Source organism: Betta splendens, chromosome 8, assembly GCF_900634795.4.
Source record: "Betta splendens chromosome 8, fBetSpl5.4, whole genome shotgun sequence".
Lineage (NCBI taxonomy): Eukaryota > Metazoa > Chordata > Actinopteri > Anabantiformes > Osphronemidae > Betta > Betta splendens.
In genome coordinates this window covers 12137683-12397818 of record NC_040888.2, presented here as the reverse complement: position 1 = coordinate 12397818, position 260136 = coordinate 12137683, and the positions used below count along the sequence as shown (strand labels likewise).

The window sequence follows — 260136 nt, the reverse complement described above, 5'->3', positions numbered from 1 at the left end:
TGTCCCCTGATTTAAATGCTCTCTTCTTCTCCTTTAGCAGAGCTTTAATATCAGGGGTGACCCATGGCTTGCTGTTGGTGAAACACCGAACCCGCCTGGTGGGAACAGTGTTTTCACAGCAGAAGTTTATGTAGTCCGTTACACAGTCTGTTATTGCGTTAATGTCCTCCCCATGTGGGTCGCAGAGCTCCGTCCACACAGTGGTGTTAAAACAGTCCCTGAGAGCCTCCTCGCTCTCAGCTGTCCACCTCTTCACTGTGCGGGGCACCACCGGCTGCCTGTGTACAACAGGTTTATACACAGGCAGGAGATGCAGGATGTTGTGGTCAGCTCTGCCCAGCGGTGGGAGGGAGGATGCAGCGTAGGCCTCTTTGGTGTTGGCATAGAATAAGTCCAGTGTTTTATTGTCTCTGGTGGGGCAGGTCACATACTGGGTGTATGTAGGCAGAGCAGCTGAAGGAGGTGCATGGTTAAAGTCCCCAGAGATCAGGAAGAGGGCCTGTGGGTGCTGTGTTTGCAGCCTGCTGGTGACTGAGAGCAGGGTCTCAGAAGCTGTGTCAGCGTTAGCGGAGGGTGGGACGTACACAGCAATTATTATAACGTGTGTGAACTCCCGTGGCAGGTAGAATGGCCTCATGCCCACCGCTAACAGCTCAAGGGCAAAGAGCCCAAGCCTTTAGATATACTGCAAATGGTTGAAGAACAGGTTGCTGAGATATGATTAGATAAAGACTTTACAATAATATACAACACTGGAAGCGGCGAAATCAAGCGGAAATAATGAGACGAAGAAAATACACCATGGGGAATTATTTTATTTACAAAAAACAACTTTTCACAGTATGTTGGGGCTAGCAGAAAAGTTAGCTGCCCCTGGCAACCGTAGTGTCAGTAGTGAAGGACTTCTCGCTGTCTCCAACGTCTGCGTCTCTCCCTGCGTTTTCACGCACGTCCGTGCATGTGCATAACATTGCCATGGAAACCGCTGACGTTAGTCTTTCAGGCTTTGACTCCAACAAGGTTCACGAGTGGACTAAGAGGCACTGATAACAAAACCATCTGTGTTGTGATCTTTGCAGGCGAAATGGGTCGTCATTTGCCCCAGGGCCTTGTGAAGCTCTGGAGTCGCTTCAAGCGTTGGAGAAAACCGAGGATTCCAGCCGGAGCAGCCGGTGGCGAAGGTAAGCGGTTCCTCCTAGCATCTTAACTAGTGTGTACAGTCTGACGATCCAACGATTTAAACACTGAAATTAAAGGTTTAAATATACAAATTGCTAAGTGTAATAGCAGTTGAATGTTTACAAGGTGGAACGTTGCCATTTGTTTTGAGGGTACAGTTTTCCCCATGTATCGTTTAAACATTGCTCCAAACTAAAGATGGCGCCTTTGCGCCAGTTCTTGAGCACCATGGCAACAAGATGCCCAAGTTAAAAGTAGCTTAAATAGGCTCTATTAAAACTTTAGCTTTTTACAGGAGTGCTATGCTTTTCTTACAGCATTAACAGACCAGCGTTCACAGGAAGCTGCAGCATTTGTGTTTTTTTTGACTTTCTAGGAGAGGCTGTTTAGTAAATTAAATAAAATTAAATGACAACCCCACAGCTTGCTCTGCAAGCTTCACATGTCTCCTGTTGTACAGTGTGTGACTGTTTTTTCTGTTCTATTTACTTCCAGGTGGTCCAGATGGGCCGAACGGCGTCCACGTCCATCCTTCACCCACTCCTCAGGTGGGTGACTCATACACACCCATCCACCTTCTCCTCCACGCTCTCTTGTTTTGTCTGCTGGTCCTTCTGTTTCCCTTCACCCCCTCCTGTTCCTTGTTGCTTTGATGTTCTTGCTTTTTCTCCTTCACCCTGTCCTACTCCTTCTTTTTTTCTTCGTCTGCTTTCTCACTCTCTTCTGCTTCCTCTGGTACTTGGTGCTCTGAACATCTTTTCCCTTTTCTCCTTACCCCCTTCTCCTACTCCTTCTTCTTCTTCTTCCTCACTCTCTTCTGCTCACTCTGCTTCTCTGGCTCTCCTCCTCACTCTTCTTCATCTCTCCTTTTTCTTCTCCCTCGCCCTCCTCTGCTTACTCTGGTACTTGTTGCTCTGCTGTCCTTCCCTTTTCTCCTTCACCTCTGCTGTTCCTAGTTGTTCTGCTGTCTTTCCTTTTTGTCCTTCACCCTCTCCTACTCCTTCTTCTTCTTCCTCACCCTCTTCTGCTTATCTTGTCTGTTGTGCTCTGATGGCCCTTCCTTTGTCCCCTTTACCTTCTCCTGTGACGGAGAGAGTGAAGGAGCTCATCCAGCAAGCTCATCTCCAGGAGAGGTAAGGAAGACCGTGATGAGGAGGGGGCTGCTCTGGAAGACTCAACTGTGGGACACTGTCCTACAGTGAAACCAGTCTTGGATTTGACCCCAGGGCACCTTTTTTGTAGTTTTATCTCTATACCATAAGTTTAAATGTTCATTCCAACTTGGAGAACTACCTTTGCGTCTGGCTGGGGCAGTTTTCAGGTCCCCGGCAGCGTCTGGCGCTGGGACCTTTCTTCTTTTCCTGGATGAACACAAGTTTAAATGTTAATTTTTACCCTGAGAACTAGCCTTTGCGTCTGGCTGGGCGGTTCTCAGGTCCCAGGTAGCGTCTGGCACCTGGGCCAGTTTTTGCTGTTTTTATATTTTAGCATGGCGGTTGGATGGACTTTTCTTTCACCCTGAAGGCTGAGTTCAGCGCCTGGCAGGGCCGTCGATCCCCCCATGCAGTGCCCTAGCGTCTGGCGGGGTAGCTATTATGTTTCCTCCACAGCGATAGAAGGTCAGCTCAGTCACAGTGGCACTGGGGACACATGTCGTCTCCCACTGAAGCTCCTCGGTGGCAGATGACTGCAGTGGTCAGGTGTTATGGAGGAGACACATGGCTGTCTGCAGTCCACATCCTGCTCCACACTTACAGGGAGCAGTGGACTGACGCTTACTGACCATTACGTCTGTCTTTCCAGTGGACAAAGGTGAGTACAAGATTTGTTTGGTTGACAGTTTCAAAGGAAGTAGTTGAATAAAATATATTTATATTTATTATGTTAATTTTATGTGAGATTAATATGAATGAGTTTTTTATTACATGTAGGCTTAATTAAATGAGGAGAGGAGGTTGGAGGCCAACAGCAAACCAGAATCAAGCTCCTGCTGAATGGTAAATTATTCATTGATCTGTTGTTTTTGCATAATAATTGTTATATTCAGTCATTTGCTATTGTGGTCTTATTAGTCCAACAATTGATTTTAAAGAGAGTAGTTGAGTAGAAATAAATATGTTTGTATTACATTGAAATTTAAAGTGATCCTAAAATGAATCATCTTTCTTCACATTTAGGTTTATTAGGAGAAGGAGACGAGGGAACCAGGAGATGAGCAACGGTGAATTCAACTACAATGTTCTTCAAGTATTTCTCTGATCTATTTACTCACTCTGTGTTCTAATGCTTTCACTTTACCAGAGACAACCAATCTGGACCAAGAGCCGGCATTCCAAGCAGCCCGGACCTAAGCTGTCAAACCGATCGCAGGAACCACAGCTGCACAATTACGTTCAGTAAGAATGACACGTCCTAGCTTATTCGTAGTCTGTACTTTACTTCATGTGCTCCTGAAGCCAATGTTTTCATTTTGGTTGCGACAGGTGCAGCTGTGGAGGCTGGAGAACTGTGACAACAGAGACCATAGGACCACCTGGAGAGAAGTTGTCACCTGTGTCTATGGAGGCTCAATGCAATAAGTAATTTACCTAAGTAGTAAAGTTGTGGTAAGCTTAACATCACAATGCAGACTTGTATGTTAACAACACATCTGTTTATGATGTTTCTTCTAGCATCCTGCAGCTCTTCGCTCTCTCCAGCCTCTGGTCCAGACAGAGGGGAGCCTCCCAGTCCTAATCACATAGAGGAAGTGTCTTTATCACTGCTTTCTCTGTGCTGCTGGGTTTGGGAGACTCTTCACATAACCAGTGGTGTTGGCCTCCATCTGTAAACAGAAGACGGTCAAGACAAGTGGTTGTCATAAATACTGTGTGTGTGTATATATATATATATATATATATATATATATATATTTATATGTATATAATGTCATTAAGAAAATAAAAGAACTGCTTTGTCTGAAGATGCTGTAGATTATTTCTTTGTGTTCTACAGTGTATACCTACTTACCATTTAGTACTGTAAATCTGAGCGCTGTGGTGAAAACTACAGAGTGTTACCTTTATAAAGAAAGAAAAGAAATAAGAATAAGAAAACCTTTAATAGTCCCGCAGTGGGGGAAATTACCTCTTCACAACAGCAGTACAGATGAGCAAGCATACAGTACAGAACAGTTTGTGTTGGCACAGTACAAAGCAGTACAGTACAGTTAGAGTGAGTAGTGAGGTCATTGCAGGGTTATTGCACAGTAAGGGTATAAAGATTTGTACGGTAACAATATACATGATTGTTCACAGATTTACACAAATATTGTGCAGAGCAGGTTGCTATATAAACCACTGATGCAGTGGGTGAGTGACTGTGGTGGGATGTGGTCAACAGTTCTGATTGTACAGTCTGACAGCAGCAGGTAGGAAGGATCTACGATATCTCTCCTTCACACAGCGAGGGTGGATCAGTCTGCTACTGAAGCTGCTCTCCAGAGCAGACAGTGAGTCCTCCAGTGGGTGAGAGACCTGGTCCATGATGGATGTCAGTTTAGCCAGGACCCTTCTCTCACCCACCTCCTGCACCGTGTCCAGAGTGCAGCCCAGGACAGAGCTGGACTTTCTGATGATCCTGTCCAGTCTCTTCCTGTCCCTCGCTGTGATGCTGCTGCCCCAGCAGACCACACCGTACAGGACGGCTGATGCCACCACAGAGTCATAGAAGGTCTTCAGGAGTGGCCCCTTCACTCCAAAAGACCGCAGTCTCCTCAGCAGGTAGAGTCTGCTCTGACCCTTCCTGTACAGTGCATCCGTGTTATGAGTCCAGTCCAGTTTATTGTTCAGATGCACTCCCAGGTACTTGTAAGAGTCCACTCTCTCAATGTCCCTTCCCTGGATGTGCATCGGTGGGATGACAGCAGGCTGCTGTCTGCGGAAATCCACCACCATCTCCTTCGTTTTCCCTACATTGATCAGGAGGTGGTTCCGCTGGCACCAGTCCACAAAGTTCTGAGTGAGTCCTCTGTACTCTGCATCGTCATCATCGGTGATCAGTCAGGGCTCGATGTAGGAGGAAGATGACAGCGTCGTCTACTCCTATGCCGTGTCGGTAGGCGAACTGCAGCGGGTCCAGGTAGGTTCCCACTGCAGAGCGGAGGTGACCCAGGACCAGTCTCTCCAGTGTCTTCATCAGGTGTGATGTCAGAGCCACTGGTCTGAAGCTGCTGGGGTCTTTGGCGTGCGGTGTCTTGGGCACTGGTACCACGCAGGAGGTCTTCCAGAGCTGTGGTACCACCCTCAGCTTGAGGCTCAGGTTGAAGACATGCTCCATAACTCCACACAGTTCGCCTGCACAGGACTTAAGGAGTCTGGAGCTGATGCCGTCTGGTCCAGCTGCTTTCCTGGCCTTGATCTTCCTGAGCTCACTTCTCACCTGGGTGCTGGAGAAGGATAGGGGTGGAGGGAGTGTCTTAGTGTGGTGTGAAGCGAGGGGTTGAGGAAGTGACTCAGTGTGGTGTGAAGTGAGGGGGTGTGGTTGGGATGAGTCACCAGTCGTCAGGGCTGAGGGTAGAGGGCTTTGTGTAAAGGTGTGAAGGGCTGTGGGGGCTGGTAATCCAGTGGTATGAGGTGACAAGAGGTTCGGAGGCAGCTGCTGGGAGGTGTGAGTGGGTGCTTGGTCAAACCTATTAAAGTGTGAGTTCAGCTCGTTGACCCAGCTCAGGTCCACCTCAGCCTGTGGGTGTGGAGCTTTGAAGCCTGAGATGGTTTTTCAGGCTCCTCCACACCTCACTCACATTGTTCTGCTGCAGCTGCCTCCTCCATCTTCCTCCTGTAGCTGGACTTCCCCTCACGGATTTTCCTCCTCAGCTCCTTCTGCACCCTCCTCAGCTCCTCCCTGTCCCCTGATTTAAATGCTCTCTTCTTCTCCTTTAGCAGAGCTTTAATATCAGGGGTGACCCATGGCTTGCTGTTGGTGAAACACCGAACCCGCCTGGTGGGAACAGTGTTTTCACAGCAGAAGTTTATGTAGTCCGTTACACAGTTTGTTATTGCGTTAATGTCCTCCCCATGTGGGTCGCAGAGCTCCGTCCACACAGTGGTGTTAAAACAGTCCCTGAGAGCCTCCTCGCTCTCAGCTGTCCACCTCTTCACTGTGCGGGGCACCACCGGCTGCCTGTGTACAACAGGTTTATACACAGGCAGGAGATGCAGGATGTTTGTGGTCAGCTCTGCCCAGCGGTGGGAGGGAGGGAGGATGCAGCGTAGGCCTCTGTGGTGTTGGCATAGAATAAGTCCAGTGTTTTATTGTCTCTGGTGGGGCAGGTCACATACTGGGTGTATGTAGGCAGAGCAGCTGAAGGAGGTGCATGGTTAAAGTCCCCAGAGATCAGGAAGAGGGCCTGTGGGTGCTGTGTTTGCAGCCTGCTGGTGACTGAGAGCAGGGTCTCAGAAGCTGTGTCAGCGTTAGCGGAGGGTGGGACGTACACAGCAATTATTATAACGTGTGTGAACTCCCGTGGCAGGTAGAATGGCCTCATGCCCACCGCTAACAGCTCAAGGGCAAAGAGCCCAAGCCTTTAGATATACTGCAAATGGTTGAAGAAACAGCTTTCGTTTGAATTTAGGTATGTTTCCCAGGCGTTTGAGCTGAAAAATGCCCAGAAATTGCCATAATAATGCATACTCCAACTCAGAAGGTGGCGGGTAATGCACTACCCAGTTTGCCAAGTGCCAAATACCCAAAGAAAAAAGACGAAGAAGAAGTCTCGAGATCTGATTGGTTATCGTAACTGTCCGTTCGTGTACAGCGCACAGGAGCCTGTTTTGTTGGTTCTGAACGCCCTCAGGCAGTCCTCAATGGTCCTAGCAACACAAGCCTGCTGAGATATGATTAGATAAAGACTTTACAATAATATACAACACTGGAAGCGGCGAAATCAAGCGGAAATAATGAGACGAAGAAAATACACCATGGGGAATTATTTTATTTACAAAAACAACTTTTCACAGTATGTTGGGGCTAGCAGAAAAGTTAGCTGCCCCTGGCAACCGTAGTGTCAGTAGTGAAGGACTTCCTCGCTGTCTCCAACGTCTGCGTCTCTCCTGCGTTTTCACGCACGTCCGTGCATGTGCATAAATGCCATGGAAACCGCTGACGTTAGTCTCTTCAGGCTTTGACTCCACAAGTTCACGAGTGGACTAAGAGGCACTGATAACAAAACCATCTGTGTTGTGATCTTTGCAGGCGAAATGGGTCGTCATTTGCCCCAGGGCCTTGTGAAGCTCTGGAGTCGCTTCAAGCGTTGGAGAAACCGGAGGATCCAGCCGGAGCAGCCGGTGGCGAAGGTAAGCGGTTCCTCCTAGCATCTTAACTAGTGTGTACAGTCTGACGATCAACGATTTTAAACACTGAATTAAAGGTTAAATAATACAAATTGCTAAGTGTAATAGCAGTTGAATGTTTACAAAGGTGGAACGTTGCCATTTTGTTTTGAGGGTACAGTTTTCCCCATGTATCGTTTAACATTTGCTAAAATAAAGATGGCGCCTTTGCGCCAGTTCTTGAGCACCATGGCAACAAGATGCCCAAGTTAAAAGTAGCTTAAATAGGCTCTATTAAAACTTTAGCTTTTTACAGAGTGCTATGCTTTTCTTACAGCATTAACAGACCAGCGTTCACAGGAAGCTGCAGCATTTGTGTTTTTTTGACTTTCTAGGAGAGGCTGTTTAGTAAATTAAATATAAATTAAATGACAACCCCACAGCTTGCTCTGCAGCTTCACATGTCTCCTGTTGTACAGTGTGTGACTGTTTTTCTGTTCTATTTACTTCCAGGTGGTCCAGATGGGCCTAACGGCGTCCACGTCCATCCTTCACCCACTCCTCAGGTGGGTGACTCATACACACCCCATCCACCTTCTCCTCCACGCTCTCTTGTTTTTTGGTCTGCTGGTCCTTCTGTTTCCCCTTCACCCCCTCCTGTTCCTTGTTGCTTTGATGTTCTTGCTTTTTCTCCTTCACCCTGTCCTACTCCTTCTTTTTCTTCTTCTTCTTTCTCACTCTCTTCTGCTTCCTCTGGTACTTGGTGCTCTGACATCTTTCCCTTTTCTCCTTACCCTTCTCCTACTCCTTCTTCTTCTTCTTCCTCACTCTCTTCTGCTCACTCTGCTTCTCTGTGCTCTCCTCCTCACTCTCTCATCTCTCCTTTTTCTTCTCCCTCGCCCTCCTCTGCTTACTCTGGTACTTGTTGCTCTGCTGTCCTTCCCTTTTCTCCTTCACCCTCTGCTGTTCCTAGTTGTTCTGCTGTCTTTCCTTTTTGTCCTTCACCCTCTCCTACTCCTTCTTCTTCTTCCTCACCCTCTTCTGCTTACTCTTGTCTTTGTTGCTCTGATGCCCTTCCTTTGTCCCCTTTACCCTCTCCTGTGACGGAGAGAGTGAAGGAGCTCATCCAGCAGCTCATCTTCCAGGAGAGGTAAGGAAGACAGTGATGAGGAGGGGGCTGCTCTTGGAAGACTCAACTGTGGGACACTGTTTCCTACAGTGAAACCAGTCTTGGATTTGACCCCAGGGCACCTTTTTTGTAGTTTTATCTCTATACCATAAGTTTAAATGTTCATTCCAACTTTGAGAACTAGCCTTTGCGTCTGGCTGGGCAGTTTTCAGGTCCCCGGCAGCGTCTGGCGCTGGGACCTTTCTTTCTTTCCTGGATGAACACAAGTTTAAATGTTAATTTTTACCCTGAGAACTAGCCTTTGCGTCTGGCTGGGCGGTTCTCAGGTCCCAGGTAGCGTCTGGCACCTGGGCCAGTTTTTGCTGTTTTTTATATTTTAGCATGGCGGTTGGATGGACTTTTCTTTCACCCTGAAGGCTGAGTTCAGCGCCTGGCAGGGCCGTCGATCCCCCCATGCAAGTTGCCCTAGCGTCTGGCGGGGTAGCTATTATGTTTCCTCCACAGCGATAGAAGGTCAGCTCAGTCACAGTGGCACTGGGGACACATGTCGTCTCCCACTGAAGCTCCTCGGTGGCAGATGACTGCAGTGTCAGGTGTTATGGAGGAGACACATGGCTGTCTGCAGTCCACATCCTGCTCCACACTACAGGGAGCAGTGACTGACGGCTACTGACCATTACGTCTGTCTTTCCAGTGGACAAAGGTGAGTACAAGATTTGGTTTGGTTGACAGTTTCAAAGGAAGTAGTTGAATAGAAATATATTTATATTTATTATGTTAAATTTTATGTGAGATTAAATATGAATGAGTTTTTTATTACATGTAGGCTTAATTAAATGAGGAGAGGAGGTTGGAGGCCAACAGCAAACCAGAATCAGCTCCTGCTGAATGTAAATTATTCATTGATCTGTTGTTTTTGCATAATAATTGTTATATTCAGGCATTTGCTATTGTGGTCTTATTAGTCCAACAATTGATTTTAAAGAGAGTAGTTGAGTAGAAATAAATATGTTTGTATTACATTGAAATTTAAAGTGATCCTAAAAATGAATCATCTTTCTTCACATTTAGGTTTATTAGGAGAAGGAGACGAGGGAACCAGGAGATGAGCAACGGTGAATTCAACTACAATGTTCTTCAAGTATTTCTCTGATCTATTTACTCACTCTGTGTTCTAATGCTTTCACTTTACCAGAGACAACCAATCTGGACCAAGAGCCGGCATTCCAAGCAGCCCGACCTAAGCTGTCAAACCGATCGCAGGAACCACAGCTGCACAATTACGTCAGTAAGAATGACACGTCCTAGCTTATTCGTAGTCTGTACTTTACTTCATGTGCTCCTGAAGCCAATGTTTTCATTTTGGTTGCGACAGGTGCAGCTGTGGAGGCTGGAGAACTGTGGACAACAGAGACATAGGACCACCTGGAGAGAAGTTGTCACCCTGTGTGCTATGGAGGCTCAATGCAATTAAGTAATTACCTAAGTAGTAAAGTTGTGGTAAGCTTAACATCTCAATGCAGACTTGTATGTTAACAAACACATCTGTTTATGATGTTTCTTCTAGCATCCTGCAGCTCTTCGCTCTCTCCAGCCCTCTGGTCCGACAGAGGGGAGCCTCCCAGTCCTAATCACATAGAGGAAGTGTCTTTATCACTGCTTTCTCTGTGCTGCTGGGTTTGGGAGACTCTTCACATAAACCGTGGTGTTGGCCTCCATCTGTAAACAGAAGACGGTCAAGACAAGTGGTTGTCATAAATACTGTTGTGTGTATATTATATATATATATTTATATATATATATATATATATATATATATATATATATATATATATATATTTGTATATAATGTCATTAAGAAAATAAAAGAACTGCTTTGTCTGAAGATGCTGTAGATTATTTCTTTGTGTTCTACAGTGTATACCTACTTACCATTTAGTACTGTAAATCTGAGCGCTGTGGTGAAAACTACAGAGTGTTACCTTTATAAAGAAAGAATAAGAAATAAAGAATAAGAAAACCTTTAATAGTCCCGCAGTGGGGAAATTACCTCTCACAACAGCAGTACAGATGAGCAAGAATACAGGTACAGAAAGTTTGTGTTGGCACAGTACAAAGCAGTACAGTACAGTTAGAGTGAGTATGAGGTCATTGCAGGGTTATTGCACAGTAATGGGTATAAGATTTGTACCGGTAACAATATACATGATTGTTCACAGATTTACACAATATTGTGCAGAGCAGGTTGCTATATAAACCACTGATGCAGTGGGTGAGTGACTGTGGTGGGATGTGGTCAACAGTTCTGATTGTACAGTCTGACAGCAGCAGGTAGGAAGGATCTACGATATCTCTCCTTCACACAGCGAGGGTGGATCAGTCTGCTACTGAAGCTGCTCTCCAGAGCAGACAGTGAGTCCTCCAGTGGGTGAGAGACCTGGTCCATGATGGATGTCAGTTTAGCCAGGACCCTTCTCTCACCCACCTCCTGCACCGTTGTCCAGAGTGCAGCCCAGGACAGAGCTGGACTTTCTGATGATCCTGTCCAGTCTCTTCCTGTCCCTCGCTGTGATGCTGCTGCCCCAGCAGACCACACCGTACAGGACGGCTGATGCCACCACAGAGTCATAGAAGGTCTTCAGGAGTGGCCCCTTCACTCCAAAAGACCGCAGTCTCCTCAGCAGGTAGAGTCTGCTCTGACCCTTCCTGTACAGTGCATCCGTGTTATGAGTCCAGTCCAGTTTATTGTTCAGATGCACTCCCAGGTACTTGTAAGAGTCCACTCTCTCAATGTCCCTTCCCTGGATGTGCATCGGTGGGATGACAGCAGGCTGCTGTCTGCGGAAATCCACCACCATCTCCTTCGTTTTCCCTACATTGATCAGGAGGTGGTTCCGCTGGCACCAGTCCACAAAGTTCTGAGTGAGTCCTCTGTACTCTGCATCGTCATCATCGGTGATCAGTCCGACGATCGCAGAGTCATCAGAGAACTTCTGCAGAACACAGCTGTCCGTGTGTGTCTGAAGTCTGACGTGTAGAGGGTGAAAAGGAAGGGGGCCAGTACAATCCCCTGTGGGGCCCCCACACTGCAGGTCAGAGTGTCAGACACACAGTCCCTGGCTCTCACAAACTGAGGCCTGTTTGTGAGAAAGTCCATAATCCACTCCGTCAGATGAAGGTCCACACCAGCCTCCTCCAGTTTGTGTTTCAGAAGCATCGGCTGGATGGTGTTGAAGGCCCTGGAGAAGTCAAAGAACATGATCCTCACAGTGCTGCCGGGCTTCTCTAGGTGAGAAAGAGCTCGATGTAGGAGGAAGATGACAGCGTCGTCTACTCCTATGCCGTGTCGGTAGGCGAACTGCAGCGGGTCCAGGTAGGTTCCCACTGCAGAGCGGAGGTGACCCAGGACCAGTCTCTCCAGTGTCTTCATCAGGTGTGATGTCAGAGCCACTGGTCTGAAGCTGCTGGGGTCTTTGGCGTGCGGTGTCTTGGGCACTGGTACCACGCAGGAGGTCTTCCAGAGCTGTGGTACCACCCTCAGCTTGAGGCTCAGGTTGAAGACATGCTCCATAACTCCACACAGTTCGCCTGCACAGGACTTAAGGAGTCTGGAGCTGATGCCGTCTGGTCCAGCTGCTTTCCTGGCCTTGATCTTCCTGAGCTCACTTCTCACCTGGGTGCTGGAGAAGGATAGGGGTGGAGGGAGTGTCTTAGTGTGGTGTGAAGCGAGGGGTTGAGGAAGTGACTCAGTGTGGTGTGAAGTGAGGGGGTGTGGTTGGGATGAGTCACCAGTCGTCAGGGCTGAGGGTAGAGGGCTTTGTGTAAAGGTGTGAAGGGCTGTGGGGGCTGGTAATCCAGTGGTATGAGGTGACAAGAGGTTCGGAGGCAGCTGCTGGGAGGTGTGAGTGGGTGCTTGGTCAAACCTATTAAAGTGTGAGTTCAGCTCGTTGACCCAGCTCAGGTCCCCCTCAGCCTGTGGGTGTGGAGCCTTTGAAGCCTGAGATGGTTTTCAGGCTCCTCCACACCTCACTCACATTGTTCTGCTGCAGCTGCTCCTCCATCTTCCTCCTGTAGCTGGACTTCCCCTCACGGATTTTCCTCCTCAGCTCCTTCTGCACCCTCCTCAGCTCCTCCCTGTCCCCTGATTTAAATGCTCTCTTCTTCTCCTTTAGCAGAGCTTTAATATCAGGGGTGACCCATGGCTTGCTGTTGGTGAAACACCGAACCCGCCTGGTGGGAACAGTGTTTTCACAGCAGAAGTTTATGTAGTCCGTTACACAGTCTGTTATTGCGTTAATGTCCTCCCCATGTGGGTCGCAGAGCTCCGTCCACACAGTGGTGTTAAAACAGTCCCCTGAGAGCCTCCTCGCTCTCAGCTGTCCACCTCTTCACTGTGCGGGGCACCACCGGCTGCCTGTGTACAACAGGTTTATACACAGGCAGGAGATGCAGGATGTTGTGGTCAGCTCTGCCCAGCGGTGGGAGGGAGGATGCAGCGTAGGCCTCTTTGGTGTTGGCATAGAATAAGTCCAGTGTTTTATTGTCTCTGGTGGGGCAGGTCACATACTGGGTGTATGTAGGCAGAGCAGCTGAAGGAGGTGCATGGTTAAAGTCCCCAGAGATCAGGAAGAGGGCCTGTGGGTGCTGTGTTTGCAGCCTGCTGGTGACTGAGAGCAGGGTCTCAGAAGCTGTGTCAGCGTTAGCGGAGGGTGGGACGTACACAGCAATTATTACACAGCAGCACCTCAGCGGTGATCTCGTGTCTGTCTCTGGGCAGAACCTACGGCGCTGCGCAGCGCGATCAGCTGCTCCGCGGTGTAAACAATGCGCGCTCTGACCCCCGACGCACATCGTAGCTTTAAAACAGCAGTTTGTACTGCGCCAAACTTAGAAAAACTATATAAAAGCGGTGTACAGGTTGTGTACACTAATGCTACTAACAAAACACTAAAAAGATAATATTGAGTAGGTGAAGAAAGTAATAAATAGAACCAGTTGTTGTGACCAGCAGCCAGCTCGACCGGCGCCGGAGAAAAAAAGAAAAAAAAGAAATATACTACTGTCGCTTTTAAGATGACCACATTTTAACCCAAACTATCGTATGAAATTCAACAACTTTAAAAGTCACGTGAATTTTAAAACAAACTTATTCTATGGGCACATAGCCTATGGAAATCAAGGAGGTTCAGTTATTTCGACAATTTTATTGATTTTCGGAACTAGAGACTTGATGTCGTGTCCGTGTTTTCTTTTGCATGTTTTTAACATCGCAATGTCCAACGCACCTTGAATACCGCAGCGGCAGAAGGATTCGGCCTCATTGAACAGGTTGAATCCGCTCCTGAACCGTAGCGTCCAACTCGCAGACAGGCCGGTAAAGTAGCTCGGTCTATTGGCCAGTCTCTGCACCACCGGAGTCTTTTACTAGTTTGTTAACATTTTGAACTCGCGTTTCTTATTTTCGCTTTAAACACGATAATTACTGTATGTCTGGCAACACTGATAGATGCTGGCAAGCAGAGGCAGAGAAGCATCTCCTACAACTGCAGGGTTTCCTTTGGTTAAACAAATTCTGTCTCTGCTCTTTAAGTTTGTTTCGGTTTGTTCCGTGTAATTCTAATTTAAACTATTGGTTTATTACTATTTTTGTTTCAGGTGCCCCAACCAACCTTCTTATCAAGCCTCTCTTCCACCGCTACCACCTCTTAGCAAGCCTCTGGTGGGACGGGTTCATCCTCTGTGCTGAGACTTAATTATGATATGCCACAGCAACGTCAGCCCCAAGTATTGGCTGAGGTGGAGTCAACTTTAGCAGCAGTGATGCAGCATCATAATGCACAGTACGTAAGTCTTGTTTGTATGTGTATGTACTTGTAACAGTATATTGTTCATATGTTGCGTTTGTTCCTAGAAAGTCTGTCATTTACCAGTTTGTCCAATCTGTTACTGTCTGCTACATTCATGCTGCTGCCCCACAGACCACAGCGTAAAACATTGGCCACCACAGACTCATAGAACATCCTCAGCATGGAGCTGCAGACGCTAAAGGATCTGAGCCTCCTCAGAAAGTACATCCTGCTCTAAGCCTCCTTGCACACAGCTGAGAGTGCTTTTTCCAGTCCAGTTTACTGTCCAAGTACACTCCCAGGTGTTTTTACTTGGTCTCAACCTAAACAAACCTTTATAGTCCAGATATTACGGTAGCTTTCAACACTATACCAACAGAAGGTGTTTGAATATATTACTGTAATTTTTTCATACTTTTTTTTACTGTCTCACTACAGATGAAGTAAACATTCTTCAGGAGATTTCTCTTCAGGTGGTAAACAGCAGTAATGCCTCCATGATTGTGGAGGATAAGTGTCCAGTTCTGCAGGTGGGACAGTACTCCACCTTGGCTCTTTCCCTGCGACAGCTCTTCACCGATGGGTTTCTACATGAGTTCAGTTTATTGGTGCAGCTGCGGAGTCCTCAGAGACAAGAACACAGTGTTTTCACCATGCTCAGCCCTAACAACCACCTCATGATGCAACTGCGAATCAGTACTCATGCAGTCATTTTCATAGGAACACAGCAACAACATTATGAGACGGCGGTAGAGAACGTCATATCCCCCCCCTTCTACATATTCACCACCCGCTCAGAAGAACAAAACCACAAGACGGAAAAAGACCAGCGTCAGGGATCGAGCTGTTCGTCCTGCCCGGACAAAAAGGAGCAGTGATGAGGAAAACGCGTGCAAGGCTTCTCCTACTCATCATCAGCAGGTTCAACAAAGCAAGACCACCAGTGTTCCTTCTGTGTGCCGTTTTGTAACCGTCCGCAGACGTGGCGCTGCCACCAAACACCAGCTCCCTAAGAAAAGAATCAGTGTGCTCAACTCTTCAAATGACTTTTCCTCTGGATATTTTTCTGCCAAAAGGATTCTTCGACCTATCAGGAGAAGCAAGGCACCTTCAACATTTATTTTGTCCAGTGCAGAGAACTCAGTGAATGTTGCAGGACCTTCCAGTGTACCCACCAATCCCCTTCAAGAGATATCCCTTAATGAGTCATCAGACCCCAGCAATAGACCCGTCCTTAGAATGATGCGACCCGAGTCGTGACATGTGGCCTCCTCAAGGGAGCATTTATAGATTTACTGACTGAACCTTGTGGATGTTAAGGACGTGTATGCTAAGGAAGGATCCCAGTGACGGGACATTTGCTGCTCATCGTTGCCGTTCAGAGGGATGAGACGGTCCAGCAGACGGGGTGGATGCTGTCAGCTGCAGGCTGGACTCACTGCATTAGTCTCTGTGGAGCTTTTCATGCATCAGCTTGTCTGGAAGCAGATTCCTTTCCAAGCGTGTATATAAATGTGACTTTTCCTTGTGGATAAGAGCTAAATCTTGATTTTGATGTATCTGGGACTTTACTGAAGCAGATGTGTGCTGATGTTGTCATTGTCACTTTAGTATTTTACAGTTTTAGCAGTGTTAGTATTTTTTTTATACATGCTCTGCTCTCGCTGTGGAAAAATACGTTTAAATCAATCCAACCAAATATATAAAATAATGACGTGAATGATGAAGAATGCTATTGAAGTAATTACATTGTAATACAAAAAAAAAAAAAAATGATAAAAATTAAGTAAAAAAATAAAAAAAAATAAAAATAAATAAAAATCACACTCCTGCTGTGAACCCGTTTTTGTGGGCAGTACCAAGATCATAAGGCGCATAAACCAACCTCGTGTTAAGCCAACACCTCCGTCTCCTGCAGAGGAGCTCCGCAATGGGGAAATCCACAGGTCAGCAAGAAAGCAAAAGGTCAGTCCCCGCCATCATGTTGTGAAGACTTACTTTGGAACATTTAAGATGCTGCGTGTGTCCTTTCTCTGCTTCCAGAGACTGCGCCCTACAGAACCTTGCAGCGCAGATGAAGGCACTCCCTAAAGTTGTGGGCTGTGAGCTGCCACCTACTCGGGATTTGCTGGTTATAGACGGACATGGATCTACTCTGCAGCTTGCATTATTACACGCCAAGTGTGTGTTTCACTGTTTGATAATGGAAGGGAACAAATTCAATACTTGGTGGAGAAAACGTTGGCTGAAATACATCTGAATCTGAACTGTGATGAAGAAAAATAACGTGACAGCGGATGAAGCTACTCCACAACATTCTTATGTGGAAAAAAACCCCACATACTTGAGAGCAACAGTGTCTCCTGAGACACTGGTTGTGGAGAAGACTTCACCAAAGGTCCCTTCTCCTATCTTTACACACTTTTTCATCCGGTGAGGGAGAATACACTCCTCCCAGGGAAGGGCACGTGGCTTTGCAATGCATAACAACAACAGAGGAGCGAGCAGGTTTCACGGGCGAGGACGAGGAAGAGACTTCAGACGGAATTGGCACAACAGAGACACAGGAGGCGCATCTGGAGATCCAGGAAACGCTTGCCACATCTGCGGCGAGATGGGACACTGGAGGAAGTACTGCCCCCGGTTGTGGAAGAATTATTGAAAGAGCAGAGTTTTGCGTACAGCGGTGGGTAACGCCTAGCTAGCTACCACTATTACTGTCATTCAGTCAGTGTTTTTGTAATGTGGATTTTTCACTTTTCTTTAAAAAAAAAGAAATGATTAAAAAACTTTCCGACTTGGCCCGCAAACTTCAAGTGTGAGATAAAGCGCGTTGGGATCGTTAACCACACGTTACTAGTCGAGGCATTACTAGTCGAAATCCTCTAGTGAGTTGGAGAATGAAGTGCTCCAGAGAGCACTTCGTGACAGCGGATGAAGTTGTTCCCGAGAACAGGAAAAAAAAACAGTTGTGATTCTGATGTTGGTAATAACATGAGATGTATTCATTAGGTAATTACTACAGAAAATGTCTTATTACCAATATGTTTCTTCATAGTGTGAATTTGAGGTTTGACTGGAGTTTGACATGCTGCATTTTTCACGCAGTCACTTATTTGATTCTGCTTCAAACAAAAGCTCTAAGATTTGACCAAGAATGGGTTTAGGTTTATTGAAGACATTTACACCGACACCTCTACTGAAGAAGTGGCATAACTGTACTGTGGCTAAATGTACAATAGTACCAGTAGTTCCACTCCTCTATTGGTAGCTTTGACTTGTCCTGTAGTTACATTTCAAGTTTTTTATACAACATTTGTTCTTCTTTAAATGTTCTTTTGTTTTTCTGAAGTCCTGATGAGATTGTACAAGCAGACTTGAAGCTACAGTAACAACGTCTTAATTTTACGGAAGCCAACTGTGCGGCTCTTAGCCTCCTCCTCCTACTTCGTTATTGAGTGTGCTCGCTTTCTCTGTCACCTCCTGGTTTAATTCCATTAGCTTGCAAAAGAAAGAAATCTGTCGGGACCCCTCACATCCTAAGTCCCATGTTCCCATCAGGACACAGACTCCCTGATGCAGGTCCCAAATAGGAGAAACACTGTAATCCCAGCAGTAGTTATCCATCTGAATGCTGTCCTGTACAATGACGCTTTTAATTGATCTTAATAGTAATATTATTTTCCTGGATGCTTTACCTTAATTGGCCTTCAGGGATAAATAATAGAGATAAAGTGTTTTAAATTGAATTGATCGATGCATTATAAATACCTGAAATACTTATGTACGCATTATTCAAAGAAATAAATTAAAAACAAATCTATGTTGTGAAGTTCACATCTGAAAATATGTCAGTTGTATAAAAAACATTTTGCCGTTTTCGCTCACGCACGTCAGCGCGTGCGTCAGTCAATGTCATTGGTAACAACAAAAGCTTGGCCCGACCGAGTCTATATAAGGCGCGGCAGTCACGGGGGTTCCCCTTTTGCAGTTGGACACGGGACTTTTAGAGACGCAAGCAACGACAGATGGTTAGTGAATTCCGTGTAAATTTTAATATTTATCACTTAAATGACCCAAGTTGTTTGGAATGAATAAAGGATATATGTACAATACATTTATTGTATGTGTATTTATGTGTTTATTGACAACGTAACTTGTCATTTTGGTCAAATTTTAAAAATATTCATATTTTTAAAATGGCGACTGCACCCGACTGTAAACTCCCGCAGCGCTCCAGCCCTTTTCGGTAGCTGCAGCCTTAAATATTATCGCCTAAGGTTATTTAATTCAGTTCAATCTAAATCTACCGTATAGACACATGGCCATTGTTGGACTTCGCTAACGGATCATTCTGTTGCCATTAAAGTCTCGGGAGTGGAGCAGTGGTTAGCGTCGGCAAGCTAAGTAGCGCCCCTGCCAGGATGCTATCTGGTTTCTGTAACAACAAACGCTTGGGCCGACCGAGTCTATATAAGGCGCGCAGTCACGGGGGTTCCCCTTTTGGCAGTTGGACACGGACTTTTAGAGACGCAAAGCAACGACAGATGGGTAGTGAATTCCGTGTAAATTTTAATATTTATCACTTAAATGGCCCAAGTTGTTTGGAATGAATAAAGGATATATGTACAATACATCTATTGTGAATTTTATCTGTTGGATTTTTTTTATTCGTCCACTCTAATACTTCCGTACTGCACACCGCACTTTTTGAACTTTTTTTGTTTCCGTACTACCTGCGCTGTCTGTCCTGTTTTATGTTTGCCCGCATGCACCGATCAGGGTAGGTTGTGTGGAGAAAGGCGCTTGATTTACTTTTACATTTTCTTGCAGAAATCAGTTGTTTGCTGTTTTTTGCTGTGCATTATTTGCTGCTCATTATATTACATTACTCGTCATTCTCGTAATAATTTGTTTTAGATTTGTTCGGTAATCTTTGGTTTTACCCACGAGGATTAGTTTGGTGACCTGGGGCCCGTTTCAAGAAGGAGGTTTAACAAACTCTGAGTTAAAACGAAACTCTGAGTTGATTTACTCTGAGTTTGCAAACCTGGAGTTTTCGGTTCCAGAACAGCTGAAAAGAGTTGGTTTAAGCAACTCTGAGTTGTCTGACTCAGAGTTAAGCGCGTGCACCGCGACGATACAAAGCCCCTGATCAATGGAGTGAAGATATTACGAGTCACCATGGCAACAGGACAACAAAAGACGTCCGGAAATGGATATGATACGTCAAGCATATAACGACTACGAGTCTATAATCCGTAGAAAAAGCAACACGGCTGCAGCCGCGAAAGAGAAAGAATTAGCTTGGAAAGACAATAGCTGCTCGAGTCAATGCGTAAGTTTACATTTTAATCATACAGTGTTCAGCGTAACTAATACTAAATAATTTTAGTATTGTTGTCATTTTTCACTCGTAAAGTAAGGACTTTTTCACTCATCTAAGGCGTTACTTCAGTAATTGCATAAAATAACCGACGTTTGTATGAATTAAAGTGCAGCGTTATGTCTATGCATTTTTAAAATTCCTGTTGTGGTTGATGTGGGATTTGTAAAGTAATGATAATTCAATAATCCAATACGTTTTATGGAGAGCAATTATTACATTAATCTAATTAGGTTTTTAAAAGTTACCCAAAACACGTAATAATATAAGAAATTAATTTCAGTTTTCATGTAGGCACAATCCTGCAGGCATAAAAGAACGTGGCTAAAAATGAAATATAAAAACATAATTCAAACAGGTATAAGGCACCATCATATCATGGGTGTAGACTACCTGACTTTACAATATTTGACATATTAAATAACTAAATAGCATGCAGAGTATAGCAGTGCAGCAGCATTTTCAACATGGCTGTAATGTTTTCACACAGTTAAATCATTTGACTTCTACTCAGCCAACAGAAAGAAGGCAGAGGCTAGAACAACTGGTGGAGGACCTGCACTGACGCATGCAGAGGAGAAGGGCCTCACCCTGAACACTGGAAAGCAGGGGCTAAAGGAATTTCTGGAGGGAGTTCATCAGAACCAGTCACTCCCCAGGATACAAGTGCATTTGTAAAATGTAAGAGGCCTACCTATATATTTGATTTTTTTACATAGCCTACTTTTGATATATTAATTTCTTAGAGTCTGGGTTGGGTTCTTTGTTGGTCTTAACAGATTCTGATGGTAATATATGAATCCTCTTGTCACAACAGAAACCCAGAATGTTGTGAGCATCATACTAAATAAAGCTTAAATTGTGATAAGCAGTATTATAAAGTGTAATATTAATACAGTTTATACACAGCACATGATTTCTGATTTTTGTGTTGCGTAGCCTAAATGATGTACCTTGATCTCCAAGTATACAAGTATACATTATTATCTCCCCTCTGCCCCAGAGTGTGAAAGAACAGCAGGAGGAGGTCAGTCACATTCTGCTGCACAGATGCACACAGTTCAGTGATGTTCAGTAAATGCCAGAGTTCAATTCTGTAAGAGTAATGAGGAACTATGTCATGTAACTCTAAATCTTCTGTATTTTAAGTTACCGGTTACTGAGTTGTATAAACTAAATCTCAAGCAAATGTTATACTTGTACCACAAGATTGAAAAGCCAGATCTAGAAATTGAAATTCCAAAACACAAGCTAGAGATGAGTGTATAGTTAAAGGTGAATTGTATGAATTATTGGAAGAAGAATCATAAAATCTAACAATTGCCTTTGTATTTGTAGGAAATGGAAAAAAAACCAAAAAAAATATGATTTACATCTATTCAGTTTCTTTTATTGGTGGTGATGGTTGATTAAGACATTAAAGCAAATCACATCTGACTGTCCATCCACTCTGCAGATTACCATGATGGAAGGAGTCTTCCTTAGGGTCTTGTATTTGTAGGGCAGGGTGTTGCTCCTCTCTAATAATTGCAATAATGTGGAGAACAACACATGTCCCAATAATGTCACAGGCCTCTTAGGTGTTTCCCTGAGGTGACGTAGGCACTGAAGACGTGCTTTCAACAGGCCTATGGTCATTTCCCCCTGGGCTCTTATTCTGCAGGGCCACATTAAAGCGCTGCTGGGGGCCTGCTTCAGGTTCTGGGTGAGGGGTCAGTAGTGTGGGCTGGCATTAACCCCTATCTCCAGCAGAAAGCTGTCAATCTCTCCTAGAAGAAAGTTCACATTACTTTAGTGCTGCATAGAAGTGTTCCTGTGAGTGTGAGTGCATGCATTGAAATAAGTCTATAGGACATACATGTACTTACCCCAGTGCAGGCTGTTATTTAGGGTTGACTCACTATATATTCATGAATTCACGTTTATGATATGTGCAGCATCACATATGATCTTGGTGATGTAAACAATGTAATGTCAGTTACAGTGACCATTAGAAAGAGTAGTCAGTGTACCTGCACATTTATCAGTTTATTTCAGATCACAGCAAGATATTATTAACTGATCATCATTTTTCAGATTAGCCTCAATGAAACAAATTAATTACCACATACCTGCAATCCTGTGAAACTCCTCTTTAATGGCTCTGAGGAGTTTGTGTGAAGGAAAGCGCTTGAGGTCGAACTTTTCTACATACAATGACTTCACTAACGTGCTCAGCATCTCCAATGTTATAAAGAAAACTAGCGTTTGCAAAACAAAAACCGTAACGCAACGCAAAGAATCTGCTCGGATGTAAAAGCACGGCCACGATGGGTGATGTGTTTGACGTATGGGTGAATAAGATTATTAATATATGTATGGAGTGTGGTGGAAATTTTCCATAAAGAAGTAGATGAGAGAGTTGTCCTTTTGTGCGATTTATTGAAATAATAAAGAAAATAAAAATAATGGGGAAAGCAAATAAAAAGCATGGATGTTGATCTTGCACATCAACAAACCAAAAACCAGCTGGGGAGATCAGTGCACACACCACGAAGGTGTAATGCAAAGAGCCCACGATCCTAAAGTTGCTTCTGCCTTTTAGCTTCTCTGTCCGACTAGGGTGGAATGTCTTTCTAACCCAATCAAATTACACGCACCATCTCCTCCCTGTTGCAGTGTGTGTGAAGATTTTTACTTTCTCACACCTGCATTGCTGACGTCCAACTATCTGTGAGAAAGGAGCACCAAGTCTCAACAGACAGAGACACAACTCCCGACCTTGGGTTTGGGAGCTAGAGTTGAGAGTCTATCAGGCAGAGACAACCATTGAACAATGTAGGTCAAATGTCAAATGCATACAGTAAGACAAAACATAAGATATTAATTGCAGAACATAAGTCATATATCATATAATAACTGCATAGAAATAAGGAAGAGACATAGAAATAAGGAAGAGACAATTTTTGCCATAACAGGAGTCTCGATAAAAACGGTACCGCTCAAATAAATATGCACTGCGATATGACACAAAATTAACTCGTGGCTTTAAAATCCTCTCGCGGCGTAAATTCAATGCCGTGTGAATTAATACATCGTCCTCATCTACAGGATCCTCTAGAAACGGACATTTTGGTCTCTGCGCAAAGGAAACAGGTGAAATCTATGAATGTACTGAAAGATTAAACGAGGCATTTAAACACTGTTCACTTTAAAGAGGGGCGGAGACCGAAGGAAACTCTGGGTTTCCCGAATAAAACCAGCTCGCGACCAGGTTTGGTTCACAGAGTAAGTTGCCATTGTAACTGACTCTGGGTTTCGGTTACCTCGCTTCTTGAAACGGGCTTAAACTTACCCCGCTTTACGGGTTTAAGTAACCTCGCTTTCTGAAACCGAAAACTCAGAGTTTTCCTTATTCCGGGGTTAACAAACTCAGAGTTTCCACAAAACCACCTTCTTGAAACGGGCCCCTGAGCTCCTCGTGTTGGCATGTTAGCAAATTTGTGTTTTGTTGTATTGTAGCAATTTTGTTTATCTGTCAATTTATTCAGGGGAGCTGTGCAGTGCAGACACAGAAACCTACATCTACATGCAGGTATGGGTTTTGTTATTTCATTGTTTTAGACTATGCTCACCACCTTGTTTAAGCACCTCATCTTTTTGCTTGTATGGCTGCCGTGTGGCGCCAACTTTGTAAATTATGTTTAGCAAGTTTTGCTGGCTGGGCTCTCACGTTGCCGCATGCACCGATGAGGGGGGGCTGTGCAGTGCAGACACGGAAACATACATCTACATGTTTGTTATTTGTTTCCTGCAGGCCAATAAGACGAGAAGATAAAAGTCCAAGCTGGCTTCAGTAGTTTCGTACGGTCAGGGAGAGAGGCTGCAATGAAAAGCGTTACACTAACGGGTGATTGTTTCATATTTTCGTCTGTTTTTGATGCGCGTGACCGACATTTATAGCGTTGTAGCCCGGACTTTGCTGTTTATTATAGACACGCCTAAAATCAGATTAATTTACATTGAATTCGTGGGTAACCTCCCATTTTCTTTTGCTATTTCATCCTTACTCATCAGGTTCACTGAAGAAATGGAACTGATGGTCACACAGATTTATGGAGGCACACATCCAAACCTAGATTGGACCTCCAGGAGAGACGAGTGTGGCCACTGGGACGTGCACATTTATGGACTTAAAGGTGAATATTGTGCAGTGTTGCCAGATGGGGAAATAAGAATAAGAAAACCTCTAATAGTCCCGCAGTGGGGAAATTACTTCTCAAAACAGCAGTACAGATGAGCGAGAATACAGGTACAGAACAGTTTTGTTGGCACAGTACAAAGCAGTACAGTACAGTTAGAGGGAGTATGAGGTCATTGCAGGGTTATTGCACGGTAATGGGTATAAGATTTGTACCGGTAACATTATACATGATTGTTCACAGATTTACACAAATATTGTGCAGAGCAGGTTGCTATATAAACCACTGATGCAGCGGGTGAGTGACTGTAGTGGGACGTGGTCAACAGTTCTGATTATACAGTCTGACAGCAGCAGGTAGGAAGGATCTACGATATCTCTCCTTCACACAGCGAGGGTGGATCAGTCTGCTACTGAAGCTGCTCTCCAGAGCAGACAGTGAGTCCTCCAGTGGGTGAGAGACCTGGTCCATGATGGATGTCAGTTTAGCCAGGACCCTTCTCTCACCCACCTCCTGCACCGTGTCCAGAGTGCAGCCCAGGACAGAGCTGGACTTTCTGATGATCCTGTCCAGTCTCTTCCTGTCCCTCGCTGTGTGATGCTGCTGCCCCAGCAGACCACACCGTACAGGACGGCTGATGCCACCACAGAGTCATAGAAGGTCTTCAGGAGTGGCCCCTTCACTCCAAAAGACCGCAGTCTCCTCAGCAGGTAGAGTCTGCTCTGACCCTTCCTGTACAGTGCATCCGTGTTATGAGTCCAGTCCAGTTTATTGTTCAGATGCACTCCCAGGTACTTGTAAGAGTCCACTCTCTCAATGTCCCTTCCCTGGATGTGCATCGGTGGGATGACAGCAGGCTGCTGTCTGCGGAAATCCACCACCATCTCCTTCGTTTTCCCTACATTGATCAGGAGGTGGTTCCGCTGGCACCAGTCCACAAAGTCTGAGTGAGTCCTCTGGTACTCTGCGTGGTCATCATCGGTGATCAGTCGACGATCGCAGAGTCGTCAGAGAACTTCTGCCAGAAACAGCTGTCCGTGTTGTTGTCTGAAGTTTGCCGTGTAGCGGGTGCAAGAGGAAGGGGGCCGTACGTTCCCCTGTGGGCCCCCACACTGCAGGTCAGCGTGTCAGACACACAGTCCCTGGCTCTCACAAACTGAGGCTGGTTGTGAGATAGTCCATAACCCACTCCGTCAGATGAAGGTCAACACCCAGCCTCCTCCAGTTTGGTTTCAGAAGCACCGGCTGGATGGTGTTGAAGGCACTGTAGAAGTCAAAGAACATGATCCTCACAGTGCTGCCGGGCTTCTCTAGGTGAGAAAGAGCTCGATGTAGGAGGAAGACGACGGCGTCGTCTGCTCCTATGCCTGCTCCTATGCCGTGTCGGGTAGGCGAACTGCAGTGGGTCCAGGTAGGTTCCAGGTTCCAGGACCCCAGTTCCAGCTCAGGTCCCCCTCAGCCTGTGGGTGTGGAGCTTTGAAGCCTGAGATGGTTTTCAGGCTCCTCCACACCTCACTCACATTGTTCTGCTGCAGCTGCTCCTCCATCTTCCTCCTGTAGCTGGACTTCCCCTCACGGATTTTCCTCCTCAGCTCCTTCTGCACCCTCCTCAAGCTCCTCCCTGTTCCCCTGATTTAAATGCTCTCTTCTTCTCCTTTAGCAGAGCTTTAATATCAGGGGTGACCCATGGCTTGCTGTTGGTGAAAACACCGAACCCGCCTGGTGGGAACAGTGTTTTTTCACAGCAGAAGTTTATGTAGTCCGTTACACAGTCTGTTATTGCGTTAATGTCCTCCCCATGTGGGTCGCAGAGCTCCGTCCACACAGTGGTGTTAATAACAGTCCCTGAGAGCCTCCTCGCTCTCAGCGTCCACCTCTTCACTGTGCGGTGGCCACCACCGTCTTGCCTGTGTACAACAGTGTTTACTACACAGGCAGGAGATGCAGGATGTTATGTGGTCTAGCTCTGCCCAGCGGTGGGAGGGCGGATGCAGCGTCAGGCCTCTTTGGTGTTGTTGGCATAGAATAAGTCCAGTGTTTATTGGTTTTCTCTGGTGGGCAGGTCACATACTGGGTGTATGTAGGCAGAGCAGCTGAAGGAGGTGCATGGTTTTAAAGTCCCCAGGAGATCAGGGAAAAGAGGGCCTGTGGGTGCTGTGTTTGCAGCCTGCTGTGTGACTGAGAGGCAGGGGTCTCAGAAGATGGTCAGCGTTTAGCGGAGGTGGGACGTACACAGCCAATTATTATAACGTGGTGTGAACTCCCGTGGCAGGTTAGATAATGGCCTCATGCCCACCGCTAACAGCTACAAGGGCAAGAGCCCAAGCCTTTAGATATACTGTCAAATGGTTTTGAAGAACAGGTTTGCTGAGCTATGATAGACTCTTTACAACGTTCCCCCCAACTTTTCTATCATCCACCACACATTTTTTCCCCTTTTAATATACAACACTGGAAGCGGCGAAATCAAGCGGAAATAATGAGACGAAGAAAATACACCATGGGGAATTATTTTATTTACAAAAAACAACTTTTCACAGTATGTTGGGGCTAGCAGAAAAGTTAGCTGCCCCTGGCAACCGTAGTGTCAGTAGTGAAGGACTTCCTCGCTGTCTCCAACGTCTGCGTCTCTCCTGCGTTTTCACGCACGTCCGTGCATGTGCATAAATGCCATGGAAACCGCTGACGTTAGTCTCTTCAGGCTTTGACTCCACAAGTTCACGAGTGGACTAAGAGGCACTGATAACAAAACCATCTGTGTTGTGATCTTTGCAGGCGAAATGGGTCGTCATTTGCCCCAGGGCCTTGTGAAGCTCTGGAGTCGCTTCAAGCGTTGGAGAAACCGGAGGATCCAGCCGGAGCAGCCGGTGGGCGAAGGTAAGCGGTTCCTCCTAGCATCTTAACTAGTGTGTACAGTCTGACGATCAACGATTTAAACACTGAATTAAAGGTTAAATAATACAAATTGCTAAGTGTAATAGCAGTTGAATGTTACAAAGGTGGAAACGTTGCCATTTTGTTTTGAGGGTACAGTTTTCCCCCATGTATCGTTTAACATTTGCTAAAAATAAAGATGGCGCCTTTGCGCCAGTTCTTGAGCACCATGGCAACAAGATGCCCAAGTTAAAAGTAGCTTAAATAGGCTCTATTAAAACTTTAGCTTTTTACAGAGTGCTATGCTTTTCTTACAGCATTAACAGACCAGCGTTCACAGGAAGCTGCAGCATTTGTGTTTTTTTGACTTTCTAGGAGAGGCTGTTTAGTAAATTAAATATAAATTAAATGACAACCCACAGCTTGCTCTGCAGCTTCACATGTCTCCTGTTGTACAGTGTGTGACTGTTTTTCTGTTCTATTTACTTCCAGGTGGTCCAGATGGGCCTAACGGCGTCCACGTCCATCCTTCACCCACTCCTCAGGTGGGTGACTCATACACACCCCATCCACCTTCTCCTCCACGCTCTCTTGTTTTTTTGGTCTGCTGGTCCTTCTGTTTCCCCTTCACCCCCTCCTGTTCCTTGTTGCTTTGATGTTCTTGCTTTTTCTCCTTCACCCTGTCCTACTCCTTCTTTTTCTTCTTCTTCTTTCTCACTCTCTTCTGCTTCCTCTGGTACTTGGTGCTCTGACATCTTTCCCTTTTCTCCTTACCCTTCTCCTACTCCTTTCTTCTCCTTCTTCCTCACTCTCTTCTGCTCACTCTGCTTCTCTGTGCTCTCCTCCTCACTCTCTCATCTCTCCTTTTTCTTCTTCCCTCGCCCTCCTCTGCTTACTCTGGTACTTGTTGCTCTGCTGTCCTTCCCTTTTCTCCTTCACCCTCTGCTGTTCCTAGTTGTTCTGCTGTCTTTCCTTTTTGTCCTTCACCCTCTCCTACTCCTTCTTCTTCTTCCTCACCCTCTTCTGCTTACTCTTGTCTTTGTTGCTCTGATGCCCTTCCTTTGTCCCCTTTACCCTCTCCTGTGACGGAGAGAGTGAAGGAGCTCATCCAGCAGCTCATCTTCCAGGAGAGGTAAGGAAGACAGTGATGAGGAGGGGGCTGCTCTTGGAAGACTCAACTGTGGGACACTGTTTCCTACAGTGAAACCAGTCTTGGATTTGACCCCAGGGCACCTTTTTTGTAGTTTTATTTCTATACCATAAGTTTAAATGTTCATTCCAACTTTGAGAACTAGCCTTTGCGTCTGGCTGGGCAGTTTTCAGGTCCCCGGCAGCGTCTGGCGCTGGGACCTTTCTTTCTTTCCTGGATGAACACAAGTTTAAATGTTAATTTTTACCCTGAGAACTAGCCTTTGCGTCTGGCTGGGCGGTTCTCAGGTCCCAGGTAGCGTCTGGCACCTGGGCCAGTTTTTGCTGTTTTTTATATTTTAGCATGGCGGTTGGATGGACTTTTCTTTCACCCTGAAGGCTGAGTTCAGCGCCTGGCAGGGCCGTCGATCCCCCCATGCAAGTTGCCCTAGCGTCTGGCGGGGTAGCTATTATGTTTCCTCCACAGCGATAGAAGGTCAGCTCAGTCACAGTGGCACTGGGGACACATGTCGTCTCCCACTGAAGCTCCTCGGTGGCAGATGACTGCAGTGTCAGGTGTTATGGAGGAGACACATGGCTGTCTGCAGTCCACATCCTGCTCCACACTACAGGGAGCAGTGACTGACGGCTACTGACCATTACGTCTGTCTTTCCAGTGGACAAAGGTGAGTACAAGATTTGGTTTGGTTGACAGTTTCAAAGGAAGTAGTTGAATAGAAATATATTTATATTTATTATGTTAAATTTTATGTGAGATTAAATATGAATGAGTTTTTTATTACATGTAGGCTTAATTAAATGAGGAGAGGAGGTTGGAGGCCAACAGCAAACCAGAATCAGCTCCTGCTGAATGTAAATTATTCATTGATCTGTTGTTTTTGCAGAATAATTGTTATATTCAGTCATTTGCTATTGTGGTCTTATTAGTCCAACAATTGATTTTAAAGAGAGTAGTTGAGTAGAAATAAATATGTTTGTATTACATTGAAATTTAAAGTGATCCTAAAAATTAATCATCTTTCTTCACATTTAGGTTTATTAGGAGAAGGAGACGAGGGAACCAGGAGATGAGCAACGGTAAATTCAACTACAATGTTCTTCAAGTATTTCTCTGATCTATTTACTCACTCTGTGTTCTAATGCTTTCACTTTACCAGAGACAACCAATCTGGACCAAGAGCCGGCATTCCAAGCAGCCCGGACCTAAGCTGTCAAACCGATCGCAGGAACCACAGCTGCACAATTACGTTCAGTAAGAATGACACGTCCTAGCTTATTCGTAGTCTGTACTTTACTTCATGTGCTCCTGAAGCCAATGTTTTCATTTTGGTTGCGACAGGTGCAGCTGTGGAGGCTGGAGAACTGTGACAACAGAGACCATAGGACCACCTGGAGAGAAGTTGTCACCTGTGTCTATGGAGGCTCAATGCAATAAGTAATTTACCTGAGTAGTAAAGTTGTGGTAAGCTTAACATCACAATGCAGACTTGTATGTTAACAACACATCTGTTTATGATGTTTCTTCTAGCATCCTGCAGCTCTTCGCTCTCTCCAGCCTCTGGTCCAGACAGAGGGGAGCCTCCCAGTCCTAATCACATAGAGGAAGTGTCTTTATCACTGCTTTCTCTGTGCTGCTGGGTTTGGGAGACTCTTCACATAACCAGTGGTGTTGGCCTCCATCTGTAAACAGAAGACGGTCAAGACAAGTGGTTGTCATAAATACTGTGTGGTGTATATATATATATATATATATATATATTATATGTATATAATGTCATCAAGAAAATAAAAGAACTGCTTGTCTGAAGATGCTGTAGATTATTTCTTTGTGTTCTACAGTGTATACCTACTTACCATTTAGTACTGTAAATCTGAGCGCTGTGGTGAAAACTACAGAGTGTTACCTTTATAAAGAAAGAATAAGAAATAAGAATAAGAAAACCTTTAATAGTCCCGCAGTGGGGAAATTACCTCTCACAACAGCAGTACAGATGAGCAAGAATACAGGTACAGAACAGTTGTGTTGGCACAGTACAAAGCAGTACAGTACAGTTAGAGTGAGTATGAGGTCATTGCAGGGTTATTGCACAGTAATGGGTATAAGATTTGTACCGGTAACAATATACATGATTGTTCACAGATTTACACCAAATATTGTGCAGAGCAGGTTGCTATATAAACCACTGATGCAGTGGGTGAGTGACTGTGGTGGGATGTGGTCAACAGTTCTGATTGTACAGTCTGACAGCAGCAGGTAGGAAGGATCTACGATATCTCTCCTTCACACAGCGAGGGTGGATCAGTCTGCTACTGAAGCTGCTCTCCAGAGCAGACAGTGAGTCCTCCAGTGGGTGAGAGACCTGGTCCATGATGGATGTCAGTTTAGCCAGGACCCTTCTCTCACCCACCTCCTGCACCGTGTCCAGAGTGCAGCCCAGGACAGAGCTGGACTTTCTGATGATCCTGTCCAGTCTCTTCCTGTCCCTCGCTGTGATGCTGCTGCCCCAGCAAGACCACACCGTACAGGACGCTGATGCCACCACAGAGTCATAGAAGGTCTTCAGGAGTGGCCCCTTCACTCCAAAAGACCGCAGTCTCCTCAGCAGGTAGAGTCTGCTCTGACCCTTCCTGTACAGTGCATCCGTGTGTATGAAGTCCAGTCCAGTTTATTGTTCAGAGCACTCCCAGGTACTTGTAAGAGTCCACTCTCTCAATGTCCCTTCCCTGGATGTGCATCGGTGGGATGACAGCAGGCTGCTGTCTGCGGAAATCCACCACCATCTCCTTCGTTTTCCCTACATTGAATCAGGAGGTGGTTCCGCTGGCACCAGTCCCAAAGTTCTGAGTGAGTCCTCTTTACTCTGCATCGTCATCATCGGTGATCAGTCCGACGATCGCAGAGTCATCAGAGAACTTCTGGCAGAACACAGCTGTCCGTGTTTGTGTCTGAAGTCTGACGTGTAGAGGGTGAAAAGGAAGGGGGCCAGTACAGTCCCCTGTGGGGCCCCCACACTGCAGGTCAGAGTGTCAGACACACAGTCCCTGGCTCTCACAAACTGAGGCCTGTTTGTGAGAAGTCCATAATCCACTCCGTCAGATGAAGGTCCACACCAGCCTCCTCCAGTTTGTGTTTCAGAAGCATCGGCTGGATGGTGTTGAAGGCCCTGGAGAAGTCAAAGAACATGAATCCTCACAGTGCTGCCGGGCTTCTCTAGGTGAGAAAGAGCTCGATGTAGGAGGAAGATGACGGCGTCGTCTACTCCTATGCCGTGTCGGTAGGCGAACTGCAGCGGGTTCCAGGTAGGTTCCCACTGCAGAGCGGAGGGTGACCCAGACCAGTCTCTCCAGTGTCTTCATCAGGTGTGATGTCAGAGCCACTGGTCTGAAGCTGCTGGGGTCTTTGGCCGTGCGGTGTCTTGGGCACTGGTACCACGCAGGAGGTCTTCCAGAGCTGTGGTACCACCCTCAGCTTGAGGCTCAGGTTGAAGACATGCTCCATAACTCCACACAGTTCGCCTGCACAGGACTTAAGGAGTCTGGAGCCTGATGCCGTCTGGTCCAGCTGCTTTCCCTGGCCTGATCTTCCTGAGCTCACTTCTCACCTGGGTGGCTGGAGAAGGATAGGGGTGGAGGGAGTGTCTTAGTGTGGTGTGAAGCGAGGGGTTGAGGAAGTGACTCAGTGTGGTGTGAAAGTGAGGGGGTGTGGTTGGGATAGTCACCAGTCGTCAGGGCTGAGGGTAGAGGGCTTTGTGTAAAGGTGTGGAAGGGCTGTGGGGGCTGGTAATCCAGTGGTATGAGGTGACAAGAGGTTCGGAGGGCAGCTGCTGGGAGGTGTGAGTGGGTGCTTGGTCAAACCCTATTAAAGTGTGAGTTCAGCTCGTTGACCCAGCTCAGGTCCCCCTCAGCCTGTGGGTGTGGAGCTTTGAAGCCTGAGATGGTTTTCAGGGCTCCTCCACACCTCACTCACCATTGTTCTGCTGCAGCTGCTCCTCCATCTTCCTCCTGTAGCTGGACTTCCCCTCACGGATTTCCTCCTCAGCTCCTTCTGGCACCCTCCTCAGCTCCTCCCTGTCCCTGATTTAAATGCTCTCTTCTCTCCTTTAGCAGAGCTTAATATCAGGGGTGACCCATGGCTTGCTGTTGGTGAAACACCGAACCCGCCTGGTGGGAACAGTGTTTTCACAGCAGAAGTTTATGTAGTCCGTTACACAGTCTGTTATTGCGTTAATGTCCTCCCCATGTGGGTCGCAGAGCTCCGTCCACACAGTGGTGTTAAAACAGTCCCCGAGAGCCTCCTCGCTCTCAGCTGTCCACCTCTTCACTGTGCGGGGCACCACCGGCTGCCTGTGTACAACAGGTTTATACACAGGCAGGAGATGCAGGATGTTGTGGTCAGCTCTGCCCAGCGGTGGGAGGGAGGATGCAGCGTAGGCCTCTTTGGTGTTGGCATAGAATAAGTCCAGTGTTTTATTGTCTCTGGTGGGGCAGGTCACATACTGGGTGTATGTAGGCAGAGCAGCTGAAGGAGGTGCATGGTTAAAGTCCCCAGAGATCAGGAAGAGGGCCTGTGGGTGCTGTGTTTGCAGCCTGCTGGTGACTGAGAGCAGGGTCTCAGAAGCTGTGTCAGCGTTAGCGGAGGGTGGGACGTACACAGCAATTATTATAACGTGTGTGAACTCCCGTGGCAGGTAGAATGGCCTCATGCCCACCGCTAACAGCTCAAGGGCAGAGAGCCCAAGCCTTTAGATATACTGCAAATGGTTTGAAGAACAGCTTTCGTTTGAATTTAGGTATGTTTCCCAGGCGTTTGAGCTGAAAATGCCCAGAAATTGCCATAATAATGCATACTCCAACTCAGAAGGTGGCGGTAATGCACTACCCAGTTTGCCAAGTGCCAAATACCCAAAGAAAAAAGACGAAGAAGAAGTCTCGAGATCTGATTGGTTATCGTAACTGTCCGTTCGTGTACAGCGCACAGGAGCCTGTTTTTGTTGGTTCTGAACGCCTCAGGCAGTCCTCAATCGGTCCTAGCAACACAAGCCTGCTGAGATATGATTAGATAAAGACTTTACAATAATATACAACACTGGAAGCGGCGAAATCAAGCGGAAATAATGAGACGAAGAAAATACACCATGGGGAATTATTTTATTTACAAAAAACAACTTTTCACAGTATGTTGGGGCTAGCAGAAAAGTTAGCTGCCCCTGGCAACCGTAGTGTCAGTAGTGAAGGACTTCCTCGCTGTCTCCAACGTCTGCGTCTCTCCTGCGTTTTCACGCACGTCCGTGCATGTGCATAAATGCCATGGAAACCGCTGACGTTAGTCTCTTCAGGCTTTGACTCCACAAGTTCACGAGTGGACTAAGAGGCACTGATAACAAAACCATCTGTGTTGTGATCTTTGCAGGCGAAATGGGTCGTCATTTGCCCCAGGGCCTTGTGAAGCTCTGGAGTCGCTTCAAGCGTTGGAGAAACCGGAGGATCCAGCCGGAGCAGCCGGTGGGCGAAGGTAAGCGGTTCCTCCTAGCATCTTAACTAGTGTGTACAGTCTGACGATCAACGATTTAAACACTGAATTAAAGGTTAAATAATACAAATTGCTAAGTGTAATAGCAGTTGAATGTTTACAAAGGTGGAAACGTTGCCATTTTGTTTTGAGGGTACAGTTTTCCCCATTTATCGTTTAACATTTGCTAAAAATAAAGATGGCGCCTTTGCGCCAGTTCTTGAGCACCATGGCAACAAGATGCCCAAGTTAAAAGTAGCTTAAATAGGCTCTATTAAAACTTTAGCTTTTTACAGAGTGCTATGCTTTTCTTACAGCATTAACAGACCAGCGTTCACAGGAAGCTGCAGCATTTGTGTTTTTTTGACTTTCTAGGAGAGGCTGTTTAGTAAATTAAATATAAATTAAATGACAACCCCACAGCTTGCTCTGCAGCTTCACATGTCTCCTGTTGTACAGTGTGTGACTGTTTTTCTGTTCTATTTACTTCCAGGTGGTCCAGATGGGCCTAACGGCGTCCACGTCCATCCTTCACCCACTCCTCAGGTGGGTGACTCATACACACCCCATCCACCTTCTCCTCCACGCTCTCTTGTTTTTTGGTCTGCTGGTCCTTCTGTTTCCCCTTCACCCCCTCCTGTTCCTTGTTGCTTTGATGTTCTTGCTTTTTCTCCTTCACCCTGTCCTACTCCTTCTTTTTCTTCTTCTTCTTTCTCACTCTCTTCTGCTTCCTCTGGTACTTGGTGCTCTGGCATCTTTCCCTTTTCTCCTTACCCTTCTCCTACTCCTTCTTCTTCTTCTTCTTCCTCACTCTCTTCTGCTCTCTCTGCTTCTCTGTGCTCTCCTCCTCACTCTCTCATCTCTCCTTTTTCTTCTTCCCTCGCCCTCCTCTGCTTACTCTGGTACTTGTTGCTCTGCTGTCCTTCCCTTTTCTCCTTCACCCTCTGCTGTTCCTAGTTGTTCTGCTGTCTTTCCTTTTTGTCCTTCACCCTCTCCTACTCCTTCTTCTTCTTCCTCACCCTCTTCTGCTTACTCTTGTCTTTGTTGCTCTGATGCCCTTCCTTTGTCCCCTTTACCCTCTCCTGTGACGGAGAGAGTGAAGGAGCTCATCCAGCAGCTCATCTTCCAGGAGAGGTAAGGAAGACAGTGATGAGGAGGGGGCTGCTCTTGGAAGACTCAACTGTGGGACACTGTTTCCTACAGTGAAACCAGTCTTGGATTTGACCCCAGGGCACCTTTTTTGTAGTTTTATTTCTATACCATAAGTTTAAATGTTCATTCCAACTTTGAGAACTAGCCTTTGCGTCTGGCTGGGCAGTTTTCAGGTCCCCGGCAGCGTCTGGCTCTGGGACCTTTCTTTCTTTCCTGGATGAACACAAGTTTAAATGTTAATTTTTACCCTGAGAACTAGCCTTTGCGTCTGGCTGGGCGGTTCTCAGGTCCCAGGTAGCGTCTGGCACCTGGGCCAGTTTTTGCTGTTTTTTATATTTTAGCATGGCGGTTGGATGGACTTTCTTTCACCTGAAGGCTGAGTTCAGCGCCTGGCAGGGCCGTCGATCCCCCCATGCAAGTTGCCCTAGCGTCTGGCGGGGTAGCTATTATGTTTCCTCCACAGCGATAGAAGGTCAGCTCAGTCACAGTGGCACTGGGGACACATGTCGTCTCCCACTGAAGCTCCTCGGTGGCAGATGACTGCAGTGTCAGGTGTTATGAGGAGAACATGGCGAGACGAGGGAACCAGGAGATGAGCAACGGTGAATTCAACTACAATGTTCTTCAAGTATTTCTCTGATCTATTTACTCACTCTGTGTTCTAATGCTTTCACTTTACCAGAGACAACCAATCTGGACCAAGAGCCGGCATTCCAAGCAGCCCGGACCTAAGCTGTCAAACCGATCGCAGGAACCACAGCTGCACAATTACGTTCAGTAAGAATGACACGTCCTAGCTTATTCGTAGTCTGTACTTTACTTCATGTGCTCCTGAAGCCAATGTTTTCATTTTGGTTGCGACAGGTGCAGCTGTGGAGGCTGGAGAACTGTGACAACAGAGACCATAGGACCACCTGGAGAGAAGTTGTCACCTGTGTCTATGGAGGCTCAATGCAATAAGTAATTTACCTGAGTAGTAAAGTTGTGGTAAGCTTAACATCTCAATGCAGACTTGTATGTTAACAACACATCTGTTTATGATGTTTCTTCTAGCATCCTGCAGCTCTTCGCTCTCTCCAGCCTCTGGTCCAGACAGAGGGGAGCCTCCCAGTCCTAATCACATAGAGGAAGTGTCTTTATCACTGCTTTCTCTGTGCTGCTGGGTTTGGGAGACTCTTCACATAACCAGTGGTGTTGGCCTCCATCTGTAAACAGAAGACGGTCAAGACAAGTGGTTGTCATAAATACTGTGTGTGTGTATATATATATATATATATATATATATTTATATGTATATAATGTCATTAAGAAAATAAAAGAACTGCTTTGTCTGAAGATGCTGTAGATTATTTCTTTGTGTTCTACAGTGTATACCTACTTACCATTTAGTACTGTAAATCTGAGCGCTGTGGTGAAAACTACAGAGTGTTACCTTTATAAAGAAAGAATAAGAAATAAGAATAAGAAAACCTTTAATAGTCCCGCAGTGGGGAAATTACCTCTCACAACAGCAGTACAGATGAGCAAGAATACAGGTACAGAACAGTTTGTGTTGGCACAGTACAAAGCAGTACAGTACAGTTAGAGTGAGTATGAGGTCATTGCAGGGTTATTGCACAGTAATGGGTATAAGATTTGTACCGGTAACAATATACATGATTGTTCACAGATTTACACAAATATTGTGCAGAGCAGGTTGCTATATAAACCACTGATGCAGTGGGTGAGTGACTGTGGTGGGATGTGGTCAACAGTTCTGATTGTACAGTCTGACAGCAGCAGGTAGGAAGGATCTACGATATCTCTCCTTCACACAGCGAGGGTGGATCAGTCTGCTACTGAAGCTGCTCTCCAGAGCAGACAGTGAGTCCTCCAGTGGGTGAGAGACCTGGTCCATGATGGATGTCAGTTTAGCCAGGACCCTTCTCTCACCCACCTCCTGCACCGTGTCCAGAGTGCAGCCCAGGACAGAGCTGGACTTTCTGATGATCCTGTCCAGTCTCTTCCTGTCCCTCGCTGTGATGCTGCTGCCCCAGCAGACCACACCGTACAGGACGGCTGATGCCACCACAGAGTCATAGAAGGTCTTCAGGAGTGGCCCCTTCACTCCAAAAGACCGCAGTCTCCTCAGCAGGTAGAGTCTGCTCTGACCCTTCCTGTACAGTGCATCCGTGTTATGAGTCCAGTCCAGTTTATTGTTCAGATGCACTCCCAGGTACTTGTAAGAGTCCACTCTCTCAATGTCCCTTCCCTGGATGTGCATCGGTGGGATGACAGCAGGCTGCTGTCTGCGGAAATCCACCACCATCTCCTTCGTTTTCCCTACATTGATCAGGAGGTGGTTCCGCTGGCACCAGTCCACAAAGTTCTGAGTGAGTCCTCTGTACTCTGCATCGTCATCATCGGTGATCAGTCCGACGATCGCAGAGTCATCAGAGAACTTCTGCAGAACACAGCTGTCCGTGTTGTGTCTGAAGTCTGACGTGTAGAGGGTGAAAAGGAAGGGGGCCAGTACAGTCCCCTGTGGGGCCCCCACACTGCAGGTCAGAGTGTCAGACACACAGTCCCTGGCTCTCACAAACTGAGGCCTGTTTGTGAGAAAGTCCATAATCCACTCCGTCAGATGAAGGTCCACACCAGCCTCCTCCAGTTTGTGTTTTCAGAAGCATCGGCTGGATGGTGTTGAAGGCACTGGAGAAGTCAAAGAACATGATCCTCACATTGCTGCCGGGCTTCTCTAGGTGGAAAAGGGCTCGATGTAAGAGGAAGATGACAGCGTCGTCTACTCCTATGCCGTGTCGGTAGGCGAACTGCAGCGGGTCCAGGTAGGTTTCCCAATGCAGAGCGGAGGTGACCCAGGACCAGTCTCTCCAGTGTCTTAATGACTCAAGAGGTTCTGCTACAAAGGGACATCAGGAAGTCCATTATACATGCCCACGTCCTCCACTGACACCCACAGCTGAGCCCCAACCTACAGGTGTTCTTAAGTCAGTTAACTCGGGCTATGTACACAGGCTTATACAAACCACAGGCCTTAAATGGGGGGAGAGGAAAGAAAAAAAAAAACAACAAAAAAAAACAAACAAAAACAACACACTAAAACCCTCAATTCCAATAGTCTGACCAGGGTCGACCCCACCCACCTCCCAGTCCCCTGAGGTGTGAGTGGGTGCTTGGTCAAACCTATTAAAGTGTGAGTTCAGCTCGTTGACCCAGCTCAGGTCCCCCTCAGCCTGTGGGTGTGGAGCTTGAAGCCTGAGATGGTTTTCAGGCTCCTCCACACCTCACTCACATTGTTCTGCTGCAGCTGCTCCTCCATCTTCCTCCTGTAGCTGGACTTCCCCTCACGGATTTTCCTCCTCAGCTCCTTCTGCACCCTCCTCAGCTCCTCCCTGTCCCCTGATTTAAATGCTCTCTTCTTCTCCTTTAGCAGAGCTTTAATATCAGGGGTGACCCATGGCTTGCTGTTGGTGAAACACCGAACCCGCCTGGTGGGAACAGTGTTTTCACAGCAGAAGTTTATGTAGTCCGTTACACAGTCTGTTATTGCGTTAATGTCCTCCCCATGTGGGTCGCAGAGCTCCGTCCACACAGTGGTGTTAAAACAGTCCCTGAGAGCCTCCTCGCTCTCAGCTGTCCACCTCTTCACTGTGCGGGGCACCACCGGCTGCCTGTGTACAACAGGTTTATACACAGGCAGGAGATGCAGGATGTTGTGGTCAGCTCTGCCCAGCGGTGGGAGGGAGGATGCAGCGTAGGCCTCTTTGGTGTTGGCATAGAATAAGTCCAGTGTTTTATTGTCTCTGGTGGGGCAGGTCACATACTGGGTGTATGTAGGCAGAGCAGCTGAAGGAGGTGCATGGTTAAAGTCCCCAGAGATCAGGAAGAGGGCCTGTGGGTGCTGTGTTTGCAGCCTGCTGGTGACTGAGAGCAGGGTCTCAGAAGCTGTGTCAGCGTTAGCGGAGGGTGGGACGTACACAGCAATTATTATAACGTGTGTGAACTCCCGTGGCAGGTAGAATGGCCTCATGCCCACCGCTAACAGCTCAAGGGCAAAGAGCCCAAGCCTTTAGATATACTGCAAATGGTTGAAGAACAGCTTTCGTTTGAATTTAGGTATGTTTCCCAGGCGTTTGAGCTGAAAATGCCCAGAAATTGCCATAATAATGCATACTCCAACTCAGAAGGTGGCGGTAATGCACTACCCAGTTTGCCAAGTGCCAAATACCCAAAGAAAAAAGACGAAGAAGAAGTCTCGAGATCTGATTGGTTATCGTAACTGTCCGTTCGTGTACAGCGCACAGGAGCCTGTTTTTGTTGGTTCTGAACGCCTCAGGCAGTCCTCAATCGTCCTAGCAACACAAGCCTGCTGAGATATGATTAGATAAAGACTTTACAATAATATACAACACTGGAAGCGGCGAAATCAAGCGGAAATAATGAGACGAAGAAAATACACCATGGGGAATTATTTTATTTACAAAAAACAACTTTTCACAGTATGTTGGGGCTAGCAGAAAAGTTAGCTGCCCCTGGCAACCGTAGTGTCAGTAGTGAAGGACTTCCTCGCTGTCTCCAACGTCTGCGTCTCTCCTGCGTTTTCACGCACGTCCGTGCATGTGCATAAATGCCATGGAAACCGCTGACGTTAGTCTCTTCAGGCTTTGACTCCACAAGTTCACGAGTGGACTAAGAGGCACTGATAACAAAACCATCTGTGTGGTGATCTTTGCAGGCGAAATGGGTCGTCATTTGCCCCAGGGCCTTGTGAAGCTCTGGAGTCGCTTCAAGCGTTGGAGAAACCGGAGGATCCAGCCGGAGCAGCCGGTGGGCGAAGGTAAGCGGTTCCTCCTAGCATCTTAACTAGTGTGTACAGTCTGACGATCAACGATTTAAACACTGAATTAAAGGTTAAATAATACAAATTGCTAAGTGTAATAGCAGTTGAATGTTTACAAAGGTGGAAACGTTGCCATTTTGTTTTGAGGGTACAGTTTTCCCCATTTATCGTTTAACATTTGCTAAAAATAAAGATGGCGCCTTTGCGCCAGTTCTTGAGCACCATGGCAACAAGATGCCCAAGTTAAAAGTAGCTTAAATAGGCTCTATTAAAACTTTAGCTTTTTACAGAGTGCTATGCTTTTCTTACAGCATTAACAGACCAGCGTTCACAGGAAGCTGCAGCATTTGTGTTTTTTTGACTTTCTAGGAGAGGCTGTTTAGTAAATTAAATATAAATTAAATGACAACCCCACAGCTTGCTCTGCAGCTTCACATGTCTCCTGTTGTACAGTGTGTGACTGTTTTTCTGTTCTATTTACTTCCAGGTGGTCCAGATGGGCCTAACGGCGTCCACGTCCATCCTTCACCCACTCCTCAGGTGGGTGACTCATACACACCCCATCCACCTTCTCCTCCACGCTCTCTTGTTTTTTGGTCTGCTGGTCCTTCTGTTTCCCCTTCACCCCCTCCTGTTCCTTGTTGCTTTGATGTTCTTGCTTTTTCTCCTTCACCCTGTCCTACTCCTTCTTTTTCTTCTTCTTCTTTCTCACTCTCTTCTGCTTCCTCTGGTACTTGGTGCTCTGACATCTTTCCCTTTTCTCCTTACCCTTCTCCTACTCCTTCTTTTTCTTCTTCTTCTTCCTCACTCTCTTCTGCTCACTCTGCTTCTCTGTGCTCTCCTCCTCACTCTCTCATCTCTCCTTTTTCTTCTCCCTCGCCCTCCTCTGCTTACTCTGGTACTTGTTGCTCTGCTGTCCTTCCCTTTTCTCCTTCACCCTCTGCTGTTCCTAGTTGTTCTGCTGTCTTTCCTTTTTGTCCTTCACCCTCTCCTACTCCTTCTTCTTCTTCCTCACCCTCTTCTGCTTACTCTTGTCTTTGTTGCTCTGATGCCCTTCCTTTGTCCCCTTTACCCTCTCCTGTGACGGAGAGAGTGAAGGAGCTCATCCAGCAGCTCATCTTCCAGGAGAGGTAAGGAAGACAGTGATGAGGAGGGGGCTGCTCTTGGAAGACTCAACTGTGGGACACTGTTTCCTACAGTGAAACCAGTCTTGGATTTGACCCCAGGGCACCTTTTTTGTAGTTTTATTTCTATACCATAAGTTTAAATGTTCATTCCAACTTTGAGAACTAGCCTTTGCGTCTGGCTGGGCAGTTTTTCAGGTCCCCGGCAGCGTCTGGCGCTGGGACCTTTCTTTCTTTCCTGGATGAACACAAGTTTAAATGTTAATTTTTACCCTGAGAACTAGCCTTTGCGTCTGGCTGGGCGGTTCTCAGGTCCCAGGTAGCGTCTGGCACCTGGGCCAGTTTTTGCTGTTTTTTATATTTTAGCATGGCGGTTGGATGGACTTTTCTTTCACCCTGAAGGCTGAGTTCAGCGCCTGGCAGGGCCGTCGATCCCCCCATGCAAGTTGCCCTAGCGTCTGGCGGGGTAGCTATTATGTTTCCTCCACAGCGATAGAAGGTCAGCTCAGTCACAGTGGCACTGGGGACACATGTCGTCTCCCACTGAAGCTCCTCGGTGGCAGATGACTGCAGTGTCAGGTGTTATGGAGGAGACACATGGCTGTCTGCAGTCCACATCCTGCTCCACACTACAGGGAGCAGTGACTGACGGCTACTGACCATTACGTCTGTCTTTCCAGTGGACAAAGGTGAGTACAAGATTTGGTTTGGTTGACAGTTTCAAAGGAAGTAGTTGAATAGAAATATATTTATATTTATTATGTTAAATTTTATGTGAGATTAAATATGAATGAGTTTTTTATTACATGTAGGCTTAATTAAATGAGGAGAGGAGGTTGGAGGCCAACAGCAAACCAGAATCAGCTCCTGCTGAATGTAAATTATTCATTGATCTGTTGTTTTTGCATAATAATTGTTATATTCAGTCATTTGCTATTGTGGTCTTATTAGTCCAACAATTGATTTTAAAGAGAGTAGTTGAGTAGAAATAAATATGTTTGTATTACATTGAAATTTAAAGTGATCCTAAAAATGAATCATCTTTCTTCACATTTAGGTTTATTAGGAGAAGGAGACGAGGGAACCAGGAGATGAGCAACGGTGAATTCAACTACAATGTTCTTCAAGTATTTCTCTGATCTATTTACTCACTCTGTGTTCTAATGCTTTCACTTTACCAGAGACAACCAATCTGGACCAAGAGCCGGCATTCCAAGCAGCCCGGACCTAAGCTGTCAAACCGATCGCAGGAACCACAGCTGCACAATTACGTTCAGTAAGAATGACACGTCCTAGCTTATTCGTAGTCTGTACTTTACTTCATGTGCTCCTGAAGCCAATGTTTTCATTTTGGTTGCGACAGGTGCAGCTGTGGAGGCTGGAGAACTGTGACAACAGAGACCATAGGACCACCTGGAGAGAAGTTGTCACCTGTGTCTATGGAGGCTCAATGCAATAAGTAATTTACCTGAGTAGTAAAGTTGTGGTAAGCTTAACATCACAATGCAGACTTGTATGTTAACAACACATCTGTTTATGATGTTTCTTCTAGCATCCTGCAGCTCTTCGCTCTCTCCAGCCTCTGGTCCAGACAGAGGGGAGCCTCCCAGTCCTAATCACATAGAGGAAGTGTCTTTATCACTGCTTTCTCTGTGCTGCTGGGTTTGGGAGACTCTTCACATAACCAGTGGTGTTGGCCTCCATCTGTAAACAGAAGACGGTCAAGACAAGTGGTTGTCATAAATACTGTGTGTATATATATATATATATATATATATATATATATATATATATATATATATATATATATATATATATATTTACATGTATATAATGTCATCAAGAAAATAAAAGAACTGCTTTGTCTGAAGATGCTGTAGATTATTTCTTTGTGTTCTACAGTGTATACCTACTTACCATTTAGTACTGTAAATCTGAGCGCTGTGGTGAAAACTACAGAGTGTTACCTTTATAAAGAAAGAATAAGAAATAAGAATAAGAAAACCTTTAATAGTCCCGCAGTGGGGAAATTACCTCTCACAACAGCAGTACAGATGAGCAAGAATACAGGTACAGAACAGTTTGTGTTGGCACAGTACAAAGCAGTACAGTACAGTTAGAGTGAGTATGAGGTCATTGCAGGGTTATTGCACGGTAATGGGTATAAGATTTGTACCGGTAACAATATACATGATTGTTCACAGATTTACACAAATATTGTGCAGAGCAGGTTGCTATATAAACCACTGATGCAGTGGGTGAGTGACTGTGGTGGGATGTGGTCAACAGTTCTGATTGTACAGTCTGACAGCAGCAGGTAGGAAGGATCTACGATATCTCTCCTTCACACAGCGAGGGTGGATCAGTCTGCTACTGAAGCTGCTCTCCAGAGCAGACAGTGAGTCCTCCAGTGGCTGAGAGACCTGGTCCATGAAGGATGTCAGTTTAGCCAGGACCCTTCTCTCACCCACCTCCTGCACCGTGTCCAGAGTGCAGCCCAGGACAGAGCTGGACTTTCTGATGATCCTGTCCAGTCTCTTCCTGTCCCTCGCTGTGATGCTGCTGCCCCAGCAGACCACACCGTACAGGACGGCTGATGCCACCACAGAGTCATAGAAGGTCTTCAGGAGTGGCCCCTTCACTCCAAAAGACCGCAGTCTCCTCAGCAGGTAGAGTCTGCTCTGACCCTTCCTGTACAGTGCATCCGTGTTATGAGTCCAGTCCAGTTTATTGTTCAGATGCACTCCCAGGTACTTGTAAGAGTCCACTCTCTCAATGTCCCTTCCCTGGATGTGCATCGGTGGGATGACAGCAGGCTGCTGTCTGCGGAAATCCACCACCATCTCCTTCGTTTTCCCTACATTGATCAGGAGGTGGTTCCGCTGGCACCAGTCCACAAAGTTCTGAGTGAGTCCTCTGTACTCTGCATCGTCATCATCGGTGATCAGTCCGACGATCGCAGAGTCATCAGAGAACTTCTGCAGAACACAGCTGTCCGTGTTGTGTCTGAAGTCTGACGTGTAGAGGGTGAAAAGGAAGGGGGCCAGTACAGTCCCCTGTGGGGCCCCCACACTGCAGGTCAGAGTGTCAGACACACAGTCCCTGGTTCTCACAAACTGAGGCCTGTTTGTGAGAAAGTCCATAATCCACTCCGTCAGATGAAGGTCCACACCAGCCTCCTCCAGTTTGTGTTTCAGAAGCATCGACTGGATGGTGTTGAAGGCCCTGGAGAAGTCAAAGAACATGATCCTCACATTGCTGCCGGGCTTCTCTAGGTGGGTAAGGGCTCGATGTAGGAGGAAGATGACAGCGTCGTCTACTCCTATGCCGTGTCGGTAGGCGAACTGCAGCGGGTCCAGGTAGGTTCCCACTGCAGAGCGGAGGTGACCCAGGACCAGTCTCTCCAGTGTCTTCATCAGGTGTGATGTCAGAGCCACTGGTCTGAAGCTGCTGGGGTCTTTGGCGTGCGGTGTCTTGGGCACTGGTACCACGCAGGAGGTCTTCCAGAGCTGTGGTACCACCCTCAGCTTGAGGCTCAGGTTGAAGACATGCTCCATAACTCCACACAGTTCGCCTGCACAGGACTTAAGGAGTCTGGAGCTGATGCCGTCTGGTCCAGCTGCTTTCCTGGCCTTGATCTTCCTGAGCTCACTTCTCACCTGGGTGCTGGAGAAGGATAGGGGTGGAGGGAGTGTCTTATTGTGGTGTGAAGCGAGGGGTTGAGGAAGTGACTCAGTGTGGTGTGAAGTGAGGGGGTGTGGTTGGGATGAGTCACCAGTCGTCAGGGCTGAGGGTAGAGGGCTTTGTGTAAAGGTGTGAAGGGCTGTGGGGGCTGGTAATCCAGTGGTATGAGGTGACAAGAGGTTCGGAGGCAGCTGCTGGGAGGTGTGAGTGGGTGCTTGGTCAAACCTATTAAAGTGTGAGTTCAGCTCGTTGACCCAGCTCAGGTCCCCCTCAGCCTGTGGGTGTGGAGCTTTGAAGCCTGAGATGGTTTTCAGGCTCCTCCACACCTCACTCACATTGTTCTGCTGCAGCTGCTCCTCCATCTTCCTCCTGTAGCTGGACTTTCCCTCACGGATTTTCCTCCTCAGCTCCTTCTGCACCCTCCTCAGCTCCTCCCTGTCCCCTGATTTAAATGCTCTCTTCTTCTCCTTTAGCAGAGCTTTAATATCAGGGGTGACCCATGGCTTGCTGTTGGTGAAACACCGAACCCGCCTGGTGGGAACAGTGTTTTCACAGCAGAAGTTTATGTAGTCTGTTACACAGTCTGTTATTGCGTTAATGTCCTCCCCATGTGGGTAGCAGAGCTCCGTCCAGACAGTGGTGTTAAAACAGTCCCTGAGAGCCTCCTCGCTCTCAGCTGTCCACCTCTTCACTGTGCGGGGCACCACCGGCTGCCTGTGTATGTAACCCACACGTTCTCTTCCTCTGTCCACTTCTGCCCCTGACCAGTGCTCTGCGTTGTGTTAGATGGTGTGAATGGGGGAAGGAGAGGAGCAGGTGGTGATGGTGGGAGAAGGAAGGGAGCGGACACAAGGTTCTGGATGCGGTTCAGACTCGGCCGTCGTTTATTTAGCCTGTGTTGCAGCGCAGCGTAATATGAGCCAATATCAACAAACATAAATTTCCCATTATACATTGGCACTCAGCATAACATATAAATAAAACCAAAACATAATAATCTCAACTTAAAGCTTGTACTCTCAGATTAAATTAGCACTTTCAGTGAAGAAGTTAGACCAAAAATAATATTTCAAATCAATAACTTAACAGAAAACGGCTACACATGCCACATCCTCCAAATGTTATAAAAGTACAAAAACACAGACAACTGTCACTCAATTTTAACCAAAACTATGATATTGCACATTAGTTATTAATACCCATAAACAAATAAGCCAGATGGGCGTTATTAGCATTGATATTCATGGATGCTTTGAGCAGCCATGCTCACTGCTTACCTGTGTTGCAGCGCAGCGTAATATGAGCCAATATGGCCACCAGCGCGCAAATGGAAACAAAACTACAGCGTCCTGGGAGGGACAGGCCGAGAAACAAAACTTAAAATCTGCAGTGACATGGTGCAACAGCGGCAACTTTTGGCCGTTCGGGAACACTGCCCTACATCCACTCCTCCTTTAATTGATGGCGCCCCAGCCATCCGACAAAACCAAGGAAAATAAACAAAAACTGCCCAAAATAAATACAGTACAAAAGAACATAAGAGGCACTTACTGTAATACAATAATAATATTGTTACAACAATAATAATTTTTTTTTTTTCCTGTAACCCTGTTGTCCGTGCTACCATAGAAATGTGTGTGTTTCACTAAACATTCTCTGCTACCCTAATGTGTGACCTTTGACCTGCTGCCCTTTCTGCTCTGATTCTCTGCCACAATCTTCTCCCTCTTTGTATCTTCTGTTCATCACTCTCCCCCTGGATGACCTGAGACTCATAAGACAGTCTTTTTGGGGGGCGGCGAGTTCTGGATGGCAGTTGTCTGGTTGCTCTGGGCCCCGTCTCCACATCCATTTGCACCCGTTCTGCCCCTTCGTCCATGTCCTCCGTGTCGGTGAGCCTGATTGCGACATCCAGCGTCCCAGGTGAAGCACTCCCTCCACCTTCCTCTGCATCATCCACTTCCCAGTCCCCTCCTGAATCTCTCTCTGCATCAGCGTCCGTCTCCCTCACCCCGAGCTCTTCTTCACAGCCTCCTGCCTCACTGATCTGCTCCACTGGCAAGAACATGCATTGGGTCAAGAGGTTACGATGAAGCACACGTTCAGTATCTCCATCTTCCATGCGCACAACATACACGGGAACATTTGGCTGCTTTTTGACCACAATGTACGGCTGGGGTTCCCACCTGTCTCCCAACTTCTGACGACCCTCCACATGACACACCTTGACCAGGACCCTATCCCCTGGGTTGAAAACGTGGCCTTTCGCCTTTTGGTCATAATATTTTTTCTGTTGGCCTTTAGCATGCCGAGACATCCTGTTGGCTTGGTCATAAGCCCGTGACAAACAGTCGTGCAGTGTCTGGACATAGTCACTATAGTCACCCTGCTGAGTTCTGGTTTCAAGTCCAAATGCTAGGTCAACTGGGAGTCTGGGATGTCTGCCAAACATGAGGAAGTATGGTGTGTAACCAGTTGAATCGTGCTGTGTGCAGTTGTATGCATGCGTCATGGCATCTAAATACTCACTCCAGCGATGTTTTTGGTGAGGCTCTAAGGTTCCCAACATGTTCAACAGCGTTCTGTTGAACCTCTCAGTGTTCCCATTTCCCTGTGGGTGGTAGGGGGTTGTGTGGGTCTTCGTGATGCCAGTACATTTGCACAGCTCCTTAACAATAGCACTTTCAAAGTTTCGCCCTTGGTCAGCATGTAGCTTTGCCGGAAAACCGAAGCGGGTGAAGAAGTTCTTCCACAGCACCTTAGCCACCGTACAGGCTTTTTGATCTTTTGTGGGATAGGCCTGTGCAAAGCGGGAGAAGTGGTCAGTGACAATGAGCACATTTTCAATGCCACCTTTAGACTTTTCAATGGTGAGAAAGTCCACACACACCAGCTCCATCGGTACCTCACTGTGGATGCTGACCAGAGGGGCTCTAAGGCCTGCAGTGGGGGTCTTTCTGAGGCAGCATCTCCGACACTTCTCACACCACGTTTTTACTTCCTTAGCCATTCCCGGCCAGTAAAACCTCTCTCTTATCAGCTGCAAAGTCCTCTCAAATCCCAGGTGGCCTGAGTCATCATGAAGAGCAGTCATTACTGATGTGCGCAGCCCCTCTGGCAGGACTAGCTGCTGAATTTCACCTCTCTGACGGTCTCTGATGTTCCGGTATAGGATACCATCTCTCACCACTAACCTCCTCCACTCCTTTAAGAGAAGGCGCACCTGCCAGCCGCCTTCAACCTTCTCCTTGCGGTGTGGTTTGTGGTTGCGGCTTTTAAAATGCACGACCAGACCAACGACAGAGTCTCTTTTCTGTTCTGCTCGCACTTCCTGTTTAGTCATGGCAGGGAGCGACTCGGTCCCCACCTCCACATAGGGCTCGTCGGGCTCCTGAGACTGACTTTGACCCAGCTCTCCTCTGACAGCACCGTCCTGCCCATTTTCCATCTCTCCAGTCCCCACCCGCTGAGGGCAGGTTTGCAGCACCTGGCCGACGTCGTGGCAGGTCATACGAGACAGAGCATCTGCATTTGAGTTGTTTCGCCCTTTCCTGTAGTGGATGTCAAAGTTGAACGCTGACAGTTGTGACACCCACCGCTGACCTGTAGCGTCCAGCTTTGCGGAAGCCATCACATACTTAAGGGGGTTGTTATCAGTCTGAACAGAAAAACAATGACCATACAGGTAATCGTAAAATTTGTCAGTCACTGCCCACTTAAGTGCCAGAAATTCAAGCTTATGCGCAGGATAGCGCGTCTCCGCTGGACTCAAACCCCTGCTGGCATAAGCTATAACCCTCTCCGCTCCCTCCTGCACCTGTGCGAGGACCGCCCCGAGACCGTCACCCGAGGCATCAGTCTGGAGAACAAACGGTAAGTTGTAATTCGGGTAACCTAGCACAGGAGCAGTTGTCAGTTTCTCTTTAAGAGCCTGAAACGCTATTTCACACTCGTCAGTCCAAACAAAGGGGAACCCCGGGCCCCCGCATGTCCTACCCCCTCTCATCTTTCTCCTAGGGTCACCAGAGGTCAGACGATACAGGGGAGCAGCCAACGCTGAATAGCCCTGCACATACCGCCTGTAGTAACCCGCAAAACCCAGGAACTGCAACACTTCTCTGCGACTGGTGGGCCGTGGCCAGTCCTTAACCCTGCTAATCTTCTCTGGGTCTGTTCTGATTCCCTCAGCAGAGACCAAATGACCAAGGTACTGCACCTCCTTTCTCATGAGCTGGCATTTGGATGGCCTCAACTTCAACCCATGCTCCCTAAGACGATCGAACACCAGCTGCAGCCTCTCGATGTGTTCATCAAATGTTTTGGAAAAGATGATAAGGTCATCCAAATAGATCAGGAGATGAGTGAAGTTGAGGTCACCAAAGCAGCAGGTCATGAGCCGCTGGAAAGTGGATGGGGCGTTCTGTAGCCCAAAAGGCATCCTGTTGGCCTCGAACAGCCCCATGGGGGTGCTAAACGCAGTTTTATGCTTGTCGTGCTCTGCTACTTCCACCTGCCAGTACCCAGACGTGAGGTCAAGGGTGGAGAAATACTTTGCTTGGCCCAGAGCCTCTAGCGCTTCCTCTATTCGAGGAAGCGGAAACGCGTCCCTCGTGCTGCAGGAGTTCAGCTTCCTGTAATCTATGCACAGCCTTAGCGACCCATCTTTCTTAGTTAACAATCACCACTGGAGAAGCATAGGGGCTTTTGCTTGGTCTAATTACCCCTGATGCCTCCATCTCTTTCAACATTTTCCTCACATCCTGCCATTGTGAAGGGGGGATTTTGCGGTATGGGAGACGAAAAGGCCTAGAATCAACTAGGGGAATTTCGTGCTGCACTGTCTTAGTGTGGCCATAGTCTAAGGCGTGTCTAGAGAACACAACTGCATTCTTTTCCACCAGGCCCTTGAGAAGAGAGCGTTGCTGCTCACTTTCTACTACTGCCTCACTCAAATCCACACTGCACTCCGCCACCACCTGGTCAAAGCTCAAACACGGGCTGTTGCTACCCTCACCGCCACCTTCTTCCGGCTGCCTGTGAGTAAACTCAATCACACGGTCTATCTGGAAAACATCAGCAATATGTGTATGTGACTTAAGCACAACGGCATGCTGGGACATGTTCAACACTCTAACTGGAGCACGACCTTTTTTTACATCAGCAAGGACTTTTGCAACCACCAGGTTCTGGGGGAGTTGCAGCGAGGAGTGACCTTCTACCAATGCCGTGTAAGTCTTTCTCTGTGGGCCAGCCTTAATCTTGCACATCAAATCCATTTCTTGGCCCCCAGGAATGCAAATTGTGCGTCCAACATACACTGCAGGGCCCACTTTATCACTCAGGTCCCTTTGTGTTTCATCCCCCACTTCCTGTAAAGCTGCATACCACTCTGGGTTGCTGTCTTTTACCTGGTGAAGGAAGTGTTCATGCTCACCATTAGCTAAAAGGAGGTGGGTTCTGAAGGCCCGAATTACATTGGTTCCTATCAGCAGTGGTACGGTGGAGCGATAGTCAGAATCTGGAACAACAAACGCTGGCACATTCTGGAATTCCTTTCCCACCACTCTCAGTTTTATACTCAGGACACCATAATAACGCACAGCCTGCCCCCCCGCACCCTCAATTGGAATGTTAGAGGACTGCAGCTTTCGTTTGCAAAGTGTGGGGTGGCCTCGCCAGTAGCTGTGGGTGATACTGGTTATCTGCGAGCCAGAGTCGATGAGGGCCTTGCACTTCACTCTATTGACCTCTACTTCCCCTTCATTTCTGGGACCCACTAAGGGAGTCTTACACTCAGCGTCGCTCTTTGTTTGTTTGTGCTGTGGGGGGTCTAGCTGCTTGCCCATGGTTACCCCTGCTACCATGGGCTCTAGGCGTTTAAAGGATGAGCTGGGTGATCTGCGCCGCCCTCCGCTGGGGGAACTGGTTGACCCTGCGGCGGAATCCAATCTGAGGACGGTTTAGGAACCATCGCTCTGCAGACTCGAGCTATGTGTCCCTGCTTCCCACATCGGTGGCATGTAACTCTTGGACTCTGGTTGCTCTTCTCCGGTGGTGGCTGCCACAGGGGTGGAGGTGCTGGAGGTGGGGTGTTTAGCCTTGCCTCAAGGTGTGACAGCTTTGCCATCTGTTCCTCCTGGTTGGTGGCTAGCCTTTTGATGACTGCGGTAAGCTCTGCCAGGTCCGAAGCATGCTTAGCCTTTTCGGTTTTCCCGTGTGTGTTGGTGTCTGGTGTAACATGTACCTGTTCATATGTCTTCTTTGGTTTGGGCTGTGTGTGGAACTTTCTAGTCTCTCTTGCCAGGTTACGAAGCTCAGTCTGCAGCTCGCGAAAGCTTAAGAGCCTGGGCTTCATCGGTGAGATCCTCGCATACATTTCCTCATCATGGAGACCTCTCAAGAACTGCCTGGTTAGCTTGCTATCCCGATCAGGGAATGGCCGGCCTCCACGCTGACTTTCTTCCACCTCACGTAGTGTGGCTTCCAGGGCTATAGTATATGAACAGGCCGACTCTCCCGGTCGCTGTGAACACTCATAAAAGTCAGCGAGTGGATCCAGGGAGCCCCGTGTGTCACCATACTCTGCCTTCAACTCCTCAAAAGCTCTTTCTGGGGTCTGTTCATCGAGGGACAGATTCAGGACCAGTTTTCTGGCTTCACCACTCAGGTGCCTCACAACGGTGGAGAAGCGCATGTGCACGGGTAACTCTATTGCCTCCAGGAGATACTGCATGTCCCTTATCCAATCGTCTATGAGCAGCTTACTGTCGACATTGCCAGTGAACACCTGTATATTCTTAACCTGATGGGTCTGCCTAAGCCCTCCATGAGACATCGGTTGGGGGCTGGGGTTAGCCATGACTGAGGAAGTGTTCTTAAGGTGCACGTCAGGTGCGTACTGTTGCATGTGGGGTGCAGAGGAACGGGGGAGGGGCATGGGGTGTGCAGCACCAGGGTACGTGGTGGGCGGGGGGTGGAGTACAGGCGTGTGGTCATATGCCGGTGTCTGGGTAGGAGTGGGGGTTGGAAGAGCCACAGTTGCCAGATTTGGGGGAGCGTAGATGCTGCTGCTTGTGTTGGGGGCGGGCGGGAGTCCGGGGAACGCTCCACTACTCACAGGGTTTGAGAGGTAGGATACAGGTGCTGGTGGGGTGTAAATATTTGTAGGGGAGGGCCTAAAGCCTGAAGGGGACTGTAGGTGACTAATGTAGCTATGTGAGGTTGGGTTGAAGGGATATGCTGGATAAAGGGGGGCTGTTGGGTGGCTTGGGAGGGACTGCGGCTGGGTTGTCGGCTTTGACTCAAAGTGTTGTGGGGGACGTGAAGGAGGCTGGGGTGCACAACCTGTCATGGTGTGCTCTGCCGGCTGGGGCAGTGATATTATCACTGAATGATCCAGTGGCCGGCTCTCCTGGGGCATCGATGGGGTGCGCTCCGAGTGGGGCAAGGGGGCCTGCATGGGGGGGTCCCAAAGTCCAAGGGGTGGCTGGAGCGGTGTGCTGGTTACCATAGGATGAGAGCCTGGAAGGTGGTGGGGTGAGTTGTGGGCCATGGAGCTGCTGGTGTGCTTCGCCGTGTGGGGGAGAGTGATGGAACAGGGGATCCAGGGGCTTTGTGCTGCGGTTAGTCAGCCTGTGTCTCACCACCGGTTGTGTGTTCATCACCTCCTCACTTAAGGGGTACTGTTCTGCTCTCTCCGGGTCGTGTTTGTAGCCAGTTGGAGTGGGTAACTGTGTGCTGGATGCCATTGCAGAGCCTTCTTCTAACCCCAATAACAAACCCTCAAAACTGTTCATGAAATATGTTGGTATTTACAATAACTATATTGTACTTGCAGTAAATATAACCACTTATTGAACTACTAATTCTGCTTTTGTCTAAAACTGCGGCGTAGGACAGAAAATAAAAATAAAAAAAACCACTCAAGCAATAACGTGACTAAATATTATGATAGGGCACTATTAATAATCCTCTATACACACACTGCACAAATCCAAATATAGCAGAATGAATACACCGAAATAAGAGCTGGTTCAAATCTCTCTCAAATAATCAAATTATTCTGTCACAGCATATACACTCAAATGGTAAACTCACAGTAATCGGTAGTTTCAAAGATACAGCTGAAGCTTTCTTCCCCATGCAGCAAAGTGCATTCAGAGTAGGCCAGCTGCACCAGGAACAGTTCACTTGCTCTCGAACCACAGACTCAGGTGTCCAACGTTGCTGCCGAAGCTCTCTGCGAACCACATCCGGGTCACGGCACCAAAGATGTAACCCACACGTTCTCTTCCTCTGTCCACTTCTGCCCCTGACCAGTGCTCTGCGTTGTGTTAGATGGTGTGAATGGGGGAAGGAGAGGAGCAGGTGGTGATGGTGGGAGAAGGAAGGGAGCGGACACAAGGTTCTGGATGCGGTTCAGACTCGGCCGTCGTTTATTTAGCCTGTGTTGCAGCGCAGCGTAATATGAGCCAATATCAACAAACATAAATTTCCCATTAGACATTGGCACTCAGCATAACATATAAATAAAACCAAAACATAATAATCTCAACTTAAAGCTTGTACTCTCAGATTAAATTAGCACTTTCAGTGAAGAAGTTAGACCAAAAATAATATTTCAAATCAATAACTTAACAGAAAACGGCTACACATGCCACATCCTCCAAATGTTATAAAAGTACAAAAACACAGACAACTGTCACTCAATTTTAACCAAAACTATGATATTGCACATTAGTTATTAATACCCATAAACAAATAAGCCAGATGGGCGTTATTAGCATTGATATTCATGGATGCTTTGAGCAGCCATGCTCACTGCTTACCTGTGTTGCAGCGCAGCGTAATATGAGCCAATATGGCCACCAGCGCGCAAATGGAAACAAAACTACAGCGTCCTGGGAGGGACAGGCCGAGAAACAAAACTTAAAATCTGCAGTGACATGGTGCAACAGCGGCAACTTTTGGCCGTTCGGGAACACTGCCCTACATGTACAACAGGTTTATACACAGGCAGGAGATGCAGGATGTTGTGGTCAGCTCTGCCCAGCGGTGGGAGGGAGGATGCAGCGTAGGCCTCTTTGGTGTTGGCATAGAATAAGTCCAGTGTTTTATTGTCTCTGGTGGGGCAGGTCACATACTGGGTGTATGTAGGCAGAGCAGCTGAAGGAGGTGCATGGTTAAAGTCCCCAGAGATCAGGAAGAGGGCCTGTGGGTGCTGTGTTTGCAGCCTGCTGGTGACTGAGAGCAGGGTCTCAGAAGCTGTGTCAGCGTTAGCGGAGGGTGGGACGTACACAGCAATTATTATAACGTGTGTGAACTCCCGTGGCAGGTAGAATGGCCTCATGCCCACCGCTAACAGCTCAAGGGCAAAGAGCCCAAGCCTTTAGATATACTGCAAATGGTTGAAGAACAGCTTTCGTTTGAATTTAGGTATGTTTCCCAGGCGTTTGAGCTGAAAATGCCCAGAAATTGCCATAATAATGCATACTCCAACTCAGAAGGTGGCGGTAATGCACTACCCAGTTTGCCAAGTGCCAAATACCCAAAGAAAAAAGACGAAGAAGAAGTCTCGAGATCTGATTGGTTATCGTAACTGTCCGTTCGTGTACAGCGCACAGGAGCCTGTTTTTGTTGGTTCTGAATGCCTCAGGCAGTCCTCAATCGTCCTAGCAACACAAGCCTGCTGAGATATGATTAGATAAAGACTTTACAATAATATACAACACTGGAAGCGGCGAAATCAAGCGGAAATAATGAGACGAAGAAAATACACCATGGGGAATTATTTTATTTACAAAAAACAACTTTTCACAGTATGTTGGGGCTAGCAGAAAAGTTAGCTGCCCCTGGCAACCGTAGTGTCAGTAGTGAAGGACTTCCTCGCTGTCTCCAACGTCTGCGTCTCTCCTGCGTTTTCACGCACGTCCGTGCATGTGCATAAATGCCATGGAAACCGCTGACGTTAGTCTCTTCAGGCTTTGACTCCACAAGTTCACGAGTGGACTAAGAGGCACTGATAACAAAACCATCTGTGTGGTGATCTTTGCAGGCGAAATGGGTCGTCATTTGCCCCAGGGCCTTGTGAAGCTCTGGAGTCGCTTCAAGCGTTGGAGAAACCGGAGGATCCAGCCGGAGCAGCCGGTGGGCGAAGGTAAGCGGTTCCTCCTAGCATCTTAACTAGTGTGTACAGTCTGACGATCAACGATTTAAACACTGAATTAAAGGTTAAATAATACAAATTGCTAAGTGTAATAGCAGTTGAATGTTTACAAAGGTGGAAACGTTGCCATTTTGTTTTGAGGGTACAGTTTTCCCCATGTATCGTTTAACATTTGCTAAAAATAAAGATGGCGCCTTTGCGCCAGTTCTTGAGCACCATGGCAACAAGATGCCCAAGTTAAAAGTAGCTTAAATAGGCTCTATTAAAACTTTAGCTTTTTACAGAGTGCTATGCTTTTCTTACAGCATTAACAGACCAGCGTTCACAGGAAGCTGCAGCATTTGTGTTTTTTTGACTTTCTAGGAGAGGCTGTTTAGTAAATTAAATATAAATTAAATGACAACCCCACAGCTTGCTCTGCAGCTTCACATGTCTCCTGTTGTACAGTGTGTGACTGTTTTTCTGTTCTATTTACTTCCAGGTGGTCCAGATGGGCCTAACGGCGTCCACGTCCATCCTTCACCCACTCCTCAGGTGGGTGACTCATACACACCCCATCCACCTTCTCCTCCACGCTCTCTTGTTTTTTGGTCTGCTGGTCCTTCTGTTTCCCCTTCACCCCCTCCTGTTCCTTGTTGCTTTGATGTTCTTGCTTTTTCTCCTTCACCCTGTCCTACTCCTTCTTTTTCTTCTTCTTCTTTCTCACTCTCTTCTGCTTCCTCTGGTACTTGGTGCTCTGACATCTTTCCCTTTTCTCCTTACCCTTCTCCTACTCCTTCTTCTTCTTCTTCCTCACTCTCTTCTGCTCACTCTGCTTCTCTGTGCTCTCCTCCTCACTCTCTCATCTCTCCTTTTTCTTCTCCCTCGCCCTCCTCTGCTTACTCTGGTACTTGTTGCTCTGCTGTCCTTCCCTTTTCTCCTTCACCCTCTGCTGTTCCTAGTTGTTCTGCTGTCTTTCCTTTTTGTCCTTCACCCTCTCCTACTCCTTCTTCTTCTTCCTCACCCTCTTCTGCTTACTCTTGTCTTTGTTGCTCTGATGCCCTTCCTTTGTCCCCTTTACCCTCTCCTGTGACGGAGAGAGTGAAGGAGCTCATCCAGCAGCTCATCTTCCAGGAGAGGTAAGGAAGACAGTGATGAGGAGGGGGCTGCTCTTGGAAGACTCAACTGTGGGACACTGTTTCCTACAGTGAAACCAGTCTTGGATTTGACCCCAGGGCACCTTTTTTGTAGTTTTATCTCTATACCATAAGTTTAAATGTTCATTCCAACTTTGAGAACTAGCCTTTGCGTCTGGCTGGGCAGTTTTCAGGTCCCCGGCAGCGTCTGGCGCTGGGACCTTTCTTTCTTTCCTGGATGAACACAAGTTTAAATGTTAATTTTTACCCTGAGAACTAGCCTTTGCGTCTGGCTGGGCGGTTCTCAGGTCCCAGGTAGCGTCTGGCACCTGGGCCAGTTTTTGCTGTTTTTTATATTTTAGCATGGCGGTTGGATGGACTTTTCTTTCACCCTGAAGGCTGAGTTCAGCGCCTGGCAGGGCCGTCGATCCCCCCATGCAAGTTGCCCTAGCGTCTGGCGGGGTAGCTATTATGTTTCCTCCACAGCGATAGAAGGTCAGCTCAGTCACAGTGGCACTGGGGACACATGTCGTCTCCCACTGAAGCTCCTCGGTGGCAGATGACTGCAGTGTCAGGTGTTATGGAGGAGACACATGGCGAGACGAGGGAACCAGGAGATGAGCAACGGTGAATTCAACTACAATGTTCTTCAAGTATTTCTCTGATCTATTTACTCACTCTGTGTTCTAATGCTTTCACTTTACCAGAGACAACCAATCTGGACCAAGAGCCGGCATTCCAAGCAGCCCGGACCTAAGCTGTCAAACCGATCGCAGGAACCACAGCTGCACAATTACGTTCAGTAAGAATGACACGTCCTAGCTTATTCGTAGTCTGTACTTTACTTCATGTGCTCCTGAAGCCAATGTTTTCATTTTGGTTGCGACAGGTGCAGCTGTGGAGGCTGGAGAACTGTGACAACAGAGACCATAGGACCACCTGGAGAGAAGTTGTCACCTGTGTCTATGGAGGCTCAATGCAATAAGTAATTTACCTGAGTAGTAAAGTTGTGGTAAGCTTAACATCACAATGCAGACTTGTATGTTAACAACACATCTGTTTATGATGTTTCTTCTAGCATCCTGCAGCTCTTCGCTCTCTCCAGCCTCTGGTCCAGACAGAGGGGAGCCTCCCAGTCCTAATCACATAGAGGAAGTGTCTTTATCACTGCTTTCTCTGTGCTGCTGGGTTTGGGAGACTCTTCACATAACCAGTGGTGTTGGCCTCCATCTGTAAACAGAAGACGGTCAAGACAAGTGGTTGTCATAAATACTGTGTGTGTATATATATATATATATATATATTTATATGTATATAATGTCATTAAGAAAATAAAAGAACTGCTTTGTCTGAAGATGCTATAGATTATTTCTTTGTGTTCTACAGTGTATACCTACTTACCATAAATCTGAGCGCTGTGGTGAAAACTACAGAGTGTTACCTTTATAAAGAAAGAATAAGAAATAAGAATAAGAAAACCTTTAATAGTCCCGCAGTGGGGAAATTACCTCTCACAACAGCAGTACAGATGAGCAAGAATACAGGTACAGAACAGTTTGTGTTGGCACAGTACAAAGCAGTACAGTACAGTTAGAGTGAGTATGAGGTCATTGCAGGGTTATTGCACAGTAATGGGTATAAGATTTGTACCGGTAACAATATACATGATTGTTCACAGATTTACACAAATATTGTGCAGAGCAGGTTGCTATATAAACCACTGATGCAGTGGGTGAGTGACTGTGGTGGGATGTGGTCAACAGTTCTGATTGTACAGTCTGACAGCAGCAGGTAGGAAGGATCTACGATATCTCTCCTTCACACAGCGAGGGTGGATCAGTCTGCTACTGAAGCTGCTCTCCAGAGCAGACAGTGAGTCCTCCAGTGGGTGAGAGACCTGGTCCATGATGGATGTCAGTTTAGCCAGGACCCTTCTCTCACCCACCTCCTGCACCGTGTCCAGAGTGCAGCCCAGGACAGAGCTGGACTTTCTGATGATCCTGTCCAGTCTCTTCCTGTCCCTCGCTGTGATGCTGCTGCCCCAGCAGACCACACCGTACAGGACGGCTGATGCCACCACAGAGTCATAGAAGGTCTTCAGGAGTGGCCCCTTCACTCCAAAAGACCGCAGTCTCCTCAGCAGGTAGAGTCTGCTCTGACCCTTCCTGTACAGTGCATCCGTGTTATGAGTCCAGTCCAGTTTATTGTTCAGATGCACTCCCAGGTACTTGTAAGAGTCCACTCTCTCAATGTCCCTTCCCTGGATGTGCATCGGTGGGATGACAGCAGGCTGCTGTCTGCGGAAATCCACCACCATCTCCTTCGTTTTCCCTACATTGATCAGGAGGTGGTTCCGCTGGCACCAGTCCACAAAGTTCTGAGTGAGTCCTCTGTACTCTGCATCGTCATCATCGGTGATCAGTCCGACGATCGCAGAGTCATCAGAGAACTTCTGCAGAACACAGCTGTCCGTGTTGTGTCTGAAGTCTGACGTGTAGAGGGTGAAAAGGAAGGGGGCCAGTACAGTCCCCTGTGGGGCCCCCACACTGCAGGTCAGAGTGTCAGACACACAGTCCCTGGCTCTCACAAACTGAGGCCTGTTTGTGAGAAAGTCCATAATCCACTCCGTCAGATGAAGGTCCACACCAGCCTCCTCCAGTTTGTGTTTCAGAAGCATCGGCTGGATGGTGTTGAAGGCACTGGAGAAGTCAAAGAACATGATCCTCACATTGCTGCCGGGCTTCTCTAGGTGGAAAAGGGCTCGATGTAAGAGGAAGATGACAGCGTCGTCTACTCCTATGCCGTGTCGGTAGGCGAACTGCAGCGGGTCCAGGTAGGTTCCCAATGCAGAGCGGAGGTGACCCAGGACCAGTCTCTCCAGTGTCTTAATGACTCAAGAGGTTCTGCTACAAAGGGACATCAGGAAGTCCATTATACATGCCCACGTCCTCCACTGACACCCACAGCTGAGCCCCAACCTACAGGTGTTCTTAAGTCAGTTAACTCGGGCTATGTACACAGGCTTATACAAACCACAGGCCTTAAATGGGGGGAGGAAAGAAAAAAAAAAACAACAAAAAAAAACAACAAAAAACAACACACTAAAACCCTCAATTCCAATAGTCTGACCAGGGTCGACCCACCCACTCCCAGTCCCCAGGTGTGAGTGGGTGCTTGGTCAAACCTATTAAAGTGTGAGTTCAGCTCGTTGACCCAGCTCAGGTCCCCCTCAGCCTGTGGGTGTGGAGCTTTGAAGCCTGAGATGGTTTTCAGGCTCCTCCACACCTCACTCACATTGTTCTGCTGCAGCTGCTCCTCCATCTTCCTCCTGTAGCTGGACTTCCCCTCACGGATTTTCCTCCTCAGCTCCTTCTGCACCCTCCTCAGCTCCTCCCTGTCCCCTGATTTAAATGCTCTCTTCTTCTCCTTTAGCAGAGCTTTAATATCAGGGGTGACCCATGGCTTGCTGTTGGTGAAACACCGAACCCGCCTGGTGGGAACAGTGTTTTCACAGCAGAAGTTTATGTAGTCCGTTACACAGTCTGTTATTGCGTTAATGTCCTCCCCATGTGGGTCGCAGAGCTCCGTCCACACAGTGGTGTTAAAACAGTCCCTGAGAGCCTCCTCGCTCTCAGCTGTCCACCTCTTCACTGTGCGGGGCACCACCGGCTGCCTGTGTACAACAGGTTTATACACAGGCAGGAGATGCAGGATGTTGTGGTCAGCTCTGCCCAGCGGTGGGAGGGAGGATGCAGCGTAGGCCTCTTTGGTGTTGGCATAGAATAAGTCCAGTGTTTTATTGTCTCTGGTGGGGCAGGTCACATACTGGGTGTATGTAGGCAGAGCAGCTGAAGGAGGTGCATGGTTAAAGTCCCCAGAGATCAGGAAGAGGGCCTGTGGGTGCTGTGTTTGCAGCCTGCTGGTGACTGAGAGCAGGGTCTCAGAAGCTGTGTCAGCGTTAGCGGAGGGTGGGACGTACACAGCAATTATTATAACGTGTGTGAACTCCCGTGGCAGGTAGAATGGCCTCATGCCCACCGCTAACAGCTCAAGGGCAAAGAGCCCAAGCCTTTAGATATACTGCAAATGGTTGAAGAACAGCTTTCGTTTGAATTTAGGTATGTTTCCCAGGCGTTTGAGCTGAAAATGCCCAGAAATTGCCATAATAATGCATACTCCAACTCAGAAGGTGGCGGTAATGCACTACCCAGTTTGCCAAGTGCCAAATACCCAAAGAAAAAAGACGAAGAAGAAGTCTCGAGATCTGATTGGTTATCGTAACTGTCCGTTCGTGTACAGCGCACAGGAGCCTGTTTTTGTTGGTTCTGAACGCCTCAGGCAGTCCTCAATCGTCCTAGCAACACAAGCCTGCTGAGATATGATTAGATAAAGACTTTACAATAATATACAACACTGGAAGCGGCGAAATCAAGCGGAAATAATGAGACTGAAGAAAATACACCATGGGGAATTATTTTATTTACAAAAAACAACTTTTCACAGTATGTTGGGGCTAGCAGAAAAGTTAGCTGCCCCTGGCAACCGTAGTGTCAGTAGTGAAGGACTTCCTCGCTGTCTCCAACGTCTGCGTCTCTCCTGCGTTTTCACGCACGTCCGTGCATGTGCATAAATGCCATGGAAACCGCTGACGTTAGTCTCTTCAGGCTTTGACTCCACAAGTTCACGAGTGGACTAAGAGGCACTGATAACAAAACCATCTGTGTAGTGATCTTTGCAGGCGAAATGGGTCGTCATTTGCCCCAGGGCCTTGTGAAGCTCTGGAGTCGCTTCAAGCGTTGGAGAAACCGGAGGATCCAGCCGGAGCAGCCGGTGGGCGAAGGTAAGCGGTTCCTCCTAGCATCTTAACTAGTGTGTACAGTCTGACGATCAACGATTTAAACACTGAATTAAAGGTTAAATAATACAAATTGCTAAGTGTAATAGCAGTTGAATGTTTACAAAGGTGGAAACGTTGCCATTTTGTTTTGAGGGTACAGTTTTCCCCATTTATCGTTTAACATTTGCTAAAAATAAAGATGGCGCCTTTGCGCCAGTTCTTGAGCACCATGGCAACAAGATGCCCAAGTTAAAAGTAGCTTAAATAGGCTCTATTAAAACTTTAGCTTTTTACAGAGTGCTATGCTTTTCTTACAGCATTAACAGACCAGCGTTCACAGGAAGCTGCAGCATTTGTGTTTTTTTGACTTTCTAGGAGAGGCTGTTTAGTAAATTAAATATAAATTAAATGACAACCCCACAGCTTGCTCTGCAGCTTCACATGTCTCCTGTTGTACAGTGTGTGACTGTTTTTCTGTTCTATTTACTTCCAGGTGGTCCAGATGGGCCTAACGGCGTCCACGTCCATCCTTCACCCACTCCTCAGGTGGGTGACTCATACACACCCCATCCACCTTCTCCTCCACGCTCTCTTGTTTTTTGGTCTGCTGGTCCTTCTGTTTCCCCTTCACCCCCTCCTGTTCCTTGTTGCTTTGATGTTCTTGCTTTTTCTCCTTCACCCTGTCCTACTCCTTCTTTTTCTTCTTCTTCTTTCTCACTCTCTTCTGCTTCCTCTGGTACTTGGTGCTCTGACATCTTTCCCTTTTCTCCTTACCCTTCTCCTACTCCTTCTTCTTCTTCTTCCTCACTCTCTTCTGCTCACTCTGCTTCTCTGTGCTCTCCTCCTCACTCTCTCATCTCTCCTTTTTCTTCTCCCTCGCCCTCCTCTGCTTACTCTGGTACTTGTTGCTCTGCTGTCCTTCCCTTTTCTCCTTCACCCTCTGCTGTTCCTAGTTGTTCTGCTGTCTTTCCTTTTTGTCCTTCACCCTCTCCTACTCCTTCTTCTTCTTCCTCACCCTCTTCTGCTTACTCTTGTCTTTGTTGCTCTGATGCCCTTCCTTTGTCCCCTTTACCCTCTCCTGTGACGGAGAGAGTGAAGGAGCTCATCCAGCAGCTCATCTTCCAGGAGAGGTAAGGAAGACAGTGATGAGGAGGGGGCTGCTCTTGGAAGACTCAACTGTGGGACACTGTTTCCTACAGTGAAACCAGTCTTGGATTTGACCCCAGGGCACCTTTTTGTAGTTTTATTTCTATACCATAAGTTTAAATGTTCATTCCAACTTTGAGAACTAGCCTTTGCGTCTGGCTGGGCAGTTTTCAGGTCCCCGGCAGCGTCTGGCGCTGGGACCTTTCTTTCTTTCCTGGATGAACACAAGTTTAAATGTTAATTTTTACCCTGAGAACTAGCCTTTGCGTCTGGCTGGGCGGTTCTCAGGTCCCAGGTAGCGTCTGGCACCTGGGCCAGTTTTTGCTGTTTTTTATATTTTAGCATGGCGGTTGGATGGACTTTTCTTTCACCCTGAAGGCTGAGTTCAGCGCCTGGCAGGGCCGTCGATCCCCCCATGCAAGTTGCCCTAGCGTCTGGCGGGGTAGCTATTATGTTTCCTCCACAGCGATAGAAGGTCAGCTCAGTCACAGTGGCACTGGGGACACATGTCGTCTCCCACTGAAGCTCCTCGGTGGCAGATGACTGCAGTGTCAGGTGTTATGGAGGAGACACATGGCTGTCTGCAGTCCACATCCTGCTCCACACTACAGGGAGCAGTGACTGACGGCTACTGACCATTACGTCTGTCTTTCCAGTGGACAAAGGTGAGTACAAGATTTGGTTTGGTTGACAGTTTCAAAGGAAGTAGTTGAATAGAAATATATTTATATTTATTATGTTAAATTTTATGTGAGATTAAATATGAATGAGTTTTTTATTACATGTAGGCTTAATTAAATGAGGAGAGGAGGTTGGAGGCCAACAGCAAACCAGAATCAGCTCCTGCTGAATGTAAATTATTCATTGATCTGTTGTTTTTGCATAATAATTGTTATATTCAGGCATTTGCTATTGTGGTCTTATTAGTCCAACAATTGATTTTAAAGAGAGTAGTTGAGTAGAAATAAATATGTTTGTATTACATTGAAATTTAAAGTGATCCTAAAAATGAATCATCTTTCTTCACATTTAGGTTTATTAGGAGAAGGAGACGAGGGAACCAGGAGATGAGCAACGGTGAATTCAACTACAATGTTCTTCAAGTATTTCTCTGATCTATTTACTCACTCTGTGTTCTAATGCTTTCACTTTACCAGAGACAACCAATCTGGACCAAGAGCCGGCATTCCAAGCAGCCCGGACCTAAGCTGTCAAACCGATCGCAGGAACCACAGCTGCACAATTACGTTCAGTAAGAATGACCCGTCCTAGCTTATTCGTAGTCTGTACTTTACTTCATGTGCTCCTGAAGCCAATGTTTTCATTTTGGTTGCGACAGGTGCAGCTGTGGAGGCTGGAGAACTGTGACAACAGAGACCATAGGACCACCTGGAGAGAAGTTGTCACCTGTGTCTATGGAGGCTCAATGCAATAAGTAATTTACCTAAGTAGTAAAGTTGTGGTAAGCTTAACATCTCAATGCAGACTTGTATGTTAACAACACATCTGTTTATGATGTTTCTTCTAGCATCCTGCAGCTCTTCGCTCTCTCCAGCCTCTGGTCCAGACAGAGGGGAGCCTCCCAGTCCTAATCACATAGAGGAAGTGTCTTTATCACTGCTTTCTCTGTGCTGCTGGGTTTGGGAGACTCTTCACATAACCAGTGGTGTTGGCCTCCATCTGTAAACAGAAGACGGTCAAGACAAGTGGTTGTCATAAATACTGTGTGTGTATATATATATATATATATATATATATATATATATATATATGTATATAATGTTATCAAGAAAATAAAAGAACTGCTTTGTCTGAAGATGCTGTAGATTATTTCTTTGTGTTCTACAGTGTATACCTACTTACCATTTAGTACTGTAAATCTGAGCGCTGTGGTGAAAACTACAGAGTGTTACCTTTATAAAGAAAGAATAAGAAATAAGAATAAGAAAACCTTTAATAGTCCAGCAGTGGGGAAATTACCTCTCACAACAGCAGTACAGATGAGCAAGAATACAGGTACAGAACAGTTTGTGTTGGCACAGTACAAAGCAGTACAGTACAGTTAGAGTGAGTATGAGGTCATTGCAGGGTTATTGCACAGTAATGGGTATAAGATTTGTACCGGTAACAATATACATGATTGTTCACAGATTTACACAAATATTGTGCAGAGCAGGTTGCTATATAAACCACTGATGCAGTGGGTGAGTGACTGTGGTGGGATGTGGTCAACAGTTCTGATTGTACAGTCTGACAGCAGCAGGTAGGAAGGATCTACGATATCTCTCCTTCACACAGCGAGGGTGGATCAGTCTGCTACTGAAGCTGCTATCCAGAGCAGACAGTGAGTCCTCCAGTGGGTGAGAGACCTGGTCCATGATGGATGTCAGTTTAGCCAGGACCCTTCTCTCACCCACCTCCTGCACCGTGTCCAGAGTGCAGCCCAGGACAGAGCTGGACTTTCTGATGATCCTGTCCAGTCTCTTCCTGTCCCTCGCTGTGATGCTGCTGCCCCAGCAGACCACACCGTACAGGACGGCTGATGCCACCACAGAGTCATAGAAGGTCTTCAGGAGTGGCCCCTTCACTCCAAAAGACCGCAGTCTCCTCAGCAGGTAGAGTCTGCTCTGACCCTTCCTGTACAGTGCATCCGTGTTATGAGTCCAGTCCAGTTTATTGTTCAGATGCACTCCCAGGTACTTGTAAGAGTCCACTCTCTCAATGTCCCTTCCCTGGATGTGCATCGGTGGGATGACAGCAGGCTGCTGTCTGCGGAAATCCACCACCATCTCCTTCGTTTTCCCTACATTGATCAGGAGGTGGTTCCGCTGGCACCAGTCCACAAAGTTCTGAGTGAGTCCTCTGTACTCTGCATCGTCATCATCGGTGATCAGTCCGACGATCGCAGAGTCATCAGAGAACTTCTGCAGAACACAGCTGTCCGTGTTGTGTCTGAAGTCTGACGTGTAGAGGGTGAAAAGGAAGGGGGCCAGTACAGTCCCCTGTGGGGCCCCCACACTGCAGGTCAGAGTGTCAGACACACAGTCCCTGGCTCTCACAAACTGAGGCCTGTTTGTGAGAAAGTCCATAATCCACTCCGTCAGATGAAGGTCCACACCAGCCTCCTCCAGTTTGTGTTTCAGAAGCATCGGCTGGATGGTGTTGAAGGCACTGGAGAAGTCAAAGAACATGATCCTCACATTGCTGCCGGGCTTCTCTAGGTGGAAAAGGGCTCGATGTAGGAGGAAGATGACAGCGTCGTCTACTCCTATGCCGTGTCGGTAGGCGAACTGCAGCGGGTCCAGGTAGGTTCCCAATGCAGAGCGGAGGTGACCCAGGACCAGTCTCTCCAGTGTCTTAATGACTCAAGAGGTTCTGCTACAAAGGGACATCAGGAAGTCCATTATACATGCCCACGTCCTCCACTGACACCCACAGCTGAGCCCCAACCTACAGGTGTTCTTAAGTCAGTTAACTCGGGCTATGTACACAGGCTTATACAAACCACAGGCCTTAAATGGGGGGAGGAAAGAAAAAAAAAAACAACAAAAAAAACAACAAAAAACAACACACTAAAACCCTCAATTCCAATAGTCTGACCAGGGTCGACCCACCCACTCCCAGTCCCCAGGTGTGAGTGGGTGCTTGGTCAAACCTATTAAAGTGTGAGTTCAGCTCGTTGACCCAGCTCAGGTCCCCCTCAGCCTGTGGGTGTGGAGCTTTGAAGCCTGAGATGGTTTTCAGGCTCCTCCACACCTCACTCACATTGTTCTGCTGCAGCTGCTCCTCCAACTTCCTCCTGTAGCTGGACTTCCCCTCACGGATTTTCCTCCTCAGCTCCTTCTGCACCCTCCTCAGCTCCTCCCTGTCCCCTGATTTAAATGCTCTCCTCTTCTCCTTTAGCAGAGCTTTAATATCAGGGGTGACCCATGGCTTGCTGTTGGTGAAACACCGAACCCGCCTGGTGGGAACAGTGTTTTCACAGCAGAAGTTTATGTAGTCCGTTACACAGTTTGTTATTGCGTTAATGTCCTCCCCATGTGGGTCGCAGAGCTCCATCCACACAGTGGTGTTAAAACAGTCCCTGAGAGCCTCCTCGCTCTCAGCTGTCCACCTCTTCACTGTGCGGGGCACCACCGGCTGCCTGTGTACAAAAGGTTTATACACAGGCAGGAGATGCAGGATGTTGTGGTCAGCTCTGCCCAGCGGTGGGAGGGAGGATGCAGCGTAGGCCTCTTTGGTGTTGGCATAGAATAAGTCCAGTGTTTTATTGTCTCTGATGGGGCAGGTCACATACTGGGTGTATGTAGGCAGAGCAGCTGAAGGAGGTGCATGGTTAAAGTCCCCAGAGATCAGGAAGAGGGCCTGTGGTGCTGTGTTTGCAGCCTGCTGGTGACTGAGAGCAGGGTCTCAGAAGCTGTGTCAGCGTTAGCGGAGGGTGGGACGTACACAGCAATTATTATAACGTGTGTGAACTCCCGTGGCAGGTAGAATGGCCTCATGCCCACCGCTAACAGCTCAAGGGCAAAGAGCCCAAGCCTTTAGATATACTGCAAATGGTTGAAGAACAGCTTTCGTTTGAATTTAGGTATGTTTCCCAGGCGTTTGAGCTGAAAATGCCCAGAAATTGCCATAATAATGCATACTCCAACTCAGAAGGTGGCGGTAATGCACTACCCAGTTTGCCAAGTGCCAAATACCCAAAGAAAAAAGACGAAGAAGAAGTCTCGAGATCTGATTGGTTATCGTAACTGTCCGTTCGTGTACAGCGCACAGGAGCCTGTTTTTGTTGGTTCTGAACGCCTCAGGCAGTCCTCAATGGTCCTAGCAACACAAGCCTGCTGAGATATGATTAGATAAAGACTTTACAATAATATACAACACTGGAAGCTGCGAAATCAAGCGGAAATAATGAGACGAAGAAAATACACCATGGGGAATTATTTTATTTACCAAAAACAACTTTTCACAGTATGTTGGGGCTAGCAGAAAAGTTAGCTGCCCCTGGCAACCGTAGTGTCAGTAGTGAAGGACTTCCTCGCTGTCTCCAACGTCTGCGTCTCTCCTGCGTTTTCACGCACGTCCGTGCATGTGCATAAATGCCATGGAAACCGCTGACGTTAGTCTCTTCAGGCTTTGACACCACAAGTTCACGAGTGGACTAAGAGGCACTGATAACAAAACCATCTGTGTTGTGATCTTTGCAGGCGAAATGGGTCGTCATTTGCCCCAGGGCCTTGTGAAGCTCTGGAGTCGCTTCAAGCGTTGGAGAAACCGGAGGATCCAGCCGGAGCAGCCACTGCGGTCAAGTGAGCCGTCGTTCGTTCATCCGTCGTTCAGCCAGCCGCGCTTCAGAAACGTCTTGCGCCCGTATTACGCGCTTTACAGCAGAGCACAAAACACGCTCGTCGCGACTTCCTCTTTTCATAGCGACACGTCTGGTCTGTTCAAAATATTGAAAAATACGAAACAAAATATTGCATGTATAGAAAAACTGTCGCCTAATAAAGATCTGTATACTTTTACTGTAAAATTAAGCATTTATTAGTATTTAAAACCATGTCATACTGTGAAACTTTTATAATTAATAACTTAACTTTGGTGCATAGTTCCAGGCTCAGACCACTTTCCCCTTGTTCTACTAGAGGTGTACTATCACCACACAAAGATCTGTATATTTTTACTGTATAGTTTTGGATTTATTAGTATTCAAAACTACCATGTCATACTGTAATACAGTCAACTTTGATCATTAATAACTTGACTTTGGTGCATAGTTCCAGGCTCAGACCACTTTCCCCTTGTTCTACTAGAGGTGTACTATCACCACACAAAGATCTGTATATTTTTACTGTATAGTTTTGGATTTATTAGTATTCAAAACTACCATGTCATACTGTAATACAGTCAACTTTGATCATTAATAACTTGACTTTGGTGCATAGTTCCAGGCCCAGACCACTTTCTCCTATTTCTGCTAGAAGTGTACTATCACCACACAAAGATTCGTGTATTTTTACTGTATAGTTTAGGATTTATTAGTATTCAAAACTACCAAGTCATACTGTAACTGTATGGGCCGTATAGTCAACTTTAATCGTTAATAACTAGACTTTGGTGCATAGTTCCAGGCCCAGACCACTTTCCCCTTGTTCTACTAGATGTGTACTATCACCCCACAAAAATTCATGTATTTTTACTGTATAGTTTAGGATTTAGCAGTACTTGAAAGTACTATGTCATACTGTAATACAGTCAACTTTAATCATTAATAACTTGACTTTGGTGCATAGTTCCAGGCCCAGACCACTTTCTCCTATTTCTGCTAGATGTGTACTATCATCACACAAAGATTCGTGTATTTTTACTGTATAGTTTAGGATTTATTAGTATTCAAAACTACCAAGTCATATTGTAACTGTATGGGCCGTATAGTCAACTTTAATGATCAATAACTTGACTTTGGTGCATAGTTCCAGTCTCAGACCACTTTCCCTTTGTTCTACTAGAAGTGTACTATCACCACACAAAGATTCTTGTATTTTTACTGTATAGTTTTAAATTTTTTAGTATTCAAAACTACTATGTCATACTGTAATACAGTCAACTTTGATAATCAATAACTTGACTTTGGTGCATAGTTCCAGGCCCAGACCACTTTCCCCTTGTTCTACTAGATGTGTACTATCACCACACAAAAATTCATGTATTTTTACTGTATAGTTTAGGATTTAGCAGTACTTGAAAGTACTATGTCATACTGTAATACAGTCAACTTTGATGATCAATAACTTGACTTTGGTGCATAGTTCCACGCTCAGACCACATTCCCCATGATCTACTAGAGATGTACTATCACCCCACAAAGATCTGTGTACTTTTACTGTATAGTTTAGGATTTTAGTAGTACCATGTTATGCTGAAATATGGCCCTTACAGTCAAGCATAAAACCAATAAGTACTGCACTACAAACAGTGTAGTGTGTAACTTTCTTTTTTATTGTTTTAAGTCTGTATTGTGAAGAGAGAATAATTGCATTAAATCTAATCCTGAATATTTGGTTATATACATTTTGTATTTACATTTTAGTGTTCAAAACTAGATATTACAATGTGTAAGAACAGAGACGGCAATAACTTTGATAAAACAAACTCCAGACATGGGAAATGGTTTAATGAGAACAAATAACGATTTCAGTATCCATCCATTTTCAACCGCTTTTTCTGGGGGCGGGTCGCGGGGGCAACAGTCTAAGCAAACTCCAAACTTCCCTCTCTCCGGACACTTCCTCCAGTTCAGCCCAGCCCAGGACCTGTTTGCCTTGGGAGACCCTACCAGGGGCATTTAGCCTACGACAACATAGCTCCCGGGGTCATTCAATGTATGTTTCACACGTAAATATTCAGTTTTTGACTGTTCAATGACTTTATATTAAACATTAAACATTTAGTTTCAATATTAAAAGTCACACTTTGGAGTCCTAACAGATGGTAATAAAAGGATTTAATGTGTGTGTGCTTAGCCTCACTCACAGTTTTTTATATGAAAAGTGACATAATCTGGGCCTGGCATTATGCACTAAAGTCAAGTTATTCATCATCATAGTATATAATAATATAATTATATACTACTAGTATATAATAATATAAGGCCCATAGAGTATTACAGTATGACCTGGAAGTTTTGAATACTAATAAATCCAAAACTATACAGTAAAAATACACGAATCTTTGTGTGGTGATAGTACATCTCTAGTAGATCAGGGGGGATGTGGTCTGAGCCTGGAACTATGCACCAAAGTCAAGTTATTAATGATCAAAGTTGACTGTATTACAGTATGACATGGTAGTTTTGAATACTAATAAATCCAAAACTATACAGTAAAAATACACAGATCTTTGTGGGGTGATAGTACACCTCTAGTAGAACAAGGGAAAGTGGTCTGAGCCTGGAACTATGCACCAAAGTTAAGTTATTAATTATAAAAGTTTCACAGTATGACATGGTAGTTTTAAATACTAATAAATGCTTAATTTTACAGTAAAAGTATACAGATCTTTATTAGGCGACAGTTTTTCTATATATGCAATATTTTGTTTCGTATTTTTCAATATTTTGAACAGACCAGACGTGTCGCTATGAAAAGAGGAAGTCGCGACGAGCGTGTTTTGTGCTCTGCTGTAAAGCGCGTAATACGGGCGCAAGACGTTTCTGAAGCGCGGCTGGCTGAACGACGGATGAACGAACGACGGCTCACTTGACCGCAGTGGAGCAGCCGGTGGGCGAAGGTAAGCGGTTCCTCCTAGCATCTTAACTAGTGTGTAAAGTCTGACGATCAACGATTTAAACACTGAATTAAAGGTTAAATAATACAAATTGCTAAGTGTAATAGCAGTTGAATGTTTACAAAGGTGGAAACGTTGCCATTTTGTTTTGAGGGTACAGTTTTCCCCATGTATCGTTTAACATTTGCTAAAAATAAAGATGGCGCCTTTGCGCCAGTTCTTGAGCACCATGGCAACAAGATGCCCAAGTTAAAAGAAGCTTAAATAGGCTCTATTAAAACTTTAGCTTTTTACAGAGTGCTATGCTTTTCTTACATCATTAACAGACCAGCGTTCACAGGAAGCTGCAGCATTTGTGTTTTTTTGACTTTCTAGGAGAGGCTGTTTAGTAAATTAAATATAAATTAAATGACAACCCCACAGCTTGCTCTGCAGCTTCACATGTCTCCTGTTGTACAGTGTGTGACTGTTGTTCTGTTCTATTTACTTCCAGGTGGTCCAGATGGGCCTAACGGCGTCCACGTCCATCCTTCACCCACTCCTCAGGTGGGTGACTCATACACACCCCATCCACCTTCTCCTCCACGCTCTCTTGTTTTTTGGTCTGCTGGTCCTTCTGTTTCCCCTTCACCCCCTCCTGTTCCTTGTTGCTTTGATGTTCTTGCTTTTTCTCCTTCACCCTGTCCTACTCCTTCTTTTTCTTCTTCTTCTTTCTCACTCTCTTCTGCTTCCTCTGGTACTTGGTGCTCTGACATCTTTCCCTTTTCTCCTTACCCTTCTCCTACTCCTTCTTCTTCTTCTTCCTCACTCTCTTCTGCTCACTCTGCTTCTCTGTGCTCTCCTCCTCACTCTCTCATCTCTCCTTTTTCTTCTCCCTCGCCCTCCTCTGCTTACTCTGGTACTTGTTGCTCTGCTGTCCTTCCCTTTTCTCCTTCACCCTCTGCTGTTCCTAGTTGTTCTGCTGTCTTTCCTTTTTGTCCTTCACCCTCTCCTACTCCTTCTTCTTCTTCCTCACCCTCTTCTGCTTACTCTTGTCTTTGTTGCTCTGATGCCCTTCCTTTGTCCCCTTTACCCTCTCCTGTGACGGAGAGAGTGAAGGAGCTCATCCAGCAGCTCATCTTCCAGGAGAGGTAAGGAAGACAGTGATGAGGAGGGGGCTGCTCTTGGAAGACTCAACTGTGGGACACTGTTTCCTACAGTGAAACCAGTCTTGGATTTGACCCCAGGGCACCTTTTTGTAGTTTTATTTCTATACCATAAGTTTAAATGTTCATTCCAACTTTGAGAACTAGCCTTTGCGTCTGGCTGGGCAGTTTTCAGGTCCCCGGCAGCGTCTGGCGCTGGGACCTTTCTTTCTTTCCTGGATGAACACAAGTTTAAATGTTAATTTTTACCCTGAGAACTAGCCTTTGCGTCTGGCTGGGCGGTTCTCAGGTCCCAGGTAGCGTCTGGCACCTGGGCCAGTTTTTGCTGTTTTTTATATTTTAGCATGGCGGTTGGATGGACTTTTCTTTCACCCTGAAGGCTGAGTTCAGCGCCTGGCAGGGCCGTCGATCCCCCCATGCAAGTTGCCCTAGCGTCTGGCGGGGGTGCTATTATGTTTCCTCCACAGCGATAGAAGGTCAGCTCAGTCACAGTGGCACTGGGGACACATGTCGTCTCCCACTGAAGCTCCTCGGTGGCAGATGACTGCAGTGTCAGGTGTTATGGAGGAGACACATGGCTGTCTGCAGTCCACATCCTGCTCCACACTACAGGGAGCAGTGACTGACGGCTACTGACCATTACGTCTGTCTTTCCAGTGGACAAAGGTGAGTACAAGATTTGGTTTGGTTGACAGTTTCAAAGGAAGTAGTTGAATAGAAATATATTTATATTTATTATGTTAAATTTTATGTGAGATTAAATATGAATGAGTTTTTTATTACATGTAGGCTTAATTAAATGAGGAGAGGAGGTTGGAGGCCAACAGCAAACCAGAATCAGCTCCTGCTGAATGTAAATTATTCATTGATCTGTTGTTTTTGCATAATATTGTTATATTCAGGCATTTGCTATTGTGGTCTTATTAGTCCAACAATTGATTTTAAAGAGAGTAGTTGAGTAGAAATAAATATGTTTGTATTACCTTGAAATTTAAAGTGATCCTAAAAATTAATCATCTTTCTTCACATTTAGGTTTATTAGGAGAAGGAGACGAGGGAACCAGGAGATGAGCAACGGTGAATTCAACTACAATGTTCTTCAAGTATTTCTCTGATCTATTTACTCACTCTGTGTTCTAATGCTTTCACTTTACCAGAGACAACCAATCTGGACCAAGAGCCGGCATTCCAAGCAGCCCGGACCTAAGCTGTCAAACCGATCGCAGGAACCACAGCTGCACAATTACGTTCAGTAAGAATGACACGTCCTAGCTTATTCGTAGTCTGTACTTTACTTCATGTGCTCCTGAAGCCAATGTTTTCATTTTGGTTGCGACAGGTGCAGCTGTGGAGGCTGGAGAACTGTGACAACAGAGACCATAGGACCACCTGGAGAGAAGTTGTCACCTGTGTCTATGGAGGCTCAATGCAATAAGTAATTTACCTAAGTAGTAAAGTTGTGGTAAGCTTAACATCTCAATGCAGACTTGTATGTTAACAACACATCTGTTTATGATGTTTCTTCTAGCATCCTGCAGCTCTTCGCTCTCTCCAGCCTCTGGTCCAGACAGAGGGGAGCCTCCCAGTCCTAATCACATAGAGGAAGTGTCTTTATCACTGCTTTCTCTGTGCTGCTGGGTTTGGGAGACTCTTCACATAACCAGTGGTGTTGGCCTCCATCTGTAAACAGAAGACGGTCAAGACAAGTGGTTGTCATAAATACTGTGTGTGTGTATATATATATATTTATATATATATATATATATATATATATATGTATATAATGTCATCAAGAAAATAAAAGAACTGCTTTTTCTGAAGATGCTGTAGATTATTTCTTTGTGTTCTACAGTGTATACCTACTTACCATTTAGTACTGTAAATCTGAGCGCTGTGGTGAAAACTACAGAGTGTTACCTTTATAAAGAAAGAATAAGAAATAAGAATAAGAAAACCTTTAATAGTCCCGCAGTGGGGAAATTACCTCTCACAACAGCAGTACAGATGAGCAAGAATACAGGTACAGAACAGTTTGTGTTGGCACAGTACAAAGCAGTACAGTACAGTTAGAGTGAGTATGAGGTCAATGCAGGGTTATTGCACAGTAATGGGTATAAGATTTGCACCGGTAACAATATACATGATTGTTCACAGATTTACACAAATATTGTGCAGAGCAGGTTGCTATATAAACCACTGATGCAGTGGGTGAGTGACTGTGGTGGGATGTGGTCAACAGTTCTGATTGTACAGTCTGACAGCAGCAGGTAGGAAGGATCTACGATATCTCTCCTTCACACAGCGAGGGTGGATCAGTCTGCTACTGAAGCTGCTATCCAGAGCAGACAGTGAGTCCTCCAGTGGGTGAGAGACCTGGTCCATGATGGATGTCAGTTTAGCCAGGACCCTTCTCTCACCCACCTCCTGCACCGTGTCCAGAGTGCAGCCCAGGACAGAGCTGGACTTTCTGATGATCCTGTCCAGTCTCTTCCTGTCCCTCGCTGTGATGCTGCTGCCCCAGCAGACCACACCGTACAGGACGGCTGATGCCACCACAGAGTCATAGAAGGTCTTCAGGAGTGGCCCCTTCACTCCAAAAGACCGCAGTCTCCTCAGCAGGTAGAGTCTGCTCTGACCCTTCCTGTACAGTGCATCCGTGTTATGAGTCCAGTCCAGTTTATTGTTCAGATGCACTCCCAGGTACTTGTAAGAGTCCACTCTCTCAATGTCCCTTCCCTGGATGTGCATCGGTGGGATGACAGCAGGCTGCTGTCTGCGGAAATCCACCACCATCTCCTTCGTTTTCCCTACATTGATCAGGAGGTGGTTCCGCTGGCACCAGTCCACAAAGTTCTGAGTGAGTCCTCTGTACTCTGCATCGTCATCATCGGTGATCAGTCCGACGATCGCAGAGTCATCAGAGAACTTCTGCAGAACACAGCTGTCCGTGTTGTGTCTGAAGTCTGACGTGTAGAGGGTGAAAAGGAAGGGGGCCAGTACAATCCCCTGTGGGGCCCCCACACTGCAGGTCAGAGTGTCAGACACACAGTCCCTGGCTCTCACAAACTGAGGCCTGTTTGTGAGAAAGTCCATAATCCACTCCGTCAGATGAAGGTCCACACCAGCCTCCTCCAGTTTGTGTTTCAGAAGCATCGGCTGGATGGTGTTGAAGGCACTGGAGAAGTCAAAGAACATGATCCTCACATTGCTGCCGGGCTTCTCTAGGTGGGAAAGGGCTCGATGTAGGAGGAAGATGACAGCGTCGTCTACTCCTATGCCGTGTCGGTAGGCGAACTGCAGCGGGTCCAGGTAGGTTCCCACTGCAGAGCGGAGGTGACCCAGGACCAGTCTCTCCAGTGTCTTCATCAGGTGTGATGTCAGAGCCACTGGTCTGAAGCTGCTGGGGTCTTTGGCGTGCGGTGTCTTGGGCACTGGTACCACGCAGGAGGTCTTCCAGAGCTGTGGTACCACCCTCAGCTTGAGGCTCAGGTTGAAGACATGCTCCATAACTCCACACAGTTCGCCTGCACAGGACTTAAGGAGCCTGGAGCTGATGCCGTCTGGTCCAGCTGCTTTCCTGGCCTTGATCTTCCTGAGCTCACTTCTCACCTGGGTGCTGGAGAAGGATAGGGGTGGAGGGAGTGTCTTAGTGTGGTGTGAAGCGAGGGGTTGAGGAAGTGACTCAGTGTGGTGTGAAGTGAGGGGGTGTGGTTGGGATGAGTCACCAGTCGTCAGGGCTGAGGGTAGAGGGCTTTGTGTAAAGGTGTGAAGGGCTGTGGGGGCTGGTAATCCAGTGGTATGAGGTGACAAGAGGTTCGGAGGCAGCTGCTGGGAGGTGTGAGTGGGTGCTTGGTCAAACCTATTAAAGTGTGAGTTCAGCTCGTTGACCCAGCTCAGGTCCCCCTCAGCCTGTGGGTGTGGAGCTTTGAAGCCTGAGATGGTTTTCAGGCTCCTCCACACCTCACTCACATTGTTCTGCTGCAGCTGCTCCTCCATCTTCCTCCTGTAGCTGGACTTCCCCTCACGGATTTTCCTCCTCAGCTCCTTCTGCACCCTCCTCAGCTCCTCCCTGTCCCCTGATTTAAATGCTCTCTTCTTCTCCTTTAGCAGAGCTTTAATATCAGGGGTGACCCATGGCTTGCTGTTGGTGAAACACCGAACCCGCCTGGTGGGAACAGTGTTTTCACAGCAGAAGTTTATGTAGTCCGTTACACAGTCTGTTATTGCGTTAATGTCCTCCCCATGTGGGTCGCAGAGCTCCGTCCACACAGTGGTGTTAAAACAGTCCCTGAGAGCCTCCTCGCTCTCAGCTGTCCACCTCTTCACTGTGCGGGGCACCACCGGCTGCCTGTGTACAACAGGTTTATACACAGGCAGGAGATGCAGGATGTTGTGGTCAGCTCTGCCCAGCGGTGGGAGGGAGGATGCAGCGTAGGCCTCTTTGGTGTTGGCATAGAATAAGTCCAGTGTTTTATTGTCTCTGGTGGGGCAGGTCACATACTGGGTGTATGTAGGCAGAGCAGCTGAAGGAGGTGCATGGTTAAAGTCCCCAGAGATCAGGAAGAGGGCCTGTGGGTGCTGTGTTTGCAGCCTGCTGGTGACTGAGAGCAGGGTCTCAGAAGCTGTGTCAGCGTTAGCGGAGGGTGGGACGTACACAGCAATTATTACACAGCAGCACCTCAGCGGTGATCTCGTGTCTGTCTCTGGGCAGAACTACGGCGCTGCGCAGCGCGATCAGCTGCTCCGCGGTGTAAACAATGCGCGCTCTGACCCCGACGCACATCGTAGCTTTAAAACAGCAGTTTGTACTGCGCCAAACTTAGAAAAACTATATAAAAGCGGTGTACAGGTTGTGTACACTAATGCTACTAACAAAACACTAAAAAGATAATATTGAGTAGGTGAAGAAAGTAATAAATAGAACCAGTTGTTGTGACCAGCAGCCAGCTCGACCGGCGCCGGAGAAAAAAAGAAAAAAAAGAAATATACTACTGTCGCTTTTAAGATGACCACATTTTAACCCAAACTATCGTATGAAATTTAACAACTTTAAAAGTCACGTGAATTTTAAAACAAACTTATTCTATGGGCACATAGCCTATGGAAATCAAGGAGGTTCAGTTATTTCGACAATTTTATTGATTTTCGGAACTAGAGACTTGATGTCGTGTCCGTGTTTTCTTTTGCATGTTTTTAACATCGCAATGTCCAACGCACCTTGAATACCGCAGCGGCAGAAGGATTCGGCCTCATTGAACAGGTTGAATCCGCTCCTGAACCGTAGCGTCCAACTCGCAGACAGGCCGGTAAAGTAGCTCGGTCTATTGGCCAGTCTCTGCACCACCGGAGTCTTTTACTAGTTTGTTAACATTTTGAACTCGCGTTTCTTATTTTCGCTTTAAACACGATAATTACTGTATGTCTGGCAACACTGATAGATGCTGGCAAGCAGAGGCAGAGAAGCATCTCCTACAACTGCAGGGTTTCCTTTGGTTAAACAAATTCTGTCTCTGCTCTTTAAGTTTGTTTAGGTTTGTTCCGTGTAATTCTAATTTAAACTATTGGTTTATTACTATTTTTGTTTCAGGTGCCCCAACCAACCTTCTTATCAAGCCTCTCTTCCACCGCTACCACCTCTTAGCAAGCCTCTGGTGGGACGGGTTCATCCTCTGTGCTGAGACTTAATTATGATATGCCACAGCAACGTCAGCCCCAAGTATTGGCTGAGGTGGAGTCAACTTTAGCAGCAGTGATGCAGCATCATAATGCACAGTACGTAAGTCTTGTTTGTATGTGTATGTACTTGTAACAGTATATTGTTCATATGTTGCGTTTGTTCCTAGAAAGTCTGTCATTTACCAGTTTGTCCAATCTGTTACTGTCTGCTACATTCATGCTGCTGCCCCACAGACCACAGCGTAAAACATTGGCCACCACAGACTCATAGAACATCCTCAGCATGGAGCTGCAGACGCTAAAGGATCTGAGCCTCCTCAGAAAGTACATCCTGCTCTAAGCCTCCTTGCACACAGCTGAAGAGTGCTTTTTCCAGTCCAGTTTACTGTCCAAGTACACTCCCAGGTGTTTTTACTTGGTCTCAACCTAAACAAACCTTTATAGTCCAGATATTACGGTAGCTTTCAACACTATACCAACAGAAGGTGTTTGAATATATTACTGTAATTTTTTCATACTTTTTTTTTACTGTCTCACTACAGATGAAGTAAACATTCTTCAGGAGATTTCTCTTCAGGTGGTAAACAGCAGTAATGCCTCCATGATTGTGGAGGATAAGTGTCCAGTTCTGCAGGTGGGACAGTACTCCACCTTGGCTCTTTCCCTGCGACAGCTCTTCACCGATGGGTTTCTACATGAGTTCAGTTTATTGGTGCAGCTGCGGAGTCCTCAGAGACAAGAACACAGTGTTTTCACCATGCTCAGCCCTAACAACCACCTCATGATGCAACTGCGAATCAGTACTCATGCAGTCATTTTCATAGGAACACAGCAACAACATTATGAGACGGCGGTAGAGAACGTCATATCCCCCCCTTCTACATATTCACCACCCGCTCAGAAGAACAAAACCACAAGACGGAAAAAGACCAGCGTCAGGGATCGAGCTGTTCGTCCTGCCCGGACAAAAAGGAGCAGTGATGAGGAAAACGCGTGCAAGGCTTCTCCTACTCATCATCAGCAGGTTCAACAAAGCAAGACCACCAGTGTTCCTTCTGTGTGCCGTTTTGTAACCGTCCGCAGACGTGGCGCTGCCACCAAACACCAGCTCCCTAAGAAAAGAATCAGTGTGCTCAACTCTTCAAATGACTTTTCCTCTGGATATTTTTCTGCCAAAAGGATTCTTCGACCTATCAGGAGAAGCAAGGCACCTTCAACATTTATTTTGTCCAGTGCAGAGAACTCAGTGAATGTTGCAGGACCTTCCAGTGTACCCACCAATCCCCTTCAAGAGATATCCCTTAATGAGTCATCAGACCCCAGCAATAGACCCGTCCTTAGAATGATGCGACCCGAGTCGTGACATGTGGCCTCCTCAAGGGAGCATTTATAGATTTACTGACTGAACCTTGTGGATGTTAAGGACGTGTATGCTAAGGAAGGATCCCAGTGACGGGACATTTGCTGCTCATCGTTGCCGTTCAGAGGGATGAGACGGTCCAGCAGACGGGGTGGATGCTGTCAGCTGCAGGCTGGACTCACTGCATTAGTCTCTGTGGAGCTTTTCATGCATCAGCTTGTCTGGAAGCAGATTCCTTTCCAAGCGTGTATATAAATGTGACTTTTCCTTGTGGATAAGAGCTAAATCTTGATTTTGATGTATCTGGGACTTTACTGAAGCAGATGTGTGCTGATGTTGTCATTGTCACTTTAGTATTTTACAGTTTTAGCAGTGTTAGTATTTTTTTTTATACATGCTCTGCTCTCGCTGTGGAAAAATACGTTTAAATCAATCCAACCAAATATATAAAATAATGACGTGAATGATGAAGAATGCTATTGAAGTAATTACATTGTAATACAAAAAAAAAAAAAAATGATAAAAATTAAGTAAAAAAAATAAAAAAAAATAAAAATAAATAAAAATCACACTCCTGCTGTGAACCCGTTTTTGTGGGCAGTACCAAGATCATAAGGCGCATAAACCAACCTCGTGTTAAGCCAACACCTCCGTCTCCTGCAGAGGAGCTCCGCAATGGGGAAATCCACAGGTCAGCAAGAAAGCAAAAGGTCAGTCCCCGCCATCATGTTGTGAAGACTTACTTTGGAACATTTAAGATGCTGCGTGTGTCCTTTCTCTGCTTCCAGAGACTGCGCCCTACAGAACCTTGCAGCGCAGATGAAGGCACTCCCTAAAGTTGTGGGCTGTGAGCTGCCACCTACTCGGGATTTGCTGGTTATAGACGGACATGGATCTACTCTGCAGCTTGCATTATTACACGCCAAGTGTGTGTTTCACTGTTTGATAATGGAAGGGAACAAATTCAATACTTGGTGGAGAAAACGTTGGCTGAAATACATCTGAATCTGAACTGTGATGAAGAAAAATATCGTGACAGCGGATGAAGCTACTCCACAACATTCTTATGTGGAAAAAAACCCCACATACTTTGAGAGCAACAGTGTCTCCTGAGACACTGGTTGTGGAGAAGACTTCACCAAAGGTCCCTTCTCCTATCTTTACACACTTTTTCATCCGGTGAGGGAGAATACACTCCTCCCAGGGAAGGGCACGTGGCTTTGCAATGCATAACAACAACAGAGGAGCGAGCAGGTTTCACGGGCGAGGACGAGGAAGAGACTTCAGACGGAATTGGCACAACAGAGACACAGGAGGCGCATCTGGAGATCCAGGAAACGCTTGCCACATCTGCGGCGAGATGGGACACTGGAGGAAGTACTGCCCCCGGTTGTGGAAGAATTATTGAAAGAGCAGAGTTTTGCGTACAGCGGTGGGTAACGCCTAGCTAGCTACCACTATTACTGTCATTCAGTCAGTGTTTTTGTAATGTGGATTTTTCACTTTTCTTTAAAAAAAAAGAAATGATTAAAAAACTTTCCGACTTGGCCCGCAAACTTCAAGTGTGAGATAAAGCGCGTTGGGATCGTTAACCACACGTTACTAGTCGAGGCATTACTAGTCGAAATCCTCTAGTGAGTTGGAGAATGAAGTGCTCCAGAGAGCACTTCGTGACAGCGGATGAAGTTTGTTCCCGAGAACAGGAAAAAAAAAAACAGTTGTGATTCTGATGTTGGTAATAACATGAGATGTATTCATTAGGTAATACTACAGAAAATGTCTTATTACCAATATGTTTCTTCATAGTGTGAATTTGAGGTTTGACTTGGAGTTTTGACATGCTGCATTTTTCACGCAGTCACTTATTTGATTCTGCTTCAAACAAAAGCTCTAAGATTTGACCAAGAATGGGTTTAGGTTTATTGAAGACATTTACACCGACACCTCTACTGAAGAAGTGGCATAACTGTACTGTGGCTAAATGTACAATAGTACCAGTAGTTCCACTCCTCTATTGTAGCTTTGACTTGTCTGTAGTTACATTTCAAGTTTTTATACAACATTTGTTCTTCTTTAAATGTTCTTTGTTTTTCTGGAAGTCCTGATGAGATTTGTACAAGCAGACTTGAAGCTACAGTACAACGTCTTTTTTACGGAAGCCAACTGTGCGGCTCTTAGCCTCCTCCTCCTACTTCGTTATTGAGTGTGCTCGCTTTCTCTGTCACCTCCTGGTTTAATTCCATTAGCTTGCAAAGAAAGAAATCTGTCGGGACCCCTCACATCCTAAGTCCCATGTTCCCATCAGGACACAGACTCCCTGATGCAGGTCCCATATAGGAGAAACACTGTAATCCCAGCAGTAGTTATCCATCTGAATGCTGTCCTGTACAATGACGCTTTTAATTGATCTTATTAGTAATATTAATTTTCCTGGATGCTTTACCTTAATTGGCCTTTAGGGATAAATAATAGACATAAAGTGTTTTAAATTGAATCGATCGATGCATTATAAATACCTGAAATACTTATGTACGCATTATTCAAAGAAATAAATTAAAAACAAATCTATGTTGTGAAGTTCACATCTGAAAATATGTCAGTTGTATAAAAAACATTTTGCCGTTTTCGCTCACGCACGTCAGCGCGTGCGTCAGTCAATGTCATGGTAACAACAAAAGCTTGGCCCGACCGAGTCTATATAAGGCGCGCAGTCACGGGGTTCCCCTTTTGCAGTTGGACACGGACTTTTAGAGACGCAAGCAACGACAGATGGGTAGTGAATTCCGTGTAAATTTTAATATTTATCACTTAAATAGCCTAAATTGTGTGGAATGAATAAACAATACATTTTTGATACATCTATTGTATGTGTATTTTTTTTATAACTTACCTTGTCATTTTGGTGAAAGTGTAAAAATATTCATATTTTTAAAATGGCGACTGGACCTACTTTAAACTCCCGCAGCGCTCCAGCCCTTTTCGGTAGCTGCAGCCTTAATATTATTGACTAAGGGTATTTAATTTAGTTCAATCTAAATCTACCGTATAGACACATGGCCATTGTTGGACTTCGCTAACTGATCGTTCAAGCCCCAAGCTAATTAGCGCTCCTACCAGGATGCTATCAAGCAGCTACTTTGACGCAATTATTGTCCCATTAGCACATTTACACATGGAGATTTTGTAATTTGTAACGTACAGTAGCTTTGTCAGATCCATTCAATTTTAAGCTAAAATTCATCGCTTTTATCCACTAATAGAAATGATAATTAACTGTTTACATTTGTGTTAACTACTAAGTTATTCGTTTGAAGCATGAGATTGTTCATATAGTTTCATATAGATTGTTCATATATAAACAGGCTAAAAGATAACATAAGACAAATAGACCAAGATGGGAAATATAGGATTAAAAAGCATAGGATAAGAAATATAATAAAAAATATTTTATTTTCTCATTTAGAAATAATAATAAATAATAAACATTATACATTTTTGTATATATATAATAATAATACATATTTGTAACAGGTAAGTATATTTTACATTATCCTTACTGTATTATGAGTAAGCCGGCAGGGACGGCCAAGGACAGATGTCGGCGCGACCTCCTTGGGACCACCACGTGGGCCATCAAGCTAGGGTAAGACGCGAACAGAGCCCAGCCGGCCGTTCCGGAGGGTCCCCCTAACCGTTTGTTTGTGCCTCCAGAGCTCAGAGGGGAAGCAAAGGGGTACTTTGCTTGTGCTTCTGAAGCTAACGTTTACACTTGTTGTGACAGATGCAGCTGTGGAGGCTGGAGAACTTCATTCAGGATTTCCTTGACAACAGAGATGAGATGCTGACTCCAGATCAGACAGAGGGACCATAGCACCACCTGGAGAACTGTTGTCACCTCTTTTTTCCTGGAGGCTCAATAAGTAAGTCATCACCTGAGTAGTAGTAGTGACATAAAGTGGTGATAAGCCTAATCTGACAATGTAGAGACATTTGTTAACAATACACCTGTTCATTATGCTTCTTCCAGCACCCTGCACCTCTTCCTCCAGCCTCCACTCTAGACGAAGAGGAGCCTCCGGATCCCAACCACATAGAGGAAGTTACTGAATCACTGCTTCCTCTGTGCTGTTGGATTTGGAAGCTCTTCACACAAACAACGGTAACTCACTGTTGGTCTCCCTCTGCCAGCAGAAGACCGTCAAGGCCAGCCATGTCTGTATGTAGTCTCTGGTCCAACCGTCCTGTCTGTGTCTGTTGTTCTTTTCTCTGTCTGTCACCTCACCCCAACAACTCGAGGCAGATTTGTGGGGTGAAGTTGTGTAAGGACTTAAACCTTACCTTGACATAACTCTTGTGAATGACTACGTTTGTTTTCTACAGTTACCCTCAGAGTCGGAACCGAGTCCATCCACCTGTCTTCATTGATTCTGGAGCAGATGCCAGTCTTATCGATGCGGAGCTCGCCAAGAGACTAGGGGTAGCCACTTCACCCATTTCACCAGCGCTGGAAACCACCTCGTTGGATGGACGACGACAGGGTGCAGATTTCCCTAACCTTACCACATGACCACACGGAGGAGATTGTCTTCCTCATCGTCCTGGCCTGCTATCGGGGGTGAAGTTGTGTAAAGACTTAAACCTTACCCTGACATAACTGTGAATTGGCTCTATAATGAAATTGAATTAAACATGATACAAGTTTCAATAAATACATTTGATGTTAAACATATCGTTTTCTTGTATTGCTAAGTTCCACTGTGAGATTGTGAATGTTAGTAAAAATCCTTCTACTTAGGATATAACGCCTGTACTTTATGACCTGCTTAATAACACACAGATCAGAACAGTGTTGTAACAGGATGTTCATTTGTTCCTATTTACTTCATTTCATCAAATTACTGAATACACAATTTGTGTGTTGTTTAATTCAGCAATATGCGCTGAAGGTCAGTAGAAATCGCAACAATCTCTTAGAAGGACACACGTTCACTGAGGCAGGATGTAATAAGAGGTCACAGAGGACAAAAGTCCAAGTCCTGATCAAAGGCGTCAACAGCTACAAGATTAACAGTCACGTTTTATATGCTGGTCCTGGTAGTGAGTCAGTGACAGAACTGACTGTGACGTAAATACTAGTAGTAGTAGTAGTATTTATTGCATTGAATGAGGTATTACAGTGTGCAACAGTAGAAGCTCATGGGATGTCTGAGTCTGATGTTTACAATAAAATATAGCAAAGTTTCATTTACATGATGAAATGTAGCTGCCAGTGTGAGCTGCATGTTGTCAGCTCACACTGGGCCACAACATCTATCTTCAGTTCCTGGGTTCATCTTTGGGAAAGGAGCCAAGCTAATCTAGGATCAGTGGGGAAAAAACAACAACAACAGTATGTCCAGAAGTGAACAGGAGTCGGAAATTAATCTGGACCACTTTAATCCAGAAATGTTTCACAAAAATAAAGTTAAACAGTCTTGTGAGAGAATAAAACCAGGAATAATCATTTCCATCTCAGTCAGAGGAAGATCAACTGTTTAGCCAGCTGATTAGTAGAACTCAGCAGCAAGTTCAGCGTAACACACCTGCACTTCTCGGGTGAGGAGGTGGTCTAATGTGTTCAGAGCTCAGTTTCAGACTCGATCCATGTGGATGTTTCAATCTAAACCAAACTGGGTCTTCACTGACAGCGTCCTTAAGGAAACAGACAGAAGGTTCCCACCAGCATGATGTGAAACATCCTGAGAAGAACCAAAACACACAGTCACGATGAGTGTGTCCTGTGTGACACATGACAGAAATGTGCTGTTTGAACAAGCTCCAAAAAGGAATAGTGAATATGTGAGTGTGTTGAAAGTGCCTTGGATGGATGCTCTAGAATCGAAGGCTTCACTCACGACTAATAAACAAATTTGACAGAGATTAAAGCAGGTTAAATCAGAGATGATCAGCTGCTTCCTTTGATGTCAACACCTTATTTGTAGAGGAGCAGCCCCTGAGACCCTCTAGTCAAACTGAGATCTACATACAGTACAAAGACTTTTAGTTTTATTCGTTTTCATTATTGAATAGTTGCCTTTTAGTTGCAGCTCAGCTCCAGTCAGACTTAAGAACAGTAGGTAGGAAAACTTTTTTCCTCCCATGAGGCACGGACATCAACACAAACCACAATGTTTTGTGCAGCCATACAAGAAACAAAGGCATTTAAATGTTTTAAATCGTTGATTGAGCTGCAGTCCCGGATGTGCTGGGTCACCATCACCACCTAGTGGACAAACACAACGTTTGGCTGTCATTGCCTTCTATGACCCAAACACCAACGCTCTCACGTGCTGCTCCAGGAGTCATTACCGACGTGTCCCATCAGTATGCATCACCCCTGAAGCTCTGACGTCGCCAGCTCACTGGAGTCACTGGTGCTGTAAACAAGCATCCCCCAGTGTGGTGTACTGTACATGTGAAGTTAGGGTGAGGAGGGAGGAGGCTGGAGTCTCCAGCTAAATGCCATCAGCTCACAGGATGTGGTGGTGGGATGGCAACTGGCAGTCATTTTGTCTGTATGTACTTTCCCATTCTATTTCATTTTCTGCATTAGATTAACGCTATGGCCGTGTACAGTATATAGTACCTAGAATTTAGTAACTTTAGTAGTTTATATTTTAGATGCAGCTGACACCAAGGCCAGTTCGTGGTAGTGTAAAGTGTTACTGTACCTGGCAATGAACACTTAGCTGATTCTGATTCTGATTCGTAATGAATGTGGTAAACAGCCACTACAATATTTGACTTTATGACCAGAGTTACTGGTCCTGCACTGGACCTCTTATAGAAGTTATAGAAGGCCATTCGTGGGCCATCCCCCAATTGAGCCACCCAACCCAGGATGATTAGATTATTACCCTGAAGATTGTAGAACACATGCATCCACAGCAAAGAGTCAGAACTTATTCTCCACTCTGACAAGCACATGTTTGGGCCATACTTCTTCCATTGACCCTGTGGTCTGACCTGGTGACTATGTCTATGTTTCAACCTGTTCACACATCTGTGTCTCCCAGTTTAATTAGATGGATACTATAAAGCATATACAAACATGAATTCATAGTGTAATTTGTAGAACTATGTTTATGAACAAGGTCTGACAGTTTTTAGAACTGGAGGAGCTGTTACAACTTTCTCAGCCGCTTTAGTACAATTCTCAGATCAGAATTCAAGTTTGCAAATATGTGTGTGCATTTCTCAAAACAATTTGTACAAACAGCAAAACACTAGGAATTTCTTGCAAAAGCCTGTAACTTGCTCAAAATCATTTTAAGTTGTTATGTCATTGCCATCAGAATGTCAAGTCCTTGTGTCATTGTCTATGTGTATAGACATATTGTCTATACACAGTCAAATTACTTAGTCATATTGTCAATATAACTGTGTACGTTAGAGGGAGGTTCTGATATAAACTATGGCTAAAGTTTTGATGACAATTATTGTAAGTTGTTGAGGGACCATGTCATACAATGTAGAAAAAAAACACTGCAAACAGTAACACAAAGAGAAAAAAAAAGACTGTACATGCGGTGCTGTAGGAAGGTGTTGTCTTCCTACACCCCGTCGTTCCTGTATGTTGGGCCACACGTTCTCATCCACATCACAGAGAATTTTTTTTTCTTTTCTTGCAATGCAGCGTTGAAAGAATCTTCTGGAGTGTCTAAATCAGCCTCTGCAGGCGTCTGCTGTGATGTCATTTGTTTATGTGGCTGGCGATCATAAACCTTCCATCTCCATGCTGAGAAAAATTGCTCAATAGGGATAAGGAACGCACCTGTGTTAGAGAAAGTCAAGTCACCTGAGAGCAATTTACCAATTCAGGACAGATTTAGAAAAAAAACATAATGTAGATGTATAGAAATATGTTTGTCACATTATGACAACTTGTTCAACCATTTTGCAGTTAATGACTTACATGCGAACTAATGACTAGATGTTTTGAGGAGTAAGACTATTGCACAGTGAACTATATAATACATTTGATCAACATGACATAAACAATTGATGATGTAGCAAAGAGCAGTGATTTGTACAGAATCATTTGAATGCACGTACCAAAGCAGTTTCAACTTGTTCAAAGAAGTGAGGAACTGCTTATATGATCTGCACAAGTGACATCATGATGTGAAGATTGAACAAGTAGTTTTGAGAATTTTAGTCTGATCTGAGAATTGTACTAAAGGGACTGAGAAAAACTAATACCACCTGGTTTGGTAAATACCAGAGGGGTCATGATAAGCAAAGTAATTGTTGCCATAATCGTGGTCTCAAACCCACATTGAACTCATTTGGTCCTAATGTTGGCGCTAATGACGCTATGTGTGGCTTAATGAGAATCCCAAGTAAAAACCACAGTTCGCTCTAAGTAAACTGGACCACGCAGCGCAGGTGTTGTAGAAACCCCACTTGCATGTAAAGCAGCAGATGCAATTGTCCTCTCCGTGCTCCATGAAGCGCTGGGGGCCCGACCCGCCGAGCAATTTGGAGCAAAACAGCTTCAGGCCTGAAGGTTCTTGTGAATTTGTGACACAAGAGCCGACGTGAGTCACCTGCAGACGGGCTGCGCTGGCCGTGTGGACTGACCTGGGTGCAGCTCCATGTCCTGAACAACAGCGCGACCTTTCAAACATTTAGGCTGAACACGACCCGCGGGCTCAATGCCACAACGCGATGAGGGGGAGTGACGAGCAGAGACGCGTTGAGCAGTGGGGAACGTTTGGAGGAAAGAAACTTCTGTGTAGGTAGAAATGAGAAGATATTTGCAACACCGTTCTTTCAAATCAGGTTCTTGTAATTAGTAAAGAACTGTAACTATCAGCATCCACTCTGATACCAATAGCAATCATAATAAAATAGATTTCTGGTGTTGTCCAGATTATTTCTTTAATGAACTCTTCCTAATTAAGTGTCACATGTCTGATTTACACTGGTGGGGAAAGAAGAAGGAAAGCTGCAAGTGGAGAATAGATTTATTGGTAACCCTAGAAAAGACTAAATCACTGGATTACGCTACTATTCCTGTCTTCAGTCTAATAATCAATCAAGAGGAAAACTGACCCTGTAAAAGATCCGAGAAATTACAAGCTGATCTCCAGGGACGGTTGTTTGTTCTTTGTCCAACAGGAGGTTCAACTGAAGCAGATCCAGGAAAGACTTTGACCCAAAACATGTAAAGGGGAATGAAACACGGACATAGGCACACATTCATGGCATGTGGATGACAAAGGTGAAGAGCAGCATCAAGGACAAACCTGTTGATGTGAGCTGCAGAGAAGATAACGCATCGACCGTGACGGGTCGACAAAGTCAAAAAACAAAAAGGATGGGTCTCACGAGGAGAGCGAGGTGAGACGCTGCACAATGATCCGGCGGCTGAAAGCCAGAGTTGTGGGTCGGCCGGCGAGCTGAGAGCGGAGGGAGGGAAATAAACGGGATGGGTGGAGGGAGGCGGCCGGCGAGGAGGGAGAGAGAGAATGAGAGGAGGATAAATCCTTACTACATAATGATTAGAGCTCACAAGCCCTTCCTGTGACACGGAGTGTAGCAGGATTACAGCCGGCCAGTGAAGCCAGAGCCGCGGCTGTGCTGATGGGGAGAGGAGGGGCACAGGTGAAGAGGGGCGAAAGACAGGCGGAACAACAAGTGCAGCAAACGGCGAAGTCAGAGAGGAGGACGGCGGAGGGTGGGGGGGCAGGGGGTGGATCCAGGAACCAAAAGAGCATTTGAGAAGGCGCCTGAAACTCCAGCGGCCGACTCGCATCTGTCCCCGCGGCTCCAGCCATCTGTCGCCGGCCGCGCACGGCCTCGTTGGGCAGCCGGACCTCTCTCCCCCGGTCGCGTCGCCGATGGAGCCGGCAGCAGAGGGGGGGGGGGGGCGGCGCCGTGAAGACGAGGGTCACCCCGCGCGGCCTGTGATGGATGAGACTGGCGGCGCAGACAGGTGCCTCGGCCGAGGATGGAGCGTGGCGGCGGCGTCTTGGCGAAGCGGACGCTGAGGGACGAGGAGCCGAGGACTCGCCCTGATTGCGCTGATTTATAAGGCGGCGCCAGTTCCTGGCAGCTTTTGGGGGCTTTTTCCCAAAGTCTCGATCCCGAAGCCGGGAGTGGAATTATCGTTTCTCCCTCCAGAGGTGACAGCTGCTTCAGAAGCATCAGCTCCACGCAGACACGCACGGCTCCGAGCATTCTGGGACATCTTACCTGAGAGCCCTACACTGATCCCGAACACTCTCAGTTTGCCTTGTTTCGCCTTTTTTGTCCTCTTCTGGCCACTTCCCTGTGATCCCCGTCCATCACCGTCCGTCCTCCTCCTTACCTTCTTCTGTCCTCCCCTCCCGCCCCTCCACTCCTCCTGTTTTTTTCACTAGCGAGTGATAATGTGACCTTCTGCCAAAGTGCTGGAAACCATGCCGCCGTCGCAGCGGGCTCCTCTGTTGCTAATACTGAAATAGACTCAAACAAGTGCAGGGAGAGGAAGAGGAAGGGAGGAGGGAGAGGAAGAAAGGAGGGAGAGGAAGATAGAGAGAGGGCCTAAGGGGGAGAGAAAGACAAAAGGGAAAGGAGAGGAGGGGGACAAAAGGAAAACGTGAGCAGGACAGCGGAAGCCGCAGACTCGGGATGAGCGGTGAGGAGCCAGGGCTGGATGTGGATCGCCGACACAGGTAGGAATCACCTTCATCTGTCACTTAGTGCTGCACGGAACGTGTCATCACCTCAATTAGCTCAGCGTTTACCTGCTTCTGGCCGAGGTGGAATTCTCAGAGTTGCCTACCGTGGGTACGGAAACACTTGTAGTGTTGTTTTTTTTTTTGTTGATTTTAAGTCTCGCCGTCCTCCTTGACCTCTCGCTCGTCTGACAGTCAGCGGAGGAATTATCAGAGTGCAGAGGATCAGCTCAAAAGCACGGCTCCGCGGGATCCTCGAGGGGGATCAGGCTGCACGCTGCGTTTGGCTTCTGTGCCTGCTCTAGGGGTGTGTGTGTGTGTGTGTTTGTGTGTGTGTGTGGCTGGAACTGTTGCTTTAACTCACCGAGCTGCTGGGGGGGATTAAACAGAGCGGATCGATGCGTCACTGAAAACAGTCAGAGCAGCTGAGAGGGGCTTTGATACCTGCCAGACCTGGGCTCCTGCTGCCGCCGCCGCTGCCGCAGGGGAGAAAGAGCACGAGAGGCTTCTGTAATTATTGAAGCGTCACTTTGGCTGCGTGAACTAACTACTGGGCTTTTTTTTACCTGTTAGACAGGAACTGGCAACCTGAAGGCTCAGTTCTGTCCCAGACAGTTTATCGAGATGTCATAAGTGAGATGAAGTAAGACGCTGACAAGCGCAGACAAACAATCCAACGAGACAATAGAGAAATGACAACACACAACATCATGTACATCACTTATGTAGAAGGTGCTTATCTATATCTACAGTCTACTTTACATACAAGGACCCTCAATGACGCTGTTAACAGTCAGTGAGATCCTGGTTCCAGCTTCTCTCGTCACACAGGGTTTGTTATATGAATCTGAGTGGAGCTGGTGGAAACATTACTTTGTGTGGACCAGTAGGACACTGGGCAACCCATGGTTTCGTTGTTACTGCGTGGTCCTGACTGGTTCCCATCCACTCGGACCAGTGGCGCACATCTGCAGAAGCAAGTCACACTGAGACGGAGGAGCAGCCGTCCCTCCCCTGCTGTTTGGATCTGCATGTGTGATGGCTCCATATTTACAAGCACTGGTGTTTTACACCATTAACTCCAGTAAATCTGGCGACGCTGGCTAAAGTCAGATAATCTGGGACGACTCGACAAACGCCCCGAACACAGACCAGTGGTTTCAGTGCTCAGCGAGTCAAATAACACATGCACAGCACTCAGTTCTGATTAATTGTTTAGGTAAAAGCCAGTACAGTATGTACACAAGTGCATTGATCAGGTCTTCTCTTAGTGTGGTTTCAGCCAGATGTGTTATGATAACACGTAGTACCTAACATCTGTAAATGAATCAGTAACTACTTCATTTAACACCCGAGCGAGGGAAGTCAGCATCATGAGGGAGCCTCCAACTTAAACAAAGGCTGCTGTAGTTGGCATCAGACACCTGATCCAAGTCACATCGATTTATGACTTTAGGAAAGTGATCAGACGTTAAACACAGAGAACCAGACCTCGCATCATTTTCACTGTGTGTGCAGGCAAAGTGAAAAGTGGGACAAGGCTGACAGGACACAGGAAAGATAAAAGGAAGGCTTTAATGGGCAAACTGCCCGAAGAGAGCGAGAGCGAGAGACAGAGAGAGAGAGAGAGAGAGAGAGGATCCAAACAAACAGACTCGCTTCCCACAGACCACGGTTTGAGACGGACTTTGTGTGGTGATTGACAGCCAATCACCAGCATCCAGGGCAGTGAAACATTTACTGCAGGGGAGGGACGGGGGTTGTGTAATATCACAGCCATCCACCCAAGGTCAGTGGAGAGGAGGAGCAGCGAACTCCGCCCGGGAGGAGGAGGAGGATGCTGCTGCATCACCACGTCGTCGCCTGACAATACCTGACCCCACTATCGGTTCAACAGATACACAGTGAGATAGAGCCCTCGCCCTGCGCAGCCTATCTGATGGAATGCTAAACCCCCGCTCAGATTAAGTCTCGCCGGCCGCGCGTCTCTCTTCCCAAGTTTATGGTTGTGCTCACGGGCACAACACAGATTCCAGAGCCATTTATATTCATGGCACAGCGCCACTTGCATCCCATCTAACGTCCTGTCCCTGCTGAGGAGGGAAACTGACACGCTGTAGGTTGGGGGGGGGGGGGCTCCTCCTTTTCCTTGTCATTCTTCTGCCTCTTGATACCGACACCGGCCTGAGTGCTTACGCATGTGTGGCACGAGCGGGCGCATCTGCGATTTGTAATACAGGGGATTGATTAGCCTAATTGCCTTCTATTCACAGCGTCAAGTGTGCCGCTTAATTCCTCCCAATTAGCTCCGAGCGGTGACACGGCGGGGAGCGCATCCGTGAAGGATGATGACAGTGATAACCTTAAAGATGACGCCTGCGAGTGGAGGCGGGGCCAGCGAGGCGGCTGTCGGCGTGTGACGGGAGCGAGCACTTTGACTTTGCGTGATGAGTTCCAGGGAACGGGGCTGGATGACGGGTCGTCCCGCCGGCTCCGTTTGCAGCTCGTTCCCGTGACGCAGTAACTTTTTATTTTTTTTCTCCTCACTGCCCTGCGTCGCCTACAAACACAAACACGTTGAACTGACTTAGAAAGATGCACGTGCAACTTTCAGGTTCAGCCGCATCATTTTTTTTTAAAATTGCAACAAAAGCAATTTTAATAAAAAAATGATGAATCACCTCCAGAGAATCAACATTGTTGATGTGCACTTATTACAATTTATGAAGCTGTTTTCTATCCTTCAGTAGCAATTAGAGGAGCAGTGTCAGTTTGACACATGTTTATGATGAACTAATTTATAATGACAGCCCAGTTATTTCATTTTATTTTATTTTCTACCCACCTTTAGTCAGAACTGTATATGGCAGCTGATGTTAGCGACTGGCAGGTGGAAACACTGACAAATACTGTAGATGTGAGCTTGCAGCAGTTGTACCAATTATGTAACATCTGCTTGACTTTTCAGTCCCCAAATGGCCAAAAATGTGATAATGTAGCTTAATGTAGACATTATAAGGCTCCACTCTGAATGGTGACTAAAATATTGGACTTTTATTGTGCATTGACGCTACAAAGCTATTAATGTGCTGCTCTTCAAGGCAGAAGTAACCAGTCAGGAGGAAGTTCCAGACCAGATGCTAGAAGAGCTTTTAAATTAGTTAAGTTATGTCAGGTTGATCAATAAGTCTGGCTTAAAACTGTGACTTTAAAGGTTCACTGTTTAGTTTTAGGTCTAGTTATAGACAAACTTCACTTCATGGAAATAGTTTTTCAGTTATCCATTTTATTGCATTTATTATTAGATTCTATTGTGGACGAAAGAGATTCTTCTAACAGCGTTTCTTTCTAGTAAAACATGCTTGTTTAGCACTAAGAGACCCAGCAACAGACAAATCTGCCTCATTAGTTACTATCTAGTGAGTAAGTGAGATAATCTTTTTCTCATGTACGTGATTTGCTAGAAATGCCTCTCTAAACTGATTCTCTTGGCTTTATCTCATTCTGTCCTGCTGTAAACGCGTTAGCAGAGCGTGCGGCCGGTGCAATTTAAAGAATGGCCAGAACGACAATATGGCACACACACACACACACACACACACACACACACACACACACACACACACACACACACACACACACACACACACACACACACACACACACACAAACCCAAAGTGGTATGCTCGTATGTGGATTAAAGCATGCGTACGTGTGTGAGCGGGTCGGGGGTCAGCTGCATGTGTGGGCAGTCACCGAGTCAAGTGTGAGAGCAGGCTGGTGACAGCTGGATGGGGGAGGGGGGGGTCTGGTTCTCCACAGGCAGACACACTTTCAGCTTAACCGCGCTGATGCCTGCTCCACATATAGTGCACGGGTTTGAGAGTAAGGGGTAAAGCCCAAAGAGTTAAGCCATGAAATACGGAGGAATCCTTTACGTCCACGTCCACTATGGGTTTACAGCCTGGTCAGAGACTAGAACTATAAATAGAAATAGCACAGGGTGGTTGATCCTCAGGTAAACATCATCCGTATGTATGATGTCGTGATGATGACGTGTCAGATGATTATACTTAAATGGACACTGTAATCTGCAGTGTTGCAAAGATTATTGCCCTACAACCACACACATAAACAATCTGTTCACTCACTCAAACCGAGATGCACTGTATGTAAAACATCTGTCCAATGATGAGCCCTCGTAAAAATCCTCTGGTTTTGTCGAACCCGAGACATTTGAACAATGTAAAGGCACGCAACGTGACAGGACGAAGCTGGTGCCCACACGCTGCCGGGCTCTGTCTTAGCGCTGGATGGCATTTCCATCTGCTGTGATATTTAAATTCTGCTGATCACAGCCCCTCTGATCCTATAGAACCACAGCCTCTAATTGCAAAGTTCAGCTCCGCTTCCTTCCTTTAATATTTCAATCCCTCCGCGCACGGCGGCACCTCCTATAAGCTGAACCCCCTTCAGCCGAATGTGACAATGGACGAGATCTTTTATGGCCCCGTTCGCTTAGAGTCTGCCCTTACTCACAGACAGCCGTAAAGATCAGATCAGATTTAGTGGGATTTCGCCCGTGCAGGTTCCTGTCCCATGACAAATCAATCAGCTGTTGTGTGCAGCGGGTGCAGAGGTGTGCATGCATTTACTACGTGTGCAACGGCATAAAAGCCAAAACGCCATTGGCAAAAGTGAAGGCACAGGGCTGGTGACAGGACCTAATATCATGGAGTGAATCTGTTTGATGTGTTCTGTCTCCAGGGGTCACCTGAAGTCCATAAATCACTGGTCGTTTGGACTGGGACGCTTCCATCTTGATACAGTGCAGTAAATGGTATGAGAGCAAACCAGTCTAGCAGCATTTCCCAAAGTCATAATATAAGTACAGTATAAACTAAAAACTGTGGTAAATCAACAGACAAGTTGATGTTTCAAGCACATTTTGTTTTCTTTGTATTGACTTAAATTAATTGAGAATTTGACTTAAATAGTTTCATCCACACTCTCTTTCATTCAGGTGCTTTCTCATTTCTGACCTGGCTTCTATGACTGAAATACACGATTCAGACACAAATCACAAGCAAACGTGGGTAAAGATTAGCTGACGAGGCTTCAGGTTGCAGGCGTTCAGCCTCAGATGGAGTCGCACCAGCAGACGTACTGTACATATGCATCCCACATGTCAAGCTATGGCTTATTTTTGCGTCTCACTTCTTTTTGCTCCAACCGTATTTACCGTACGATGCTGATGAAGCTTAGTTACATGACTGCGGATTTCGACAGATTACCCTGCCTGTACGTTTAATCAGAGCTTAGCTCCACATATTCATGCAGGTGAAGGCAAAAATAGACGTGGCCACTATAATTATGTTTTATAAATTGATTTTGAATGCTTGTAATAGTAAAAGGAACATGTTCATCAACAAACCTGTTTCCAGAAATGTTGTGAGCTGGAAATATGTGTATTTGACAAAAGGTCTGAGTCTGAGGCAAAGATGTTGCCATTGACTTACATCACCTTTCTTCTATAATTACACTTTGAAAAGCTGGTGATCTGATTCTCCTCATCATGACAAATGAAATAACACAGTACCAGACAGATCTGGACAGTGAGCTGGTAAATGTTTTCCAGAACATACAAGTGATTAGTTTCAGCTCATGGTTTGCTGAATGTGTCCGCTGTCCACAAAACATGCAATAAACACACTGGCTTGGCATTTAACATGACGTACAACATGTATGTCAAATAGCGTTGGCCTCACGGGCAAAGAAATAACAGGCCACACATCAGATTTCGCACGATGGGACAGGTGCACGTTTCTATGCAGCTGCAACACCGGCATCATGCCCAGAATGTAAAAGAAGCCATTAAACATCACACCAGCGAGACCTCGCCTCTCAGCCAGATGTATTTACTGCTGCAGTGTCACGCTAATGAGCAATTATTAACACGACACGTAAACAAACAGTCACAATCTAAGAAAATGTAGCGCTGCCAAAAGGGAAGCGTGAGAGTTACGGAGTATGAAATAAGGAAACAAATGAGAAGTACATCAGTCTATGAAGGGAATAATGTGTTAAATTATATTGTGTCTAGCTGTCGCCAGCCGTGCCCTGAAACTTCATAGTCTCATCACACGGGCGACGTGTGCAAATGCAAAAAGGGATGATTTGATAGTGAACTGCTGTCAGGTGAAGCTCAACCAGCAAAGCGGGTGTTTTACGCCTAACTGTTAAATGATCACATCCACCCTGTGATCAAGGCAAGAGAAGGTGACACAAAGTAGAGTTAGTATTAATTCCCTCTGTTGGTGTAGTGTTATTATTTATCTGTACATTATAAGGAGTCACCAGGTGCAGTCTATAGTCTGTGTCCTGGACTGGAGTGTGCTACAATCTAATAATTCAGCATGAATCTACCCAGTCACGCATCGGCTTCTAAACCCTCTTAGACCAATAGATGGTCACAGTGATTTGAGCCTCGACATTCAACTGAAGCCTTTAGTGTTCGTACATAAAGGGATGCATGGGACTGGGACCTCTTGCCTTCATGTATTGGTACAGCTACTGTAAGAGATCCAGTTCTAATCTAGAGGCCAGCTGTATGCAGCTGTGTCGGAGCTTAGACGACCCCGTTGCCATCGTTACGCTACACGCTGATGGCACGTTAGCTGGTCGCTTGCCTTCATTTTCAGAAAACATGCTGCTTGTCACACAGTTATTGATGATGCTTTCTCCTGTTTGGTTTAATTCTATATCCGCCAAACCAGAGTTTGACCTTCATGTTTTCTCCCCGGGTTGTTTGCCTGCCTTGATTAAACCCACAGAAGCTTGGAGCTTTTAGGCATTTTGTCCACGTATTTACATGGCTGCCCATCAAAGGCATTAACCCTAAACTATTCAGCTGAAACGTGACTAATGCCGTCGAAAGGAATGCGATAGGTGCCCTCTCACGACGGGAACTAATCAATGAGTAATACGATTTATGAGGTAGCACCTACCTGGGGACTCGCATGTAGGACATATCGCATACACAGTCCCACGTCTGGGATGTCTTGAATTAGAATTTTAATATGTGTCACGACTGGGAGATCGTACCTAGAAACACATGACCTATACTGTAGGCATGTCTGCATGTGCTGTGGTGTTTCACCCACGAAGCCAAACATAGTGAGAACTGAGCCTTGTGCTCAAGCCAAATCTCTTGATAAGTTTATACACTACAATCACGCCGTAGGCCATGACGCCTGGCAGGGATTACCAAGGGATTACAATATATTCACCCCACTGGGATTCCATCACATGGTGGATCAGATCTCTGTGACAGGGGACTAGTGTGCAACACTCCCTTAGGGCCACCGACACGACTGCGACAGATTTGACAAAGAGCCCGAGTCTGTCTGACAACTCGAACACAAACTGCTGTCTGGCTGCAATGTGGACGTCGGGCTAACGCTGTCGGGTGTCTACCGTGGTGTTTCTCTTATTACCTTCCAGAGGGCACGAGGCAAAGCAATTACCTTCTTGGAGGAAGTTATGGCGGTGCAGCCAACAGCTGCTGGTGGCCTTCCAGCGAATTAGTCACGCAGTGTTGATAGCTTGAATTTGTCCAAACCTCAAATTAGGGATTTCTGTTTGTTTGTTAATACAGACCTTTCTACTCAAGACATATGTTAATAGTTAAAACCTCAGGTCTGACTGGAAAAGACTATGAAGACCAAACTATGGAGGCCAGATGTTATTCACTCCCACAGAGCATTGTGCATCTTGAGTGTTGGCTGAATAGGACTAAGAAGTTTGTGTCACAAAAGTAAAGTCAAAAGACAAAGATAAATCCTACTTGCCTCCGTTTGTTGCATTAAACACTGGACGCCATCTGTTGGCTTGGGCCACGGAATGCCACAGCAGCAGGGAGCAGCTGCCTCCCTAAGATGCGACAGCCTGGCCACAGCTTCATCCAGCTCGCTGACGCACTCTAAAAATACTTCTCTGGTGCCGTTAATGGGTTCTTACGCTGTCTTAGTTATGGCCGGCAGACAGACCATCGCACGGCGCAGACACGGAGCTAAAAGGTCAATAATCAGTATAAGCCAACTCTGAACAAAAGGCACTTGGGCCAGCTGGGATTACTGAGCATTATCACAGCCCTCCAGAATCACACAACAACTCATCTTGTGTTTCTAATGTTTCAATCCCGTCCTCCACCCCCGCCCTCCTCCAGGCAGTAGGTGACTGAGATGGGCGTTCGTCCAGGCTGCTTGAGCGACTCCCCGTGGTGGCTGCCGCCGCCGCCGCTGCTGCTGCTGTTCTGCACCGTCTCCTGCTGTTCGGGCCGGCCGTTCGGGATCCCCACGCCCTCCGTGAACGTGGCGGTGGTGTTCAGCGGCTCGGCCTACCAGACGGAGATTAAAGGGCGGCTGATCCGGGAGAACTTCATGGACCTGCCGCTGGAGGTGAACCCCATCACCGTGCTGGTCAACAACACCAACCCGCGGGCCCTGCTCACGCGCATCTGCGACACGCTCACCACGAACCGCGTCCACGGCGTAGTGTTCGAAGACAATGTGGGCTCGGAGGCTGTGGCGCAGATCTTGGACTTCATTTCCACTCAGACAGCGGTGCCCATCGTGGGCATCAGTGGAGGCTCGGCTGTCGTCCTGCCACACAAGGTCAGTTCTTATGATATTACATTGTTGGAAATGGATCAAAGCGTGGCAATTCCATTCACGTTCAAATCCTGGCTTTTATGCCGTGTGTGTCATGCCCAGAACCTGCTAATACATCAAACATTTATTACATTTATTTTATCGTGTGGATGGTTCAGAGGTGCACTCTAACTAAACATGGCCTGTTTAAATCTGTTTTCTACTCATGTCACTCGCTCAAGAACCCAAACCAACATCATCTAATGAACAAAGGTCTACATATAGTAATGAAATCTAAATTATAATAAATATTTAATAGATTTTGGCATGAAAACAGAGGCGGAGACATCACTATCCACTGCATTGTACTGTACATTGCTTGTAGTGAATTATTAGGCCTTTTCCTAGATGAATAATTAATGTGCTTAAAAGGTCAAGCCTCCCAATCATCCGGTTTTGCAATAGCTGTAGGTTTTGAGCTTTGAGAGATATGAGCACATATTAAGCCGAAGGGGAAACCAACATCTCCGAATCAATGCAACTGCAGATCCTCTCATAAAACCCAAGACTGTCGCTGAGGAGTGCATCTCACACTTGTGCACAAGTGGTGCAAAGCAGAAGTATTTCAAGCCCTCAACCGTAGGTTTGTTGACATGAGTCACTCTAATCTCATTCCCTGACCAAGCAGGAAAGTGCAAATAGTTTTCTTAAAGCCAGATCTGTTAAATACAGCAGCAGATAATGTGAAGTGAAAGCACATAAAACAACCTCTTGATTCTTGTAATAAATGTAAGTACCAGTACCCCCAATAAACACTGCAGCAGCAGATTCATTTCCTTTACTCTTTGATCTTGTGTCTTTCACTAAAGTAAAACTAATGATTTAATCTGTAAGAAACCTAATTAATTACCCGAAATGGAGTCTGTGTTAATTATAACGCTTGGAGAAAAATGAAATTATTCTGATCTAAGCTCCACTCAAGGTGAAATTTCATTTTCTTGGAAGCAATCGAATAGTCACTCACAAGACGACACAGTAATTTGTGTGCAAATCACATCAGACTGAGCAATAGGTAGACGGACAGGCTCTGTCACTTTGGAGTGACTTAATGATTCATGAATGCAAATTTAGAGCTGCACCAAGTTCAAAACCAAGAGCACTTTTAGGATTATGACACAATCAAATAACAACATAAAGTGCTACTGTAATAGATTATTCACGGGTTAACACACACACATACACGCTATTCCGCAGCAAAATATGTGAAAAGGCTAATTATAGCAAAATGATCCCTTATCACTAAATGTAGGAATGTTTTGCAACAAGTTCACAATTAGGCAACAGACACTAAGAATTTTTTTATCTTTTTAATTGTGATGTTACACAGTAATTTAAAAAAACTATGTTGTGTAAGTGTAGTATTTGGCAGGTGATAAAGACTTAGGAGAATTATGATTTATGCTATTAACAATTAACAAGAGACACATCAATGTTGTGAAGGCTGACCAAAGTGGATAATTAGTGATCTCAACTCACAAGAGCTCAAAGACAATATTGTACACACGGGTACACTCATCTGTCTGGCTGTGCTACTGCCTAAATACCCACAGCAATCAACAGTAGCTCTACTCTGAGAGGAACCATTTCTTAGCAGGTTTATACAACTTCCCTTTTAAAAACGTTTCATATCAAGCACAAACCTTTGCCAATAAGCAGCCACATAATCACCCTGCTTACCTTTTTGGATTAGGTTAAATTCTTATAAATATATAACTCAAACTGGACAGTGTAATTGAATATACACAAGCCTAATACCCCTTTACTTGGTCTTACCCGATTACATCACTAATGATATCAGTATAAAATGAGGAAGTCGTTGGGCGCCTCCTCCTTTAGCCAAAGCAGGGTAAGTGCTATAAAAAGGCCAGCTTGTTCTTTCTACACCCTTAGTTGCATTATTACCCTTCAAGTTGTGACACTTGTAGCTAAATCAGTAAACATCAACGTAAATGGTACTTGACTATGTTTTAATCATAATGTCGTAACTGTAACACAACAACCAAGTCCATATTTCAAGTAGGACTCCTGGTATTTTCTGTTAAATGCAGCTTTCTCTTTATTTGTAGCTCATTTTAACTTAGCAATAACGTGTTACGTGTTACTGACCGGAGCAGCCATTTACGAAGGTAGCGGTTGTGATAGGACACAACCAAGGCAAGAGTCTTAACATTTATGAGTCATAGGAGATGTACAGTACATGTAGCATGTCACAGTCAAGCTGCAGATGTGTTAAGACCATTAGAAAGGCACCATTAGAAGATGTGGAGGAAGCTGATTTCATGTTTATAGCGGATGAGTCAGCCAAAATTCATACAAGGCAATTTTACACCTGTTCCTTTTTTTCTGCAGTTGATCACAATTACAGTTTCTGAAATTAAGTCTCATTGTCTCGCTTGTAAGTCAAATACGCGTCTGGTATGTTAGTGCGGTACGTGTGTTGGATTGCAATACGTTACCTTAATTAGGATGAAATCATTTCCCGCCTATTTCAGGTCCTGTCGCGTTTTCCATTTTGTGAGAGACAAATACGAGTGCAGTCACTTTTCATTTTTCATTCGTATGGTTTCATGTCTCCGCTGCAGCCATTTATCCATTTTAGAACACATCTTGGGTGACGTTGTCAGTAGCGTGGCTTCTCAAGGGTAATAAACGAGATGCCATTCAGCAGTTAATGCCTCCTGCTGCTCATTTACACCTTAACTATTGTTTAGAATGCTGACAAGCAGCTCAGTAAAAATGAATTACAGAAGGGCTATAATAAAACATAAACGTCCTGACCAAGGCAAATAACTAAAATTAATTGATTTTGAGTTAAAGACTTTATCAGTAATCACTCAGGGAAAGAGTCTGGGGTCATCAAGATCCGATTTGCTGTGGATGCATTGTACAAGGTTAGACCGCAAATGAAGGTATGAGTTGTCAGGACAGCACTGCAACTATGAAACGTGTGTTTTATGTAACTAATACATATTAGTAATGATTATATACAAGCCTGTGCATATGTTTTAGCACAGGGCTGCTGCACCAAACTCATGCTGCTGACAGGCTACAGTACTGCATGAACAGGAACATGTATGACATCATATCTGAACCCGTGAAATACCTATCAAACTAAGAACTATTGAAACAGTGGCCTGAAAAGTTTGGAGTACTTTATTCTGTTGGTAATTTTACTACTTAAGTACAAAATTATGTCTTCACTCCAATGTATAAGTAGTGAATTAATACTTAATTGTCACAATCTGCAAATGACAGTTATGTGGTGCGGAGATTAATTTGGTCCAACCCTCCTTGATTCGTTTCCCTAATAATCAAGGACACCAACCGTTTGACTGATTAATGGGACGCCGTCAAAGGTAGTCAACAAGAAGATGGGGCTCATCCATTTTTTATATGTGTCACTGAGAGTGGAGAGTTTGATCCTTCTGAAAGTGACAGCTCAGAATGAGGTGATAAACCGTCCTGGGGATTGTCTCTCTACGGCCCAGTGAGACGAAGAAGCACAATAATGCCAAGCAAGTAAAGCAATTAAGAAGTTAAGGTGAGGACTCCAGCAGGAAGCTTGATTATTTATGAAGGTATAATGTAAAACTTAACCAAGATAGCACCTGATAGTCACAAGACACTGACCTCATTTATTGCTAGCAGATTAATACTGTATCTTCACATAGAGCTTAAATCAATAGGAGTAACTATGGCTAAAACGCGTACCTGGATTCAAAGGTAAGATACAGTATGAGATCAAGTGAGAACAAAGCAGTTCAGCGTAGCTTCATCAAATCCATCGCTTTACAAAACATTCTGTTTGTTTCATGTATAGTTTCTGATATTTCCACCTTTTTTATTACTGATTTATACACCGAAAAGGATTGTTGGGATTTACAGACCCATCAGGTTCAGCATCTTGTCTTCAGAATCGAATTAATCTCTGAAGAAGTGATTTCCACAGCACTGTAGGAGAGCAGCATGTAAGTCAGCCAAATGCGAAGCCTTTCATTGTCTTTGCAAGAACATGAGCCTGAGGCGTTTAACCAAACTAGAGCATTTTCTCTTTTCCCTGTCAGCCTTTGCTTTATCCTGAACTCACTTGTGTCTTTTATCAACTTCATTCTAAGAAAAAATGGACAGAACGAGCCGAAAAAGCAGCCACGCATCAGCGAGACACACAATGTGGAGCAGATTGCACCAAAGTCTCTGTTGTCTTGATTCAGACAGCGTCGCTTACCTGCCGTTTAAACTCCATCCAGACAAAGTTGTGTTAATTCTGAATCTATATTTTCGTTCTGCACATGTCTCTGGATTCGTAAATGCGATAGCATCTTTTTGTAATTGTCCATTATAGCAGGACCATTACGGTCCAGCGTGTATTGTTTCAGTCTTATCCAATCTACACAGGATCAAAACCTGGGTCCTCTCCAGGTTTGTGAGCAATGGCAGGCGACCAGTGTGTGTGTGAGTGTGTGACGTCAGCGGCACAGGAAGACGTGCCAGGGCACTTCCTGCTGCGTGGCCGAGGCAGACATATGTCCCAGCACATATCCACGGCCAGAAGTCACTTTTCAGAAAGGGACGACTGCAGTTCGGACATGTGACCAGGGGAATCACACAGATTATTCCGTGTTAATTCCACTCTCTGGTGAATCGGACATCTATTATTTTACTCCCTCTTCCTTTTACTTGTTTAAACCCGTTGGATATATTCCAGTTTCAATATGGGCCAAACGAGCCATTCCTTGACCTTCAGCTGCAAAATGAAGGTGTTTGACGACGTAAAGGCAGTTCTTTGGGTGTGTGTACTGGTCCTGATATCAACTGATCCCATAGAAACAGCTGTGCTTTCATTACCAGTTCTTTACAGCCTAACTGCACTCGGGCCGGTGCTGACTGTGTAGGATGACAGCACTTCCACGCCTGTAAACAAATATGTTCTGTATATTTTGCCATGTGAATGTAATCTCAGCTTTCACGATCTAAGCTTTCCACTCAGTGGCTGTAATCTTCTTTGGGACTATAAACTATTACTGTGAGCTTCTCTATACGGCCCCGTGGTAGTGCAGCTTACTGACATGAAAGTCATGTGTGACAGCCACATGGAATCTGACGGACCGACCAATCAAAGGTTTGGACATAAGTGGATTCTTTGTTTTATAAAGAATTTATTTTATTTTTTATATTCTTTCACTTTTTCTTACTCACGCAGCCTTACAAAGATTTGACTGGAAGTGTAAATAATAATAGCATTGCCCCATACAGTATGATCATGTTTCATGAGTTTAACATTTGTCAGCTTTAAATACTCTGTAAAGAATTGGTTCATCCACTGGATTAGCTTCTGCTTTGGTGATGAAGGTCATCGTTTTTGAACACGATGTTTTTTCATAGGTTAAATTACTGTCTGTGCTTCCATCATTCCACTGGTATTGGTGTTACTATAGATCCAGCCTGAACTGATGACCAAAACTTGACAGTTCCAGGTTCTCCTTTGTATTGTTGCAACTGTCCAGTCTATTTGTGTGTAGTATGTATGAACCTGAGTATAAACTGTTGTTTATCAGGTGATTATTCTGCCCGCTGGAAAGTTCTTATTGGCCGTCTATACCTGTTACTCTAACTCCATTTGACGCTCTTCTTTAACCAAATGCCACAGATTGCTTTGTTCATGCGCTGCACACTGATGTTGTGACTCTGGGCGTCGAGCTGCCGCTGAGCCCCCGGTTTCGCCCCAGGCTCATTTGAACCACGCCATCAGTCTTCTCGCTTCTAATTGAGCTGCTGACATTGGGGTTTGCAGACTGCCTTATTCTGATGGACCTTTGGTCCAGTAAACATTTGCAGCAAGAGGCAACGTAAAGTATATACAGAACAGCAAATTCCAGCACATACAGCCCTGCCACAGAACAAACCAATGGGCATAACGCATGCAGGCATATTGTAAGCAATAATGCTCACATGTTGTGGGACAGTAGTGTAAAGGGGAAATAGTAGACTTATGACATTTCCTCACTAAGCTCGCTGCAGCCAGAGGAGCTCCTGGGCGGTCGAATCCATGTCAGCACGCAGCAATCCATAATCAAAACAAAATGTCTCTTATCTGAATATTAATAAGACGTATATAAGACCACACATTCTGAAGATATGATTTAAACATTAAAGTTTGTAAAGAACAAATATAATTCCTTCTTTATATTCATGGTTGGTATAGGTTTAAGAACAAATCACCAACGCATCTTCTGCTTCAATGAATAAATGAATTATAAATCAAAAACAATACATGAAAGTAAATATTGTCACTTTACTGTTTGTGGATGTAAAAAAGGACACAAGTGGAGTGACAAATGAAACGAGGCAACAGGAAAGGAAAAATCTTTCCACAGGCGCGAGGACCGTCCAGTCAGACACACAGTGGCTTCAGCCATGACGTCTGGAATGGAAACACACTCATACATCACAGGACGGTTGAACTCGTCTGAAGGACAGTGAGGAGACAGAGTGACAAAGATCACAGGCCCCGCTGCCGTCTCCCGTCTGAGCTCTGAGGACCCGGTACCCGGGAGGGCAGCGCTTCCCCTCAGAGGAAGAGGTCAGGAAGGGGTCGCGTACCCGCCAGGCTGGCCGCGGCAAAGAGCTCGTTTAACAAGATCACAGTCACAACATCTACCTCCACTCTGAGAAGATTAGGCCCTTTCAGACAGAATTGAATTAGTGCTCTTCATTTGCGTAAAGAAAAACCCGCCGTAATCGTATGTAGTAGGACGACCACTGATGAATGACTAAATTATACATGAAAGGGACAGAAATCACTGCTGAATCGAACGTCTCATCAATTTGTCAGCATCAATCTGTCAGCGTCGCATTAAAATGCAAGCAGCGTAATTACTGTGCTGCAGTATAATGACTGTCAGGTGACGAGGCCATGGTTGAGACCCCTGACCAATTAGGCCCCATTGATGTCATGCTGAAAGTAATGGGTCATTATAGCCACTAGTTGACATATATGTGCACCATTTATATAAATGCACTGTTTATCATTGGTGCCATTTTAACAAGCCATCAAAAGTCCCTCCTGCATTTTTAATAATATATGTTATTAATTAGGGCTTGTATTACAATTCAGCACCTCCTCAATCTGGAAACACTCATGAGCTGTCATATTCCGTTAATGGGTTGTTACTGATGTAGAAAGAATTCATTAAAGCACTATTAACACAAGCAAAGATAATAATTGTGTTCTAGTAAATGCAATCCTCTTTTTGTTCCTATTGTGAAAAGGCGATCGTGTGTCTTTCCTCAGGGCGAAGGCTCCAACTTCCTCCAGCTGGGCTCCTCCATCGAGCAGCAGATCACCGGCATGTTCAAGGTGATGGAGGAGTATAACTGGGACAGCTTTGTGATTATTACCAGCCTCTACCCAGGCTATGAGGCCTATGTGGATTATGTCAAGTCCTTCATCGACACCAGCTACTTCATTTGGGACCTGCAGGACGTGTTGACCTTTGACATGTCGGCCGACAGCCTCAACGACATCCGCGCGCGGAGGCTGTTGCAGCAGATCGACGCCCAAGTTCTGTTGGTCTACTGTTCCCACGATGAGGCCCAGTATCTGTTCTCCATGGCATCCGAGGCTGGACTAGTGGGGCCAGACTACATCTGGATAATCCCCAGCCTTGCTGTGGGGAACCCAGACATCCCTCCGCCGGACACCTTCCCTGTGGGGGTCATCAGCATCATCACAGACCGGTGGCGGATGAGCCTGAGGAAGAGGGTGCGGGACGGCGTGGCCATCGTAGTGAAAGGTGTGCAGAGCTTCCGAACACAGCGAGGCTTCATTCCTGAGGGCCACAATGATTGTAACAACCCCATCAAGCCGTCTGCCGCTAACGACACTCTATTCAGGTAATGTTGCCTAGCTTTATGTAGTGTTGTTCACGTTTTTAGGTTCAAGTTCAATCTTAAAATGTTTCATTTTTGGCTTTGAAGTTCTGTATTTCATACCGGCATCATCATCTACCTGTTACCACACAGTGCCCATCGCCACCAGCTACATGTCTTGTGCTACTATGGCTGTTTTCCATTTCTGGCGTAGTAGTCAGTACTTTGCTACACCCCAATCCTTAATTTAAGAAAGCTAGAAGGAGGAGTCTGCTTCCATGTACTGGGATCATAAGATCCGGCTGTAGAGAGCATCAGACCCAAGGCTGGGGTACCCGTTTACCTTACAGCACAAATCAGTGCAAAAATCTTTGAGGCCCAGTCAAAGGCCAGACTGATGCCCCACAGGACGTCTGTGAAAGGCCTGAAGATGGCGTCTTCCAGATGCTTCCCCATTGGCCTGACAGAGTAAAAGGATCTGTCGGGAAGAATGACACATCCATATCATTGTGGCTTCAGACTGCTGGTGAGGTGAAAGATGGACAGATTGGTTCCAGGTGTCACAGTATTGACGACGGCCACTTGAAGGCACAGCTCGTAAAAGACTAGAGTTACGGACGCTCTGGAGGACTTTCCCAGAAGAAATAACTCAGCAGATGCTTGCTGGTAGTTGTGTTCATAAATGGGACATTTAATCTCGTTTATTCAGACGTTAAGCTTAATAATAATAATGTAACACAAAAAGAAGCCAGTTATTTTACAGGGGAAAAGGGATGACTGGAGCTGGAGATGACGTGACTGCATCCTTCCAGGCTCTTGATGTACGAGTCTGAATATGAGCGCCTCTGTCATTTCTGATCTATCTATATAAAGTTTATCTATAACGCCTCAGGACCGCATCAGCGTGACCCGACAGAAAAAGAGGTCAACAGTTGTTTAATTATTCATGACTTTCCATCTGTTTGGTGTCGTGAGACTCATTTTATGGCTGCTGTCGCTTTCCCAAACTGCACGCTCCCTCCTGCAGCCATCTATCACTGAGCGCTGCCCTGTATATCTTGTGGTGATTGTGAGCCAGTGTATGGAAGAGGGCATGGCGTCTATTTATTTAAGCCAAGCCCAGGAACCGAAAGGGAGGGCGTCACCTTTGGACCCGTACGAGCCAAGGTCGGGAACGGGCGCATCGTTGCATGTGAAAGCATCACAAAGTGTCACGAGGCATTTTTCAAATGGTCTCCAGAGCCGCGGGGGAGACAGCGTGTCTCTTTTGAACCCAAACCCTCCATGAAAAAGTGGAAATTGTGAACATTATCTCATACTTTGATATTGCGGTTTAGACTTTCTTGAACGCCAGCAGGCACGACTTGAATAGCAGCGCCCCTCGTCAGTGAAGCGAAGGTCGAGGAGACGCAACGAGGAGCTTTCCGCTGGCTTTCTACTCAAACGCCGACGTCCTGCTCACTTCCCCAGCTCTCACTTGACTGAAGGTGTTTGACTCTAAACGGCTTTCGAGAATGAGTCAGCTCACCTGTTAATGGGATTATCCCAGATTACCAGATTAAACAGGCTTTTCACACAGGCCATTCTCATCCCAGCAGGTTTTCCTCACCTCTGCTGGAGTGACAGCAGAGGCGTCACAGGCACAGGCTGCAGCAGGTTCAGCGCTATTAGTTGGCTGTGGCCTCTATCGTTCCTCTGCAGTACTTTTGATGACTGTTAAGTTAATGATGTGTTTTTTTTTTAATCATGTTCAGTCAATGATTGCTTTCTCTGCAGGCACATGATGAATGTAACCTGGGAACACAACGACTTCTCCTTCAACAGTGACGGATATCTGGTGAATCCGACCATGATTGTCATCACGCTGGACAAAGAGAGGCAGTGGGACAAGGTGAGACACTTTGTACACGCACGTTCGTGTGTTTGAACCCACTGCACGACACAGGGAACGTAGGAGCGGGGCTTTTTCTTACTGACGCCTTTGTCCACATGCCAAAAAAACAGAGAGAGCGATTTCACACGTCACTGGTGTTTTTCTAAAGACTAGCTGGAGGAGCCAGAGTGTCACCAATCAGCCTCCTAATGAAGGATCACATCCAGACCACACACAGAGCGTGAAGATGAGACTGGAGGAAGTTCAGTTGTTGAATAAAGGCCATTCCATTAACACACACAGGCATTTCAAAGCCATATTGATATTCCCAGGTTCTGCTTACTCATATACTACAGTAGAGTGATACTTTATCATGGGTATAAGGTAACAGTATGGGTGAGAATCAATGCAGCAGCCTGTGGCATAGGCTGGGTAGACATGTATTCAACCTATAATTATTAATGTAGGACTGAGTGTTAAGATTAATTCATGCTGAATCAGACGTTTTAGAGTCAAGTTAGAGAAAAGGTCTGTTAACACTTAAACACACTTGGAACCTAATATTTACAATGGGCCATGACAGCTGCCACTGCTGAACATAATGACCTCATTAGCGTTATTATAATTTTAATTCCATTGCACACTTACATAATTGCAAAATGCGTTTAAGTATATTTTCAAGTCTGAAATTTCCAGTGCGTCTCTATCACTGTGACACCGCTCCATTTCCCTGAAGGGCCGGAGGGTGGATCCACTGGTTGTACAGGGCAGCTTCCAGGTGTGGATGAGTAGAGTTAAGATGATATATTCTAGCACGTAGTAGATTCTGAAATAATAAACCCTTTCAAATGTGACATTACGACACTACAATCAGAGACTAATGCAGCGTGGGCTGTAATACAGTATGTTGCTCTGAGGGCAAACTGTAAAAACCTGCGTTGGGAGAGAGGTTAAATCCATGAAATGAATAAAATGACACATTATATTTATTCATTTGTCATAATGGAACACTTTGCACAGATTTGTGCACAGCAAGTCTGGTTTATGTAAACTTTAGCAATATCTCATTATAATTTACCACCACTGAAGTTCTATCACACTTTCTCTTCTACTGCTGTAGCATTACTGCTCAGTGTTCGGCCCATAGCTTGAAGAGAGCAGCTGGAACATTAGGGGACATTAATGCAAGGACACAATAAAGAATATAACAATGGAGGCTGGTTTTGATGACTGCCAGCAAACATTAGATCACAGTATCGACAGAGACACAAATGAATGCAAGATGCTGCAGATTATTCCTGATGATCAGTGAAGCAGTTTAAACAGATAGTGTTGTCTAACTGCAATTAGAAATGAAGGCCTGTGATGCACCACGCACCATGGGATTAACGGGCGGCTCCCACTGTGTAGGGATACTGGTTTTACAGACACACACAGTTAACAGCATCAGGCTGAGCGACCACGACTGGACACTCAAACATAATTGTTTAAATTAGAAAATGCTTATGAAAGTGTCAGACAGAATGTTAATCAGCCTCTTTAATTCCATGTTTATTGCGTCTGGGTCCCCGTCTGTGTCGCTGCCTTTGGTGTCACAGAAAAACAATTATTGGCGTGTCTGTTGGGCCGCTGTGCATGTATATTGAAAGGGATGCGGTAGGTGTTGTTCTACGTGGGACGCGTGTATTACAGGGAGGGACGGCGCACCTGGCCTGGGAAGCACCATGCTGTCACTCAGCTGACACTGTTTTGTTGTGCACAGCATGACAATATATATATACAGCGATGGGCTGCATTGGACGCGGCGAACGCTCCGCCCCTGTGTGGCCTGTGCAGGGCCGGCAGACGCGAGAGTCCTGGTGAATTTAGATGTAGAGCAACACAAGTTTTGGGAGAGTGGACTGAGGGAAACAGGTCAAGCAGCAGTTTGTCTGTCTATAAAATTATGATGTAGTTCACGGTGAACGTTGTGACATGTTCTCTTCTAATAAGGTAACATTAAGTTAAGGCTTTTTTGATCATTCTGTGAGTTTGTATATTATTATCTTATGAATTTAAATAGCATTGAATCAAACACAAAATGAAATCTTATTTTAAATACATTGACATACAGGAGAAAATGCTGCTGACTTGACTTCTTGCGATTCTTTGGTATTTGAGTTCTGACCTGCAGGTAAACGTGTCCTGTGATTCACCCTCTGAGTCCAGGATTCATTTACGCCGTGCTGACCTTCCCTGTACAGTATATCAAGGCTTCATAGAAGGAGAAATGATGCTGGGGCAGTTTGCGCATCAGTTCCACTTCCTGGCGGCTGTATTTCCTGCCTTCTTATTGTACAGCCAGTCTGTCACGTTCATTCATCACCTGTGTGTCACACCGCATGGACTGATACATAGAATTACACAAGAGTTATGGTTCCGGTTCATTCCCATTGTCTCGCTCTCATTTCAAAGCCAGTTAAGGTAACTTGGGAAGATAAAAGTAAGGACTTGACAAAAGGGTAAAGTAACAAAGGTAAAAAGCCGCAGGGGGTGATGGGAAGTGTTCCCGTCTCTGTTATCTGGCAGGGTGATGTACGGGGCTAAAGAAGGGCCAGTCCCTGGGTGTATACAGTATCTATGCACCCTCCGTGAGCGGTGGAAAAGCAATCAGAAGCACTTGGTGCCAGTTAAAAGAGAGGAATAAAGAATAAATCTCTCCCCACTTCGATTTTTAAACTGTGCTGACTGTTGTGAGTCTTATAAACAGCAGACATAATGCGGGAGGAAAACACACTTTGTCCTGACTTTGTGTTTTTCCTCTGTAGGAAATTAATTACGTTTATAGCAGCTGAAGTGAACTAAACAGATTATCGCCATTATGATTAGACCGCTCATGGCTGCAAGTGTCTGCCTCGCTATCAGACGTGAACTGTATCGGAATGGATGCATCCGCGGAAAACAAGATTAAGAGGAGGAAACTCCTCTCATCTTGTATTTTCCCAGGTTGTAAACAGTGAAGATTAAAGACAGCCGTTTCCTGCAAAGCCAAACATGATTGTATTAGAATGACTAAGCGACGGATGATTATTGATTTATGAAAAAGCAATATTCTACTGATGTTATTTACACAGTTTCATTGTATACCCAGTAACAGAGAAGAAGCTCCCACAGAACGACATTAGAGACTATTAGAGTCTGTATACTACAGGTCTGGAGCCAGCTCCATGGTTTGGTCTCCCCCTAGGTCCAGTTAGATGGAATAATGTATGTTTATGATGTATGATTGTTGGAAAGGCTGATAAGCAGCCACTAATGTTCTCCTGGCTGAATGGGAGCAGACAATTGAAGGATAGTTACTGCACAGATTAATGCCCCTAACCTGCTCATTGAGGCCTAATGACCACTGCTGGATTATTGCCTCCTTGCAGCAAAGTTGAGGCTCAAAAATGGCAAAATCTACCTTACGTTTAAAATGAAGCAACCCTGATGTTGACATGCTTGAACTGCAAGCATGGGTAATAGAATCTGGAGTATAAAGCTTTATTACGCACTAAAACACAGCGTAGAGTGTACATCACATTAGGATTTGTGTCTTTCACTGCGCTGGTCAGCTTTCATTTACTCAGTGCTGCTGTCATCAGCTCCGATGTCACTCTGCAGTAACCCCGACACAAAAGGAGACGATTAGCACCGCGTTACAGAGATCTGGAAGTAATACACGCTGACATTACAGGCTGTAACAAATGAGTGCATGCACACACACACACACACAGTGCCACGTAAACACCAGATGCGTGCTGAAAGGTCTTTATGACCTTGTAAATGTGGGTCCTAAACACATTGTAATGCATAACTTAAAATCTTCAGGTGACAGTTTCAGACTTTTGCTCCAAGCATGTGATAGAACCAATTTCCCCCACTCACCCTGCGAACATTGAGACAGCCAAGAAATATTGTGGCAAACTTTTCTCTATGGTTGTACATGCTCACAAATGTAAACATCTGTTTATGATCCAGATGTGGTTTAATGGCAGACAAAGCTGCATTTACAGTAACAGCCCCTCCGGATTCTCCAGACAGGCAAGGGTCACTGGTTCACAACGGGTCGGGGCCTCTGCGACCTTCACGCCTTCATTCAACAGACAAACCAGCCGTAAAAGCCGGAGAAAAGAACATGGTATTAAACAAGTTACAGCTTCTCCAATAACCAAGCTTGAAAAATGTAATTTCAGATCTTGATTATTCAGCTCGCCTGACTGCTCATTTCCCCCACATCATCCAATTAAAATTAGCTATCTGGTTATATGGCGAAGGGTGGAATTGCTTTTGTTGCATTAGATGTATAATTGCACGCTCTACATCCCCAGTGAGTCAAAAATCAATTTCCTCTAAACTGTCCATGAGCTGGAGCTTTCTTCTCTGCAGCAGGTCCAGATGCACAAATCGCCAAGATGCTTGATAACAGTTTGTACGGTTCTGTCTGAGGACGGCTGCGTCAGAATTGAAGGTCGAGACACACAGTCATGTCCAAACTGGTTCCATCAATAACATATGAAGAGCCAAAAATGTTTTCTGTTTCTAGCTTCAGGCTGTTTATTTTGTGAGGAGCTAAACAAGCGCCGAGCAGCCTCTGCCCGGTTTTTAAGCACGGTGGCAGTGAAGCATCACATCTGGACGTTCCTCCTGCCTGTTTGCTGATCCTCCTGCGTCTCCTCCCTCAGGTGGGCACCTACGAGATGGGAAGACTGCAGATGAGGTACCCCGTGTGGCCGAGGTACGGCTCCTTCCTGGAGCCCGTGTCGGACTACAGACACCTGAGGGTGGCCACGCTGGAGGAGCGGCCTTTCGTCATCGTGGACGCCGTGGACCCCGTGACGGGGACGTGCGTCAGCAACACGGTGCCGTGCAGACGACAGTCCAACAGGACGGAGGCGTAAGTCAACCAGGGGCGCCTGCGTTCCGAACCCCTGCAGCTGATCACATAAATAAACACACATGCTGCTGTTTCTAGTCACCCAGTTTGGAGCGTCTTACGTCAAAGGAAGCATCTTATTCAAAGCCCCACTCACACATGTTAACATGCTCAACCTAATTGATTTTGTATCTAACTTGAGAGTTTCATTAGGTATGAGATTAAGAGGCTCTTCCCCTGCCATTAGCCCAGGCTTGGCTCCTTATCACTCAGCGCTCGGCCAGAGTGCAATATCCCAGGGATCACCCCGCGACTCAATCAAGAAAATATATGCGCTTCAAGTCGGGGTATCAGTTAGATGGAGCAATTAGGCCGTGTCATCAATTGTGCACAGCTAAAGCCTGATATTGGTGTTCATTAGAGTGGGAGAGGAGAACTGGCCGTTACCCATTAATGACAACAGCGCTAACGAGGTGAGGGGAATGGGAGGCGAAGCTGGCGCTACGGAGCCCTGTGGCGCTTTATCGCTCACGCCGACCAAATCATCCGGCCGGGACCAGAGAGTGCATCTTTCTCCCCGTCAGACAATGACGGCACAGACAGGTGTAGTCAATGAGGGATTCGCTAAAGCAGTCGCGACTTTGGTCAGCTGAAGGAGAAACCCTGAACTTTAAGCGCAGTGCAGTCATAGCATCGTCTGATTGACTTTTAACGCCGAGACAGCTTTCAAATCGCCTATTTTCTCTACCCAAATGTGAGATTTACTGTTACATTGACAGGCAAACACAATAGAGGCTTCACATTTCAATAGTTGGAATGATCAACAATGTGTCATTTTTCTTGGGAAAGTGTCTTAAACGATTAATCGATCGTTCAGATTTGCAGCCTGCAGCCAATCATCTGTCCAGTTCCCTTATTTATTCTGAGGCCTGACAAGCAGGCACCTGCGCCCAACCGGTCCGAGGCGCTGATGCGAGCTTTTCCCCCTGAGTCGGACGCGTCCTCCTGTGGGGTCACAAAAACTCAGGTTTCCCTTGAACTGCAGGCAGCTGGAGATTCAGTCAGAAGCAAGGCCCTGGTGAAAGGTGGGATTTGACCTGGGTCATAGATTAGCTGAGTTTAGTAGGAGCTTGAGCATAAGCTGGTTGTGGATTCCATCCTAAATCTGGCCAGACATCACAATACAGAGAAATGATTGAGCCATAATATCACAAATGCCACAGTTCTTTTATTGTTATTAAATTGTCATTACTGCAATAGGCTTCACCCTCATGGTACTGTGTCTCAGAAAGGCTGTAGACTCATTAACGTCCATACATCCATATTAGCCTCCTTCAACACAATAGAGTTTGTCAAAATAAAGACTCATTTTTGTATATATTTTTTTAAATTACAGTACCTCAAAGTTGTGTTAATACAATACATGAGTTTGACACAAATGGCTGCTTGTCTCCACCTTTACAGCAGCGTCAAAATATTATTGCCAGAATGTCAAGGCATTGAATAAATTACCACACGCTCACACTCGTTCCCATCTAAAGGCAACTGACAGCACTGAGCCCTGACAGCTGGTGAGAAGAGGGAGGTTGGCGCCACAGCCTTGTTTTTCCTCCACTCTGCACCGCTCACTGGCCTCTACATGTCCCCATAAATACTATCACATTCATTTTTAGTCTATATATAGTCAATACTGATGAGCTGCTAACTACTGTTCATTACAGGGTTAAAGTAGAATTTACACTACAAAACCAACGAGGCCTCCATTGACTCTTTAATTCGCAATTACATGCTGATGTTTTATCTACTTCCCCTTTTCTTCCTCAAGGTTTCAGTACTGGGAGAACTGGCCAAGGTTTTGTTGCCCTGCCCAGATAATTCAACACCAGTTCCAGTTCAGTCTGTGATTGTTTGCTCATGATTAATTTATCTTGGGTTTTTTGTTTGTTTTTTTTTTGCTCTGCCAGCTGTCCATCCATCTGTCAGCCCCGCGAAATAATGCACAGTTCTGTGGAGTAGTTTCAGCTTTGCCCCCACAACCTTGTCCCCACTTCACCTTCGCCAGCTCTACCGCTGTTTTATTTATTCCTCAGTCCCTAAATAATATTCCTGCGACTGTATATATTTAATTGGTAATTCAACATACTGTAACTACAATGTGTGTGGTACGACAATGAGAATAAAGTCAGTGTGCCTGTTTTGGTTCTTTTAGTCCAGGAATGACTAGAATAGAATAGAATAGAATAATTCACGTGTATAAACGGTTCCCTGTAAAAAGGCACTATTGTCTTTAGTGTTGCTACCTTTCAGTTTTCCTCTCTCTCTCTTTGGTTAATTGCTATGTTTGCCCTTTGGTTGACAGCAAAGACAATTTAGAATCTAATAATAAACAATCAATCAATCAATTAAAGATGTTGTGGGAATTGTTTTGTGCTTTAAAATGAAAACAGAATGAAATGAAAACTTGCTTCACCCACATTCTTTTTCCCTCTCTCTCACTTTGGTGTTGCAGCATTGTGGGTCACACGGAACCCTACACGAAGCTGTGCTGTAAGGGCTTCTGCATAGACATCTTAAAGAAGCTGTCCCGCACCATTAAGTTCACCTACGATCTATACTTGGTCACCAATGGCAAACACGGCAAGCTGGTCCGTGGCATATGGAACGGGATGATTGGAGAGGTAGGAACTGTTCTCATCAGTACAGTATGCACCAAGGTCACTGTGGGGGACCAGCAAGGGAAGGGCGCTTTGTGTAGTGAGAAGACATTGTTAGTTAGCCTTTCACCCATTTTTTCAAAACCAGGAAGGCTATTGTGTTCAATGAGGCATCAACCTCCATAGGAAAGCTAATGGCTTGCATGAGGTGCGTTGCCTGGAGTGTAAATCCACCAGCTCTCTGTCAGCATGATAAATATCAGTCTGGAGTGGCTCAAAGGGTTAGAGAAGCATTCAAGGCCCTTTGAACTGTTGCTGGTGGGACACTGGGAGCTTATGTACGGTCAACTATGGAGGAGATGAGGCTTCACAAAGCAGTGGTGAAATTAGGCAGGAAAACATTGGAACAGGCTGCAGTTGTTTGGGCGTAGCTGCTGGTGAAGCAGATCATTAAAACGTGACCCTCAGAGACAGAGGACGAGGGGCCAATTTCCAGATAGATGAGATTCATCTGGAAGGTCAGCAGCGGATATTCATTAACACGTCGGACTCTAAATTATGAGCCACTTTCTTTGGACTCAGGTGTTCTACGAACGGGCGGACATGGCGATCGGCTCGCTGACCATAAACGAGGAGCGCTCGGAGATTATCGACTTCTCCGTGCCGTTTGTGGAGACGGGGATCAGCGTGATGGTGGCTAGAAGTAACGGGACCGTTTCACCATCTGCCTTTTTAGGTGAGACGCTCCGAGACATTTTCAGAAAAGTTAGTTTTTTCCATTCGGCTCTATCGCTGATGCAGTAGTTATCAGGAATCTCCCCCTCCTTCAACCCCCGTCCTCACCCACTGGCAGTCTGCCAGAAATCTCTTCCAAATATCACACTTCAACGCTGTCTGTTCTCCCCCAGATTCATATCTGATGATTCTGGAGTAAGAAGATTCTGTAAATATACAGTAGATGTGCTTTAATCACACTGCCATGAGTGTTTATATTGACGGTCCATCACACGACCTCAGACGTAGAGGATTGAAAACCAGGTCCTTCTAGGTGCAGTGCAACAGTACTTACACCCTTCCTGGCTCGTCTCACAGTGTTATGTCCTGTACACACAGAAGGACTTAACCTTTTTGCAGAATCAAATATTTTGGAAAATGCTGAATATTAAAAATTGTTTGTCAGATAAAAATCAAAGGTTTTAAGTTTCTGTAGTGTAAACAGTAAGTTTGAACTTTTTTGGGTGTTTGTATTTGATTTGTGGCTTATTTTCGTTTTCCCTTCAGAGCCGTACAGTCCGGCAGTCTGGGTGATGATGTTCGTCATGTGTCTGACTGTCGTGGCCATCACAGTGTTTGTCTTTGAATACTGCAGTCCAGTTGGGTACAACCGCAGCCTGGTCAGTGCCAAAGGTGAGTGTTGCCCTCCTCTATATTATAGATGCACCACACAAATATGAATATGTGTCTCAATTATTGCAATGTCCAAACTCCTCTCGCCTTTATTTTCTCAAGACCCAGGAGGTCCCACATTCACCATTGGAAAGTCTGTGTGGCTGCTGTGGGGGATCGTCTTCAACAACTCCGTCCCAGTGGAGAACCCCAAAGGCACCACCAGTAAGATCATGGTCCTAGTGTGGGCTTTCTTCGCCGTCATCTTCCTGGCTTCCTACACAGCCAACCTGGCAGCCTTCATGATCCAGGAGCAATACATCGACACGGTGTCCGGCCTGAGCGACAAAAAGGTAGCGAGCGCCGCCGCTGTCATTGGCGCCCAGTGTGTTTGTTATCAGGTGTGTAGCTGTGTTTGACGTACAGCTTAGGAAAAACACAAAGTGCTCTATTCTGGCTGTGTAAACAGCGTGTGGGACCACGCTGCATGCCAAATATCTGGAAGAGACAATGTCATGTCACTGACTTTTCATTCATGCCAAACACAGCGTAGAGCAGTCACGTCAGGGAGAACATGTGACATGTGAAGCGTAAATAGCAGACGCTGCTCCTAATATCAGATATTAACCTTTGCGTATTTGTCTTGCCTGAGGATGCGTTTTAACTATTGACACAGACGCGTCGCTGGCAGGCAACTAACGGGATTAAAGCGGTATTTGAGGAAAAGACCAAGCTGTCCGTTGCTCATTACAATCCTGGCAAAGTCGTTTACCATCCTTGTCTCGTTATAAATTAACCGTCCTACGTAGAGAGCGAAAGCAAATCCCTGGATTATTGAACAGTGCTCTTTGTGGCAGCGCTGGAGCCGTGGGGGAGCTGCTGTTTGTCCAGCTGCGCTAAAACGCTCAGGTTAAGTAAATGCAAATGACCGGACGCCTGTTTAGACACGAGGTTGCCTCGTTCTGCACTACAGTCAGACCAGAACTCATACCGGCAGTATCCTAAATATGAACGTGACTTCAGTGTTCAATGTCAAAATAAAATGAGACGAGGAAGATGAGCTCATTCGTTACCATGGTCAGTGTGAGATTTCCTTTTCACAGAAACCTCAGCAGAACTTGTCCCTTTCATTCCTGTATGTGTAGGTACAGTAAGGTTAATAGAAAAGCACAAAGCTGCCGGTTGTATTTCAGCTTCATCACTCTTACCATCTTCACAACTAATCAAAGGCACATAGTAAAGCAAAGGAAGAACATAGACATTCATTTCTAACTGCAGACAAGGAACATGCAAGGAAGCAGGATACTGTGACTAGAAGATAGTTTATTGTATTTTGCATGTGCGAAACTGCACTTGACGGGGACTCAAAGGTAAATGAACAGAGTAACAGTTGTAAAGTTAATCATAATGCTCTCCAGACAGTGTAGTCCTACACACCTCAGAACTCATCTTGCGACTTCTTTCACCATCCTCTGCTCTCAATGCTTTGGCTCATGAGCAGCTCCTTTCTTTCTCTGATACAAATCAGTATCAGTTTCATCAGTGCACAGAAAAGTTTTCTGGGTCAGGAGAGGCTTTTTGCATTGAGATCTCAATACCTCATATTAACTATATCTGTCTGTCTGCCTGCCTGCCTGCCTGTCTGTCTGTCTGTCTGTCTGTCTGTCTGTCTGTCTGTCTGTCTGTCTGTCTGTCTGTCTGTCTGTCTGGTATACTGTGCTCCACTGCCTTTGACGGTGACATTTTTGTGAATCAATCACTTTTATGTTGTGTTTGGCAGTTTCAAAAGCCACAGGAACAGTACCCTCCGTTCCGCTTTGGTACCGTCCCAAATGGCAGCACAGAGCGCAACATAAGGAGCAACTACCCTGAGATGCACTCCCACATGGTCAAATACAACCAGAAGGGAGTGGAGGACGCCCTGAACAGCCTCAAAACAGGGTAGGCGTCATAATAATACATGTAGCGTGCAGCATCGAGCCTCCCCCTTCAGTCCACACAGTTGGTGGGGGGGCAGCTGCACTTTTTGCTGATAACAACCATTAGAGGAACATCATTCTCTTCGCCTTCATAGGAAATTGGACGCTTTTATTTACGATGCCGCTGTGCTCAACTACATGGCTGGCAAAGACGAGGGCTGTAAGCTGGTGACCATTGGCAGCGGGAAAGTCTTTGCCACCACTGGTTACGGCATCGCGCTGCAGAAGGACTCCCGCTGGAAGCGACCCATCGATCTGGCCCTGCTCCAGTTCCTGGCTGATGGTAAATTCTTCATACTGCATAGAAACAGTACATATCAGAAGTATAAATAAAGTAAACATCAGAATAAAACCGCTTAAATGCATTTTATTGACCAGGTGCTCTGAAATGTGTCCCATACTCTGCACACACTGGCTTTTTTGTGGGTTGTTCTATAGCCTGGTCACCCTCAGCAGTAATATGCAATAGATGTATAGAAGGACAATAAAGACCACTGTGAAATATGTCAAACCAAGAGGGAGCTGCAATATTATTACTTACTTTGGACAGAAACACATTTTAGGCCATGCTTTATGTTTGCTTTATGGTTTGTAATGTGTGTAATAATGGACGAGTAAATCTAAAATATATAAATATAAAATATATAAAAATATTTACTACTCACACAGAACTACTGTTACTTCAGATGTTGTGCAGTGTTTTTTTTGTGGTTTTGCTAATATTAAGGAATCTTTACCTGTATTTGTTGTTTCCAAATAAAACTGTCATTATGAGTGTTTTGTGTTCATGACTCACAGGTGATAACCAGAAGCTGCAGACCGTGTGGCTCACAGGCATCTGCCGTAATGAGAAGAAGGAAGTGATGAGCAGCAAGCTGGATATTGACAACATGGCCGGGGTCTTCTACATGCTGCTGGTGGCCATGGGCCTGAGCCTGCTGGTGTTTGCCTGGGAACATCTGCTCTACTGGAAACTGCGACATTCAGTCCGCAAATCTGAGCGCCTGGACTTCCTCCTCGCCATCAGTAGAGTAAGTAATTGTCACATATGAACGACAGACGACATCAAAGTGTGATTTGTGTCTGTGCGCCATCATTGGGCCTATTTCTGGTCTACTGTAGGTGTAGCTGTTGAACTTTGAATTATTGTATGTACGCTGGAAAATCAGGTCTGTTTTGTTAAAACAGGAAATCTCCATTCAGATATTTTAGTAAAGTGCTAAACTGAAGCATCCTTCAAAACCTCAATATAGTAGATCAGATCGGTACACAAGCAGAATAGGTCATGGGCATTAACAATAATAAAAATTAAATGAGTACAAAGGAATAAAGTTACTTTACAGCAAGCTGCTAGGATGTTATGATGGCCATGAACCCTGGGAAATTGATTTTAAATTGTGCCACTAAAAATGTTGTTATGGGTGCGTCACCAGCAGACACAGGTGAGATACACATACACAGTCAATAGAAAATGAAATACAACTTCTGTGATAAACATGCAGACTCACATAATGCATGGCTCGCTCATTACCTTGTTTTTACAACAGAACATAAAACTCTCCACTGAAGGTTTGCCATGGAGTAGCTTTGGCTTCATTTGAATGGTTGTAGATTGATGGGCTGCTGAATAACCACTGCCATGTGCTGCTATCGCTCTGCAGGGCATCTACAGCTGCTTCAGTGGAGTTGAGCACACTGACCACAACGGGAGCATGCAGAGTCCTGACATCACCACAAACTATTCCCAAGCTAATATGCTAAAGATGCTAAAGACAGCCAAGGACATGGTGTCTTCTGCCAGAGTAGAGAACTCGCTAGACAACGCTACAAAAACACTGGAGAACTGGAGCCGGCGGGGGGGCGACAATGTGCGCGTTGGCCTTCCGCCCAGGATAACGACCGCAGACGTGACCCACGGCCGCGTGCCCTACATCTCCAGCATCACGGACAACCACTCGCCGTACCCTCAGCGGGCCCTCACGCCTACCTTCCCCGTTCATTATGCAGACACCACCACCCAGCCCCTCCTCAGTAAGCCCCGCATCGTAACCCGGCCCACCCCGCTCCGCTACACACTGCCCGCCCGAAGCAGCCAGCACGTCTTGGAGAGGACTCTGCCCATCTCCAGCCTCAGCAGTCCGCACATTGCCATGAGGGACCCCGCTCCCCCCGGTCCATCCGAAAGTCACCACAGCAGCAGGCTGTATGTGGAGAACCAGCCCCGGCACCCCATGTCCCCCTTTGTTCCTTACAGGGAGTTCCAGGTTCCCGATGCATATCTGCAACACAGAGGGCCACTCAGGAGAAAGCTTAGCTACCCCCCTGACTGTGTGGACCGAAGGAGGAGGTCCCACAGCTATGTGTTCCATGCTGCAGACCCCAGAGTGAGGGGCGACTACGATGAACCTCGATCATGCCTTGCTGAATTGAGAGCTAATCACCTCCTGAGCAACCAAGCCCCCGATGCTGCTGCCATGGCTTGCACCGCAGGGCATTATCCAGGTGGCGCCACCAGCTGTAATACTTGTATGAAGTCCTACCTAGAGCCCGAAATGGATGATATACCACTGCTGGGCAAGGACAAACTCAACCGTCGCGCCTCATTCCTCAAAGCCACATGGGGAAACGATAGAATCCATCAGGTAGATGAAACCAAGCCCTCCACGTCCACGTCTCCTTCCACACGCGCAGATGTGCCCGACCTGTTCCCGCGGGTGGTCGTGGCCGACCCGAAGCACCACAGACTCTACGGCAGTCTGGGGCACAACCTATCCTGCTACCCCTTGGCTGCCGAGCCTGCCTACTTGGACCCAGCCCACATGGGCTCCTACCCTTATAAACAAAAGCTTAAGTACTCTGAGTCCACGCGGCTGCCCTCCTACAGGGAAGCAATCCTGCAGAACGCCGCCGCCCTGCGCCGCTCCTCCTCCACTGTGGTCCATAGACACTACTCCACCTACCTGAACTCGTACACAGACTTACCAGTGTATGTGGGCCCTCTGCACCATGGACCTTCCCATTTCTATAATGGTTCTAAGGACACGTGCCACCTGTTTCCCTGTACAAGCCACTGCCCAGATAATGCAGCGATGCTGCCTCGTATGAGCGACAGGCCGGTGGTTTACCACAACAACATGTTTGGACCTTACAGTGGTACAGGGAAGAGGGAAGACGCCGGCACCGGGAGCCGGGATCGGAGGCAGGTTTTGGTGGCACGCAGAGTCAACAGTCCCTATGTGCCAAAGCCCTGGGGCAGGGTATCCAGCCTAGAGTCTGAGGTCTGAGTCCCCATCCTTACTGGATCTCCAGTAGGCTCTTAACCTGAGCCCCTGTGAGGAGAGGCATGCCTAGGGGTTCTCCCCTCAGCCTCTGGTTAAAGCAAAAATTTAACTCTACACCAATAGTGTATTTGGGAGCGTTGACTCTCGATTATCAGTGCAATAATATCTCGGGCAGCAAAATGTAAACAAGAAGACTCAAGCAAATGACTGCTGGGACTTTGTATGCTAAACTTCAAATACTAAAAAAAAGGTAATGGTAAAAAGTATCTACTGCGTAAGAATTTAACCTGTGGATTGTTATTTAAAGGATTTTTAAATGCTGTGTTGCTATGTGAAAGAATTCTGGGAGACAATATACTGTAGCCTCTCAATCCAATTACAACTTGATATGTTCTTTTTTTTTCCAAAATCATTCCAGCACCTGCTCCTTCAACTAAAAGACTTAATAAGATCATTACACGGTCTGACAACTGATGTGTTGTATGAATTTTACATGTTTGGGTGCAAAGTTGCACTGAGGCATCCTGTTCCATTGGCCATTCATGTTAATTGACTGGGATTTTAAGGAAGGGAACCTATCAAATGTATCATATATATTTCCACTGTTAAACTATCCTTTAATAAAGAAAAAGGGCGTCTGAAGGGCCTGCAGCAAGAATGTGTCATGTCACGCGTTTTAATATTTCATCTTTCAGTTTACAGTATGAACTGAGCTCCAGTCTCTCTAAGTAAACAGTCCATCATGAACTCCTAGAATCAACTGAACTGACGCCACATGGGCACGACCTTCAGACTGCAACGGGGTCAGCCGGGTGCAGCCGCAGCGTAACCCACACAACAGAAGCCGCCGCTTTAGATGCAATTATGATATGACCAACAGTTAATCAAGCTGTCACAAAAGAGAAGACAATCCTTATTTGAGTTGAAATGTTTCCCCGCTTAGTAGAGTGTAAACGTGACAACCGAAACAAATTGTGTAAATGAGACTTTGTCAGTCATGTTTTAATTCCAAACCTGAGCAGTCCAATAACATACAGCAACAGACAAGGACTGATGAGATTCAATGAAGCCTATTTATAAAGTATTGTAATCTACAGAAAATTAACATGCCTAGGAAATAGACTAAATACTGGACATTTATACTGTATGTTGTTAAATGTTTTCTGCCAACAACGCACTGGGATACAGCAATTACAAGTGTTTAAATGTGCAAGTCTTTTTCAGCCAAAATGAAGACTACAAGGACAAGTTGGTCAGTTTCAATCTTTACCATGTCAGAGTTAAAGTACAGTGGCCAGTGGATGTCTGGGTGACCAAATGGGAATAATTCATCTGTCATGCTCCAGGCCTTACACTGCTGCCATTTCATGTTTTAAAGGATGGACTAAACCAGGTCTAAATCCGCTGAATCACCCTCACATGAATCAGACGAGTCATCTGGTGAAACTAATACACCGATAATGTCATCACTAACCCATGTGTGAAATTGGGCTCCGTTTGCAGGTTGGCGCAGAGACAAACAGCGATATAATAGTGCAACGCCGAGGCATTTATGCATTCTGCCCTTCTCTCTGAGACATGCAGAATTGATGGGAGGGCCGGCTGATTGCAGTTCCCATGATAAACGACTCCACACGTGAAAAAAATATCACCGGCGAAATATCCACACACCCACACGTGCTGCACTCGCCTGCCTGCATGCTGGAGACGTGAAGGCCATTTACCAACCACGGCTGCATTTCAAAATAAAGTACTACAATGATTCCATATGCTGCCACCTTTAATCTTTTTTTGTCAGATACCTATATGTTTACTGAGATAAGCCACAAGAAAATGCCATTAACAAGGTTTTGATGACACAGAGCAGCCTGGACCTCACCAGCCACTTGAACGTGTGAGGCCTGATGATAAAAGGCCAGGACTGTTGGCAACTGGTGTTAAATTAATATATAATATAATATAAACAAAAAAGTATAAAATATATAATAATACATAATATATAAAATCAAGCTATGTACTGTATTTGTGACCTCAGGTTCCTTCAGTTCTGCTCCAGCTCTACTTTACCCTTCACATCTTCTCCCAGACGCCTCTTCTAACCCACAGACAATGTGTTAGCGATGTGTTTCATCAACCCACCTGGATGCGTACGGTAATTGTGGGCAAGCGGCCAACTTGTTGTCGAGGCTGGAGCCTGGTCGCCCGGCTGAGCAGACTTCTGCAGCCTGGAGCCTGCTGTTTGAATCCTTGAACTCCCCTTCCACTGCACTGGATGGAAACGCCACACCACAGGGCAGAATGAGAGAAATCAGTCATCGATAGCACCTGAGTTAGGAGTTTTCAAACATTTTGAAGAGAGCCTATGGCTCAGTAGGTAGAGGATGGGCCTGGGCTGCAGAAGGTTTGCGCCAGGTGCTGCCTTCAGGAATCTAATGAAGGGTTTTAAATTAAAAAGAGATGATGCAACAGAGTTAAACAGCAAACAGCTGGTGCTTTGTTGCAGGAGTCAAACTAGTATTTAAACTAAACCAAGGCATGCACACAGATCAGGTCCTGAGTATGAGAGGTAAAAAGTAAAAAGAAATTTACCCGATGCGTGTTACAGTGACAGTTTAGTGAGTACCATTTAGAGAATTTAATGGTGTGGTCAGCCGTAACCATACAGATCTCACTAACACTTGTCAATAGGAGCCAGCGTGAACCCGCCTCCAGACAGTTGGACTAATTCTCATTCTTTATGATATGTGATCATTGTGTTCGAGCTTAAATCCGAATGACACAAAAATGCTTTTGTCTGCGCTTCCTCTCATTTTGTCTCTTTATATCAGTCATCACAAATGGCTCTTCATGTCATTCACACCCACCCTGGCTGAGTCAGTGAAACTAGATCTGCAGGGAATAGACCCATAAGGGAGACAGGCAGAGGACCAGCACCTGATGGTTCCAGTCTGCGGGCATCCAGCCAGTCACCCTTAGTCTGCAGGACATCAGCATTACACTGTATGGGTGGACAGATGCCGTGACATCTGGACGCAGGGCTAGTAAGCATGTGCTAGTGCTCAGCAAATGGACCTGCCAATAGACAAAGCCAGGAGACCTTGGTGGAGCAGATTGGTGGCCATGATGGAGCCTGATTTCCATCATCTATTATCCAGGGCCTGCAGATAAGTCAAGGTCCCGCGAGGCCCTTCGTCTGAACTGCCCTCGCAGAAAAGATGGCAGACCACATGTGAGGCTTGTTGTGCCAGGACAGCAGAGGAATCAGAAGGGATGAGTCAAGCAGAAATAATGCAAACTCAGTCCTTTCAGGGCACTGATTCTGTGCTGTGTTTGGGGTTGGGCTTTGATTACAGTGGTGCTTTTAAAGTTGGTTGATCTGACACAATTCACACAAATACATGTTTCTGCTGCAAAGATAAAAGTCACAGTTCTTAGAATTGTGTTTTCTTCTGATTTAATTCAAACAACTCTGCTGAACATTTACAGTTATGCACAAAGTTCATAGAGAACCACACTCATGCTAATGCCCATAACAGAACGGCATCATGAGGCTACTTGTTCAACTCAGCATCATCTACGTCTTTTGGTACCAACCTTTAAAATCATTTATCAGCCACGTGCCTCCTCTGACCGCACGTTTAATCCTTTAGCATCGCATGTCCCGGGTTACGGTTGGTGCAAGGGCAATGGAAGTGCTTTAATGGCGTCCTCTCGTCCACGTCCATTTCATTCCCCATGTCAGTGCGAAAGACATAAAAGGAGGAACGGTCAGACTATTATGGCGAGCCGTTCACTTTGCTGTAATGACGTAGTGCTGCAGCCAAGGTTGAATTGAAAAATAAAGATGTTTTTTTCACATTTCCATTGGTAAAACTCTGGTTATTGTGTTTGTGTGCCTCATCACAGGCCCGTGAGGGTTCAAAGGAAAACCAACACAATTCTAACATTTTTCAATAAATGCAGACACTGCATTGACATTCTAAAATGACAACGAGGGCATGATGACTGTATGTGACTGGCACCATGAGTCTAAGCTCAGAAGTAAATGGGACCCACTTTCCACTACGTCTTAATTATGTGTCGCGAGTTGTCCTTAGGCGGTGCTTCTACACATACAGTAGCTGCTGCATTTACAGTCAGGTCCTCCTACTTAACCTTCACCAAGTTACCCTTCTCATTAAAAAAATTCTAAACATTTATAGGTTTACACTTGAGCTACACCTACTGTTGTCAATGTAAAACCCAAGGGCCTCCATCCACTGATCCTCAGCAGAACCAAGCTGTGACTGAGTTAAAGGCGGGACGCTGCTGGGTAAATAAAAAAAGAGCAGCCGAGTGATTAATCAGCAGTTTCGCATCAACATCATAAACTACTTCCAACATCTCAAAACCATCCTCGACAGGAAACGCTATTCCAGTATTGGTGTCATGAAACATATTTTCAGCATCCTCTCTTTCCCGACGACGCCATTTATCAGTTTGGTTTGATCCATGAATTGGGTTTTTTTTGCTCCATAGTTAATGAGCCGCAGTCTGGCAACAAGGAATCGACTCATCCTCATATTCTTGTATGGATTTCACCATCACAAATGTTATAGATGGTTGACGACTGATCATTTTTTTTTATTGATTTTCCTTACACGGCCAAATGTGGCACAGCAACGACACTGGACAAATGACCCCATAAATCAGCATGTGGTGCATTTCACTCTGCAAAATATACAAAAGATCAAAGAGAAAGTTTAGGGGAGCAAGTGATGTTGTTCCTTCATGATTTTATATTTAGGAGCTGCTAAATTTCAGCTCTTTCAGGTTTGCAACCTTTTGGTTTGTAGCTTAGTAATTGACATTCACTTACAATATACAGGACAGGATTTAAAGATTATTAAAGACATAGAAAGATCTAAACAGTGACGCAAATGCTGAACTCTAAGCTTTTTCTAGTACTGGACAATACTTGAACCCTTTTTTCACCCTTTTGACACTTTTGTGATGATAGAATATACTATGACACACATTTGACATACTTTGACACTTTTTTCACAAAATACTATACTAAGACCCTTTTCACCATATTCTGACCCTTTTTCATCACATTTCATAATTACAGTACCACCCTTTTTTAACTAGATACTATGACACGTTTGGCAAAAATAAACTGCACCATAACATCGTTTTCATCCCATACTATAGTATGACAATTTTTTAATATACTTTGATAGAACACATACAGTACTGTATTTCGCTATAATTAAATTAAAAAACGCCTCTTAGTATAGTTTATAGTGAAATATCTGATGTAAAGTATGTTGTGAAAAAAGGGATCATTGTATAGTATAAAATCAGAAATACACCTTATGTGATCAAAAAATAGTATCAAAGTATGGACTGTATATTATAGTATGTGATGAAGAAAATGTCAAAGTATATTATGTGACAAAAAATGTTTCAGTATAGTTTGAAGTAGTGAGTATGAAAGTATTTTTTCCATCACAAACTATACACTTCTTTGATGACATGATGTGGTGATAAATGTGTCAGTATAATACTGTACAGTAAACATAAGCAAACACAAAAAAATCCCAATAACATCACTCACACACTGAAGCAAACTGCAGTTTGTAGTTTGTGAGGGAGACAAGGAGTTGTGAGTTTACGGCCACTCTTCTCTGAAGTGGAAATTTCCCTGGAGGAAATCACTGAGCAGCAGAAACCATTTATGTGTTCAGTCCTCCCTACTGCAAAGAAATTATCCTGTACAAACTCCCACATCTCTGGGAGCTGAGCTACCTTGACCTTCACCACGCTCCACCTGTTGTAAAGCCTCTCAATTTGCAGCCCACTTTGTGCTGGATATAAAAGCAGAGTGAGTTTGAGCAGCACAGAATAACATGAGCTGACACGTCGATGAATTCCAATGGAAAAACAAATAGACACCAGCGGAGGAGAGGAGCAGCTAGTGGACGTCGCTGGCCAGCTTTAAAGCTAACCGGCCATTTAAATGCTCCACTGTCCTCCAAGTGCACAGCTTTGTTTTCTAGTGGAGTAGTCTTGGAGGAGGAGGAGGAGGAGGAGGAGGAGGAGGAGGAGGAAGAGGTGTTGCAGGGGTGTTTGGAAACACGCTTCATGGTTCTGAGGAGCAATGCATGACCTTGTTTTCTGTCATGTTTACACGGCTGTGATTTCACCTTCAGAATGCGTTGACATCATCCTTATGAATGAGGTCACGCTGGAATCAAGTATATATAATGAAACAAAATGTGTTTTTATGTATAAGCTTAGTCTTTACATATAGAATGCCTTTGTGTCGACTAACATACCTGTAATTTATTCCTAAATGATTTTAATGCACTTTTAGACATACGTATTACTCCATCACTTCACCAATTTATTCAGGCCTCAGTGACTCGACACTTGAAGCTTGAGTAATAGGTTTGTTTAACACTGAGTCACGGTGACGATCTGATAGAGGGAGACACTGCAGTCAGTGTTTGCGTGTAGCGCCGAGTGGCCAACACACAGATAAGGCAAACGGACAGCTCAATGAGCAAAGCAATACGAGTTCAAACAGTTCCCTTCAGAAGGACGAGGAGAGCGAGACGGAACGGCGCACAGGCACAATCAGCGAGGAAGAGGAAGGAGTCTTTATCAGGAAAGAGGAGAAATGGCTTTTAATCTCCATCTTGTGAGGCTGACAGTTTATTAGATCTGTGTGTGTGTGTGTGTGTGTGTGTGTGTGTGTGTGTGTGTGTGTGTGTGTGTGTGTGTGTGTGTGTGTGTGTGTGTGTGTGTGTGTGTGCATGTGCGCGCGTGTGTGTGTGTGTGTACGCTGTGACAACAACTGCAGCTCAGTGCCCCGTGCTTCACCTTCAGTCCCTCGCGTCTCCCATTCCACACAAATGTGTTCCCACTTTGCTCGCCCTCTTGACTCCCTTCCTCTAACTCGGTTTTTATTTATCATTATTTTGATTTTTTGCAGCGCACGTGGAAATGTGTCAAAGTTGCTGGCAACAAGGTCAAACGTTCCTTCACCCCACATTGCACAGACAGTGATGACTCTGTACATCTCATGCTGTATGGCAACATCTGCACATCTGCACATGCATCAAAATGCTCACAACAAAGAAAGGCCAGGTGAGTAAAGGTCCAGACAGATGTTCGTCTCTTCGTTGCACTTACCTGCAAGAAAATGCTAATTATTATCGGGGAATCGTACAAACATGAGCCAAACAGCAACCCATCCGGGTTTCATCGATCTGATCGCCCGTGTCTGAGTGATGGCTGGGGGTTAAAAGAACCCATGCAGGAAGAAGAAAGAGCATTAGTCCATGCATATTTAAGAACAGCTGTTGTAAGGCCCAGACGCTGGTTTGCTGCTGAGCATCTGCCTTTGCAAACTAATTACCCAGGAGGAGGCCAGATTCTGCCCCCTGTCACCGACAGCTGCTGCTTTGATTAAAAGCTGAATGCAGGTCTGACTCTGACATTCTCATACACATGCATGGTCCAAACCATGAACTACTGCGGATGTAAATTCTGATGGGCCACAAAGCAAAAACCGACACTGGAGGAGCTGTTGTCTTCTCTGCTTCTCTGCCTGGGGAAAAAAAGAAGCCAAACAAGCACAGGAAATTAGTCTTTGGACTATGGCTGCATTCACAAAATTACATCTTAACGAACCAACAAGAGGCCCTTCAATATTTGTTCCTGCTTCCAATAGCTAATTAGCTCAGCAACTTCTCACTGGAACAAAAATTGACCTTCAAGTCTTTTGTGACACTTGTGCAGTCGAGCATCCATCTCACTTCTAACAGCAACACCTCCTCTCTCACCTGAGGAACGGTTCCATGCATCATTGTCATAAATCTGCGTTCTCTAGTCTGTGTGGTCTGACCAGTTTAAGTGGCAGTGTGTGTTTTTTGGAATTGGAAAAAACTGTAACTAAGAACCATTAATGATTATTTCATTTGGTTCACAATCAGTTATTGTTATCATTATCCAGATGATGTTTCCACATGTTCATAACAGGTTAAAATGTGGTCATTAGCCAATAGGAATATACTTTATGCACCTAATGGCGAAGGATGCTCAGTTACACAAATAGGTCACCCAACAAACCACAAATGGGTGTTTTTAATAGCAGTCCATGAGAATTTGGTTAAAGTATAACACGTGCATGTGCATAGGTGACAGCAGGCAGGACTGAAGATCTGTGTGTCTGTTGGGATTTTTATGGAGGGATTATTATTATAAATGGGAAAAATATGAAATGCACTGCACCAACATTCAAATGAAGTGGTGAAAATGTCGATTTCATGTATTTTGCAAACGGTGATTTGTGCAACACGTAATGAATCGCATCCTAAGATTCCATTTGTGTCATTAGGTGGCCGCGCTGTGACTGAGACGATGACGGCGTGACGTGAATTATTATGGGTGCATGACAGGAAATGAAGGGAGAGAGGAGACAGCCTGGGTTTGATTAACGTGCAGCAGGCCGGCTCCATTTCATTCCTGAGAAAACATGTAGAGAAAAATAACACAATATCGATCCGGTGTAATTCCTGGAATGAACCTAGGGGTGAAATATTTGGAGCAAAGGTGCTGAAACCAGAGGGAGGAGGAGGCAAATAGTAACAGGATGAGTGAGGAAAAACAAACTAATGGGCTTTACAAATGTGAGTCCTCCCGCAATAAGACCTTTTTGGCTGATTTACTACACGGGATGCAATAAACAGAACAGCTGAGAGCGCGAAAGACGAGAGAAGGGCCCATTTTATCAGCTGGAAATGAGTCTGTCTCTCTCAGCCCCAAAGACCCATATTAGTTTTATTCTTGTCACTCTCTGCTTCCAAACAAGCCTCTCACCGCGTCCGCCGCTCGCCCGCTCAGGCTTTATGTGCCCAGATTTACGCGGCCAGGCTGCTTCGCCGCCGCTGGAGGACTCCGCTCTTGTTTATCTCGTGTCTGACTAACAGATGAAACTGTTTGGAGGGGGGGGGTGTTACTGAAGGCCCGCGTTTTGCGCCTTCGCTTTGCAAACGAGGAGGGAAAATGGGTTTAGAACCATTAAGTGCCTGAGCAAAAGTGGACGGTGATAAAATGCAGCAACACCTGGCACTTCTCAGGTGTCTCACACTTTGTTGTTATTAAATGAGTATAAATTAATAGTGGATCTTCCCTGTACTCTACCTGTGGAAGTCACCAGAATTGTGGCAGCTGAAGCCGAACAATGCGACGCGGACTTCATCACCCGCAGAGGCCATCGATGTGGAATCCAATCTACGAGGCTGTGAAAACAACCTGCGGCCGTGATAATTACTTCACAGCCGCAGCACTAATAAAGACACGAAAGCAACGTGCAGCAGCTTCTCTGCATAACCAGATCCATGCAGCCCCGTGAGCTCGCACCAAGTCCCAATCACCAGCGGGGGTCAGGGGGTTAACGAACAGATCCTTCACCGCACCCAAAACAATCTTCCTCCCCCACGCAATCATTGCCAAAACCTCCCAGCGGAGGTCCGGTGGCGCCGAGCCGCCGTCTGGCTGCTGCACCCAGGATCAGCAATGTTCACAATGGCTTCGTCCCTCTGGCGTGAGCTGGCAGCGGGAACTCTAAGCTGATGGGGGCGTCACAACCCCCGAGATGCTCCCCACACACACACAGGGAGGGAAACAATAGGAGTTTGTAGCAGAGCTGTTACCAGCAGCATCCTTTGTTAAAAATTTATCATCTGGACCACGATCGGCCTTTGGTCGGGTTTCCTGCAGATGACAGCTGACCGCGGTGCTGACTGCTGACTCATCAGATTGAGTTTGAACCGTTGCTTTGAGCCAAGGAGCTTGTTGATGCTTCTTGATGAGGCAGACGTGTCCTCTGAGGCCACGCCAGTGGTTGAGGTTCAAAAGAGAATGAGGCGCACCAGCAGGATGAGCAGGCAAATATCGCATAATTGCTCTGCTCTTTGGGGTCTGAACGCACAGGGCCAAGCTGCAGAACCTGGTTGGACCCAGCCATGACACCGGTCAGAAGCTTAATGAATCCCACTTAGCAGCACAGAATCCCAGAATGATTCAGTCATCGGCACATCTGTCAGGAGGAGCAGAACCAGAGCCCCCAGAGGATCCACACTATATGGATTTCCTGACTGGCCCGGTTCTGCTTGGCGGGAGGAACCACTTCTCTTCACTCTAGCGGTTTTTCAGCGTGCCCTTAAAAGTAAATGTGAAAATACTTTGCATTTTGTCCACTTAGTGGAGCAGTGAGCCGTTCCAGCCTCTGCTCCTCCAGCTGGTAGCAGCACAGAGTCACTGCATTATTATCTGACTAGGAGGAAGGATCAAACTAATGCATTTGGATCTTTTTATCATGTATCATGATGTAGTTTATGGCTCATTGTCAAGTAAAACACCTACTGGGCAGCTGCCACCAACCCAGATCTACCGTTAATGTAGCATTAAATTAACAATCTGTATTTTAACAACAGGTTTTTCACTTTCACTCTCCATTCTCGCTCTTTTATTTGTCAAGTAACAGTGGCATCAGAACCCAATTAGGCATCTAGCGGAACAGATGGATTTCTTAAAGCTCAGGTTAAACCCGGAGCCACGTCTATGCATGGTTCCCACGGTTGTGAAGCGCTCAGGGTGACACACGGGAAGGCACATTAGCAGAGAGTTAACTACACAGCTTCCAACTTCCCCTGAGGGTGCGGCGGCGGCGGCAGCAGGAGGAAGAGGAGGAGGAGGAGGAAGAGGAGGAGGAGCACGTGTAACAAGTGTAAATCTCAGGGCAACTTCAGAGGCAGCAGCAACATTTCAGAGGGACAGATACTGTGTCGCGGCTCCGTAAACACAGGCTATAAAAACAGACGTATCCTTTGGTCCTTGGAGAGCGTCAGACAAACAGGCTCGGCTTCCTAAAACACCAAGGCCACAACTCTTTATCAAACGGACAAACTTGGGGATTACGGCGGTGCGGCGAGCATTTTAGACGGGATATTTAAGTGATTTTTCATTCTCCTCTATCAGTTTTACTTTGTAGCTCACTATCCTGTAACGCATAGGTCTGGAAGACGGAGTTCCCATCGCCTCTTTAGAGTAATAGAGCAATTAACCAGGCATTTCCAAATTGTAAGACACCAACAGATACATTGACTTTCATTAGGTGATGCCTTAAGAATAATACACAAATCTAAATAAGACTCCACTCTTTTTTCAAGGTTCCACCTTTTCATTTTTAAATGTGGAGCTTCACGTTACATAATAACAAGCAGAGAATTGTCTTGCATGTGTAATTTATGGCCTCATGCAACCTTTCATCAATATCTGTGCAGTAGAGAAATGGAACGCTGCAATGTTGGAACCACAATGGTATAAAAAAAGGTTCAGAATGAATTTTCCTGACATATCAGAGTGCAGACGTTCAACTCAGGACGTGTGTTAGGGGCAGATATGCACATATAGGAGCTAATTGATTAAAGTCAGAGGTAGCAGCAGCACAGCAACAGTCAGAACAGAAGTAGGTCATGGAGGAGCAGAGGTGAAAGTGTCCCAGTCAAACGTTTGAGCAAGACTTCATGAACTGAAAACAGGTCTCAGAGCTAGTGCTGGAGTTGTGAAGCTCACACATGAGCAGACCACATGAAGATCTGAGGAGCGGCCACCAGGTGAATTTATGGCACCTGTCAGAACTTGTGGGAAATGATTAAGCAGCTTTATTGACAAGTCATTTGGGTGAGAAGGAAGTAGGAACCGAGGATGGCGTTAATGGACCAAAGTCACGGAGGGAAGTGGAGCGATGGGACGTGAGGGGAGACGCCAGGCACCTGGAGACTAATTAGAAATGACATCTAAGGCCTGCTATCAATTTGTACCCTACATACACCAGCTTTGGCAGGAGCGACCTAGAGCAAGGGCAAGAGGCCCAGTTAGCAGGAAAAAAGGCAAAGTTAATTGAAGTGTAGAGGGGATGAATTATAGACGGACACTTCCTGCCGTGGACTTCTTTAAGGGATTGCTCAAGTTCTTAGTCGATTAAAAGGAAGGTAAACAGTGAGCGTTAGCGACTGTGTCAAGCAAAGTGTGTAAAATATGTTAATGAAAGAACCCTTTCACGGCGACAGCACAGCTCTGCTAGCATCTGCTAAGTTTTACTAAGTAATAAGTAAAGTGTGTTTAATGCATATTTATTAAAATGAGGGAACATATTTGCAGAGAACTGGACCAGGCTGAGCTCAGTAACTGGATTCAGCTTCATTCAATCTGCTTCTGTGCAAACGAGTCTGGGCTAAATTGAAGCCAAGATCTTTAACTTAATCAAAACACAGGCAACGCAGAATAAATCGCCACAGTGACTCAACTGATCCTAAAGTGGTATCTAAAAAATTCCAGCTTAATTCTGAGTCTTGGTTTTGTGCAACCCCCTATGAGCTGTTGATGCAGGAAACCAAGACACAATCATGACCATTATCTGGTCCATGACACACAAAGAACTCACAAATCGTGTTGCACTTGTGCAAAACAAAACCAGTTGTGTTGTGATGTGAGTCACATTAAACGCCAGGCCTCCAGGACTAAGAGTGAAAAGGACAAAAAGGACTCAGATTTTCAGAATCACATGCACATAGGAGTTTATTTATACCTCATAACGTGGGAACCAGGGGAAGTGCTGTGAGTGATGCCGCAGTTACTGCTATTACTTATCTTTAGCGGTAATGGTGATGCGGGAAATGACCTTGAGCTGCAGAGCAGGATTCCTCCTGCGACTGAAGCCCCGGCCCTCAGAGAACGTTATTTACTACAACAAATCACAGCGTGGCCGCACACATGGGTACGAGGATCGGAGCACGGCGACAGGAGGGACAGATGGGACGGGGGGGGGTGCGTTGGGGGGGCCGGGGTAGTCACCGATTCACCGGAGCCGCAGCCTGAAACCCAAATGCAATATGAAATATCAGAAGATGCAGCCGCAGACTGGGCGCCGGGGTCGAGGAAATCCAGGCAACGAGGGGTTAATTGGGAGCAAACATGCAAATCTGAAGGCACCAGCAACAGTGCAGAGTGAGTGAGTGAGTGAGTGAGTGAGTGAGTGAGTGAGTGAGTGAGTGAGTGAGTGAGTGAGTGAGTGAGTGAGTCTCAACCATACTGTGCTGTTGTTCAGGACGTTACGACTCTACAACGCTGCAGATCAATAGATGCTCTGTCAGCAGAGGCAGACAGGAGCCGAGGCCGTGGATTATCAGGGAGGGGGAGATCGGCCACCAGGGAAGGGATGCAAGGTCAAAGGTCGCGCCAGTGATGTAGTACCAAACATCTGGAGCTGCTCATGCATAAAACCGAGCTTTAATGCATTCACACAAACCAAACATCTGACTGGGACAGCGTGCACTCACCTTGTGGAGGCTCAGCTGCTCCCCTTCTCGACCCCCCCCACCATCACGCCGACGCTCAGCTGGTCCAGACCTTCGACCGTCCCACCGCGGCGCCTTCAGCGTCATCGCTCCGCAGGATTTAAGCTTTTGTCAGTTTCTCCGTTTCCCGCTTGAAAGTCAGCTCCTCGTGACGAGCGCGGAGGCGACGCCTCGACCCCGACGCCGCCCGGCCGTCCAATCGCATCACTTCAGACTCTGCCACTTTATCCTCTGTCGGCCCCACGCCTGGCCGGCATCCTGAGGAGACCAGAAAAGGCCACGAACAGGCTAAAGATGCCATAAACAAAGCTTCTACACCGATGACGACTGGCGTGTGCTGATATCTTGACCACACGTCGTCCTGCCTTTCGTCCAATCAGAGCTCAGCAGCCCAGCAGCCAATATGAGGCCTGTGTTGCCTTCAGGGTCAAGGAGCCTGATTAACGTCTGTCTTGTCTCCTCTCTGCAGGTGTGGCCATTACTCTCCCATCAGGTTTAGCATCACCTGCCATTTCATTTTAAACACACCTCGCAGGCTCGTGTGTTCCATTCCTCCGGCAAAGTTCAGGTTTTTATTCAGACATCATCTAGTATTTTCCTGGCAGGATTTCTATCCTTTCAATATATTTTTTTGAACAATGACACCACTGTCTGCTCACCTTTGCAGGTGATTTGTGGGATTTCATGCTGTCGGCGCTCCGCCACCGAGCGCCACACACGACTTCTGGCTCACGGGCGGCGAGTGGCGAACGCGCCGTGAATGATGATCAGCGGGCGCCGCTGTTGCTGTTAAATATTGAATAATTAACTTTGTTAACCTTTCCACAGACTCGCCGCAGGTGTGGCACGGATGTCACTCCAGTGAACCGGCCGAGACGTGGCTGAGAATTTTAACAAGGTGATTCATGATGCTCTTGATGACAGAAACAGAGCTGAACTCATTCATGCACAGAGGGGTTTTATGGGTGATTAATAAATATTACTTGCTCTTGTTCAGAAAAAACTATTAGCAACCTTTCATTTTTGCTGGCTTTTGTGTCTTCTTCTGATTATCTGGAGAATAGGCTGCATTTTCATGCTAATGTGTATATAAGGAAGTGATCTGTCCACACAAACTATGAGAGGAGCAGCGTGGATGAATGGACGTGATTTGCGAGTCGACAGGTAACGCACATCTCAGCTTGAGCAGGAGATGGATGAGGAAGCGTCAGGCAGCTCTCAGGGATAAACAAAAGGCTGCTCAGATTCCCATCCAGCCTGGTACCAACAGTGTCCTCGTGCCGCTGATACAACGGTATCAAGTTTGGGTTCAGACAGAGAACCTCTGCACTCTGATCAGACCACGCCGTACTGACGTCAGGTGTGATGTCTGACTTGTTCCAGGAAATCCACCAGTCACAGATATGTAGATTGGTTGCTTTGCTCACCGTGATTCTCCGACTGCTGAGCGCTCGCTGGTTTCTGGGGACATACTTCATTCATGTTCATGTGTTTGCACTGGAGTTCGACGGGACTGAGGCTTTTGAGTTGTTTTTTTTTCAATATTGACCGTTATTAGAAAAGGACAAACGGCAGACTGTGATCGGTTTGGATGATTAGGGCTCCGTACAGGGTCACTCACATTCACTCAGCTCATAGTGAACTATGCACCCTGTCCTGAACGCATCCCAGGCGCAGTAGATCTGTACGTGGGCCGTGACCTTCTGAACTGCGGCTGAGCGGCCCACTCAACAAGATAAATTCACATGTGAGCAGCCGGCGGCCGCGCATGACAGCGAGCCGCGAGGCGTTGCTGCGCATTGTGTGTCATGGGGCGAGTCTGTTAACCAGACAGGTGTCAGAGTCTCCAGTTCCAGTAAAAGCTTTCTCGCTGCAGCGCTGAGCTGACAGCGGACAGACGGCAGCTTGTTGATCCAGCAGCTGTAATAGAGAGCTGAGCTGCACGGGACGTGAAGCGGTCCCTGAGGGAAACAGGTGCTTTTAATGTTGCGGCTGATCTGTAAAAACCAGGATTTGCTAAGAACAGAGCAAAAAGTGATGAACGGCTGGTTTGATCAGATCAGAGGCTGACGCATTGGTCTCCTCAGTGTCAACAGCATCTTCATCTGAACATTAGGAGTGATAAAGTGACACTGTTCTCAAATACAACACTGGCAGAATGTTTAACTATAGCTTCTGTCAATTGATGTGAGAGGAAGAGAATTTGGAAATGGCATGTGGCACATTGATGTGACTCACGTGGATAGAAACAAAGTGTCCAAGGTCCAATGTTTGGAAGTTTTTCTTTACTCTGATTCACATTTCTGATCTTCCAGCTGCGCCAACGTTAAGTTGCGTTTGTCTCCTGACATCCGCGTGTGTCCAGCGTGACGAGCAGCTCAGTCGGGGCCTGGCTGCGATCTGTCACCTGTCGTGACCCTAATCTGTCCCCCAGACGTCTAGAAGCCCTCTTTGTGCCGATGAACCCCCCCAGCAGCGAGGCGTGGGGGGGGGAAAGGGAGAGGTCATTACAAAAAAAAGGAAGCATCTGTCTGGAATTAAAAGAAAGCCATCTGTCATCACAAGATGAGCCCACACCTGGCCACTGCAGCTTAATGAGATCCAAATGTGGTAAAAACCTCAGGCAGGGAAATATTAAACATGAAGGATGTTGGACGCTAACAAAGGCAGTTGGCAGATGAGGGCACTTTTAATGCCTCTTTTTTTGGTCCCACTCATTTTCTGGGTACTTAACGATGGTGCCAACATCCACTAAACAAGCCTGGAATGGCTTCAGCGCCTTCACGTTGGGCCGCGTTTGCTGCCACTGCCTGGAACGGCTCAGTTGATGAGGCGGCGTCAAGGCGAGCTCGACCTTTGGGCCTCGCTGGATGTAGAGAGAGTTTGCCTCTGCTCCGCCTGCGACTCGGACCTGCAGTGGCCAAGGCGTCCGGCCCGCGTCTGCTGACACCTACTGTGATAGTCATAATCGCCCCCCCCGCTGGGACTCACCTTGTGGGGGCGAGCGGGTGTCACGGCGGCACCTGAACCAGCCACAGTAAATAAATGTAGTAATAAAGCACTGCAGATGGTGGTGGGGGGGGCAGTCTGGGGAGTTCCACTCAAAATGACTGGGATGGAGCTATAATTAAACTCTTCAGTGGGAATAAGAGGTTCTCGCGTCAGCAGGGGCTGATTCTACTACATATATTCTGCCAAACCACTCGTGAACCACATTCATTCACCTTCTTGTTTTAATTGACTTCCAGTAGGACATAACTAGAATCATTTATTTATCCATCTGACAGATGTTAAGAATGGCCCTAAACGCAACAAGAAGAGAAAGTAACCTAATTACAAGACATCACGACATTTAGTCAACAGACACACAACAGAGATCACGCATCAACACAAACATATGGAGACAAACGTGCAGCAGGATGGCAGCAGGTGCAGCAAGACTCTACAGATGATGCTTTGACCGTACTTACTGTGAATATATTCAGTGGCAGAACGACTACATTCAGAAGGAGCTCAAACAAAATTAATATAATATAGTATAATATATTACAGCCCCTGGTTCTGGAGTTGAATCCTCGGATTGTGTTTCATTAAACAGCCTCCTGAGTGAAGGTGTTTTCACAGATGCTGATGAAACCAGCAGTAAAACAAATCCTATATTTTATATTCTGATAAGAGAAGTTTCAAGAATCACTCGCTCGTGGAGCAGCGTCCCATAAACCACACTGTAATTAAACCCACTGTGGATTAATTAAGCTGTGCCAGGTTTGTTTTTCCAAATAAAACCAGGACCCCAAAAAAGGGCAGAGGGTGAATTAGACGAGTCCGGAGCCGCCCGGCTGAGATTGAAATTCAGCAGCAGAGGTTTGATAATAAAAACAGGGATCTGGTGTGTCAATAAAAGACGCCTCAGCTGCTGCAGGGAAGATTGAGCTTAAATCAAAAGTATAAAAAAAAACATGGCGGTACCTGGAGAGCACATGCCAACACTGTGAAATCAGGGAGAGATTTCAAGACAAGAATGTGTTGAGTAACAGCAGGCGGTCAATGATTTAGCTATTTTATTTATTCATATTCAGCATTACCATTATTGACCATCACTCAACCAGAAGCCCATGCCATAAAGAGGGAAGTTTTGTCTGGTTGATGCTGAAATACGATAAGGTCGGATTACTTCATGAACAGGTGTTTGACATGGTTTATGGGTTGGGTTAGTTTAACAAGTTGACTCTTACTTTAATCCAGGGTTGTTCAGATGAACATTAAGCCTTTATTTCTTTAAAACATGAATATCAAACAGAACATCACTTAAAGCATCACTGGTGAATCATAAGTTGGCAAAATGAATGTAAACAAACACCAGACACATGGATAAAGTGTGACACAACGAGGCAGAAAACAAATGCAACTAACTTAAATATACCAAGTTGAGCAGGAGGCCGATTGTCATTCAAATGAAAAGGTTTACTGTACATGCAGATGCTGCTTTTTTACAAGACGAAAAGCAGGAGTTCAGTAAGTACAGATCAACACAAAGAAGAAAAAAAACACAAAAAGGCACGAGTAATCGCAACCACTAGAATCCTTCACTCATACCACACATACTGTACAGTCAGGACGGTCTCCAGGTTGAATTAAACACATAGATCCAAAGTTTGGCCGTTTGTGCTTCTGATCTGATCTTTTACTTCAGTGAACATTAAAAAAAATATATCAGAAAATTAAGTAAGAAAAGATAAACTAAGACATGATAATCACGTATTACTGCTTGTAGTTTAAACATCCCACTACCAACCAGATCAGACAGGCTGACAGGTGAGCACATGGACATTATAACATGAACACTGTACCCCGCTTCAAAAATGAGTTCTATTACTATTGTTGTTCTATTCGTGTGCATTTGGTCCATGAGTTGAAGTTGCAATGCCCTAAAAACACCTGCGTCACAGAACATTAGCTTTCAATTTCAACCACATTACAGCAGCTGATGAGGAAGATGCACAGAGGTCCACAAACCACTGAGCTCCCGGTCCCTCCAAGACTGGGTTTGCATTTTAATTACCCACACAAATTAAATATGTATGAACACTAGTCATGTATAACTCATGTTTTACATTTTGAGTGCAGTCATAAAGTTTGGTATGATGGAAAAAAACACTATACCAACGTAATAAAATCCAGGCCTTCAGGGATGTGGATGTGTAGACGTCATCCACACAGAACTCAAAGCAGTGAGAGAAAAAAAAAAGCAGGCTTGTGTTGTATCAATTAACCATAAACATTTTACACTGACGTGCAACACAAACAAAAATGACAGCTATCTAGTCACACATGATATTTTATATTTTATGAGAAAATTATAAAGAAAAACAAAGACTACAAAAAAAGAACATGTGAAGACTGGATTGTGAAAAAAGGCTGTTTTCATCTAACTTAGAGATTCGATCACTTTTGTTGACTGAAAGTGCCACATGCTGAAAATGTAAAGGAGAAAAGGAGAAGAGATGCACGGTGGATTTAACAACTCACTAAAATAAGACTCTGTGTCCACCTGGACTTTACTGTACTTGGCATCAGCATCAGTTGGTGGGAGGGAACATTTCTGTTGACACTGTAACAATGAAGACGTTTTGTTATTCTACATAATTCACAAACCTCATTACATGAGGTTTTCAAGAGCACGTTTTCCCTAAGTAACGACTGAACCACGGTAGGAAGGTGGAGCAGCGCGATCTCCCCACAGCGAGACCTGAATCACCATTATCCTGTCAGGTGGGGGACAGTGTGATGGATACAGTACGAGGCTGACAGAGTTGTGAATGGATGTTGAGCAGCAATATACGAGAGACATGCCCTGTGTGTGAACTACAGGCACAAGCGTCTGGTGATGAACAGACACGGCTCTCCTCCTAGAGAGTGGCTCTGTCATCGTTTGCTGTGGAGGCCAGTGGATCTGAGGTACGGACACACTTCAACCACAAAAGAGCCATCAGCACCTGGTAGGTTCAGTTTTCTTCTCCTGGTGCTTTCTGGTCCAAATTCACAACAGGCTCCTTCTCTGGTCGCTGCTCTGCTCTTATGGGGACACTGCTCCACAGTTTTGAATTTGAATGGGACACAAAGACAATGAACTGCAGTGCAGACATCCGACAGAAGACAATCCGATTGCCACATTTTTACACTTTCCATTTAAAGAACTTGCTTGTTTAAAGCATTTTCAACCATTTGAATACTATCCTTTCGTTGGAAAAGTGTTGAGTAAAAAAAATCTCCAACATTTTTCTTTTATTGACAAAGATCTTTCAATAAATTCCCTTTTATTATTGTCATGTCCACTTCCCGCTTCTTTGAATTAACATAAATATATGTATTAGACATTTGGTCCATTTTAAGTGGAATATTTACTCTTATTTACATTTTATTTTAGAAAGGCACCAACCAGCAGCAAGTAAGGCCACGTGTACAGGAACAGAAACTGGCCCGTTCTCGGGATCTCTCTCATTTCTTAGTGTCGTTCAGGATGATGTTAGCTGTGACAAACATGAGGCAGAAGGTGGCCCACAGCAACACGAACCACACCCAGAAAGCGTGGCGAAACGGGGAGCGGTGCTTGTTGACGGCATCTCTGCCCATCACTGGCTCCAGATGGCGCCGGGCGTAAAAGACCAGGAAAGCCGGGACCACATACTGGATCCCAGTGCCGGCGTAAGCCCCGGTGATGCCTACTAGTGACTCCAGGTTGTGGGTGAAGAAGGCCACCACGATGGGGGGCACCAGCGTGATGAGGGGGAAGACCACGCGGTCCACCACCCAGGGGTACGTGCCCCCCTCCCGGTGGAACAGCGTCTTCCAGTTGTTCCGCAGCGTCACCGCGATGATGGGGAAGTTCGTGCTGATGGTGAAAACCGGGAAAAGGCCCAGGAAGTAGCGGAGAACCGGGACGCCCAGCACGTCGCAGTTGTCCGTGAAGTTCAGGGTGTACATGTCGTGCAGCAGCGAGCTGTTGAAGCAGAAGATGGCCGTGAGCGAGAGCAGGACGTAGAAGCCGAGGATCAGCACGTAGTCGGCCAGCACCAGGCCGCCCACGCGCTTCTTGTTGGAGATGGGCGTGACCAGGGAGGGCAGGGAGTGCTGGCACATGAAGGAGTAGACGCACACGCCGAACAGGTTGGGGACGCCCATCAGGGAGGCGGCGGGGGGATGGCCCTCGCCGGTGCCTTTACCGATGCGGATCAGAGACAAGATGATCATCATGGTGAACGCTGTGAAGACACAAGGACATGATGTTTTCTTTAACCAATAGAATAATAATGATATGATCAAATTAATATTTCATAAATATTATAAATTGAGCCCAGCGCCACAGGGGCTGAACCATGTCAGTCAACAGATTAGAGGATCTGAGACGGCGTCATATAAACACAGGTTTATGTCCCCTCCCCGTCGTCTTCTGCTGCGTCATTACATCGGTGTTTACTGTTGGTCCAAACGGGAGCTGACGGGTCGGAGCATCGCCGCGGCGCTGGGGCAAACTCCAGGCCTGAGCCGGAAGCATCCTTTCGTTCCAGCGCCGCCGGAGCGAATAAATTCTTAACAGCCATTTATCCACCGCTTATCAGGCGCAGATAAACGTGCCATGTATTGCATTTTCAACAGCGATACGCTCCGTGACAAAGTACTCGGACATCTTCGGTACAAGTGTAATGAAAAATACAGCTGCAGAGAAACATCATAATTCTTTCTCTCCTGATTTGTGTTGTGGGCGAAAGGCGGAGCTGCTGACGAACGTGGGACGGGTGGGGAGGTTTTACTCTCCTTCCTGTCACTTGTAGACAAAAATGATTTTAAAATGAACAACTGAATGAATGTTGTTCTGCAAAACACCCTAGACTAGAGCTGTGAGCGGTGCTTCAGGCCCTTACCCGGTCACAGACATGCGATGGACAGCAGCCAGCTCCTCACACAGGCGGAGGCTAGCGAGTCCTTTCACTGGGTTCCAAGCATAAAAGGAAACGAGTTCCCTGCTGCCTTTGGTGGAAATACGCAGGAAAGTAAACACTGCAGATCCCGCGTGCTTTAACAGGGTGAAGGGGACGTGGACAAGGTGGGAGCTTAATTAACCTGCCACTGTGTGCTCTTACAGTGGCAGGTTAATGGACATCAGGTTCAGGTGGATCACATTTATTTCAATTACCACCGACGGACTGGGGAAGGTGCGCAGGAAGGGAAGTTAGTGTGGAGGGCAGAAAATAAAACCTCAACCATTACAAAATCTACACTCCCCAACACTAATGCGTGTGTCATTTAGGAAAAGAAGATAATTCTTTCTGGATTTCAGAAGACGCTGCAATAATACGACTGTTGACTGCTCAACGGTCCCACAGTTGGCAAGAGAGCAGCTTTATGGGACATGGACCATTAAAGGATCTGACTTTTCAATTAATACGTCACTGATGAGTTAACTGAATGTTAAAATGCATGAAATAAATGTTAAGGGATAAATTTACATTGTGAAAAGGCTCTGAAAGCTCCGTTTATGTTCAGTTATTCATTTCTAATTTTATACATAAGGAAATAAAAATTGATGACACATTTCTGGTCTGTAACATCAGATATGACTTTAAGGTCATAAAGCATAATCCCGCTCCATTTAGAATCAACCCTTCCTGCTTTACTGTTCACTCCCAATAAACATCTATTGTTCGGCCGCCTTCAGGCGCTCACCCGCTCTCCAGCTTTCAGTCTGGAAGAGGCTGTGAAAACGGCGAGACACCTGTCTCACTGTACGCATGGGAGAAAACGGTGCAGGACAGGAGAAAGGAAGCATTTCTCCGTGACACCAGCCATCGCAGGCGGCACAGGAAGGAAAAACCTGGCTTTTAATTAAAAGTACCTCAGGGTGGCTGAGGAACACTACGTCACCTGAAGCACCTTTCTGTAAATTCAGCCAAGATTAAGACGGAGCAAGAGGTTGTGCTGTTAAGCCTCCTGTTTAATATAAATTAAGATTAATAACTAAACAATATGCCAATTCCACCTGACTTGCAAGATGTGACGTGTGAAATCTTTTCATTCTGCCCACAAATCACACGGTTTGAGAGTAATTAGAGGAAGGCGACTCATTTGTCTTACTTAAGTCACAGGAACTAACCTGTTATTTTTCAAAAGAAGGCGAAAATGAATCAGCGGGTGGAAAAGAGCGAAACACACAGACCCTAGACTGAAGCTGTTCATAATGTGCTCATTTGTCACCCCCTCTGTGTCGCACTGCGGTGGGCCAATCACGTCCGCCCGTGACAATCGGGCTCCGTTCACATCGAGGAAGTCCATGAAATGAAAGCCAGCGGATTCAGAAGGACCTCCCAGGTCACTGGACTGGTGTGAACGGTTGGGTTAAGTCATCATTCAGCAAAGACTAAACCGCCCCCCACAGAAAACCTACCCTGCCCTGACAGCGTGTCTCCATCTAGATGCTTCAATTTGCCCCTGGCTTCGTTACAATATGCACTGACAAAAAAATCATTTGAGACATGCAAATTACTTGCTGGGGAAATCTCATCTCCATCATTTCCATGTCACCTACAGCACAGGTATCCAGTAGCAACACATACATACAGTATCACACATTCACTCCTATGGGACAAGCTGTTTACCTCCGTGAATAAGTGCCTGAATATTTTGATTACATAGACTTTCACACTGATATCCTTGAGGCTGTCAATACTACTCCACGACATCTGACACATGACAACAGGCGCGGAGTAAATCGAGCAGCTGTCAAACAGCCACATATCACACCCACATAACTAGCGCCTGTCCATCCTGCAGCCAGTGATTTGTAGACGGGGGTGGAGCTGGCGATGACCTTGTGAGGAATGCCTCAACTTAACAGTTGTGGAGAGGAGGCTCCTATCTGCTAGCAAACAGGGCGGCTGCTGTTAGGCCCCGGCTGGCCAGCACACACTCCCAACACTCCAGTGGAAAAGCACTCTTCAGAGGTGATGTCGGGGGAGACGGGCTCCCCGGGCTCAGTTAATGAGGAGACAATGGAAGCGCGTGAGAAGTGCTCGATCTCACGTGACAAAGAATGAGAAACATGCGTCTGGGGGCCAACGCTGGTTGAACAGGAGGAGCAGCACATTTAAAGCACAGTTAGAGATCGAGGATCAAGGACTTCTCTGCTGTGTCTTAATGGTTTGAGGAGTGGATCGCTTACAACAAGAACACAGAACGCTGCTGTATTACGACGCTCTGGACGCAGCACCAATTTGAAAATCACCTCATCGAATGAATAAGTAACACAATCTATGAGATCACTTGAACAATCTCTGAAGTTCCTTTAACACGTTGTGAAGCGAATACCGATCAAGGAATCAAGCAAAGAAATGGCTAAAAGAAGAGATTTAATTCCTGCTCCTCTCTGTGACAAAAAAGGCCCAGAGGTTACAGAGTATAATTAAAAGCTTTGTTACTGGGCATAGGTCCCATTGATCATGCACTTCGACTGAGGCAGACACCCACCAGACATTCTTCTAATCAACCAGGAACTCATTTCAGCAGTAAAGTCAAACCTCTCATTATACAAACAAACATCAATACCAAGCAGGGATGGAGGACACGCCGACTAAAAAATCCTGCAGCTTCGAGCAGATAAAGGGGCATTAGACAAAGTCTAATGTTTTAGTCCTTGGTTGACACTAGTGTGACAAAAACAGGATTTTTTTTCCTCGGCGGAGTAAATGTAATTTTTCCAGGACCTCTGAACTGTGGTTCGGGTATGTTTCATGCTGCTATTTCACTCGCCCCCTCTGAGCTACATGCTCTGGATCAACTACCTAAACTTTGCAGGCAAGCAGCCTGGGAGGTCACAGTGACCTTCAAACACAGCGTCTCCCCCCATCATCCATCCAAAATGAGAGTGTCCCAGCAGGACCTAGCTCCTTACACAACTAAGACCATGAGAGACAGAGGCCTGGACCACAGAAGCCTACTCTTGTTTGTCTATTTTTGGTATAAACAGAAACAATATCTTGACTTTTTAACACCAGTCTCTCTCTTCTTGTCCTGCTATTAAAATCTGCGTGAATTTCTCAATGATGCATCAAAAAAGCCATTATATGAATAGTTTGAAAGACCAGACTAAAGACAAAACAATGAATGTGAATGTCATTGCTGCTTATTAGATACAGAACTAACCCCTCTGAGACTCTAAAGAACCATCTCTGCCTCCCAGGAGAGATAGACACACTTTAACATGATTTCTTTATGTGATTAACATTTTACACAGGCTGCAGGATGTTACAGGCAGCGCAGCGTTCGGTGTAAGAGGCAGGACTCACTGGAGAAGCGAGACACAGACTACAGCCGAGTAACAACCGCTGTGACAAGGCCGGAGCCGAGGGCAGGAGGCCGGGCCCCGGCACTCCGGCCACCTGCGAACCCTGACGTGGAGGTCACAGGGCAGCACGGGCGACTGCGGAGGACCCAGAGCGTGGTGAGTAACGGTCAGGAGGTGAACAGACCCGGGGGCCAAGGGACACGAAAATACCAAAGTGAGTGGAATGAATAAATAAAGCGCTTTGGAAGTGATATTCAACTACCCAGCTCAAATTTAAGATGGGTTTTCTGACAAATCTAATGAGAACTCATTTGACAGAAATTCACCACAATCTGCTTCTTCGCAGTCCGTCTCTCGACACTGGTCTTTGTTTTCTTTGCTATGGTCTATAAAACAAGCCGTGTCTGCCGCTTGGCAAAGGTTCTAAAGAGAGGCGAGAGACCTGCGGATAGTTCAGTCGGACCAGGTCTGAACAGAGAGCAGAAAATGAGCCCTGGACGCTTGTCAAACAGCTCCCTTCGAAAAGCACCGACTCAGCTGTTCTTCTCGCTCTGACACACGGTCATACATTCATACACTCATTTCGGCTGCATTAATTGCTACATGCCCACGTTTACTTAAGATGAAGCTGGAAAACTAATTTGCAATCTAACACTCTACACTGATCCCTTATAAAAAAAGCCTAAACTGTAAACTTGATAAAAACACTGCTTCAAACAGAGGCGCTAACATTAAAGGGATTTGGAATGAAGGCAGATTCTACAGTGTGTGAAGATAAGCTTTTAAGGTACATATGTTAACTGTAGTGGTTGAACATATAGTGACATGTCAGGGCTGTAGAATCACTGGAGGACAGTGCAGCCGCCTGCTACAGTTCCACACCAACACCTTGTAGAGGTTCAAAAGCCTCACTTAAATTCTTGTGAAAACAGACAGCGTCTTAACAGTATGATAGATTCTCTCGTCCTCGAGAAGCAGCTCTTGCAGAAACGCTCCACCAAACAATCCATAAATAAGGTAAACCGCACACACCAGAGAGCGCGTGTGGTTCTGTGCTCAGGAAGGGAGAAAGGGGCCGGGGCCAGTAGTCAAAACGGACATGTTGTCCATGAGAAGTACATGCATGTGTCTGAATCTGAACAGTCCCTGTGCTTCAGTGCTCCTTGTAAACTAACATCAGCTGCAAACTACAGATCAACATTGTCCAGATCACAAACATAATTTTGATTATTCAAATTGTTAGATGTAGCCAGTAACAAGATGTCAACTCAAATCCATAGCTGGCAGCGTTCAATTATTAGGTTATTACATATAGCTTGACTGGAGCTATTTTGAATCATTAGACCGTGTGCCTCGCGAGAGCTCTGTGAAGGTGGCACAACCAATCAATTACGGAGAGCCAAGGATGGAAGGAGGCAGACCAGGAGGAGCTAAAGCCTGTGTTATTCAGCCAGCCAGTGAGCAAACAGCACAGCGCGGGGGTGGCTGGCGCTCCGTGCCGCTGTGGGGCTGCGTTTTTAACAGCTGGGCCCGAAGCGGGCGGTTTATTTTCAACCGTCACCCCGTGAGTGACGGTCCAATCAAGCCTGGGACGGACTGTCAAGCTTGTCAGGCTGAGGAATGAGAGGAGATGGGAATCAAAGACGGGGAGCAGGCGCAAACCATGATGGACGGAGCCGAGCAAAAGCAGGCACACAGTCAAAAGCAGGAGGCAGCGAGGAATGAATGTGGACTGTGGAGGACACGGACAAAATGGAAATATGCATGTGTAGAGAGAGAGGGGAAGGAAAATAGCGCCAACATAAACCATGAAACTGGATTTGTTTATTCTTACCAATCCAACGCATGAGTGAGGTGAGAATCTGAAGATATTTAGTCTTCTGGGCGTTGAAGAAGGTAAAAGGCCCCAACAGGAGAGTGAACACGCTCTGTAAAAGATAAAGGATTTCTTATACAGGCTCAACAAACAATAAAGAGCGCACACAAACTGAAAGTGATGATTGCGACAAAAGCCTCCTTCTGCGGGAGTCGAACTTTACTGCTGGATAATAAAAGCAGGGGAATACATAGGAACCAAGGCAATAACAGTAAAGTGTTAACCACCATCAATAATTCTGTAAATGTCAAAGCTTGACAAGGAGTAAGACTGATTTACAGAGGATGAAGTGAGACATACGTACAAACACCTTCAGACTCAGCACCTGTCAAACACAGTGCTTCTAATGGGAGGTGGGTCCTTCACATTAGTGCTTCACAGGCAGATAAAAGTGAATGAGAAGGACGTCAGGCGTCCAAGCTCAACAGACTGAGGTATAACTTTGGCATTTTGAGGTTGTCTTACAAATATAAATATTAAAATTCAAAAAGAAGAGCAATCCAAAAACCCATTTAGATTTCAATTTGTATGCAGTTTGTGTGCCGGAGATGTAATTAGTGCTGAATCTGTGGATGAATCCACTGACTGAAGGAAAATTGGAGTCCTGTGATTGTAATTCTCACCCGACGTGTAATTCTGAAAGCGCCACTGGAGTTGCATCATCCCCCATGCGCTGCGAAAACCCCAAGGGTCCTGTCAAAGCTAGGTGGGCAGATGGAGCAATCCGCGCTCCAACAACACCTTTAAAACATTTCAGGCCCCGGCTTCAAATGTCTTTCAGGTGCTGCTTTTATCGAGAGCTTCAATCAGCAACGCTGGCTTCAATTCCATCAGTCGCCCCCGCTTCTTCTGCGCCGCCACACCTGTAAATGTATCGCACCCATCCACGTCTGCGCGCCTCTCCCCTCTCTCCCATTCTCGGGTCTGACTGTACAGCCAATAAGTCTTTGATTCTTTAATGTGCCCTTGCAGTAATGAAAATACAAGCATCCGCTTCCAAAAGCCTCCATAAGCGCCGAACAAACTTGCTACAGATGGTTTCCGGCAGCATTTGAACTTGGAAATCGAGGAACAAAAGGAAGTTCAGACGCGGCAAAGGTCGGCTATTATTTACACATGCACAAATCGACAGCTGGGTTATCTGTGGGTGTGTGTAAAAGGGAAAAAAACTCTTACTCTGCTGAATAATGATGATGCCTATGTGTCTATATATTCAAGTATTACCAGCTGTCTTCTTCTTGGCAAAGTGCAACGTAAGCTCAGGCCCAGCCAGAGCGTCAAGCTGCAGCACCCATTGGAGGCAATGAATGAACCATTATGTGAAGAGATGTGTCTGAAAAATAAAGTGAAATTAATGGGAGCTGGACGACTGCAATACTTTAGCCCCAAATGACTCTGCATTGTGGATCCCATCTCAACACGTCTGCTTTTATCGTTAGGATCATTATCAATGCAAAGCGACATCAAACTGGGCCTAACCTCGAATATATTTCAAGCTGAAACATATTTTTCATGCTCACCACAAATAGGTTATTGAGTCCCTGATATAATGACTGACCACGGGTGACTGGAAGAACTAATGACCATCTTAGCACTTTAAGAGCATCCATCAGTCGACTCAACTTTTCTGTTTAAGTGTGCTCTCACTTCAAGGCGGCACGGTCAGCACTGTAGCACTGGGTTTTCCCCATGTCTGCATGGTTCAGGCTTCTTCCAGCAGCTCAGAGGCTTCAAGGATCCGAAAACAATACTTGACAAAAAGCAAACTTGTCACAATGTTTTGATGTTATTTTAAAAGAGTAAATACAGTCTTTATAAAATAGTATCTAAGGGCAATAATAATGGCCCAACACAAGATAATCGTAAACGCTCTCTATAATCTGAAAGTAATGATGATAACTGACAAAACATTTCACTCCCGCTAGTAGTCGTCGTTACACAGGCAATGTCCCCTTCAACTGCAGAGCATTGATATTCAGCAGCAACAACTGAAACAGTACGAAGCTTAAAGTTATGACTGAAGACAGCTGGGTAATAATGGACTTCAATTCTTTAGGGCCATGACTCCTAAATTACCACAAACGCATCAGCTCTTAATTGAGCTTTAGTTTTCTCCTATGTTAATAATAAATTAAAGATGAAAATTACAGTACAGCATTCTGTTTTTCCTATGAACCCATAATATACACTGAAAATGGATTAATGTTATGTGTAAAAAGGAAAAAGGCCTAAAAGTTAATGGACTAAATCATGTAAAACCCCCGGGACAGTCCATTAAACCAACATGATAAAAATGATGGCATAAACTACATATCAGAAAGAGTGCGTACTCCCACAGGAGGGACGGGGACGCTGTGTTGGGCAGAAATTAGATCACAGACGTATTAGATCAACGGAGCTGTACAGGAAGAAGGGAGGTGCGGAATATTAACAGCATGGGAATGGAAAAGTGCAAGCGTGTGTGGGCGAGTGTAGAGGGATCAGATGGCGTGTGCTGAGGAACGACTCCCACCCAGAGAGCTGGCATGTCCCTCCCAGACACCAGATCAGAGGGAGAGACGCTGGAGGCACCGCAGGAGGAGGAAAGAAGCAGCACCTGAAAGAGGGTGCTGCTGTGTGAAGCGCTCATCTGACAACAGATGCAAAAGGAGCAAACCTCCTGAAGTTCTCGAAATATATGGTACAACAGCTGCTGCTGCTAGCCGGAGCTATCAACATCATAACTCCACTTCATGACGTCTAAAAAGAGGCAATAATGGTAATATCACCTACATTTGAGTGTCAACCAAAGGAATAAAACTGCCAGACAACAGAAGAAAGGATTAATATTACTCAAATGGCCCAACGCTGACATATTGAATGACACTTGCTTCCAATGAATTTATTCATTTAATACTTTGCTCAGGCTGCGCTCTCGCTTGGAGGATTTTTTTTTTTTTTTGTCTGCATTTTTGCTTTCCTGCCACGGAAACCGCTTACGTTTCACACTCAGACACAGAAATGTCGCAGCAAACAAAAACAAATTCTGTCAGGAGGACGGTGGCATGAATCAATTCCAGCGAGAGGCTTTTCGCTCGCCCTCTCCTTTTCGGGGGAGCTGATGAGTTTTGCCCGATCGCAGCAGCACAATCGTCAACTAGGAGCAAGTCACTCTTAAATATTGGCCTTTTCTGCTCTTTAATATGAGACATGGGACTCTTGAGGCTACAGGATAAAAGTTTTTTGAGTAGACAATAAAGAAAAACACTTCAGTCTTAAACTAGCCAGAATAACTGCAACTGCCATATTTTGGCATTTAGCCTCCAACAGTATAAGCTTCACCACTGTGCTGTGACACCATTGTTATTTTGGTTTCCAATAAGACTTTTTACCAAATCTCATGGCTACGCCAAGGTTACATTGCAGACCATGACCCAAATAAAGGCAACACTCAGCGGAGAGCATCTTTTTATCATTATGTCAGAGCTAGAGGGCTCAACAACCTGCTGCCTCCTGCTCCCGTTTCTCGGGTTAGCTTGTCTGGCCGTATTTCCACAGAACTCCCAGAGGAAGCAGTCGAGTTGAGGTCCAGACCCCCCACTGTGCGCCGTGGACAACAGATCAGATGGCTGTTGAATCCTGCAGCCTCCAGGTGTGAATGTAGAGCAAAGGGTTTTGGAAAGAGAGCGGCGCTACTCTGGTTTGAATATATAGGTTATGAAAATGAAATGGGGGCACCCTGGTTGGTAGCTTAGGGTTTCAGGACACCGATCATCTAACTGCTCCTCTATAGTTCAAGGCTGGTTAAGGACCTTTGCTGCGCTCTTTTCAGCTTATTTCCTGTTAGACCTTTACTGTCCTCTATCTATTAAAAAAATACTTTTAAAAAGTGTTTAAAATAAAAAACAACAACTTTTCCATCATTCTCTGTGATGCTGCAATTTGAGAGGAACAGATTAACAGGGCTTAGATATGGTGAATGATTTCAATAATGGTGAAAAACTGCCACCAACTGGCAACCGAGGCCGTAGCTGTCAATCACTCTCAAACTCAATAAAGACGAGTGTTTTAGGATTCATGGGGATGAGAGTGCAGAGAGTTTTGAAAGTCATTTAATTGGCATTAGTCTGCACCATCCAGAGTTCCCAAACCAGCAGCCGCATATGTGAGTGTTTCTCCCGAGCTTTGCGTTTGCGTGTGCTATTCATCCACATTTGGGCAACATAAGTCGATCCCTCACCATCCTCCAATTAAAGTAATTAATCAACATATTTTCTGGTATTGTCGTCCATTGGGCTACTCAAATAATGTGATGGTGCAGCTGTCCTGCCAAGCTGTCAGGCTCTGGACAACTGTGGAATCACTGGTCAGTGTGGTAAAATGATTTCACCTGATGTTGGGCTTAAACAAGGAACGTTAAGAGTGAAGAGACTTTAGAAGAAAACTTAATAATGAAAATCTGAAGTGTTCCGATGAGTCTGCGTAGCGGTCCAGCCTGGACACATATAATTCCCCCCACAATCAAACCGAGAACGGAGGATTATGTTTCCTACTGTCCCAAGATCCCTGAACATATGTGTCTGATGTTAATCTTTATTCCAAACAGATTTCAAATAGAAAACAGTGGCATGGCTGGGATGTGCTCATTCATTTCTTTTATTCATTATTGAAAATGACTCACTATTCATGGCAGGTTGTTATTCTCTTATCATATATTTTTCTTCCCACTGGGGGGATATTAAACTAGGCAAATGTCAGCTACGGTATATTAAAAAGAGAGGTTGATTTCAAAATCTAAACATGTGCATTAAGATACAGCAACAGCTTGACTAAGGGAGGAACAGCCGCTCGCTCTCAGCAGCAGAGCTACAAGAAGGGCAATAATTTAGGACCTGAACAAGGGCACACATCATTTAACTTTATTTAAGACGCTGAGTGTAGAAAATATAGTGTTTTTCAACCAACACACACTTTTTCCTTTCATTAGGATTAATTGATATTAATCAGAGAGAAAAATAGTGAACATTCGGTACTATTGTAAATTGTGCGAGGCCCAAAAATAGTGTCCATGTTGAGACAAAATTCAAAATCTAAGACAGACTGTTAGGTTTCTGCACAACATGAATCCAACAATGCAAATCAGAATAACAAACTAGTAGTAAAACCTACATGGCTTATATATCCCTTGCCTTAGTGATTACATGTATGACTGTGGTGGGATGAAATAGAAACGGCATAAAACAGGCCATAAAAGCCCAGAGGACCCGCGGACCTTATGATAGCAATAACAAGACGACTGATTTGCTGAGCGCACAGGCAGCGGGGAGGGAACAAGCTCACGACATGACTGTGCAGAGAGGCCGTTACTACAGGAGGGCAGAGACGGCGGAGAGGCAACGCCGCGAAGGTAAGAGCATACAGCAACACACGTTTGTCAAGATGAAAGAGAGTCCGCCTTCAACCTCATCAATCAGCAGCAAACACTGCCCTGAAGTAGACGTAGTTAACAAACAAATAATAGAAGAATGGATGAGTAAAATTATGTCAGCTGTCACATTTCAAGTACCAATTACAATCAAGATATATGGTGCATCCTTCCTCGCGTCCCTTTACTAAGAAAAAAACATTTATGGATCATTTAACTTGCCCGTCAACTTGCAGCTTTTAGTTATTATGTTTGCCAAGCGACAACACGATTAATATCAATTATTAGCAGTAATTGACGAGAAACACATTAAGAAAAGGTGTCGATTACACAAGACTTTAATTTGTAGATGCAGCTAGTGACTAGGCTCTTCTATGTAATGAAGTGGAGCCTAAGTAGCCTCTGCCAATGTGGCTGAAGCATTTGATCCTTTTACTGATGGGCACTGGATCTGGTTGACTATCAAATCCCACCAGAGTGTTCCCTTCAACGTATGCTTCATTCCTCTGCCTTCAAGCAAACTGATCCAACAAGGAGATCCACAGAACAAAATCCCAAAACATCTGAGCATATTTGCACCTTTTCTTGTTTTTCCTTCAGTAGCGTTGTAGATCTCAGACTCCACATCAGTGTTGAGCATGTTCTTTAAATTATTATTTGAAAAAACAAAAAAACTAAATTTGGGCCACAATTCAAAAATCAATATCTGGTATTAATTGGTTAGTTAGTGAAACTTACTTTTGTCAGCTTCAAGTTATTTCTATGAACATTGTTGGTCTGTCGTTCATTAACAGAGGGGTACCAACCAGTTTGTCCACATGTGTATCCATATTCTAGTAGTGAGTGGCTGATCTGGGTTCAGTGCTGATTCGTCTGAGCGTGTGCACGCTTTGTGTTTTTGGAGACAGGTGTAAAGACGGAGAATAACTGAGGGCTTATCTGTGGCCGGCAGAGGCCCCTGCATCCACTTCTCTGACAGGGCTGTGTGCTGGGCCCAGCCCTGCAGGTCTTTGGGTCACGGACACATTTACCCAAAGAAAAGGCCCTTCACCAGCACACGTATGTATATATGAATAAATAATAACACCCCTCAATTTTTGAACACGCATTGCTTCCAGAAACTGAACAGATCAGGGACCTAGACTGACAGAAGAACAAAAAAGAACTCAGGGAGCTTTCTGATTGTTAAGACCTATTTTTTTTTTCTTTTAATAGTGGCTCTAAACCAACTATTAGATAAAAACCTGAACCACTTTCCAGTTGTGTTGTTGCTATAAGGTTGGATGTGCCTAAAACTCCACGGCCCACTCTGACCAAATGAGGTTTATTTAGTTTTACATACTACTACTACTACGTACTATCCTTTTCACACGTCTTTGACCCCCCCTGCAGTTCTAACTAGAAACAGAAGGTCACTTGGAAAAGTAAACACTCATAAGTACTCATTTTCTCCAGTCCTTGACTTTGAACAAGCTGCTGCCAACAAGATATTTTGCTAATTTAAATCTATAATATGCGGTTCTGCTCCTCAAAAAAGAAACCATTACACACCTATCAAGGTAAAAATAACGAGCAACAGCACACAGTGAAGATTTATGACAGGCCTGGGACATATCTGGGGAGGAAATGAGAAACGATAATTTGCCAGTGGTTTAATAGGACGATGGCTATTTCACTACGCCCATTAGCCCAACCATTATAAAAAGAAGGCACAGAAAGAGGCAGAGGAAGAGGAAGTAGCTGCATTATACTACATGACATCTTCCTCCCAAATTAAACTGGTAGACCCTGTGAAAATATTAAAGAATAAATCAATAAAGATCACTTTGTAAATGTGCAATATGTCCGGCCATAATTGGAAAAGACAATGATTGGATATTTTATTCTCTACTTTAGGGAAGGGCACAGTGGGTCAGTGGCCAGCACTTACGCTGCTGTTCCCTAAGGAGCACCTACAGAGCACCGTGACCTAACTAACTAATCGATTCAGGAAGACGTTGAGGTGAGATGCTGTCGTCATGCTAAAAAACAATGAGCAAAGCCACAAGCACGGAGCCTTGAGGTTACATTGGGTTTCAATGTTTAACTATCTGCACTTTAAAACTGCCAGAGAACTGCTGTTCTTTTTACTGAAGTTTTTTTTTTCTTTGCCTACAGCAAGTGAGACCATTACATCACTGTGAAATGTCCTTGTACCAGATAACCAGCTTTACGGTCCCCCCGTTCAGTATGCAGATTTGTCTCCTCTAAGCGTCCTCCCTCATCGCAATAAAGAAAGAAAAATATCACTGTGGCAGACCTTGTGTAAAAAGAAAAGGGGACAAATAAAGTGTGTTCACTTTATCTTACTTTCAAGTAATTTACATAAACAACTGTATCACGTGCAAAGGAATTATCACTAAATAAAAAAATTTATATTTCATTAGAGCTGTTCTGATGTGTCAGATACGGCCGTACTGCTCCACAGAATCCTAGTGGGAAAATGGAGTCGGCACTACATCTAAAAACTCAGGAAAGCTTGTTCAATATAAAGTGAGAGTGAAAAATAATAATTACAGATTCAGAATGTAAATATAAAAATTAATGGGTGGCGACTAAGGTGAAGATGATAATACAGTATGTGTCCGAAACAAATCAGAATAAATGAAACCCTGATGCACGTTTTGTCTAGTGAAAACAAGTCGTGGTATTGACTCTGAAAATGGGATGAGTAAACTCGTCAAAGGTCCATTAGTTCTGCCTCAGTGACCTCTGCAGCATCCCAACACAAGTCATCCCTGCACCCGCAGCACTGTACATCTCCGTGTCCTGATCTGCTGATCTGATGCAGCTTCCTGCTGGTTGTGGAGAGTGGACTCCCCCAGTGTGGATGGCGGCTCAAACACTGCTTCCTGCTGAGAGAATCTCAATTAAACCATCTGCACTGTCTTCCGCCCACAGTTCCGGCCCTGCCTGGGAAAGTCATTGGCCCCGTTCGAGTCAGTGAGGAGTGTTCAGCTACGCAAAGAACGTCCCTGCGACAACAAACCGAGCGTAACCTGCTAAAAACACGTTGCACAGAGGCCTTGATCGAACTGTTATATTACAAGTACACATGTTCTAAACCAACAACTTTTGCAACTACTTTTACTTTACATTTGAAAGGAGTAAATTTTGTAACATTGTATGGCAAAATGGTAAAGTTCAGAATAAGGGTGATGGTTTTTAATTCCTCAATCTCATCTACATATTGACACAGACTCTTCTCTCCATTAATTGCAAAGAAACACTTTAATAAAGCTCAGGTGTGAATGTAGTTAACGCCCACAGGCAACAGGCATCAAGGCACAAGGTCATTGAAACCTTTCAGTTACTTAATCAGTCAGAGCAATATGGAAAAAGTTGGCGGGGTGAGTAATTTTTGAACTCTTAAGGGTCAGGGAAGAACTTTGACCGTGCGTCAAATAAACTTTTTTTCACTGCACGACAAAATGTAAGGCTTAATAGACGTGGGGTAAATTGAAACATCTGCATGATGATGAGAAGCGAACATGCAGCGCAAGCATAATGTGCCTTTTAGCTCATATACAGCATTGATTTTCCATCACTCCGCACACACTGGGAGAACAATAAATCAGCCATTTAACTTGTACGGGCTGTCCAGCCGAGTGGAGCCACTGAGGCCTGTCCCCGTGGTGAGAAGAAAAGAAAAAAAACCTAGCGGGGGACAATGAAGGACAAAAGTTTAATTGAGGTCTCTGGAATCACTGTTAGAGCTGAACAAAAACCTCACAGTTGCACAGCAGCTTAGTCTTTTCAATCAAAGCTGTGCAAAGGCCTAGGATCAACAGCGAGTGCACGGTTACGCAACAGCCTGCATCTCCCTTCACACCCTCGAACTCCGGACATACGGGACCCCACCCCTCAGGGAGTAAACATGAGACGTCAATGGGAACAGAGCCTCGGATGGATGAAGGGGTTCCAACGACGTGTCCATGGCTGAAGGTGCTGACGTGTGAAGTCAATACTGATTACACCGAAACACTGACCTGATGAAAAATCAACCAAGCGGCTTTGGCCTTATTAACACGGCGTAGTTCTAGTGTTGGTTATGTCACTTTGTGAATTTAAACATCATGGTGTCTGCTATAATGACAGTCAATACCACTTTGTGCGGACTTGTCTTGACGGCTGATGAACTGGAGTATGCTATGTGGATAGATTGGGTAATTCAACGTCGTATAAACCGCACAGGAACAAGCCTAAAGTGTGGAGCAAATGAGAAGCCAAGATGCCGCAGAGCTAAATTCAACCACAGCTTCCAGACTTTAAACACAGTCCAAGGTCCAGATAGACAGAAAACACCGACTCCACTGCCACACTCATTAACAAACTGCAAACAGAGTCAGAACTCTACAACGCTGAATGTGTTCCTCATTGCTGATTACAGAAGGGCAGGTGCTCGGAGACTCAAAACAAATCCAACCACAACTGAAAGCAAAGCATCTCTCAACGCTCGGAGAACAATTTATACAGCAGTGCAGCAGGACTCACGAGAGGCGGCTCCTGTCCGTCAGCACAACAACTCTCTCCGTCCCGCTGCCTCTCGCTCCCTCACCCACACAGGGATTAGAGCTCTTTAGAGGAACACCATAATCAGGCCGCACTTTAATCTCTCGTCATTCTCCAAACTCCAGAAGTGTTATGGCTGCAGTAATGTCCCCAGCGACACACAGTAATTCCCACAGAAACGAATGAGCCGCTGGCCTCAACGCACCGCTACAGGCCTTTATTGGTGTATATTAAACTCATAGTACGAAACATTACACTAGTACAGTACATTCTTGTGAAGATTATCTTTTTTCAGATTAGTGACGCTATGAATCATAGGAATTTTGGGAACTACAACAGGGCAACAAACTGCTTCATGCACATTTATTTAGTTCTTATTATTGGCTTTATGACTTCACAGTAACTTACTCATTACAATAGTGAGTCTTCCAGGATGGATGGATGGATGGGGAGGAATCAGAGTGGCTTAAGACATCAATTTGATTGATTTGACCGGACAGATAACACCTCAGAGATTGTTTCTGAGTTTCAGAGTAGATTCAAACTAAACACATTTCTCCAGACTTCTATAACATAAAAGTCTAGTCTTCCATTCTAGAGAATGGCTTCCCTGAGTGACAGCATTGTGGAAAAGAGGGAATCTTGCCCTTGCTGCTCCCCTCACTGTATATGAAGCCCGGTTAGGTCCTGGGCAGAGTGCGTTGTGATGGGTCTCTCCACAGGGTAGAGCACAGCTGATGAGTTATTGTCAGTTATTTGCTCTTATGATTCCAGGCAGTGTGCTAAGGTGACAGCCTGTGAACCTGTGAAAGCCAGCCGACAGGGCACAGCACCAATCAGCTGCTGTGCACGAGCTCTGAAGCAGCCACCAGTGTCTACATCCATGATGACAGTGTGTTTGTGTATTACGAAAACTGTTGTTGTATCCATCTTTTAAGATGTATAAATGTTTTGACGTAATTATCAATAATGCATTTTATTTTGAAGGTACAGTAGTGTTAAGCCTTTACTGGAAGTGCTGACTGCGCCACTGCTTAATTTGCCTATATTACCATATCACCTTGCCAAGGCGGTGAATATGAAACACTAGCTAAATCATTTAATTACATATTTTACAAGCTAGTCTGGGGACTGTAGTTAAATCTTATATACATGCAACAACTGCGGGTAAAAATTACACAGTGTGAAGAGCTGAGCTTGTGAAAAACAGCCACAGCCGATGAAGAGGGTTTATAAGGTTCCAAACTATCACACAACCTCACAAATGTATTAGACAGCTTTAAATATAAGCAAAATCTAACGTTCAATACAGGGATGTGTTACACCTCTTTCAACTTAGTCATGGTCAAACACAGACCCCAATTGTCCATGTTAGCTGGTAAATATCTATAAATCTATTTCATTGTTGTGAATACTGTAAGAGCCTTATGCTATGGGAGAAGTTCATTCATTGGCAAATGGTTTGGGGTAAGGTCATTCTAATAGACTGCAAGTGAGAAAAGAACAGGAAAAACTGCAGACAGGAGGGAGGCTGAGAAATTATACAGAAGGAGATCAGCACATCTATCACTGTCGCGTTACAAAGTTAAAGCTTGGGTGGAAATCACTGAGTTTGGCTTGTTTAGGACTTCAAGGGTACGCTCACACGTGTCCTGTGGGCTGCAGAGGTGGATGGTCTGGGGAGTTTTGAGAGAAACAGGGGCTCGGAGGATGGAAGACATTGGAACCCAGGCGAGTTGTGATCCACTGTTAACACGGGAGCTGCGACGCCAAGTGGTTGGGTGGTGTGTACACTCTTACACGTATATTGGCTGACAATTTGTTGATGTAGTTCAGAATGACAACAAGGATTTTATAATGAAATAAAGATTCTCACAACAGACAAGTTGCAAAGATAACCTCAGCTCTGACATTTAAATCTTACCTTAAACTGTGCTGTTGAAGGGAGAAGGCAATTTACAGGTAGACATGGGGGTAAACACAGGTGCACGCTGCTGGAATGAGGATTTAACACTTACCAGAAAGACTCGATAGGCATTTTTCCTGGTGACAGGACCCCAGCATGGGTCTGTATCATTGTACTTCACACTTCCAGCGCTGCAGGAGTGGTTTCCACTGCACAGAACAGAAGCGGACACACATACACGCCTTAACGAAACTCAACCTTCTCAGAAACTTGTGCACGCTGGAGGTCATTGACTCAAATATATGGCGTAAACTCTCATTACAACACCATCAAAGCTACAATAAGACCACTCAGCTGGAGGAGAAGCTAATGCTGGGAGCAGCAGAGAAAGTGGAACCGTAAGGAGTATCACTTAAAAGCATTCACAGGCCCTATCATTGCCCTATCACCGGTGCGTGACTGAGTGTGCTTTAATAACGCCGTTCTGCCCATGTTGCCAAGAAGAACTTATGCTTTGGGGCAAACTCTTTTTGAAGTTGCAGTTACGTTTTACGTTTATTCTCGCCAAAATGTTATCAAGGTTTGGTCGGCGGTAGGAGAGGATTTAATATGATAAGACAGCATCAGTGTGCTACGCCTCCGGACAGGATGAGGAAGGACAGCTTTGTCACAACAACAGTTAGGAGTAGGAGACAAACTTCAGACTGTGGCGTTTTTTCTTTTAATCTAATGATACAGGACAGTTTATAAATACTTAAACCTGTGTGTAATTTTAAGAATCTTTTTTGATAAAGAATCACCTCAGTTAGTTTTGTGAATGAGTATTGCGGTAGTGTGTTTATTTAAAGACCTTCTCTAAAACTTTTCTTAGCATTGGAGGATTTTCTAAACTAAATATATGATGTTGATTGATTTGTATGGTGAAAGACTTCACTGTCAGAAAAATTAACTGTCAGCAGCCTGAAATCATCTCAGTAGAACACTGAAGGGAATATGGGTATTTCGGTGGCCCAGGCTCTTAAGGGCAGAATCTGCCACTATATGAACCACCCTATTCTCATCCAGTGTTGCCAAAAGGCTTCCAATAAACTTCTGTCTGGAAGCAAGTCAATGCGTCTCAGAAGCCAGCAGCACCGGAGAGGTCAGTCGGCCTAAAGGCCCGGTCAGCAAAGCGTTATTGTCTTGGTCCTGAGTTCAGAAGGTGCCAAGAGGACCAAGGTGAGGGGGCAGAGGAACAAATGAGATGGAGACAGATGTGCTGCATCTTGACAAAACTGAAAGTAGCAGCTGGTGCAAATGTTTTTTTTTTCCCAAGGACAGCGTCTAAAAATCCTGCAGTACATTCTAAAACAAAACTGACAGTGACTGCAATAAAGCAAGAACACTCTTACCACGCAACTTCCATCAGGGATATAGGCACAGCTGCGGCGTAGATGGCCAAGTCTCCGTACAGGTAGACTATGATGCAAATGTAGAACATATTCACACCAACTGAAAGAAAAATAAAAAGAGAGATCAAGACATGAAGGACTCGGATGTGCCCAAAAAATCTGTTGGATCCATAAAGTAGCATGAAATCAACAGCAAGTTTATGCTTTGTAATATATAGTTCATGGCCGTGTGTCAGACTTTACCACCATTGTTCAATCTCTATTAATATACACACTGATCCACACCTTCACTCATTCAGTCCCTTCATCCTTCATTCTGAGACAGCAGATCATCTTACTGCTCCACAAAAAATATTAATAGCATTAATTAAAAAAAACCCATTAGTCCATTAGGGAAAAATTCCCCCTCAGCCGTTATTTTCCAGCAGCAGGATGCTTTTAACTACGTGCCCTCCTGTGGTCCCCCACACACCCTAATAGCAGGATCAAGAGCGTTTACCAGACAGATCATCGCAGTGCAAAGCACATCTATCATGCTCTTGACTTTTCCAAAGGGGGTTCATATGTCCAGGTGGAGCCTACAGTTAATTCATTACTGCTAAAGAAATTAGAGCAGGGAGTCCATTAAAAAGAAACTTAAACGATGACAGATTTACAGCTTCACAAGCTACAGTGCTTTCGTTATGAATTAAAGGCTGAGGATGTCTACTAACATTTAAACAAACCTGTAGCAGGAGCTGGCAGGCGGCGCAAACAGCCATTTATCCACTTATAAAACTCACAACAAAGTCATTACGAACTACCAAAAGCATGAATAATATCCTTTTACCCATCCTTCATCAACAGTATCATCAGCATCAGGAGCTTTCTTGCCCATTACAGTTTCCTTCAAAATCAACCCAAACCCTAACTGTATTCAATTTAAAGGATAAAGCAAATGTAGCTTATGTTCACATTAGAGGAGGCATGTATAAAAATAGTTTAATCATCACTCAATTATTTCAGCTGTTTCCATTAAACTCTTCTCCCTCTTTTATACACAAAGGTTTTTTTTCCCATTATGACACAATTCTATGACACTAAACTAATTTGTTAAAACATCATTCAGCTGCAAACACATTGGCAAATGAGAATTTAATCCTCCTCCTTACATTGTGAGGAGAAACAGTTTGTCGTATATCGACTCCTATGGCCCAACATGAACGAGGCACATTAGTGTCTCAGTGGAACCACCAGGAACAGGGTGAACCGTGCTCTGCTGCTGTCAGTAAGCGATACCAGAGCACGGCGTGACCACAGGGATGCCGGCCTTCACGGTACTGTAACTAATACTTCTCATTTATCCAGAGCCACAGGCAAAAATGCTGCAAATGGGCCTTTCTGCAAGAGCCGGGTCCTTTCACGTAGCTGTGAAATGCATCCTTATCCATCATCACGTTGCTACTGACTGACAGGAGACCTGACAACCTCCCCTCTACAGCGTCAATGAAAGGAAACACATTAAGACTAAAGACTTAACTGTGCTGAAATGCTGATGCATTTGGAGCTTTAATGGTGACAATGACATTTTAAGGACTGTTTTACAACAAGTCTAGTTCAAACTGGCCTCTAAGTTCAGACTGTAAACACAAATAACTGCAGGTGCCATAAGAAAAGCATCTGAAATAAAAATGAGTGATATGAATTTCACCCCATTAACCTCTCCCCCTCTCTCGGGAAATATCACAGTGGAACTTTGATGAACCGAGATTATAGACATTCACAAATCAAATCTAAACTGAGTCAGGCCCTGAGGCAAAGACACTATTAACAGTCTGTCTCCAAATAAGTAAATAGGACAGTACAAAGAAGCTAATATAGGTCGACACCCAGCGTCTGTGATGCAGGAAACCTGGAACCCAACATCTGCATGAGTTCAAATGACTGGTGCTTTTAATCAATAGGTTTAAAGATTAAACCTGTAGCACGACTGAAACAAGGAGGTTTTACATAACCAGGCTTCCTTAGCACGACTAAACTACTGATCTGTTAGGCCGATCGCAGCTAGGCACTATAAAATACACTGTGAAATTAAAGTGCATGGCTCACAAAGCTGACGCAGGAAACTATTTTAGCAATGACTTATGGAAAATGATTAGGCTGCAAGCTGAAGCATACATGTCCATTTATCTTGCCACTGCTTCGGGCGCTCCGAAATTTTATTTTTCAAGTGCTCTCAATGAACAAGTATGACATTTAAGTAAAAGTCACTGAAGTATTAAAAATGGATGTGGCCATGTTTGGTTCTCATTAAGGAAAGAGGCGCGGATTGCAAGCGGGGTGAATTATTATTCGCTGCCATGCTCTCCGTATGTCAGGGGAAGAATGGCTCACAGTTAAGGAACAATCTCTCTGTTTGGACAGGCACCACGTTAACCACCGCATCACATCGCAGACAGAAGAAGAGCTGAGGGAAGACAGTGATGCAAGCGCAGCGCTGTGTTACTCTCTCTCCCTTTGTGACTTTAGCCAAAGTCGTCTTCTAATCAACTATCAAATCGTCAACGTGAAGGTTACAGAAACACATTTCCACAGTGGCGCAGATAAACCAGCCCCCATCAACATTCCTGTCAGCGGCAGCAGGTCAGGCTGATACGATACCCATGGCCTTATTCCAAGCCTGCCTTGCTGGTGCTGCAGCGGCTCCCACGTCAATTTCAGCCCAGGAGGAAGTCAAATGCCCTCTAAGAGTGCCTCTTCAACAGCAAGAGGGGTGTCTTTTAATTGTCTGCCAGGCTGCAGAACTCTGAGTCAACTTTGCGATTGTGCCTCCCCTTTATCATCAGGGAAGAGTAGGGAGGTGGTGCTAAAACTGTCCTTAAACCTCAACAGACTTCTTTTCTTTCCTGTTTAGGTGCTTGAACAACAACAGGAATGAGCAAATTACACCTGTCAGTGCAAACCGCCGCTTGCCTGCAGTGGATTTAGTTTTGTTTCCTTGCTTTAGGAGAAAGCTGCTTGTTATCAAATGTCAAAATCTGTCTCCGCACACCCATAATCCGTTGCTATTTAAACAAGTTGTTTTCTGGAGCGGTTTGGATTACGTTGCATCATCCAACAAAGCGTACAGAAGGTCCCATGCAAAAGACGGCCAAGATGCATCGACAGGCGTCCTGTTGCATTTCTGCAAGTAGGTAAACAGAACCTGGCTGCTTTTAGCTTCAGATTCAAAGCAAAGTGAAAAAGAGCTAAATTATCAATCCTAAGGACTTAGATATTTATGCAATCAGTGACCAGCACATTGCTGACAGTTGTACCGCTGCGCAGGTGGGTTACATATTTTTACATAAATTCTAATTAGCCAGAGCATGTGGAGGTCATGCAGGGTCAAGTGACTGGCTAAAGAGATCTGCAGAGCACCCCATAATTAACTAGGGATGAATATGAAATTTAAATGCTCCTTCAGTACAGTTGGTATCAGATTTATCTCAAAGTGCCCTATTAGAAATATTATCATTGGCACTGGGATAAAAATGTCACATTTTATCATCTGCACACAGTACAAGATTCTGGACAGTAGGTAAGAAATGAGAAGGCCTGTGTTGTCAGGAAAGACAAAAGAGCTGCTTCTCCCCTTTCCCCGTAGAGCATGCGCTGGGACTCGTGCCTATCTGATTCATTTCTGATTAGAGTCACTGAGCAGCTTTCCCACAGTGTAACGAAAGAGAGCGGAGGAGAGAAAACTCATTTTCCTCAATCGATACCTCCACATGCTCCACCTGCACATGCCCCGTGTCATGGTGGGAAAGCTCATCAGCAAAAATTATATTTTAGCGCCTCACCTTTAACAGGCAGGACAGTCGAGTGAGTCACGGGACGCTGAAAGGATGCGAGCTCACTGCGGCTTTAGCAGCATGGGCTGCATGACGGCACGCATGAGTGCGTCCACACGTGTGGGCCAGAGCGGCTGCTGAGCGCCCTGCGCGCGCCGAGTGCTCCACCTAGTGCCCAAACCGTTAAGGACGGGACGTGTCGCACCAGATGATGCTGTCAGAGCTTTGACCTTTTGTTGTTCCTTTATTCCCCGCGACAACAGGGAGGCTGCACACTGTGACTTTCATGAGGTTAAGGAGCGGCTCACGATGTAATGCGAGCAGACAAGTCGTGTGCAGCCACAGCTAGGACAGCGAAATGTGGGATGGGAAGCCACAAGGTTCCCTCTGTGTGTGGTTCAAGGTGAGTCTGCATTCAATTTGATATTACAGGTTATCAGAGGGTTCATTAGCTCCCACATCATTTAGCCAGAAGCGTCGTCGTCTTTGTTACAAGTGCAGGTTGTAGCCCTTCCCACACACATGCACACGAGGGAGATTAACAGCCTTGATGAGGTCTCAAACAGGTAATTACAACCAAAGGCAATTTATCCATAAATAATTGCATCCAATTACAGAGCCAGCAGCCTTCTTTTGTGGATGTGAGGAATGGACATTAAAAGAGTAAAAAAATCTTTCCTGAATTATCCCACACAACCTTCACTGCTCCTCCATAAATGTTAGACGGCGCTAATGACGGAGGCGTCTGCTGTTGGCTGACTAATGAGCAGCAGGAGTGGAGGCTTGAGGCCACATGGATGTTACCTTTGTTGAAGAACATGGAGGCCATTTGACCCATCTCGACCCGCTCCACGATGTCAAAGTGATCGACGTGACCTCCGGATCGCTCTGTGAAAACATTAAAATGAAAAGCAGCACCACGATGATTCAATGAAATGGGTTCAAACCTGGTTCATGGGGCTAGTGCTTATATTTTTCATGTGCTGCAATTCAATTATATTATTATCAAGGCATCTTTCTGGCCAAACTCAAACGATTAAAGATCTTAGCTATAACTATTACTGCATACTAAAATAGGTTGATCACACATCCCTTAGCAGGTATTTCAAACTGAACTAAATGTGAGTTTATAAACACCTTATACATCTAGCTTAAAAACACATTTTAAACCATCTTATACTCACGATACTCACGAACAGAGAGGATGGGCTTCGTCTCTGGCTCAGACCGACTCCTTCCCACCGGATCGTCATCTGAGTAATCAGAGCTGGAGTCGCTGTCTTCAACCTGTGAAGGGGATACAAATGTGTGAAACTCTTTCAGAGTTGCTTGTTTTCCTAACTTCTCAACATAAGCAAGACTGAGTTATGAGTTTTCAGCATGTGTACTTAATAATATAAAGTAATGGGCTTTAGAAATGAAAGCTGCAGTTGTTAACATTTCCAGTTTTCCATTAAATGGCGGTACAGGAGTCATTGATCAAGACTAAATGCCGAGGCTCAGTTAGAGTCCAGCTATTGTCTTCAGGCTCATAACTCTTCAACTACAAACCCACAGGCATTAAGCAAGATGACTTCTGCTCCAGGGGGAGGAAAATAGCAAAGGCCCAGCCATTTAGAGAGCACACAGACGTTTTCTTAGTCAAAGTAAAAATGACTGAGGACTGTGTTCTATCCCTGGGTAATTGAGTACAGTGTTGAAGTGACAAGGTGGCAAGAACCACATTTAACTTGAGAATGTGGAATAAAACAGGCCTTCTGGAAAACACATACCGCTTCCTACTGAAAGTGAAAAGTTGGTGTGCTCACCATCACCACTGCATCACAGACAGTGGAAAAACAGTGGAGAGAGAGAGAGAGAGAGAGAGTGTGTGTGTATGTGTATGTGTATGTGTATGTGTATGTGTATGTGTATGTGTATGTGTGTGTCTATCTCACACACATCTCACCTCCTCCTGCTCTCTCCTCTTCCAGCGCAACTGAGCATTGGCCGCTGCCATCGCCTCTATCACAAAGGTCGTGGTCATGTAACTGTGGAGCAAATCAAGAAGAGGACAACAACTGGTTAACAAGCTGGAATAACACCTTCGAAACAGATACCCGGATGTTTTGTGTTGACTTTATGGAAGCTGGCAACTAATAGCATTCAGTGTGTTTGTATTTTAAACACCTTTTAGGTAACATAATGGAAAACAGTCTGGAATAGTAAGAATTATATTTCAAAACAACAATGACAATGTTGTCTAGTTTCTCCATTATATCCAAGCTTTAATAATTATTTATTCTAATGGACAATACTGGTGATGCTGTACGGCTAAACTTGGTCCTTATGCCTGCGGATTACCTGCATCAGATGTGTTCATCCAAAGCTAGTAGATACAATTCCACCACAGTTGACTAAACACACTTGACCCTTGACCAGTTCTTCATATGTGGGTTAGGAAGCTAACCACAGAACCCAGATCAGTTCATTGCTATAGGGCTTTTTATCCTGGTATCATATGCAGAAAATAAAACCTATGTGTATTTCATCATTAAAGCAGAATGTGAGTGGGTACAACATTCCATATCTATGTTGTATGCCTTGCTGTGTCAACCTTTTGAAGATGTTAGACATGTAGGGTGAAATAGGGCACAGACACTGGGGCCAGATCAATACCTACCTCATGAATCCTAAAAAGGAGATTAGAGCTAAGCTGACCGCCCAGCCAGCTGCAGCAAATGCTTTGGGCATCGTCAGAGCTCCTGTTCCCACAATCAGGTTGAACATATACACCAATCCCACCTATAAATGACATGAGCAGAATGGAAGGTTAACACATAAGCATCCAACAAATGGCCTCTGAAATTTACCTACAGGATTTACAGTATGTTGTAATGTCCCATTTCCACTCACTACAACTGTTGCAGTTTTCTGCTACACTTAACTACTTTCCTATAAGGATTAATTATTTACTTGCTCTAGATTTTCTTACACACAAAATCCCAGGGACTACAGTATCAGGTGTTCTTCAGCACCCTTAATGATAAGGATCAGACTTAAGTAGATTGACCAGCCATTGTCCAGGGATACAACCGGGCTAATTGAGTAGTTCTTTCTGCTATCTGGTAGCAGGGTGCTTTAATGATTCAAAGCATTAGCTTCCTGGAAAGAACAGGTCAACAACAAGATGCATGGTACATATCATATGCAAAGACACAAGTAAGCAAAAGCAGAAACCAACAAAGGCTGAAAACTGGGTTCACGCCATAGTCATGTATAAAAAGAAGAATGTGTAAGCATTTAAACTTCCTCATTATTTTCCACTCTCATACGCACAATACTACTTACAAAGAGTGTCACTTTTGACTTGGTTGAAACGGTTTTGCTAAAATATGATTTTAGTTTTATGATATAATGTGTGACAGAAATTTCAGCACGTAAAAATAATGTGTCACATAAAAGGAACACAACAATATCTTTCTCAGCTTCTTTAACCTTTCATAATTCTTTTACTTGACTTGAGTGGACTTTGCACTCATGTGTGTAATGCTGCAGCTCCTAAAACCTTCATGTGAGCAGTGTCTGCAAAGCTAGGCTGCTGTAACAACAAACTTTAAAGACTTGTGGCTTCATCAGCTTCACTGAGTACCACTGGATTCCCTTTATTACCCACACCTTGTGTCCAGATGACACTTCTACAATAAATCTCGCCAGAAACAGTCACCATGGAGTATTTTGACTACTTTACTTTTTGTACATGTGTTACAATGTGCTCAAAGGCTTTACTTTCAATTGTTTCATGAAAGTGAAGATTCACAGTTTATCAATTATTGCAGAAGTCTAAATGATACTTACAAATGGGGAGTAGGGTTCCCCGGTCTCTGTAATTCCACCTGCCATGATCAGTGACACTGGTCCTCACCTGAAGAGAAAACAACAGCCCTGCAGATAAGCACATCTCTGTCACCTTGTTCTGTTGCTGATTGTAAACAGACTGCAAATACATGAATATAAGACTAAGATTTTATAGAATTAGAATGTGGTTTATATATCAATCAGCTGATGTGTACAGACCAGTAGAACTCGTCTGGCGTGGACATGTGGATGCAGCTTCCTCTTTCATTTGACACTGGACGTTGTTTTAAAGTTGACTATTCTGTTCTAAAAATTTTAGTGTCGTTGGCTTTAACATTTCTTGTTAGCGACAATTGTCACGTGTAGAATCAATAAGACGCTTCAATTTTAACAGTTATAATACGTAGGTTATTTTGTAGCTAAGCAGACTTACTGAAAATGAGTGAAAACTGTACCTTCTCGATTTCCAGTGTGTTTTGCTAATTTAGCTGCCAGGCTAGCAGGATGCTCCAAGCTCAGAGCCTCACTAGCGAGCTGAATACACGCAGATAACAGCCAGTCAGCAAACATTAGCTGTTTGGTTGTTTAGTAAATGAGGCGGAAGTCAGCGTAACCCGAGGGGGGAAAAGCTTTCCCATGGACTACGAATGCTGACACACTAAGCTAACAGAAGCAGTAAACTAACCAACCAGCTGATCTCTTCCCGCATGAGCAAATGCCTAGCTTACGCTAGCAAAAATATAACTTCCGGTACTTCCTTCAAAATAAATCCCTTTAAAGTCGACAATGGACCAGCGTTGATCTGTAATAACGACCTAAACAAATAAACCGACTAATATTTTTTTAATTGCATCTTAATATTTTTCCTCAGTAATGGCTCTAGGTTTTCAAAGTGCTTGTTTGTTTATCTTATATATAAACAAAAAACAAAATGTAATATTTACATAACACGATTTATTAAAGTAACTTGATTTTTTTAACGTTATAACGTAGATTTTATTATGAAGGCCAATTATGGTCGTAAATACACTCACCTTGATGCCTTTTTTGGTTCGTTTGATAGGCTGTAGAACAGGACAGTCCAATCCAAATCACATTATCACAATTTTTTGGTTTGGTTTTTGGTTACCTATACTGATAGCAGTATGTTTCTATTTATGAAGCCTGTTATATTCCTTGTACACTTAATTTCAATATACGCGAATTATATCTTTAAGAATTTAGATAGAGATAGAGATATATTTGTTTCCGGTTGGTTTGTACCCGCCCGTCCGTACTGGTCATGGTAATGTAACGATCGAACCTATTTTAAGGACGATAAAAACATATGACACGTGTGCAAGTCTTGTGACGTATAAGGTAGCTAACTACAATTAGTTAAATGTGGACATAATTATCATTTTAAATGTGTACTTCACTCACATAGTTTTATCTATTTGACTTTGTTACAAGTCTATCAGCCAGTTTCAATATCTTACAGCCAACGCAATTAAATTCAAATATGAGTATATAATTAATTATTGCAATCTGAATAAATTACTTTTTTCCCGGAATTATTTAATAACATTGAATTGCTTTTGTTTTTGTTTGTTTGTTGACTTTGTAAACAGTAGTGTCACATATGCCCATACAAGTATACACACAAAATACATTAATTATATGAATTTTCCTTCATTCATAATAAATGTATTTAATAGAACATAGAACAAACGGGGACTTTATTTAGTTGTTTCACTGGAAACTGAAAGTCAAAACAGCAAACTAAACCAAACATTTTTATTTAAAGTCAAGGCTTTGCAAAGCTTGTTTGTAAACAATTGATGTATGAGAAAACATAATAAATACTATAAACCAATGAATGAAAGAATGTAAATATCATACATTAAAGATAAATACAAGTAACTGCTGAAACTCTTGAAAATTAGTGCATTGTCACAATTAGCCATGCAATGTTGCAATTTGAGGGGATTTCAACATCTCACTTAGCTGTTCTTTCAGATCAAGTGGAAATATGAAAGAGCCACAGATGTATGCTCAGTATACAGTATATGCTCAGCTTTGTTTTACCTTGAACTCTTCTCCCCCAGAAAGGAGAAAAATAAGAATTCCAGATGACACAATAAGACAAGCTAAAATAGTTTTGCTTTGCTTTTTCTGTTTTTAGCCAGGTGATGTAAAGAATGTTTAGCAGATGAGACACTTCTAACTTCCATTTTTAGTGCATTGAGTGCATAGAGCATTGAATCCAAATTATATACATGCAAAGTAAAAAAGTTACAACTCCTAAAAAATAGAATGTAAAAAACACATTATCTATGATTCGAGCCAGTCGTCTGTAACATACATGATTCCTCCGGGCTTTGCCTTGTCCTTCAGCTTCCTGTCGAGCTGCCTTCACCTCCTCCAGTATTTGCCTGAGCACGCTGAGGTCACAGGGCAGATCCAGAGAAAAGTGACTCTCTAAATTCACCCGCCCTTGCTCTTCATTTGCAACAGTCTCTGGATGGTAAATGGAAAACATAATTTGAAAAAAAGCTGTATTAATTATTGCTGTGCTTTATCGATTTGTAGGATCATTAATGCACCAGTACAATGGCAAAAAGACACACACATTAGGTCACTTAAAAACTGCAAAAACTACAGTTTCTCTCATGGTTTCACTTTCAAACCTTTTTGGTTCATTGCCTCAAACTGTAAAAACATGCTCCAGACTCAATGGGCAAAACTAAACAGCTGTTGCTTACACCAAACAAGAGTTAAAAGGAGAGTGGACACATTCATCACGCTACCAGAGCACTTGTGTTCATATTGCAACAAAAGGAGCACACCGTGAAAGCAACACAACATTTCATCATCACAGTTGCAATAATAAACATGTGGTTTAGGTTATGAAACATGTTTAATTAAAACTAACTATTTCCACCCTCACACTCATATTACACTAAATATTTGCACTTTCTCCGGTCTTTCTGCCAAACTGCACGCCATATCAACCAAGCACCTCTTGGTGCAAGTGTATTGTATGTTTCTCCAATCCAATGCATGTGTTTGAACCTTTCACTGATAAAAGTACATGATCTTTTTCATCCTTGTCAGAGAAAACCCATTACTGTTTTTTCAAAGGTAAGGTAGACTGATGACAACTAATTTCTCCAATTTACTCCAAAAGGAATCTATTCATTTAATATGAATTACCATTGTGATGGCTGGATTCCAACGAAGTCCCCACGTCATGTACATCAACAGAGCATGGAGCCTCCTTACACACACAGTAACTATCCAAGTCTAGTAAGAAGCTCACCAGCATGGCCTCCAGAACACTAATCCCCACAAGGCCAAAGATCACAGTACAGAAGGTGACTAGAATCACAGTGTAGAGACACCACAGGTCAGTAAATGTGGTGTGTGTGTGTGTGTGTGTGTGTGGCTGCTTACCAATCACTGGTAACGTATCTTCAGTGGAGGGCAACATATCCTTAAGAATCAGCAATAGAACTGAGATGGACAGAAGTATGGTGACTTTGAAGCCCAGCTTTTCACCACATGCTTCACTGATGAAGAACGTGGCCAAATCCAGGATCAATAAATAGAACAGAGGCACTACAAAAATCGCCACATAAAGCAACGGCCTTCTTCTAATTGAGACCTTAAAAAAGGGTAACATTTCTAAAGTTAAACACAGCTCGGGAATGAGGAACAATTTGATAATTTTTAAATTATGAAATGTTTTCCTACCATGTATGTGAGTCTGCTGCGAGAGACACCTTGCTTCGTAAAAGAGTAACTGAATATGCTAATGTTCACAAGCTGCCACTCTCCCTGAGTCGCCATTAACTGCTCAGAGAGTGAAGTGAGACTTGTGCCACTCTGGTTACATCCTAGTTTCACACCGTCAGCTGTGGAGATAGATCTTGGTCATTTGTTTCATTCTGTCAGGTTTATTCTAAAACAGCTGATTTTGCAGTTTGTCTGATGTGATTTACCAAAGTAGTTAAAAGATAAAAATGTGATGTTACAATGTTGTGTATCAAAGGGGAACAGGTAGAGGTTGAGCTGACAAGTGGAGGTCAGCCGCTGGTGCCGGTTTGCAGACACTAAACCCTCTGGAAATAAAGTGATAAGCGGACTGTCCTGAACTGTCCCAGTATCAGAGGTGCTGCAGGAGAACGAGAACAGAGACTGTAAAGACTGGATTCCTTTATACACATAACATGGTCCCATGTTTATATTCGATAACTACTGTACTGAGTTTAGTTTTAATCACGTCTGGTAAAATCAGTACATAAAGTCAATCTCTAAAGCAGTGACTAGTACCTACTCTTCCTGGATGGTTAGATCTGGGGTCCACAGAATCGACCTTGGAATGACCAGCATATTTATCCCACAGAAATCTGACGAATTCCATGTTAGGAACTCGCTCTGCCAATACTTACAAAATAGTTTTGAAAAGGTTTTAATTTTTCTTTTATATTTTTTTCAAATGGTTCAATGGTTGTACAAGGTCTTACCATTTGTGTCCAAATATGGGTTGTGAGAGACTGAGCCTTTTCATCCTGCATACAAACAACAAATTCTAAATGATTTCTCCATATGAGAAAAATATTCTTTAGAGAAGTATTTTCTCTTTATTTTCTCAGTTGGTAACTGATGCATTAAAATTATTCACATCAGATTTAATACAGGACTCACAGATAAAGACACCTACCAGGTCTAAAATACCATAGATCACCACATCCAGCTGAACACTGGTGGGGTCGGTCCAGTTTCTTACAGGTCTTATCATTGTTAGGAGTCCATTTGTCAGGTTTAAATAATTCACAAGCCCAGAATATGAGCAATCTGATGTCTGAGTGCTGGAAATACCTGCTGGAAAACGTAAAAAACAACTTTCAGAGACAGAGACAAAAACAAAACACAAACCTTGTTCAATGTCTCACCAATTAATGCGAAGAAAGCTAGAATCCTTCCAGCTGACATGGTTGTGTGCCTTCAGCTCAATGTGAGCAAACCCCTTTTAAACGGCAGCCAAACAACAGCTCAGTGATGCATCAATAGATCAAGTTAAGTGTACTGTCAAACGAGGAAAAAAACCTCTTTGTTCCTGTGGTTTGTTGGAAATAGACATAACAACGAAACCACCATATGGTTTTATTGTTGGCATGCAGCTGACGCAAAAAAAGTGTGATATGACAGGAAAGGAAATGTTCTAGAGCCCAACAGGTCTTCAGGTAAAAAAATCAACAACGCACTGCAAATTTTTCCAGGCTTTAATTATAAAATAATTTTAACTTTGAACGTACATAAAAAAGCAAAAAGGTTAGTTACATTATACCAAGAACCGCAAATTGCTGAACCCATCTTTTCAATCCTTTTTTGTCACTTCTCCATTACAGATAAGTGTAGAACATGTTTGTTTGTTTTCAAACAAAGTGACTTTTAACACTTTTACAGACAAACCCTAAAGTCCTGTGTTCAAGCAGCGAGGTCTCAAGGGAACACGTCCAGGGGCAGTTGGAAGTCTTTGAAAGTGTAAAAGGAGATGTCTCCATAGTCCACCACAGCAAACACCACTGGAATGTCCCCACTCTGGAAAGTCAGCAGTTTGATAGCGCGCAGGTCTGGAACAGGACCGTCAAAACTGAGGTACAAGAGGGACGGTTCATGTAACGTTGTCAGTTGTAAATGAGACACGATGAGACAGAACACAGATAAACAAGAAGCATCAGTTTGTTAATCTACTAATTGAGAACTGAGCTCAGACGTGTTAGAGCCATTTGTCATTTCTTACATTTAGAATAATTTAGTTAACTTCAGCCGTATCACAATAAAAATCCACAGACAAAAAAGACATTCAGCTCCAACAAGTGTGAGATTAACTCTTCAGTCAGAAATCTGTTGTTTTCTTGTAAACTAATCTTGAGTAAACGCGGTAAGGCTTACCTGCACACACACATGCGGGCGTACGGTTTCCCCGGGTTACTCTTCTTAAAGTCTGCCACCGTATCAGCCTGGTAAACATTGAAACAGATCCTCCACTCATCCCCACCTTTCAACCTGAACAGACGAGGCACGTTAATGTCCAAATGACGCACCCCAGCGACAACAACGCCCCCACCCCCCTTTGTCTCACTGTTTACATGACAAACTAAGGTCCATGAAGCAGTGAGTCGAGCTCGGTTCCTAGAAAGCAGCTGCATGAGGTCACATTTCATTGCCAATATGGAAATAGAGATTTTAATTATCCAAAAAAGGAACCAAAATGTAGCAGTGCATCTTCCTTCCTGTGATTCAACACACACAGAATACGAGCTGTTAACTCATATTCTGTGTGAGCTGGTCTAAATCTGATGGACAAAATAAGCACAGCAACAAATGGAAAACAAAACATCTGACATGACAGGCGTGTCGGAGTAATTAAATAATATCCAGCCAGAACATAACAAGCTGTGAAAACTGACACTGTGCCACAACACTGGAGGCAGCTCACACATAAGCCTTCAATCAGCTACATATCTGTACATATGTATTTCCTGTGCAGTGAATACACATGACTAAATGCACAAGAACCGTGGTGATGAGAGAAATTGGATTACACAGGACGTTTCATGGTCTGTAGCGACCGCGACCTGTAAGAGCAGGTAATTTCTCTTGCTTTATTAGGACATAAATGCTGACTTACTCAGACTCGCCAAATTAAATTCAAATCCCCTTTAATAACCCATCAAATTCAACTTAACCTTTTTTATACCAGTGAAAGAATGACAAAATGCCAGCAGCGAAACTAGGTTCACGAATCCCATTCATATTCTCGAACTTCCTGTATGCACAGTTTTTCATCCTATGCCAGTTGAATATAATTTCTATTAAAACAAATAAAACACTGGCTGTATGAACACAGAAAATCAATCAATTCACTTCTTTTACGCTAAAATGCATGCTTCTCATTAACTGCACGTGAGCTTCCTGGCAAAAGCAGCTATAATAGTGAAACTGTCTGCTTCAGCTTTGATGGGGCTCAATAAATCACTACCAAAGGGAAAGACCCCCTACAAGCACCGTCCACTGCTACAGCAGTCAACACTGCTAAGGTCTGCAGAAAGGAAAAGCGAAATATTCAACCTTTAAATAAACAAATGATAGACAGTCCATTTTGTGAGAGAGCGCCAATAAATGTTCCTTTAGCAGATCCTTAGTCATGAGGAGAGTGTAATGATTTGGCCTCTCATCACACTCTAGGGTCTATAATATTAGTTTACATTAGGTATATTTGTGTCAGTGTTCAGTGACAAACATCCCAACTTCTGTTTAAGCCATACCTGGATGCTCCCTCTAGTAAATTTGTAGGTTTGATCACACTGATTTTTTCCAACAGCTCCCCTGAAGAAAAGACAAGAACACTCAGCAGTTTTCAAATTAAATGCAGAAAGAACTATTATAGTTGCTTTACAGTAACTATTGGTGGGGCCTAACCGGTAGAGATGGGCTCTCTCGGGTCATGTAAAGGAGTGACTTCTCTGTTCCACAAGTGTGCTGGTCGGCCTTTCCGCTTCGCCTCCCTCCTGGACATGAGCTCCATGTACTCTGTCCAGTTTCTGCATCGCCGAACCTGGAAGGAACATCTCTAATGATGCTTCACTTCTATGTCAATAAACAAGAATTTCTCAAATAATATACTCTGGATGTTTATGCAAACCAATTAAACATTCAGTTTTAAGCTACGGACCTCTTCATCTTTGTTGACGTCCCATCCGCGCCTCAGCTTGTCTTCCTCCCTCTTCCAGTCCTTCGAGGACATGTTGACTTTCCGCAGGTTTATTCTCTGTCTCCAGAGGGCAAAATCACACGCTCCTACAGCCAAAGCCTCAGGCAGCAGAGAGGGGTCTGGGGAGGCCAGGCAGCTAGAAAGTTGCTCCCTGGAGCCCAGATCAGGGAAAACAATGGACCTGAAGTCCCAGCGCGATGAACCAGAGGAGAGGCTGTGATCTGATCTGTGCCCTGGCTCAGGCAGAACATCTGTCATCCACCAGTTCCTGCCCTTGCCTTCATCTGCAGACCTAGTGGTAGCAGTCGAGACCCCTGGAGTCTCTGGGGAGGCTTGTGTAGATTTTTTCTCCCCTTCATGGCTGCATTCATCCTCCTCCATTCTCTCAGTATGAGATTCCCTTGCTTTCGTATGACTACGAACGCAACAAAAGATGTGTAACAGTCTGATGACGATTAATTAAGTGAAGCGACTACTACAACTGTATGCTGCTAAATGAACAAGACAGCAAAACTGTATATTAAAGTAATCAATAAGGTGTGGCTTTACACAAGGCCTGTGTCTGTACCTGGATGACAGTGTGGGGCTGGTGCTGCGTTTCCTTTTCAGTTGCCTCCCTGCACTGTCACGAGACTGAGGAAGGTTCAGCTGCCTCATGTAAGGCGATGGCTCTGAGCTATAAGAAAACAACCTCCAACAATTAGCGGATGGCAAAATCCACCCCAAAGCTACCAATACAAAATAATTATATGCAGTTATCTTTATATAAAAGACTGTGTACATTAGGCTTTAAGGTTGTTACCTGGGATTGAACCTATTCACCACATATCCAAGCCTCTTCAAATGCCCAAAAACCTTCGTGATGAAAACAAGACTTCAGTTCAGCGTTGAGCTCCACTTCCAGACTGTGTGCTAGACGACTGGCTTTACCTGATATTGCTGCAGGCTTATTGTCTTTGAGGACAAAAATCTCTCATACCCATCCTGGATGGATAGAGGCAGGTCTCTATAAAACACCTGCAGGTTTCCCTGTTAACACAGATAATATTCAGAGAAAGTCAAAAGGTAACAGCTCGCAGATGTGCTGAAATTTTAGGCATTACTTAAATTAAAGTTTTTATCTGCCACTCACACACTCCATCAGGTAAAGAGCTTCTTCAGGAAGAAGACACTGCTTAGCATTGGCAGAAAAGCCCATTGTCTGCCAGAACTTTCCCTGTGTAATTAAAGAAATACTGATTATAATAATGTATAATAAACAGTTTAAAAGAAGTGATAGAAGACTTGACTACACAGATGTCACCGGCTGAGTGTATTTGGTGCATCTGTCTGGTGTGATACGCACAGCTGGAGACTGAAGCTCCACAATCTGGTCACTTGGGATCCATATGCCCTTCACGAGATTTCCTCTAGAGTAAAATAAAAACAGACAGCGTTGATTTCCTGTCAGTGCATCACAGTCTGACTCTGTTTTACATAGTGAACATGAAAACCCAAAGAAGATGACTGTGTTTTTAAAAAATGCACTGTCCACTGTTTGAATTGTTACAGACAAGAGACTCTAGAATCCAATAGACAGATGATACATCAGTCAATGTGAACAGAGGTGGACAGGTGGAAGCTAGGTCGACTCACAGCCTCTCCACTCTCTCCTCTGATACGAGGCTCCAGTGCTCATTCAGACTCTGCTCAAGTCGCTGTCTCTGCTCGTCCGAGTCATTGGGAAAGAAGTCCTTCTGTCCTCTGACTGGGATCTTGTGACTCCTTGACCGGGCTGCAAACAGCTCAGAGGGGCTGAAATTAAAAGGAAGACATTTCACTAGAAAAATATTCCAAATCTAGCATTTTGGCAGGATTATGTTAGTTTGTCTGAACATTTTGCATTTTGCAGAGCATTATTCAACAGATTCTGTGTCCAAACAGTTAAATAAGCCATGCAGTAACCAAACCCACAGTGTTATTGTTTTGATCTAAAAATCATGTCCATTTCCTGGTAATTCTATTTTTGGAAATATTATCTGGGTTTTTCCGTGGACAAAACCAAACCACGTGACTCGGGGCATAACCAGGAACAAAATACACCAAGAAATTAAATTAAAACTTTTAAAATCCCCCATGGTTCTGTTTATGTATTTATACATTTTATAGCATTTATTCCCGTTTTCGCAAACACGCTGCAGAGGGCGACAGAGAAAAAGAACCGTACTGACACATGTTCCACTACTAAAAGTCTGTTGAAATAACAATTCTCTAACGCCTCCTGCATAAAACCCCAAAAGTTAGCAGTGTTCAGCTACGGCGCGTGCATGTACATGTAAGATACTCAGATACCAGTTCCATGAATGTGTTCCACCATGTGCATAAGCTATAAATGCTAAATATCTACGACACACCGAAAGACAGGAAAAGAAACCGCTGAGCAGAAGACTTAATAGTTTTTACTACAGCTATCGTCATGTTCTATTTACTGATTAAGTGTGTACCTTAGAATCTCATTGTACAACTTCCCTGCGGTGTCTGTCTTGTTTTGATCCGCCATCTTTGCTTGTCACTCTACTCGAACGTTCCCCTGGGTCCCGCCGCCAGTCAGGTTGAGGAACTAGAGGAAACGCGCGGCCAGTAGGGGGCGCTGTCCACTACGTACGGGTGCCTGCAATAGGTCACATGCACCAGATTTGTATAGAGAGTATTGCTTTTTATTTGAATACATTTAATCATATAGTTCGCTATTTTCTCTATAGTTAGAAGATATACGTGTTAAAAGTCAAACAGGAATTTAAAAAGCCAAAACAAGTAAAAAAAACTGTTACTATGTAGAAAATGACTAAACATGTTAAACTTATTCTGCAAAGCCTCATATCACCTTTGACGCATTTATTATTTGCTAGTGTTAATTCGTATATGTGGCATGCTCAAAAAATTGTATTTGTATTTAGACTTTTGCTTTTGCACTTCTAAAAGTGTTTAGTTACTTTTCTTAGTACTTTAGAGACCCACTCGTGTGTGTTGTAAAAGGTAAAAGTTTAATAAAAGATCTACAAAGTGACACAATCAGTGCAGAGAACATATAAATCTATGAGCTATTAACAACAGTTAATAGTAACATACTGGTAACATATCCAGATGTTTTTGAGCAATGTGGTCTTTATTTTTGAAAGGACTTTGCAATAATCATTTAGTGAGAAACATGTTGACTTTTATCCATTTTAGCAGGATAAATGAAGTGACTAGTAACTCTTTTAATGTTAGAGACAGCAGCAGTTGGAGATAGCAACTATACCTCCAAGTCATTTAGAGAGTATTTTATTTCATGAAATAAGACAAAAGAATTGATTCCCGGCAGCCCATAGGCACGGACGGGGTTCGAACCCGCGATCTTCGGTTTACGAGACCGACGCCTTACCACTTGGCCACCGCGCCTGGTAATGTAAAATAAGCTGAATATCGTAATTTGAGTCATTTATTACTTTTCCTGTGATTTCGTTTACAATTTGGGAAGCTACCATTATACGCTATTACCTGCTTTACGTAAATATAGCAAGGAACCATTTCCCGACAAGGCAAAAAGACATTAAATGAAACTGCATCGTGATGGAATGCTCTGAAGTACCGAATATTGTAACAGTTCAATAAATCTATTAGGGAATATTACATCAAATTTCCAAGATTTTCAACTACTAACGCTAAATGTCGAAATAACACCGGGAGCACGAGCCGCTACAGACGACACGGGAACAGAAGAGGAAATGCTGAGAGACAGCGACACCCGGAAGTAGCCGAAAAGGTTCACATAGCAGATTGGATTTCATCTCTGGTTTAAATATGGTCGCTGCAGATGAAACACGATGATGTGAAAGTTACATGTTCATGTATCGGATGGTGGTGAGACTGTGGTCCTAAGTGTTAAATGAGTTCATGCTGTAAGTAATTCGACTTTTAAAAGTCCGCTTCGGTGCGAGATCCAAGCCTGGCAAGCTAACCTAAATCGTTAGCGTGTTAGCTTCCGGTGTTTTTGTTAATATCTGTTAATATTATGTGCAGACATTAAAAATGTAATTGGAATAATAGTTTACACACAGAACACACAGAACTAACCATGCAAATATAGTGTTTCATTTACCTGTTTATCAGCTGTATGTAGTAACAACGTTATGCATTGTGGTATTCACTCAAGAGAAGCTTATTACTGATTATTTAACTTAAATATATATTTATTACAAATTTAGATTGTCACTGTAGGCATTTTTTTATCTGGCAACAAATAAGTTCATTTAAACACCAGCTGCTTCTACTTGAAACACAGCAATAAAGCCTGACTACAGTGATTTAGTCCTTTTTCTAACAATACAGAGTAATATTTATAAAATTTAAAAATGTACAACATGCATTGTTGTAACACATTACTCAGTACTGTGTATGTCACTGTGTCCTGTGTTTGTGTTGCAGTCTTGTGGTTTGAGCCCCCCTGTCTGCTTCATCATGCCACTGGTAGTGGATGCTGTGTGGGCATTGTGGAGCATTGGAGCTGGTGTCTATGACTACTTCCACACCAGTGCCATGGAAGAGAGGATTCACACACTGGAAAACGTCCTCTCCATCCACCAGTTTGTGATCGCGGTCCTTTCAGCTGGTCTTATCCTGCTCATGACGTACATACTGTGGAGAAAACACTAAAACCTCACTGACCTGGGAACCCACTTGATGAAAGGATATCTTTGTTTTAATCAAAGCACTAAAAAGAGAAATATATGGGCTCAGACCTGTTTAAGTAAAGGTCAAGCATGCTCAGTAACGCCCCAGATGAAGTCAAGGGCACTGATTTGGAACAAAGCAAGGAACATACTTGTTAGAAGATGTGTTGCTTAACTTGTCATGTGGCTTCTGGTTGCACCTGATTGTCTGCCTGTGTCTGTGTTTTGTTTGTGTAACTGGTTTAAAATAATGTTTACAGAGTTTCTAAACATAACTTTGCACTTACTGTATTGCCAAGCTTAAAGGAGTTTATTGTCTAGAAGAAGCTTCTTGATTTACTGTATACCATTATTTGAAACATCCCAGTATGTCCTGAAGGATAACAATGTTTAGTTGTTGTTGATGACAATTTGTTTCTAAAACGCTAAGGAGTTTATGAGAGTTAACCATCTGCTTTGTTACAGAAGCCAAGTCTGCCTGCAGTTACTAGTAGTTTTTTAAGTGTAATTGCTAAATCACAACATATTTACCTCAAGATAAATTGTTTTCTTGTTATTTTGTTACAAATGACAGGTTAATTTGATCTAAGGTCACTTATTTTCTAGACTAGTCAGATTGGGTTGTGTGTAGTTAGTTTACACTAATGTAACATATGTTAAAACTATTTTAATAATGTGTTTAAATCTTATATCAATTTGTAAAACATACTAAGTAACAATGAAAAGATACAGGTATGTGTTTCCTTTGTATCTATACATCAAATTTGTCTAACCGCTTTCTGTCTTATTATGTTAATCAAATTTATGTTCGGGGAAGTTATATGGAGACACTAGGGATACATTATTATTGTCACTGACAATGGCATTCATGTTTGCATACTTTGTAGCTTCCTGTATGAGAAGATTTGCCAACAACGTTTAACACGTAACAATTTATTAGGAAAACAGAATAAAGATGTTTTGTCTAACTGAGTCTGATCATTGTCAGTTTTCTTCTATTTGCTAACACTGCTCAGTTTGTGTCATCTATATGTTAGTTACTTAGTGAGTAAAGTGTGACTGGGTTTTATTTAGTGTCAGTCACTGTTCCACTGTTGTAGCTGTTAATGTTGTAAGATTCATTGCTATCCTACTAATGAAGGTAATATTGAATAATCAGTAAAAACAGATGTCATTTTGTCACATATTCACATATATGTAAAATACCTTTAAATTGCGTGCAGATAATAAAAAAAATGTTTTATTTATGTTACTACAAGTCTTGGTCTGTTTATGCATATAGTAAATTCCAGTCTTAAAATCTAACCTCAGAAGACGATAACAGCAATTTCCTCGGTCAATGTTTGCGAGTTAGATATATTTCGCAGCTAAGTAACACAGTGGAAATATATCACTAGTGTGTCGGATCAAGTGCTAGAGCTATTTTAGTCGTGTGTGTTTCGAGGTCAGCGGTTTAGTCATGTGCAGGCAGTACAGTGTTCATGTTCTGTAACAGCATGAGAGGATGACATGTGCCATCTCTCTTAACCACACAAGTAAAGATTTAAAAGGTTGTTCCACAGAACTGACAGCCATTCATGTATATAAACTGCAATTCCTCAGTCAGTAGTTTATCCTTCCAAATGCATTATATTATTCATGACTTTATATTTTGAGCTGTGTCTCAACGAAGAGTCACACAGCTATGCAAAAAAGTAAGTCATTCTCCAGCAGTTTAATTCAGTATTCTGAGCAGTGACTTGTGTTAAGAAAGACTAGATAATTTAAATGTCAAATATATCTGCTGGCCCTACATTGTGAAATATGACTTTATTTCACAGCTGTTTAGACTACAAGGTACATTTCAGTTTGCAGAAATAAGGACTTTTGGAAGCCAAAGGTAGTTTTTCTGCTGTGGCAATATGGCTTCACTTGGTAGAACTGTGGTACATGATGAAACTGTCAAATTACTTATTCAGCAGCAATACTTAATGCATTTTCACTGTTACCTAGAAGAACGGGTTACGCTTAAGGCTGAAGTTCCTGGATACATAGATGGACTGTTAGTCCACTACTCTTCTGTTGATGGGCACATTACTAGTATAATTCGACATCAAGCCACATTTGTTTCATGTACAACAACAATGATAAATGTCAACATAATAGTTAACATGATGGATATATAACGTTTGAAGTAAAGACTAGCAGAATGAAGCATGGCATAAAATAAAGGACATATTTGTATATTTTCATCAATGCACAAATTTCAAAATATTTTAAAGAACTTGAATAAATGTATTAAATTCCTTTGTCTGTGCCTATCGTGTGCATCTCTATGCTTACATAGACCGTGCTGCAGGCGGCAAATGTACCTCAGAGACCATGCAATAATCTCACCTATTACGTCGCGTGGTTAAACAAACACGCACTTTGATTGGCTAGGACTTCTTGAAGGCGGGATCTTTAACCAGAGTGGAAGTTTCCACCTACCTTCATCAAGCATTTGAAGTTAGGCCAAAGGAAGCGGAAGTCCGCCGGGATGGTGCTTCAAAATTAAAGCATGCAATTGGCAAAAATAACTTATTCTAGATTCATCTGTTACGTGCAATGAATCGGAGATGATAGATGGTTTCATGGTAATTATTTTCTTCTGTCATTTACTATCTATGGTATAGTACACGCACATGGAACGCTTTTGTATTGTAATTTGACTTTATTTTAGAAAATACCGGAAAACTGTATTTTCTAGTTTCTTTAACTAGAATCGCTTAACTAACTTAGCAGTAGTTGCTGGGAAGAAATAATGTGTATACTGGATGAATGTGTTCCAGCTCAACCACGGGAACAGCCCGGCGTTTTGAGTTCAGTCAGTTCTAAGGTGGACGTGTCTTCCATATTCGTAATTGGTGAAATCTGAGAGCCAGACAATGTTAGCCAGTTAGCCCGGGGTTGCTGCTAGCTGGCTAAGGAAGTTAGCCAGTTAGCTAGAAGATCGCGTCAGCTTGCCGGAGGCTGTTCTCTTGTTTCGCGCATTTCAAGTCTCCTCACCGACGTCTGTGTGTAAAATCGGCAACGCTACGTGACCGAAAGCGTTAGACTGTATCGTCACTAATGTATAATATAAAGGAATGAGCCACCCATAGCCAGCCTTTAAAATGAGGACTCAACACTGTTTGAGCTGAGCGGCTGGTTTTCCTCCAACGCTGCTCTTTTGTTTTGACAAAGGAAGAGGACCTGAATTTCTTTCTTTTATTACACCAGTTCGCGTCTGGTGGAGGGGCAGTTTCTTTTGCCCCTTTCTAGTTTTGGCAATGGCTCCACACAAGCAGAGTTCCTCAGGTGGAAGCCACTCAGTGGGTTTAGGTCCTGGAGGAAAAGCCAACGGGTTACACCAGTCGTCTTCTGCTATGGCTGCAGCGAAGAAGCCCAACATGCAACTCGTCCAAGCCGACCACGAGTTGTTTCTGCAGGCCTTCGAAAGTAAGTTGCTGCTGTCACCAAGTCTCACGTTCAGTGGTATCGATGTAAGAGCTTAAATCAAGGCCCCACGAAGCTTTAAAGCGGTCATGTCAACGGCGAGAAGAGGGTTTGCACAGCAGGAGGAATAGATCAGATTACTCAGATTTACATGGGCGAGTCATATCCTTGTGATTCCCTGCATTCAGATTTTTGACATACGGTATTTAGCCACTTTAATATAAATCACTGTTGTATTGCTGTTAAAGTGCCCAGTACACAATACACATTATAAAATCAAACACAGGAACAAAAAGGTTTCCAGATAAAGTTTTGTCCGACCATTAATCAGATCTCTAGAAGAGTGTAATTGAACACCTAATTGATTTTGATAAGAGTACTGAGCAGATCATCATCTTCTCTCCTAAGCTCCTATGCTTATCTGTGACTTTTCAATTTAAATGATCATTGCCACATTAATCCACAGAACCAACCCAGATATACCGGTTCCTCCGCACCAGGAACTTGATCGCTGTGAGTGTTTTTGAAACTACTCCCATTATTAATTTTACGTTTTAAGTCACAAAGCTCACATCTTAGATTGTTGAATTAACACACCATGTTATAATATGTCTCTCTGTCATGTTTCAGCCTATATTTTTGCACAGGACACTCACCTACATGTCTCACAGAAACTCAAGGACCAACGTCAGAAGGTAAAATGACCTTTTTAAAGTTATGTGGTTTTGTGTCATTCATGTTTCAAAGGTTTAGGCTTTGATGCTTTGTTAGACTGTGTTAGACTGAAACGTTTGATTATCGGTAAACAGGTCATTCATTTTCGTGAGTGAAAGTTAGTTGGTGTATGTGGGGGCTGGCAGGTTCAGTTAAAGCTGAGATAGGAGAGACGCTTTCAGTTGAGCTGTTTTGCATATAGACACTACACAAAAAAAAGGTCCTGCTGATGCACATGGTGCGAACTGAGGGTTAGTCTTAACTAAGAGCATGTGTTAAAATACAGGAAGCCCTGCCTGTTGTTGTTATTATATTGAATTTATGTAGCTGGAACCATTGTATCTGCTAGTATTTGTTTAACTTAAAATAAAACCCTGTCTGTGTTGCTAAAAGCAGTGTCCCTTTAACATTCTTGGGCATTGTACTGTAAGATTTCAGTACTGCGTTGCCAATAATCTGTGACTGCATTACATTCAACTTTCTCATCATAACACTTTTAGAAAGGAAAGCTAAATGTGTAAAAATTGTGTCTACAGGTTCTGTCTTATACATAACTAATTTGAATTAAAATATTTGCAGCACTGCAGCCAGTCTGTATTTCAGATATCACTAAAATGTGATAACACATTTGGGGAGTTTATGTTTTGCCTTATTTGGGCATGAACTCAACAGACTGTTACTGTTCTTCTCTACAGTACAGTAAGATGTCTCCTTTATTCTGGACTTGATTGAAGCGTGGAAATGGCAACCGTTAGAATTTGTGTTATTCCTTATTTGAGGTGGAATTAGTGAACAAGGTGACGTGTCTTCCGCTGCTCAGCTCAGTTTCACTTTCTGCTGAACCCATTATGCTTCAGTCACATGAAACGCTGCTTGTGATCTACGATAAATAACAAGGCAGCTCTGCTATTTTAACTATCCACAAAACATGATCCACTTACTACTGTACGCTAACGGAGCAGGATGTGCATCCAAAACCTTGGTTGCTCTTATGTTTTTTTGAAATTGAGCAGACACATGTTGATGTTGCCCATACAAAGCTCTCTGACCTTTTACAGTAACTCTCAGTTTTTGCAAAGTTTCCTGAGCAGTTACTAAGCAGTAACTACTAGTTTCTCTCTAGTCCAGCTTTGAGAATTGGTTCATTCTCAAGAGATTTTTTCTTGCACTACAAAGAGTATTAGTGTTTATAAACAGTGATGTAATCAGACCTAGAACATATTGTCTTGGTGAGTAATGTTGCACTGCTTTAAAGAAAAATTAAATCAGCAAGGCTTTTAAATACTGTGCTAGGGGAAACATCACGTAGGGGGTTTGAATCGCAGTAGAAATGATTGTTCTACTTATTGAACACAGCCTAAAGATGCATGATTTTTGTCCTTTGTTCTGTAAAGCCTCACACATGTTTCCAGTTATTCTGGCTTATTAGACCTCTGCTCAGGTGGCAGTTGGACAGAACATTGATTTATGTGAAGCCGTCAAAGTTGGTGTACTAATGAGGGACCCAAAACTTTACCATTAAACTGCTTATTTAAGCCACACGATGTGCAGTTCAGTGCAGCACATGAACCAACATAGTTCAAATGCCTGTCCCTCAAACTAAACACAAACAATACAAGCTAGTAAACACACCACATTTAATGTGGTACTGTCTCTGCCACACAAGGCCGTGATGAAAACCTGACGCAATCATCTTGACTATTGCTGCTGCTGCTGCTGCTGCTGCTGCTGCTGCTGCTGCTGCTGAATATTTCAAGAATGGTGCTGATAAACCACCTGCTGCTAATGTTCATTGCATAACAAATTATTGTACACAAACTGTGTGTATACTATATACAAATGACAAGTTCTTCAGTTTTATCATACACTGCAACATGACACCTTTGCAGTTACAGGAAATCCTACACATTTGATAGTACAAACATTGAATCATGTGACTGACAAGTGATTAGGTATTACTTATTGTCCAATATACACTTGACATTGTAAGAACATGGTTTTTATCTGTAAAGAATGAATGTTCTGTAGCCAAAGGGAAAGTTATCTGGAATCTGAGCAAAGCTAGATGATGGTTTCGAAGCACCACACAAATATCCACTTTAATCAAAAAGACAGAAGGCATCACCACAAGTTGTAAACAAGCAGTAAGCTAACGAGAACAGAAGAAGGCCACAAAAGTCCTGGAATAAAACGTTTTATGGACTGAGGAAACCAAGATTAGCATCTACCAGTGTAATGATAGTAGAAGGTTAGGATCCAAACCATACAAACTCATCTGTGAAGCTGATGCACTGTCATAGCTGCTTCTGGAAAAGGCCAACTAGTCTGTATTGAAGCTTTAGTTCATAATGCTAGCCACAGGGTGAACTGGTTATGTATGTGTTTTGTCAGCTGTGTACAGGCCAGTATTGGCTGATGGTTGAGAGGTTGCTAACTGCTGTGCTTTGTCTGTATGTTCAGGAAAAACGTCAGGGTTGATAATCTGCTGTTCAAAGTGGAGAAGATGAGGGGAGAACAGGAGACTCAGAGGTAAACACTCTACGAGGCCTATGGTTTAATGTAATTAGCTGAATGTTTTCATGTTGCTCTGTTCGGCCATATAACTACTGCAGCTTATGTATATTACAACCAGTCGATCTTTCATTCATCTGTTTGCAATTAAAATAGAAGTTGAAGTTTCTTCTGTTTCTTCTATTCTGCAGCTTGGCCTCAAATCTGCAACTCACCTTTACTGGTTTCTTTCATAAAGCTGGTAAGGTGGTTCTCATTAGCCTTTTTTGTTTTTCATATTTTTACTGATTGAGCAAAAAACATTACTCTGGTTTGTGCTATTGTGTTTTCAGGGAAGTCGTCTCAGAACTGTGAGAATGAGCAGAACTCTGTGACTCTGGAGGTGCTGCTGGTCAAAGTGTGCCACAAGAAAAGAAAGGTTTGTGTGTGGTTATGTGATATTCTGTTGTCTGGTGGCAACAGCAAAATTGGTTTTCGCATTAAGTTGTCATCCCCTCACATCCAGGATGTAAGCTGCCCAGTGAAGCAGGTCCCCACAGGGAAGAAACAGGTTCCCCTGAACCCAGACACAAGCGTTGGAGTCCAAGCAAAGCCAGGGTCTTTTCCCTCTCTGCTCGTCCCCAGCATCGAGTTTGAACCCAGCAACTCACACATGGTGAAATCTTACTCACTGCTCTTCAGAGTATCAAGGCCTGGGTACCCTCACACACCAATCAACAGTCTGACCAATGGAGAGAATCACCGCAGCAGAGGTGAGTAGATATCTGGAATAAAGACAAATCAATTGTGACTGCTGTGGAACCTCAATGTAATGAAAACCTTCTGTGGAAACCTCCCCAGTTTTACTGGGAATGTTGTGAATATTTAACAGTCGAATTGACACAAGGGCCAGAGCTGGAAAAAATGTCCTGGCTGATTTTCTTTTTCCAGTCATTGTGTTATTCCACCTCACTCACTGATATCTGTCTGTCTTGGCTGGCTTTTCCAGAGTGAGTTTAAATTATTATGGCCCATCATGGCCCTGTGTGATGGAGTAGGCGTGCATGTGGTTATGTGTGTGTGTGTGTTTGTGTGTTTCAGATTTTACAGAGGAAGTGGTAAACAGGAAGAGGCGGAGCTCCTCGCTCAGGGAGGAGGGAGAAACCACATTTGTAGCTCAGATGACAGTCTTTGATAAAAACAGGTGAAAATCAGCTGCACAATCTGATATCCAGTGTTTGTCTATTGTGAATGTTTATACGCACAGAGAAGTCTGTTTAATTTGGTATCTTATAGGAACAAATGTGTGTTTGTCTGCAGACGCCTACAGTTGTTAGATGGGGAATATGAGGTATCAATGCAAGAGATGGAGGAGTGTCCTGTCAATAAGAAGAGGGCGACATGGGAGACAATCCTGGATGGAAAGGTACCTCCACTGTTATCTTGTACATCGAGTGTTGGGGCAGCGGTTTTCACTTAATCAATATGTTAAATTGAAATAAAGCAAACCTATTCATCTCATGTTATTAACGTAGTCAAACTTGTCTTTGTGTAGTGTCTTCCTCCATTCGAGAGTTTCTCTCAGGGTCCCACCCTGCAGTTCACCCTGCGCTGGATCAGTGATTCCTCTGACCTCTCCACTGCACCTGTGGCTAAACCTCTTGCCACCCGCAACACCGAGACGAATCAGGACACCAGACCTAGCACCTTAAGAGCAACACACACACAGAGTAAGCAAGCACCAGCAGGAATACCATTTGGTAAGGTTTAATCTGTCTTTAACCTGTTGGATAGTGATCCTCATTTACTCTTGATGCTGCAGCTGTTAAAGAATCTATAAACGCAGACATGCAAACAAGAAGAGAACAAGTCCTTGCAGAGCCCAGACATAAACTACGCATCTTTTACCAGGTCAGTCTCACATAGAATTAGCATGACTTGACACATTTGGTTCTTTATTGTAGGTCAGGGCTCCATCAACTGTTTGATGTGTTCAGTTTCACACAGTGGTAAAAGATTAAATGTTTAAATCGGTCTTTTTTATTAATACTTTAAGTTAATGTTATAGAGTTGACCTATTGCCACTAAGGACTGACTTTTAAATCAGTAGCTGCCATTACTGGCTCGCTCTCTTTCTGCACAACTATTGTTCAACCAGCAAATATGAAATCCTCCTTATGTCGCTTATTCTCTGTTTCTCTGTACAGTTCCAGTACAACCACAACACTCGGCAGCAAACTGAGGCCAGAGATGACCTCCACTGTCCCTGGTGTACGCTGAACTGCAGGAAGCTGTACAGTCTGCTCAAACACCTCAAGCTGTCCCACTCCCGTTTCATCTTCAACTACGTGGTTAGTGAGGCTCAAACTGAGAACAATAAAGCTTTTCAGTATCTGGAAAAAAATTAAACCAATTTAGATTAGGTTTGATTTGAAATTGGATTCCACTGCAGTTTGGTATGATGTTTCACACAATTTTTCTGTGATCTTTGGCAGCCCCATCCGAAAGGAGCAAAGGTCGAGGTGTCCATAAACGAGTGTTATGATGGTTCATATGCAGGAAATCCCCAAGACATCCACAACCAGCCGGGTTTTGCCTTCAGCAGGAACGGACCTGTCAAAAGAACTGCTGTCACGCATGTCTTAGTGTGCAGGTACCACACATTCCCAAACAAAAATGATAATTTATTACAGTTGTTTTTAGATCAGTTACCTAAAAAAGTGTTCCAAGAATTCACACAGCTAAAGCTCCTTTCCATGTTTTCCTTTTCCTCGAGCAGACCGAAGAGGACAAAGCCGAGTCTGTCGGAGTTTTTGGAGTCGGAGGACGGCGAGCGTGAGCAGCAGAGGACGTACATCAGTGGACACAACCGCCTCTACTTCCACAGTGACAGCTGTGTGCCACTTCGGCCCCAGGAAATGGAAATGGACAGTGAAGATGAGAGGGACCCCGACTGGCTTAAAGAGAAAACAGCCAAGGTTAGTTTATAGCAGAACAAACAACGTGCTTTTACAACTCTGCCTTTTGTGTCTTGCCCAAGAGCACCAATCCTATGATTAGGGGGCAAATGCTGTACCTCATTGACCAATGCTGCTCCTAAACATGATTCTAACTGTGGCAATTATTGTTGTGCAGAAACAAATAGCTCACATCAAACTTAACATCATGAAAATATGCTTTAGTATAAAGACTGAAGTCTGACTTCTCTCCTCTCTGCAGCAAATCGAGGACTTTACAGATGTTAATGAGGGGGAGAAGGAAATCATGAAGCTGTGGAACCTGCATGTGATGAAGCATGGGTGTGTATGAAGTAGCGAACTCAGGAGGTTTCTATTAAATGTGTGTCATCAATGTACAAGATGTTTGACACAAAAACATACCAGTCAGTTATAAAAAATGTGCTTTTGCCTGAGAAGGAAATAAAGTAGTAGTAAACGGTCTTTTTGCATCAATCACACTGACTCTTTTGTCTTCCCTTCCAGTTTTATAGCGGACAACCAGATGAACGAGGCCTGTCTGCTCTTTGCTGAACATCATGGCAGCTACATTGTCAAACAAAACCTCTGCCGTAACTTCCTGCTGCACCTGGTCAGCATGCACGACTTCAACTTGGTCAGCACTCTCACCATCGACCGGGCCATGTCCCGACTCCGCCTGATCCAGAGCCAGGGTGCTCAGCGCGACAAAGGCAGAGAGGAGGAGGAGGAGGAGGAGGAGGACTGGGAGACTGCTGTGGAGTCCCAACCAGAGCTAGATCCTGATCCTGATCCCGATCCATCAGAGTACACACCCTGTAGTGATGAGAATAGCAACAGCTGCCTGGAGACTGGAAACCAGCAAGCAAAAGAGAACAGAGCAGTGATGGAACAACCACCCACTAAGCAGAAACTGTGCAGCTCTGGTTCAGTTTTAAACTGACTGTTCCTTCAGAGTTGTAAACTTCAAAAACACAACTTTAGTCTGGAAAGTCAGCTACAGCCGAACAAACAGGTCTAAAAAATACTCCAATTACTGCAGGGATGATGTTTTCAAGGGCAGAATACGCAAGAAACAAAATGAACTTTGAGTGTTTTTCTTTTTCACACTCGTAGATCAGATGCCTCGGACCCATTCACCGTGTCATAGCACATCATGGAGGAAGAGAAAACTTGAAGGCTTCTTTTTTTTTTTTTTTTTTTTAAATGGTGACTTTCTGCTTTTTCCTGTGTCCTGATAGAGACTGTGGGTGTATACAAAACTATGGAGCAAGCACAAAATAAATTCAGCTCTTGATCTGGATTTGTAAGAGCAGAGTGAAGAATCTCTTGGTCTCAATACTGAAAAATAGTTTTTCAAAACTTCTCATGATTTCTTTAGTAAACTTCAGTGTGTATTAAAGGAGCATGGTAGCTAATGCTAAAGTGTTTATTAGCTGGACGACAGTCTGACACTAGCAGGTGTCCTATCCAGGTCCTGCTGATTCTTTGAGGCCCTCCTTCGCATCCTCCAGGATCAGACTTGTCCATTCATTCGGTTTTGTGCTTATTCCATAGTTTTGGCTCTAAATTGTAAACAGGATTATTTTTGTCTTCCTCAGTGTGAATGACAATTGCTGAGCTTCATCACATGCTCAGCTACACCAAAGGTTTACATGCACAATGTCAGTAACGGGTCCAATTTGATTGCTCCCCATCTGTACCCACCCTACCACTATTCTATACTGTTTATTCTCATGGTGACTATAGAACTGCTTTGGTATTTGGTGTCTGAGTCCTTGATTAGATGCCATTGTGGCCAACACTAGGCACTCACTGATTTCTTTCTTTAAGTGTCATACCAGTGTTTACAATATGCTGAGGAACGTAGGACTGGATTAAAAACCAAAACAATCACAACAGGGACACTACTGTGCATGCGTACACACTGTATTCCCAGTACAGTTTGTACAAATGGTGCTACAACTTTCATTTCTTCAGACACTTGGATATTTTTAAACATCTCAATTTCTTTACTACTAGTACTCACAAAGTCCAAGGTGCATTTATAAAACCAGCTCAGTGTTGTCCTCCTGGTGCTACTTCATCACCTCCACTCAGCTGCAGGACCATAGATAAACTGCGTTCGACTTCATGAATCACTTTCTTTTTGAAAACCTCAGATGAAGAAAGCTGAATTTCTTTTGCCAGTACCTAACTTGCTTCAAAAAAGCACAGCCACCTTTTGTAAATGTGGACCCAACATGGGCTAAAGTGTGTGGGACATGTCTAGCACGTTTGTCACAGCAGTTACTGAATATTATGCGCTGCTTTGTTATTGTAAGAAACTGATGCTTCTAAAAACAGTTCTTTTTACGCTGTTTTACCGATTTTTTTACTGACAAATTTACGGAATAATGGGTAAAAACATTGATTAAGTCCACATCTTCAAAGGAGGCTGAGCACAGGTCGAAGCGCAAGCCCAACAGTAAGTGAATTTATAACTTATTTTATTTTTGTTTTGTCTCTCAGTTGGTTCTTTGCTTTTGTCTCGTCCTTGACGTTGCTGTGCCTGTTTGCTGCACCTGTCATGTAAAATAGACTCTGTCAATGTGTAAAATAGCTTTTCAATATGGTTTTGGAAACCTGAACATCATCTTGGAGGTTGTCTTAGTTTACAGACCAAAGGGGCTGAAATTGCTGCAGATGTCTTTGTTCTTATTTCATTTCCTGTAGAAATATGTCATTTTTGTAAAATAATAATCATAAAAAAAGAAAGATTTCTGCAAATCTCCTTCAACATTCTCCAAACATCTTCAATTAACCTTCGTTTGGCACTGGTAGCACATGAATTATGATGCAGCATCTTGACTGAATGCATTTAAGTTCTACTACATCACTTTGAACAGCTCTTGCACAAGTAATGAGTTTTACCAAGAATGTTTGGATTAATTATTTGCAATTTCTGATATTATTCTCCCGCTGTTTAAAAAGCTTTAGCTCAGCCAGAAGCCTCTGACTGAACCAGTGAGTAGGAGTCTGGTTTCCTGGGGGTTTTTCAGAGCTGTTTGGTTCATGTGTATCATGCAGAGCACTTTTCTGTTGTTCATTCACAAGAGACCAGCAGCATTTTGCACAAGAAGTGAAGAGCCATGACAACAAAACACTTTTCTTTAACAATGATGTAAAACCGGTGAGACATCTTGACTTGAGTCAGTGTGGTTTTCTATTAAAAGAGCAATTTTGTATTATTGTGCACCATGTGATTTATTTCTAAAAGTAAAAATAAACTGCACAAAGTATTTTTATATATTTTATATATAATTTTTTTGTACCTTATTAACACTACATAGCATTACAGCATTGCTTTTTTATTGTTTTTCTGACTGAATACATTACATACAGTCTGTGAAGCTGAAACGCTGTCTCATGACAACTGGCAAACCCAGTGGTTCATTAAGACAAACAGGCTCACAGTAACTGACTATTTTATATTAAACATTTAATGTCTGAAGTGTTAAGCTTTGACCAGAAGATGTCACTATTTTAACTGATTGTCTTTTAGTTCACTTGTTTTTTTATATGTCCTGATAGAAGAACATTTAGTTTGTGTCTGATTAAATCTACCAGCATCTGGAATCAGCCAAGGTTTAACATCCTCAAAATACTGATGAAGACTAGCAGTGAATTTAGTATCCATAAACAAGTTTGTTAAAGCTAAAGAAGAGATGCTGGGTACATGTTTGGATTCAGGTCATTACTTCCCATTAATTATGAGACTTGTTTAAAGATGACTAATCATAAATTAAAAAAAATAATAATTTTAAACACTTTAACTTTCAGTGAAGCTCCTCATTTAGGTTGCAGCTGTGTCTTTAAACATGTCAGTCAATCTACATAAAGCACACAGTTTTTAACCAAAGAACATTTATTTGATCCATGTCTCACTTTCCTTGTGTTTGTGCAGCGTACAGGTCTGACACAGGTTTTGTGTCAACACTTCCATGTTAGAGGTGATAATTCATGTCCTGACCTCAAACACATCCTCAACAGTCTTAACAAGGGTGCAGCAATGAGTTCCACTCTCTAAACCGGACTGAACACACGCCGTCACTTTTACCAATGAACACCTCTTAAATATCAAATGGCAGGTTTTCTGAATACTGTTAAGATTGTCATTGCGAAAAGCTAAAACAAAATTACGAGTCTAGTAAAGTTAAGGCAACAGTACAACCAAAAACAAAGGTTTCTTCAGCCTGGACTGCAGCTTGTATTGTTAACAGCTGTAGTTATGACAACCTGCATAGTGTACATTTAAAAAACGTCAAACAGAAACACAGTCAGAGAAAAATGAACTATTAAATACTTTCTCAGAAGAAGCCGAAAAGTATTTTCTCATCAAATCCTTATGAAATTAAAAATACTTCAACATAACAGGCTTGAACTATTAATAATATTGGTATGAGAAACTGAAGGCAGGCAGGTGGATTGGGATTTTTGGTGAACCATCCCGTTACAGAAGACTTTAAAAAAATAAAAAGACAATGGATTCACAGTGATGGTTTGTTAAAACAGGTATCAAACTGTCAATAAGCTAGATAAAAAAATGCATAGACACATTAAAAGAGAGGAAGATGCCAAATGAAAACATTTTCAAAAGCTGTAAACAGTCGCCGACCTTGTGAGAAACATCAAAGACAAACTAAAAGCCAACAAGCTGTGATGAACCAGTCCTCCCAACTTCAGGCTGAAGACTGAAGAAGAGTGAGATTCTTGTGATTTAGCCAGTTTCGGCTTCACATGTACAATGAAGAGAAGATCAACACAGAGTCTGCAAAACCCAGGATACATCACGTTTGTTCCCAGATAGTGATCGTGTCCTTAAAGCCAGAGTCAGTATATTTACACACACAATGAGGCAGAAGTGCAGTTTGTAGGAAACATCTCATCTGGATGCACGCAGCCTGGAGAAGCATGTCTCAGTCAGTGCCATGACCTGCTTCGGTGTATCTGACACATTCACATTATTGCACAAACTGACTTCTTGTTTCTGCCTGTAAATACACTGCATCTGTCAAAGACTCGGAAGATAACTAATAAATCAGCATATCTGTGAATATAACTGAGTATGTGGCTGAGGAATATTCCTCCTGGAGCAACTGCAGCTTGAACCAGTTTCGTCAACTTACAGAGAAACTAAAGTTGTATGTGTTGACGATGTTGGCTCAGGGACTAGAATTATGCAAACGGTGGAAATGGCAACAGGTCTGCAGCTCTGTGCTAGAGGAACTTTACTGGAGGAAACATTGCTTTTGTGTTCGGCAGACAGCTGGGTTCAATAAACCTTTACTCCGCTTTGACTGTTTTTCTTTTACATGTTCACACCCGTTACTCATTGTACGTTGGTAAATGCCAGGCATTTTTCAGATCTGGAAAGGTCAATGACCAAGCAGTAGGTTTTTCAAGATAAATAATTGATATGTAAAAAACGCTGTGAGTTGCTGCTGATGTTGAGAAACATGTCTGACATTTAACACGTCTGTGTAAAAATGAACGACTGATCCTTTTCCCCAGACTTTGCAAGTGCTTTAGGTGTAAAACAAAAAAGAACATATGACAAATGTTTAAACCAAAGGTAATGGAGCCTGTGTGAGCAGGTTCTAAACTCCAGCAGACTGGAGAATCCACCTTTTTAACGGTCAATACACCAGCACTTTCCAGCCGGACTGGGCGAAGGAGCAGCCGAAGAAGAGGGAGTCTACTGCCTGGTCCACCAGCCAGTCAAACACCACCTCCCGGTTGCCTGATCCGATGGTCACCCTCAGCTTGAAGTTGCCCCCATCGCTGAGGTTGTTGTTGCTGATGGGGAACAGATTCACCACCTCCATGTCAAAGGTCACGGCAGAGCCCAGGGAGATGGCAGGCAGCTGGTTGGTCATCTCTTTACCGTTTACGTACACAGCACCTGAGAGGGGGACACGGGTCTGTTTAAAAAGGCTGGACTCTCCTGTGAACTGTGCCTGTGTGTTGGCGTACCGTTGGTGGAAATGCAGACCGCCTGGTCTCTCTGAAGCGACTCCGCCTCCCTCTGAATGTCCACGCACACTCCCAGACTGTCCCTTGGATCCAGCTGACTGGCTGCAGAGATCCTGCAAGGCAAGGCAAGTCAGCGTATCCATTCATAATCGTTGCAGCCTATGCGGGTGTTGTACCTACTTGAAGGTCAGGGTCTGGCCACAGAAGTAGGTGGGCGCCCTGGAGTAGAGCACAGGGCAGCGCGACTGGGAGGAGTCACTGCGCAGGGCAATGTTTCTCCTGCTGCTCAGAATGTACCCATCAGTGCCTGGACGCCACTCTGGTGTGGATCAACAGACACACAGCCCAGCCTGCATTAGCGTCATCGAACTACCAATGTGCTGTGCCTGGCTCAGATGAGGAGTCTTCACTCACCATGTGGTGGCAGTGTGGTATATCCTGTCTGTGGGATGCTCCAGGGGCTCCACTCTGTGCGACCCTCTCCACGGGCACAGACCCTGAACAGATATTCCGTGTGAGGGTCCAAGTGGAGAACCAGAAACTCACTGTCCCGACCGATGTAGGAGTCCTCGTACTGGCTCCCTCCGCTGCCAGAACTCCGGTGCTGTAACCGATACTCTGCTGCAGCAAAGTCTTCGTCCACCTGCCGCACATATGACAAAGTTACAAGCACGTCACGTGGATATACAGTGGCTTGCAAAGGTATTCATACCCCATGAGCCTTTTCACATTTTTGCACATTATGACAATGAACATAAATATATTTTATTGGAATGTTATGTGAAAGATGTCTACAAGAAGTACAAATACAGATGTTCTGTGACAGCCTCTGTGATTTATTAAGAGAATACTGGTGAGCAAACAGCATCATGAAGTCCAAGGAACACACCAGGCAGGTGAGGGATAAAGTTGTGGTGAAATTTAAAGCAGGGGTAGGGTATAAAAACATTTACCAAGCTTTGAACATCTCAGACCACTGTTCAGTCCATGCATGCACTGCAAACCTACAGAGACATGGTCGTCCACCTAAACTAAAAGGCTGAACAAGGAGGGCACTGATCAGAGATGTAGCCAAGAGGCCCATGGTGAGTCTGGATGAACTCTCGAAGAATTGTTGTTAAAAGAAAACCAAGAAGTCCTGTTTTGCAGTTTGCCAGGAGCCATGTGAGTGACCCAGCAAACGTGTGGAAGAAGGTGCTCTGGTCAGATGGGACCAAAATTAAACTTTTTGGCCAAAATGCAAAACACTATGTGTGGCGGGAACCTAACACTGCACATCACTCATAACACACCATACCCACTGTCAGACATGGTGGTGGCAGCATCATGCTCTGGGGCCGCTTCTCTTCAGCAGGGTCAGCAAAGCTAGTCAGAGTTGATGGGAAGATGGATGAAGACAAATACAGAGCAATCTGGGAGGAAAACCTGTTGGAGTCTGCAAAACACTTGAGACTGGGGCAGAGATTCACCTTCCAACAGGACAACGACCCTAAACATAAACCCAAGACTACAATGGAATGGTTTAAAATGAAACATATTTTATGTGTTGGAATGGTCCAGTCAAAGTCCAGACCTAAATCCAGGTCGAGAAGTGAGGCAAGAATCTGTGGCAAGATCTGAAAACGGCCATTCACAAACGCTCTCCATCTAATCTGACTCAGCTGGAATCTTTTTGCAAGGAAGAATGTGCAAACATTCCAATAATTCCAATATTTTTATGTTTGTGGTCATAATGAGCAAAAATGTGGAAAAGCTCAAGGGGTATGAATACTTTTGCAAGCCGATGTACAGTAAATGCTTTCAGTTGGCGTGGCAGTATTTTTTTTTCGGTTTCATCTCCTGACCTTACACCAGCGGACCAAGACGCCGCCAGGTCGCTCCTGTAGCTCCTCTATCTGGACGGGCGGGTGGGAGGAAACGGAGCCATGGCGGGACACCCGGTCCTTCAGCAGACCCAGCAGGGAGTCATCCAGCTGGGCTGAAACGCACGGCACGTCCACCAATGCTGGTACCTCTGGTAGACTGAACACACAGAGCCAGTTAAAAGGTGATGTCTGTGAGGAAGGCATCGTTGACCAGAGGTAAGGACCTACCTGTCCAGTTGAATGTGCATGGCCTTCTTGGTGAAACTACCCAGTTTGTCCTCCTTCTCCCCTAGACCACAACGTAGCGCTGCTTCCCCTGCCGACAGTAAAAGACACAGACGCTGTACACCAAAACATCAGACTTCCTTATGTAGCAGGACTTAAGGCTAGTGTGTTATCAGCAGTGTTCATATTTACATCAGCAGTATTTGCATGGGAATAAATGAGTCCCAGGTCTGTGTGTGTGAGACAGTTAAACAGTTGCAGGCACAAGTGACTGCATTCATTGTAGGCAGGGAAACTGGCTGCTTGTGTTACGGTGCTCAAGCTGCTCAGATGGTAGAAGAGATGCAAACATGTGGGATGGTGCAAATAAGGAAGAGCATAGTCAGCAGGACACATATGGTGAAACATATGATGCCAAATTTGCACTGGAGTAAAAGTAGCAGATTTAAATGTTGAAGCATTATATTTTTCTAGTATTTGTGTGTGGCTTTAGTTTCATCCCAGAGCTCCATGACCCAGAAACTCCCTTAAACTGTAAAATGATCTTCACCCAGCAAGCATTCCTTTCCCCCTTCCTAAAAACAAATGTGTTGCAGATGTGCTCACGGTGTCTGTCCAACAACAGACCTCTGAGCGTCAGCTTATTGGGACCCACCTTCTCGCAGCAGCTCGTCCGCCTGGCCCACTCCGTGTTCAATCAGGCTCTGGCAGTCGTCCAGCGGTCTGACGCTGTCGGCCTCGATGGCGTCCACCTCGGCCAGCAAGGCGGCCAGTCGCTCCGTCAGCAGCCGAGCTGCTGCGGCCTGCAGCTCGGTGAAGTGACGGCGGAGGGTCTCGCGGGCCTGACCCGAACTTCCCCGGATCTGCAGAGCAAGGAGAAGGTGCTTATGGCATCATGGACACTAGCGGCGTAAAACTCTCCAATTACATTAAAACTACAGAAAACACTGGATTTGTTTGCAGCTATTTTCAGCTGCAGATTAAATCATATTTTGTGCTCCAGTTAATATCCAGGACAGGAGGGCTCTGCTGCTAGTATGAGTGGAGCTTATGGCACATTAGTACCGCCCTACCACTACTAGTGTAAGTACAAGCTACCCTCACTGACATTAGTGTGTCAGGAAACTTGATGGTTTGTCATCGGAGGCAGAGTCATGTTTCACTTCCTCCCTGAAAAAGTATGTTTAGGCACAAACACAACGCAGAGTTGAGGGAGAGTTACAGCAGCAACCAGCAGGTTTGACTGACAGGAACCCTCACACATATACACACAGGGCTTTTTGTGAAATCACATCACTACCTGCCCAACACAGAAACCCATCAACATTAGACTAGTAAAATAATAGTCAGGCTAAAAATACAACCAAGCTATTTATTTCATGTGGGAGGAGGTGATCTGACATCTGATGAAACAGACAAAGACTCGCCCCAAATGTTTGGACGACCACTCTTACAAATACGAGATGGGGCAGTGATAGTATTGTTCGAGCTTTCAAACACGCACACTCTGGTGGCTCCTTTCTTATCGTCATTGTGTGTGACTGTGGTTAATGTTTCCTGGATTCCAATAACCTGGCACCGAAGCATCCCATCTGTGGGAGACTGGGAGGCTATGAGAAAGAAAGCCATACTTGGTCTAAGACGATGTATGATTCACTCACAGCAGGGCTAGGTGACAGAGCAACCATCATGCTGGATGAGAAGTAAGGAGGTGGATCAGATCTGAACTTATATTACTGTAATCATAATATGGTAAATTCAGATTTTGACAAATGTCTTTCACATTCAACTTGAACTTAGCTCAAATGTAAAAAACAAACTTATATTTCACTAAAGATATGAAGAGAATATACTTAGAAACTAACTATTTCTGATTATAGTCCAGGCTGACTGACTCAGGACAACAATGGCCTGTTCCTTTCTTTACCGTCCTGTCTCCTCTAGAGCTTGCTGTCCATCCATAGAAACAGGAAACTGCGTTGTTTACTGTGAGCAGCTGGATGGGTGAATCTAGACAGCAGGGGGAAGGAAGCGATAGCAACGAGAGGGACAACGTGCTCTCCTGGGACTGTTCTGGGTCATGGGGCCTTCACATTAGCCTGCCCTGCTCAACTTTATAGGGAAGAACTTAGCTGCAATGTCACTTTCTTGATGGTGATGCTTTGTGTGTGTCCAGTGTTGAACGTGTAGATGGTCGGTACCTGTTTGCGGGCCTGGTTGAGGCCATGCAGGCGCTGCTGGAGTTCACTGCGGTAGTTCTGGGCCGCCTCGATGCTTTCTTTGGCCTCCTGCAGCAGCACATCCACCTCCACAGACATCCTCCCGTCTAACACACACACACACACACACACACACACACACACACACACACACACACACACACACACACACACACACACACACACACACACACACACACACACACACACACACACACACACACACACACACACACACACACACACACACACACACACCGGAGGAATATTTACAAAATGCAGGCAAGATGTAGACACACCAACTACTGTGTTTACTGTTAAAGTGCATCAGTTCATGCACTGGCTCCGTTTATTATTGTTTAGCATACCTGACTTGTTGGAAAATAGCTAAATAAAATGAACTGAATTCAATCAGCTGTGTCAATGTTTGCGAAGGAATCAGTCCCCTGGAGCCTTAATGGTGCTAACACTTCAATGCAGGCTGCAGAGCATTTCAGACAACAGAGGATGTGTGGCAACAAGACAAACCACTTCCTACAGCTACAGTACCACTTACTTGACAACCACTACATGCTCGCCTTGGCATCACACAACCGGACTAATAGCTGACCTTTAGGCACAATTTAAACCTACGTTAGGTGTATCCTCTAGAATACTATGACGATAGCACAATATAATGTGTGTTATAGGCTCCTTCCTCTGACCTTAGTATCTACTGCCAACAAGGCTGCTGCTCCGCTGCTTGGTTTGCTTTGGCTGCAGGTTAAAGTCATTTGGTGTGTGGGGGAACTGATAGCAATGCAGCAGCATCAGCGTGCAGTCATTCTAGTTTAAAGCAGCTCTTTTAATCGTTAGTTCAGTATGAAAGCCACGACAGAACAAAAACCATCTACAGCAACTTTATAGAGCTGAACAAGGAAGCAGCTACCAGAAATGGAAATAGACCCATTATTAATATTTCTAATGCTTTCCTGCTCCCCGTGGGTGCTGACTGACAGTTTGCTCACTTAAACTATTCGAAGCTAGTGTTTAGTATATAAACAGACTTTTTTACTGGACAAACCGTTTTAAAAAACGTTTCCAGAACAAAACTAAAGAGGAGACAAATTTCCTTTCAGACTACTTTACATGTCTTCCTGCTCGAGATGTCTATTTTTGGTCAGTGACAGCACTCGTGCATGTGCAGCGTATAGCGTGTAAATCATGGTGGGGCGACTCAGAGGTGCATCTTACAGAACGTTACACTGTGATTAACACCGCTGCTCAACTTCAGATGACTGAATCAAAGATGGGTTCACAAAAACAATTTCAACATCGTGGCTAAATGAAAGACCACTAAACCACATGATTTCACTCCATTCTCCTACAACATAGAATCCATGGCAATGATCACTTTCAAGCAATATGAACAAAAATGTGTTGTTCACAGACCCCTTGTCCATGAAGAGCAGAGCTGCAGATGCATCTGCTCACTCATAATAACATACAGTACAGTAGGCAACGCTCATCACAAAACTCCCAAAACAGCAATAGTGCACGCACAAACATCTACCCACATGTAGATTTCCTTCTTCATCCTTGGAAACGTGTGCTGGGCCTCACGTTATCTCTTTAATCCTGTAGATGATAATCCCTCTAAAACCTGCTAAAGACTTTAAGTGAATGCAGGACTCTTAGCCAGCCAAGCGACACGCTGATTCTTAGATCACACAAAAACATCTTTTGTCTATTGCTATGATCATCGTAATGCCTTTAATGATCTTTTATGCCTGTGCCGTGGGTAAATATGCAGCTAGAGAATGCAGACAGCAGCGCGATTCGAGAGTATTTAGGTCACTCAGCATGGGAAGATGCCCTAGTGTCGCTCCTTCACACGTCTGTGGTGTCAGTACAATATGTAGAATGTTATGCAGGCGACAAATACATACATTTATTTCACCACGAGCATTTTTGTCATGATCCAAAACTTGCTATTGAGCTGTTCATCCTGGAGCATCATTGAGTATTTTGCCTTCTTTTAAAACCGAACGTCATCTGATGCCAATTTCCATATAGTAAAAGAAAACGTTATCATTCCCTTCAGTCGGGTATTTCTATGACCCAGTTGGAATGTTACTGGTTTCATCTTTCCCCATAATGTGATCCTCGTGCTGCACATGTTGTGATCAACGGCAAAGTTATGACAGACACGTCGCTCGCGAGAGCGTTGACAAACCCAAAGCATCAGACGTGTCTGAACTGGCCCCCAAGAACTTCCGTATTTTTGAGTTATGTTCGCGTTGGCGGAGGCTGTGGTCCGTGAAACGCTGGTCTGACTTAACAGGAACCCTAAAACACACTCGTATATTTCACGCTGCCTTGTCGCTTGCTGAGGTTGACAAGAATCTCCCAAACTCCGTTCGGAAAATCAGCATTTCCAAGTTCGCGCCACCATTTTGCACGCTCCTATGCACAATATTAACCGGAATGTGCGTTTATTTGAGCACCAGATCCGTCAGTTGCATTCGGCTTCGTAACATTTCACAAACTAGACCAAAATGATGGAATGTGACGTTTAAGAGAGGTCGGCGCTGCTCGCCACGGTGTGGACGGGCTAATGACAATAACAGGCGAACGGCCCCACAAACTTGTAACAGCTTTAACAGTTAGCGTGTCAAAGTAAGTGGAGTCGCGGAGATGTGGTCCTCTCTGCTGGGCGTCGTTTGCCCGTTAGTGAGAAAACAAACCAATTTTAACAGGCTTTGTCATTAACTCATCCGCATCGTTAAAAGTCAGATGGAAAGTTGGGGCTAGCCTGTTGCCCAAAGACAATGAAACTCGGGTCATGTCTCGGACACCAACCCCCATTAACTGGTCGGTCCGTGAAGCTACAGCCCACAGTTCTGCTGTGTGATGGTAATATGTCAAACGTACCTGTTTTAACGCTTCCCAGTGGCCATTCAACTTGTGCCAACGGTTATGAATCAACGCGAAGCCGCTGCCACAGCACCGCTCGATATGCAGAAGTTTTGATCAAGTCCAAAAATGACACTTCCGAGGCTTTAAGGGCAACAGCAAATGGCAAGCGAGATTAGTTTGATCGACAGGAGCGTTCACCAATAGGGTCGACACATGTCCCGCCTTTCCCTCCTTAGTCAAGCATCCCTACAGATAAAAGTAGAGCTGACGAAATAAATTGAAACTAAGTTCAAGTCCAGGGATCAGATCAAATAGAAAGATCAAATCTGAAAAATCCCTTATTTACTTAATGGGTCTCAAATAATTAAAACTTATTTGCATGTATTGAATTTTAGGAGTTATAAAACACAGCCAGGAAACAAAGTAAACTTAATTCAAATGAATCCTCAGAATTAGCGTTGGACATTAACATTATGACTTCAAATGGTCAAATATTCGTTCATGATGCGTCCATTTAAGTGAAATCTGATTTCACCGAGTGACCAGTGGTCGACTATAATCGGTTAAATAAATAACAAAGGCCAAAACCTCCATATTAGCGGTTTCATTATGGAATATAATGTGTTTTTGGCCAGTTGCCAGAAAGTACAAGCAAAAAGTTAATTATCTATTATTTGTTATGCACATAAAATACCCAATTTTAACAAATAGAATTTCCGCGTCTCAAGGGTCAGTAGTGGAATGATAAAGTGGAAAGACACCGACCTCTACTGGTTTGTAACTGGCAGCTTGAGGTTAAGATAACCTTCTCCTGCAACATTGTATGTTTGAAGTCATATAATTAAACATATGCATATGATAAACTTACCAATGGCAACTACAGCCATTTCTATTTCAGAACCACATTTCAACCCAGAGTCTCTCGAGGTTCGCTGCGTCTGCTGATCTGACAGCGCATGGACTGGATGAACGCTGTTTGACCAAAGCTCAGTTTAGCAGACCGCTGCTGTAAATATCAGCCACGCAGTCGTGCAGGCCAGCGGCCAACGTTGGAACCTGACAATCCTTCAGATTAGCGAGTGACCCGCGGGATTTATTTGAGAGGCGCATGACTCACCGGGAGCCGCACGCCGACTAAAAGGCAGGAAGGACGATCTGGAGTTTAAACTAACATTCCAGTTGAGCCTCTTCACGCGTTTCTCTGTGACTTTCAAATCTGCGGGCGCAGTACTTATAAGAGAAACACTTACAAACTCAACCAAATGGGGCGATGAAAGATTTTACGCAGAACACAAATATTTCGTTTTGGGGCTTTTGTCGGAATCTACTTTTCTCATCAGTTGCATGAGACCTAATAAAGTATGATATCCTGTTGCTGCAGCCGATGAAGAGGTCGAACCCTTCCCTGATTGCTGCGAACTGCTGGATCCGACTGATATCTAGATGTAACGATGCTTTGCTTGCATCCTGGATGAATAGAAACGAATCAGGGCAGTCGTGCATCTCCTTTAAGTCAGCAAGGTCTCACTCTTTCTCCCATTAGTCTAAAATGAGGAGAATCGTTCTGAAAGAAGCCGTCAAGCGGTTCCCCTGGATGGCCAATGTCACTTTGTACGGGTGCTTGTTCGCCGGCGGGGACCTCGTCCATCAGCTCCTGGCTCAGAAAGAGCGAATTGACTGGAACCACACTCGCAACGTGGCGACGGTGGCCATCACTTTCCACGGGAACTTTAATTACTTCTGGCTGCGAGCGCTGGAGAGGAGGTTCCCCGGAAAATCTGCCGGGATGGTCTTTCGCAAACTGCTGCTGGATCAAAGCTTCGCGTCACCTCTGGCCACCAGTGTGTTCTACACGGGTAAGATGACCTGTCACCAACGTTAAAATTAAATGAAATGTTGTTAAAAAGGTTAATACTGTTATTACACATCTATGAACACTCCAGCCAACAGCTGGGTGAAGAGACGTCCTGTCAGGGTTTTTGGACTGTGCGTAATTGCGCACCCCAAACTGACACCTGTGCCCCGTGTTTCAGGGGTGAGCTTCTTGGAGGGTAAGGAGGATGTCTTTGAAGACTGGAGGGAAAAGTTCTTCAACACCTGGAGGGTAAGGAAGGACTCGATAGCAACAAGCGAAGGAAAGGCACCTTTGTTTCTACCACACTGTAGCTGCTGCGGCGAGCTCACAACCAGATTAACCCAGATTATCTGTAGAACATCCGGGAGCCAGTGGGGTAATTCAATCGTGACTACTGTGGATAAAAGGTCTGTCTGTCTTATGATGCATAGGTAAAATATTCATGGAAATCACAGTGCTATACGTTCATTACTGACGCATGCTTGTTAAATTTTGTGCTGTGGTTACACGGGATTTGTATTTTTCCTCAAGAAAAACTTTGACTCTGTGTGTATGTACAGTCAAACCCTGGCGAATTCTTGTTACTATATTACTTTTACCAGCAAGTCTTTTTGACACAGGCTTCTCCCAGAGTTAATTCATTGTGGAAAAAATGAATACTCATCTTTTAAGGGTTGACGCTCATCGCTACAGATGAAAGGATGAAAGGACATGTGAAGATGCAAAATGCAAAAAGCTGGTCAGCAATTCGTTTGATTGCTGTAATAGCCAATAAAGGCATTTCAATTGAATATTGAGGAGCGATTAATAATGTATATATAAGATGAGTAATATTTTTTCCACAATGATGCCTCTTGTACATCGTGGCATAATTGACATTTCCAATCAAAAAAACTAAAAGCCTTGCTGGGTGACTAAAAGTATACTCATAATTTGGGACTTGACTGTACTGTATGTATGTATGATTAATATCATTATTAGTAATAGTAGTATTAGTAGTATTAAAGTGTTATAGAGTTTTTTTATTTAATATTCTGTGCTCCTAACTTCTCATGCTTTAACGTCTAGACTGGACTCCTGTACTGGCCATTCATGCAGGTAAACATGTGCACATTTAATATCAGCAAGATAATAGCAAGAGCAAATATCATGTTTTAATTTGTATTGTGGGTTAGAAGAATCAAATTGTACAGTAATTCAAGGAAAACAATAACAGAGTGGGGTAACACACGATTTCATATGTTCTTAATTCATGTATTCAAATTTTTCCTGTTTATTTCCCATCTTTATCCTGCCTCCTCCTCCTCCTCTCAGTTTCTGAACTTTGTACTGATGCCCCTGTACATGCGGACGGCGTTCATGGGCTGCTGCGCCTTCCTCTGGGCCACCTTCCTGTGCTTCTCTCGTCAGAATGGTGACGGCACGGCTGGGGTGGCGCTTGCCTTCATCATGGACCCTCGTAGGACCCTGGAGGACATGCGTGAAGCTCGTTTAGCCCGAAAAAGGCAGAAGGCCCGGAAAGAAAACTGAAAGGAGGCCGAGGCCCCTATTGCTGTCGTCTGGACCTGTGAGCTTAATTTCTTCTAAACCAACTGCCACATAGAACAGATCAGCATAGGAAAGTAAAACAGCGGTTATTGTACTTGTTGTCATATACGCACACAGTAGTTTGACTGATAATTATTATGACAAATGAAATTTTAAGTTTGTGATGAAGATCATGATGAAGATAAGCTTTCCATGTGGATATTAACAAACTATACAAATGCCCATGAATATATGTGTATATGGATATTTAATATATATCTTGTTACAACTTATACGTGAATTGTGATATCCTAATGTCTTAATGCAGTGTGACAGTAGCTCTGGGAACAGCTTCTGTTCTGACCCAATGCATGCAGATCTATGAGCAGCTGTGTTAACAGGTCTTTTCTCTGTACTGGAGACAGAAATATGACCTTGTGTTGAGACTGGTGCTGTGTCTCATTAGAATCACATACATCTTTCTTTACCTGTGGAAGTGTAGATTTTGACATAGTGCTGTTGCAGTATTGTCTCGTCAGGACAAATCAATGCCTGCTGCAGACATTTAACAGTCAGAAATTACAATTCTGATCTCACTGTTGAGTGTTACAAATTGCGATTTACTGAGCTCTTATTAAAATAAAATTCAGAATAAAGGCTTAATATTTTATACCAGTGGTGCCTTCCCATCTTGGTGACAAAACTGTCTTGACCACTGGTCTACAGTGTTGGGTGGCCACCAATAGGTATAATATAATAATACTTATTATTTTCTGCTTTTGCAGGCTGGTAGCTTCAATGAGACAGTTTTAGTAATAAGGCTTTTAAACAAGAAGGTGCTTGATTAATGTTACAGTAACCTGCTGTGTTAAAAAGAACATCTCAGGTCAAGAGGTTTTCAAAAATTTAAGTGAAATCAAACATCTAGCAGAGATTATGTAAATAAAACCCAGATAAATCACCTTATCATGAAAAAGGTTTTTCTTCTATGAAAGATTTTAACATGATAGTGGTGCTTAAACATGGAAAGCAGTTCTCAGCAGTGTTAGTAATTTTGGGGTCATGCGTCTGAATGTCAGCAGTACAGGTGTACAAATACATTCTGCAAACCTGTTCAATTTCTTGTACAGCATCAGATAAAAAAATAGGTTTCTTGCTACAAATGAAGCTTCAAGTCAGTAGGTGAGTAGAAAGTTCACCTATGTGGCACAAAAGCCCATGTAAATCCCTGCTCATAACGGTACTCGGCTTTAGATTTCTGGTCATTAATATGGTTCCTAAGAAGAGAAGAAATAAAACTGACAAATGTTGGTCTTTGCCCTTTACACTATTTGTGATCTTGGATTTCACATTTTCTGTAGAAAGACCTTAATATGTGCTTTAGTACAAGAGCACACATGTGTTCATTCCTCTTGTTGTTTCTCCGCATTTAACCTACAAAGTCTTTTATTTTTGTCCTCAAACTTGAAACGTCACATAGGTTGCCATCAGCCCAGACACCTTATTATTATCGTTATGTAACACCTTGCTTATGTGAATCGACCATTTGTTGGTTAATGTCTGTCAGTAACACTAAAGGATTAATTCTGTGCATCAACATCACAACTACTTAAAATTGTGTCTGAGTACATTAGTGTGATGATTAATAACTGTAAAGACTTCAACTGTTTTTTGTTGTGTGTTGATGTTTTTTAAATAGTACACCTGTTTGTTACTGTACAGTATATAAACACTTTATGTTTTCATTCACAAGATACATAACAATTAACCTAAAATAAATAAACCAGAATTAAACAGCTCTGTTCATTGGGAGTTCTGATGAAATAATTATAAATTTTAATGGTATTTGTTGGACAAATTATCTTTGTGCACCAACGCCACTGTCTATAGCACATTAAAACTTGATTACCAGTCAGGAGAAGTAAGCACATGATCAAGTGGGATTATCAAACTTTAAATATTAATCTATATTTGCTGTATTCATGCTGGAAGAGCTCCTCCTCCGCTGCTCTTCTCAAGGATTTATTCAGCTGTTGCATCAACCTTTATACCTCACTGTAAGCAAGAAAACTAAATACAAAATTAGTTACATGGTGTCAATAAAGCTCACACACACCAGTTTATAATTTGCTGTCATTGTAGGAAACCTTTTGAAAAAGACGAATACAGTCCAGATTTGAATCAAGGATAGAAAGGATTAGATTTTTGTGTTGGTTTGTATTCATGTTGGTCTGTATAACAGCTTTATCTCTTTGATGGTGCATGTGGATTAATGAGGACCAGATAGGCCTATCTAATCCCTCTAACACGAACAGAACTGGCCCAGTATGACCTCTGACCCCAACTACAGGAAGTAAAATTCCCCAGTAAGAGTCAAAGATTCTGTAAAAGGAGCAGTCCTTTATAAACCTTCAAAAACATACTTTATGTTAAGTCAGTGCCATAGATGGAGAGTAGAAGGTTGGCTCCTCTCAGAATCAGATCTAATCATAGAGAAAAACAAATAAATAAAGCAAAAATGTTAAAATAACATAGGATAATTTGTTTTAGGATATAAATTTATTTATTTATGAGTAAATGTCTGTCAACAATATATATAGAGAGAATATTGAATGTATATACAGTGGAAGAATGGTTGATTACTATTGTATCTACTAATTTATGTTTGGTCATCAACTTAATTACTATAGGTAGTTCAGACAAATTATTTACTAATATAGAATAAATTACCCTTAAGATCAGTTCAAGTGCTTTGGTATATAAATTAATAATTGTGTTTCCGACAGCAGCAGGAGGCAGCAGCGGCCTGCGTAATCCATCAAAACGTCCACACTATGCAGATGCTTGGTCTACATGCCCGACAAATCTGATTGGATAAGGATAATATCCCGCCTACCAGAATTGATTGACAGAGAGTTGGCTAATCGTATTAGACAATAAGGCAACCATCGAAGTTGTGATTGGTGACTTGCTTTGGACAATATGAATGGCTACGGGCATTGTTCGACGTCTTAGCAAGGCAGAAGGAACTTTGAGGATTCACACTTTGGCAAAGTCTAGACGTTGGTTGTGTTTATTCCTTTTGACTTAAAACATAATCAGTAAACGTTGTCGCTAGCTATCTCAGTACTCGTGGACTACTAAAAGAATAAGTGTTTTATCGAACGCCTCTAACTTTTGACCGTAAGTTCCATGTGTGTCGTGTTTATCTCAGCTGGGATTTAAATGGTTAACGCTAAACTCCGTTAGCTGAGATGCTAATCAACTTATATGTAGTTGCAAGAAAAGTACCTTCCTCTGATTTTTGGCGGTGGGTGGTTTCACTTCTGTGGTTAATAGTTTGACTGACGTCTTTGTATTATCTGTTAAAAGCAGAGGAGAATAACAAACTGCCCGAGGCTAACTGTTACCCGTTATCTTTTAGGTAACGTTTGCTTTAGCTTCCCTTTTTATCTTAACCTGCTGAGGATTCGCCGTATTCGGTATAAATCTTATGACCAAGAAGTAGCAAAAGTTATGCTGTTAAGAACTTGACTAACATTAAACATGCTTAAATAATCGATTGTATAATGTTTCATTTCGTGGTGTCTTCGGTATTTAAATATGTTATTTGATACTTCATAAGTTAAAACACAAAGCCAAACACAACATATAATATAAATGACCAGATCTCTCTTCTCGAGTAAATCGATACCTAGTTAGTAATTATCTAAATGTCTGTTTCAGGTGAAGGCGTGTGACAGAAGACTTGTTTCTACTTGTACTGGGCTTGAGATGGGCGATCAGGAACCTCCAGAGTTTGGGTCCCTGGAAGAAGAACTGAAGTACTGGAAGGAGCAGGCTGCAACGCACCAACTGAGGTGGGTCTTTGGTTTAGACTGAATGAATAGGCACATTTCAATAAATAAATACAAAATTAATATAACTACTCTTACATGCAGCATTAGATAAATTTGCTTTAATGTAATAATATGCATAGGTTCATAGGTTAAGTTGGCTGCAGAGATATGTTCTACTTGTTTTAAATGATCCTAGTAACTGTGTATATTTGACTGCCTAACATTGCTGACCAAAGTTATGTTTCACTGTTTAAGTTTTTATTTCCCTTCTAGGCACATTTGAAACAATAATCAGTGCCTCTTCTCTGCTCTCCTCTTGTTTTGTTTGTAAAAATGTGAAGTGTTCCTCCAGGACAAAGTAATATAAAACCATGGACATTTTCCTGTTAATCCCATTTCTGTGATTTTTGGATTTTTATTCTGCCCAGCGTTCCCTGTGCCTCTGTGGGAATCTCTTACAGTGACTTTGTTATTAATTTAAATAATTTAAAATCAAATGTTAGTAAAATGATATTGTAATGTAGGTGACAGTAAAATTAATCCTTCATGTCTGTGTTTAGTGCAAAGGAAGCCCACGAAGAGCTGCAGGAGTTTCAGCAGATGAGTCGGGATTATGAGGTGGAGCTGGAGATGGAGCTGAAACAGTGCGAGACAAGAAACCGAGAGCTTCTTGCTTCCAACAACTGCCTCCGCATGGAACTGGAAAACTACAAGGTTTGTAGCACATTATCAATATCTGCATTGTGTTATAATACTGTAAAAAGATCAGTATCTGGTAAGGTGCCTCACAAACTAACATCAAGGCATTTGGAAACAAATACACTACCAGTCACAGTTTATTGCAGAGAACCAGTTCACCTTAAGTAGGATAATTTTCATACATGGATCATCTGATAATAGCTGGGTTTTATGGTTCTTATTTGCCTCTGGTGGAGAAGCTTCATCGGCACTCTTGTCTGAACACAATGTCACTTAGGGCACCAACCCCAACTGATTTCTTTACTAAATCCATTTGTTGATTGCACATCATGATGTGGCTTCTGGGAAGCAACACTCAGACATTAAGTTATGATCTAATTTAAGTCTTAGTTGTCACTATTTACTTGTCAAATTCTCGTTCTACTTCTGTCCTATTTTTTCTCTTTTTAAAAATGCTGTTCATTGTTATGTCATTTCTTGACACTGCTCAACCTCCTGCCAGGAGAAGTATGAGACACAGCACTCTGAGGCCTATCGGCAGATCTCCAGCCTGGAGGGAGACCTGGCTGAGACTACGGCCATCAGAGATCATCTTCACAAATACATCAGAGAGCTAGAGCAGGCCAACGATGACCTGGAGAGAACCAAGAGGTCAGGACACACACACACACACACACACACACACACACACACACACACACACACACACACACACACACACACACACACACACACACACACACCAATTACATGCTGTATATGTATAGAAATACATATACAGTGTATGTTAAAATTATGATTAAATAAAATTAGCAATAGAAGGTTATTCAAGGTTTATTTTGTTGCTTAGCCCATTTGTCTTCTGTCATGTTCCACTGATTTCAGTGGGTTTTGCATGTTTTAAGCATCAAAAGACGCCTTGTTGCTGGTTTTTATTTGCTTTTTTGCTTAGCTACCATAACTACTCATAAAAATGTATAATTTATAAACTCGTCTTACCCACTTTACAACATGCATGCAGTATGAAAAGCCTTCCTCCAAGGTTTTTCTTGAATTTATAAAGCAGTTGTAAAAACTTGTGCATACTGATTCTGTATGACTTTCTGTATGACTGTTTCAGGGCAACCATAATGTCACTGGAGGATTTTGAGCAAAGGATGAATCAGGTTATAGAAAGGAACGCCTTCCTGGAGAGTGAGCTGGATGAGAAGGAAAATCTGTTGGAGTCTGTCCAGAGACTAAAGGACGAGGCTAGAGGTAAAAGCCTGGGGATCTGTTGATAGAACATCTTGGTTAAAGCCAGTATTTAATACATTAAATACTGGCCATTTAAAAAAAAACTTGGTAGTTGTGAACAGTTATTATAAATAAAAACACATAAATAACAGTGAATAAGAACATGTCAGTTACAAACACATGCAGACATGGAAATACTAGGAGATAAAATAGTTCATTGTTGTTTTTCTGTTTGTGTGGGTGACAGACCTGAGACAAGAGTTAGCAGTACAGCAGAAACAGCAGGTACAGGACAGGAAGCCGTCCCTTAGCAGTGCAAGCAAAGAGCCTTCCTCATCATCTTCCTCCTCAACTGGTCTGCCCACCCCACCTCTTACACCTCCTGACAAAAGGACCGACGACAAAAGTACGTCTTTACCCTCTAACCAGCCAGTTCACTTTGCCACAACACCGTCCAGATGTCCGTCGTCAGCAGAGCCCTTCATTACCAGAGGTCAGTTCACTTGTAACTGAGCTATCTCTTCATTTATCCAGGTCACATCAGGTCCTATCCAGAAATCAATTTAAGTTAGTTCATGGATAATAAACCTTGTCCTAAAAACATTGTAATTTTTCAGCTTGGACATTTTCTCATATTTGTTCTTCATTGTCAAATGAATGGTTTCATTAGTGTGACTTTTTCTGCAGGTGAAAGCCACACAGGAACTCCTCTCACCACGTCAGCAAGAATATCTGCTCTGAATATTGTTGGAGAGCTGCTGAGAAAAGTTGGGGTACTAAAACATATTTATTACTGTTTATCAGTATTTTCATGGTCCAAATTGTAGTTACCAGCTGATGACTTATCATGTGATGCTGCAGGGTGAAACACACAAACAGCTACTTTCTTAAAGCTTATTTTTGACTACCGTAGTGAGTGTTCCAAATTAGTACAAAATGCAGTCCATGATCATTTATTTTTTTAATACTAGTTCCAATGATTTGAAACATTTGCAGTTAATAATCACATCAAATATACACTTTTTACATGTCTGACTTTAAGAGAATAAGTCATTTCTAAACACCAAGCTGTGGCTAAATATTGAATAGACACCTGTAGCTGATTATTTCCTCACGTTTAGAACCTGGAGTCCAAGCTGGCATCATGTCGGGAATATGCCCGCGAGCAGACAGCAGCCCGCAGAGGCCACGCTGGAGGACAGGTGCTGGCGGGGACAGCCCAGAACCACTCAGAGACCCATACCACCAACGGCCTCTACAACAAAGGGTGAGTTGCAGCTTGTAACAGCTTGCCGCCATGTCATATGCTACAAAATAATAAAACTGTTATGTAACAGTAGCTTTTTTTTTTTTTTTTTTTTTTTAATAATTCCTGTTTTTGACACTTTACCTTGTTGGTGCTGAGGGTCAGGTAGCCCACATCATGCACACTCACTGTTTGTTGTCTTTTGCAGGCTTGTAAAGAGGTTAGACTTTGGGGCTGGGTCCAAACTGTTGATGTGAATCCGAAGATGTACTCCACCTCGATGCTCCTCTGTAGTGCTCCGTACGTCCTCTCCGTCCAGCCTGCATCCCTCAAGTTTAACGGTACTGAGCATTGCACATCGCACAAGTGGTTTCAGAGTCAAAATGACATGGACCACTACTCACAGGAAGCTATAAAGTTGATGAATATGTTCCTATGGAAACATGGATTTCTTTTGGCAGCAGGTAATTTACAGTACTTGTTTTCAGCACTTGCACTTAGCTTGAACCCACTTAATGCATGTCCCCGTCTCACCTTGTTTTTGCATTTGTCAGGTATTTTGCACTTTTACTTTGATGCTCTAATGGTGTGTTTAGACTGAATGCGTTTTAGAGGAAGTTACCTTATGACACTAAATAAAGTGGAGGACTTGTTTCATTTAGCTCATTTTTTATGGAACTTATACATATTAACAATATATTTATACTCCGAAGGGATAAATGCTTAAAATTTTTAATTAGATCTTATCTGCTGAAGAGGAAGGTGAAGAGGCTGGGTTATCTGTCAGTCAGTCTTGCTACAACACACACACACACACACACACATAGACAACTGTTAACAACAAACAACTGACAACTGTTACGTTAAGTATTACCAGTCAGTTGTCAGTTAACATGAGTACTAATTACTGGATGGAACTTTTATTGACACACTAGGGGAGGATTTTGCAATGATCTTAAAATACTACTTTGTAAATATTTAGCATTTGTCACTGATGTTTGTAATACTGCACAACCTGTTGGTTGGTAAGTCTTCACAGTAGATTGGTAATAAACAGAGGTCAGGTAATATTTTTAGTCCACTAACATAGTGCCAATGAGGCCACAATGAATAGAAACTAATAGTAGAATTCCTTATTAAATGTTGTAGAAGAAAGTTGTAATTAGATCAGCATTTTGATTGACAGATTAATTAAATTCCTAATGTGAAGTTTAGGAGAACAGGGATCATTAACACTGTCACCCATTAATTTTGTATTTATGAGCAATTTTGAAATTCTAAACTTTTTTACTTTTTTAAGTATGCTCAGAGAGGTTTTTAGATTGGGTTGCGCTAATGGCACACGCACATACTGTAGCAAACACCCTGACTGAATGTAAGTGGTGAAGGCAAACAAGCTTTCAAACAAAGTACCTCTTTGTAAGCCTTACTGTTGTAATGAAGCACATTTCTGTCACTGTGACTGATGTTGGGGAAAAGTGAAGTTAGAGCAGAAAGTGTGGAAAATGTTTACTTGACATTTTATAAGAGACATTGTTAAAGGCCAAATGTGAATTTAGCCTGTAGTAATGAAGAGATTCGACGCAATGCACAACCATGCACACGGCCTAAAAATGAGGCCAGATGAACCTCGCGTCATTGTAAAAGTGAAATGAGTTTGAGTTTATGTGGGAGAAACACGACAGTACCATGTTTTATTATGGAAGATCTAAACGTAGTACAGATGTAGCTATTAGAGTTTACTGATCACATTTGCGCCCTCCAGGTGATAAATCGTTATCATTGGAATGGCCTTGGCCCAAGTACTAGTAAAGCTTTAGGAAAATCATCAATATGGTCACATAATATGTAGGCAGTAAACTGGCTTTTCTACCGTTAAGCTTTTATTTCACAAAAGCCCTAAAATGTTTTCCTGTTTGCTGCCATCATCAATATGCTCATTGTGGTTAATATTTAAAAATGAAATGTATAGATTAAACATAGCGCTAGTACATTTCTTCTGTCTGTCCAGGAGTTAAACCTGCTCAGATCCTCCAGTGAATGAGGGAATATAAATACTTCAGTGAAGGCTACTTGTGTTTTATGTTAAAAAGAGAAAAGTATGTCGTAGATTATAGTATAATAAACTGTACCTCTACTGTACGGTTCTTTTAATGTAGGTTGAATTTGTGTAGATTGTGGTTCAGGTGATCAACATGTAGCTGCTCAGGGTGAACGTAAAGCAACAGCAGCAGCAAACATGACTCTTTGTAAAGGTCAAAGGTCAATTGCCAAGGATAAAAACTGGTGCCTTACCTGCATGCTCACAGATGAAGTGCCTCTATTCCTTGTTGTTTTTACTGTCAGTGCTGCTTACAGTATGATGCTTATTAAAAACAATAAACTGTAAATGGAGAATGATGTTCTTGTTATTTATTCTGGGTAATCGAAGAACTTGCACAACACATGCATCTAATAAGTTTATTAGCACTTCACTGGTTGACAAAGCAGAAAGTTCAGCAGCCATTTTCCCAATCACCTTCATTAAAACGATGCTTTGTGTCTGTGGGGTTGAGGTCCCACTGCCTAATTGCAGGTAATAATATGTAAATTAAATTTTACATTTGGTTTCCACAAAATTTTAAAAACATGAAAGGTAAAGTCCCAGCTTCTGAAACCAATCAAGGCACAAATATCAGCATTTGATTAATAAACAATATAGAACCCAATGCATATTTTAGAGACAATTTCAATAGCATATGTGTTAGATTTATTGTTATAAATGATAATATTTTTCCACAACGTACAAATAGCTGTCTTCTGTTTGTTTGACCTAAACCTCTGGAAACAAATTCCAAACCATTTACTTTAGAGATAATCTGGTTCTTCTGTTTACTTTTTAAACTAAATTTGAGGAGCTAGGTTTATATCGTTCGTGTTTCTTTGTGCTTGCTGCATAATTATATTCTTAAATAATGTAACGTTTATTTCAATAAATAAAGCTGACGAAAGCTGAGGAGTCTGTTTGTGTAGTTACTTTCACACACTTGCATCCAAAACTAGCACAGAAACGCTGGACAGAAGTGGTGCTAACAGCACTTTGGCTGCTGTGAGAACCTACATACAGTGAAGGGAAAAGGGACACAATCCCATGTTCATTTCATTCTTCTGTCTGATGAGGCTCACGTGTGAAATTCTGGTATTTAAACTTGCCAAACAATATTTGTGTTTTCTTAACATCTATGAATATTTACCAAATAATTTATTTCAAGAATTTGAATAAAAAATATTTCTTAATACCATTTAAAATGTTTTTTTCAGTTCTCAATGATACTTTGTGTTTTTATTGTGAAAGGACACTTTAATTTTAATAACAGCTTGTTGTGGCCACTTCAGTGAAATCATACTCTTACACTGTTTACTCATTAGAGTAAGTGTACGCGTCTCCGTGGGCGTCCAGAGGAGGGGTGCAGGCAGGAGAGGAGGGGGGCTCCTCCTCCTGTAACTCCACTGAGTTCTCTTTGATGTTGCTCCTCCGGCTGACGCTTCCTCCCATCCCGAAGCTCCTGATGCTGCTGTTGCCCACGCCTAGACCGGCGCCGCTGCTGCGAGGGCTGGGGCTGCAGAACGGCGCGTCCCCGCCGCCACGCCTGGGAACACCCGACACATCAGAAGGAAGAGGAGGAGAGGAAAGAGGAGCGTCAGGGAGAGATGAGGGACAGGAGGAACGAGGAGCAGCGAGAGTGAAGCCAGACTTTAAACAGAAAAGGCCGGAAAGTTGAAGCCCCTGATATCGTTCAGCGGGTGTAAACCAGAAGCATTAGGACAGTGGTGAACAGCAGATGCGTCAGTTTGCAGGTCAGTAATGTCTGAAGACAGGCGTGAAACAGGAGCAGCCAGACACGAGAGGAGGAAAAGGACATTTCAAATCAAAAACGATCAGGCCTAGTGCTTCTCATCTAAGTGCTCACATTCCAACCGATGTTATGTTCCCCGTTATACTTTGTGCAGGTTTATCGCTGTGGCTCAACCCCTCCACGTGTTCCCAGCGTTCAGCGGGACCCGCAGTAGTACCTCAGTTTGCTTCTGAGCGACGCCATCTCCCTGTTGAGGGTGTCGTTGGCCTCGGTGGCCTCGTCCAGCTCCCTCTGCAGCTTCCTGCGAGCGGCGGCCACGCGCTGGGCCTCCTCCTCCGCCTCCTCCAGCTGATGCTTCAGCTGCTTCATCCGCACGTTGCCCTTCTCTGCCTGCAGGAAGGAGAGGCAGACGAATCCGTGGCTCGATTTTTAAAGAAGCTCTTGTCATTTCTGACGTCTAACCTCAGCTGTCGGCCTTTGCAGGTACCTGGTCTTTGTACTGCTGCGCCTGCTTCCTCTCTTCCTCCATCTGAATGGTCAAATCTTTCAGTTTCTTCTCTTTCTGGCGCAGGTTCTTGGAGCTGTTCTGACGCTCTCTACACAACGTGAGTGGCACATTGTTATGACCCGTCATTCGTCATAAAGCAGCTCTACAGCCCCTAATCGTGCCCTGGTACCTGCTCTCCGTCTCCAGCTGCTCCTCTACCTCTCTCAGCTTGGCTTCGAGAGCAGCGATGGAGGATTTGAGTTTGGAGCGGCCCTGCCCTTCCATCTCCTGCAGTTTGGCTTTCAGATCTCGGTTTTGTCTCTCCAGCTGCTGCCTGGAGCTCTCTTTGCTCTGGGATGAGGATCTCTCTGCTGCCAGCTCTGCACCCAGCTGCTCCACCTGTGAGAAAACGGGCCTTTAAATTGCACCTGCATCATTTTTCTTGCTATAAACCATCTATGCTCTGGACTCGGGTGGAATCGGATTCTCAGTCCATCTTGGACCCACCAGCTGTTGGCTCTTCCTCAGTCGGTCGTTGAGGCTCTCCATGGTCGCTTGCTCCTCCTCCAGCTCCTCCTCCAACTGGCTGATCTTCGTTTCAAGACGACGCTTTTCATCCGACATCATTGTCCTGGGGAAATCGAGATCGACGGAGAAGATACGACATAGATGGGAATTAGTGAATGTTTGAGTGAACGTCATTAAAAGCACCAGGAGGACTTAATGCTGTGGCTAATAACACTGGACACGCACTTTCCAGAGGAATTACTGGTCAGTTCTTCAGCCAGTTCATCCCTCTCTGTCTCTGCCTGCTTACGAGCTCTTTCAGCTGCAGTCAGCATCTTAACAGGATGGAGGAAATGGTCAGGAACACAGCACAATTCAGTTATATTTAAATAATAATAGTTTATGAAATGCTTCTAATGAGCGTTTTACCTGGAGCTGCATTGGTGAAAAGCTCCACATAAGCTCACCTCATGCAGCTGCGAGATGTCGGCCTCCATGGCCTTAGTTCTGCGCTCAGACTCTCTGGCTGAGGCGATGGTCTCCTTTTGGGCTGCGCGGGAGTCCTCCAGCTCCCTCTGGAGGTCCTTCACCTGGCCCTGCGAACAGAGCAGCGCTAGTCTTATTGGCTTTCAAGTGTTTTTTCATCAGACCCAGATTAAGGGCATCACATCCAAGGCAGTACTGAAGGCGCCTGCTGACCTGGATCTTGCGCAGCTGCTTTATGGCCTCATCACGGCCTCTGTTAGTGGCTTCCAGCTGATCCTCCATGTTCTTCAACTCCCCCTCCAGCTTCTTCTTCCCAGCTGATGCCAGACCACGCTGCTTTCTCTCCTCCTCCAGCTCCGCTTCCAGCTCGCGTACCTGACAGAGGAAAAGAAGATTCTGATTGTTATTTGAAAAAAGAAAACTAGACCTTGATGCGCTGTAGGCATTTAATAAATCAGCGTCACCCTGACCTTAGATGAACAAAGGACTTCACCTGTTTGGTGAGCTGCTTCCTCTTCTCCTCGCCCATCTCGTCTCGGCCCTGCAGCTCCCGTTCGTGCTGGCTTTTGAGAGCCTGAATGTTCACTTCTAGACGCAGCTTGGCGTCCTCTGCGACCTGCAGCTCGTCCTCCAGCTCCTCCATCTGAGTTCTCATCTCATCCACGATGGCTTCTAGGCCACGCTTTGCCTTCTCAAGGTCATGGACCTGAAACCAAACAAATACAATATTGGATTAAAAACCTCCCTAATAATAGAAACACATCCATTTTTAGAGGCAGCCTCTTACACTCTTCCCCACGTCGTCTTTGGAGCTGATGAGATCCTCCATCTCCATTTTTAGGGCCTTCATAGTCTTCTCGGCCTCCTCCAGTGCCTCCTGGTTCTCCTCCAGTGCCCTGGCCAGAGCTAGCACCCGTGTCTCTTTCTCCCTGGCCTCGGCCTCTGCCCGATCGCGCTCCTCTGCAAACTTGCAAGACACGGCTCGTTCCTCTGCCAGCATCTGCCGACACAAGGGCAGCGACCACAGGAGATGAAGCTAAATGCGTCTACATATACAAACTCAGACCAGAAGCTGGTCTGATGTTTTTGGTAGATGCAACCAGTGAAGTCGGACCTGATCAAACTTCTTCTGCTTCTTCTCCAGGTTGGAGACGAGCTGCCGCTGGCCGTCCAGGTCCATGAGGACGTCCTCCAGCTCCTGCTGCAGTCGGCTGCGGCTCTTATCCAGCTTATCGAAGGCCGATGCCTTCTCTTCGTACTCGCTGTTGGCTGCCTCCAGGTCACGCTGCAGCCGCTTCTTGCCCTCCTCCAGCATCTCCACGGTCCCTGACATCTCATCCAGCTTCTTCTTGTAGTCAGACAGCTGACAGAGAGGTCAAACAGTATTTATATTCCTTTAACGCAAAGGAACTTTTTCCAGCTATCCTCATGTTGTTCATTACAGCTAACTGACCTGCATATTGAGGCTGGACACCTGCCTCTCCACGCCCCGTTTGGCCTCAGTCTCCTCCTCCAGCTGCTCCACCAAGCTGTTCCTCTCCTCCTCCAACTGACGCAGGCGTCCGGACACGTTCAGCTTCTGACGCGTTTCCTCAGACAGCAGCTCCTAAAACGACAAGACGAAGCTAAGCTATGAAGCTAATACAGAATATTTATATTGGTCTGTAGACAATGAATTCCAGCGTATTTGATGATCTTCTAACTCTCAACACCACCATTGAGTCAAAGAACTTAATTACTGTACATTAAAAGATCTCACAAGCTCTGCAACGAGGTTTAGCAAATATACTCATATTGATGTTATACCTAGAACATGTCCATGTGGAGAACCATAGTTTATACATGTATATGCTGTATTGTTTATGTCCCTCACCTGAGCATCCTGGAGCTGGGAGGACAAAGTGGAGACGTCTTTACTCAGCTTTATGTTCTTGCCCTCTGCCTCGTTCAGCACAGCCGTCACACTGTCCAGCTCCATCTGTCAGAAAGAGAGACATGAAGACGTTAACGATGACAGTTTTCCCCTCTCAATAGAAACTATATCAATTATTATTGTTTTTAACTCACGGTCATCTTGGAGACACGTTCCCCCAGCTCAGTCCTCTGCCGTTCACTCTCATTGAAGCGTGAGTGGAGGTCGTTCAGCTGACCCTCCACTTTCTTCTTCTTGTGCTCCAGGTCCTGTTTGGCACTGGCGAGTGATCGCAGGTCGGCACTGAGGTCGGCTGTCTCTTTCTCTAGAGCCTGCTTGGCTTTTTCCAGGCCAGCTTTTACCTGCACAGAGATAGGGTGGATGTTGATACTGTGTGTGTGTGTGTGTGTGTGTGTGTGTGTGTGTGTGTGTGTGTGTGTGTGTGTGTGTGTGTGTGTGTGTGTGTGTGTGTGTGTGTGTGTGTGTGTGTGTGTGTGTGTGTGTGTGTGTGTACCCTTTTGGCCTGCTCCAGCTGTTCGGTGAACTCCTGCACAGCCTGACCATGTTTCTGCCTCAGGTCCTGTATTTGTGACTCGTGGCTCCGTCCCTCCTCCTCAATGGCCTTCTTCAACATGGCTACTTCCTGCTCCCGTTTGGCTCTGTCAACACATTATGTGATAATGTAATCTGCAAAATCTGCTTTCATTATTTTATTTTCACATTCAGTTGGTCACACCACACTAATGGGAATGTGTGGAGGACTTGGATGTACATGCTGGTAATGAAACCAACCGTAGCTCCTGCTGGGCAGCAGTGGTATCCAGGCTGTCCTCCAGCTCACTTCGCAGAGCATTCAGCTCCTCCCCGAGGTCCCGTCGAGCAGCCTCTGTCTTCCCCCTCGCCGCCCTCTCGGCCTCTAGGTCCTCCTGCAACTCTGACAGCATTGCCTCCAACTCCCGGATTCGCTTCACTGCTGCCCCACGCTGATTAGTCTCCTCCTCTAACCTGTGACACAACAGAGATTACCTGGGTGGTTTCTGCCAGTAGCAGGATGCTGTTTGGTATTGGTATTTTATCAATCTTTTCCTCAAAATGAGGATAAATTTTGAATACAAGAAATGTAAAAGGCTATTTGGCATTAAATTCAGTACAGACATATATAGCCAGCAATCAAGAAAACACAAAACACACCACTCTTAGACACATCCTCAGGACAACTTCCTCTGTCCCACACTGAGGTGCACTGTGTGAACCTGCCCCATCTTACCGGGCCTGTGTTGCTTGGAGCTCGTCTTCCTTAGCGGCTAGCTGGGCCCGGAGCTCTGCTAGTTGGGCCTGCAGGTCGGCGTACTGCTCCTGAAGGTCGGCCACCTCGGCCTCCACCTTCCTCTTGGCCTTTTCCACATCTTGACGAGCCTTCTCCTCCTTCTTCAGGCGCACTGCACATCCAAAGGGCAAAGGTTGCATATTTAAAATCAGATATAGGTTTTACAAATGGAACCTGCAAGAGCTGTGGGAGAGGGGGTTGTGCCGGCTCACCCTCCAGGTCAGAGATCATAGACTCGTGTTTGTTCTTGAGTTTGGTCAGATTCTTGGACTTCTCCTCCTCCTCGGCCAGGTTAGAGCTCATGTCTGCCATCCTCTCCTCTAAAAGCTTCCGCTCCTATAACAGACATGCGAGTACATTTAAGTAGCAAACACATGATGCATGTACATGTACTGTGTATTTGACTCTCTCTTGACACAGAGAAATCTTTCACCTTCTGCAGTTTGTTATTCTGGTCCTCCATAAGCAGAATGTCCTCCTCCAGTTTCTTCACCTTCCCCTCCACAGCCACTTTCTCCAGCTGGAGTTTCTGTCGAGCATCTTCTTCCTGGATGATGTGGGCCTCCATCAGCTGCAGAACAACAACACGCAAACCGTTTAATTCAACCTAATGCAATAAAAAAGAGCCAACTGAACTCCATTCAACAGTCTGTCTGTCCACAGGTTGTCCACCTGAAGCTGCTGCTCCATGTCCTTCTTCTCCTGCTGCAGGGCGTTGCTTCGCTCCTCTTCCTCCTCCAGCCTAGACTCCATTTCGTGGAGCACCTCCTCCAACTCCTGCTTCTTGGCTTCCAGGCGGACCCTCATCTCCTCGGCCTCCGCATACAGCTCCGTCTCTGCCTGAAGCTTTGACTCCAGTTGGGCTCGCTCCTCAATAAGCTGAAAACAAAAGCATTAACCAAATTTTAAAACTGAACTAGAAGAAGAATTAAACGTAAAATGTACTTTTTTTTCACCTGGGTGTGTTTCTGACTGATGTCTTTCAGTTCAGCCTCAGCTTTGGCTGCCACCTCTCGTGCTGCCTTCAGTTCCTCCTCCTTCTGACCCATTTCCTCTTCTTGTCTGGTTACCTGCAGCAGAGGCTTCACCTGGTCCAGACACATGACACAGTTACAGTACATGTAAAGACATTTGCCACCAAATTCTCAAGAGGCTTATTTTTCTTTTTAGATTTGAACTTCAGCCAAATAGTTTAATTTTTGGTCATATTCTTCTCTCATTTAGTTTGACAGGATTAGCTCAACATTGTTGGACCTGCGTCTCAGTCTCCGCTGAATGTTTGGCTCAGCTCTGCTGATATTAACCTGTCAACCTTAGCATTTAATATGTAATTTTCAGCTTATAGGAAAGAAGCCAGAAATCAACCCAAGGTCCTTCTGGACATCACCGTGCCACCAGGTTAATTTCAATATTTATTTGTTTGTTGTTTGTTTTGATCATATCTTAAATGAACAGTACTGAATGTGTGAGTATTTATGTAAGACCTTAGTGAAGAGCCTCCACCACTGCCAGTTCTTGAGTTTGAGGTAACAGGCACAGTTTCTCTGGATGACCTTCATAGCAGTCAGTTGTTGTTGCCGTTTACTAAATGCCCTAAAAACACACAAATTAAGTATAAGCTTGTGTGTAAACTACTTTTTAGCATTGGTCAAAGAAAGCGGCTGAAACAAATGTAACAAAGATTAAAGCACATCACAGCTTGTTTTACATACTTGCGAGCCAGAAAACCTCGAGCTTGTGCCTGAAAGGCAATGATGACAACAGTGAGTTTCAGGTCCCGCTCCTCCTCCAGCTGGGCCAGAACCCCCGTCCTGAAGAACATCTTACTCTGACCGATGCGATACAGGTTGGGGTCGAGATCCAGGTGTTTCACCTGGTGAAGAGGAGAAGAATTAAAGGTTTAAATGGTTAAACAATCCAAATTGTACAAACTCATGTTACAGACAAGTGGTCAGCTTCAACTAGCTCACCATCAGACAGCACGCTTGTTTCCCATCCATGAAGCCTTTAGGAATCGAACCAGCAGCTAAGATCTCATATCTACAAACAAGAAGTCCAGTCACTTTGTAACTTTGTCAACATACAGGTGTCATCTAATGATTTTATTTCAAAATATAACTAGAGTTTAAATTAAAATGTTTTTATTTGTATGTCTTAATTTATTTTTAGCCAAATAACTTAACTAATTACAGTAACAATGTTTTAATGCTAGAAATGAAGAAGTTTGAACTTTAATATTGAACTTGCAAATATTTAATGCAGTAAACAAGTTCCCATACCTTTGCCTGAACTCCTGAAAAACGATGCGGTTTGGAAATCCCTGTCTGCAGATTCGAATGCCCTCCAGCACCCCGTTACACCTCAGCTGCTCCAGCACCAGGTGAGCGTCCATTTTTCCAGCCTGCCGCACAGAAGACAACCAGCAAGCACTGACTTTGTGCACAAACCCGACCCCTGCTCCTTAGACCGTGATGGGTCTTAAATAAAGTGCGCACCCGTTTCTCGTGGTTAGGGATGATGCAGCGGACAAAGTTGGGCTGGGTGTTATGAAGCGTGGTCATCAGTTTTCCCAGAGACTCCTTGTACAACTGCCCCACGGTGCGAAACATGCCCTTTTTGGATTTGGTGGAGGTTGGAGCTGAACTCTCTGACATCTTGGTTATGGTCTCCAGACCCACCACTCGATCCACTAACAGAGGGGAAGTACCCGGGAAAGAGTTGAAGCACACGCTGCTGCTGCAAGTCAAAGTCTCTGACATGAAATGAAACAAGGAGATGACCCACTGTCTTTCCACAGATCCTGGACGAAGGCGTTGGAGGAGTTGTTGAGCAGAGCTGTCACATTGTCATTCAGTGGGTCCATGTTCTTTGTCAGCCAGTTAGCAGCATTATAATCTACCTGCAAAGTCATATGTTTGTTTTACATTCTGTACAAAGTATTAGTATTTGAACAATATATAAATATTGTGTAAATAAACCATGTACTGTTACAGTGCTTCCTGTGTCCTTTGGCCTCAGTGACTCTCACCTTACCAGCATAGTGCAGCACAGTGAACATCAGTTTGTCTTTGTGTTGTTTGGGTTTTGAGAATTTAACATGACCAGTGTGGGTGTTGAGCAGCTTGTCCACGAAGGAAACGTCAGTGGCTTTGGGGAACCAGCACTCCTCATCCAGCAGGGCCAGGATGCCTGGAGGGTTGTTCTGCAGGTCACAGAAGACACATCTGAGGTCATTTACAGCGTGGACATTATTTCATTCACCTCCACAGCCTCTAGCTCATGTTAACAGAGGAGCACATCCGGTTCTCGTTTGGATCTTCATACATATCTCTACAAACTTTGGAGTGTGAGTAGAAATTATCACTCTGAACTCTGTCACCAGAATTTATATATGATTTTTTTTCTTGTTACTTAATTTTTTGCTGCTGTCAGTGCAGTCAGAAAAAAATATTTTTTTAATTTATTATATGCTAAAGTAATTGTACTGAATGAAAAAAGACAAACACTTTAAAAGAAATTTCAAGAAGAAGCTTTGTGTGCTGACTGGTCTCTCGATCAGCTCGATGCAGGGCTGCAGGTCAAGGCCGAAATCGATGAAGTTCCATTCGATGCCTTCCCTCTTGTACTCCTCCTGCTCCAGGATGAACATGGTGTGGTTGAAGAGCTGCTGCAGACGCTCGTTGGTGTAGTTGATGCAGAGCTGCTCAAATGAGTTGTCCTAATAAAGGGATGCGCACTGGTTGAGTATAAATCGCTCAGAAAAGTGTAAATGTTTGGTGTCAGTAGGAGTTTACCTCAAAAATCTCAAAGCCGGCAATATCCAGGATGCCCAGGAAGGAGGACGACTGCCTTTTACTCTTGTCTAAAGTTTTGTTGACTCTTGCCAGAATCCAGTGAAACAGACGCTCATACATGGCCTTAGCCAGAGCCTCAATAGCAAAATCAGCCTGAGAAAGGAGCAACGGATGGAGGTGAAGACTCTTAAAAAGTATCTTTGTTGGGATTTAGTGTGGACTGATTTTATATTTAACCTGCTGCTTGGTCTGCGCCTTCTGCACCACCTCCCTGCCCACTTTGATTCGTGGGGTGAGGATGGCACGGGTGAAGTCGGTCACATTGATGCCCTGCAGGTGACAAACCTTCTGGGCAGCTGTGTTCGCAGGGAAAGTCACAGATTAAGAGGATCATTTACAATAAAAGGAGTTGGTGGTCAGGGGTCATTTGGAAACCAGTACCGGTGTTGTCAGGCATAGTTGCCTGCTCACTGTTCCTCTCCTTCTCAAACTTGATATTTCCGAGCTGAAGCACAGTGGACACCACTTTCAGCATTCCTGCAGGGAAACGGAGGATGAACCTTGAAATCAGCTCCATTTGTGGCACTGGTTCCTATACGTACTGTAAATGAATTGTGTTTTGATGTGGGGGTTTGTGAACTTAAAGCAAAGCCCGGTTCATTACAATGAATAAAAGCACATGAAAATGTTTATGGAGTGATTTTTGTCGAGCTCACCTAATCTCTCCTCAGCAGTGAAGCCCATGATCTCCATGGCTTCAAGAGTCTCATCAAACATCTCGTCGTCCTCCTGACCAGGAATCTCTACGTGACCCGCCATCAGGAAACGGTAGCTGCCGAAGTCCTCGAGCAGCAGCTCCTCTGCACACACGCACACGCACACGCACACGCACACGCACACACACACACACACACACACACACACACACACACACACACACACACACACACACACACACACACACACAGATAGTTTTTGATCTAAATCCTGTATGAGATTATCATCTTATCAATGGCAGAATGAATGTCCCTCACACACACAGTACTGTATAGACATGTTACATATGTTTTCTGCTCACCTCTTGTCTTGTCTTTGGCTCCTGCCACCATGTAGTAGAAGATGTGAAATGCTCTTTCAGTGTTGGCCTGACGAATGCAGCGAGACTTCTCCAGCAGGTCTGATCAGGTCAGGACAAAGTTAAGCAGATTTCCTTTTTTTTTCTTTTCATATGACATTTAAACTTATGTGTGAAATAGTATTTGCTGTCTTTTTTTCTAAAGTTCTAACTCAAACCGCAATAAAGGATACAGGTGTCAATATTTGCTCCAACAATATAGCCAGTCACATCAAAGTTGAGCTTGATGAACTTCCCCTATTGGAAGGTGTAACAAAAGCAGGTAAGCAGTGGTTATTTAAAGACTTAACTCTGAGAAGCCTAAGTGGCTGAAGCACATACAAATCGTGAGGAGTTGTCATTTTTGATGGTCTTAGCATTTCCAAAGGCCTCCAGGATGGGATTGGCCTGCAGCAGCTGCTTCTCCAGCTCCCCCTGCAGCACATGAAGGTCACACTTGTCATATTTAACAGCAATGATATGCATAGCAAGTTATGAATGGTTTTATACTCACGTAGGCCAGATTAGCTTGCTGCTGAAACAGAAATAGGAACAAATAAAAATCCATCAAGAGCTTTGATTTACTCACATTTAACTTTCTTCACAGCTGGATTCCAGAAAAAACAGCTTGAAATGCAGCAGGTCAGCACGATCGGGCTGTTTTTATTTTATTTCATACAGTCTATATTTATATGGATCTTTTTACCAATGAAAATTCATTGTCTCTCGTAAAAAATGCATGAAAGCTATGCACAGAAATCTGTCAAAGGAGGATTAATCATTCTCTCCCTCTTTAATTCAACAAAACCTCAAACTAAAAACAGGAACATTTATTGTGTTAGGTTTAAATCATTATCAAAGACATGGTTCATTTTTCTAGAAGCTGAAGACATTGCCACTCACAGGATTGGCGTCCTTCTTGCCCTTGTGTGAGGAGGCGACGACAGCCAGGTACTGGATGACCTTCTTGGTGTTTTCTGTCTTACCCGCTCCAGACTCACCCCTGAGTGACACAGCCACAGTCAGGACAGGGATGGAGGATGTGATGTGTCAATTCACATGCACAGGAGAAGGACTGAAACAAGTAGTTCATTAAGTAGACAGTATATTTAATATTTTGCAGTCCTTCATAGACTCACTGTTTCAAAAACTTTGACCACAAGTTTAGAGATATGCAGATGTGTGTGCTCATGTGATGGAAAAAAGGTTACGCTTTGTAAGTTCTGACTCACGTGCAGAGAATAGACTGATCCTCACGGTCTGTGGAGAAAGTGGCAGAGAGAAAGATTTTGAAACGGGGAAATAATGTTGACTGAGTTGAGCTCGTTAGCTGAAGCCGAGCTGAACAGACCAAACATGAACTCTGACGCCGTGCTCGGACACGAGAGCTCTGAGATCTCGTTCGGAGGGAGATTAGCCTCCATCAGTCATATCATCTAAAAATAGCAGGTGGATGCACGGCTCCTTTGCTGTAATCTTGTCTCGCTGCTCCATGTATGGCCATTGTGGAGCTGAGTGGAAAGTACACAGTTAGTGAGAGGTCACCGATGGACCATCCGGAGACCAGACGGCACGCTCTGAGGCTCCTCGCTGCCACCATTCAGCCCTGCTTGGCTTTAAATGTGTTGGTTGTGTTGTGAGTGTAGTGAACAACAAGTCGTCTGTGTCACTCGTGAGCTGCACCGAGCCACTGCACTGAAAACGGTGGTGGAGGGGTTCACCTTGCAGCATGTTCCTGTAGGCGTTGTCTGTGATGGAGTAGATGTGTGGCGGCACCTCGTGACGTTTCTTGCCCTTGTACATATCGATGATCTTTTCAGAGTAGATGGGCAGCATCTTGTAGGGGTTCACCACCACGCAGAAGAGACCCGAGTACGTCTGGAGGGAGAATGACAGCAGGGCAGAGCTTTTACATCCTATCTTTGTTTCATGCTCTCCTCCAGAATTTATTAAATACTGCATTAAACCAAATTTCCTGAAAAGTTAGATTTAGCCCTCACATAATTTGTTTTCCATGTGTAAATGTGTTATTAGTTAAACAGTCCCCATGACAAGTAAAGAACTGAGATGCTGTCCTCTGTTTCCTCTGTTTCCTCTATGTGCCTTATCACTTATGAGGGGTCAGGGCAGGTTGGACAAACAAGCTGCATAGCATCATTCATTTCTAAAGATGCATAAGATTATTTATTTCATCATCATTATTGTGAGTTTCTGGATTTGCCTTAGTTTAAATGGTTAAGCCAACTATGAACTGTTAAATTTTAAGTTTATTGCAAAGTCCATATTAACAATAATTTAAATGTTCACGCTCTCTTTAATGCCTGTTTTCCTGCAAGCTCTGGTATTTAGTCAATATTTTATGATGCATTCCTCATATCTGTGTTATATAAGACAAACATTAGTTACAGTAACTCATGGTTATGTTTATTTAAGTTGGTCTCCTTTAACTGAGTCATATTTGACTGACGTAAGTCGTTTACTGTATGTGTAGCTCATTTTTGAGTTTAGACATGTTGAGATCAGATTTCCACTAGGACACAGGATTTTGGGTGGCACCTGTTCATCACAATTATGATAATTTGCCAAATAACAATACATCAATTGCCCTTAAATAATTAGATAAATTGATAGATTGAATTTGAGAAAATTATAGACAAAACAATAACTTAATTCAAAAATATCAATCACTGTGTATAAATGTAAGTTGGATGGAATGGCTCACATGCCGTTTAACATACTGTGCGTACAACAAAGTTGAACCTAAAGCCATATATATGTACATGTGTATACACACATACTGTATCATACTGGACAAAATAGTTCACATTTATTGAATTGATATTATCTGAACCATAGAAACCCTACAGCTGGTAGCACTTACGCTGTAGATTTATGCATATTGTTTTAACACATTAGGTTCACATTTTGCTACTCTGCATCAGCTTCCAGTGGGTAACAGCTCAAATTCAGACAGGTTATGAGATTTTTTTGGCTGCTTAAACACTGTCTGCTCATATAAGGACTGGAGGGACTGGAGATCTTAGCTTCCAGTGATCTTCATGGCAGTCAGTATTAAATGAATAAGCTTAGATTTTAATTTCTACATCCCGTTCCTTATTAGACTTTGTCAGAATGACTGAAAAAATAAAAACATAAGCTGTTGATCCTTTCAGTATATCCTGAGTCTGTGTAGAGAGCCCAGTGCCTAAACAGTGTTTAAGCTAAGACTTTTCCACCTGAATGTGGAGTCAACATGGACTTCCAGGGATTTAAAAGGAGAAGTAAGCCACGTGTGGGCCCAGTGTCTGATATTAGGATGAATTGACATACTGTATGTTACAGATGTCTGAAAACCAAAGGAAGGTATACTGTGCTGATGAACTGGAACTGCACGTACTGCACGTACTGAAAAGACTCTGACATTTAGATTTTTTTCCATTTTATCCATTCATCTGAGTCTGTGCTGTTTCACAGATTTATTTTACAGCCTGAAAACGTAAGTCTGCGTTATCTGCATAGAAAAGAATCCCACGGCCATAAAGAAACTGATTAAATCTACAGGTACATGTGTAATAAGTTGAACTGACTTCTCTCTTAAAAAAAAGACACAACCCTATTATTGTGTCTCTGGTCAGTCAGTCAACAGTAAAAGCTCATGTGTAACAAAAGCTTGAAGGTGGACTAAGTATTACCTAACAGCTGTAGGTATGTAAAGAGTGTATGATTCTCACATAGATCAGGCTGGAGAAGTATCTCTCCCGCAGGTTTTGAAGGACGGAGGCTTCGTTGAGGAAGGTGAGAGCAGCCATGTCCTCCACTTTACTGAACTTGGGCGGGTTCATCTTCTGAATGTCATCTTTATTCACTGTTAATTTCTGACCATTGGAGAGCTCCACCAGCACCTGAAATCAAGATCCCAGTCACGTAAAAGTCGAATTAATAAATACGTCCTTAATATTAAACGCTGCCTGGAAGTCTGTATCTAACAGAAGCCTAATTGTTATTTTTTTACAAATAAATAAGTATTTTTTATATTTTTAATAAATAATAGTTATCAATGTTGTATGCATGGATTTAATTTTAGCGTGTACTGTATGTGCGTGATAAAAGACTGCAGATCCTCAGTCGTGAGGATGAAATTGTGTGTGTAAGGACTGTTCATTGTGTGCTGGTAGTTTGTTTTCATTGTTAAATATTTGAATGCTAAGCTTGAATTCAGCTGTTGTTTATCAGTTTCTCAGAGTAATTTGCTTACTTAAGCAGATATACATGCATTTTACTGTAGGATAATGCGACATGATGTGATTAAATTTATATTCTATAAATGATATATAATATATAAATGACGTTACCTGATCACCTTTCTCCTCCTTAAGGCTGGCTGCCTCGAAGCCTTCCCTCTCTGACGGCACCCACACCATCTTCTTGGCCGACCAGTCAGCTTGTGCCACCCCACTGTTGCGAAAATCATTTTCCAAAAAGAGGTACTTGCTGTCATCAGCGGCTGGGTCTGCCATGTTGGAAGCGTCACTGCTAGGAGCTGATGGTGGTGTGCAGGGAAGAGCCTCAGGGACAATGTCAGGTGCTTCACAGGAGGTTGAACTGACGTCTGGATGCTCACTAGTGGCTGGTTCAGCCTCTGCTGCAGCTATGGGAGCTGAGTTGACCTCTGACCTCTGTTTGGATTGTGGCCTATTAACGTAACAGATGCCACACGCAGAAAACGTAAAGTACAACAAACGGTTTTATTATTGTAGGACGAGATCTTAATTAGCAAGGCTGCAAAATTATTTCACATATATTTCCCATAGATACAAACTATCTGATGTTGTATAAATGGTAATTTAACAGATGTTTAAATATCAGAACATCAGTCTCTAATACAAAATTTTCTAATATATGTACCAGCAACAAGCCGCATACTGACACATGTAAGAAGATAGATCTATTTATTTTGCATGCTAGAACAATGAATCAATGAAAAGTTGGGACAGACTTATTACTGTACCTAAACCTGGTCAGAGAGTGATATTACCAGCATTATTTACTTAACCCGAAACGCTATCTGCACAGCCAAAGAGCACATTAGTTAAACATTTATATTTAACATTTATAGTTAACCTAAAATGACCCATCCCCAGAAAGAGGCGCTGTACTGTGTTTTGATCAGATTTGATTGACAAGTTTGGAAGCATTGTGATCTCACTCATCACATTTAAAGTTTGTCATATTTAAAATAAAGTGCATTAAATGGTCACATTAAAAAACAGTTCCTTTAAAGGAACAGGTCAGTCACACAGCTCCTTCCTCATCATCACACAGAAGAGTCAGGTATGATATGAAAGAATGATAAAAAAAAAAACATTGTTTCAATTTATGCCTGACTCAAACTGCTGCCTTTGCATCGAACCGTCGTGTCCCCATTTACATTTAATTCAGTGAACTCTGACTAAAGACTCCTGATATCAGCCTCTGTATATTTCCCTAGGTTTGCATTCAGTTACTTACTCACTTATCCTCGTCTCCGCGTCTTCGTGCAGGTCACGGGGCTGCTTTGACTTCCAATTGAACGGCAGGCAATAAAATATGAAAAGCAGCACGCAGATAACCCCTATAATCAAACAAGTGAGCTGCCATGCTGGAATGCCCATGTTTGGCTAACCCTTGACTGCTGGTGGTTTGGTAGCCTGGACGGGATGCTAGACACCTAGCAGGGATGCTACCTTATAAGGTGCAGCTGCTGTGTCCAGCCAAGCTTACCGTTTACACCAAAATGGTGACATGTCACAAGGTGCGTCCATGTGTGGCCACCAGCACACGGGCCAAACACAGCGGGTATGTGAGCGCACAGCAAGAGCATCATGTGTCCCTGGAGTTTCAGCAGTGTTTAAAGGTAGATTGAATGTTTTAGATTTATGGAGGGATGTAAAGAAAAGGTTAAGAATACTGATTAAAATGTGTTAATAAGTTTGGGTTTAAATCCTGCAGCAAACTGTAAACTTTCCTCTATGTCCTTGTTTCCTGCAGTACTTTCTGTCCAAAACTGCGCATTTACCCTTTAAGCATGCTAATTATTTTAGTTAAGACATTCAGGGATTCCTCAGCAGGAATCATTTTGCAGATTTAGAGTCTAGGTTGGACTTGTAATTAAAGTAAGTGAATGAATGAAATTAAGTACATGTGCAGTCTTTTGCATGAAGTTATTCCAAGTCCTGGTAAAGAATCGTGCTACTCACCGTGCTGCGCTTCAGTCGTCAGTGCAGGATGCAGGCTGAACTCGAGGGAAGTGGCAATATCATGTCAGGTACAGTAAATGAAGAGATAGTGATGATGATGATGATGATGATGATGTGGTCCTTCCTCCTCCACACTATTTAAACCGGACCGCGACACCTGGGGGTGGAGCAGCGCGTGCGGCCCGCCCCGTATCCAAAAGCTGTCCCGGGAGCACGAGCGAGCAATCGGGAGATCAAGTCAATCAGATTTCAAATTAATAAATTATGCATACATATTTTCCAGGAAGAGTTGGCTGTGGGCTCCGGTGATTTTACTGAACCATTTTCCATGTTTTGGTACTTTGGTACTAACATTATATGTATATAATATTATGTGTCTGTTTTTTATACAAATGCTTTTAACGTTGATGGTATTCGAACATATCTCTGTATTCTTTTTGTATTTTTTACCTAATTTAATACCAGCCGATAAGATGAACGTCTATAGGTTTATTTTGAAAGGGCTTGACATAGTACGCGCGTTTCCATGGTGACCACTCCAAACATTAGCGGAATTCACTCGTTTCGCGCCCTGTAAATGAATTCAGCGGCTTAAGGAATAACTCTCTGCTTAAACGCGCTCTACAGGTAAAATGTCCGTCCAGGCGGAGGCTCAGCAGGAGTTGGACCAGCTCTACACCGTGTTTGACGGCTCTTCTCCGGAGGACGTGTCCCACGCCCGGCGCCTGTGGAGCTCCCTGTCGCTCCTTCCGCCGGTGGAGTCCCGGCTGGTGTCCGCAGACATCCGCCAGAGGCTGCCGGTGTCCCGGCCGCAGCGCAGCGGCGCCTCCGCCGCTGCCTCCGCCGCCGCCGGCGCTGCGGAGGCGCTCGCGGAGCCCGCTCTCCGGCGGAGGCAGGAGGAGAGACGGCGCTACGCGGCCATGGGGGACCAGCGGAGGGAGATACTGGCTCTGCTGAGGCGGCAGAGAGAGCAGAGGATCCAGAAGGAGCTGGTGTCGGTGTCCTTCCAACCCAAGGCGAAGAAGAGCAGGGAGAAGGTTGTGAAAGCTCAGCAATCTTCAGGCTCTGAGACGGAGAAGGAGCTGGTGAAGCAGCTGCAGTAGGAACTGGACTGAACCCACAACAGGTAGCATCACTGGAATCTAAAGAACTCTATAATCAATACATTTAAAATGAGCTGAACTGATTCAAACCTAATGCTGATGAGATGAGTTGGCAGATGCGGTCATGCTTGTCAAATATGAAATGTCTTTGCTTGACTTCCCCAAGAAAAGTTTGGGACTTGTTGCGTCTGTCTCTGTCAGTGCGTGCAACATTTCATTATTACACACGTACTAAGCTTCTGGTTGCCCGCGCAGATGTTTTCAGCATCTGTGCCTGATTAGGCCTCTAATCAGCTGGAGAATTGCCTCCTCGCTGCATCACCATCATTGTCAACATCATCATTAAAGTGTAAAATGAAAGGCCGCATTCATCCAATACCCAAGTAAGATACTGTAGCATATAATGACTGGCAGGTGACCGGTTCGACAAAGGCAGAACAAATCTAGGTTCATGTGCAAAAAAAGAAAGACAACTGGTGTCGTGATGTCATGTGCACAAAGTTGCTGCAGGTGCAGAACAAAGCCACACAGCAGTTTGCCTCCAGTAGCATTACATAAGGTGAAATGAAGCTTGTGTGGCTATTCAAATTCCAAATGTCCAGTGGAGAAGGCCCAACCATAATAGGATAAGAAAAGTGCTGCTGACTGTTGACTTTAGCTAATTTGGTTAAAGTTTTCAAAGCAGACAGAGCACATACACGTCTGTAAACGCTCTTTAAGCTCTCAAACCCCGATTATCTGTGTAATACACCCTTAAGTAGCTTTAAAGTGATCCTCCACCTCACATCTAGAGGTTCTTCACAGTGCTGCCTGTAAAAGGTGCACCGCTCCTTCACCTATGAACAGGAGCATGTGGTTGACATAAATTCTGTTGGGATAAATTGGTGACACGTTTGCAGCAGGGGAGAGCAGCTTTAGCCATATTAGGACAAAAAATATGGAACACGCTGAGGATGCGGACGGAAAAGAGAGGCTCGCTCTGCCTTTTACAGCGAACTTTATTCCGCCATATTTCAAGCAAAGTCTAGTGTGTGCATATAAGAAGAAAGGAGAAGCCGTGGCCACTGTAGATTTACATTTGTTATAGTAACCCAGGACATAATAAAACATTCATAACATAATACAATATTCCAGCTACAGAAATGGCAGATGTGTCCATTTGCATGGTCAACATTAAGTCCTTCCCATAAGTAATATAAGTAATATTTTTTTTTTACTATGTGTGAATCTGAAGCATGAAGTGTTTTATTCCTCTTACAGCTTCATTGCAGCAAAACTTCAGCAGCTCTGTGAGGCTCAGAGCACAACACATCAACAGTGAATTTAGCACTATGTGCACTAACTCTTGCTTTTTAGCACTAAACACGTGATGATGAGGATGGAAATTGGAATTTCGAAACTGACAAAAGTTTAGTGAAAATGAAAGAAGGAAACTTTTAAAGGGAAATAGTGTGGAAATAATGTGGTAAAATATTCGATTTGTTGGTCGGGCCAGCGGCTGATTATGCTAATTCACACTGTACGTCTCTTCATATCAAATCTTCACAAATCAACCATCAGCATCTCTTCAGTTGATGCCAGTTCACCGGCATCTCTCATCTTATTTGACTGTATGGGGCTCTCACATTGGGAACAGGCAGTCTTTCAGTGGGGGTGTAATAATACACTGCTGCCATGAGGTGTCAGTAAATGCTTATTTATGGCCTTTAATCCTGGACACCTGCTTTTTGAAGGTACAGGTCATGAACTTTTCTCATAGACAAAGACAAATAAATTAATTTCACATATATGTAAGACTGATTGTTAATCACACACTATGTCTATGTCTGTGCTCCTGAGGTGAACCCTGACGGCCACTTCCCAGTTAATTCACCATAAAAGCCAAAAGTTGTATAGCTGTGACTCTGATATTTGAGCCCAACGGTCTTGTCTGTGAAGACAGGTTGTAACATCTGTTTGTCAGCTGTTGCTTGCTCTACATGTGATTCTCCTGCCCGTATGAACCATGTGCTCAAAAGGCAGCATTTTAGTCTGTGAGACCTGAACTACAGTAGCTCGACGCACGCTACACAACACTGCTTGTTGCCTGGAGAACCGTTAACTCCCTCCCTGTCCTGCTGAAAGGCTTCACATGCTTCAAAAATACATCAAGGTCAAAAAGGTTCTGAAACTCTACCAACAATATGTTCAGATGTGTGAAACCGTGAGTTTTAAAAAAATATTTAAAGGTTTGGATCAGTTGCATCTTGCTTCTTGATGGTTCTAGGTGACATGTAAAGTGCAAATGTACTTCCATAAATAAAGGTAATTCCAATAAATAACATCAATACATAACATTTTTCACGTTAGGTTTATCTGACATATAAATGACTGTTCTGGTGTAAACAAGCCAAAAGCTTTTAATGACTTCTTAGAGAGTGCAGCCTTTATCAGCTAATTGTTGAAGCACTCTCCTCCTGGCTGCCTTCCTGTAGACGATCAGAATCATCATCCTCCAACTCCTCCTCCTCTCTGCCTCAGTCAGTGGCACCTCCTTCTTGACGTTGTGCGTCCTAGTGCATGTGTGGTGTTTTCTCCTTGCAGGTCGTCACGGTGCAGACATTGTGCAGCTGTTGTGTGTGTCTGATAGTGTCAGACGTTGGTCTTTATGCCTTTCTATGACTATGGACAGATATTAATTGGGGTTATTATGAAGTAAACAACATCAGTCACTGAGGCAACACTGAATCAACACAATCCACTGGGCTTGTTGAATTGTCGTTCAGGTATTTTTATACTGAAGGTGTCTGTTTTTGGACGATAACAATTATGTCATACATTTTTAAAACCACCCTGAATCTCAATGTCTGATGCTCGAATTGGTCCTGACAAAATGGGAAGGACGAAAAGACACACACACACGCACACACACACACACACACACACACACACACACACACACACACACACACACACACACACACACACAAAAATAACTTGTGTCCTTGGTGTGTGTTCAATTAATTAGTTTGTCTGTGAGGTTGACTGCTTGCTATTTGTTAACGTCACAGACAGACAGAACTCCAATTAACAAGCTGGCATCTCTCTCCATTAATACACAGGCTTTTCTTTTTTGGCCTTATCTTTAAAGGGTTATTTATTTTCCATATACCAACCAACTCTTAGGAGCTGGATTATGGTTAGAGTATCAGCCAAGCAGACATATAACACTGAAATAAAGAAATAAAAGTAATATATTTAAAATTTTAATAAATGTTTGAGATGTGACGTTTTATAGGTTTGTCTTTCTAAAAGCAGACTTTACATTAACATAAAAGCCTTTTTCTTAAACAGATTTTCTAAAGTTTGGCCCCAAAACTTCACAAAAAGTTTAGCATTTTTACTTGATTTGAGCCACCAGCACTTCCCCACTTTTAGTGCTTGTCTCTGGTTAATAATACAACACTTACAGAATCAAAGAACTGCTGACTGATGCAACCTCAGAGTAATAGTGCAGTTAGGTGGCCGAGCAGCCTTACAGACGATCCAACGGGTGCCGCGTAGACCTGTTAACTCTGGAATTCAGGACAACTGTGGTGGATGTGAAAAATCTGTCGTGCTCATTAAACTCAATAAACCTGAACATTCAGTAGAGTACTATTTGCACAGAGCAGGGTTGTTATTGATCACATGAACCTGTCTACTAGTTAAAAAAAGAAAGAACAAAATAAAAGAAATGATAAAAAGGAGAGGAACACAAATCATGGCAACACACGAGCTTTCTAAAGACGTGTCCCTGAGCCCGGGTTTAAAGGGAGGTCACATACAACTGTGTCCTGTCCAATAAGCAGGACCCCAGCGGGATGTTTTACAGCTGATAAGTAGCAGGAGCAGTCTTGTAAAAAGTTCTCATTAATGAACAAGCTTCAAGCTGCTCTCTGACTTTGACTTGTCCCCTTGGAATTACCAGGCTTGCATCAAAACTCCATTAAAATGCTTCACTGCCCCGTTTTTTCTGTTGCCGCAAATGAAGAGACAGCGCTTCTTTTTCCTTTCTTTGAAATAAGTGAAATAAAGAAATCATTTTGGCACTGAGTGTAAATGTTCCTGTAGTTCGTACAGTGTAAACCACACTGGTCACCAGCTATTCATCCCCCTTTGCTAAACCGGAGGAGGAGGGAAATCTGGGGTGAATGATGATCAGCAGATGTCACGACAATAACCAGTATTGATTGCTGGGATGTGTCTGTGGAAATTAATTGTATCATTATAAATGTGGCCTTGTTCCTACAGCAGACAGATAACCTATTCACATTCCTCCGTCTAGGTGCTCTGTGACCAATGTCACATTCCTGTGTGGCATATTAAAGCTCTTATTTAATACTACATAGTCATTAACCCAGAAGGTCACGCTGCACAGCAAACCTGTTTGTAATGGCTGAAAAATACAGGTCCACCTTGAGATGAAGCATTGCTATCATCAAGCTCCATTAGGCCCCGGAGCAGCACACAAATGTACATCTAATGTATTCTCCAAGGACTGACGGCACTGCACCTCATTTACTGCCGAGCCAGAGATTCCTGTCATGTGAGGTGTTACCCACATCTTAACAAATATGCTAAACTTTGTCATTATTAAAAGCATGCAATGTTTTTACTGGATATACGCTGCAGAACCTGAATGTGGAACGGTGCTTTCAAAGCCCTCTCTCATCCAGACTCACTGAACAGCACTAGCAGAAATGATGAACAAGGCTCGAGCTTGAAAGTTTCTAACTATTAAAACTTTAGTTTATTCTTGGGGAAAAAACTTTTTAACAATACATGAACAGAAAGGCCCAGTAGTCATCATAGACTTTAGAGCATCTCCAAATGTCAGCACCATAGTTCATCCCTGGATTTGTCTCATTTTGAAAACATGAACTTTATAAAGTGGATCATCTGAATGTACAATCAATACGTGTAATTACATAAATGAATTGACATTTTTATTACTTTCTCTACGATGCAACAGTGACTGTGAATGAGGAGGATGTAGGATTTCTCTTGCCCAGTTTCATCCTCCTCTATCACCTTTGCTGCTATTCACACACGCGGGCTCCTTTGTTATCTTGCAGTAAAACAGAAACGTTAGCTGTGCAGGTAATCTTCAGACGCCCGGTCCGTCCACAGATCAAAGTGCTTGTGGCTGACACGTCTAATAGGGACGAGAGGGGCAGGGAATCTGTTGCTACAGGTCAGCACGAAGGCTTGGCCGCCTCCAGAGGCCTTTACAAATCAGAAAATGTCCGTGTAATAAGCACTAATGTGCTTTTGTAATTCATGCATGCAAATCATGTTTTCATGCACTCTAATTAGTCGTTTGTGCCCTCATCTTATTTAATTAATTCTCGTGAATTAATCATTTGAGCACACAAATTAGCAGCACAGGAGCCGTCCTTCATATTTAACAACAATGATATGCTATTTCCACACACCTCAGTTCAGTTTCAAAGTCAAGGTCCAGATCTGGGATGATAATTTAAGTTCTGTCTCATGACTGAATGGAAAGACTCAGGAATATTAAAAAGAGGTCACATCCTAGATCATTATTTACACAGTATAATGTATAGAATTGATTGTAAAAATAATGACATAGCTTATACTTTTCTGATTTTTTCTTTTTATTTCTTATTTCTTTTCAGGCTCAGCGCCATTGGTTCTTCTAGAGAGCACAGTTTTTACCAACTCAACTGGAGAAAACATTGAATTTGCTCAGCTTTATCTCCAGTTGCAGACTAAATCATGTTTGGTATTCTAGGAAGCATTTCCAGCAGCAGGATGGGATTTAAACAGAGACAGCACCTGCCCGTGTAAGTTACTCTTATTAATGTAGGTGTATCAGGATCAGCTTTAAAGGAAGCCAGTGCTACTTATATATTATTATTATCTTGTAGCAGCAGCTTAATAATAGAAGTAATGAATGCCTATCCCATAATCATAATGAGTGGAGTCATGAAATTTGAAGTTTATGACGCGTATTATTGTTCTCTTAAAAAATGTACAGTACAATCTGAAAATCAATTTCCATCAAACTGGAAAGTTTAATGGATTTTCTGACATTTTATAAACTAAAAAATCAAAGAGGAAGTTGTGAAAGTTGGTTAAAAACAGAAATGCAACTGTAATTGATCTTCATGGGTGTTTTTTTTAGTTGTACCAGTGATTAACTGAGTCAAATCCAGCCATAAAAAAGGACAAGAAACAGGATGTGTAGTAGATAAATATATGTAAGGAAATACAAACAGAATCATTTGTTTCCCTTCTTCACCAGCATGTTTACATGAGCATACAGAGGATTTATCACCCATCACACACCACTAGTTTACAGCCAGCCAGGCAGCTTGGGGATTTGAAACTGGATTACGTCGACCTCAAAACCTCCTTGTTAATATTGCAACTCCCAGCCAATTTAATCCCTGCTGTTCACAATCCACCAGACCTTGCGTAACGCTGAGCGTGGAACAAGCATATAGAGACTGTTAGTGGCCTTGGCCTGTGGCGCTGGTTGGTCTGACTCATGGTCGACAGTACTGTATAGATTATCATCGTGTCATCATCGTGTGTGGATGCTGATGACATATGGAGGAGACTTGGTCATTCACTTTAGGTAAAGTAAGTTAAACTGGGCTGTTATGAGATGAAATTTAAAACCACACAACAAGAAACAGGCTGATCTGCTTCAGAAAGTTGTCTGATTGGTTCAGAAGACAGGTTGAGAGTCTGTGTGATGCTGATTGAAGCCTTGACAGCATCACTTATCTTAAATATATGAGATACAGTCATTTTTTCACATGCATGTTCACTAGTTAAAACAACAGCTGTGTGTTTGTGTGTAAAAAAAACAACTGTCTTTCGCTGACTCTGCGGTTCTCCTTGCTCAGCATCTGTGTGCTTCACCTCACTGTTGCCTTTACACAATGTAATCTTATTGTGGTGCAGTCTCCTCAGCACCACATTTCTACATCAGTTTTGTTTATTATGTCAGCCTGTTATTATGCAGTCATTAAATCTATAAATGGACAACATTTACTTTTATTTCGCCTGATAATTCACTAAATCCTTTGGGATACAGAAAAACATCAGGACATTTTTGTCACAATAAAATATTGATGGAAACAACACTGTATGGCATCCTCTCAGCAGGGAGCTTTTGCTCAGCTTATTCTTTCGTAAATCTGAAGATTTTACTTTGGATTAGGATTTTGGTCCTTGGTCCGTCTTTGTGCCTTATACATGAAATCCAGGCAGATAATTTCCATAGAGATCAAAGGTGAACAGCTTCCCCTGCAAGCAGAGGTTCAGAGACTCCCCAAGGACAGCGTGACTGAAGAACACATAAACCATGCAGGAGCACAGACCCTCTAGGTGATTGGGCTGTCTGTCATGTGCTTTAACCCCCTGCTGACCTGTCAGTGACAATGCATAACCCTCAGTCCTCCCAGCTGTCTGACAAGTCACACTTTCAGTGAAATATTTTGTACATCTGCCCAAACCGTTTTCACAAACGCATGGAAACAGTTAATGACGAAGCGCTGGATGGATGACAGGAAGAAACCGCTTGTGAAGCCTCAAAACGTGACACGCAGTCCCACATTTCCTTCCCAACGTTACTTTGTTCCTAGATTTTCTAGAATTTGTTAAATCTTTGTGATTAAAAATGGGCTTGACTGCCTGTGCAGAAAAATAACACTCTTATTTTAATGTGGTATCCCTGTGGAGGAGATTGCTGTTGAACTTCCCTCCTTGAGTCCTTGTCCTACAGGATCACATTCATGTATAAAACAAAGAGTGACGAGCGAGAAGTGATGGAGGCGATGTTTCATTTGCTGCCTCAAGTAAGTCTGTTAATATGAAAAAATAAATCCTGCACTTGTCAAAAGGCCGTGTGCATGTACACCTACACTCAGAAAAGACACACGTGTACTGTAATGCCAGAAAATATGAAGCTCTCGTTTGCTCTTAGAAGGAAAAAGGCTAAGACAACTCTGAACAGCTGCTTTTCACAGTCATTGTCACCACGACCTGTTCTAAAGTGCTATGTGTAGTATTCTCTCTAGTGTTAATCAGATCTCCCATCCACAAGCAAACTGTACCATCCACTTCGCTGCCATGGATTAGAACCAAAAGACAAATGAGAATCATAACATCCCACGTTTGTAATGTTCATGTGTAACATTGATTGTGCTGATTGACTGACACACATACTGTAGAAAGTGTTATTGTAAATATCACAGATTGTTAGATGTTAGATCGCAGACGCTGATTGTTTATTTTAATAATGCAGATATGTGCTGTCGCTCATGAGATGCGGTTTGAAGTCAGCTCTTCCTGTACAAATGCTAATAATGAAATAAAATATAATAAAGAAGGACAGATATCAACCTATGACGGAGATTGAGACAATGTGGACAAGCACACCAACATCAGCATCCTCAGCCCAAAAGGCCTTAAATTACAGGCTCTGCATGACAAGTGAGATAACGTCCTTCATTTAGTGTAATAAATTGTGATAACGCAAATTAACAGTAGCCAGTGATTATAAGCACAACAACATATGTAAGTTTCATTTTACGCAGTGCAACAGAAAACTCATTAGCCTCATAAACAATAAACCACATGTTCCATGGGTTTGTGTGATTATTTAAGTAGATAAAAGATGTAGTCTCATGACAATTAAAATGGTTTTATATGGTTTAAATTTAGATTAAAAACAGAAATAAAAGTTATTCTTATTCATTAAAAATAACATGATTTGGTAAATGTCTGCAATATTACTGTACATGCTATAATGGTGTTTGGCACTTAATGTTTTCACTTTGCATATTTCTCCAAATAAACCTTGGAAGCTTGGAGACATTATTTCATAAACTTTGGCATGGTCACATAAATACAACTGTACGTCACACGTTTCCCCTCACTATAGAAAATAAATAGTTAGAACTGATCTCTTCATTGTCACGTGCTCATGGTGACAACAGCTTACAGTACATGTTTTTACCTTAAGGTGAAATACTACACATAGCACCTTAAAATATGCTGCTGATGAACCCGAATATCATCAACAGAGTCACAGATCTTAATATGAAAGCTCTAGATATTTCACACTTTATATTGTTTTCATTACACATACAGTATATAGAAGAAGAGAACACATCCATTGAATTTTATTTACTTGCTTCCTCCACATTTCTTAATGATCTTCTTTTGCAAAGTGAGGGTCGCTGTGCTTTCTGTTTGTGGACGGCTCCAGACCTACAAAGTCTGCCTCCTCATTCCAACTCAGCATTGCTCCTCCCCCAGAGAGTCTGTGTTCTCCCCCAGGTCTATAGAGGCAGAGGTGGCCCTCACCTTCCCCCGGACCGGACCTGTACCAGGGCCCGGTCCGGGTCCAGGACCAGGGCCCGGACCCGGACCGCCAACAATCACCCCGGGCCTGGTTCCGCTGTGGCAGGGGTAGACTTCCACAGTGCTGGAGATGGACTGAAGGGAGCGGTCCCGGAAGTAGTGGAACGCCTCCTGGTCCAGGTAGTTCTGCTCCTCGCGCAGGCCCTGCTCGAACAGCTTCCGTTTGTGCCTGAACTCGATCACCGTCTTGGTGTAGGAGTTGAGGGTGGTGACGGAGGCGGCCATGCAGCAGGTGAAAGAACCCCAGGCCATGCTGGTTGGGCCAAAACAGACACAGTGTCAATAGAAGAAGACTTTTCCTGTTTAGTTACTTTTATGAGGACAACTGGTTGCATTTCCGCCGATCTTGCTTCTTTTTCAGACACATTATCTGTTTCAGGACAGTCTTAAGCATAAAACGAGTGATGAGAACATCATCTATCATCGTGAAAACAGGACCCAGTCACATTTTAATTTCTACTGAAGGAGCTTTTTGGCCATTTGCTGCAGCCGAGCCTAATCTTTCCTGCTGACTTGATTCCATTTTAATGATTCCAATGACTCCCTTGTGGTCTTAAATGAAAGACCTTCACTTAAAAAGTCTGACTTACTGCAGCTTCTCTGACCAGGAAAGAGAGCAGCAGGTCAGGACAAAGTAAGACTGTATTATTATGACTAATAATTCCCTGTTGCTCCTTGTGCACATGTACCTGCTCACAACCGGTGACACAGTCCTAGACAGTCACAGGTCAGTTATATTGAGTGAATAAAGTCAATCTATCCATCCATCCGTATATTCATTCAGTCTGACCATAACAAGGACTAAATGATGTCATACCGCTGACAAATGTTTGGAGTGGCCCTGTCCTCCTCTACTGCTTCTCCCTAAGTCCTCTTTATGGGGTGGGAACGTGTCCGCCTGTACCTACCAGAAGGACCAGCCATAGTCCCAGCTGTGAGGTCTCCAGTCTTCAGGACCCAGACTCACTGTGATCTGGAACACCTGGGTGTACATCATGTGGGCCACCATACCCAGAAGACCTGAAACACACACACCCACGCACACGTAAATCCTGTAAGTTAGTGCTAAGATGTACATTAATGCTGTCTGTGCTGGCGGACCAGAACTTTATCTACAGTAACATGTTGAACTTATCTGAAGTAGAACAGGCACGTGTGCTTTGCTGTAAAACTGTTATGTACAGTTATTATAACTGTGATGGAGCTGCACCAAAATGTTTGAAAACAATAATTTCACATAGTAATAATCTATTTCTAACCCCAAGTGATTTATGGATGATTAACAGCCACATGAACTCTAGTATTAATATAATTTCTAATGCCAGCAGCACTGATTACAACACTTTGACAAAAGCTTGAACCATTGATACATTTTCCTTTTTCAGTGATTTTAACACTAACCCTAGATCAAGATAATCTGCCCTGATAATTTCTATAAACAAACAATGATAAATCACCTCATGTGAGTTAGAGCCATTAATAAATAAGAAATCATGCAATGATCATAATTAATCATTATACAGTGCCAGCTGTGAGAAATGAAATCAATATGAAATGGAAAAATAATCACTCATAAATGTGCAGTAAATCAAAAAGCTAGTATGCAATTTTACATTAATGCACAGGTTGTATATCACAGCCCCAAGATCTATATTAGGTGCGTGTATGTGTGTGTGTGTGTGTGTTTGGGGGGGTGGGGTCTGGTAAAGATTCTTCTAGGCTCTGATTACATGACCAATATTCTCCTGTTTTATCACAGTGAACAACATCTACAGTGTAAACCTACTGCAATTAACTGCAACTGCAGGTTTTTATTAATAAAACAAGATGCTTAAGTTCACACATCAGCACTGTCAGCAAGTCCTCAAACATAATCCCATGTATTCAACCTAGTAACAACAAATAACAAATGAATATGATAATTTGGTGCCTGAAAAAAACAAATAAACATGAACCCACCCCCAGTCCAATGTAATTAAACTCATAATTAAAAGAGATCTCATTAAATCAATATATAAAAATGTATCCAGTAATACTTTCATTTAAGCACAAATCCCTCAAGTTGTTTGAAGTACTATATATTTACAGTAACACAAACTGTATATGTTACGTTTTGCCGTTTTTCCTGCCTTCATGTGGTGCCACAAAATTAATTCCCACAGCATCAACGGCCGTTCATTAGCTCGTCACGCCGCTGGAAAACGGTCGTCGGATAAAACCCACAATTGGTTTTGCGACGGGACAATCTGCACATTTGTGCGCTGACGAGTATCAGTGGTCAGCTGTAAAAACACCCAACGAATGCTGAGGAAGAAGCGGGCCGCGGGCAGCACGGCGGACACGCGGCCCGCTTCTTGTGTAAGAGGTTTAACGTGGGCTGGGAGAAAAACCTCTGGCACCTGACGCGGCAGCGGCTTCCAGGGGATCACCTCTGACCCCGCACGACCCCGGCTAAATCCCCATCAGCGCCCCTCCTCGCTCCTTGTAATTCCCAGAGCATCTCTCAGGGTCAAAGCCCATCCGCGCAATGCAGTGTTGTCTTATAATATAAAATATTAATAGAAAAATAAAATATTTCATACGTACAGTTTAATGATTCTTATTATTGACTGTGATCATGAAGCACGACTCTCAGCTATAAAAAGCGGCCACCCACGTGCTGATGCGGGCGGAACCGAGCCCACAGCCACCGTGGTACTGAGTTGGCGAGGCGGGTTTCCGTCTTACCGGACAACACGGTGAACACGGCGGCGAAGGCGTTCAGCTTGAGCCCGTCAATGACGTTGCTGGAGTGGAAAAGCTCCAGGCACATGAGGCTGAAGCCCACCACCAGCAGCAGGATGTAGAGCACCTCCGACACCACCGACAGCCACAGCACCCCTGCACGTGAAACACGGGGGAATCAGTCAAAAAGGCAACCTGGAGCAATTATACAACGGAGAAACTTTTATTTCTATTAATCCAGAATGTTTAAATTCGACTCATTGTATGTGTTTTTTTCCATCTACGCCCAAACTGAGGGCGTAGACTGTCCTTCCACTTATTCTGTCATCGCTCATTTATCCCGTGTTCGATTGCCCAGAAACTCCTAATGCAACTTTGATGAATCTCGGGTAGATGATGATGCATGTGTCCGGAGCGAGCACAACACGACACTTAGTGCCGGGATCAAGGTGACGTATTAGTTAGCGATCGGCCTTCAGGAGGAGGAGGCGGCGCGCTGGACGCGGCCACGTGCTCGTTCCGCGCGCATCTATCGTCGGCTCTTTACTGCATTGGAGGAGTCGACCGGTCGAACGGAGAAAAAAACTCCCATCAAAGCAGAGACAGACGTTACGCAAGATGACGAACGCGCTTTACGGCCCCGCTCCGCTGCTTCGTGCGCCGAAAATGGGAACATTTTCAAAGCAGGGAGAAGTGATCATCCTCTAACTGAAGACGCCCTCGGGAACCAGGGTTCTGACATTCTCCTCCGTAGCTCTTCGCATTTCATTTGTGAAAGGCAGAGGCTCGTCCCGACTCTGTGTGGATCACGACCAGAGTAAAACAGGATTATCTGCTCTGCTCTGGCGTGTTTGCGTTTGAGGTGGAGATACAACCTGCGGGCTGACGTTTCAATTGGAACATTTTGGTTCTGGAAGGAGCCACTGGGCCCCTGAAAGCCAGTATGACGGCACATTTGGTGCCATTTTCTTCTGCACCACGAGTCAGATTCAAATTGAATTCAAACGGTTTCACATTGGACTTCGGCAGCAATAAAAGAACATGACACAGGTGCAGCTCCAGTTTGGAAAACTGGAACTATTTTCATAAATACGACTAAATATTACTTATTGTTTACCTAAGTACAGATGATGCCAATGTTGTCTGTTTGAATGACTAGAACGGCCCCCTTTAACTAATCATTTGTCAATCCGTTGTCCTGTGGACCAGTCCACAGTAACTCTACTCTAGGTTGCAGCATTAATTTACTGCCAACATGATTTGAATTCCAGCGGCAGGAAGTCCCTGTAAGCGAAACAATATTGACCAAAATAATGTTCTCCCCAGTTTGTGTATCGTTGAATATGTATTACTGGACTGAGACTTCATTAAACTGAAGACAGCGAATAAAAGGTGTTTTGAGGGACTCAGCCAGCAGGAGTGATAACAGGAAGGAAGCAGCTCATCAGACCGAGTCTCATCTCAAATGGATTTAATTACATCTTTAATTACTCTGCGCATGTGTGTGTGTGTGTGAGACGGAGTCGGTGCTACGTGAGGCTGACGGCTGTGCAGCCACACGTAGTCAGGACTACGGTTTAATATAGGACAAGCCATCAGTGAATTCTATCTGGGATCAACACGGCACCTACTTACATATGTTACAGTAGTTTAAAACTTAATCAGTTAGAATAACAACAATGAAATGTTAACAACTTTTAATTAAGTGTGAAGTTAGAAATTATTATCACAAAATCAACACAAGATTAACCAAAGTAAACAGTAAAATAAATACAATTTAATTAACAGATAAATATTAATTAGACTATGGGTTCATTTAAAGCAGGTACCTCTTAAATAACAGGATGAGCCAATTATTCCACAGAGCGAAAGCAAACCTTTTAGAAGATTCGCTCCTTTCCTAAAGGTGCAGAGGGTCTCAGGTGTCTCTGCTTACGCTGAAGGACTAAGCAATAATAACCAGAGTATTTTGAAACTCCTGGCAGCGGTCCTGCTTCTCTGGGTGGTTACTTGTAAACAAATTAGAGTTTTTAGTTTCAGTTTTCATTAACAACAGACTTGGACCTGACTGAGGAGCAGCTGTGTGTTATAAAACACAGCAGTGGGCTCGCTGGCCGCAAAGGAAGGCAGATTAACATATTGTATCCTTGTGTGAGAGCAAGGTCGCCCTCCTCGATACATCATATCATCCACCGCTGCTCCGTGCAACACTCCTGTTCTTCATCCAGATGGCATTAACAGATGAAACCATCAGAGAACCTTCATTATTAACTGCCTGCTCTGCATGAAACTGCAAATTAGAGGCTACACCCACGTGCACCATGATATTCCCTTTCTTCTGCCTCAAATATTCCTTTCATTAAAAAGCATGTACTGCGTTTGGAAATAAGTTGCCCTCAGTTAGGACGAACCCTGATGAGGAGCGCGGAAGATGTCGGTGTTGCCACTGTGATAAAAACATGCATGTGGGCTGAAACTAAAACCATCACGTGGGAATTCGTGTTGGTGTGTTGTGGTACACGATCACATACTGTAGTCTAATAATATGAGTGGACAGACAATTAGGGAAGACTGTTATTTCATGAACTTCATTTAATGATTCAACAACATACATGAGTTCACACAGACCATTTCCATATGAATCTGGCACAAAGTGAGTAGGTGGCTCTAATAATAGAAAACATATTATAGCAGCAGGTTGAAAAGAAAATGTAACTTTGCTGAAAGTGAAAATCCTCAAAGTTATTACTGTAGTATCAGTGATTTATCTTTGTCTTTATTTTATTTATGTTCAAGTAGCAAATAAACCAGTTGCCATTAATGCCATTAAAGATATTTTTAAAAACTGGCTATAGTTATTATGTAATAAACTGTGCATGAAGGTGACTATTCACGTGTGTATGTGGTTAAGTATCGCTAAGGAGCGAAAATGAACTCATAGCAAACAATGAAGTCCAGAAAAGATTTGCACAATATGCATATATTTAGTTTTCTCCATCCAGGCTGAATGAACAGGTGGGGAGCAGTGGGAAGCGGCGGGGAGCGGCAGCAATGCCTAACGACCATCATTACTCACCTCTCTCCGACGCCGGGGCCAGATCAATGAAGCTCCGGCACTTCTCACCTGAGAGAGGAAGAGGGGAGAGGGAGGAAGCGAAGGGGGAGATAGAGAGCCATTTAAAGAGGTGGGGAGAGTTGAAGAATTCAAGGTGAAATGAGCTGGGAATGAAGCAGAGCGGTGGAATGAGAAAAGAAATACAGGAGAAGGGAGATTATGGGAAGATGCAGGAGAAGAGGTGAGACAGAAGAAAACAAAGATGATAAAAGAGCATTATTTACAGCATGTTAAGCTGATACAAACACACTGACTCTTGACTGACACGCTGCTTCTTCCTCCACCAGGAGGGTCTTAGTTTTCTACCTGGAACCAGTTTTAGTGACTTTATTATTAGGAAATATTCATATTTAGGAGTCTGGAGTAACACAGTTATTTGTCTTATCGTCTAATTTGATTTGTTTTTGGCTTCCAAGTGTCAAAGTAAGATTTTATTTCAGTTTTCAGATTTTCATTTTGTTCAACCTTACAGTAACTGTTTTGATGTATTGTTCTGCAACTCTGCTGCGCTTTGTCACAGATAATGAATAAATGTTTAAATAAAATATAGATGAATGGAAATTCTTTAAGATGATTGTGCAGGATCACCTTAAAAATCAGTATTTAGGCTCCATAAGCTCACGGTGCCGATGGCGATGCTTCCTGCTTCCTTTTGTTGGGTTTTGTTGTAGTTGTCAGATGTTTTGGAGTCCGGATCTGTTTTAAGCTTTTTCTAAAACGTGCTCGGTCGAGCGTCGGCCCCAGAGTCGCTTCACGGATCCTAAAACTTTACCAGCGGCGTTGGCCTCCTGCGGTACCGGTGTGCGTTCAGGTAGGAGCGCTTCGCGTAACGCAGGATCCCCTTGTTACAGCTGCAGGGAGTCGATCAGACCTCACAAGACACAGATCAGCGGCCACAGCATGAGCCATAACTCAGCGGGCGCAGCGTCACGGGCAGCAGGCAGAGCCATCCATAATGAGCCGGAGCTCAGCCCCCTCACGTCCCCGCGCACCCAACCTCGGCCTCCTCCCCCCGAGACAACAGATGAAGACACACTCCACGGCTCCTGGATGCTGAACATTAATAAAGTTCCCCTCGACTATATGACAACGAATGCATCTTTACACTGAATCAGTGTCTATGACTAAATAAATTAGAATTAAAACAGACACTCGCTGTGTGACCAGTGTCCACAACACACTTTTAGTCTAAAGCTGCATTCCGCTCAGACCCTTAAACTACAGCTTTACATGCATAAGTTCCAGCGAAGGTGGACGGTCCAGTTTGCAGCTAAAGGCCGGAGACGTATGCGTTGGATGCGGAGCAGCGAATCAGTGAATCAGCCGTGCGCGGACACGCTGCCAAGGCAAAAAGCGAAGGACAACATGGCGAACAATCATTGAAACACACCACCTGTCGTTCCACGTGCGCCCTCTGGTTTCCCTCGGGGAGCCTCCCTCCCCCTGGAGCTGCCTTGACCCTCCCAGCAGCCTGCTGGCTGTCCATCATCCCCCCATCAACCTGCCACAGGCTCAAACCGTCGCTCTTACACTTTCCCCCTCCCTCCGCTTTGCCGCTGCCATTCCCGGCAGCCTGGCGTCAGCGCCGCACCTCCGTGGTGATTTTTCTGTTTTCTGATCCCACTTGATTCCACAGGTGCACGCTGTAATCCTAAATGTCACTCCACTTCAGCCATCCAATATGTCAGAAAGCTTCCAGCCTGCGCCTCCTACCTGTTCACTCTCCACCCATAACTTTACCTGAGGTAAATTAGAATAAGGTAATACCTGCAGCGCAAACTTCCCCGTAATAAATACAGCAGCCTATTTGACAAATACTGCAAAGAATTCATTTGACTTAGTTATAATTCATCTTAGCCAAGGTTGAAACTTGAGGGAAGTGAGCCGGAGAGATGAATAAGTACTAGGCTTGGTGAGCTGCGACAGCCGAAAGGTGAGTAGCGCGGCATCTGATTAGGACATGAATTTAAAATGTAATTAAAGAGTGAGCAGACTTGTCTGCGACCCGACGACAGGACTAACTAACAGCACAATCAGTATTCCTACACCTTCCTACAGCACACAGGAGACCGCGCTCCCCTAAAATGTCAATTAACCAAAAAAAAAAAATCCCAGTTATCACGCTCGCGGTCTGTCGGGTCGTAATGGAAAAAATTCATATTAAAGAGGCTTCAGGTGGTTTCAAGTGTCTTGTTCTGCTTCGTGGTCCCAACTCTCACGCCGGTCATTCGTTAAGGCCTCTCCCCGTCAGACACCGGCTCTGGAGTCCGTTTCATCAGCAGCCTAGTGTCACTCGGGGCTAATTGCGGCAGTAATGAGTATGAATGGCTGCGTGAGACAACACCTAACTTACCATTACTTCTGGCTTGCGTTCCTGCCTGCATCGTTCAGCCGCCTCCCGGCGTGCGCACGCGCCAAAAAACAAGTTATAAATGGATGTGGACACACCCTCAATCAGCCCCGCTCACGTCTGCACGCCTCCCCAACAACAGCAATGACAAAGTGCAATCACTCCGACTGTATCCGAGCTTTAGCCGAGATAGAGGAGCAGCTAAGGCGACGCGGAGTCCTGATGTGTCCCTAACAACAACGTAATACAGCGTCAGTCCCATGTTATGTTAATGGAGACGGCAGGGCTCACATCTGGTACCAGCTTGGACGAGGACAGCTGTGAGGACAGATGTGTCTAGACTGTCAGTCTGTGATCCACAGGTTGAATATAGGGTTTAAAACAGGTACAGCATGTGTCAGCCCAGTGATGGACCTGTCTGTAGTACGGTGACCCCCCACAAACACTAACAGGACAATAGGTTTAGATAAGAGATTTGATCAGTGGTGACAATTTACCACAATGAAAGTCAGTGCACGGGGAGTTTCACTGACTCTATAGTTATACTGTACTTTGGGTAAACATCACTGCAGACATGCGCAGACAACAGCATGTGTATAGACGAGACGTATGCACAAAGTCAGTTTTGATGTCCAAACGTGTGCAAAGTAAAGCCTCTTCCTGGAGGAACTGTTTTCATTACTGCTGTTAAAACAGTACTGAGCTGAGCTGCTTACAAGTGTCTTTGCCAGTCGTGCCAGATTGTAGTGATGTAATGAAGTGAGTAAGCTTCACTGATGGGATCATTACAGCAAGATAGTGTTTTTTAAGTTAACCTTTAATTGAGCAGATGGCCTCGTCTCACCCTGTGCCCTCGTACGACAGCAGCGAGGTGTCTGATCGTAAAAAGCATCTATAAACTCACTATGATAAATTCATAAAAGCAGGCGTTCTGTGAAGCCGAGACTTGGACAGAGATAATCTGATTTCTCCATAGAAGGTCTGACTCATGTTCTTTAAACATGCTTTTAAATTCTCTGAGAGGTGAATTTGGAAGTGGTTTCACAGCAGGCTGCTTGTTGAACAGAGACAGAGACGCTGAAGAGCAGCACAGTGAGACCGATGAGTAGAAGTTAGGTTGTAGGACATCAATCTGCCTGACAAGGCTTCAGTGACACTGGCGCAGTCCTGTCTGCACTGGGGAAAGATGCACACGCTGAACTAGATTGTATGCAGGAACCATTTGTTTGATATAGTATGTGGAGGAATAAAGCAGTCAAACTTTTAGAGATTTTAAAATAAAGAACACAAAAATGGAACGAATGGAAAGTTGGGAAGTAAACCGTGGTTAGTTACAGGAGGCCCAGACTGGTCATGATTAAATTTATAGATATATTATATTATTATATATTATTATAAATGAACCAGACAGGATTATAACAAACACAACAAACTTAAGAACATGTAAAAAGCTAAGTAGGTTTCCAGAGCACCTTTAACACCAGACATATAGTTTCTTTTTAATATTTAAATGCCACAATAGTCATCTTCCAACAAGAGAGCATGTAAAATATAAAAATCTATAAAAGTTGTACTATTTAAAGCATATTTAACTGAGTTTAAGCTACTGAGCAGTAACATTTACTGATAATATTGTGAAAACAAAGTTGTGATGCAGAGACTGATCACATCCTCGTTACTCTCGGTCACATTTGTGTACAGTATGTTAGGTGTGTAGTACTGCTGCATGGCTGTACATTGTACGTAGTACATTGTACGTTGTACATGGTTGTACTAACCCTTTCCATCAACATGTGGAACACATTTTAAGTTCACTTTGTAGAAATTGCCAAAAGAAATTGCAGATGGAGGCATTTTTTCAATCCACTGCCATTATGCAAATTTTAGAAGCTGGCTTGTTGGGACAAACAGCCGGTGGCGCTAATTTCCCAGTCTGGTACCACTAAACAATCTCCAAAAAGTGTAGAATATGCAACTAAAGTCTCTGGACGACCCAAACACTCTGGTGCGAAGGAGAAGGATCCACATGAACCCACAACGACGTCTTAGGGTCTGAAATTATTATACTGTACGTTAAATACTGCAGCAACAATCATTGGAGTCAAGTGTTTGTAGCCTCGAACACATCTTATATGCAACACATTCTATCACTTTGCCCTTGTTCCACACACAAGCCAAATTATAAATCATTTTAACCATTCATATCCCCTTTTCTACAAAGTGTTGGGAACAGCGCTTGTCCAATTTGAAACTTCTGAACTTCTGCACAGAACTTTGTATCATATCCCCTCAGTGACCTTGAGCAAAGCTTCAGATGCAACAAGTCACTCGACTTCAACACAGACTGTTTGTCTTGTGACCGACATGACCGACAGTGAGCGCTCAGGGCTACGTTCAGGCACTAAGTTACACTCATTAACTTGCCTCATCAGTTAAGAATGGAGCATTAAGATACTAAAATAATAAACTTTTTAGATAGAATTAAAATGTTGCATCGAGCAAAACCTCCTTAAAATTTCTGTTTTTGGTTTTTGACATGTTTTATTGTAGTTTTTCTTCCTACTCCGTCATCGGGTAAACACTGAGGGATGAGCCCACCTGCCTCGTGGATGTTCTCCTCGCAGGAGTACCAGATGCCGGTGTGGAAGCGGCGGAAGAGGAAGCGGTCATCGCCCGTCTCCCAGCTGTAGTGCACCTTGTTCTGGTCCGTCTCGTTCACGCCGTAGTCGATGCAGTTGTGCTGCCGCTGCTTGCTGCAGTTGGGTTTGGGCACGCGCTGGGTGCCCTCGCACCAGTACGTGGTGATGAAGGCGGTGGTGGAGAAGAACAGCGCCACCAGGTTCAATCCCACGGAGAGCAGCGCGCGACATTTCCGCGTCGTCTTCATGGTGACGGGGAAAAGTTCATCCAAGACGGAGAGGAGCCGCGGGCGCTCGGAGGAGGAGAGGCGCGGCGCGGCCAAGACGCACGGAGGAATTACGCGCGCCGCTCGGCCTCTTCGCTCCTCTTTTGGACAGTTCGTCTTCAGAGCGGATTAAAGTGTCATGTGGTTCGGCTTCTGGTAGGAAAAACAAAAGAAAAACTACATACGATCCTCCCGCCTACCGCATCATCCCAGACACTTTCCTCCGAGAGAAGACAGGGACCTGCTCCTCTGCCAGAGAGCGGGGCGCGCACTGAGGAAACGTGACGCTGAGAGCGGAGTCTCTCTCTCTCTCTCTCTCTCTCTCTCTCTCTCTCTCTCTCTCGCTCTGGGTTCCTTGTGCGTCATTGCCGTGACCGGACAGCTCTTAGCCTATAAAAAAGCCCCTCGGACCTCATGCTGTACATCCTCCGCGGAAACACCTCGAAATTTTCATATGCGCACTGACCACTTTATTGCACCTGTGCGACCTAATGTAATCAAATGAAGCGGCTTTGCCATAAATTTTGCTGAGCTTTTGCCAGGAAGGTCATGCAGTACTGGCTGGTAGATTCTTGTAGAGTCTATAAATTACTTATATTGAGTCTTTGTGGTTTTAAAGATAAGAAGCATCTCTAATTTGAAGCATTATGGTAACACTTACAGTAGTAAGTATGAATGCTTAATATGCTGCGCTGGTCTCAACATACAGGGACAGAAGTCTTGTTCTGAATAAAGAAGATTTACGTCCCCATAAACGCTGACATCACATCCATCTCTGGGGTTTTTATTTTTTTCAGGTGTGACGTTGGGATTCGCATAAAGCAGCTGTTCCCCTTTGATCAGTCAGCACAGCGCTCACATCCCCGGCCTTTAAACTCATCAGCGACAAGGCCGCGCCAATCCATCACCTCTGGTTTTTACGGCCCCCGCCTCCAGATCGATACGGCCTGTGAGCGTGCGTTTGCCATGCGTGCGTGATGTATTGCAGATTTCCCAGCAGCCAAACTCTGAACCGTTACAGTGAAGCAATGAAAACAAGTCAGCATCGCCATCAGTCTGGACAACGACCGGACCGGACGGTCTGGGGCATCAGGTGGTTCCATGGTGGAAGAGAAGGAGACCCCCCCCCCCCAGGCAACAACAACCACGCACCCCTTGCTTCTGCTGCTGTCAACCACACGTCAGGACGCACTTCATGGACCTGCGCATGTTTTATTTTACTTTGAGTTTTTGCACAGTGCTGTGATGTCAGGCCAGTTTGTCTTCAGACAAAAAGTATTCACCTTAAAGCACAGTTCTTCAGCGATATTAAAATGATTCTTCAGCTTGGAGCAGACCCGATAAATAGTTTTTATCACATTCAGCATTCAAAGGTTATTTAGTTTTAGATCTGGTGGATTTGGGCTTTTTATGAAAATAACAAGAGAAACTGAAGAACTGAGTCAAATCTACTGACCTTGTCTGTTTATTAACTCCTTGTTGTGAAAGCGTTGCATGTGGCGCTGCCTACAGACAGGTGGACAGGTGGGTGGGCAGCAGGTGAGGCTTTGGGCGGAGGCGGGTTTCGGCCTGTCACATGGAATCTATCGGCAGAGATTAACACCTCCGACGGGAAGTGCTCAGCATTTGGGCTCTCAGCAGGAGACGTTGGAGGTGAGGACACAAACTCACTGCGTACGACTCCGCACCGTGTCACATCTCTACCTGTCACTTTGAGCAAACTCTGCTGAACCCGCGGGTCTCTCTCTCTCTCACACACACACACACACCCACACACACAGACACACACACACACACACACACACACACACACACACACACACACACACACACACACACACACACACACACACACACACACACACAGGGTTGGGACGGAGTGGTTTTGTCTCCAGGGAAACAGATCACCGGCCATTACCCACACGGCTGATGTTTGAGTGCTGTCAGCGGCTGAAATTGACTCAGGCTTGTGAAATAAAGTGGATGTTGTGTTTAATCAAAGTGAGTGGTTTCGCTCAGTGACTCTGTATGACAGAAACCAGACCTCATGAGTCAACACCACGAGGCTGCACATACTTAATGCAAACTTCCATTTCCATTTCTCATTTCCTGCTTGTTCAAACGGGAACAAACAGTGCAGAGGTCTCGTCCCACTGATTACAGTGGCTTTCCCTGTTCTGAGCATCTCATTACATTCAAATTTATAAAACAGTAAATACTCTGCATGATATAAAATTGATATTATTATACATTGATATTAAATCAAAATGACATAAATAACAAAAACATAAAAAAGGTCACAGACAAAAAAAGATAAAGTGAATTATAATTATTGGTCCGTGTGTCTTACAGTTTAGTGCTGACTGAATGGGCAGCTGTAAAAGAAGTCTTGGAGGTCAAATCTCTTCCATGTCACAGTTAGAGGCAACTGTGATCCTGGGAACACTATACACGTGGCTTTATTTGCCGGCCAACAAAATGTTTCTGCAGAGGTCTATGGACCTCTGTGAAAACCGTGAAAACCTGAAACTGTTTCCAAACAATTTGCCACAAGTGGAGCTCAGTCAATTTCTAGGGACAGAAAGGAACATTTACAGAAACCAAAGGAACCTGGAGTCACATTCAATGGTGTAAAGATGAGGTTTCAGTGCTTGATTGTTGAGACTGCATCAACATAACTGCTGAAATGTCCAAGTTCCAAATCTTACTGTTGTTGTTTGCTGTTGTGAATTGCATGTACTTGTGTGATTTGTGTGGTGTAATTGAAGAATTCCACACTATGAAGCCCTCATCTGGGAGGAGAATGGGAGCCAGTGCTGAAGCTGCCAGTTCGGTGGTGAATGTCAATCAAGCTGCTCGGTGCCGGGCCGTGGGCAGGGGTCACCGGGGGGAGTCAGGTCCTTACAGATACGGTACGCAGCAGCTATTGGTTGCAAAATAACTTTTATTTTTGCAAAGCTTTATTGACTATAAGGAAATAATATGTAGCTGTAAAACATTTCAAGCCCAGTTTACTGCGTTGACCTTCCCTCTGCGTAAAAACAACACAATCAGACAGTTTAATGTGTTCATATCTAAACTCAAACAGATTTTATTGGACTTACACGAAATGTCAAGAAAATAAATATTATTCCACAATGTCAAACAGACACTAACAGCTTGAGCACTGAGCCCAAAACTTTCAAACTGTTTGCTCGTGTTTTCATTTATCAGAATAATCAGACAATAATTGCAGCGTGCGCCTGCACTTCTCCGTACGCCGCTTCATTTGACTTATAATACTGCTCTAATTTTCCCTCGAAATGCATGACTGTTCCGGTTCCGCCGTGCCTCTGGACCGCTGCCGCCGCCGCTCGCGTCGTGCACCGCTTCTCCACCGCTCACCTTCAGCAGCTGCCACTGATGCAAACATACACACAGCAGTTTGTGGTGGAAATAATCTGCGAATCAATTCCACGCTCAGCGGATTCCTCCTGGTTGTGTCTTTTTCCAATAAACGTCTGGATGTGTGCAGCTGGGGGGGAGGGGGGGGGGGGGGGGGGGGGGGGGGGGGGGGGCTGGGCCTATAGATGGCATTTATGAGTATCCCACACGGCTGGAGACTGCTGACGTGTGTGTGGTGTGTGGCATGATGATGCACACGATTCTGCTTTTTTGTCTATTGCCAGTCGTGTGTGTGGGATTAGCTGTACCTGATGGAGAAGTCCTGGTTACGCTGGAGCTCAAAACATACAAAACATGCTTTAATGGAAATGTCTATGAACAAAATCAACAATCAGTTAATTACAATGAGCATCTTGTGAAGCGGCCAGTGGTGGAGACCAAACCAGAGTCCAACAGAGAGAAATCACTGGAATTGTGTTTTTTTGATGGACACTAAAATAAAACTTACACGTTCCATCCATCCATCCATCCATCCATCCATCCATCCATCCATCCATCCATCCATCCATCCATCCATCCATCCATCCATCCATCCATCCATCCATCCATTTCTTTTCAATGCAGTCACAGGGCTTGTTGGTCCTCTCTCTGACCAGCCGGCGACTCCTGTAAGCTGCAGAGGAGCTTTGGGTATGCATGAATATCAGTCCATCTGTCTCAGCGTGGGTGTGTGTCTGCAGCCAACACCTC

The 260136-nt window shown here is 44.4% G+C and overlaps 12 protein-coding genes, 10 long non-coding RNA genes and 1 other non-coding gene across 39 annotated transcripts; 15 read left to right on the top strand and 8 right to left on the bottom strand.

Annotated features, from left to right (window-relative positions):
• The first annotated feature begins 2968 nt into the window (after nucleotides 1-2968).
• LOC129604417 (uncharacterized) lies at nucleotides 2969-3908 on the top strand. Of its 2 annotated transcripts, XR_008695252.1 has the most exons (5): nucleotides 2969-2991; nucleotides 3357-3400; nucleotides 3481-3575; nucleotides 3663-3758; nucleotides 3852-3908. It is a non-coding gene; the product is annotated as an uncharacterized LOC129604417 (long non-coding RNA). The 2 variants fall into 2 exon arrangements; XR_008695251.1 differs by lacking the exon at nucleotides 2969-2991 and having other exon boundaries at nucleotides 3338-3400.
• A 4017-nt stretch (nucleotides 3909-7925) lies between these two features.
• Nucleotides 7926-9892, top strand: LOC129604416 (uncharacterized). The gene is made up of 3 exons (XR_008695250.1): nucleotides 7926-9319; nucleotides 9688-9731; nucleotides 9812-9892. It is a non-coding gene; the product is annotated as an uncharacterized LOC129604416 (long non-coding RNA).
• Nucleotides 9893-14722: 4830 nt separating this feature from the next.
• Nucleotides 14723-16783, top strand: LOC114860103 (uncharacterized). Its single transcript, XR_008695253.1, has 3 exons — nucleotides 14723-14764; nucleotides 14901-16427; nucleotides 16506-16783. It is a non-coding gene; the product is annotated as an uncharacterized LOC114860103 (long non-coding RNA).
• A 1678-nt stretch (nucleotides 16784-18461) lies between these two features.
• On the top strand, nucleotides 18462-29637 carry LOC129604414 (uncharacterized). Of its 7 annotated transcripts, none has more exons than XR_008695243.1 (11): nucleotides 18463-18493; nucleotides 20363-20529; nucleotides 23379-23422; nucleotides 23645-23737; nucleotides 23905-24026; nucleotides 26805-26906; nucleotides 27396-28717; nucleotides 29086-29129; nucleotides 29210-29304; nucleotides 29392-29487; nucleotides 29581-29637. It is a non-coding gene; the product is annotated as an uncharacterized LOC129604414 (long non-coding RNA). The 7 variants fall into 7 exon arrangements; XR_008695244.1 differs by lacking the exon at nucleotides 18463-18493 and adding an exon at nucleotides 19775-19800; XR_008695246.1 differs by lacking the exon at nucleotides 18463-18493 and adding an exon at nucleotides 20852-20875 and having other exon boundaries at nucleotides 20515-20529.
• Nucleotides 29638-33072: 3435 nt separating this feature from the next.
• Nucleotides 33073-35065, top strand: LOC114860100 (uncharacterized). The gene is made up of 3 exons (XR_003786582.2): nucleotides 33073-33374; nucleotides 33463-33564; nucleotides 34055-35065. It is a non-coding gene; the product is annotated as an uncharacterized LOC114860100 (long non-coding RNA).
• Nucleotides 35066-54016: 18951 nt separating this feature from the next.
• On the top strand, nucleotides 54017-56776 carry LOC114860101 (uncharacterized). The gene is made up of 6 exons (XR_003786583.2): nucleotides 54017-54327; nucleotides 54416-54517; nucleotides 55008-56268; nucleotides 56349-56443; nucleotides 56531-56626; nucleotides 56720-56776. It is a non-coding gene; the product is annotated as an uncharacterized LOC114860101 (long non-coding RNA).
• A 13038-nt stretch (nucleotides 56777-69814) lies between these two features.
• LOC129604415 (uncharacterized) lies at nucleotides 69815-72640 on the top strand. Its single transcript, XR_008695249.1, has 6 exons — nucleotides 69815-69913; nucleotides 70404-71721; nucleotides 72089-72132; nucleotides 72213-72307; nucleotides 72395-72490; nucleotides 72584-72640. It is a non-coding gene; the product is annotated as an uncharacterized LOC129604415 (long non-coding RNA).
• Nucleotides 72641-74255: 1615 nt separating this feature from the next.
• LOC114860098 (uncharacterized) lies at nucleotides 74256-78660 on the top strand. Its single transcript, XM_029158400.3, has 3 exons — nucleotides 74256-74280; nucleotides 76643-76827; nucleotides 77274-78660. Exons 2-3 carry the CDS (start codon nucleotides 76821-76823, stop codon nucleotides 78092-78094), a joined length of 828 nt encoding a protein of 275 aa, XP_029014233.1. The 5' UTR covers nucleotides 74256-74280; nucleotides 76643-76820; the 3' UTR covers nucleotides 78095-78660.
• Nucleotides 78661-81686: 3026 nt separating this feature from the next.
• On the top strand, nucleotides 81687-82797 carry LOC129604479 (uncharacterized). The gene is made up of 3 exons (XR_008695388.1): nucleotides 81687-82011; nucleotides 82119-82307; nucleotides 82472-82797. It is a non-coding gene; the product is annotated as an uncharacterized LOC129604479 (long non-coding RNA).
• Nucleotides 82798-82854: 57 nt separating this feature from the next.
• LOC129604480 (uncharacterized) lies at nucleotides 82855-87670 on the bottom strand. The gene is made up of 3 exons (XR_008695389.1): nucleotides 87382-87670; nucleotides 87188-87283; nucleotides 82855-86863 (listed from the first exon to the last, which is right to left on the bottom strand). It is a non-coding gene; the product is annotated as an uncharacterized LOC129604480 (long non-coding RNA).
• Nucleotides 87671-87851: 181 nt separating this feature from the next.
• On the top strand, nucleotides 87852-122099 carry grin2ca (glutamate receptor, ionotropic, N-methyl D-aspartate 2Ca). Its single transcript, XM_029159281.3, has 13 exons — nucleotides 87852-88791; nucleotides 97022-97469; nucleotides 104797-105398; nucleotides 107151-107265; nucleotides 111951-112162; nucleotides 114651-114819; nucleotides 115378-115531; nucleotides 116077-116202; nucleotides 116305-116534; nucleotides 117962-118122; nucleotides 118256-118443; nucleotides 118959-119191; nucleotides 119822-122099. Exons 2-13 carry the CDS (start codon nucleotides 97038-97040, stop codon nucleotides 121442-121444), a joined length of 4245 nt encoding a protein of 1414 aa, XP_029015114.1. The 5' UTR covers nucleotides 87852-88791; nucleotides 97022-97037; the 3' UTR covers nucleotides 121445-122099.
• A 16800-nt stretch (nucleotides 122100-138899) lies between these two features.
• tmem104 (transmembrane protein 104) lies at nucleotides 138900-169703 on the bottom strand. 4 transcript variants are annotated; one of them, XM_029159420.3, is made up of 10 exons: nucleotides 169402-169703; nucleotides 168969-169035; nucleotides 167794-167915; nucleotides 167080-167161; nucleotides 166316-166418; nucleotides 165936-166019; nucleotides 161320-161419; nucleotides 160041-160137; nucleotides 148026-148119; nucleotides 138900-142115 (listed from the first exon to the last, which is right to left on the bottom strand). In XM_029159420.3, the coding sequence occupies exons 2-10, from the start codon at nucleotides 169011-169013 to the stop codon at nucleotides 141352-141354; spliced, it is 1491 nt and encodes a 496-aa protein (XP_029015253.1). In that variant the 5' UTR covers nucleotides 169014-169035; nucleotides 169402-169703; the 3' UTR covers nucleotides 138900-141351. The 4 variants fall into 4 exon arrangements, with proteins under 4 accessions (XP_029015253.1, XP_029015252.1, XP_029015255.1 ...); XM_029159419.3 differs by having other exon boundaries at nucleotides 169424-169703; XM_029159422.3 differs by having other exon boundaries at nucleotides 166325-166418; nucleotides 169424-169702.
• Nucleotides 169704-170684: 981 nt separating this feature from the next.
• On the bottom strand, nucleotides 170685-174084 carry LOC114860598 (5-hydroxytryptamine receptor 3A-like). 2 transcript variants are annotated; one of them, XM_055510927.1, is made up of 9 exons: nucleotides 173906-174084; nucleotides 173674-173834; nucleotides 173477-173521; nucleotides 173287-173396; nucleotides 172952-173124; nucleotides 172704-172864; nucleotides 172404-172614; nucleotides 172164-172328; nucleotides 170685-171467 (listed from the first exon to the last, which is right to left on the bottom strand). In XM_055510927.1, exons 1-9 carry the CDS (start codon nucleotides 173943-173945, stop codon nucleotides 171184-171186), a joined length of 1350 nt encoding a protein of 449 aa, XP_055366902.1. In that variant the 5' UTR covers nucleotides 173946-174084; the 3' UTR covers nucleotides 170685-171183. The 2 variants fall into 2 exon arrangements, with proteins under 2 accessions (XP_055366902.1, XP_055366904.1); XM_055510929.1 differs by lacking the exon at nucleotides 172164-172328.
• Nucleotides 174085-174217: 133 nt separating this feature from the next.
• Nucleotides 174218-179370, bottom strand: tsen54 (TSEN54 tRNA splicing endonuclease subunit). Its single transcript, XM_029159660.3, has 12 exons — nucleotides 179214-179370; nucleotides 178366-178524; nucleotides 178076-178139; nucleotides 177863-177946; nucleotides 177661-177759; nucleotides 177533-177585; nucleotides 177299-177406; nucleotides 176692-177145; nucleotides 176439-176574; nucleotides 176285-176345; nucleotides 174909-175022; nucleotides 174218-174606 (listed from the first exon to the last, which is right to left on the bottom strand). Exons 1-12 carry the CDS (start codon nucleotides 179267-179269, stop codon nucleotides 174456-174458), a joined length of 1539 nt encoding a protein of 512 aa, XP_029015493.1. The 5' UTR covers nucleotides 179270-179370; the 3' UTR covers nucleotides 174218-174455.
• A 708-nt stretch (nucleotides 179371-180078) lies between these two features.
• trnat-cgu (transfer RNA threonine (anticodon CGU)) lies at nucleotides 180079-180150 on the bottom strand. The gene has a single exon. It is a non-coding gene; the product is annotated as a tRNA-Thr (tRNA).
• Nucleotides 180151-180181: 31 nt separating this feature from the next.
• Nucleotides 180182-182393, top strand: LOC114860788 (uncharacterized). Its single transcript, XR_003786679.2, has 2 exons — nucleotides 180182-180650; nucleotides 181177-182393. It is a non-coding gene; the product is annotated as an uncharacterized LOC114860788 (long non-coding RNA).
• A 1523-nt stretch (nucleotides 182394-183916) lies between these two features.
• LOC114860513 (polycomb protein suz12-B-like) lies at nucleotides 183917-194286 on the top strand. The gene is made up of 17 exons (XM_029159163.3): nucleotides 183917-184036; nucleotides 184662-184880; nucleotides 185344-185390; nucleotides 185508-185572; nucleotides 188052-188120; nucleotides 188294-188343; nucleotides 188435-188520; nucleotides 188608-188854; nucleotides 189183-189285; nucleotides 189402-189507; nucleotides 189637-189811; nucleotides 189904-189992; nucleotides 190289-190432; nucleotides 190577-190734; nucleotides 190861-191059; nucleotides 191301-191380; nucleotides 191564-194286. The coding sequence occupies exons 2-17, from the start codon at nucleotides 184712-184714 to the stop codon at nucleotides 191997-191999; spliced, it is 2223 nt and encodes a 740-aa protein (XP_029014996.1). The 5' UTR covers nucleotides 183917-184036; nucleotides 184662-184711; the 3' UTR covers nucleotides 192000-194286.
• Nucleotides 194287-194945: 659 nt separating this feature from the next.
• Nucleotides 194946-204445, bottom strand: crlf3 (cytokine receptor-like factor 3). The gene is made up of 9 exons (XM_029159164.3): nucleotides 204294-204445; nucleotides 201363-201487; nucleotides 199817-200024; nucleotides 199165-199252; nucleotides 198916-199093; nucleotides 197486-197714; nucleotides 197252-197390; nucleotides 197072-197184; nucleotides 194946-197000 (listed from the first exon to the last, which is right to left on the bottom strand). Exons 2-9 carry the CDS (start codon nucleotides 201477-201479, stop codon nucleotides 196735-196737), a joined length of 1338 nt encoding a protein of 445 aa, XP_029014997.1. The 5' UTR covers nucleotides 201480-201487; nucleotides 204294-204445; the 3' UTR covers nucleotides 194946-196734.
• A 957-nt stretch (nucleotides 204446-205402) lies between these two features.
• Nucleotides 205403-209441, top strand: mpv17l (MPV17 mitochondrial membrane protein like). Its single transcript, XM_029159853.2, has 4 exons — nucleotides 205403-206134; nucleotides 206312-206382; nucleotides 207202-207231; nucleotides 207448-209441. The coding sequence occupies exons 1-4, from the start codon at nucleotides 205828-205830 to the stop codon at nucleotides 207661-207663; spliced, it is 624 nt and encodes a 207-aa protein (XP_029015686.1). The 5' UTR covers nucleotides 205403-205827; the 3' UTR covers nucleotides 207664-209441.
• A 1148-nt stretch (nucleotides 209442-210589) lies between these two features.
• Nucleotides 210590-217080, top strand: LOC114859974 (nuclear distribution protein nudE homolog 1-like). Of its 4 annotated transcripts, none has more exons than XM_029158145.3 (9): nucleotides 210590-210722; nucleotides 211387-211520; nucleotides 212060-212213; nucleotides 212701-212849; nucleotides 213319-213455; nucleotides 213682-213927; nucleotides 214122-214207; nucleotides 214556-214701; nucleotides 214889-217080. In XM_029158145.3, exons 2-9 carry the CDS (start codon nucleotides 211435-211437, stop codon nucleotides 214935-214937), a joined length of 1053 nt encoding a protein of 350 aa, XP_029013978.1. In that variant the 5' UTR covers nucleotides 210590-210722; nucleotides 211387-211434; the 3' UTR covers nucleotides 214938-217080. The 4 variants fall into 4 exon arrangements, with proteins under 4 accessions (XP_029013978.1, XP_029013977.1, XP_040927702.1 ...); XM_029158144.3 differs by having other exon boundaries at nucleotides 210636-210843; XM_041071768.2 differs by having other exon boundaries at nucleotides 210639-210726.
• Nucleotides 217071-234786, bottom strand: LOC114859973 (myosin-11-like). 3 transcript variants are annotated; one of them, XM_029158140.3, is made up of 43 exons: nucleotides 234380-234786; nucleotides 232496-232835; nucleotides 231875-232045; nucleotides 229865-230021; nucleotides 229376-229403; nucleotides 229047-229146; nucleotides 228658-228678; nucleotides 228486-228578; nucleotides 228338-228401; nucleotides 228108-228206; nucleotides 227746-227889; nucleotides 227471-227566; nucleotides 227267-227385; nucleotides 227030-227182; nucleotides 226780-226953; nucleotides 226264-226437; nucleotides 226020-226134; nucleotides 225731-225924; nucleotides 225515-225636; nucleotides 225206-225275; nucleotides 224948-225108; nucleotides 224720-224828; nucleotides 224192-224323; nucleotides 223908-224114; nucleotides 223669-223806; nucleotides 223448-223571; nucleotides 223176-223347; nucleotides 222701-222913; nucleotides 222423-222567; nucleotides 222064-222270; nucleotides 221870-221974; nucleotides 221450-221602; nucleotides 221111-221359; nucleotides 220784-220996; nucleotides 220490-220702; nucleotides 220210-220371; nucleotides 219978-220106; nucleotides 219757-219845; nucleotides 219511-219634; nucleotides 219194-219402; nucleotides 219004-219112; nucleotides 218734-218906; nucleotides 217071-218309 (listed from the first exon to the last, which is right to left on the bottom strand). In XM_029158140.3, exons 2-43 carry the CDS (start codon nucleotides 232658-232660, stop codon nucleotides 218078-218080), a joined length of 6027 nt encoding a protein of 2008 aa, XP_029013973.1. In that variant the 5' UTR covers nucleotides 232661-232835; nucleotides 234380-234786; the 3' UTR covers nucleotides 217071-218077. The 3 variants fall into 3 exon arrangements, with proteins under 3 accessions (XP_029013973.1, XP_040927700.1, XP_040927701.1); XM_041071766.2 differs by having other exon boundaries at nucleotides 228658-228675; XM_041071767.2 differs by having other exon boundaries at nucleotides 218167-218528.
• Nucleotides 234787-234859: 73 nt separating this feature from the next.
• On the top strand, nucleotides 234860-241563 carry hoatz (HOATZ cilia and flagella associated protein). Its single transcript, XM_029158147.3, has 2 exons — nucleotides 234860-235505; nucleotides 241146-241563. The coding sequence occupies exon 1, from the start codon at nucleotides 235012-235014 to the stop codon at nucleotides 235480-235482; it is 471 nt and encodes a 156-aa protein (XP_029013980.1). The 5' UTR covers nucleotides 234860-235011; the 3' UTR covers nucleotides 235483-235505; nucleotides 241146-241563.
• Nucleotides 241564-241712: 149 nt separating this feature from the next.
• Nucleotides 241713-256316, bottom strand: gsg1l (gsg1-like). The gene is made up of 5 exons (XM_029158146.2): nucleotides 255696-256316; nucleotides 250709-250756; nucleotides 247636-247788; nucleotides 245817-245928; nucleotides 241713-245161 (listed from the first exon to the last, which is right to left on the bottom strand). Exons 1-5 carry the CDS (start codon nucleotides 255982-255984, stop codon nucleotides 244783-244785), a joined length of 981 nt encoding a protein of 326 aa, XP_029013979.1. The 5' UTR covers nucleotides 255985-256316; the 3' UTR covers nucleotides 241713-244782.
• Nucleotides 256317-260136: the final 3820 nt, after the last annotated feature.

What these genes read in the sequence shown, in the direction of transcription:
- LOC114859973 (XM_029158140.3), bottom strand. Translation starts at nt 232,660, where the DNA reads ATGGCAGACCCAGCCGCTGATGACAGCAAGTACCTCTTTTTGGAAAAT. An exon ending in GCTGCCCAGCAGGAGCTACG is followed by an intron (nt 222,568 to 222,700) that starts GTTGGTTTCATT and finishes ATGTGTTGACAG; the next exon opens with AGCCAAACGGGAGCAGGAAG. An exon ending in ACATCTCGCAGCTGCATGAG is followed by an intron (nt 219,846 to 219,977) that starts GTGAGCTTATGT and finishes CATCCTGTTAAG; the next exon opens with ATGCTGACTGCAGCTGAAAG.
- grin2ca (XM_029159281.3), top strand. Translation starts at nt 97,038, where the DNA reads ATGGGCGTTCGTCCAGGCTGCTTGAGCGACTCCCCGTGGTGGCTGCCG. An exon ending in CTGTCGTCCTGCCACACAAG is followed by an intron (nt 97,470 to 104,796) that starts GTCAGTTCTTAT and finishes GTCTTTCCTCAG; the next exon opens with GGCGAAGGCTCCAACTTCCT. An exon ending in GCTCCAGTTCCTGGCTGATG is followed by an intron (nt 118,444 to 118,958) that starts GTAAATTCTTCA and finishes CATGACTCACAG; the next exon opens with GTGATAACCAGAAGCTGCAG.
- LOC114859974 (XM_029158145.3), top strand. Translation starts at nt 211,435, where the DNA reads ATGGGCGATCAGGAACCTCCAGAGTTTGGGTCCCTGGAAGAAGAACTG. An exon ending in GCTGCAACGCACCAACTGAG is followed by an intron (nt 211,521 to 212,059) that starts GTGGGTCTTTGG and finishes GTCTGTGTTTAG; the next exon opens with TGCAAAGGAAGCCCACGAAG. An exon ending in TGGAACTGGAAAACTACAAG is followed by an intron (nt 212,214 to 212,700) that starts GTTTGTAGCACA and finishes ACCTCCTGCCAG; the next exon opens with GAGAAGTATGAGACACAGCA.
- tmem104 (XM_029159420.3), bottom strand. Translation starts at nt 169,013, where the DNA reads ATGGCAGGTGGAATTACAGAGACCGGGGAACCCTACTCCCCATTT. An exon ending in TCCTTTTTAGGATTCATGAG is followed by an intron (nt 167,162 to 167,793) that starts GTAGGTATTGAT and finishes TTTGCTCCACAG; the next exon opens with TTACATGACCACGACCTTTG. An exon ending in AGAGGAGAGAGCAGGAGGAG is followed by an intron (nt 166,419 to 167,079) that starts GTGAGATGTGTG and finishes TCCCCTTCACAG; the next exon opens with GTTGAAGACAGCGACTCCAG.
- crlf3 (XM_029159164.3), bottom strand. Translation starts at nt 201,479, where the DNA reads ATGTCTGTGGAGGTGGATGTGCTGCTGCAGGAGGCCAAAGAAAGCATC. An exon ending in TCTTGGTCCGCTGGTGTAAG is followed by an intron (nt 197,715 to 198,915) that starts GTCAGGAGATGA and finishes TATGTGCGGCAG; the next exon opens with GTGGACGAAGACTTTGCTGC. An exon ending in TACCACACTGCCACCACATG is followed by an intron (nt 197,391 to 197,485) that starts GTGAGTGAAGAC and finishes GATCCACACCAG; the next exon opens with AGTGGCGTCCAGGCACTGAT.
- tsen54 (XM_029159660.3), bottom strand. Translation starts at nt 179,269, where the DNA reads ATGGCGGATCAAAACAAGACAGACACCGCAGGGAAGTTGTACAATGAG. An exon ending in GAGGAGAGAGTGGAGAGGCT is followed by an intron (nt 178,140 to 178,365) that starts GTGAGTCGACCT and finishes ATTTTACTCTAG; the next exon opens with AGGAAATCTCGTGAAGGGCA. An exon ending in TTACTAGAGGGAGCATCCAG is followed by an intron (nt 175,023 to 176,284) that starts GTATGGCTTAAA and finishes TCGTCTGTTCAG; the next exon opens with GTTGAAAGGTGGGGATGAGT.
- LOC114860598 (XM_055510927.1), bottom strand. Translation starts at nt 173,945, where the DNA reads ATGTCAGCTGGAAGGATTCTAGCTTTCTTCGCATTAATTG. An exon ending in TCTATGGTATTTTAGACCTG is followed by an intron (nt 173,522 to 173,673) that starts GTAGGTGTCTTT and finishes GTTTGTATGCAG; the next exon opens with GATGAAAAGGCTCAGTCTCT. An exon ending in AGATACGTTACCAGTGATTG is followed by an intron (nt 172,329 to 172,403) that starts GTAAGCAGCCAC and finishes CTGTGATTCTAG; the next exon opens with TCACCTTCTGTACTGTGATC.
- gsg1l (XM_029158146.2), bottom strand. Translation starts at nt 255,984, where the DNA reads ATGAAGACGACGCGGAAATGTCGCGCGCTGCTCTCCGTGGGATTGAAC. An exon ending in GGAGAACATCCACGAGGCAG is followed by an intron (nt 250,757 to 255,695) that starts GTGGGCTCATCC and finishes TTCCTCTCTCAG; the next exon opens with GTGAGAAGTGCCGGAGCTTC. An exon ending in CGTGTTCACCGTGTTGTCCG is followed by an intron (nt 245,929 to 247,635) that starts GTAAGACGGAAA and finishes TGTGTGTTTCAG; the next exon opens with GTCTTCTGGGTATGGTGGCC.
- hoatz (XM_029158147.3), top strand. Translation starts at nt 235,012, where the DNA reads ATGTCCGTCCAGGCGGAGGCTCAGCAGGAGTTGGACCAGCTCTACACC.
- LOC114860513 (XM_029159163.3), top strand. Translation starts at nt 184,712, where the DNA reads ATGGCTCCACACAAGCAGAGTTCCTCAGGTGGAAGCCACTCAGTGGGT. An exon ending in TGTGCCACAAGAAAAGAAAG is followed by an intron (nt 188,521 to 188,607) that starts GTTTGTGTGTGG and finishes CCTCACATCCAG; the next exon opens with GATGTAAGCTGCCCAGTGAA. An exon ending in ACGCATGTCTTAGTGTGCAG is followed by an intron (nt 190,735 to 190,860) that starts GTACCACACATT and finishes TTCCTCGAGCAG; the next exon opens with ACCGAAGAGGACAAAGCCGA.
- mpv17l (XM_029159853.2), top strand. Translation starts at nt 205,828, where the DNA reads ATGAGGAGAATCGTTCTGAAAGAAGCCGTCAAGCGGTTCCCCTGGATG. An exon ending in CACCAGTGTGTTCTACACGG is followed by an intron (nt 206,135 to 206,311) that starts GTAAGATGACCT and finishes CCCGTGTTTCAG; the next exon opens with GGGTGAGCTTCTTGGAGGGT. An exon ending in AGTTCTTCAACACCTGGAGG is followed by an intron (nt 206,383 to 207,201) that starts GTAAGGAAGGAC and finishes TTTAACGTCTAG; the next exon opens with ACTGGACTCCTGTACTGGCC.